This window comes from Lactuca sativa, chromosome 7 (genome assembly GCF_002870075.4).
Source record: "Lactuca sativa cultivar Salinas chromosome 7, Lsat_Salinas_v11, whole genome shotgun sequence".
Classification (NCBI taxonomy): Eukaryota; Viridiplantae; Streptophyta; class Magnoliopsida; order Asterales; family Asteraceae; genus Lactuca; species Lactuca sativa.
In genome coordinates, this window is record NC_056629.2 from 95,252,098 (window position 1) to 95,540,455 (window position 288,358).

The following is a 288,358-nucleotide window of genomic DNA, read 5'->3' on the forward strand; positions in this document are numbered from 1 at the left end:
CTAGAGTAATCTAGCTCTGGAATCGTTCCTGGTCTTCTCTCCAAGGTTGGATCATGTCATTCACCAACCAATGGAACCCGGTTTCAAACAACCAACATCAAAGGATCACCACCTGAACTTACTTCTACTCTGTATTAGGATTGCATCATAGGGATGCAAATCAAATCTTCGAGAACATGTTCCAGTTGGTCATAATAAGAACCTAGCCTGGGTCAACTATAAGGCACCACTTGGGTGCAGAACTACTAAAAATTCATGGCTTTACCATATAAAGACTCCCGTTATGAATTGTTTTCAGAACGCCCTTAACGACCAAATTACGTTACAAATCAATATAAGATAAAGCTTAGTTAGAAACTCATGACGCATAGCCATTCTAAAAACTCCTTATCATCTCACCCTTAAACATTTTGTTGAAAAGTTCCTTCATCATAGACTCGCGGGTGCGATCATACCAGCACTAATGCACCGGAGCCCATCAGAACTCCCCAGCCAAGCGTGTTTGGACACACATGATTCTAAGATGGGTAAAGCTTGACGCCCGTATGAAACCTACCCCTACCCACTGCTGTAACCCTATTTCAAGAATGTTAGCGGAAACACTAGGAGTAGTACAGTAATGTGAAAAAATTTATATGCGTTAATATAAATTGTAAGGATGCACTTAAGATAACCATTTCCACTAACGAAGATGTTTTTCATCGTGAAACAGAACTATGTCTTCACCAAGAGGGAACCAACCAACTAGCAAGGTGCCAACTCTGCAGATAGACGCTGCTACTTTTCAGGCTGCAGTCGCGGCAGCCGTGGCAGCCGTCATGGCACAGTTCAATGCTAACAACGCCAGCAGAAATGGAAGCGGTGCTAACAATACAGATAATGGTAATATTCAGGAACACCAGCGGGTGTCCGCCAGCAAAAATACCTCAGGTCTCAAACCTACGAACAAGAAGAGAAAGTTTTGGAACATGAAAGAGCGCCACCAATCTCAAAAATCCATTAAAAGACAACAACCTATGGCCACCCCCACCATCGCAACAGCAGTCACGACGCATGCCCCGATACTAGCCACAGGATCTACCACCCAAACGTCGGCCAGACCATATGAGGGATCTCTCCCAAAGTGTGTCAAGTGCAGTTTCCATCACACAGGAGCTTGCCGAGAGATGCACTGTAAAAACTGCAACAGGAAAGGACATACCACCCGTTTCTGTAACGTCCCGACCCAGTATCTCCCTTCAATCACCAGCACCAGGGCGGACCCAGTAAGCTACTCATGCGGTGAAATGGGACACTTCAAGAGAAAGTGTCCATCCAAGAAGAATGACGGAGGAGCTGGAGGAATGTAACAAACAAACCGGCAGGATCAATAGGAAACCATATTAGGACTTTTGTAATGTTCCAACGTCAAAACTTTTAAGTACCATATGTTTGTAATGAAATCGTCATGTTTGCTAAAGTCACCGTCTTTCTAATAGTAGTTAAAATACTCTCTCGTTTAAATCAAACCAAATACATTCATATATGATCTAAAGATCATTACCTCTAAGATGTGATGACTTTGTACATACATCGGGGTTAATACTGAAGTTTTGAAACAAATAATTTCATCCCGACTCCTAGTCCGTGTCTAGTAGTAAGAGTGAGTGGGGCCACCCACTCGACGACTCCCCAAACATCAGATCACATACGACGTTCATATACCATTCGATCATAGAGAGACCTGTCAGGGGTCATGATGTCAAATATCATTACTACTTCTCGAAACACACCTGCCGCCAGTACTAGGCACTGTGGCATAAATCATCTACGATAATGATAACATCAAACAAAGTTTATCACCCTAAAAAGAAACACAAGATACTTTATCACTCCAGTAATCTCTTCGTGCGAATACAACTTAGCTAGTTTTATCTAAAAAGATATTGTCGTCGTCACCCAATCTTCATTGATAGAGCCCTCATCTTCCCAATTTAACATCTACAAAAGGACCTTTCACCTAACCCCTCCGAACATCGAAACCTTCGTCTCTCATAAACATCCAGCTCGAACCTACGGATTATCTTTTGCTATGGAACCCCAAAACACGCATCAGAGGAGTATTATACTTCCGAAACCTTATCACAAGTGCTTACAGGAGACCCTTGGGAATGTCACACATGTAGCAGACAAGGTCCAAGCACAGAAGCTTGGGAAAGACAAAGTACGAGTTCTGCAATGAACTTCGAGCCAAGGTAGCCCGGGAGGGCGAGTAAATGTCCTACCATCTAAGAAGGCTTAATCGTGTAAACCAAACCCTCATGCTACCTACCGAGCTACAAGAACTCTTAGGTCAAACCTGTCGAACTACTCAACAATAAAATTTAGAAACCAAGCTTTTCACCCTGGAAAGCTCCGTTCTAATTCTTCAAATAGAAAGGCAAATTGCTCATAGTTCCATTAACTTCAGAGGCCTTGATAATATCTCCAGTAGAAACCTTCACTATCTGCCTCACATAAACGAATAGGCCGACCAACCACAAGGAACGAGGTACCCTTTAGGAATCAGACCTGAGATCTAAATATCACCAGTCGCGAGTATTGGATAAGGATGTCCGAGGACAACCCTCCAAATTCGATGCGGACGCTGCAAGTCTGTAGTGATACCCCTCGGATAGGACCAACCCGTTCGCAGTATTCATAGGGTGTGCCATTCTTACTAGGATCAGTTCATCGTTGTCGTTGTAAGTGACTTGCTTATCTACCCTTGTAGTAAGAAGAATTACTAAGTTATTTGCTATGATTTCCTCACTTATACATTCCCTAGTTATATATAACGAATACCTGGTAGATAATAGCATGTGAGAATTCTGACTTAGTTTCTTTTCCTCGTTGGGATGTGAAACTGAAGTAGAATCACACATTTTACTATCCGCCTGTATGAGCTAAGATTTCGTGTACAATAACTCATCTCTTAGTCAGAATCAAATTAATGTAGAGCCGACCTTAGTCATTTACCAACTCCTTGACTAAATTCGAATTTCGGGATGAAATTCCCTCTAACGGGGGGATGATGTGACAACCGTCAATTTTCGGTCAAGTCAAAGTCAACTAAAGTCAACAAGTCAAACCAGTCAACTCAATTTGCCGTGAGTACTAAAGTTTACGTTATGTAACTTCTAAACAACTCTCTATTCTAATGAGAGATCATAAATCGAAAAGTGCGTTCACCTAGATATCCTTAACCTAAAACGGTGGTACGTGGAGGGCCAAACCGATAAAACAATGTTACGTACTCATCGGGAGTATGCAAGATCCCTAATCAAGGCTTAACGGGGTTTAAGGACCTTGCAGTGCGTAGCCGGACACTCAAAAAGGTCACCAACGAAACCTCTCCCACATATCCCTAAGTATGTGAAACCTCTCCCACATATCTCTAAGTATGTGAAACCTCTCCCACATATCTCTAAGTATGTGAAACCTCTCCCACATATCTCTAAGTATGTGAAACCTCTCCCACATATCTCTAAGTATGTGAAACCTCTCCCACATATCTCTAAGTATGTGAAACCTCTCCCACATATCTCTAAGTATGTGAAACCTCTCCCATATATCTCTAAGTATGTGAAACCTCTCCCATATATCTCTAAGTATGTGAAATCTCTCCTACATATCTCTAAGTATGTGAAATCTCTCCCAAATCTCTCTACGTATGTGAAATCTCTCCAAGTATGTCAAAAGTCTCCCAAATCTCTCTAAGTATGTGAAATCTCTCTCACATATCTCTTTGTATGTGAAATCTCTCCAAGTATGTCAAATCTCTCCAAGTATGTCAAATATCTCCCAAATCTCTCTAAGTATGCGAAATCTCTCACTTATCTCTTTGTATGTGAAATCTCTCCAAGAATGTCAAATCTCTCCCAAATCTCTCTATGTATGTGAAATCTCTCTCACGTATCTCTTCGTATGCGAAATCTCTCCAAGTACGTCAAATCTCTCCCAAATCTCTCCAAGTATGTCAAATCTCTCCCAAATCTCTCTAAGTATGTGAAATCTCTCTCACATATCTCTTTGTATGTGAAATCTCTCCAAGTATGTCAAATCTCTCCCAAATCTCTCTAAGTATGTGAAATCTCTCTCACGTATCTCTTCGTATGCGAAATCTCTCCAAGTACGTCAAATCTCTCCCAAATCTCTCTGAGAACGAGGAATCTCTCTCAAATCTCTCTCGAAATCTCTCCCAACTTTCTATAATCACTCGGGGCATCCCGACCCTCGAATTTGGCGAAAATAGCCCAAGAACGGAAGTCTACGCGAAAAACGGACTTAAGGAAACGAACCCACCGAACCGAAAGTACTATTCATGAACCGGACCGAAAGCACTATTCATGAAGGTCTGAACCGAAAGTACTGTTCATGAGCTGAACCGAGACTACTGTTCATCCGAGCCGAACCTCACATAGAAGGAAGGTCCGAACCGAAGTTACTGTTCATTACTGTTCACTACAGTTTGTTCGGTTTTGACATTCTAGCCTCTTATCTCCAAACCGAGGACCGAAGCTTCCCTTCTGACTTCGGACCGAGCCTTCGGACCTAGCCTTCGGACCGAACCCTCGTCCCTTCGCTTCTCGCCTCTGGCTCGCGCGTCTCGCCTCCGAATCAGCATTCTCCTGACCGAACCTCGGCCTAGGGACCGAACCTCGGCCTAGGACCGAGAGGCCTCGCTGGGAAGCCTTTTTCTTCCGGTTTTCGAGTAATTTTGCGTTTAAGGCCCGTTTTTAATTATTTTAACGCGGGGTTTTCACCCAAAATCATATTTTAACATAATAAACCCTAAATATTCACAATTTAATCATAAATTCATAAAAATCTCTATCTAAATAATAAAAGCAAGTGGGTAAAAATACAAATAGGAGGAGTGTTGAATTTGCTTTATTTTATGACACAAGCAACCACTCCCACACCCACTCTATGACCAGCCATACATCCCCACCTTACCTAAGTCACATCAATGTCTTTTCCACTCAATCATCACTCCTTCCCAGGTTTTTGAGAGCTGGATATTCATCCTCTCTCCTCATTTTCTCTCATTTATTCTCATTTCACAAGAAGATCAAACTCCTTTCTCTCTCACTTTCTCTCTCTAGAAACCCGAGATTCAAGGGCTGATCTTGAGAGTTTCCTCCACCTTTGGTAAGCATAATCCATTTCCTTTAAGATTATCTCAATTATTTCCACTCAAATCATGGGTATCTTACACAAACTCCATTATATTTGTGTTAGAGCTTCGAATCTTCAAGCGATTCTTCAAGTGTTCTTTCTCTTCTTCAACACCTATCTACTGAAATCACACAAGGTGAGTTCATACCCCTACATTTTCATGTTTTCTCAAGTTTTTAGGGGGGGAATACAAGCCAAAACACCAAGAACATATCTAAATTCTTCTAACAGCTTTCATCAGAAAAGTTGGACTCCATTCACGGACTGTTTTGGACACCTTAAACATTTTAGTTTTCAAAACTGTTTTAGGTGCATGTAGTTCCACTTCTTAGCTTTAAAATGACTACTTGCACATCTCCATACGATTTTTCTACAATTTATGGTGATTTTTACAAAACTGCCTATCATTTCAAACACCAATCCGGACCAGTCTGTGATTATGGACTTTTTCACCTAGGTTACAGGTCATTAAAAATCATGATAAAAATTATGAGTAAACTAGACACATTTTGGAAACTCCCAGAATTTACGGATTTAGTTTTCGACTTCGTATGATTTTTCTATAAATTTTCAAAAACAGTGTAGGAAGGCTGAAAATTTGTTAACAACTTGTAATTTTTACAACACTTTGTATTATGTTGAGCAAAGTGTATAAGGTCAAGTTCTAAGTATTGAATGTGATATGTTGTAAATTTTATCATCATAAACTGAAAATAAGTCATTCATGATAAGATTATTCATTCATTTAGAACATGTATATATAAACTATAATAAGCATAGTTTAATGGATTTCATAATCCTAACGCTTTTTCATAAAAGAGTTCTTATATTTTACAAACGTTTTGGATAAAACTATAATAGGTATAGTTTTCGATACATCACATAACACACACGTACGAAAAGGGGTACATTCATACAGAAAGGTTTTACACTCCCGCATACAACTTGTAAACTTGTTAACCTAGATTGTGAGACATTCTCTTTCCGTACGTCCGCGTGCGGAATATAAAATCCTGTACGTTATAATCAGAGTCTCCCGGATGGAGAACGTGATAGTTGTATATAGATCTATATTGGGATTGACACCCCACACCTTGCTGCTAGCTACAGTTGGACCTGCAGGTCTACGGGTGATAATTGTCATTTCAGTTAATCGACGCCTGAGAAACGTCGTGGCAGGTTCATTAGTCTTAAGTATGATTATAGCGGCTCACATAAGGATATAACAATACACAAAGTTTACGGGATTTTTTTTTTATAAAACTTTAATGGGTTTTTATGTCGATTTTAAAATCACTTTTATCTCAATAAGTATCGATATTACTGTCTACATTCAGTTTTTGGTATTTATGTCTACACATCATTTGAAACCACATTTATAGCTTTAAGTATAGGCGATACTTGTTATTTTCTCGGTCCTAAGACTTAGGACTACATATACATCAAGTATTAACAAACAATAGAAGTTTCGGTAACATCATTTAATTCAAGTGCGTTTATGTCAATCTAAGCACATTTCATTTTCCTTTAATAAGAAAGATTACTTATACATTTTGGTCATCGGTTATGAGACTACATTACATAAACTTTATAAAGAAAATATCGTATTTTCTGAATACATATCATATCATTTTTACAAGGAAAATGGTCTAATTCTCCAATAAAATCTCTTATGAACTCACCAACCTTTGTGTTGACACTTTTCAAAACTACTTGTATTCTCAGGAATTCAGTGAAAACAGGAAACCAACAACGTTTTGAGGATGGGACGATAAATCGTCAAACAGTTCATTTTGTTTCATAATGTAATTGATTCGAATCATGTAAACATATACTTTGGTGTAACTTTTTCAGTTATATTTATGATGGTTGTATTTACTTTGAGCACTATTATACTCGTTGTTGTGATACTCTACATGAAGTCCTCCACCCTCGAACGTTTCCGCCATCCTTGGTTTGGGGGTGTGACAGATTGGTATCAGAGCATTGTTTATAGTGAACTCAGTATATCGAACCACATAAGATATACAAACTATAAATGCATTGGGACTAGAGTCTCTGATTTTATGTTTTCAAAACAACTATACTTTTAGAAATAAGTAGTTTCTTATTAAAAGTATACACGCATGCATACATACTAGGGTCACGTCGTTCTAGAACAAAACAAAAGTAATGATTGTTGGATATCACAGGTAAGCTCGGGGATGTATGGTCAGTCTTGGGATTGGCATAGCCTGATCAACTATGCTCGTCCGAGGAGTGATTAGCACATGCCCAAGAATGGTTGTGATATGGCAACAAGTCTAAAAACTTACCAACACTACCACAATGAAATACCATAGGGGTATTTAGTGTTATTATAATTATTTATCTGAGAACTAAATAGATTTTTATCAATAGGTCAATAATTGCTTGGTGGATACATTAAAATTATATGTAGCCAGGACGTCATAGACTTAGAATCTGTGAATCTTTGCTTTACTTCCTGTTCTCGTTGGATTGGGGATTTAGAGTTAGGATCGCTTATTCGAAGGTCTATCCTGTCCCAAATACATATCACTAGTATGCACTAAACAATGTATTGAAGTACCTGATAAAGATCATCTTATAATTATCTAATTAGTACATCTACTTAGTTATTTCTTATATCCCCATTTCTCGCAAAGATATCATGGCTGGATTTCATCCCCACGACGACCCGTACTACCCTAACCCCAACAATACCGAATGGCACGGAGAGGAGCCAGAGAATGATCACCCAATCCCTGTGGATGGTCACCAAATCGAAGGCCTTGCTGACGGTTCTGACTCCGAACCTGAAATGGTGAACCTATCCTCGATGACCCGCGTTCCAAATCCAAATCCTTGACCGGCTTTTCAAGGCCCGATGCCTCCTTGGGTAGAGTGCTTGGAAATCTGGAGCGAAGAGCAAGACCAACCTATGTCGTTCGATGGAAATCGAAGCTCCTACAACATAAACGAAGGAACCTCAGCAAATAGAATTTTTCCAATCCTGGTCCGTAGAGTTGCCCGAGACGAGATTCGGGGCAGAACAACTCTCCATAGTATCGCAGAGGTCGATGCAAATGCAAGAATACATACAATCCACACCAATCGCCTTGAGCACACTCGTGAAAAGTCTGCGAAAGACTATGAAACCTTGCTGCAAGCACTGGCTGAATCACGAACCGATGTCATAAAACTCCGAGTACGCCAGAGGGTGTACGAAAGGCACATGCCTGTTATGGAGCGGCAGCTAGCTGAACTGAGAGATCACAAGAAAAATGACCGCCGCCAGTAGTAAACGCCTTACTTCATTTCACGTTAAAAAGGAATCGTTATCCCTATCTATGACCTATGTGGTATTTCCTATGAAACTATCTTGTACTGTGGGTACCTTTAGTGAGGCCTTTAGGCGGCCAAGACACCCCTGCTTTGATATGATATAAGACCCTCTACAAGGTAAATTTTCCCTAATTTGTTACATCTTAAACATCAATGACGTATCAATCAGCCGAGTTCTGTGTTACCCTTTTGTTCAAACACTCCCATCATGCTGCGATAGGAGCCTGCCTAAAACCCACTCTATTCAAGTTGTAAGGCTAGAGTAATCTAGCTCTGGAATCGTTCCTGATCTTCTCTCCAAGGTTGGATCATGTCATTCACCAACCAATGGAACCCGGTTTCAAACAACCAACATCAAAGGATCACCACCTGAACTTACTTCTACTCTGTATTAGGATTGCATCATAGGGATGCAAATCAAATCTTCGAGAACATGTTCCAGTTGGTCATAATAAGAACCTAGCCTGGGTCAACTATAAGGCACCACTTGGGTGCAGAACTACTAAAAATTCATGGCTTTACCATATAAAGACTCCCGTTATGAATTGTTTTCAGAACGCCCTTAACGACCAAATTACGTTACAAATCAATATAAGATAAAGCTTAGTTAGAAACTCACGACGCATAGCCATTCTAAAAACTCCTTATCATCTCACCCTTAAACATTTTGTTGAAAAGTTCCTTCATCATAGACTCGCGGGTGCGATCATACCAGCACTAATGCACCGGAGCCCATCAGAACTCCCCAGCCAAGCGTGTTTGGACACACATGATTCTAAGATGGGTAAAGCTTGACGCCCGTATGAAACCTACCCCTACCCACTGCTGTAACCCTATTTCAAGAATGTTAGCGGAAACACTAGGAGTAGTACAGTAATGTGAAAAAATTTATATGCGTTAATATAAATTGTAAGGATGCACTTAAGATAACCATTTCCACTAACGAAGATGTTTTTCATCGTGAAACAGAACTATGTCTTCACCAAGAGGGAACCAACCAACTAGCAAGGTGCCAACTCTGCAGATAGACGATGCTACTTTTCAGGCTGCAGTCGCGGCAGCCGTGGCAGCCGTCATGGCACAGTTCAATGCTAACAACGCCAGCAGAAATGGAAGCGGTGCTAACAATACAGATAATGGTAATATTCAGGAACACCAGCGGGTGTCCGCCAGCAAAAATACCTCAGGTCTCAAACCTACGAACAAGAAGAGAAAGTTTTGGAACATGAAAGAGCGCCACCAATCTCAAAAATCCATTAAAAGACAACAACCTATGGCCACCCCCACCATCGCAACAGCAGTCACGACGCATGCCCCGATACTAGCCATAGGATCTACCACCCAAACGTCGGCCAGACCATATGAGGGATCTCTCCCAAAGTGTGTCAAGTGCAGTTTCCATCACACAGGAGCTTGCCGAGAGATGCACTGTAAAAACTGCAACAGGAAAGGACATACCACCCGTTTCTGTAAGGTCCCGACCCAGTATCTCCCTTCAATCACCAGCACCAGGGCGGACCCAGTATGCTACTCATGCGGTGAAATGGGACACTTCAAGAGAAAGTGTCCATCCAAGAAGAATGACGGAGGAGCTGGAGGAATGTAACAAACAAACCGGCAGGATCAGTAGGAAACCATATTAGGACTTTTGTAATGTTCCAACGTCAAAACTTTTAAGTACCATATGTTTGTAATGAAATCGTCATGTTTGCTAAAGTCACCGTCTTTCTAATAGTAGTTAAAATACTCTCTCGTTTAAATCAAACCAAATACATTCATATATGATCTAAAGATCATTACCTCTAAGATGTGATGACTTTGTACATACATCGGGGTTAATACTGAAGTTTTGAAACAAATAATTTCATCCTTACTCCTAGTCCGTGTCTAGTAGTAAGAGTGAGTGGGGCCACCCACTCGACGACTCCCCAAACATCAGATCACATACGACGTTCATATACCATTCGATCATAGAGAGACCTGTCAGGGGTCATGATGTCAAATATCATTACTAATTCTCGAAACACACCTGCCGCCAGTACTAGGCACTGTGGCATAAATCATCTACGATAATGATAACATCAAACAAAGTTTATCACCCTAAAAAGAAACACAAGATACTTTATCACTCCAGTAATCTCTTCGTGCGAATACAGCTTAGCTAGTTTTATCTAAAAAGATATTGCCGTCGTCACCCAATCTTCATTGATAGAGCCCTCATCTTCCCAATTTAACATCTACAAAAGGACCTTTCACCTAACCCCTCCGAACATCGAAACCTTCGTCTCTCATAAACATCCAGCTCGAACCTACGGATTATCTTTTGCTATGGAACCCCAAAACACGCATCAGAGGAGTATTATACTTCCGAAACCTTATCACAAGTGCTTACAGGAGACCCTTGGGAATGTCACACATGTAGCAGACAAGGTCCAAGCACAGAAGCTTGGGAAAGACAAAGTACGAGTTCTGCAATGAACTTCGAGCCAAGGTAGCCCGGGAGGGCGAGTAAATGTCCTACCATCTAAGAAGGCTTAATCGTGTAAACCAAACCCTCATGCTACCTACCGAGCTACAAGAACTCTTAGGTCAAACCTGTCGAACTACTCAACAATAAAATTTAGGAACCAAGCTTTTCACCCTGGAAAGCTCCGTTCTTATTCTTCAAATAGAAAGGCAAATTGCTCATAGTTCCATTAACTTCAGAGGCCTTGATAATATCTCCAGTAGAAACCTTCACTATCTGCCTCACATAAACGAATAGGCCGACCAACCACAAGGAACGAGGTACCCTTTAGGAATCAGACCTGAGATCTAAATATCACCAGTCGCGAGTATTGGATAAGGATGTCCGAGGACAACCCTCCAAATTCGATGCGGACGCTGCAAGTCTGTAGTGATACCCCTCGGATAGGACCAACCCGTTCGCAGTATTCATAGGGTGTGCCATTCTTACTAGGATCAGTTCATCGTTGTCGTTGTAAGTGACTTGCTTATCTACCCTTGTAGTAAGAAGAATTACTAAGTTATTTGCTATGATTTCCTCACTTATACATTCCCTAGTTATATATAACGAATACCTGGTAGATAATAGCATGTGAGAATTCTGACTTAGTTTCTTTTCCTCGTTGGGATGTGAAACTGAAGTAGAATCACACATTTTACTATCCGCCTGTATGAGCTAAGATTTCGTGTACAATAACTCATCTCTTAGTCAGAATCAAATTAATGTAGAGCCGACCTTAGTCATTTACCAACTCCTTGACTAAATTCGAATTTCGGGACGAAATTCCCTCTAACGGGGGGATGATGTGACAACCGTCAATTTTCGGTCAAGTCAAAGTCAACTAAAGTCAACAAGTCAAACCAGTCAACTCAATTTGCCGTGAGTACTAAAGTTTACGTTATGTAACTTCTAAACAACTCTCTATTCTAATGAGAGATCATAAATCGAAAAGTGCGTTCACCTAGATCTCCTTAACCTAAAACGGTGGTACGTGGAGGGCCAAACCGATAAAACAATGTTACGTACTCATCGGGAGTATGCAAGATCCCTAATCAAGGCTTAACGGGGTTTAAGGACCTTGTAGTGCGTAGCCGGACACTCAAAAAGGTCACCAACGAAACCTCTCCCACATATCCCTAAGTATGTGAAACCTCTCCCACATATCTCTAAGTATGTGAAACCTCTCCCACATATCTCTAAGTATGTGAAACCTCTCCCACATATCTCTAAGTATGTGAAACCTCTCCCACATATCTCTAAGTATGTGAAACCTCTCCCACATATCTCTAAGTATGTGAAACCTCTCCCATATATCTCTAAGTATGTGAAACCTCTCCCATATATCTCTAAGTATGTGAAATCTCTCCTACATATCTCTAAGTATGTGAAATCTCTCCCAAATCTCTCTATGTATGTGAAATCTCTCCAAGTATGTCAAAAGTCTCCCAAATCTCTCTAAGTATGTGAAATCTCTCTCACATATCTCTTTGTATGTGAAATCTCTCCAAGTATGTCAAATCTCTCCAAGTATGTCAAATCTCTCCCAAATCTCTCTAAGTATGCGAAATCTCTCACATATCTCTTTGTATGTGAAATCTCTCCAAGAATGTCAAATCTCTCCCAAATCTCTCTAAGTATGTGAAATCTCTCTCACGTATCTCTTCGTATGCGAAATCTCTCCAAGTACGTCAAATCTCTCCCAAATCTCTCCAAGTATGTCAAATCTCTCCCAAATCTCTCTAAGTATGTGAAATCTCTCTCACATATCTCTTTGTATGTGAAATCTCTCCAAGTATGTCAAATCTCTCCCAAATCTCTCTAAGTATGTGAAATCTCTCTCACGTATCTCTTCGTATGCGAAATCTCTCCAAGTACGTCAAATCTCTCCCAAATCTCTCTGAGAACGAGGAATCTCTCTCAAATCTCTCTCGAAATCTCTCCCAACTTTCTATAATCACTCGGGGCATCCCGACCCTCGAATTTGGCGAAAATAGCCCAAGAACGGAAGTCTACGCGAAAAACGGACTTAAGGAAACGAACCCACCGAACCGAAAGTACTATTCATGAACCGGACCGAAAGCACTATTCATGAAGGTCTGAACCGAAAGTACTGTTCATGAGCTGAACCGAGACTACTGTTCATCCGAGCCGAACCTCACATAGAAGGAAGGTCCGAACCGAAGTTACTGTTCATTACTGTTCACTACAGTTTGTTCGGTTTTGACATTCTAGCCTCTTATCTCCAAACCGAGGACCGAAGCTTCCCTTCTGACTTCGGACCGAGCCTTCGGACCTAGCCTTCGGACCGAACCCTCGTCCCTTCGCTTCTCGCCTCTGGCTCGCGCGTCACGCCTCCGAATCAGCATTCTCCTGACCGAACCTCGGCCTAGGGACCGAACCTCGGCCTAGGACCGAGAGGCCTCGCTGGGAAGCCTTTTTCTTCCGGTTTTCGAGTAATTTTGCGTTTAAGGCCCGTTTTTAATTATATTAACGCGGGGTTTTCACCCAAAATCATATTTTAACATAATAAACCCTAAATATTCACAATTTAATCATAAATTCATAAAAATCTCTATCTAAATAATAAAAGCAAGTGGGTAAAAATACAAATAGGAGGAGTGTTGAATTTGCTTTATTTTATGACACAAGCAACCACTCCCACACCCACTCTATGACCAGCCATACCTCCCCACCTTACCTAAGTCACATCAATGTCTTTTCCACTCAATCATCATTCCTTCCCAGGTTTTTGAGAGCTGGATATTCATCCTCTCTCCTCATTTTCTCTCATTTATTCTCATTTCACAAGAAGATCAAACTCCTTTCTCTCTCACTTTCTCTCTCTAGAAACCCGAGATTCAAGGGCTGATCTTGAGAGTTTCCTCCACCTTTGGTAAGCATAATCCATTTCCTTTAAGATTATCTCAATTATTTCCACTCAAATCATGGGTATCTTACACAAACTCCATTATATTTGTGTTAGAGCTTCGAATCTTCAAGCGATTCTTCAAGTGTTCTTTCTCTTCTTCAACACCTATCTACTGAAATCACACAAGGTGAGTTCATACCCCTACATTTTCATGTTTTCTCAAGTTTTTAGGGGGGGAATACAAGCCAAAACACCAAGAACATATCTAAATTCTTCTAACAGCTTTCATCAGAAAAGTTGGACTCCATTCACGGACTGTTTTGGACACATTAAACATTTTAGTTTTCAAAACTGTTTTAGGTGCATGTAGTTCCACTTCTTAGCTTTAAAATGACTGCTTGCACATCTCCATACGATTTTTCTACAATTTATGGTGATTTTTACAAAACTGCCTATCATTTCAAACACCAATCCGGACCAGTCTGTGATTATGGACTTTTTCACCTAGGTTACAGGTCATTAAAAATCATGATAAAAATTATGAGTAAACTAGACACATTTTGGAAACTCCCAGAATTTACGGATTTAGTTTTCGACTTCGTATGATTTTTCTATAAATTTTCAAAAACAGTGTAGGAAGGCTGAAAATTTGTTAACAGCTTGTAATTTTTACAACACTTTGTATTATGTTGAGCAAAGTGTATAAGGTCAAGTTCTAAGTATTGAATGTGATATGTTGTAAATTTTATCATCATAAACTGAAAATAAGTCATTCATGATAAGATTATTCATTCATTTAGAACATGTATATATAAACTATAATAAGCATAGTTTAATGGATTTCATAATCCTAACGCTTTTTCATAAAAGAGTTCTTATATATTACAAACGTTTTGGATAAAACTATAATAGGTATAGTTTTCGATACATCACATAACACACACGTACGAAAAGGGGTACATTCATACAGAAAGGTTTTACACTCCCGCATACAACTTGTAAACTTGTTAACCTAGATTGTGAGACATTCTCTTTCCGTACGTCCGCGTGCGGAATATAAAATCCTGTACGTTATAATCAGAGTCTCCCGGATGGAGAACGTGATAGTTGTATATAGATCTATATTGGGATTGACACCCCACACCTTGCTGCTAGCTACAGTTGGACCTGCAGGTCTACGGGTGATAATTGTCATTTCAGTTAATCGACGCCTGAGAAACGTCGTGGCAGGTTCATTAGTCTTAAGTATGATTATAGCGGCTCACATAAGGATATAACAATACACAAAGTTTACGGGATTTTTTTTTTTATAAAACTTTAATGGGTTTTTATGTCGATTTTAAAATCACTTTTATCTCAATAAGTATCGATATTACTGTCTACATTCAGTTTTTGGTATTTATGTCTACACATCATTTGAAACCACATTTATAGCTTTAAGTATAGGCGATACTTGTTATTTTCTCGGTCCTAAGACTTAGGACTACATATACATCAAGTATTAACAAACAATAGAAGTTTCGGGAACATCATTTAATTCAAGTGCGTTTATGTCAATCTAAGCACATTTCATTTTCCTTTAATAAGAAAGATTACTTATACATTTTGGTCATCGGTTATGAGACTACATTACATAAACTTTATAAAGAAAATATCGTATTTTCTGAATACATATCATATCATTTTTACAAGGAAAATGGTCTAATTCTCCAATAAAATCTCTTATGAACTCACCAACCTTTGTGTTGACACTTTTCAAAACTACTTGTATTCTCAGGAATTCAGTGAAAACAGGAAACCAACAACGTTTTGAGGATGGGACGATAAATCGTCAAACAGTTCATTTTGTTTCATAATGTAATTGATTCGAATCATGTAAACATATACTTTGGTGTAACTTTTTCAGTTATATTTATGATGGTTGTATTTACTTTGAGCACTATTATACTCGTTGTTGTGATACTCTACATGAAGTCCTCCACCCTCGAACGTTTCCGCCATCCTTGGTTTGGGGGTGTGACAGATTGGTATCAGAGCATTGTTTATAGTGAACTCAGTATATCGAACCACATAAGATATACAAACTATAAATGCATTGGGACTAGAGTCTCTGATTTTATGTTTTCAAAACAACTATACTTTTAGAAATAAGTAGTTTCTTATTAAAAGTATACACGCATGCATACATACTAGGGTCACGTCGTTCTAGAACAAAACAAAAGTAATGATTGTTGGATATCACAGGTAAGCTCGGGGATGTATGGTCAGTCTTGGGACTGGCATAGCCTGATCAACTATGCTCGTCCGAGGAGTGATTAGCACATGCCCAAGAATGGTTGTGATATGGCAACAAGTCTAAAAACTTACCAACACTACCACAATGAAATACCATAGGGGTATTTAGTGTTATTATAATTATTTATCTGAGAACTAAATAGATTTTTATCAATAGGTCAATAATTGCTTGGTGGATACATTAAAATTATATGTAGCCAGGACGTCATAGACTTAGAATCTGTGAATCTTTGCTTTACTTCCTGTTCTCGTTGGATTGGGGATTTAGAGTTAGGATCGCTTATTCGAAGGTCTATCCTGTCCCAAATACATATCACTAGTATGCACTAAACAATGTATTGAAGTACCTGATAAAGATCATCTTATAATTATCTAATTAGTACATCTACTTAGTTATTTCTTATATCCCCATTTCTCGCAAAGATATCATGGCTGGATTTCATCCCCACGACGACCCGTACTACCCTAACCCCAACAATACCGAATGGCACGGAGAGGAGCCAGAGAATGATCACCCAATCCCTGTGGATGGTCACCAAATCGAAGGCCTTGCTGACGGTTCTGACTCCGAACCTGAAATGGTGAACCTATCCTCGATGACCCGCGTTCCAAATCCAAATCCTTGACCGGCTTTTCAAGGCCCGATGCCTCCTTGGGTAGAGTGCTTGGAAATCTGGAGCGAAGAGCAAGACCAACCTATGTCGTTCGATGGAAATCGAAGCTCCTACAACATAAACGAAGGAACCTCAGCAAATAGAATTTTTCCAATCCTGGTCCGTAGAGTTGCCCGAGACGAGATTCGGGGCAGAACAACTCTCCATAGTATCGCAGAGGTCGATGCAAATGCAAGAATACATACAATCCACACCAATCGCCTTGAGCACACTCGTGAAAAGTCTGCGAAAGACTATGAAACCTTGCTGCAAGCACTGGCTGAATCACGAACCGATGTCATAAAACTCCGAGTACGCCAGAGGGTGTACGAAAGGCACATGCCTGTTATGGAGCGGCAGCTAGCTGAACTGAGAGATCACAAGAAAAATGACCGCCGCCAGTAGTAAACGCCTTACTTCATTTCACGTTAAAAAGGAATCGTTATCCCTATCTATGACCTATGTGGTATTTCCTATGAAACTATCTTGTACTGTGGGTACCTTTAGTGAGGCCTTTAGGCGGCCAAGACACCCCTGCTTTGATATGATATAAGACCCTCTACAAGGTAAATTTTCCCTAATTTGTTACATCTTAAACATCAATGACGTATCAATCAGCCGAGTTCTGTGTTACCCTTTTGTTCAAACACTCCCATCATGCTACGATAGGAGCCTGCCTAAAACCCACTCTATTCAAGTTGTAAGGCTAGAGTAATCTAGCTCTGGAATCGTTCCTGATCTTCTCTCCAAGGTTGGATCATGTCATTCACCAACCAATGGAACCCGGTTTCAAACAACCAACATCAAAGGATCACCACCTGAACTTACTTCTACTCTGTATTAGGATTGCATCATAGGGATGCAAATCAAATCTTCGAGAACATGTTCCAGTTGGTCATAATAAGAACCTAGCCTGGGTCAACTATAAGGCAACACTTGGGTGCAGAACTACTAAAAATTCATGGCTTTACCATATAAAGACTCCCGTTATGAATTGTTTTCAGAACGCCCTTAACGACCAAATTACGTTACAAATCAATATAAGATAAAGCTTAGTTAGAAACTCACGACGCATAGCCATTCTAAAAACTCCTTATCATCTCACCCTTAAACATTTTGTTGAAAAGTTCCTTCATCATAGACTCGCGGGTGCGATCATACCAGCACTAATGCACCGGAGCCCATCAGAACTCCCCAGCCAAGCGTGTTTGGACACACATGATTCTAAGATGGGTAAAGCTTGACGCCCGTATGAAACCTACCCCTACCCACTGCTGTAACCCTATTTCAAGAATGTTAGCGGAAACACTAGGAGTAGTACAGTAATGTGAAAAAATTTATATGCGTTAATATAAATTGTAAGGATGCACTTAAGATAACCATTTCCACTAACGAAGATGTTTTTCATCGTGAAACAGAACTATGTCTTCACCAAGAGGGAACCAACCAACTAGCAAGGTGCCAACTCTGCAGATAGACGCTGCTACTTTTCAGGCTGCAGTCGCGGCAGCCGTGGCAGCCGTCATGGCACAGTTCAATGCTAACAACGCCAGCAGAAATGGAAGCGGTGCTAACAATACAGATAATGGTAATATTCAGGAACACCAGCGGGTGTCCGCCAGCAAAAATACCTCAGGTCTCAAACCTACGAACAAGAAGAGAAAGTTTTGGAACATGAAAGAGCGCCACCAATCTCAAAAATCCATTAAAAGACAACAACCTATGGCCACCCCCACCATCGCAACAGCAGTCACGACGCATGCCCCGATACTAGCCATAGGATCTACCACCCAAACGTCGGCCAGACCATATGAGGGATCTCTCCCAAAGTGTGTCAAGTGCAGTTTCCATCACACAGGAGCTTGCCGAGAGATGCACTGTAAAAACTGCAACAGGAAAGGACATACCACCCGTTTCTGTAAGGTCCCGACCCAGTATCTCCCTTCAATCACCAGCACCAGGGCGGACCCAGTATGCTACTCATGCGGTGAAATGGGACACTTCAAGAGAAAGTGTCCATCCAAGAAGAATGACGGAGGAGCTGGAGGAATGTAACAAACAAACCGGCAGGATCAGTAGGAAACCATATTAGGACTTTTGTAATGTTCCAACGTCAAAACTTTTAAGTACCATATGTTTGTAATGAAATCGTCATGTTTGCTAAAGTCACCGTCTTTCTAATAGTAGTTAAAATACTCTCTCGTTTAAATCAAACCAAATACATTCATATATGATCTAAAGATCATTACCTCTAAGATGTGATGACTTTGTACATACATCGGGGTTAATACTGAAGTTTTGAAACAAATAATTTCATCCCGACTCCTAGTCCGTGTCTAGTAGTAAGAGTGAGTGGGGCCACCCACTCGACGACTCCCCAAACATCAGATCACATACTACGTTCATATACCATTCGATCATAGAGAGACCTGTCAGGGGTCATGATGTCAAATATCATTACTAATTCTCGAAACACACCTGCCGCCAGTACTAGGCACTGTGGCATAAATCATCTACGATAATGATAACATCAAACAAAGTTTATCACCCTAAAAAGAAACACAAGATACTTTATCACTCCAGTAATCTCTTCGTGCGAATATAGCTTAGCTAGTTTTATCTAAAAAGATATTGCCGTCGTCACCCAATCTTCATTGATAGAGCCCTCATCTTCCCAATTTAACATCTACAAAAGGACCTTTCACCTAACCCCTCCGAACATCGAAACCTTCGTCTCTCATAAACATCCAGCTCGAACCTACGGATTATCTTTTGCTATGGAACCCCAAAACACGCATCAGAAGAGTATTATACTTCCGAAACCTTATCACAAGTGCTTACAGGAGACCCTTGGGAATGTCACACATGTAGCAGACAAGGTCCAAGCACAGAAGCTTGGGAAAGACAAAGTACGAGTTCTGCAATGAACTTCGAGCCAAGGTAGCCCGGGAGGGCGAGTAAATGTCCTACCATCTAAGAAGGCTTAATCGTGTAAACCAAACCCTCATGCTACCTACCGAGCTACAAGAACTCTTAGGTCAAACCTGTCGAACTACTCAACAATAAAATTTAGGAACCAAGCTTTTCACCCTGGAAAGCTCCGTTCTTATTCTTCAAATAGAAAGGCAAATTGCTCATAGTTCCATTAACTTCAGAGGCCTTGATAATATCTCCAGTAGAAACCTTCACTATCTGCCTCACATAAACGAATAGGCCGACCAACCACAAGGAACGAGGTACCCTTTAGGAATCAGACCTGAGATCTAAATATCACCAGTCGCGAGTATTGGATAAGGATGTCCGAGGACAACCCTCCAAATTCGATGCGGACGCTGCAAGTCTGTAGTGATACCGCTCGGATAGGACCAACCCGTTCGCAGTATTCATAGGGTGTGCCATTCTTACTAGGATCAGTTCATCGTTGTCGTTGTAAGTGACTTGCTTATCTACCCTTGTAGTAAGAAGAATTACTAAGTTATTTGCTATGATTTCCTCACTTATACATTCCCTAGTTATATATAACGAATACCTGGTAGATAATAGCATGTGAGAATTCTGACTTAGTTTCTTTTCCTCGTTGGGATGTGAAACTGAAGTAGAATCACACATTTTACTATCCGCCTGTATGAGCTAAGATTTCGTGTACAATAACTCATCTCTTAGTCAGAATCAAATTAATGTAGAGCCGACCTTAGTCATTTACCAACTCCTTGACTAAATTCGAATTTCGGGACGAAATTCCCTCTAACGGGGGGATGATGTGACAACCGTCAATTTTCGTTCAAGTCAAAGTCAACTAAAGTCAACAAGTCAAACCAGTCAACTCAATTTGCCGTGAGTACTAAACTTTACGTTATGTAACTTCTAAACAACTCTCTATTCTAATGAGAGATCATAAATCGAAAAGTGTGTTCACCTAGATCTCCTTAACCTAAAACGGTGGTACGTGGAGGGCCAAACCGATAAAACAATGTTACGTACTCATCGGGAGTATGCAAGATCCCTAATCAAGGCTTAACGGGGTTTAAGGACCTTGCAGTGCGTAGCCGGACACTCAAAAAGGTCACCAATGAAACCTCTCCCACATATCCCTAAGTATGTGAAACCTCTCCCACATATCTCTAAGTATGTGAAACCTCTCCCACATATCTCTAAGTATGTGAAACCTCTCCCACATATCTCTAAGTATGTGAAACCTCTCCCACATATCTCTAAGTATGTGAAACCTCTCCCACATATCTCTAAGTATGTGAAACCTCTCCCACATATCTCTAAGTATGTGAAACCTCTCCCATATATCTCTAAGTATGTGAAACCTCTCCCATATATCTCTAAGTATGTGAAATCTCTCCTACATATCTCTAAGTATGTGAAATCTCTCCCAAATCTCTCTCCGTATGTGAAATCTCTCCAAGTATGTCAAAAGTCTCCCAAATCTCTCTAAGTATGTGAAATCTCTCTCACATATCTCTTTGTATGTGAAATCTCTCCAAGTATGTCAAATCTCTCCCAAATCTCTCCAAGTATGTCAAATCTCTCCCAAATCTCTCTAAGTATGCGAAATCTCTCACATATCTCTTTGTATGTGAAATCTCTCCAAGAATGTCAAATCTCTCCAAGAATGTCAAATCTCTCCCAAATCTCTCTAAGTATGTGAAATCTCTCTCACGTATCTCTTCGTATGCGAAATCTCTCCAAGTACGTCAAATCTCTCCCAAATCTCTCCAAGTATGTCAAATCTCTCCCAAATCTCTCTAAGTATGCGAAATCTCTCTCACATATCTCTTTGTATGTGAAATCTCTCCAAGTATGTCAAATCTCTCCCAAATCTCTCTAAGTATGTGAAATCTCTCTCACGTATCTCTTCGTATGCGAAATCTCTCCAAGTACGTCAAATCTCTCCCAAATCTCTCTGAGAACGAGGAATCTCTCTCAAATCTCTCTCGAAATCTCTCCCAACTTTCTATAATCACTCGGGGCATCCCGACCCTCGAATTTGGCGAAAATAGCCCAAGAATGGAAGTCTACGCGAAAAACGGACTTAAGGAAACGAACCCTCCGAACCGAAAGTACTATTCATGAAACGAACCGAAAGCACTATTCATGAGGGTCTGAACCGAAAGTACTGTTCATGAGCTGAACCGAGACTACTGTTCATCCGAGCGGAACCTCACATAGAAGGAAGGTCCGAACCGAAGTTACTGTTCATTACTGTTCACTACAGTTTGTTCGGTTTTGACATTCTAGCCTCTTATCTCCAGACCGAGGACCGAAGCTTCCCTTCTGACTTCGGACCGAGCCTTCGGACCTAGCCTTCGGACCGAACCCTCGTCCCTTCGCTTCTCGCCTCTGGCTCGCGCGTCTCGCCTCCGAATCAGCATTCTCCTGACCGAACCTCGGCCTAGGACCGAGAGGCCTCGCTGGGAAGCCTTTTTCTTCCGGTTTTCGAGTAATTTTGCGTTTAAGGCCCGTTTTTAATTATTTTAACGCGGGGTTTTCACCCAAAATCATATTTTAACATAATAAACCCTAAATATTCACAATTTAATCATAAATTCATAAAAATCTCTATCTAATTAATAAAAAGCAAGTGGGTAAAAGTACAAATAGGAAGAGTGTTGACTTTGCTTTATTTTATGACACAAGCAACCACTCCCACACCCACTCTATGACCAGCCATACCTCCCCACCTTACCTAAGTCACATCAATGTCCTTTCCACTCAATCATCACTCCTTCCCAGGTTTTTGAGAGCTGGATATTCATCCTCTCTCCTCATTTTCTCTCATTTATTCTCATTTCACAAGAAGATCAAACTCGTTTCTCTCTCACTTTCTCTCTCTAGAAACCCGAGATTCAAGGGCTGATCTTGAGAGTTTCCTCCACCTTTGGTAAGCATAATCCATTTCCTTTAAGATTATCTCAATTATTTCCACTCAAATCATGGGTATCTTACACAAACTCCATTATATTTGTGTTAGAGCTTCGAATCTTCAAGCGATTCTTCAAGTGTTCTTTCTCTTCTTCAACACCTATCTACTGAAATCACACAAGGTGAGTTCATACCCCTACATTTTCATGTTTTCTCAAGTTTTTAGGGGGGGAATACAAGCCAAAACACCAAGAACATATCTAAATTCTTCTAACAGCTTTCATCAGAAAAGTTGGACTCCATTCACGGACTGTTTTGGACACCTTAAACATTTTAGTTTTCAAAACTGTTTTAGGTGCATGTAGTTCCACTTCTTAGCTTTAAAATGACTACTTGCACATCTCCATACGATTTTTCTACAATTTATGGTGATTTTTACAAAACTGCCTATCATTTCAAACACCAATCCGGACCAGTCTGTGATTATGAACTTTTTCACCTAGGTTACAGGTCATTAAAAATCATGATAAAAATTATGAGTAAACTAGACACATTTTGGAAACTCCCAGAATTTACGGATTTAGTTTTCGACTTCGTATGATTTTTCTATAAATTTTCAAAAACAGTGTAGGAAGGCTGAAAATTTGTTAACAGCTTGTAATTTTTACAACACTTTGTATTATGTTGAGCAAAGTGTATAAGGTCAAGTTCTAAGTATTGAATGTGATACGTTGTAAATTTTATCATCATAAACTGAAAATAAGTCATTCATGATAAGATTATTCATTCATTTAGAACATGTATATATATAAACTATAATAAGCATAGTTTAATGGATTTCATAATCCTAACGCTTTTTCATAAAAGAGTTCTTATATATTACAAACGTTTTGGATAAAACTATAATAGGTATAGTTTTCGATACATCACATAACACACACGTACGAAAAGGGGTACATTCATACAGAAAGGTTTTACACTCCCGCATACAACTTGTAAACTTGTTAACCTAGATTGTGAGACATTCTCTTTCCGTACGTCCGCGTGCGGAATATAAAATCCTGTACGTTATAATCAGAGTCTCCCGGATGGAGAACGTGATAGTTGTATATAGATCTATATTGGGATTGACACCCCACACCTTGCTGCTAGCTACAGTTGGACCTGCAGGTCTACGGGTGATAATTGTCATTTCAGTTAATCGACGCCTGAGAAACGTCGTGGCAGGTTCATTAGTCTTAAGTATGATTATAGCGGCTCACATAAGGATATAACAATACACAAAGTTTACGGGATTTTTTTTTATAAAACTTTAATGGGTTTTTATGTCGATTTTAAAATCACTTTTATCTCAATAAGTACCGATATTACTGTCTACATTCGGTTTTTGGTATTTATGTCTACACATCATTTGAAACCACATTTATAGCTTTAAGTATAGGCGATACTTGTTATTTTCTCGGTCCTAAGACTTAGGACTACATATACATCAAGTATTAACAAACAATAGAAGTTTCGGGAACATCATTTAATTCAAGTGCGTTTATGTCAATCTAAGCACATTTCATTTTCCTTTAATAAGAAAGATTACTTATACATTTTGGTCATCGGTTATGAGACTACATTACATAAACTTTATAAAGAAAATATCGTATTTTCTGAATACATATCATATCATTTTTACAAGGAAAATGGTCTAATTCTCCAATAAAATCTCTTATGAACTCACCAACCTTTGTGTTGACACTTTTCAAAACTACTTGTATTCTCAGGAATTCAGTGAAAACAGGAAACCAACAACGTTTTGAGGATGGGACGATAAATCGTCAAACAGTTCATTTTGTTTCATAATGTAATTGATTCGAATCATGTAAACATATACTTTGGTGTAACTTTTTCAGTTATATTTATGATGGTTGTATTTACTTTGAGCACTATTATACTCGTTGTTGTGATACTCTATATGAAGTCCTCCACCCTCGAACGTTTCCGCCATCCTTGGTTTGGGGGTGTGACAGATTCCGTCCCCGGAATCACGGATCAACAAACAAATGTGGATAGCGACTCAACATGTCACTCTCCGTCTCCCAGGTGAGATTCGGCCCATTCGTGTGTTTCCATCGGACAAGCACTAACCCAACCATTTTGCGTCGCAACTTCTTAGTCTTTCGGTCAACAATTGCCTCTGGTTCTTCAATCAACCTTTTGTTCTCATCAATTCTCAATTCAGAAATTGGAATTATATCGGGAACTTCTCCCGTGAACTTCCTCAAATAACACACATGAAAAGTGTTGTGAATTCCATTCAGTTCTTCGGGTAATTCGAGCTTGTAAGCTTGATTCCCAATCATCTAAAGGACTTTAAACGGTCCAATAAACCTTGGACTCAACTTTCCCCTTTTATCAAATCTTATAAGTCCCTTCCACGGCGAGACTTTAAGCAAAACCGAATCTCCAACCTCAAAAGTCATCGGTCTTCGCTTCTTGTCAGCATAGCTCTTTTGACGATCTTGAGCTGCTAACATTCTTTCCCTAATTATTTTCACCTTTTAAGCAGTTTGATGAACCATCTCCGGTCCCATAAACTGCTTTTCCCCAGCCTCAAGTCAACAAGACGGCATACGACACTTCTGTCCATACAAAGCTTGAAAAGGTGTCATCTTAATGCTCGAGTGAAAACTATTATTATAGGAAAATTCTACCAACGGTAAGTGTTCATCCCAATTACCTAGGAATTCCAAGGTACATGCTCTCAGCATATCTTCAAGTGTTTGTATTGTTCTTTCACTCTGACCATCAGTCTGCGAATGGTAAGCTGTGCTTAAACATAACTTGGTACCCATTTCCTCTTGTAGACTTTTCCAAAACCTTGAGGTGAAACGGCTATCACGATCCGATACAATCGTTAACGGAACACCGTGAAGCCTCACAATTTCCTTCACGTAAGAATTCGCAAGCTTTTCCATAGACCATTTCTCCCTGGCCGCTATGAAATGCGCACTCTTAGTGAATCGATCAACGACCACCCAAATCATGTCGTGACCATTCTTTGTTCTGGGCAGTTTAGTGACAAAATCCATAGCAATGTCTTCCCACTTACCCATAGGCACAGACAATGGTTCTAAACTCCCGTAAGGTTTCTGATGTTGTGTCTTGACTCTCGCACAAGTCACACACTCGGCCACATACTTTGCAACATCAAGCTTCATCGTCGGCCACCAGTAGTAGGGTTTCAGGTCCCTATACATTTTAGTGCTACCCGGATGAATCGAGTACATGGTCTTGTGAGCTTCTTCCATCAGAAGATCTCTGACTCCTCCTGTCTTAGGTATCCAAATCCGATCTTGGAACACCTTCAGTCCATGACTGTTTACACCGAACACCAATGTTTTGCCCAAACGTTCTTCCTTTCGGTCATTTTTCTCAGAAGCTTCCTCTTGAGCTTTCTTTATACTTTCCACAATGGTCGAGACAACTTCAATTCTCAACGCTCTTGGCCTCTTCCTTTGAAGATTGACCTTCCGACTGAGAGCATCAGCAACAACATTAGCTTTACCGGGGTGGTAAAGTATCTCGCAGTCGTAGTCTTTAAGTAATTCTAGCCAGCGTCGTTGCCTCATATTCAATTCTTTCTGATTAAAGAGGTATTGGAGACTCTTATGATCAGTGAAAAGTTTGCACTTCGTGCCATAGAGGTAATGCCTCCATATTTTCAGAGCGAAAACTACCGCTGCCAACTCCAAATCATGAGTCGGGTAATTCTTTTCGTGCTCTTTCAGCTGTCGAGACGCATATGCTATCACCTTTTCCCTTTGGGTCAAAACACAACCCAATCCAACACCAGACGCATCGCTATAAACAGCAAAGTCTTCAACTCCATCGGGTAGAGAAAGTATCGGTGCCTCGCATAGCTTCTTCTTTAACTTCTCGAATGCTTCTTTATGCTTCTCACTCCAAGCATAAGTTGCTCCTTTGTGGGTCAAAGCTGTTAATGGAGTAGCAATCGAAGAAAAACCTTGGATAAACCTTCGGTAATATCCGGCTAATCCTAAAAAGCTTCGAATCTCCGTGGGACTTTTCGGTTGTTCCCACTTCGTCACAGCTTCGATCTTCGCTGGATCAACCATTATCCCTTCTTGGTTGACCACGTGACCCAAGAATTGGACCTCACGAATCCAAAAATCACATTTGGAGAACTTCGCATAAAGCTTCTCCTTCTTCAAAACTTCTAACACTTCTCGCAAGTGCCTGCCATGCTCCTCCTGGCTTTTCGAGTAAATCAGAATGTCCTCTATAAACACTATCACGGATTTATCAAGGAAAGGATTACAAACCCTATTCATCAAATCCATGAACGCTGTCGGAGCATTGGTTAGTCCAAACGACATAACCAAGAACTCGTAGTGTCCATATCTAGTTCTGAATGCAGTCTTCTCGATATCTTGCTCTCTTACTTTCAGCTGATGATATCCTGACCTAAGATCGATCTTCGAGAAATAGCTCGAACCTTGCAATTGATCAAACAGGTCATCAATCCTCGGCAACGGATATCTATTCTTTATTGTTGCCTTGTTCAGCTCTCTGTAATCGATGCACATTCTCATACTTCCATCTTTCTTCTTCACAAATAACACCGGAGCTCCCCAGGGCGATGAACTAGGTCTAATGAAACCTTTGTCCAATAACTCCTGAAGTTGCATCATTAGCTCCTTCATCTCCGTCGGTGCTAATCGATAAGGTGCTTTTGCTATTGGCGTGGTCCCTGGTAACAAGTCTATTCTGAACTCCACTTGTCTATCAGGTGGTAATCCAGGAAGATCTTCGGGAAATACTTCCGGATAATCACACACCGCTGGAATACTCTGCATCACCTTCTTTTCTTTCTTAGCATCAATCACGAATGCTAAATATGATGTACATCCCTTAGTCAAACACTTTCTGGCTTTCATTAGAGAAATGATCCCAGAATTCACTCGCCGTTTTTCCCCATACACCATAAACGAATCTTTTCCAGGTGGGTTTACTTTAAGTATCTTTTTCTTGCACAAAATTTCGGCATCATTGGCGCTAAGCCAATCCATTCCCAACACGATGTCGAAACCATTAAGTTCGATAGGCAATAATTCCTCGTGAAACTTATTCCCATTCAGATCAATTAAGATGCTTTTCATACGATGATTAACAGGTACAAACTTGCCACTAGCTACTTCGACTAATAAAGCATCATCTAGTCTATCAATAGGCAAAGCTAGCTTTCTACCAAACTCATGCGAAATAAAGGAGTAGTTGGCTCCAGAATCAAACAATATATGAGCAGGTAATTCGTTTACGAGAAAGGTACCTGAAGCGACATCAGCTTCATCTTTCGCAGCTTCCAGTGTCATCTGGAATGCTCTCGCCTTTGGCTTTGGTGGAATGTTGGGCTTTGCTGCCTCCTTCTTCCTCGGACAGTCCTTCAAAATGTGCCCCTCTTCATTACACCCAAAACACATCCTTTTGTTGTTCGGACATTCATTGGCAAAATGTCCAACCTTTCCACACTTGTAGCAGGTCACATCATCGCTACATTTCCCAAAGTGCTTTTTCTTACACTTATCACACCACTTTGCTTCGCCTCCTTTTCCTCCAAACTTTTTCGAATCAGATTTTGAAAATTTGCTCTTCTTACTGGAACCAGATGTTCCCTCAAACTTCCTTTTCTCACCAACCTCAAACTTGATGGTGGTTCTCCCCTTGATCATGTTCTCCACAGACTTGGCAGCCCAGATAGCTGCCTCTAGAGTAAGTGCCTGACGTACTGGCACCTCGTACTCCCATGGAAGTCCCTTCGCATACCAATCCACCTTTGTCAGCTCGTCTGGAACGATACGCAAGGCAAACTCCATCTTATCGGTGAAGTTATTGGTGTACTCATCAACTGACATGCTACCTTTCGTCAATGTCAAAAACTTATTCTCCAACTCCAACAGATTTTGAGCCGAACAAAACTTGCGCTTGAACTGCACCAAGAATTCTGCCCATGTCAATTGCAGTGGCTCATTAGGGCTTAAGGTCTTCCCTAGAGTGTTCCACCAACGAACGGCTCCACCTCGGAATTGACGCACAGCATAGATAGTCTGCAATTTACCTCTGCAGCCACACGTCATGAAGGCTAGCTCCATTTCGGAGATCCAATCCATAACCCCAATCGGATCCTCCTTTCCATTGAAGGTCGATGGTTTGCAAGTCAAAAAGTCCTTGTACTTGCATCCCATTCCATCATTCCTTCCTTCATGGTTATCTTGCCTAACTATTGGTGGGTTGGCTGGACCAACAGACCCACTGAAGTTTCCTCCTTCTGAGTGCCCTTCATTTAATTCAGGCTCTTCCACACGAATCGACAGTTCTTCACGATTTTGTTGAAGAAACCGTCTAGTTTCATCCATCTGACGATCCAACATCGTCTGAATCATCAATTGCACACCATCCATGGTTATTGGCTCAGGTGCCGCTGCTACGACAGGTATTGGCTCAATCACTGGTGGTTGATTCCTGTTTTCATCAGCATTTCCAACTCCACTTCTTGTTCTCACCATTTTGATCTACACCGAATAAGGTGAAATTAGATCCTCAATCATGATAGATATTCAAATCATCCTTATCGCTCCGAAACGTTTACATGCTAGTTCTAATATGGTAGACGTACACTTAGAATCCTACACACATAAGGTTTCTAGATCCGGTCGGCAACAGACCATAGATCCGAACAAATAATATCATATATGGCGACATATAACATTTAGCACATAAAAGCATTTTAGGCAACTTTCCTAAAATAAACTAGTGCTCGTGTCTAAATCACAACAGACACACATCTCAAAACTTCACTTAGCATTCTAAGTTTAAGTCTAGAAATCCTACAAATTCCTAGTTCGCTTAAACTAATGCTCTGATACCAACTATGACATCCCCAAAATCTCGGCCAGAAAAGACCGATTTTCATTTATGCTTTTAAATATTTTCAGAGTAAATCCTTTTGATTTGAAAGAGTTGCGGAATTCGTTCCCAAAAACAAAACATGATAAAACATTGTTTACCGAAGCATTTCATAAAAGAAATGTATTTTCATTATAATCAAAACTCGGGGTGTCATGTTCCGATACAGACCAATAAGCATAAATGAATACATTACAAGTCATATAACAAATATAAACATATGCAGACTTGTAAACAAAACAACTTGATGGTTCATCCATCTCATGCCCTTCCGCCACTTCCTGTAATACAATTTAAAACTGAGTGGGTCAGACTTGGGAGCCTGGTGAGCATTTAGGGTTTTCAACCCACAATAAATATCATATTTAATTTTCACCAACCAACAATAACCCAATTACCCATTCCCGTTATTCTCACTTTAATGTCCCTAAAACAACTAACATAAGGGACCTAGTCTAAGAATATTTCATCGGGGCGACAACACATGCTTCGGGGGTACCTCAGCAATATAAGTCAAATAAGGCAACCATGAGGGGGATGGAGTACAGCGAATGAACACCCAAGTTCATTAACACCTACAGGTGGCGAACCTGCTAATGTTTCCACAAGACTGTCTAGAATAGCTAGTGGTCGTCATCTAAACTCCGCTAGATGACTCAATCAAACAACAACGAGGCCTCTCATCTGTTTATTACACACCAACTGTCTACCCATGTTCTACCCAACATATTAGTAGATAAAAATATACATTTGTATACATAGTTTAAAGAAAACCTGTATAGCATGCTTTAATCAACACATATATCACATAACAGATGAGGCACACACACACATAACACATATCTCATAAAGAAATAAGCAGATTATAAGATAGAAGAGAGTGAATACTCATTCACACATAACACAACCAAATATATACACATAGCACGTATTTTATATATAATACTTCGTATTATTGTATTTGGAAAGAAAATAACTACACACTCACTTGATCAGAAGATGATCCGACAGCACTACGGCTTATAGAACTAGTATTCCTCAGCAGATCTGGAAGATCTCCTCGAAAATCGAACTCCTCGCGGGCAGAGCTTCGACTCAGGAATCTTACTTCTCGGGATCTTCGGGGTCTCGGGACTTGCCTCGGGGCTAGAGTATGATACCGGGGCTTCGGGGTGGAATCGGCACGCAAAACGATGCAAAAGACTAGAGAGAAGAGAAGAAATGAACAAGAATTATGGCTGCCTTCGGATCCCCTTTTATAGAGGCTGGAGCCTCGGAGTACGCGGGGCGTACTGCGTTACGCGGGGCGTACTTCCCAAAACGTCATTGCTTACGTATCCGAAGTGCTCGAGTGCGAGTGTCGACATCCCTCGGAGTACGCGGGGCGTACCTCGGATCAGATCGGTGACTCCTTCGGATAATGCTTCCGAATTTTGATTTAAATTTAATTACTAATGATTAATAAACATCGGAAATTCATAACTTCTTCATACGAAATCCGTTTTCGACGTTCTTTATATCCACGCGAAGGTGAGACTACGCTCTACAACTTTCGTTTAGAATCCGTCGGCTAATTTTGACCTTATTTTTATTAATTATTTTTAATAGGCCGGGACAGAAACTTTCGTTATAAATTCATAACTTCTTCGTTTGACGTCCGTTCTCGCCTAACTTTTTATCGCTTCGATACCAACAATGAGATCTTCGATTATCATTTAGATTGCTTCGGCTAAAAACCCCTCGATCTTAAATCGAGTAAAACAGGCTGCACACCGCTAAGCCGAAACTTTGATAAATCATAACTTCCTCATACGAAGTCAGATTTGGGCGTTCTATATATATTCGGAAACCTCGTTTCAACTACTACAACATTATTCAAAGATATTAAGTTTATTTTACACTTAAATTTTGACGCTTATTTTTTTTCTTAATTACTCAAACCACATAATTAAGCAATTAAGCACAAAACACACAATACTCAAATAATACAATCTTATTACTTCAAAATGGGTTACAAAGGTTAACCTAGACTATTACATTGCTAAAAATGGCAAGCCCGGAAACACAGGCGTTACAGCTCCTACTCGGCTTAACCACTAGTACTTGGTGTATGCAAGCCGTATATAATTGAGGTCGGTAGGATGTTCAGTTATGCGACTCCACCCCAAACCCACAACCCAACGAGGAACAGGGAGTAGGGAGGAAGCACACATCTTAAATCTTTTTGATCTAAACTATATACCACCTTTATGCATGTACCTGGTTTTAGTGGTCAGTCCCATGAGTTCTATCCTCTGGGTTCACGAACGTGATGTGCGAGGTGCGAAGGGTCTTTCTGGGGAATCTATGAAGTATGCTTCGGATGGTCATTGTTTTCTGGAGTATCTTGTAGTGTCTTTTGCTTCGGTTTCCATCTAACTAAGAGGGGTTGGTCAACAGCGCGTGGTACCCTTCTCTAGGGTACTTCGGAAGGTTTGAGATAAGAGGGACGACTGACTGATCGTATTAGGTTTGATTATTTGTATTATGTTTAGGTTCAGAAGAAACTTTATTTGACGACATGGCTACAGAGAAATTTCTTTTTACACAACACTAAGGATGTACATATGGTTGCACTACGTCAAACCATGATCGATAGAGTCATCGAAGTTGGCATACCTCGACATGATATAAAATGAAGATCGATAGAGTCATCCGCCGAACAGGCACACAAGTTCTAGGCGTCTCAGGTTTCGTCCTGTGCATCACTGCCGCGGATACTTGGACCAATAGAGTCGAAGCGGAACTTTTAGAGAGTCCTAAGTGTTTCCGAGTAGAGTACCTTTTCATGAATGGATTCTCACGAGGCATTTCTATAATCGCCTAACATATACTAGTCATGTATAATTAAGGTGGGGAGGACTGTTGACTGAGCGACTCCGACCTAAATCCACAACCAAACGAGGAACAGGAAATGAGGCGGCATTCACTCACTCTAGGTCTATCCATCTTAACTATACGTGTCCGTAACGTATATGTTTAGCCATTATAGTTTTACCTGATGAATTTTTAAATTTTATAACAGTGCTGCAACTTTCGCCTTACTGGGAAAATATTTACATTTGAATTAGCCTTTTAATGTTTTTCTTTAGTTATCTGAGATCGAGAGACGTGCCAAAAAATCTACCAGGTTCCTGGATGCTCCTCCTTAAGCAGTAGAGTTTGTCCTTGTTGTTTCCTTCAGTTGGGCAATCTCTTTTGAAGTGTCCAATCTCACCACATAGTCGGCAAACTGGATTAGCCGTTGCATTGGTGATTAATGCAATACGCTCCAGCGGAGCTCTGCATACACGAGCAGTATGCCCCTTCATGTTGCACCTAGCACATATGAGTTCCCGGCAGACACCATGATGATGGTAGCTGCACTTGCTGCAGTGGGGGAGGTTTCCTAGGTATGGTCTTCTTAAAGTCATGAGGGAAGGATTGACAGGAGTATTGATTGCCTCAGCTCGTTGCCCTTCAGAAGGTCCTTGAGCCGAGGTACCTCCTTCCTCGATCTTGAGTTTTCTCTTTAGTGGATTCGGTTGAGGTTCTTGGGTTGCTGGGTATGCAGGTGTTGGTTACTGCTGTCCATTGCTAGGATCGGAATTTTCGATAGGGCTCTTGCTAACATGGGCGTTGTTAGCATTCAGGTGAGCCATGACAGCTGCTACGGCTGCCGAGACTGCAGCTTGGAATGTAGCTTCATCGAATAAAAGAGTAGGTTTCTTGCTTGCGGACCGGTTACGCTTCTTTCGGTGGCATGGTTTTCTACATGGAGAGGAATGAGAGACGATGGCTAGCCCTGGACATATCTGTCCTGACTGCATTAGGCATAAATTTTTCCCGTGCCTCGGGTACTGGTTGTCTGAGTGTTGACCTACATCCCTATGATGTAGTCCTGGTGTGCTAGGTAGGAGTATGAGTATCGGAAATAGGCCATAAGATGCGAGTTGTGCCTACTACGTTACCTTTATACTGGGAAAGGTTTCACTCTCCGGTCTGGAGAGATTTGAGAACGGCTCGGAATGAAAATCGTGGAAATAGAGGCTCATGAAGGCTTATGGCTAGATACTCTCAATAGAGGTGCGGGGATCCGCTCTAATCGTGTAACTGGCAACGGGAAACGACGATTTACCTAACACATAGCGTGAGTAGTGTAACCACTAACTCACTAAATTGTATTATTTTAAGGGTGTATTAGCGTGACGAACACAAGGGTAAGACACTTCTTGGGTTCCATGTACTAGCTCCCTCTGTCTGCCTCGTATCTTTGACTGGAATCGGCGTTGGTTTCCTTCGGGTAGTTACCTAGGGTTCTCTCCTCGTATGGACATATTGAATTTCTACTCCGACTTCCTTATGATTCTGACTCTGAGTGTCATCACTTCATGATGGATGACTGGGAATCTCGGAAGTTTAGGCGAATTTCTCACCGATGTCCCTAAAAAGATATAGGCACTTGGTGAATTCAATAGTCTCGACCCAATTCATTTATTTCCGAACAGGAAATCTTCTCAATGAACCTCCTCTAGGTCTGAATCAACTCTGCTGCCAAGCACTGAAGTGGATAGGGTTTTCTACAGGGTTCGTGCGAGAATGGAAATGTCTAAGGAATCCAAAGAGATTATTAACATTTCACTGAGTGGTCCATATTGAGTCCTGCTACGATTACACAGGGTATACAAATCATATATAGCTTAGATCCGATAGGCCTTCAAATATGTGATACTACTCTATATCCACATCCAAACAAGGAAAAGGAAGTAGGGCGAAACCACACATTCTTAGCCTATGGGGTCCTTATTATATATAACCTTGGGAGTATACCCTCTGTAGTTGTAGGTATATCAATAAGGATCTTTTTAGTTCTCCACACAAGGTTATCTATGTATCCTAAAATACCCCTATGATATTTTAATTTCTTGTTGGTTTTCTTATCTTCTGAATGTGATTCTGGGATTTGTGTGAGTCTTTTAGTGTTCCAAAATACTCCTATAGTATTTTAACTTTATGTTTGGCTCTAGCATTCCTAGTTGGTAAGTTTCAGACCAGTTGCACACCACTTTCTCTCCCAACCACATGTTCATCGCATCTCGAATAAATGTAGTTGATCAGGTTACATTTATTCCAGCTTACGATTACATAACTGCCCAGGTTTGACGGTAATGTTCAACATCCGAAGACTTTTATTCTTGTTCTTCCTGTGATACTTGTGTTCGAGTGTTTAGATTCTAGATGTTCTTATACTTTGGTAAAATATGGTTATATTTTAAAGTATAATTCTTGGTTAGAGTGTTTTATCCCTTTGTATTTATAGGCTGTATATCTTTTATGAATTGATATACTTAGCTCACTATAAACAATGCTCTAATACCAAATTGTCACAACCCAAAACCGGAACGGCGGAAACGTTCTGGGGTGGATGGCGTCATGTCAAGTATCACAACACATGCATTATAGTAATCAAAGTACAACAAAACATTGCATTAATAGTAATAATTTTACATGGTTTACATTACCATACATCAAAGTAATACAAGTAAATATTATAAGTATAGCATGGTACTAAGCTATCTTCATCAACAGCTCCGGGGATGTACATGTCTAATGCTGACCTGAGAATACAAGTTATTTGAAAAGCGAGTATTAGCATTTTTACAAATGCTGGTGAGTTCATAAGTATCTAGTGTCATTTTATCCAAATAACTTTAATAGAAGTGGTAGTTTTAGAGTGTCCATTACATTAGTGTCTTTTCCAGAAAATCCTATATTTTCTTTAATAAAAGCAGTCTTCTACCAAGACTGGACGGAGTTATGTGGTAAAAAGTAGTTTTGCCTTAATCGCTATCATTATCAAAATACAAAATTTGATTATTAAAGAAAGCAAGAGAAATTAGGGGAATAATATATGCCTCAACAGTGAAGACTGCTGACTAAGGCAAAGGAATCATAGACTCCAGGAGAGTATCGAACAAACAACATGCTTGGCTCAGTCTAACAAAGAGAGACACAGACCCCAGACGGTACCAAATGAAAGGTACGGCTAGCAAGGTCTAAAAACAGAGACTACAGACCCCAGACAATATCAAATGAAAGATACAGCTAGCAAGATCTAAAACAAGGAATACAGACCCCAGACAATATCAAATGAAAGATACAGCTAGCAAGGTCTAAAAACAGGGAATACAGACCCCAGACAGTATCAAATGAAAGATACAGCTAGCAAGGTCTAAAAACAGTGTGACTCTGAGAGTTGGTTTTAAAAAATACACGGTAAAGTACAGTGTAAAATACAGTGTGAAATATTGTTACCTTAAGGCCATGAATTATAAGGTAACATGGGATACTCGTAACCATACTAACCGACACTAGAGTACCTGACACCCTGAAAGCGTCTAAAAAATGTGACATTTGTCACACCTTGGCTTGGTAGGCCGTGGACTGTAGCTAGCAGTCAGGGTGCGGGGGTGTCAATTCCGTATAGATCTATACACACAATGTCCTCTCTCCCTACAGGAGACTCTGGTTACCAACTAGACGACGGAGAAGGCCGTGTCCCGAAGATGCATCCCAAATAGTGGGTAGTGGGTTCCAATATAAGTGTTGAACTAGAGGTAGAGACTCATAACTGAAGTAACTAGAGTAAACCTATATGTCTATGCTTGCATACATAATATATAACTAATGAACCAAACGACCTTCGGACGGCCATCCGATCCCACCAGACCACATCTCAAAGAAGAAAAGGAAATAGGGCGGACAAGCCTTCCTAAGTCCTTCAATCATTATTTGTATGTATCTATACAAGCAAAGGCATACATCTAACTATGTCTGAGTGTGTAACAAGTGGAAACGTATCGTGGAGTATAACCAAATCGTGATGTATAAAAGTACCGTGTGGAATAACCGAACCGTGAAGTATAAGCGTTAATAGGTATAAGCGTATCATGAAGTGGAAACGTTATCAAGTGGGTGTTTAAACTAAGTAAAGCAAATCAATGGTATCTAACAAGTAAGAGTATACAACATGAAAGAAAACCCTTGATGAAAAACCTTGGAAAAACCTTTATACTTAAGTAAATCGCAACTTGGTATTCTTTGGTAAAATAAGTTTGAAAACCTTTAGAAATTCCTTGGAAACCTTTTACAAACCAGTCTGAAACGAAACTTTGAATAAACAGTATATGTAAGAGTTTTGAACAAGTGAAAACCTTTTGGAAAACCATTTATAGTATCCTACTTGGTAAAACAGTTTACAGTGTGGTAAACCTTGTGCATGCGGGTTATCAATCACATGTGATTGATATGATAATTGGCATGTTTAACTTGTATTCCCCCCTATAAAACACGTAAAAACATTTGAAAGGTTCATTCAGGGGTATGAACTCACCTGATGTCGAGTAAATCGGGTAAATCGGGTGAAAGTGTCGGTTGAGCGTTTGGTTTCAATTAAGGACTTGTACACCTTTTAAGGCCCTATTAACATTTGAGATATATGTTTTACAAGTAATTAGTCACTTATACCTTTTATTAAAACATTTACATGTCCTAAAATCGACTCAGGGTCTTAGGGATTAGAAGTGGTTCTCGGGGATTGTACAAGACCATAAAGAGGGTACTAGGAAGTCCAAGAGTTTACTCCCTTGGAGTTTATGGCCCAAAGGCCACTCCTTGGGAGTTTACAGCCGTAAGCCTCATGGCTTGGCCGTGAACTCTTGTTCACTCCCCAATTTTGTTGCTAAGGCCCTTAAATCAATCCCTTAAATTTTCAAGGTCCAAATCTAAATTGTATGAGTGGATTTAAGGGGTTTAAAGGGACCATATAGGAGTTTACGGTCCATGAACCACCCCTATGGGAGTTCACGGCTGTGAACTCCTATACCCTTGGTTTTATTGAGGTTTAAGTCCTTGTTTCAACCCTAGCATTTTCTAGTGAAGGTATAAGGCCAATTAGGGGGTTTAAAACTACCATTTGATATTGTTTGGAGGTGTTTACGGCCTAAGCATGTGCTTGGGCCGTAAAATCCTTTTTACCCCTCATTTCATTGTGTTTAATTGTTCTAAACCCGAACTAGAAAGCCCTAATTTATGTATTAAGCCTAAGGGTGGTTTGGGAGCGTTTTAGACTTGATTTAACAAGTTTAGAGGGTGTTTACGGCCTAAGCATGTGCTTGGGCCATAAACCCTCTTTTAAGTACCAAAATTGATTGTTTTATGGTTCAAACATCCCTAGGCTAAATCCCCAATTGGTTTCTAAGATTCAAGGGACAAATTTGGGTCATTTTGGCCTCTTTTTAGGGGTTTACGGCCCTAGAGTGATCTTGGGCCGTAAGCTCCTCTTTGTCAGCTTAGAATTGTTTAGGGTAAAGAGACTTACGTTTTGGAAGCAAAAATTCGCGGTTTTGAGTCGAAAACGAGCTTTATGAGAGAGAGTATAGAGAGAGAGTGAAAAGAGGTGGAATGAAGTCCTCTCCCCCTTATATATGGGTTGGAGTTGGAGCTTAGTGGAAATATACCCAATACTGTCGTTATACGGGGCTTTTGGTCGCACCCGATTTAGTGGTCGTAATAAAATTTAACTTTTTCCAAAATAATATGGAAATGTAATTTACATGCTTTTACTTTATTTTATTACGACGAATAACAACATAGAATATAATAATAAAACATTTATTTATTTGACGACCTCTTATTAACAGAACTTTTATACAGTGGAATATTCCGTCAACGGAAACGAGGTAATGTAACGGAATGAACTTTGGGTTGTCATAGAGACTCTTAGACAGTGATTGTGTGAGGCGCCGATTCTGACCCTACCAGAGGGTGTTGATGATTTTATGGTTTATTGTGACGCATCGACCACGGGCCTGGGTGAAGTTTTGATGCAACAGGGTTTCGTGATCGTTTACACTTTGAGGCGGTTGATGCCTCATGAGGCGAATTACCCGACGCATGATTTGGAACTAGGGGTTGTGGTTTTCGCCCTAAATATTTGGCGGTAGTACCTCTATGGGGTTCAATTTACTATTTACAAGGATCACAAATGCCTAAGGTATTTGATGGATCAGTCGAAGCTAAATATGAGGCAGCATCGTTGGTTGGATGTGGTAAAGGATTATGATTGTAAGATCATGTACCACCTGTGGAAGGCGATTGTGGTAGCCGATGCTCTCAGCCGCATGGAATTCGCGACTCCAAACATGGATATATATTTGAGGATTAGAGTGGTTACTTTATTGCTAGAGCAGATTCGGGAAGCTCACGTCAAGGCTATGAAGGAGGAGCATCGGAAGTGTAAGCGGATTGTGGGTTAGGTAGCCTCCTTCGATTATGATAGTAGTGGATTGTTGACTCAGAGAGTCTGTGTTTTGTATTAGGGTGGTGTGTACCATGTTTTTATGGGGGAGGCTCACAAGTCGAGATTCTCCATTCATCCAAGGGCGACGAAGATGTATCGGGATCTTCGCCTTGAGTACTAGTGGCCCTACATGAAGCGGGATATGGCATGGTTCGTGGAGTAGTGCTTGCCTTGCAGTAAACTCAAGGCCGATCATCAGCGACCTCACGTCAAGATGCAGCTGTTAGAGATTCCCATATGGAAATGGGAAGACATCATGATGGATTTTATCACAAAGCTTCATAGGACTGCACATGGGGTAGACTCTATTTGGGTCATCGGGGATCGATTGACCAAAAGCATGCATTTCATCTCGATCTAGAAGAGCATTTTTGCAGAGAAACCAGCTAAGATATAGGTTAGAGAGGTGGTGGCACATCATGGGGTACCGGTATCAGTAGTATCAGACCGAGATGTTTGCTTTACTTCCAGATTTTGGAAGCAGTTTCATAATGAGATAGGTACTCATCTCCATTTCAGTACAACTTTCCACCCATAAACTGTTGGGCAGAGAGGATGATTCAGACCCTTGAGGATATGTTGCGTGCATGCGTATTAGATTTTAGTGGGAGTTGGGATACATATCTTCAGTTAGCGGACTTTTCGTATAACAATAGCTATCACGCTAGTATTGATCAGCCTTTTTTGAGATGCTCTACGATAGGAAATGTATGAACCTGATTTGTTGGGGCGAGGTCAGTCAGCGAGTCATGGGGAGTACCGAGGTGGTACTCAAGACTACTGCGATGATTCAGAAGGTTTGGAGCCAGCCTTAGTAGTATCAGATAGGGATGTTCGCTTTACTTTGAGATTTTGGAAGCAGTTTCATGACAAGTTGGGTACTCGTCTCCATTTCAGTATAGTTTTTGTCACACCCCAAAACCACGAACGGCGGAAACGTTCTGGGGCGGAGGACGTCATGTAAGCATCACAACAAATGTAAAGTAGTAAACAAGCAACAACATCATTCATTGTATTAATAGTATAATTTTAGTTACAAGTGTTTTCTTTCATAGCACAAGACATGATAATAACTTATCAAAATAAAAGACGAGTCTTGTCGGCTCCGTTTTCTCTAAACCTTGCATCGACACCTATCTATTTGTAACCTGAGAATACAAATTATTTTGAAAGAGTAGATCAGCATTTAAGCTGGTGAGTTCATAAGTATTAAATGTCATTGTTTTGATTAGTTGATATGAAAGACTGGTAAATGAATGATGAAAAGCTCTAGAAAATCCCATATTTCCTACTAGTATAAAAGTAGTCTTCTACCAAGACTCGAATGTTTTGAAAGTAGTCTTTTCCCTAGACCTGACTGTTTTGAAAGTACGCATCTCTTTAAAATGTGATGGTTTTTCCTTGTTTAACTCTTATTAGTAGTCTCTTAAGTATACCTGAAATGGTATCAACCTATAACATCCGTAGACTGTTCATTTACCTCTGTTGCTAACAGCCGGGTTTAGGAATAGTTAGTCCCTTATGTATACCCACGATGGTATCAACCTAGAACATCCGTAGATTGTTCATTTACCTCTGTAGCTAGCAGTGGTTGTCGGAATGGTTAGTCCCTCAAAGTATGATGTGGTACTAGGAGATAAAGTCCCAGTCTACCTCGTCGATGATGTGATTGAATCACAAGGTAAAGATAGAAAGGCGAACAATATAACCGTATCTAGACATGTAACATGTAATATTAAATTGCCATATAATGTCTATGTAAAAGTATTCATGTATAAGTATTCATGTAAGAGTATTCCTTCATATAACATGTAGTAGTAATTTGCCATATAATGTTTATGTAAAAGTATTCATGTATATGTATTCATGTAAAAGTATTCCTTCATATAACATGTAGTCTGGACTCATGAATGAACTGACTCTGGTGTAATCTCTTGTAGTAGTGAAAATGTTTTGTTTACTCTAAACTATTCCTATAATAGTTTACTAGAATGTAATTGATGAGTGACCAAGTAGGTTTATACACCATTGATATCTATTTGTATCGGAACTAAATTAACTGATGGAACATTTATGACCATATATGTATACATGATATATAACTAATATTTAAACGACTTTCGGACGAATACCCAATATCCCACCAGACCACATCTCAAGGCGCGAAAAGGAAATAGGGTGGATAGCCTTTCTAAGTCTTTTAAACATTTCTTATATAACTATACATATAGAGGCATGCAATTTATAATATAAAAGCATAAAGAAGTTTTGTAAAACCGTTGAAAAGTCTAATAAAGATTTGTGACTTGATGTTAGTTTATAAAATGATTGAAAGTATTTTGTTTGATAAGACAGTTTAAGTACACGTAAAACCATTGTTTGAAATCACCTTTGTAACCGATTTTGAAAGGAAGCTTACAGTATGTAAGACAGTTTGATAACGAGCTTTAATCATGTAAAAACGTTTAAAATAGTCATTTGAAGTAATATGTTTAGTGAAACTGTTAAACTTGTAGTGAATCTATTTGTATACTAGTTATAAATCACATATGATTGATTTATTAATAAGAAGTGTCCCAAAATAATCGTATGTTTGTAGTATAAAAGGTGGACACATATACATACAGTATAAGCGGAGTGTTTGATTTATATATACATAACAACACCTTTAAATTTCCGAAAGATATGATATTATCGTGATACGTTTTGCACACGAAAGTTTCTTTATAATGATTATAAATCACATGCGATTCCGTTGATAAAAAGTATAAAACGAAACTTTATATAACATACGACAATCATCGTGTGTTTTACTTGTATTCCCCCCCCCCCCTTAAAAGCATATAAAAATATTCATAAAACATTTAAAAGTGTGGATTATAGGGGTATGAACTCACTTGATTGATTGAAGAAAGCCTGACGAAAACCGAGCAGAACTTCTACTCGAGAAAGCGGATCTCTCGAGATTCTCGGGAAATCTCGGGAGTGTAGAACTTTCTTCCCACCTTGTATATGAAAACCGGGCCTTTGGGATGGTTCCGAGGGTTGAAACGCAAAGCTTCGGCGCGAGAAAGGAAGGAAATTAGCAATTTTTGCCGTCACCCTCGCATCCTTTATATAGTGAAAATATCTGACTGACTCGCCGAGTAGGGGACACCTACTCGCCGAGTTGGTCCATACTCGGCGAGTAGGGGACACCTACTCGCTGAGTTGGCCCATGTGGCGGCTTTCTGGTGGTGCCACATGTCAACTTCTGGGTGGTGCCACGTCACCCCTATCGCGTGTTAGCCTTCGAACTTAGAAAAATCATAACTCTCGCATACGAACTCCGTTTTTGACGTTCTTTATATCCACGCGTAGGTAAAATCAAGATCTACAACTTTCATTTAGACTCCGTCGGCTAAATCTTGACCGATCTCAAATTTAACAGTAGGAGGAGTTTAGACTGTTAAATGACCGCGAAGAATTCGTAACTCCTTCATACGAACTCCGTTTTAGTCCATATTTTTACCGTTGAGTTCCTATTAATGAGATCTTCAACTCTCATTTAGGTCGCGTAAGCCAAAAACCGCTCGAACTAAAATTCGAGTTTCCGGTCGTGCACTGCTAAGCCGAATCTTAGAAAAATCATAACTTCCTCATACGAAGTCAGATTTGGGCGTTCTCTTTATTGACGCTCTTATCTTAACATATTCTACAAATTTTGTTTAGGTTGATAAGGCTAAATCTCGCTCTATCGTAAATTCACTATTTACGCTTCCCGGTGCCGTGCCGGTTTTGCCGTAAAACTTCGACAGGTCATAACTTCTTCGTTATGACTCGGATTTTGGCATTCTTTATATCTTCGGAATCCTTGTTTCGACCACTACAAATTTATTTAACCCAAATAAGATTTTAGGAAAGTTAAATTTTGACCTAAATTTGACTTGCGTCTTAACATATCGTCTTGAAATATCGGGTTGTCACATCATCCCCCCGTTAGAGGGAATTTCGTCCCGAAATTAGAGTTTAAGCAGAATTGATACTACGCTACAGATAGAAGTTTTATTTGGTCTTTTGTATTCCTAAGTGAATTTAGATCCTCGCATGGCCTTCCAGCGAACCTTTCACTATTGGGGAACGACTTTGTTTCTTTTGTTGGCCTCACCGGTGTGATAACTCCTCTTGGTCGAACGTATGTTGAATGTTTTTGTGGACTGTGAGGATAGTACATCTTGTATCCTACAAGTAGTGCTTCCAGATCTTCCATACTATCATCGCTGTCCCTGACTCAAGATTATGTGTTGTATAGTTAACTTCCTGCGTCTTAAGCTGACTCGAGGTATAGGCAGTGACCTTTCCTCTTCTATAAGAACAAAACCAATTCATACTGATTATGAAGTCAGAACCTTGTGGTTGATTAGATGACGTGAAGATCTATAATAAAGTATGATTACTCATGACTTAAGGAAAAAGGGTAGGTACTTTTGTTCTATCTGACTTTCTTGTCCCAAACGACAGAAAGGGCACGTGTTGGCTTCTAAGTTTATTCGCATGGTAGCATAATAACTCGTAAACCTTGGGCAGTCTCCGTCCTGAAGTTCATAGTAGAACCTATACCAGGCTCACCAATCGTAGTCTCGGGTATACGAGTCCTATATAAATAAGCTTGAAACTGTGGGTCTTTGGATTGAACTTGACGTATTGAACGAGTGGTACTTCGGGGATTTCTTCGGAAAGAAATTTACTAAGAGGTACTCCGAGCATGAGTACTTTGGGGTTCTGATATGACGGCTTCGCTGGAAAAGTGATCTAGAAGATAGGGATGTACGTATGAAGCTGTTTTCGTGAGGATCAATTTTTAATCGAGTCGTATGATAATGTCGGAATCATACAAAAACTTTAAAGACATTAGAATTAACATAAGACGGTTACAGACAAAACACAACTAAGCAACCATGAACAGAGTTACAGTACTTTAGGTTTACCACAAGAATATCGCTGCGAATAAGATATACTACAAAAGACAAGTACACGCAGCACGAGAATTCCTATACAGACAGGATCTCGCAAAAGGTAAGACTCTAGTTGCACTAGTCCTAGATAGTTTATAAGTCTGCTACAATGAAACGCCTTAAATACATTAACGTGGTTCCTGTGCAGGCTCTCCTGCAACTGTGATCCTGAGAATCTTCCCGTCTGCGCCAGAGTTCTGCGTTATCGGGCAATCCTTCTTGAAGTGTCCTATCTCACCGCATTGGTGGCATGATTGGCTAGTACTAGCCTTGGTGACGAGATTTCGGTGTTTAGCCAGTGTTATGTGGACACGAGTGCCTTCCTCATTACTCCACCTTGGAAATTGCTTTCTAAAGCGTTCTACCGGAGTTGCCACTGGTGATGGTGGCATGGCAAGTCTTTGGGCTCTCTTGCGCTCCCTTAGGGCTTTACGATATCATCTCTTCCTTTCGGTCTTTAGGCTTCGCAAGTCCATGACTGTTGCCATTTGTTGGTTTCCCGGTTTTGTACTATCATCGGAACTCTCGACTCCTTTTTCAGTCTTGTTTGTGTTGCCTGTGTTGATGTGTGTAAGGAAAGTTGTCACCGCAGCTGCTACTGCAGCTTGTAATGTAGTGGCGTCGATAGTAAAAGTAGAGGTCTCGTTGCTTGGCTGGTTGTTTCCGGATGACGACATGATTCTGTAATACGAAAGAGTAAAGATTTGTGAGCGATTCTGGTTGACCCTGATGTCCTTAGATTGTTCACGCTAAAAGTAAGAGTATGTTCTCGAAAGTTTGACCTACATCTCTATGATGCAGCCCTAGTTAAAGAACGAAAGTATGTTTGCGAAGGTTTGACCTACATCTCCATGATGTAGTCCTAGTAATGAATAGAGGTAAGTTCGTAGAATGGTCTCAAGACGTTTGTTGTACAAGTTGAGGTATCGTGGGTTGGTGAATAACAAAATCCAACCACTGAAAGAGACTTGGAAATGTCTCCGTATTTAACTTGCTATGGTCCAATGACTTAACTAAAGTAGGTTTCAGATAGACTCCAATGAGAGTATGATAAGAGTACTTGAATGAAGGAAATGACACAAAAGTTAGCCGACTGTCAATATCCTGGATATTTACGACGTAAAGATTCAGGAAAGTGACCTTGTAAAGGTCTTACATCATATCCACAGGAGATAGTTTCCTGACAGCATAAAGACCTAACTAAAGTACTTACGGTACCAGATAATTTCATACAAAATGCCACATCAGGCATAGACAGAAAAATACGATTCCTCTTTTTATAAGGGAAATAAAGTAAAGCGTCTACTATTGGCGACGGTAATTCCTCTGGTGAACTCTTAGTTCAACCAACTGACGTTCCATGTCAAGTAGGTGTCTCTAGTACACCCTCTGGCGTACTTGGAGCTCTATGACTTTGGCTCGGGTTTTCAGCTAGTGTTTGCAGCAGGTTCTCATGGTTTCTTTCTGATCTCTTGTGAGCATCTTTTAGATGAGTGGTGTGGAGGGTATGCATTCTCGCATCGGTGACAACTTCGGAAATCTGATGTTGGGTTGTCCTGCCTTGAATCTCGTTTTGGGCCACTCTGCGGGCCATAATTGGCAAGATTCTACCTGCTGAGCCCCCGTTGCTCAGGTTGTAAAAGTTTCGGTCGCCAATAAATGGCATGGGCTGATCTTGTTCTTGGCTCCATGTTTCCAAGCATTCCACCGAATCAGGCGTCGGGTCTTGAAAAGCAAGACGAGGGTTAGGAATTGGAAAGGGAGTTGCTCGGGGTAGGATCTCAACCTCTGGTTCGGAATTAGCATCGGCTGAAAGGTTTTTTTCATGGTGATCATCCAAAGGGATAGGATGATCATTCTATGGTTCTTCTCTAAACCAACCAGCTATGACTTCGTTCAGAAGATATTGGTTGTCAAGGGGATGGAGTCCAACTATGATTTCTATGCGAGAATTTAGGGTAAGTGGATAATTATTAGACGAACTATCTAGATAATTATTTAGAAAACCCTCATTAGTTACATCACTATTTGTGAAGTGCATACCAGCTATGTGTAATCTAAACAGGATAGACCTTCGAATAAGTGACCTTATTTCCAAATTCACACAAAATAGGGGTAAGGCAAAATTACCACTGATTCTAAGTCTATAACATCCTAATTACATGTAGCCTTAGTGTATCCACTTAGCAACTATCAACTTAGTAATGAGGATCCCGTTTTAATTCTCAAGTATAAAGTACTTTTAGTAACACCAAATACTCCTATAGTATTTTAATTTTTATGTTATGTTCTATTGTTCTCATTGTGGTAGGGTTGGTAAGATTTTAGCATTGTTGCGACTACACACTTAAACTTAGGCACATGCTAGTAAACCCTCGGATAATATAGGCGATCAGGCTATATCTTCCCAGTTTTGACCATATGTCTCTAAGCCCACTTGTGTTGCCCAACAATCGTAATTCTTTTGTACTGTCCTAGTGACACTGATTTTAGTATGAATGCAGGCACGTATACTTACTTAAATATTTTATTATTTAAAGTATAAACTCTAAATCAGAGTATTTTTAATCCCATTGTATTTATAGTTAGTATATCTTTTATGGGTTGATATACTCAATTCACTATAAACAATGCTCTGATACCAATCTGTCACACCCCAAAACCACGAACGGCGGAAACGTTCTGGGACGGAGGACGTCATGTAAGCATCACAACAAATGTAAAGTAGTAAACAAGCAACAACATCATTCATTGTATTAATAGTATAATTTTAGTTACAAGTGTTTTCTTTCATAGCACAAGACATGATAATAACTTATCAAAATAAAAGACGAGTCTTGTCTGCTCCGTTTTCTCTAAACCTTGCATCGACACTTGTCTATTTGTAAGTTGAGAATACAAGTTATTTTGAAAGAGTAGATCAGCATTTAAGCTGGTGAGTTCATAAGTATTAAATGTCATTGTTTTGATTAGTTGATATGAAAGACTGGTAAATGAATGATGAAACATTTAGTATAAGTATGAAAAGCTCTAGAAAATCCCATATTTCCTACTAGTATAAAAGTAGTCTTCTACCAAGACTCGAATGTTTTGAAAGTAGTCTTTTACCTAGACCTGACTGTTTTGAAAGTACGCATCTCTTGAAAATGTGATGGTTTTTCCTTGTTTAACTCTTATTAGTAGTCTCTTAAGTATAACTGAAATGGTATCAACCTAGAACATCTGTAGACTGTTCATTTACCTCTGTTGCTAACAGTCGGGTTTAGGAATAGTTAGTCCCTTATGTATACCCACGATGGTATCAACCTAGAACATCTGTAGATTGTTCATTTACCTCTGTAGCTAGCAGTGGTTGTCGGAATGGTTAGTCCCTCAAAGTATGATGTGGTACTAGGAGATAAAGTCCCAGTCTACCTCGTCGATGATGTGATTGAATCACAAGGTAAAGATAGAAAGGCGAACAATATAACCGTATCTAGACATATAACATGTAATATTAAATTGCCATATAATGTCTATGTAAAAGTATTCATGTATAAGTATTCATGTAAGAGTATTCCTTCATATAACATGTAGTAGTAATTTGCCATATAATGTTTATGTAAAAGTATTCATGTATAAGTATTCATGTTAAAGTATTCCTTCATATAACATGTAGTCTGGACTCATGAATGAACTGACTCTGGTGTAATCTCTTGTAGTAGTGAAAATGTTTTGTTTACTCTAAACTATTCCTATAATAGTTTACTAGAATGTAATTGATGAGTGACCAAGTAGGTTTATACACCATTGATATCTATTTGTATCGGAACTAAATTAACTGATGGAACATTTATGACCATATATGTATACATGATATATAACTAATATTTAAACGACTTTCGGACGAATACCCAATATCCCACCAGACCACATCTCAAGGCACGAAAAGGAAATAGGGTGGATAGCCTTTCTAAGTCTTTTAAACATTTCTTATATAACTATACATATAGAGGCATGCAATTTATAATATAAAAGCATAATGAAGTTTTGTAAAACCGTTGAAAAGTCTAATAAAGATTTGTGACTTGATGTCAGTTTATAAAATGATTGAAAGTATTTTGTTTGATAAGACAGTTTAAGTACACGTAAAACCATTGTTTGAAAACACCTTTGTAACCGATTTTGAAAGGAAGCTTACAGTATGTAAGACAGTTTGATAACGAGCTTTAATCATGTAAAAACGTTTAAAATAGTCATTTGAAGTAATATGTTTAGTGAAACTGTTAAACTTGTAGTGAATCTATTTGTATACTAGTTATAAATCACATATGATTGATTTATTAACAAGAAGTGTCCCAAAATAATCGTATGTTTGTAGTATAAAAGGTGGACACATATACATACAGTATAAGCGGAGTGTTTGATTTATATATAAATAACAACACCTTTAAATTTCCGAAAGATATGATATTATCGTGATACATTTTGCACACGAAAGTTTCTTTATAATGATCATAAATCACATGCGATTCCGTTGATAAAAAGTATAAAACAAAACTTTATATAACATACGATAATCATCGTGTGTTTTACTTGTATTCCCCCCCCCCTTAAAAGCATATAAAAATATTCATAAAACATTTAAAAGTGTGGATTATAGGGATATGAACTCACTTGATTGATTGAAGAAAGCGTGACGAAAACCGAGCAGAACTTCTACTCGAGAAAGCGGATCTCTCGAGATTCTCGGGAAATCTCGGGAGTCTCGGGAGTGTAGAACTTTCTTCCCACCTTGGATATGAAAACCGGGCCTTTGGGATGGTTCCGAGGGTTGAAACGCAGAGCTTCGGCGCGAGAAAGGAAGGAAATTAGCAATTTTTGTCGTCACCCTCGCATCCTTTATATAGTGAAAATATCTGATGGACTCGCCGAGTAGGGGACATCTACTCGCCGAGTTGGCCCATGTGGCGGCTTTCTGGTGGTGCCACGTGTCAACTTCTGGGTGGTGCCACGTCACCCCTATCGCGTGTTAGCCTTCGAACTTAGAAAAATCATAACTCTCGCATACGAACTCCGTTTTTGACGTTCTTTATATCCACGCGTAGGTAAAATCAAGATCTACAACTTTCGTTTAGACTCCGTCGGCTAAATCTTGACCGATCTCAAATTTCACAGTAGGAGGAGTTTAGACTGTTAAATGACCGCGAAGAATTCGTAACTCCTTCATACGAACTCCGTTTTCGTCCATATTTTTACCGTTGAGTTCCTATTAATGAGATCTTCAACTCTCATTTAGGTCGCGTAAGCCAAAAACCGCTCGAACTAAAATTCGAGTTTCGGGTCGTGCACTGCTAAGCCGAATCTTAGAAAAATCATAACTTCCTCATACGAAGTCAGATTTGGGCGTTCTCTTTATTGACGCTCTTATCTTAACATATTCTACAACTTTTGTTTAGGTTGATAAGGCTAAATCTCGCTCTATCGTAAATTCACTATTTACGCTTCCCGGTGTCGTGCCGGTTTTGCCGTAAAACTTCGACAGGTCATAACTTCTTCGTTATGACTCGGATTTCGGCATTCTTTATATCCTCGGAATCCTTGTTTCGACCACTACAACTTTATTTAACCCAAATAAGATTTTAGGAAAGTTAAATTTTGACCTAAATTTGACTTGCGTCCCAACATATCGTCTTGAAATATCGGGTTGTCACAGTTTTCCACCCACAGACTGATGGGCAGAGTGAGCGGATGATTAAGATCCTTGAGTATATGTTGCGTGCGTGCGTATTAGATTTCGGTGGGAGTTGGGATATGTATCTTCCGTTAGCAAAATTTTCGTATAACAACATCTATCACCCTAGCATTGATTGACCTCCTTTTAAGATGCTTTATGGGAGGAAATGTAGGACCTCGATTTTTTGGGCGAGGTTGGTCATCGAGTCATGGGGAGTACCTAGGTGGTACTCAAGACTACTAAGATGATTCAGCAGGTTTGGAAACTGCTTCAGAAATCTCAGAGTCGGTAGAAGAGCTATGCCGACAAACGCCGGTAAAATTTAGAGTTTCGGGTAAGAGATATGGTTCTCCTGAAGGTGTCACCTTACAAAGGTGTCATCTGGTTCAAGAAGTAGGGCAAGCTGGTCCCCATAGGTACCAGTCCTTTCAGGGTTTTGGCTTGAGTGGCCTGAGTTGCGTATCGTTTAGATCTTCCAGCTGAGCTCAACCAGATTCACAGCACTTTCCATGACTCTCAGCTGTGGAAGTGTTTGGTGGATGATTCCGTAGTTGTACCCTTTGAGGATATTCAGGTGGATGACTGCTTGAATTATGTATAGAAGGCAGTGGAAATTTTGGATCGGAAGACAAAAACCTTGAGGAACAAGGTAGAGGATCTTGTGAAGGTGCAGTGGCTGTACCGCAAGGGGTCGGAGTGGACCTGGGAGCCCGAGGAGGAGATGAGAGAGCATTGCCCAGGATTGTTTGAGACGACGGACTTCGAGGATGAAGTCTGATTCAAGTGGGGGAGAACTGTAATGCCATAATTTTGGGATGATTTTATTTCAAGTTTTGAATTTTTCCTAAAGAACTCGTCAAGTTGGAAGCCCCAACTCAACGTGTTGAAGTTGTTTTGGACGCGGGTTTTCTTGAGGCAACTCGACGAGTTAGCCGCTCAGTAGGAAACCCTAATCTTAGGGTTTTTCACCCTATTTAAACACCTTAAGTCCCAAGTGTTGGCCTCATTCCCAACCTCCATAGTCCCTAACCCTAATCTCGAACCATAAAGCCATTTTTGAGTGTGTTGTGGTGTGTTTGAAGCCTTCGAAGAAAGAGAAGCTTGGTGCATGGTGGTGATTCAAGTAAGTGCCTTCAAGATCTCAATTCTTTGCATCATTTACATAATCTTTCTTGTATAATTTTCTAACCTTGCTTAATATTGGATTAGATCTCTTTTTGAGTTAGTTTTGACGCTTTTAGCCATGTTTTGGTGATTGGTGGGGTTGAAGGTCGTCCCAAGTACTATCTTTCCAGATATATGGTCCTCTTGAAATATTTTGGCATAAAGTTGCCAACTTTATGGTCTTAAGATCTCCATGGATGCCTTAAGTCCATTATACGGCTTCTATTGGACATTTGAGCCTCTTCTAAGAATACTTGAGATTTACGTGTTGTTGTTGCCTTTAAGGATTGTATTTGTATTTTGGGGCATTGTCTTGGTGAATAAGTGCTTATTGTTGAAGCTTAACCTTTTAAGCTTAGGGTTTGGGTTCTGTACCCATTAGGATGGTCCTTAAGGGTAAATTGTTGGATAAGGTGTCTATGTCCATAACTATATTTGGTATGTACTTGACGCGAGAGTAGCATGCTCCATTTGGGTTGCATGTCACCGGAACAATCTGAAGGATGGACATTTGAGAATAGGTTAGTTATGATTTAATAATATATTTTAAGTTCTAATATATTAATATGAAATCATATTATTTATTAGTATTGATCAAGAATTAATTTGGAATTAACTTAGTGATAAAAAAGACTAATTAAATATAAGGTGTTGATTTGGTAAATCAATGATTTTTGTAAAGTGGGCCAATGATCCATAGCTTTTTAGGTTGGGCTAAACCAATGTAATAACCCATGGATAGGTCATGGTGGTTTAAACCCATGGATCCTAAGGAAGATGGAAGGTCATGTGCATTAAGGTTTACATGAATGTAACCCTAGATTTGTCACACAATATAAGAATACCCTAAGCTCCTAAAATCGACACCTAAGTGATATTTGGAAGAGCATAGCCGATTTCGAGTGCAAGTTATCCTTTCTCAAGTCCTCCATTGTTGGTGGTGGTGTGTGAAGCATTTGAGGCATCCCATTTGGGGTGCCAGCCTCTTAAAGGTTCAAGGTTTGTTAGTGGTGTGTGAAGCATAGCCGATTTTGCTTACTTGGAAAGATGACCAAGTCACCCTTCACTGGTACTTATGAAAGGGGTGAGAGTTTGTTGGATCTCATACACATCGATGTGTGTGGGCCCTTCAGAATTGCCAAAATGGATGCTAACCGCTTCTATATGACTTTTACTGATGATTACAGTAGATATAGCTATGTATACTTAATCTAGCATAAGTCAGAAACCTTATAAAGATTCAAAGAGTTTAAACAAGAAGTGGAGAATCAGCTGGGCAGGAAGATAAATATGCTCCGATCCTATCGAGGTGGTGAGTATCTTAGTATCGAGTTCCTAGACTATCTTAAGGAGTGTGGAATTATTTCACAGTTGAAGCCACCTAGGACATCGCAGCTTAATGGTGTGGCTGAGAGGCACAACCAAACCTTGTTGGACATGGTTCATTCCATGATGGGTCGACCTTCATTACCAATCGCATTATGGGGGTATGCCTTAGGGACTGCCACCCATATCCTTAATCTAGTCTCAACTAAGAAGGATGCGAAAATACCTCACGGGATGTGGAAGGGAATGTTCCCTCGTTATCTCAGATCAAGGTTTGGGGTTGCGAGGCATTCGTGAGACGCAAGACTTACAACAAGATCGAACCTCGAAGTGAGCGGTGTATTTTCGTCTACTACCCACATAAATCCTTTGGTTATCTCTTCTAGAGACCGAGTAACAATGTTGTCTTCGTTGCGAGGAGAGGAGTCTTTCGCGAGAGGGAGAGCTTATAGGCCAAGGAGACAGTTGGAGGAAAATTGATCTTGATGAACTTCAAGAGTCAAGCGGTGAAGGAACCGCAAACACTAGCGATCAACCTGAGGAGGAAACTCTTATTGAGCCAATTGATGACTTCGTACCTCATAGGCGTTCCATTAGAGTTACTGTTGCACCTGTGTTATATGGTTTCCATATAACATATGAGGATGACACACTTATCAAGGATAGCACACTAGTAAATTTGGATGAACCTAGCAACTACCAGGAAGCCATGGCAGGCCCCGAGTCTGCTAAATGGAATGAGTTGATGGACAGGGAGATTCATTCCATGTATGAAAATCAAGTTCGGAACATAGTTGCCAATGTACCAGGTCACAAGATAGTTGGGTGCAAATGGACCATCAAGAAGAAGACCGACATGGATGAGAAAGTACACACATATAAAGCACGACTGGTTGCGAAGGGCTTTACTCAAACTCCGGGAGTTGACTATGATGAGACCTTCTCACTAGTAGCGAGGGTTAAGTCTATTAGGGTTATACTGGCCATAGCTGCATTTCTTGATTATGAAATATGGCAAATGGATGTGAAAATTGGTTTCCTTAATGGAAAGTTGGCTGGGGATGTTTACATGAGTCAGCCAGAGGGTTTTGTCAATGCAAAGTAGCATAATAGAGTATGTAAACTTGAGAAGTCCATTTATGAATTGAAATAAGCATCTCTCCGATGGAATCTTTGTTTCGATGAGAAATTCAAAGACTTTGGATTTTCAAGAAGCGAAGATGAGCCTTGTGTATATGTCAACGCTAGTGGGAGTATAGTTAGCTTTCTGGTATTGTATGTGGACGACGTACTTTTCATAGGAACTGACATCCTGACCTTGCAGGAGGTTAAGTCCTAGCTTGGGAAGTGTTTCGATATAAAGTACCTCGAAGAAGCTGCCTATATTCTAGGAATAAGGATATTGAGAGACAGGAGTAATAGACTAATTGGACTTTGTCAAAGTACCAACTTGGAAAAGGTGTTGAAAAGATTCAACATGATTGATTCCAAGATAGGTGACTTACCGATCCAGAGCAATGCCAAACTGAGTAATACTATGAGTCCGAGTACAGACGTTGAGATAGATGAGATGAGTCGAATACCATATGCTTCCGCGGTTGGCTCGATCATGTATGTTATGACTTGTACTCGCCCTGATGTGGTCTTTGCTTTGAGCATGGTCAGCAGATATCAAGGGAATCCTAACAAGGCTCATTGGACTGCGGTATAGAACACTCTCAAGTACCTGCGGAGGACTAAGGATTGGGTCCTTACCCTCGGTGGTAGTGATGACTTGAGATTGGTGGAGTATATTGGTGCCAACTTTCAGACCAACAGAGATAATTTCCACACTCAGTCAGGCTGGGTATTTACCCTGAATGGAGGAGAATTAACTTGGAAAAGTTCCAAGCAGGATACAGTAGCTGTTTCAATGTGCGAATCAAAGTACATAGCAGCGAGCAAGGTAGCAAAGGAGGCAATATGGCTGAAGAACTTCCTTAAAGACCTTGGAGTTGTGTCGGCCATAAAGGATCCTATGGAGATTTTCTTTGACAGCGAAAGTGTGGTTGCCTTAGCCAAGGAACCAAGGGATCATAGCAGATCTCGACACATCGACATAAAATATTACTTCATAAGACACATAATAGAAGGACACCTCATAACAAAGAGGGTATCATTAGAGGAGAACTCAACAGATGCCCTCATGAAGGGACTGAGTAGGGTTAAGCATTTACAGCATGCGAGGCACACTAGGCTGAAGGATGATATTAGTTTTAGTGATTAGATAGTTTTGAAACTAGAAATAGTTGAAATGTAAGTGACATTTGATGATTAAATAAAAGTTGTTTTTTATTTACAATTAATATTACTGTCTTGTGCTAATCATTTATTATTGTTTCACTTTACATGTTTTAACTCCAGAATAACTATATTATTTAAACTATCTACTGTCGATCATACGTTGGAAGTAGGTATTGAGGCAAGACTGCCGTGAATATGGCTTGTAGATTGTCTAAAAGTAGTTAGACATTGCTACAACATTCATGAGTGATCAGAAGTTCTGAGTATTGGATTAAACCCACACTCACTTGTATCACTTCATGGAATTTATCTCGAGTGGTCGTCAGACGATAATATCATATAAGTGTTCAAACCAAGAGATATGAGTTGTTGACTATGAGTTGGTTGTACATTGATAGTACGAAACTGCATCAGTAACTTAATGCTATAGACCATGATGTTGTGTACAATCTAACGAGTAGTTAGTACTGATGGGTTTTGAGCATACTAACACTTCCTAAGTGTACATGCAACCCTAATAACCTTGGATCTATGTTTGTCTAATTTTTCATGCAAAGTTGAATTCCAAGGTTATATCCTATCTAGCATACATGGGGAACAATTTTAACATAAAGTATAGATAGAATAACTTACCTTGTTGTTGCTTGTGTTCCTTGAAACCTTGTGAGCCTAGCACCTCAAGTGGTGATGCCTCAAATGCTTCACACAACACCAAATGCACTTGGAAGAACTTATGAGAGTATACTCACTTCTTCAAATCGGCCAAGCCCTCTATTTCTTTGATGCAACCGATTTTGGTGGAGATTATGCTTCTTATATAGTGTTGACACATCTAGGGTTAAACCCTAATGTGTCATGACTCTTCATTTCCATGACCCATGGGTTTGTAACTCCCATGGAGCATCCATGGAGCATCCTATGGGTGGAACCCAACTTGATGATCCATGGAGCCTTTTAGCCCACTATACAAGATATGGATGATTTACTTAATCAACCCATATATTTAATTAGTTATCTTTTGATCACTTAATTAATTCTAAATTAATTCTTGATCAAACTAATCAAATAATATTATTAATATATTAGAGCTTATAATATATTAATAATCTCCAAGCGTTATTTCTCTCATTTAGTTTATCCAATTGCATGGTGCCATGCAACCCAAATGGACCATGCCGGGTCGGGTCAAGTACATACCAGAAATAGTTATGGACTTAGACACCTTATCCAACAGTCTCCCACTTGGATAAGTCTAGTAACTATTACTGCAAGTATGACTTCAGAAACCGATCGGCAATCGTAGCTCTTTACAAGGTTTCTTGAAACTTGAGAAGATGATGATACGCCATTTAAGATAAGTGATCATATAATCCTCTGTTCTAGATATCAGTCGGACAAATACATGGAACAATGTCTTACTTATTGTCCAACATTTGTTTCCCGATTTCCGATTTGTTTGACAAAGAACTTTATTGAACACATCAATCTAGTTCTGACCGGGCCCGGTACATAGGTCAAAACAAAATCATCGAGGGGCCCAGATATCAGCTTCTAATCCAAGAAGGAACAGATAAACTTCGACTCATATGTTTGTTCTACTACTTATTGAATTACACATAAGAGCACGATTTTATAACATCGAGTTACCAATGCGTTTTTCGTACAATTAATGCATAACCAGCTCGTAAGTAACAAATCATATCTCTAGGTTTAAAGACTTATATGATATTACCGTCTCACGATCACTCGAGATAGAATTCCATGAAGTGATTCCAGTGAGCGTGGGTTGAGTCCAATGCTCAGAACTTATGAGCACTCATGATTGTTGTAGCCTTGTCCCAGACCTCTGCAATCAAACATGACAGTCTTGATTCATACCTACTTCCGACATATGACCGACTGTGGAGGTTTGAATAATATGTTAAACCAAACAAAATTATTCTGGAAGTCAAAACATGCAAAAGAAATATAGTAAACGATCGACAAGAGATAGCAACACTTTACTCATAAATAAAACACTTTTTATTCATCATCAAATGTCAATTACACTTTACAAATTTCAAGATTATCTAACTACTAAATCTAATATCATCCTTCAGCCCTATGCTCCGAGCATGCTGGAGATGCTTAACCCGAGTCAGTCCCTTCGTGAGGGGATCTGCCGGATTCTCATCTGATGATACCCTCTTTGCCACGAGGAGTCCTTCTTCGATCCGATGTCTGATGAAATGGTATTTTCTGTCGATGTGTCTGGATCTCCCGTGATCCCTTGGTTCCTTGGCTAAGGCAACAGCACTTTCACTATCACAGAAAATTTCCATCGGCTCTTTAATAGCTGGTACAACTCCAAGGTCTCCAATGAAGTTCCTCAGCCATAACGCCTCCTTTGCTGCTTCACTAGCTGCAATATACTCTGATTCACAAGTAGAATCTGCCACTGTCTCTTGCTTGGAACTCTTCCAAGAAATTGCTCCTCCATTTAGGGTAAAGACCCAGCCCGACTGAGAGCGGAAGTTATCCCTATCAGTCTGGAAGCTAGCATCACTATACCCTACAACTCTCAAGTCATCACTCCCACCGAGGGTAAGGACCCAGTCCTTAGTCCTTCGTAGGTACTTGAGAATATTCTTTACCGCAATCCAGTGTGCCTTGCCAGGGTTCCCCTGAAACCTGCTAACCATGCTCAAGGCAAAGGCTACATCAGGTCGAGTACACGTCATAGCATACATGATCGAACCTACAGCCGAAGCATAAGGTAATTGACTCATTTCTGCTATCTCAGCCTCAGTGCTAGGGCTTTGTGTCTTACTCAGCTTGGCGCTACTCTGGATGGGCAACTCTCCTTTCTTGGAGTTTTGCATTCTGAATCTCTTCAGAATCTTCTCCAAGTAGGTACTTTGACTAAGTCCAATTAGTCTTTTACTCCGATCTCTCAAGATTCTTATCCCCAGAATATAGGCAGCTTCACCAAGGTCCTTCATAGCGAAACACTTTCCAAGCCAGGACTTTACTTCCTGCAAGGTTGGAATGTCGTTTCCTATGAGTAGTATGTCATCCACATACAATACCAAAAAGCTAACTATACTCCCACTAGCCTTGAAATATACACAAGATTCATCTTCACTCCTAGAAAAGCCAAATTCCTTGACCTTTTCATCAAAGCAAAGATTCCATCTGCGAGGTGCTTGCTTTAATCCATAAATGGATTTCTCAAGCTTACACACTCTATTAGGGTACTCGTTACTGAAAAAAACCCTCTGGCTGACTCATGTAAACATCTTCAGCCAACTTTCCATTAAGGAAAGCGGTTTTGACATCCATTTGCCAAATTTCATAGTCATGAAATGCGGCTATGGCTAACAGAACCCGAATAGACTTAATCTTGGCTACCGGAGAAAAGGTCTCATCATAATCCACTCCAGGAATTTGAGAGAAGCCCTTTGCAACCAGTCTAGCCTTATAAGTGTGTACTTTACCATCCATGTCGGTCTTCTTCTTGAAGACCCATTTGCACCCTATAGTCTTTCGACCTGGTACATTCTCAACCAAGTTCCAAACTTGATTGTCATACATGGATTGTATCTCGCTATCCATAGCCTCTTTCCATTTAGTAGACTCGGGGCCTGCTATGGCTTCCTCGTAGCTGTTAGGGTCATCTTGACTTACTAGTGTCTCATCACTAATAAGTGTCTCACCTTCTGCAGTAATATGGAATCCATAGTAATGCTCAGGTGCACTCCTAACTCTCGTGGAACGCCTCAGAGGTACAGATTCGTCAATTGGCTCAACAGGAGTTTCCTCCTCAAGTTGAGGGCTAGAGTTTGAAGTTCCTTCACCACTTGACTCTTGAATTTCTTCAAGATCAACTTGCCTCCCACTGTCTCCTTGGCTTATAAACTCTCTCTCTCGAAAGACTCCTCTTCTTGCTACAAAGACCACATTGTCACTAGGTCTGTAGAAGAGGTAACCAAAGGAATGCTGTGGGTAGCCGATGAAAATACACCTCTCGCTTCGGGGTTCGAGCTTATCATGAGTCTCACGTCTCACGAAAGCCTCGCAGCCCCAAATCTTGATGTGGTCTAGTTTAGGTACTTTACCAGTCCACATCTCGTGAGGAGTTTTGGCAACTTTCTTTGTAGGGACTAGATTGAGGATATGGGCGGCAGTCTCTAAGGCATACCCCCAGAATGATATTGGTAGCGAAGCTCGACTCATCATGGAACGAACCATGTCCAACAAGGTTCGATTACGCCTCTCAGCCACACCATTCAACTGCGGTGTCCTGGGAGGTGTCAATTGTGAGACAATCCCACATTCCTTTAGATAGTCGAGGAACTCTGAACTAAGATACTCACCACCTCGATCGGATCGAAGCATCTTAATGTTCCTGCCCAATTGATTCTCGACTTCCTGTTTAAATTCCTTAAACTTCTCGAAAGTCTCTGACTTATGCTTGATTAAGTAGACATATCCATATCTACTGTAATCATCGGTAAAAGTCAAATAATAACGATTAGCATCTCTTGTGGCATGTTTGAATGGTCCACACACATCCGTGTGCATAAGGTCCAACAAACCTTCACCCCTTTCACACGAGCCTGTGAAGGGTGACTTTGTCATTTTTCCAAGTAAGCATGATTCGCAACTATCATTTGACTTTAGGTCAAACGACTCCAAGACTCCATCTTTTTGGAGTTGGCCTATGCGTTTCTTCCTTATATGTCCAAGACGACAATGCCATAATGATGCTTTATCCAAGTTATTATGATTAGTAGAATCAATACACAAAACATTATTTCCTAAGTTATCTACAATAGATACAGCTTCATACACACCATCACAAGGTAATGCTTTAAAATAAAGTACATTATTAAAGAAAGCATTAATCGAACCAACTTCATTATCAAACGAAAAGGTGAAACCTTGTTTGTACAATGCATGAAAGGAAATAATATTTCTTGCCATTTCTGGCGAATAACAACATTTATTCAAATCTAAATTTAACCCACTACTTAGTGATAAAGTATAAACTCCAATCTTGGTGACAGGTGTAACTTTCCTATTCCCCATGATTAAGTTTATTCTTCCTTGCTCCACATTCTCACTTCTTCCTAGTCCCTGCATGGTTGGGTTTGACTTTCCCATCCTTTACATCTTGCTGGTACTTTGGGCAGTTCCGCTTCCAATGAGCTTTTTCGTGGCAATAGAAGCATTCCGCCTCTTTTGGGTCAGAAGAAGGAGTAATGAAACCTTTCTTGGTTCCACTTGAAGAAGAGCCATCAAGGGTCCGAGCCTTGGTACCCTTTGAAGATCTCTTTCTCTTCCTCCCTCGACTCTGCCCGATTGCCAAGACCGGATTTGTTTCTGGAGTAGGAGTGATAGCAACCGACTTCCCCTTAAGACCTGTTTCTGCGGTCTTGAGAAGTCCCTGAAGTTTGCTGAGAGTGACTTCTTCCTTGTTCATGTGATATGTCATGCGGAATTGATCATAGCACGATGGTAAGGAGTGCAAAATGATATCTATTGCAAGCTCCTCAGGGAAGTTCACATTGAGCTTCAGCAACCAATCCACATACCTTTGCATTTTCTGCATGTGGCTCGTGACGGACTCTCCGTCCTTCATCATGGTCGTTATCATGGAGCAGATGACTTCGTACCTCTCTTGTCGTGCACTTTGATGGTATCTTTCCATCAAATCTTGGTGCATTTCATAAGGGTAGAAGTCTTCATAAGACTTTTGGAGTTCAGCTGTCATGGTGGCTAACATGATGCAAGCCACCTTGGTTGCATCTCTTTCATGAGTATGAAAGTCAGCGATCTCCTGGGGAGTTGCAGTGGACTCGTCAATTTCCTTAAGCTCCTTGTCAAGGACATATTCTTTGTCCTCGTAGCGAGTAATCATCCTGATGTTTCTGATCCACTTATTGAAGTTGGATCCATCAAAGGTGACTTTCCCACATAGACTCATAAGAGTAAAGGAGCCATTAGGATTCGAGCCAGAAGCATTAGTTGAAGACATCTGAAAAGAAGAACGAGTTTAGTTTAGATTTAAGAGAGTCCTTAATAAAACACCCAAATGTAATATTAAGGCTAGGATCCAATCACAATACAGTATAACTTAGAAGAGGTATGCCGTAATCTAAGCTATACCATATTTGAAAGGTAGGTGAATGACGATTCACCAATTTCCACCACGAAAACCGAAATATTAAATATTTAGTTTTTATTGGTTTTAGAAATTCCTAGATTCTTTGAGATCCAATGAATTTTTCAAAGGCATGTTTCGATCTCGGGAGTGCCCTCCAGGTTTTGTGACTGGGATGCCGAGGATCACAAAACGAGGTGTGAAGTAACCATGCAAATCACTTGGTACCCTTAAAGTTTATCACTCAATCGATGTGCCGGTAAACCACACACGCTCCACCGATACTATAATAAACCTTAAGTCACCCTTTACCTACCTTGTTAAGTCCAAGTTAGTGTGCCGGTTAACCACACACGCTCCACCAACGACTCAGACAAAGTGTAAAGTGTAATTTCATGGATTAGCACCTTATTCACATTTTTCCTAAAGTAACTAAGATTGGGAATTTAATAAAACGTTTAGTTACTTTATATATTCATCATACTTTGAATGAGAATTTATAAGTCCTTGTCTTACCCGTTCGGCTAACGACCCTCCACCAGTCAAGCAAGCGGTGGGTGAGAATATACACCCATTAAGTCACCATTTTATAGGCAACAACCTTATACCCACCTTATAGACCGGCTTCGTGAATGAGGCGTACTAGCGGTAAGACGACTTTATTCTTATACATATATATATAATTATTAAATTATTATAATATAAGTATAAGGGTTGAATTTTAACTTTTAAAATTCTAGGGGTTGGAACTAAAGTTTTAACTTAACTTTACTTGTTCCAAAACTTGAGGGCAAGTTTTGTAACTTTCAAAACTTTTCATTTCTTGTAACTTATGAGTTTAATAGAGTCATAAAATGAAGACTCTTCATTTTTATAACTCTTGTGTTTTCTTAATGGTTTTTAACTCAAGTGACTCTTGGTTTTCCATAACTTAAGGATAAGTTATGGACTCCATTAAAACACATTATGATCAAGAATTAAACTACCAAATAGGTTACAAATAATTCCTATGATCATCTAAAACTTCATAAGAACAAGAACATGAATATGAACATAATCAAAAATTACATAAAACTTTGTAATTTTGATAACTAGTTGTTGTAAATGAATTAGCAAAACATTACACCACCAAAAACAAATTTATATTTACTACAACAGTTTAGGGTAATGTTTCTAATTCATTTTTCCAGCAACTGAATCGAAATTCTGCACTCATTCGACCCTACTCGCCGAGTGCATGAACATGACTCGCTGAGTTGGTTGAAGATACTCATGGACTCGGCGAGTCCCCCCTATGGACTCGGCGAGTCCGATCGCAGACAGCAAATTTTCGATTCTGTTTTCAACTTTTAAGAACAAATAAGAACAAACAAGCCTAGGCTCTGATACCACTGATGGGTTTTGAGCATACTAACACTTCCTAAGTGTACATGCAACCCTAATAACCTTGGATCTATGTTTGTCTAATTTGTCATGCAAAGTTGAATTCCAAGGTTATATCCTATCTAGCATACATGGGGAACAATTTTAACATAAAGTATAGATAGAATAACTTACCTTGTTGTTGCTTGTGTTCCTTGAAACCTTGTGAGCCTAGCACCTCAAGTGGTGATGCCTCAAATGCTTCACACAACACCAAATGCACTTGGAAGAACTTATGAGAGTATACTCACTTCTTCAAATCGGCCAAGCCCTCTATTTCTTTGATGCAACCGATTTTGGTGGAGATTATGCTTCTTATATAGTGTTGACACATCTAGGGTTAAACCCTAATGTGTCATGACTCTTCATTTCCATGACCCATGGGTTTGTAACTCCCATGGAGCATCCATGGAGCATCCTATGGGTGGAACCCAACTTGATGATCCATGGAGCCTTTTAGCCCACTATACAAGATATGGATGATTTACTTAATCAACCCATATATTTAATTAGTTATCTTTTGATCACTTAATTAATTCTAAATTAATTCTTGATCAAACTAATCAAATAATATTATTAATATATTAGAGCTTATAATATATTAATAATCTCCAAGCGTTATTTCTCTCATTTAGTTTATCCAATTGCATGGTGCCATGCAACCCAAATGGACCATGCCGGGTCGGGTCAAGTACATACCAGAAATAGTTATGGACTTAGACACCTTATCCAACAAGTACAAGCATATGAGTCGGAGTTTATATGTTCCTTTTAGTCCTTCGAGGATTAAAAGCGATATATTGGTCCCCTCGATGATTTTCTTTTGACTTATGTGTCGGGCCCAGTCAGAACCAAATTGATGTGTTCGATTAAGTTCTATGTTAAACAAATCGGAAATCGGGAAACAAATTGTTGTACAATAAGTATGACATTGTTCCATGCATTTTTTTGTCTGATATCTTGAGAACAAAGGATTATATGATCACTTATCTAAAATGTTACGTCTAAGTCAGACAAAGGCTTTTAGAGCTATGATTGCTAGTCGAATCCTGAAGTTATACTTACAACTATAGTTATTAGACTTATCCAAATGAGAGACTGTTGGATACGGTGTCTAAGTCCATAACTATATTTGGTCTGTACTTGATCCGAGAGTAGCATGGTCCATTTAGGTTGAATGTCACCGGAACAATCTGAAGGATCGACATTTCAGAAGAGGTTAGTTATGATTTACTAATATATTATAACTTCTAATATATTTATATGAAATCATATCATTTAATTAGTATTGGTCAAGAATTAATTTAGTGATCAAAAGAGACTAATTAAATATAAGGGGTTGATTTGGTAAATCAACGATTCTTGTAAAGTGGGCCAATGATCCATAATTCTTTAGGTTGGGCTAAACCAATGTAATCACCCATGGATAGTCCATGGAGGTTTAAAACAATGGATTCTAAGGAATATGGAAGGTCATGTGCATTATGGTTTACATGAATGTAACCCTAGTTTTGCCACACTATATAAGAAGACCCGAAGCTCCTAAAATCGTCACCTAAGTGATCTTTGGAAAAGCATAGCCATTTTTAAGTGAAAGTTATCCTCTCTCAAGTCCCACATTGTTGGTGGTAGTGTGTGAAGCATTTGAGGCATCACATTTGGCGAACTAGGTTCTTAAAGGTTCAAGGTTTCAAGCTACAACAAAAAGGTAAGTCATCTAACTAGATTTTTGTATTGTATATACTCCATTGTATGCTAGTTAGGATGAGTGCTTTGGAAAAATAAAAATGCATGTATAATTAGAGAAAACATGGATCCAAAGCATCTAGGGTTGCATGTACACCATAGGAGTGTTAGAATGCTCAAAACCCATGAGTGGTATCAGAGACTAGGATGGTTTTCTGTAACAACCCGTTATTTAAAATTAATATATTTGACTAAAAGTCAACTTGTTTTTGTAATCTTGTGTGAATTAATAAAAATAGCGTCAAAAATAAAGTGTTCAAAAAGCTCATCTTGAGAATACCAGGTGATAGATAACGTGTTGTGGTTTCCAACAACATAAAAAAACACAAAAACCCGAGTTATAACAAAGAAGTTATGACCATTTTAAGATTCGTAACAATACCGGTAAAATCCTGTTAAGCGTAAAACACATAGTTTCAATAAAATACTTTATAGCCTTAGGCTTCTAAATAAAAGTCGTAGATATCGTTAAGCTGTAAATATGCATAAAAAGAACGCCCAAATCTGACTTCATATGAGGAAGTTATGATTTAGAAGTTTTAGAATAGCAAGAGACAGCTAAAAACTCGAAATAGAGATCGAGCCATTTTTAGCCGACGCAATCTAAATGAAAGTTGAAGATCTCGGCAAGAGCATCGCAACGACAAAAAGACAGATGGAAACGGACATCGGATAGAGAAGTTATGGATATTAAACGGAATTTATCAGTCCCGACCTATTAAAAATATGTTGTTAAAAATAAATTCAAAACTAGCCGACGGAGTCTAAATGAAAGTTGTAGAGTACAGTCTCCCCTATGCGTGGATATAAAGAACGCGAAAATCGGAGCTCGTACGCAAAAGTTACAGAATTTAGAAAATGGAAATCCAATTTACACCCAACGTAAATTGGGTTACGCGCAGCGTACTCAAACGCATAGCCCCGTCCCATAAGCTAGTAGGCTAGCTACACTCGAGTCGTAAGTGCTGACAACTCTGGAGTACGCCCAGCAAACCCAAGAGTACGCCCAGCGTACGAGGGTGCCCCAGCACTACAAATAGAGTGCATGAGCTCCGGATTTTCGGCACACATTCTCAACTTCCCTCTCACTTTCACACTCTCTTGAGTTCCAGAAGCTATCCCGACACCCTCGATTCCATACCCGAGCCTCGATGGAAGTTTTACGCTACTGAGATCCCTGAGAAATCTGAACACACAGCTTTCCGCAGTCGAAGTTTTGCCGATTCTCGTCTCACACTCTTCAAACCAAACAAGTGAGTTCATACCCCCTTTTCTACCATTTCAAATGCTTTTAAAAGGCTTTTATTACTATACTGGGGAGAATACAAGTAAAAACGTAACCTTACTCGCATGAAAACATCGAACTTTTGAGCATATATTGCATGATGTTTTTACGACTACCGAATGGTTTAGTTAACATAGAAACATCTTACGTTACTATACCCACTCTGGGATACAACATGGTTTATAAACAAAAATGTGTTTTATTTATAAATATGTATACGATTTCATACAACAGTGAGCATTTCAACTACAATATCTTATATTACAGAAATATATACATTACTACTATGATTTTGGCAATACTTTGAAAAACGATAGACTTTGCGAAAACAAACATAAACTTATGATACGTAACTTAATTGAGAATTCATGAGACAACATCTCACGATACCCAATGGGGGTATTACAGTAAGTCGTGTCTTATAACCAGAATCTCCCGTCAGGAAAGCGAGGCAAGTGTGTATAGATCTATACTGGACTAATGATCCTGCCACCTGACTAATAGCTACAGTCCCCAGGGTGACAAGTGTCATAACATTTCGACGCTTGAAGACCGTTGCATGCAGGAAAATATGATAGTATGGTTATCAGAACTCAACGAATATACGATTAATGCAGTATCGTGACTTTAAGGGAAAAGTAGTATTTCGATTTACTTTTACGCACCTCAACAAACTTCACATAGTTTTACTTTTATAATAAGACTATACAACAACATTTTGAGCATGGTATAGTGCTTACTGTTTACGGTCTTGAACATTTAAAGACTGTATTTGTACACTTACGAAAATAAGGGATTTTTCTTGTTTTAAAACATACATTACACACGTTAAATGATTTACTACACAACTTGTAAGAAAATATGGGATTTTCTGGCAATACAAACACGAACTTTCGAATGACATATATTTATTCAAACCACTACTTATGAACACACCAACTTAGTTGTTGACACTTTTTCTTTCAAATGACTTCGGTTCTTAGGGAATCACTAAGGCAGGTTGTCAACAGTCTTTTGAAGCTTAACGTGATGACGTTACTTGCATATTTTTGAATCATGATTTGTGTGATCAACTTTTGAACTTGTATTGATACAATCATGTAAACTTTTCAACTAATGTAATATGGTGGTGTGTACTTTCTTTACTATACAATTGTTGTGATTCTGGACATGACGCCATCCGCCGCCGAACATTTTCGCCGTTCAGGTTTGGGGGTGTGACAGATTGGTATCAGAGCATTGTTTATAGTGAACTAAGTATATCAAAACCAATTTTTGATATACAACTATAAACACAACTGGGGAAAAACACTCTGATTTAGAGTCATACTTTTTCAAAATAATTTTTTTTGAAAAAAAGTACACATGCATTCATTTCACACTAGAGCCGGTATCATAAATGACGACGATAGAGAAGTATTGTAGACAAGTTGTATGGTGCAGATATGCCTTGGAACATGTAATTAGAACTCGGATGGACACAGCCTGATCAACTATATTTGTCTGAGAGCCGACTAACGTGTGCCAAGGAGTACCTGTAGTGGACAGCAAGTCTAAAACTTACCAAAAACACAACTTTTAGAACCAAACAATATATTTAGAATACTATAGGAGTATTCTATGAGATAGTATTAAGCCTCAATTTGCCAACTTATATGCATTAGCTTTTGGACAATTTTCGCACCTCTATTCTCATACAGACAAAATGGCCGAATTTCACATCCTAGGAGATCCTTACTACCCGAACAAAGGTAACGGTGGATGTTTGGAAGAAGATCCCGAAGAAGACCCAAAGGAGGTCGAAAAGGAAGAAAAACCCATGGAGGTTATCAAACCACCAGCTCCCCGACCTCCCGCAATTAGAATGGGCTATCAAGGACCCACTCCCGTTTGGGGGAGCCATATCCACCATTGGAGCCAACAACAGGGTCTAGGCCCTCCTTTTGTCATGTGTCAGGACTTCTACGACGTCCGTGGTGGAAGCTCAGCCAATCGAGCACTTCCCGTCATTGTGGTTAAGATAGCCAACCAATCCTACCAATCGGGAGTTCAAGTGGTCCGAGTTCGTGAGATCAATGCTGCTGTACAGGGTAACGCCGCTGACATCCATCACATGGACGAACTACATGAGAATACCCAACTCCACACAGGGATGCTTCAAAGCCAAATGGAGGCAGCACTTGCAAAAATAAGGGAGATGAAGGAACAACAAGCGGTCTTTGAAAGACGTTTAATGGGAGCAAAACAATCGGACGCGGAGTCTAGCTCCAAACACAACACGTGTCGCAAGTAGGACTTGCCCGACTCCCAAAATTTTGTTATAGAATAGGACCTCAGATAAATTTTTTACTTTCCTTAACCTTGTAATCGGAGATCTTTAGATAGGTCAGATTTTTCCTGACCACAAAAATGTAACGCACCATATGTTTAATATATATATGAAGTATTTCTTTAAACACATTTGTATACCTCTCATAATTCACAAGATTATCTAAATTATTATATCAACTTCCGAAATCATTGACTAAGGTCAAACCAAATTGCTAATATAACTAACTCATTAATGCACGACTTTCAATCATTAAGAACTTATAGTCTTTATTCTTTTACTAGAACGATGCCTCCGCGTAGATCACCACGCAGAAACACAACTCCAACACCGCCACCACCACCTCCAGCTTATGATCCCACCATGGTGCAAGCTGCTATCACAGCAGCGGTAGTCGCAGCCCTATCACAAATTAACTCCAATGACAATGGAGGGGTTGGAAGTAGCATCAATCATCAAAACCACGGGGCTGGTCCTGTCAGGGAATGTTCCTACAAAGATTTCTCGAACGCCAAACCAAAGATGTTTAATGGTACGGGAGGAGTCATTGCACTGATGCAATTGTTTGAGAAGACCGAAACAGCCTTTGAAATACGTTCCTGCGGAAAAAACAGCAAAGTCAAATTTGCTGCTTGTACATTCACCGATCGAGCCCTCACATGGTGGAAGGGCCATGTGAAGTCTGTAACTCTTACAGTTGCAAATGCTATGACTTGGGAGGACTTGAAAGTCCTACTATTAGAAGAATACTTTCCGAGGGGCGAGATTCAAAATCTGGAATAGGAATTATGGAACTTGAAGATGGCTGGTTCTGACCTAGCCGCCTACACGACCCGGTTTAGTGATCTATCAGCCCTATGCCTAGGAATGGTCAACCCCGAGTCAAAGAAGGTGGAAAGATACATTTAGGGGCTATCAACTCAAATTCAAGGACACATCTTGGCATCCAACCTAATCACATTCAACAGCGCAAAGCGCCTGGCTTAAAGACTAATTGACCATGGAGTCAAGTAGGGTAACATCACTGTCGCCACCAACCCACCAAAAGAGATACGAAACCGAGGAAGCCCTGGAACAAGAGAAAGGGGCAAGACCTGCAAGAGAACCCCAAAAAACAAGTAGTGGCAGCTCACGCTGTTACTATCCATCCTAACCCTGCACCAACAAGTTTATACAAGGGTCAACTACCAAAATGCAGCAAGTGCAACTTCCACCATCACGGGCCTTGCTGTCAATTTCAGTGCTCACGATGCCACACGAAGGGACATAACGTCCGCTTCTGCAAAGAACCAGCAACTCCCATTGAAAAAATAGGAGTGGGCCGCACCTGCTTTGAGTGCGGAGAAACAGGACACTTCCGTAGGGACTGCCCTAAGGAAAACAACAAAAGCACTGGCGGAAGAGGCCGAGTGTTCGCAACGGGCCAGGAGGAAGCTGTTGCAAACCCCACTGTTGTTACGGGTGCGTTCCTCCTTGACAACTCTCATGCATACATTTTATTTGATAGTGGAGCGGAGAGGAGCTTTGTGAGTCATAATTTTAAAAATCTACTCAAAACAACACCTCAATCCTTAAATGAAACATTCATAGTGGAAATGGAAAACGGTAAAACTGAAGGCCCAACGAAAATATACTTAAATTGTACCCTTTCTCTAAACGACAAGTCTTTCCCACTCAACCTCATGCCAGTATCAATAAAAAGTTTCGACATCATCATAGGCATGGACTGGCTATGTTCACATTGTACGGATATCTTGTGTTACGAAAAAGGCCGTCTGCCATAATCTGCCAAATGGTGAAATCCACATGATATATGGTGGCAAACCCAGTACTACTCTTCGTATTATCTTGTTCATCAAGGCCCAGAAGTAGTTGCGTAAAGAGTACCACGCATTTTTGGCACATGTGGTAGATGTGAAACGAGAAATCGAAGACCTCAAGGATGCGCCAGACATATGTGATTATCCCGATGTGTTTCCTCAAGATTTTCCCGGAGTACTACCTACCAAACAAGTGGAATTAAGGATTGACCTAATCCCTGGCGCCACCCCTGTAGCCAAAGCACCATATCGATTAGCCCCAATAGAGATGCAAGAGCTATCCAGCCGAATGAATGAACTACTCAGCAAAGGGTTCATCAGGCCAATCTTCTCGCCTTGGGGAGCGCCAATACTGTTCATGAAAAAAGAAGGACGGATCATTCAAGATGTGTATCGATTACCGTGAACTCAACAAGCTTACCATCAAGAACCGATATCTCCTACCTTGAATTGATGATTTGTTCGATCAACTCCAAGGAGCAAACTACTTTTCCAAAATCGATCTAAGATTGGGATACCACCAACTAAGAGTCCTAGAAGGCGACGTTCCCAAGACAGCCTTCCGAACAAGATACGGTCACTATGAATTTGTAGTGATGTCATTCGGATTAAATTCCCCCAATGTATTCATGGATTTAATGAATCGAGTATGTTGGTGATTTGTTGGTTCAAAAATATGGTTTATACTTTACTTTTCTTGAAAAATGTATTTTTGTGTTTTGGACCGTAAACAACTTGGTGTTTACGACCTTAAATAGGTTTACGGCTGTAAACCCATTTACGGCCCATGTTCACCAAGCCCATATTCCTTAGTATGTATATAGGTGTTAGGGTTGAGGAGTAGGATTGATGAACATAAAAGAGTTTACGGGCAGAGAGAAGAGAGAAACTAGAGAGCATTTTGTATGTGTGAATCTTTTGTATCTGGAACTTTAATTCTAATCAATTCATAGAGAGATTCATATTATTCTTCTTCTCATTCTCTTCTATTTGATCTGACATCATCTGTTTGATTGGGATTCTGCACCATCAAACGGATCTGATTGATACATAGGCAAATTAGGGACTTACAATTGGTATCTGAGCTTGGTTTGTATCTCTCATCTTTTTCAGATCTGGAGCCGATTTGATCTTATTTTGGAAAGATTCTGGCGAGTTTGGATAGATCTCGAAAAATTAGGGGGGGTTTGTTCTTCGCGTTTTTCATAAAAAACAATTTTTTGATCGAGTTTTGCAGCAAAAAGGGTGAAAAAATGTTGTTTTTCGTCAAGAATAGCGGTTTCTGAAAAGTTTACGGTCTTTGAAGGGTTTACGGTCCGGAGTTTACAGCCGGAAACGGGTCGCCGGATTTTACGACCGGAAACGTGTCGTCGGAGTTAGGGAAGTCAGCTTCAAATAAAAAAGGGACGCGAAGTTAGGGGGAGGCGGGGATCGAACTCACGACCTTTGATTCATCTGTCAGCGCGCATTGCCAACTCCACCATCAAATCCCTTGTGATTTCCTTCCAAAATATTAAACTTAACCTCTCCCTGTCGCACCAGTTTCGCAATTTTACACTTTTTGCCTAAAAATCAATTTCTTTTATTTTTAAGCTCCATTTTCGACCAAAAATTTTTTTTAATTGAATTTTGATTTTTATTTTTGACTTTTTACTTAAATTTTGACTTTTAAAATTTGACCTTTGACTTTCTCGTTTGACATTTAAATTTTCAAATTTAGCTTTTCCGTTTGACTTTTAAGTTTGACTTTCCAAGTTTGACTTTTTAAATTTGACTTTTAAGGTTGACTTTGGAGGTTTATAGTCAAAGGGCATTTTTTAAATTTAAGTTTGACTTCTAGTTGTATTTTTAATAGTTTTTGAAGTTTACGAGGGAATTGAAAACATGAAAGAGAGTCGTTAGGAGATGTTAAGACAAAATTTGAACATGTTCGATTATATCTCTGGAGAAACCCTGGAAGCTCAGTTGCAGCGATTTACCACACTCACTACTGAGATAAATATAGCTGGGATCTTTTTAACCAAATCTGAGATAAACAAAAAGCTGCTGAATGCACTTCCGAAATCGTGGGATATGGACGTGGCTGACATCAAGGAGACAAAAGATCTCAATCGTCTTAGTCTGGCTGATATAATTGAAGAACTTGACGCTTTCAATTGTCGAAAAACAATGAGTTCCGCAAAAATTCCGGTCAATGAAGTGTCATGTTCTCATTCATGTGAAGTTTCATGTTCTCAATCATGTGAAGATACAGTTAAATTTCTTCGGGAACAAATTGATTTATTAAAAAGGGAAGTTAAGGACATGAGATATGAAGGATATCAACTCAGGAAAGGACAGAAAGCCCTGAAGGCTGAACTAGAGGCAAAAACCAAAGACTTTAGGAAACTTCAGGAAGAGTATAGCAAAAAGTGTGAAAATTATAACTATATTAAGAGACAACTTGTTGTTGTAACTGAAGAACTTAACGCTTTAAAAATTAAGTGTAGAAAAACAGACATTAGTTTTAAAAATTATACTGCGTCAAGTCAGACAGTTGAGTCCTTATATGAAACCCAATTAAAATTCACAGAAAATCAAAACAAGGGTCTAGGGTATGATAGTGTTCCTCCTCCTTATAATCAAAACTACACATCCATCCCAAATGGCACATGAAGAAATTCACAGGGAGGCAGATCCTTGATATGGCAAACCATCTGGATTTGTGTCAGGAGGTATTCAGGTTGAAAATACCAATGTTTCTGCTTCATGTGCAGGTAAAGTAGCAGAAGATGAGAACAAAGAGAAAACCATTGAACAAACCAAAATCTCTTTGAACTCTGAATCTGTTGCTTCGAACTTAGTTGTTTCTGATCAACCTGCTATTGAGAAATACAGGCCACCAATTCCAGCAAAACAGAGTGCCTCCTGCAATTGTGCATGTGGGAAAAATCAGAGACAAGGCAAGGATACGCCACCAAGGGCAGGAAGAAACAATTTCCCAGTGAAGAAAAAGACTTGTTTTCACTGTGGAACACCTGGTCACATTGCCCGAAATTGTCCAAATCCCACATATGTTCCTTACTACGCACAAGGCTGGCAGAATGCGCCAAGAGGGAGATACTCCAAAAGATACCGCTCGAGATCACGATCAGGCCAAGAATCAAACCCATAAGGCCAAGAATCAAAATCCCAAGGGCAAGAAGGGAATGTCGGCCAAGAAGTCTAGTTCAAGAGATGCTTCAATGAAACCAAGACCAGTTAGGTCAAAGTCATAGCCAACATTAAGTTCCAAATCAAGTGCCGAGGCACCCATCGTATCGAAAAAGAAATGGGTTAAACCCAAATATAGATGGGTACCAAAGGTGAAAACTCCCAAATCTTCTAATGACTCTAATATTTCATCATCTTCTGTTTGTGATAAGCAGGATATGTCATGGGAGAGAGTATCGTGCGTTGATGACAAAGGTCGACCCACTTTCAAAATGGACTAGCTTCCAAAGATCCACTGATCCCGCTCTGTGTCGGAGCAGCTATGGAGGCATATCATCAGACTTTGGTTTGTTGGTAGTGGCTGTTCTAGGCACTTGATAAGGGACATCTCTGAATTGTACAACATTCAAACCTTTGCTTGAGAGGATGTGTCTTTTTGTGGGAAGGGAAGAAAGGAAGAGATCACTCATGGGGTTAGTGCTTAATGATATGAAGAATTTTCGGATCTTTTCTGAGATTATGCTTGCTGGTCTCAGACCTTTTGAATGCAGATTCAATCGGTGAATTATGGTTTTCATTTTCTTGTCTATAATCCTGAGTTTTTCTTAAGCTAATTCGCTTTAAAGACTAATTTTTGTTTTAGGATAGTTTAAATTTGCGCATTTACTTTCGTTTCTCTCCTATGCACAAATTTAGGGGGAGAAATAAAAACAAAAAAAAATAAAAAAATAATAATTTAAAAGAAAAATCCAAAAACATTAGAAAATCAGAAAATAAAAAAATACGGTGTTAACGGAATGTGCTTGCAGGAGATGTTTTGGGAAGTGATATAATCATGTGATAGCAGGCAATCTGAATCTGTGTAAGGGACTGAATCTGAATTGTCTAGGCTCTGTGTTCGATGCGCTGGTAGGCACGGAAGATTTAAAATGAACTTGACTAGGAAGATTTGAACTTAATGAATTTAAGGACTTGACAAAATTTGACCTAGTTAGATCCGTTTAGCCTGACATCACGACGCTCGGATAGGTTGGGCAAGGAGATATACATGAGAATCTACTGATCACATTAAATAACCCGTATCTAGAACTGTGGATTCACTTTTCCTCGATGTGCGGATTCTGTCCTTAATTCCGGTTGGATGGGGCGACTGGTAAATTCCGATGAATTAGGTCTGTAGAAAATTGTTTTCTTTCTTTCTGTCTGTTAGTTATATGTTGCCTCCTCTGCGTGATCGGGAGATCCGACCTGGACTGTAACATATGCAACTCTATTTCTCTACATTTTATATCTATGAAATTCTTCTTATCTGTTAGCCATATGTTGTCTCCTTTGTGTGACTAACAATCCGACCTGGTACATAGCATATGCAACCTTCTACTTCTCCATCCCTCTAAAACTATAAGTAATAACAATTTGAATCTATCCTCTCTCCTAATGATTGTCTGCTCACCCGGTGTAAGGAGTATTCTGGAAGTCCTTGATGGCTGGGGCATGCCAGGAAGCAGGAAACACATTGTAATACAATTAAAATTGAACACATACAGTTTGTCTATAGATCTCGCTGCTCAATTTAGGTGGACAACAATATCCTTGGTCGTCGTCAGCTGAATGGTCCTTAAGTGGACCATAATACCGGCGATCGAGTAGACAAAGACATGAAGATAGAAGGTACTGATAAACTTATAAAGGTTGTCTAAAATCTTTGATCCCAAATCTCTCTTAAAGTTAGCTATTATTTTTGTTTTTGTTAATTTTGTTCATAGTGTTCTTCTAATTTAAATATTAGGGGAGAATTAAAATTTAAAAAAAAAATCAAACAAAAATCAAAAATAGTGTTTTTTCTGTTTTACTTTTTGTTCTAAGTTTTCTTTTAGTCTTGTTTTGTCTTGAAAGTGATTTTAGGTGAAGATGAAACTCATGGAGTTTGTGTTGAAGATTTCTGAGCCAAAGCCTCGTCCGTGAGCATCAAAGAATTCTCATTCGAAGGAGCAAGAAATGAAGATTATTCTTTCAACATTCAATCCTTCAACCCCAGAAGCAAGGTGAAGCTGAAATTGAAGAATATGTGACGGATTGCATTGAAGCCCCCTCAATCAGTCTGCCGCTATCATTGTACCTGCTGAAGTGATCTAGAAGATTTGTTCTCTCTGAATATTCTCAAGCTAAAAGCGCTATCTTTCAAGAATCAGTACGTCAAGCCTCCTCACCCAATGTGCGTTCAGAGTCAAATCTTGAAGAAAAGTTCAAGTGCTCAAGATGAAGTCATTCATTGAAGATTCATTAAGTACATCTTGAAGTCGTGAAGAATTTGAAATGTTGAAGCCAATCTCCCAGCGAAGATTAACAAGAAAACTCAGCTACTTTTTTGGGGGAGCTTGTTGGATCAATTAAGAAAAGAAAGTTATAAACCAAGGGGGAGATTGTTGAGTCAAAAATATGGTTTATGCTGTACTTTTCTTGAAAAATGTATTTTTGTGTTTTGGACCGTAAAGAACTTGTTGTTTATGGCCGTAAACCCATTTACGGCCCATGTTCACCAAGCCCATATTCCTTAGTATATATACAGGTGTTAGGGTTGAGGCGTAGGATTGATGAATAGAAAAGAGTTTACGACCAGAGAGAAGAGAGAAACTAGAGAGCATTTTGTGTGTATGAATCTTTTGTATCTGGAACTTTAATTCTAATCAAGTCATACAGAGATTCATATTATTATTCTTCTCCTTCTCTTCTTTTTGATCTGACATCATCCGTTTGATTGGGATTCACCACCATCAAACGGATTTGATTGATACACAAGCAAATTAGGGACTTACATCATTATTGGACAAATTTGTGATTGTATTCATAGATGACATACTCATTTATTGAAGGACCAAAGACGAGCATGGCCAACACCTGAGGTAAGTCTTAGAAACATTACGAGCCAAGAACCTTTATGCAAAGTTCTCAAAATGTGAGTTCTTGATTAGGAAGGTGGACTTCCTAGGTCACGTGGTCAGCAAAGAGGGAATCCACGTGGACCCTTCTAAGATAAAGGCTATCAAGAATTGGGCTGCGCCTACAACGCCAACTGAGATTCGCAAATTCCTAGGCCTAGCTGGCTATTACCACAGGTTCATACGAAACTTCTCCAGCCTTGCCAAACCTCTTACCTCCCTGACTCAGAAGGGTGTAGCCTACAAATGGGGAGAAAAACAAGATCTGGCATTTCAGACCATGAAACAAGCCCTGTGCAGTGTACCTATTTTGTCTCTTCCGGAGGGGACAGAAGACTTTGTAGTATACTACGATGCTTCAAATCAAGGACTAGGATATGTGTTAATGTAGAGAGGAAAGGTTATTGCATACGTCTCCCGACAACTGAAAACTCACAAAGTCAACTATACCACTCACGACTTGGAACTGGCAGCGGGGGTGTTCGCTTTAAAGATATGGAGACACTACCTATATGGTACTAAGTGTACCATATTCACCGACCACAAGAGCATTCAACACATATTCAACCAAAAGGAATTCAACATGAGGCAACGACATTGGGTGGAACTACTAAACGACTACGAATGTGAAATTCATTATCATCTGGACGAAAAGTGAAATAATTAACCATGACGATCCATTCCCACCTACCAACACAAATCAAGGAAGCTCAATTGGAAGCGTTGAAACCCGAAAACATGGCAGGTGAAACACTTACAGGAATGGAAAAGAATCTTGAAATCAAGAGCGACGGAGTTCGTTACTTCATGAAACGGATCTGGATGCCGAAGTTCAGCGGGTTCAGAGATATGGTTATGTTAGAAGCACACAAAAACACATACTTAGTGCACCTAGGCTCAGATAAAATGTATCTGGATCTGAAGCAAATTTACTGGTGGCCGAATATGAAAGCAGAAATTGCTACCTTTGTGGGTAAGTGACTAACTTGCACCAAGATCAAGGTAGAGCATCAGAATCCCTCAGATTTACTCCATCATCCCGAGATACCTGAGTGGAAGTGGGAGCAGATTTCCATGGATTTTATAACCAAACTACCCAAGACGTAGGGTAGTCACGATATTATCTGGTTGATCTTTGACAGGTTAACCAAATCCGCCCACTTCTTATCGATCAAAGAGACTGATAAGATGGAGAAACTAGCATGAACCTACATCCAGGAAATTGTACGACTTCATGGAGTACCGAAATCCATCATCTCAGACAGAGACAACAAATTTATATCCAGATTCTGGCAGACACTACACAAGGCTTTGGATACAAGGTTAGACATGAGTACAGCCTATCACCCTCAAACGGATGGACAAAGTGAGAGAACGATCCAAACTCTAGAGGACATGTTGCAAGCATGTGTAATCGACTTTGGTAAAGCGTGGGACATCCACCTACCGTTAGTTGAGTTCTCCTATGACAACAGTTATCATACTAGCATCAAGGCTGCTCCTTTCGAAGCCCTTTACGGCCGCAAGTGCAGATCACCTTTGTGCTGGGCAGAAGTGGGTGACACACAGTTAGCCAGAGGCCAAGTCCCTGATACCACTCTCACCGGTCTGGAAATCATTCGGGAAACAACTGAAAAGATCGTTCAAATTCAAGAATGATTGAAAGCCTCGAGTGATAGACAAAAGAGCTATGCCAATAAAAGACGAAAACCGTTGGAATTCCAGGTTGGTGACCGCGTCCTGTTAAAGGTCTCACCCTGGAAAGCCATGATACGTTTTGGGAAGAATGGAAAATTAAACCCGAGGTACATTGGTCCTTTCGAAATTACTGCAAGAATTGGTCCAGTAGCTTACAAGCTCCAACTTCCAACTGAACTGAACAAAGTACACCCAGTATTTCATGTGTCGAATCTCAAGAAGTGTTTATCCGACGAAACACTTGTAATTCCACTCGATGAAATTGAGCTTCACGAAAACCTTAACTTTATAGAAGAACCCGTTGAGGACATGGATAGAGAAATCAAACGAACTAAACAAAGTCTCATACCGATAGTGAAGGTTCGCTAGAATGCTAAGAGAGGACCAGAATTCACTTAGGGGCGAGAAGATCAGATGCAACAGAAGTACCCGCATCTCTTCCCTAGTCCATAAAAGCTTATCTTGTAAATTAATTTCAGGACAAAATTCCCTCTAACGGGTGGCTGATGTAACAACCCATTATGTCAAATCAATATATTTGACTAAAAGTCAACTTCTTTTTGTAATATTGTGTGAATTAATAAAAATAGCGTACAAAATAAAGTGTTCAAAAAGCTCAGTTTGAGAATACCAGGTGATTGATAACGTATTGTGGTTTCCAACAATATAAAAAAACACAAAAACTCGAGTTATAACAAAGAAGTTATGACCATTTTAAGATTCGTAACAATACCGGTAAAACGCTGTTAAGCGTCAAACGCCCAAATCTGACTTCATATGAGGAAGTTATGATTTTTAGAAGTTTTAGAATAGCAGTAGACAGTTAAAAATTCAAAATAGAGATCGAGCCATTTTTAGCCGACGCAATCCAAACGAAAGTTGAAGATCTCGGCAAGAGCATCGCAGCGACAAAAATACATACGAAAACGGATATCGGATAGAAAAGTTACGGATTTTAAACGGACTTTAGCAGTACCGACCTATTAAAAATATGTTATTAAAAATAAATTCAAAACTAGCCGATGGAGTGTAAATGAAAGGTGTAGAGTACAGTCTCACCTACGCGTGGATATAAAGAACGCGAAAATCAGAGCTCGTACGCAAAAGTTACAGAATTTAGAAAATGGAAATCCAATTTACATCCAACGTAAATTGGGTTACGCCCAACATACTCAGATGCAGAGCCCCATCCCATAAGCTAGTAGGCTAGCTAGACTCGAGTGGTAAGCGCGGACGACTCTGGAGTACGCCCAGCATACCCAAGAGTACGCCCAGCGTACGAGGGTGCTCCAACATTATAAATAGAGTGCATGAGCTCCGGATTTTTGGCACACATTCTCAACTTACCTCTCACTTTCACACTCACTTGAGCTCCAGAAGCTATCCCGACGCCCTTGATTCCATAGCAGAGCCCCGACGGAAGTTTTACACTACTGAGATCCCTGAGAAATCCGAAGACGCAGCTTTCCGCGGTCGAAGTTCTGCTCGATTTTCGTCTCACTCTCTTCAAACCAAACAAGTGAGTTCATACCCCCTTTTCTACCATTTCAAATGCTTTTAAAAGGCTTTTATTACTATATGGGGGAGAATACAAGTAAAAACGTAACCTTACTCGCATGAAAACATCGAACTTTTGAGCATATATTACATGATATTTTTACGACTACCGAATGGTTTAGTTAACATATAAACATCGTACATTACTATACCCACTCTGGGATACAACATGGTTTATAAACAAAAATGTGTTTTATTTATAAATACGTATATGATTTCATACCAACAGTGAGAATTTCAACTACAACATTTTATATTCACAGAAATATATACATTACTACTATGATTTTGGCAATACATTGAAAAACGATAGACTTTGCGAAAACAAACATACACTTATGAGATGTACCATAATTGAGAATTCGTGAGACAACATTTTCACGATACCTAATGGGGGTATTCAGTAGGTCCTGTCTTATAACCAGAATCTCTCGTCCGAAGAGCGTGGCAAGTGTGTATAGATCTATACAGGACTAATGATCCCGCACCTTGACTGTTAGTTACAGTCCGCGGGGTGACAAGTGTCATAACGTTTCGACGCCTGAAGACCGTCGCATGTAGGTAAATATGATAGTATGGTTATGAGAACTCACTGAATATACAATTAATGCAGTATCACGACTTTACGGGAAAAGTAGTATTTCGATTTACTTTTACGCACCTCAACGAACTTCACATAGTTTTACTTTTATAATAAGACTATACAACAACATTTTGAGCATGGCATAGTGCTTACTGTTTACGGTCTTGAACATTTAAAGACTGCATTTATACACTTAGAAAAATGAGGGATTTTTCTTGTATTAAAACATACGTTACACACGTGAAACGATTTACAACACAACTTGTAAGAAAATATGGGATTTTCTTGAAATACATACCCGAAATTTTGAATGGCATATATTTATTCAAACCACTACTTATGAACTCACCAACTTAATTGTTGACACTTTTTCTTTGAAATGACTTGTGTTCTCAGGGAATCACTAACGCAGGATGTCAACAATCTTTTGAAGCTTAACGCGATGACGTTACTTGCATATTTTTGAATCATGATTTGTGTAATCAAATTTTGAACTTGTATTGATACAATCATGTAAAATTTTCAACTAATGTAATATGGTGGTGTGTACTTTCTTTACTATACAATTGTTGTGATACCGGACATGACGTCATCCGCCCCCGAACATTTCCGTTGTTCAGGTTTGGGGGTCTGACATTTTCTGTTATACTTGATGCTAATTGTTTTTCAATGATGAAAAAAATCAGTTTTCTGCCTTCTGGATAGTCAACTCGTGAAGTCCACTGGGTTTCTCAACGAGTCCACTAAGAAAAGTGTCAACTCGACAAGTCTTGTTCATGTACTCTCTAAGTCGGTGCTCCAGTGATAAGTTAATGATCATGCTTGCCCAATTAAAAGATAATTATCAATGTTTCAAGATTTGCATTAGTTTAAGTAATTAGCTAATTTCTTGAAACTTGTTGATGTGAAATGTATTATGCTATTGAGTTTAATTAGATCATGTATGTATTATTTGATTCTTGTGTTAATTAAACTAACGATCTAAATGGTTTTAATGGACACCATAACTTGTCCTCTAGTTATGGAAAACCAAAAGTATTTTCCTTAAAAGTCATTAAACTCATAAGTTAAAAAAATGAAAAGTTTTGAATAGTGTCAAAACTGATGGGTTTTGCCCATAAGAACATCCTATGTGCTCATGCAAACCCTAATGCTTGGATCTAGGGTTCTCTATTGTACATGCAATTCATCCAAGACTTTAAACCCTAGATCTAGCATACAATTAATCATATTAACTTATAAATGGGGTTTAAATCTTACCTTGATTGTTATGTAGCAATAACAATCTCAAATCCTCATTGTAATGACTTTAGAAAGCTTAGAGTCACAAGTGTCACTCCTCTAATGGCTTACAAACACCTAGAGCAAGAGGATGAAGAATAAGGAGAGGGGAGGCTGCCCAAAATTGTCCAAAACCCTAGAGGAACTCTTAACCACGTTTTTGGGGCTTAAGGGTACTATATATACATGTAGGCTATTATGGTTTTAAACTAGGAAACCCTAATCTGACTGCTTAAGCCCTAAGCAGCCCATGGATTCCTTTGGTATATCCCTTGGACGATTTCTAATGGGCTTCCCCGTAGAATTCGTCCAACTTATATATTATTAAGTAATCCGTAGCCCAAATGCAATTATCTTATAATTACAGTTCCAGTCCCTTAAGTTTTATTAATCTCTTTTAGCCACAAAATTAATTATCAATTAATTATTGACTAATATCAATTAAAGAAGATGATTTCTCCTTTAATATATTATTCTCATAATATATTAATAAATCATAATTAATCCTCTCTCTCCATAATTCATCCTATCAAGTTGCTTTGGTGAAGGCAACCCAAAAAGACCATGCACCATCGGGTCAAGTACATACCAAAATAGTTATAGACTCAGACACTAATCCAACAGTCTCCCACTTGGATATGTCTAATAACTATTCTGCGTATGACTTCAGATCCTGATCTGCAATCGTAGCTTTCAAAAGCCGCTGTCAACTCTGATCTTATCAGATATGCGTGTCCTTTTGATATGGGATCATATATTCCTCCATTCTAGATATCGTATAGATATAAGACATGAATTCCAATCATTCTCTCTATACTATTTCCTGACTTCCGATTTATGACGACTGACAACAGACTACAATTGATCACATCAAATTAGTCCCGACTTGGCCAAGCGCTTAGGTGCCATTACTAAATCATCGAGGGGCCCAAAGATATCGCTTTTATCCTACCTTGGATAAAAGGAACGAATAAACTTTGACTCAATGCTTGCTTTCATTCACTTACCGAATCACATACAACAATATGTTTTATAACACCATGTAACTGGTGCGTTCATATATTATCAATGTGCAACCGACTTGCAAGATATAACTCACACATCTCGGTTTCAAGAATATAAGATATTATTGTCTCACCAATCATTTGTGATATAATTCATGAAGTGATCCAAGTGAGGGTGGGTTTAATCCAATGCTCAAATCATATTCATAAGCACTCATAAATGTTGCAGCAAACATTTGCTTATGTCTAATACACTTTAGACAATCCACACACCAATTCATGACAGTCTTCATTCATACCTACTTCCAACATATCAACAACTGTGGTCCATTCGAATAATTCGATTATTCTGAAATAATTAATTATTAAGGAATTCAAAACATGCAAAGTGAAACACAAGAATAATACTAATCGTATATGGTCCCAAACCCTTGAGTATAAATAAAACACCTTTTATTTATCACCATATCGATTACTCATTATTTGTTGTTTTGGGTAATCAACTTCTTACTTGAATTTTTAATAGACTTCTCCCATGCTCTTAGCATACACACAATGTTTACCTATGGTCCTTACTTCGTGAAATAGATCAAATGAACACATTCCCAATCATACTCATCTCACAACTCCCAATCCCTATCACAAGTGTAAGAATATCGAATTCTTGTTACTTATGCTAGATTCTAACATTTTATGCAATAATTCTTTCATAAAGTCATAGCTCAAAATCATCAAGACTTGGCCAATCTCTATAAGAAACAATTCTATGGATATGATGTCTCTCACTCAAAGTACATTCCTTTGAACATCCTTTCTTGCACAAAAGTTTCTAATCTAGATATAGATTCTCAATATCCAACTGCTAATGTGGAAACATTTCCATATTTTCCATATGAAAACTCATTCTTAATAGAATCTTATCTATTCATAATAATGTCGATATGTTCCATCCAGTACCATACTTCCAACTACTCACAAGCGACCAATCATCAGCGAACTTTGGATCGTCCTTTGATAGTTGTTTAATTATCTTAGTCAAAACTGATTCTTGTCCTTTTTCCCTCTTAATGTGCTACACATTTGGAAAATTTTAGAATGGTCAAATATTATAGCATTTGCAATCGATCCTTTACCCGAAGCGTATAGGATACGATGCATAATGTCTTACATAAAGATCTGATACTTTATCAATCTTCTGCCATAATATTTATGTGTCACATTCTCACAATTTGATTTATGAAGAGGGATGCCGTGATCATAATCGAAATTTGAGAACGCACTATGTATCCTTGACTAAATTTATTAACATTCCACAACCTAAGCCTTTAGATTTGAAATGAAGCATAATATTCTCTCCCTTAATTATAGCAAAAAAACTTTTCAACCCTTACGAATTTGCAAGGTATAACTCTTGTGTTCTATAATTGATATTGCTAACTTGCAAAACTTACCTTAATAATAATACAAGCACAACATTTATGCTCCCACTATCATGATGATTATTGTCATATAAGCATAACACTTATGCTCCCACTAGCTTTGACATGTATTCATAAATAAGCTGAACTTTCAGATTTCTAATACCAGATGCCTCGATAAGCCTTTATCTAAGCTTCTTAAACTTATACACCTTTTCCTAAGATAGTTCATATGTGTGTCTAAACAATTCAGACTAATTGCTAAATCTCACAATTCGAATCATGGAAAGGGATAACGTAACCATAATCGAATTCGAGAATCCAATTTTCACAATCACTATCTTCTTACACTCTCTCTTAGTGAAAGTATTTCCTCACAGTCGTCTTCATTAAGGAGGGAATCTTGTGACACTTAGATTTTAATGGTGTATGTGTTCCTATCCATGTGAATTTGTCTAAACCAAGATTTGTGACAAATCCAAACTCGTATGGACCGAACTCTTAATGTTGATTTCTTGCCTTATGGTAACACGAGTGCCCACCATGTATTCCAAGCAGTTAAGCAGCTCATCATTTTCTATCAATGTACTTTTCATTGATCATGGTGCTTGCCTCTGATCCGTTCAAATGAGAACTCATAGAACTCACATGCATAATTAACTCAATTGGAACGGTCATAGAAACAAGATAGTGTCAACACGATAGGTCGTAAACCTCAACTCGTGTGCTAATGATGATCGATAAGGTTTATTCTTAATTTGTTTTTGAAACTTTTCGAGAACATTAAGACTCCCACTGACTCCTTGACATATAATATTCTCTTGTCAATAAACATTTCTCGACAAAGAAATATTCAAGAGTTAGTGTAGCTTTTATCAAGACAAAACACTTCACAAAATTGGTCCTAGTTGGTCTTTGTCTTATCCAAGACATCACAACTTTCCAATTTCAAATGTGCGAGAATAAGAAAACCTTTTTCAAATCCACATTTGACGAATGTTATAAACCTTTTTAATACTTGTCACTCAATTTCATAATCTTAACTCTAAGACTTGTTTTGGAACGAAGTATGATTGACTTCTTGGCTTAACCATTTCTTCAATTCTTGATTCCTCTTCTCAGACATACAATTGCACTAAGACTCACTTAGAGGATCAATTGAGATATGGTTCTTAATCATTAAGACTTATCATAAAACATAATAAAAAGTACTCTCCCATCTTCTTAGAATAGAGAAACTTTTATCTTTCTTCCTACTTGATTCTTCTTATTCGTTCTGCTATTGATTTAAACTCTTTCAATCAAATCAGAATTACACTTAATCTTATAAGTATAATCATATTTGTTAAACCTTTAGTAAATCATGACGAATATCTTTGTTACTCTTGTGGTGGACTTGATCAACACACAACTTTGTGTACTCGATCTCCTAGTCCTTCACTTGACACTTTCTCAACGAATTAGTTTAATTTCCAAATATGAAATTTCTAATTCATCATGTAACCAAGTTGTATGATTCCAAGTTTTTGTCCAATTGAAACTTGGGCGATGAGAAACTTTCATTATTTGGTAAATTCTTGACCTTTCCACAAATAACATAATTAAGAATCAAATCCATTTTGCTAATAATAGAAACATTCAAACATCAATTTTCCATACACGCCATTGCAAGGATAAATAAATAATATAAAATCAAAATTTATTTTATTGCAGAAAAATTTGTCCTTACAATGCAATTCATTGAAAAATTATGTTGATACATATTTCTTAGCAATCTTATTCTAACTCCAATTAGTGGCTCAAGAATCTAATCTTCATGTAATGTGATCGAATTCCATTTCTTCACGATTAGATTCCACTCACTTCTTCCCTTAAGTTTCCTCTCTTTTCTTTGGCTCTACAAAACATCAAATGTAATCTTATCACATCATGTATTAAGAATCTAGAATAGGAACTTAAAAGAGTTAGTTAATGGATTTTACCTAAATTAGAGTCATACGTTTTGACTCTCCCATCTCTTAGATCTCTTAGGTAAATAGTGTTGGGTTTTGAGCAATCTAACACTTCCTAAGTGTGCATGCAACCCTAATAAACCTTCGATCTATGTTTTCTTCTAAAATACATGCAAATAATAACTTCCAAGGTTTCTTCCTAACTAGCATAGCATAAGGATTATGAATCATAAAAGTACTAGTAGAAATACATACCTTTTGATGATGGTTGATTGTTTGGAGTTTGAGAGCCAAACACCAATAGTGTGAATGCCTCAAATGGAATCACAAATCACCTCAAACACTTGGAAAACTTTGAGAGAGTAGTATACTTTCTTGTGGAATCGGCCACCACTAAGTCTCACACTCCTAGTGTCACATTTCTTGCATCATATGCTTCTTTATATAGTGTGCGTGGTTAGGGTGAAACCCTAATAACCCATGTCTTTTCCTTTCCAAGGATCCATGGGTTAAAAGCTCCATGGACCATCCATGGACTTCCATATTGGCTTAGCCCATTAACAAATGAGTATTAGCCCACACTATATAAAATATAATAGCCCATAATTTAATCAGTCTTCTTTTTAATCTGTAAATTAATTCATAATTAATTTAAGACTAAAAGTAATTAAATAACATGACTTCATATTAATATATTATAACTTATAATATATTAATAAATCGTAAGTATACAATTCTCATAAAATTATCCATAAATCGTTTAGGTGAAGTGCAACCCAAATGGACCATGTCGGGCCGGGTCAAGTATGTACCAAATAAGTTATGGACTTAGACACCTTATCCAACAGACTCCCACTTGGATAAGTCTAATAACTATATTTGCGTATGTTACTTTAGGAACCAACCAGCAATCGTAGCTCTCGAAAACTCTGTTGAACTATGAAGCGCCATTTTAGATAAGTGATCATATAATCCTCTGTTCTCATGATATCAGCCGGACAAATACATGGAACAACGTCGTACTTATTGTCCAGCAGGTAGTTTCCCGATTTCCGATTTGTTTGACAAAGAACTTAATCGAACACATTAATTTAGTTCTTACTGGCCGGTACATAGGTCACAACAAAATCATCGAGGGGCCCAAATATCTCTTCTATTTCTAGAAGGAACAGATAAACTTCGACTCATATGCTTGTTCTACTACTTGTTGAATTGTACACAAAGGCACGTTTTATAACATCAAGTTACTGATGTGTTTACGTGCAATCAATGCACAACCAACTCATAGGTAACAACTCATATCTCTAGGTTTGAAGATTTATATGATATTACCGTCTCACGATCACTCGAGATAAATTCCATGAAGTAATACAAGTGAGCGTGGGTTTATTCCAATACTCATAACTTATGAGCACTCATGAATGTTGTAGCAACCATTGCTATGACTAAACCCATTTAGCCATCTACAAACTCGATTCATGACAGTCTTGATTCATACCTACTTCCAACATATGAACGACTGTGGAGTGTTTAAATAACTTAGTCATTCGGAAAGAATAACCTAGCTATTTTGGAAGTCAAAACATGCAAAGTGAAACACAATAATTATCGAATCCAATATGGTCTCAGAACCCTTTTGAATATAAATAGAACCACCTTTTATTTATCACCATATTGATTACACATTATTCATTGTATAATGTTTCAAACAATCAACTTAAGACTTGAATAAAAACAACAGTCGTCCCATGCTCCTAGCATGTACACTTTGTTTTTCTAAACAATAGTTATGCCATACTCCAAGTATGCACACTATGTTTGTCTATGATCCTTACATTGTGATGTAGATCAATTGAACATGATTCCATTGATACTCATTTCATAATCCCAAATCCTTATTGTAAATGTGAGAATCCCCGATTCCTATCATTTACCAAAAAACTGTTAGATTTTAAACTTTTATGCAAGGTTCCTCTTGTAATGATTATGCACAAAGTCACCAAAACCTTGTCACCAGTCATTACAGAGTATTCCAAAGAAGGTCAACTTCTATGGAATGAAAGTCTCATATTCAAAGTAGATTGCCTTGAACATCCTTCTTGCATTAAGGTTTTCTAATCTTACATAGATTGAATAACTTCCACCTATGGAGACATTTCCATTGTCCCATTTTGACTATCACTTCCGAACAAGAGTTACTTCTTTTCAGAATATGTCAATATGGTCCTTTCCGACAACTTACATCATACTTCCAACTTTCTCTGAGCAACCAATCTTTGGCGAACCTCAGATTGTCCACGACAATTACTTAATCACTTTATTCATATCTAGTTCTAGACTTTTCCTTTCTCAATGCCTTAAGCATTTGGAAAATTTAGAAAAGATGAATATTATAGCACATGCAATCGATCCTATATCCGAAACATATGGGACACGATTCATGATGTTTGACATAAAGACATGATACTAGACCAGTCTTTTGCTATAATATTTTTTAGTTGCCATTTCAAAATTTAACTATGAAGAGGGATGCCGTAATCATAATCGAATTTTGAAAACGCAATATATATAGAATTTCTTCAAGTTGAACCATTCCAACATAAAATTCATATATATATATATATATATATATATATATATATATATATATATATATATATATATATATATATATATATATATATATATATATATATTCTTGATTAAAGATGATTAAAATCTTAATCTAAGCTTTAGAATTGAAACGAAGTATAATTTCCTCTCCCTTAATTATAGCAAAACAACTTTTCAACCCCTGCAACTTCACGAATTGAAACTTTGTTTTCTATAATTAACATTGCTAATTTGCAACACTAAACGTAATAATCATGCTCCCACTAACATGATGATTATCAGCATAATACTTATGCTCCCACTAGCTCTGACATATTTCCAGAAATCTGCTGGACTTTTGAAATTTAGATTCATACACCCTTTCTTAGATAGCTCACATGTGTGTCTAAACAATTTTCAGAACTATGAAAAGGGATATTGTAATCATAGTCTTAATTGTTTAGACCGTTGCCATTTCTCACAAGTCCATGTTAGTGTGTCGGTGAACCACACGTGCTCTACTAACGACTTTTGAAATGCAAATAACACAATTGATATCTACGTAAAATCTACTTAGTGAAATTGTTTCCTGACCATCATTTTCATGAATCAGAGAGAAACCTTATGATACTTAGATTTTATAGTGTATGAGTTCCTATCCATGTGAATTTGTCAAAACCATAATCACAAGATAAGGTTAGTGACAAATTCAGCCTTACATGGATTAAACTTGTTCAGTCTTAGTTTCTTGTCACCTTTGTAGCACAAGGCCCACCAATGCTTCCAAGTTGAACTCTGATAACTCACATGCAAATTCAACTTATTTGACGTAGGTAGAGAAATAAGAATTATGTCAACACGATAGGTTGCAAACCTTAAGTCGTGTGGTAGTGATAAATTATATGTTTTACTCTTGATTAAATCTTGAAACTCTTTCAGGATCTTTAAGGCTCCCACTGTCCCCTTAACATATAAGTTTCCCCAGTCAGGAACCATTCCTTGACAAAACAAATATTAAAGGGATAGTGCGGATTCTTATCAAGACTAACACTTCACACAATTGGTCTTAGTTGGTCTTTGTCTCATCCAAGACATCACAACTTACCAATCTCAAATGTACAAGGGTAGAAACATTTTACACTACATTTGATAAGTGTTTTAAACCTTACTTTATATCACTCAATGTTGCAATCTTGGAGTATGACTCTAAGAATTGTTTTGGAACGAAGTAGGACTCATCTTCTCGATCTTAACCAATCCAACAATTCATGACCTCTCTTCTTAGCCATAACAATGCACTAAGACGTCCTTAGAGTATGAATTTGTGATATGGTTTCATAATCATTAAGATGATCATGAAATACGATACTAAAGTACTCTCCCATCCTTTCAGATTTGTGAAACTTTTATCTTTCTGCCTAATTTGATTCTTCTCATTTGTTTTGTCATACATTGTAACCTTTCCAATGTTACAGAATTATACTTAACCTCATAAGTATAATCATATTTACTAATCTTTAGTAAATCATGACAAATCAATCTTTGTGGTGGATCTTGACCAGCGCACACCCAGTGTACCTAATTCCTTAGTCCTTCAATTTACTCACATATACATGTGATCAAAGAATTAGTCTTAATTTTCAAAGATGAAAATTCTCATTCATCATACAATACAACTTGTATGATTCCAAGTTTCTATCCAATTGAAACTTGGGTGATGAAAAACTTTCTTCATTTGGTAAATTCAGACACTACCACAAATGAAAGAATCAAATCCACTTTCCAATATTGCTATTACTGGAAACATATAAGCAACAATTTTCCACAGATGCCATTATAAGGATATTTTTAAAATAAATAAAATTAAATCCCTTTGTTCCTTTTATTTTAAAACTTTGCGGAAAAACTTATCCTTACAATCCACACGAAAACCTTGTTGTTATCCATTCATAAGCAATATATTATAACTCTTAAGCAACAGCTCAAAATTCTGATTGTCGAACCATGCGATCGAAACCCACCTTTGCAATCAGAATCAACATATACTTACTTTAAGCTTCCTATCTTTTCTTTGATTCTTAAAAACATCAGCATGTGACCCATTCACATTATGTAATAAGAATCTCCAAATAGGAACTTAATAGAGTTAGACAGTGGACTTTACCCGAAGTAGAGTTAAACCTCTTGACTTGATCAACCTTATGACCTTTCAGGTGAATAGGGCAGCTTCGCAACCAATGCCCCTTCCTTTGGTAACAAAAGACATGGACCCTTTGGTAATGGCACATGAGACTATCTCAGACTTAGCCTTTCTCTTTACCATTTGGACAACCAAGTTGACTATGGCCGATCCCTTTCCATTGGGAAGAGAAATCCCTTTCTAGATATCCAATGCTACCATTGTCAATGTCCATTTAAGACTTGGGAAGTTGTTATTTTAATCAAATTTGCTTTACTGGTGTTCCAAATCATTGTTGATTCCACAACACCAAGCAAATAGATAACATCATTAAGGGTCATGTCATAGTCCGTCTCATAGTAGTCCCAAAGAGACTCACTATGTTACTAAGAAAGTGATTGAACATCCAACTTTCACGAGACTTTGACACCCAACTCTCCCGGGTTCTCAATATGTGACTTTATCTCCAAGATGTGAGCACACATAGACTATGCTTGCCAATAGGGATTGAGTGACTTTAAACTTTTCAAGAACTTGTGGGTGAGGGAGAATAATTGGAGGAGGTGGAGGAAGTGAAGCATGATGTTGAGGGACACCATCTTCAAGAGATTTGGGAAGATCATAGTTGTCTGAACCAGACATCTATAATGGGAGAAAATTAGGTTAGTTGATTCAAAATCCTTAATATAACACCCAATATGAAATATTAAGGCTAGGACCCACCACAATAGTTTATAATTTGGAAGAGGAATGCCGTAATCCAAGCTATAAAATATTTGAAGGTAGGCGAATGACGATTCACCAATTTCCACCATGAAAAATGAAATAATTTATTAGGTTTTAATTGGATTTGAAATTCCTAGATCTTTTGAGATTCATTGAACTTTTCGATGGCATGTTTCAATCTCAAGTGTGCCCTCTCAAATTTTGTGACTGGCATGCCGAAGATCACAAAACAAGGTGTGAATAACCATACCAATTCACTTGGTATCCTTAATATTATCACCTAATCAATGTGCTGGTTAACCACACATGCTCCATTGATCTATGACAAACATTAAGTCACCCTTCGTGGTCCTTACTAGTCCAAGTTAGTGTGCCGGTTAACCACACACGCTCCACCGACTTGGTAAGGTACAAAGTGTGAATTCCATAGGCTAGCACCAAATTCACATTTTTCCTAAAGTAACTAAGATTTGGAATTAAATAAAACATTTAGTTACTTTATAATATTCATCATACTTTTAATGAGAATTTGAAGTCATTGTCCTACCCGTTCGGCTAACGACCCTCCACCGATCAAGCAAGCGGTGGGTGAGAGTGGACACCCATTAAGTTGCCATTTTATAGGCAACAACCTTATACCCACCTTATAGACCGGCTTTGTGAATGAGGCCTACTAACAGTAAAACGACTTGTTCTTATACATATATATATATATATATATATATATATATATATATATAATTAACCATTAATGTTATAAATAGTATAAGTGTAGAATTTTAACTTTTAAAACTTCTAGGGTATGGAATTAAAGTTTGTGTGAGACTTTACAAATTCCAAAACTTGAGGGCAAGTTTTGAACAATTCATAAACTTTTGGATATTCATAACTTATGAGTTTTAATTAAGTGTTTAATACCTTTAATGAAGAGTCTCTTGGAAATCCATAACTTGAGGACAAGTTATGAAGTCCATAAAAGCATTTATTAGAAAAACTCTTCTAAAGTGTAACTTATGACTTCTTAAAAAAACATTTAAAAGAAAAAAACTTTTGGAATTCCATAACTTGAGGACAAATTATGAATTCCATTAAAACACATTAAGATCAAGAATTAACTAACAAACAATTTGCAAATAATTCCTATGATCTAACAAAACTCATATGAACATGAACATCCACATTAACAATTTCAAGAATCATATGAACACATATAAACTTGAAATTTTGATTATCACTTTGAAATTGGTCCACCATCATCATTACCACAACAAAAACAGGTTTTATGAGTCCAAAACAGTTTAAGGTAATGATTCTAGACCAATTCCAGCACCAAAACTCAAAGATATGCTGTCTGGGGTTCCAACTCGTCGAGTGCATGAACTAACTCGCCGAGTTGGATGAATTTTGTCTTGGACTCATCGAGTCCCTTCATGGACTCGGCGAGTCTGCTGTGCAGACAGCACATAAACTTCGATTTTCAGCAATCTGCATCAAGTATTCAAGAAAACAAGCCTAGTCTCTGATACCACTGTTAGGTTTTTAGCAATCTAACACTTCCTAAGTGTGCATGCAACCCTAATAAACCTTGGATCTATGTTTTCTTCTAAAATACATGCAAATAATAACTTCCAAGGTTTCTTCCTAACTAGCATAGCATAAGGATTATGAATCATAAAAGTACTAGTAGAAATACATACCTTTTGATGATGGTTGATTGTTTGGAGTTTGAGAGCCAAGCACCAATAGTGTGAATGCCTCAAATGGAATCACAAATCACCACAAACACTTGGAAAAGTTTCAGAGAGTAGTATACTTTCTTGTGGAATCGGCCACCACTAAGTCTCACACTCCTAGTGTCACATTTCTTGCATCATATGCTTCTTTATATAGTGTGCATGGTTAGGGTGAAACCCTAATAACCCATGTCTTTTTCCTTTCCAAGGATCCATGGGTTAAAAGCTCCATGGACCATCCATGGACTTCCATATTAGCTTAGCTCATTAACAAATGAGTATTAGCCCACACTATATAAAATATAATAGCCCATAATTTACTCAGTCTTCTTTTTTATCTCTAAATTAATTCATAATTAATTTAAGACTAAAACTAATTAAATAATATGACTTCATATTAATATATTATAACTTATAATATATTAATAAATCGTAAGTATACAATTCTCATAAAATTATCCATAAATCGTTTGGGTGAAGTGCAACCCAAATGGACCATGCCGGGCCGGGTCAAGTATGTACCAAATAAGTTATGGACTTAGACACCTTATCCAACAAATAGGGCAGTTTTGTCTCCAATGCCCCTTCTCTTGGCAATAAAAGCAAATGGATTCCTTTGGAATGGAACATGGAACTATCTCAGAATCTACCTTTTCTGGATCTCCAATATCACCATTTTCAATATCCATTGAAGTTTGGGAGTTTGAGTTATTAGACAAATTTGCTCGACCAGCTCGCCAAATCATTTCTGATTCAGCAGCTATAAGCAAATAGGTCAAATCAATGAGGGTCACATCATATAGTACTCTCTAATGAACTCACTATATGATTCAGGAAGCGACTGAAGAACCCAGTCAACAACCAACTTACCTGAAATCTCGACACCCAACATCCTTAACCTTTCAATGTCTGACTTCATCTCTAAGACGTGTACACACATAGGTTTCCCATCTCTACTTGCCAAAAGGGCTTGAGTGAGCTTGAACTTTTCAAGCCTTCGAACTTGTGGGTTAGGGAGAATAATTGGAGGAGGTGGAGGAAGTGAAGCATGATCTCTTATTCCTCGATCGAATCGTGGAATATCATATTCATGTGGAAAGCTTGTTCCACGGGATTTGGGAATACCATAGTTGTCGTACTTTGAAATCTACAAAACGGGAGAAACTAAATTCAAGTTAGTTGATTGATTGAGTCCTTAATAAATCAACCAAATGAGATATTAAGGCTAGAACCCAACACAATACTCTACAACCTAGAAAAGGGATGTCGTAATATAGTTGCAGAATATTTGAAGGTAGGTAAATGACGATTTACCAATTTTCACCATGAAAAACGAAAAAGAAATTTATGTTTTAAATCTATGAAAATTCCTAGATCCTTTGAGATTCATTGAACTTTTCAATGGCATGTTTAAATCTCCATATGCCCCTCTAGTTTGTGACTGGGATACCGAGGATCACAAAGAATGTGTGAATAACCATGCAAACTTACATAGTGCCCCCACATGTTACAGTCACCTATTCGATGTGCCGGTTAAGCACACACACACCACCGAACTATGACAAACATTGAGTCACCCCTTGCTACCTTTGCTTAGAACCATTTAGTGTGTCGGTTAACCACACACGCTCCACTAACGTCTTTGCAAGGGTACAAAGTGTAATTTCATGGAATAGCATCAATTCACTTTTGCCTAAAGTAACTAAGATTGGGAACTTGTAAAAGCATTTAGTTACTTTTGTACATCATTATACTTATAATGGAAGGTTTCTGTCCTATCCTACCTGTTTGGCTAACGACCCTCCACTAGTCAAGAGTGCGGTGGGTAAGAGTGGATACACATTCAATCGCCATTTTATAGGCAATTTCCTTAAACACCCCTTATAGACCAGCTTCGTGAATGAGGCCTACTAACAATAAGACTGACTTTTACACATACATATATATAATATTAGACTTTTAATGTTATATATAGTATAGGGTGTATTTTACACTTTTAAAATACTAGGTGGTCAAATTTTAATAATTACACTTTGAATTTAATTAAATTGTAAACCAAAACTTTATGGATTTATTAAATCTCCTTTAATTATACACTTTAATTAATTAATAAAACCATAAGGGTGTGATTTGTACTTTTCAAAACAATACTAGGGTTTTAGAAGTTAAAATTCCTAAATTAAACTTTTAATCAACTTTTAAATTCCAAAACTTAAGGGCAAGTTTTGAAACATTTCAAAACATTAGGGTTTAACTTATTTAAATTTCAAAAACAAAACTTTTAAGTTCCAATTTAAACTATAAAACCTAAAGGGATTAATTTGAAACTTTTCCAAACTTTATCAAGAATATTCTAGATCACATAATTCAAATAAGGCAATTAACAATTAATTGGTGGTTATCTAATTAGATCTAGTTTAAATTCTTGCAAGATAATGATCAAATAATTCAAATAATTTAATATTTATCAAATAAGGTAACAATTATCTAATTAAATGACCAAAATCTTTTATTTTGACAAAGATAATCATAAGGGATCAATAAAATTCGTATTTTATTAATTTTAAACAATTATGGAAATTATCCTAAGTCAAAATAGATAAAAATCCAGAAAATCTGCCTAACTGACGCTCGAACTCGCCGAGTTCCTCTATGGACTCACCGAGTTGGAGCTACTCGCCGAGTCCACATTGGAACTCGCCGAGTTCATCAGTCAGGGGGCCAAAAAATCGATTTTGCAACAAGACTGAAAATACTAGGCATCAATACAATAGAAACCAATCGAGGCTCTGATACCACTAATGGGTTTTGGCCATAAGAACATCCTATGTGCTCATGCAAACCCTAATGCTTGGATCTAGGTTGCTCTATTGTACATGCAATTCATCCAAGACTTTAAACCCTGGATCTAGCATACAATTAATCATATTAACTTATAAATGGGGTTTAAATCTTACCTTGAATGTTATGTAGCAATAACAATCTCAAATCCTCCTTGTAATGACTTTAGAAAGCTTAGAGTCGCAAGTGTCACTCCTCTAATGGCTTACAAACACCAAGAGCAAGAGGATGAAGAATAAGGAGAGGGGAGGCTACCCAAGAGGAACTCTTAGCCACGTTTTTGGGGATTAAGGGTACTATATATACATGTAGGATATTAGGGTTTTGAACTAGGAAACCCTAATTTGACTACTTAAGCCCTAAGTAGCCCATGGATTCCTTTGGTATATCCCTTGGATGATTTCTAATGCGCTTCACTATAGAATTCGTCCAACTTATATATTATTAAGTAATCCATAGCCCAAATGCAATTATCTTATAATTACAGTTCCAGTCCCTTAAGTTTAATTAATCTCTTTTAGCCACAAAATTAATTATCAATTAATTCTTGACTAATATCAATTAAACAATATGATTTCTCCTTTAATATATTATTCTCATAATATATTAATAAATCATAATTAATCCTCTCTCTCCATAATTCATCCTATCAAGTTGCTTTAGTGAAGGCAACCCAAAAGGACCATGCACCATTGGGTCAAGTACATACCAAAATAGTTATGGACTTAGACACTAATCCAACATAAACTTGTCCTCATGTTTTGGAATTTGTAAAGTCACACTTATGAATACTTTAATTCCAAACCATAGAACTTTAAAACTTTAAAATTCAACCATTATACCATTAAAATATTATAATTTTATATATATATATATATATATATATATATATATATATATATATATATATATATATATATATATATATGTATGTATGTATACGAAAAGTCAGTCTTACAGTTAGTAGGTCTCATTCACGAAGCCGATCTATAAAGGCGTATAAGGTTACTGCCTATAAAATGGTTGTTTAATGGGTGTCCACTCTCACCCACTGCTTCCTTGACTGGTGGAGGCTTGTTAGCCGTATAAGTAGGATAGGACACTAATTCTCATGAAAAGTATAAGGATAATTATAAAGTAACTAAATGTTTTATTAAATTCTCAATCTTAGTTACTTTAGGAAAATGTGAAATTGATGCTAATCCATGAAATTGCACTTTGCACCTTGCCAAGTCATTAATGGAGCGTGTGTGGTTAACCGGCACATTAACCTGGACTAGTAACGATGGAAAATGGTAGCTTGATGTTTATCATAGATCGATGGAGCGTGTGTGGTTAACAGACACCTCGATTAGCTGATAAATGACATTAAGAGTACCAAGTTAATTTGCATGGTTATTCACACCTTTTGTGTGATCCTCATTATCCCATGTAACACCCGATTTTGAAAATGTTTGATTGTGTCTTCGGAGGCCAAGGGTATAAGCGTAAGGTTTTAAGGCTTGGGGTGTAGCTAAGAGCGTAGGGCTCCATTCCCCTTTTGTGGATATAAAGTTCGTTGGAAACAGGCTTAGAACAAAGAAGTTATAGTACTTCGAAGTTGTTGGCAGAATTTGTCCGTGAATGGAAAAGTTTGCATTTCAGTCCATGCATGCGAGGTAACAGCCAGGTGAGTACGCGTAGTGTAGTGTCGGATAATGAATCGCGGGTGCTAAAGACGTACACCCAGCATACAAGGATTACGCCTAGCATACGTCCAGGATCTTCAAAACCCTAATTTTTAGGGTTGTCTCACTATTTAAATCACCTTAAGTCCAAGGGGGTAACCTCCCTTTCATTCTCAGAGCCTTAAACCATAATTTCGAGTGGTAGCTTCATCCAAGAGTGTTGTGAGCTTTGTGGGTGCATTTGGGTGCTTTTTGGTGCATTTTAAGAAGATAGAACATGTTGCAAAGATGGGAATCAAGGAGGAGCATATGGATCTGGCTATTAGGACTCATTCACAGCTTGATGAAGGTATAAAGCTTTGAACTTCATCATTCATCTCTTAGATCATCTATTGTGAGTTTTAGTTCATTTTGGTCCCAAGGATGAAACTTTATGGTTGAAATCTGATTCATAGGCTTAGAGTTTCCACTCTCAGTGTTAAATGAGTCCCTAAGATAGAAAGTTGCCATCTTGGAGGTCTTAATGGGTTCATGCATGAGTTAAGAGCATTTTCGTGGAGGAAGATTATCATTTTTGGAGTTTGAGCTTATGTGGGACATGCAAAACCATCAAGTAAGTAACTTTATGGTTAAAGATGTTGGAGAGGAATTGGATCTGTAATTGTAGCTTCTGGAGTAGAGTATTAATCACTTAATGGAAAAGTGTCTTCACAGAGTGGTACGTTGGGGGTACATGTAAGTACGCGCAACATACGCTCCATTTAGCTAGTACGCTTAGCGTACATAAGAGTATGCCCTGAGTACTCATCAGTTATGGGTTTGGTGTGTTTTGGGCCTTGGGTTTGGCCAAACAATGGACTTTGTGTTTTAGGGCCCAGTTGGGCCACCAGGTTTTGGGATTGATATTTATTAATGGAGGCCCATTATGGTTTTGAGCCTAATTTGGAAATTGGGCAAATAAAGGACTTATGGACATTTTAGTATCGGGCTTTTGTTTTGGGATTGGGCCTTAGTTTTGGTTCATATTGGACCAGGGTAAAATGGTCATTTTACCCCATGCATGGATTAAGGATTATGGTATGGGATCCAATTCCTAATTGGATATATTGATGGGTAGTGGTAGCTTGGGAAGCTGGTGGGGCGGCAGCTAAGGAATTCATGTTGGAAGGTTCTATAGTGCGAGGTGAGTCTTCTCACCATACCAATGGGTCTCAGGCACCAAGGCCAACCCATTTTATGTTATGTGGTATACTAGTTGTAGTAGAGATATGTGGTATGATAGTTAGCTTTATGCTAAGTGGTATGCTAGTGACTATATGATATGTGATATGCTAGTTGTCTTTGTGATACTTCCATGGAAGACCTCGGGGGAGCCCATGGCAATTGGATATAAGACCATGTGCGGTAGCCCATGTCGTTCCCAAGGTAAGACCATGTGGTGTAGCCCATGGCACATTGTTATAAGACCCTGAGGGAGCCCATGACATCCTTACAGGTTTATGTTTGTGTTATGTGTAGATATTTCTATGATATATGATATGTTATGTGATTATATATGTTATTGCATGGAAGACCCCGGGGGTAGCCCATGAAAATTGGATATAAGACCATGTAGGGTAGCCCATGGCATTCCCAGTTTAAGACCATGTGGGGTAGCCCATGGCACAATGGTGTCAGACCCTAGGGAAGCCCACAGAATCCTTACAAGTTTATGTATGCATGGCTTATGTGATATAGGTAGCCTTTATAGCTAACAGGATATGTGATATGTGGATTGTGCGTGTGTGGTATGCTCTGGGAAATTCACTAAGCTTCGTGCTTATAGATTTTTTTATGGTTTCAGGTATCATCATTTTGGAAAGGATGGGCTCGGATTGATCGCAGTGCACACACGTATGATTTCTGCAATGAAGGATTTTAGGATGAACTCTGATAAATGTTTACTTAAGGATGATTTGAAATTTTTGAAATAAATGGTATCAACATTTTAGCTATACTAAAAATAAAATTTTTACACTTGATTTTTGGGTCGTTACAGGTGCTGGATTAGTGTCTAAGTCCATAACTATATTTGGTATGTACTTGACGCGGTTGTTGCATGGTCCTTTTGGGTTGCCTTCACCAAAGCAACTGGACATGATGATTTATGGAGAGAGAGGTTATTATGGTTTATTAATATATTATATGAATAATATGTTAAAAGAGAAATCATATTATTTAATTAATATTGGTCAAGAATTAATTAAGAATTAATTTTTGCTAAAGAAGATTAATTAAATAAAGTGGACTAGAATGTCAATTATAAGATAATTGAGTTTGGGCTATGGATCTTGTGTATTTAGGGGGTGGACGAAATTGAGGTGGAAGCCCACCTTGAAATCATCCAAGGGTCCAATTCTGGAAGGTTCTTCGAGCTGCTTAGGGCCTAAGTTATCCAATCAGGGTTTTGACCGAAACCCTAGCAGCTCAGCTATTTAAGGACCCCTAGGGCTTCATATTTCGGCTACCAAAGAAACCCTACAGTTCCTATAGCCACAAATGTGCCTTCATTCCTTCTCTTCTCAATCATCTTCTTTCCTTGGTGTTTGTAAGCCATTAGAGGTATTACACCTGTGATACTAAGCTCTTGAAGTTAAAGATTCTTGCTACTATCAAAAGGTAATCATCTAAACTAGTATAAGTTGTAAATTTCGAATTTTATAGTATGCCAAATTAGGGTTTCAAGCTTTGGATAATTTTGCATGTACAATAGATAAACCTATATCCAAAGATTTAGGGTTTTGCATGTGCACATAAGACTGTTCTTATGCTCAAAACCCATCAGTGGTATCAGAGCCTTGCTTGGTTTCTATTGTATTTGATGCATTGTGTGTTAATTTGTTGCTTGAAATCGGTTTTTTTCCTTCTGCCAGACAGACTCGTCGAGTCCCAAGATGAACTCGACGAGTTCTGTAAGGGACTCGGCGAGTCGGGCTGTCAGACAGACGGATTTTCGGGATTTTCGCTTATTTTGACTTAGAATAATTACCAAAAATGTTTTTGATTAATAAAATCTGAATTTTTTTGATTCCATATGACTATCAAAGTCAAAATAAAATATATTTATCATTTGATTAGATAATTATTGCCTTATACGATAAACCATAATTGTTTGAATTATTCGATTAGTTATATTGCATGAAATTGGATTAGGTCAAATTATATAATCACCATTTAATGGTTAATTGTTTTATTTGAATTTTGATCTAGATAGTTTTGAAATGTTTCAAAACTTGGCCTCAAGTTTTGGAATTTAAATTTTAATTAAAAGTTTAATTTTGAAATAATTAAATACCAAACCCTAGAAGTTTACAAGTTTAAAATTCACCCCATACTATTATAATATTATAAGAATAATTATTATATATGTATAAGATAAATGCTAGTCTTACTGCTACTAGGCCTCATTCACGAAGCTGATCTATAAGGGGGTATAAGGTTGCTATCTATAAAATGGCAGTTTAAGGTGTCCACTCTCACCTACCGCTTCCTTGATTGGTGGAGGATCGTTAGCCAAATGGGTAGAATAGGGCAACTAATTCCTCATTAAAAGTATAATGATTAATAAAGTAACTAAATATTTTTTAATATTTCCAATCTTAGTTACTTTAGGCAAAATGTGAAAATGATGCTATTCCATGAAATTACACTTTGTACCCTTTCCTAGTTTAATGGAGCGTGTGTGGTTAATCAGCACACTAATTTGGGTCTAGCAAAGGTGGCAAACGGTGACTTGATGTTTGTCATAGATCAATGGAGCATGTGTGGCTAATCGACACATTGATTAGCTAGGTGACTATAACACCAAGGGCATCAAGTACATTTGCATGGTTATTCGCACCTAGTTTGTGATCCTCGGTATCACAGTCACAAACATGAAGGGCGTATCGAGATTTAAACATGCCATTGAAAAGTTCAGTGAATCTTGTAACGACGAAAAATTCAAACATAAAATTTTCAATTTAAAACCACATTTGTCTCAATAAATAAAACAAAAAATATCACAATGTCAAGTCATCAAATCTCATAACAAAAACTATTTATATTTCAAACTCCAAGATCCTCTAAATCACAACTCAATCGTTGTTGTGTGTACAATCTGGTCGGTGTCTTCCCGTGATCCTTAGATGTACCTAAAACACATAACACATAACAAGGTTAGCACAAAGCTTAGTGAGTTCCACAGAATATCATACATATCACGTTAGCCACTTGAGCCTAACTCAATACGACCCTCTGGTCAATGTGTTCCAGTGGAGACCCTCCGGTCCCACCACTCAGGAGGACCCTCCGGTCCTAACTCAATAATTTCATAACAATAAGCATAAACCACAAGGACAACATGAAAAGTAGTATAATACACAAATAAACACATAAGACATCTCAGTCACACAAAGGTAGTACACATGGTAACTATGGTGAGAAGACTCACCTTGTAAGCTAGTAAGTAAAAGTCTCGTGCTCGGAAGTTTCGAACTAGCCTCCGCCTAATACATAGGATAATCATCTCTAATTAACACTCTATTCAAACTCAATTACACCAAAGTTTGCTCTCTCTTTCTCTTAATTTCTTGGAATGCGTAAAATAACATTTTACTCCTCCATGGTCCCCGTTAAACATGTTTAACCAAACCCTAAAGTCAACAGAAATCAAACCCGAGTCAACAGCCTAATTTTGACTTGACTCGCTGAGTGTACTGATGTGACTCGTCGAGTCCACTCGTTCCTCAGAATTCTTTGTGAAGGTCCAGCTCCTCGATTTAACCCTAGACTCGCTGGTCCATAGCGTGGCCAACTCATCGGGACAAACCCTAATCGACTCGTCGAGTTGGCTCAACGACTCGGCGAGTGCATTCAGACTCTATTCTCATTCAGACACTTTCAAGGCAGAAAACCTTCCCAAACTTTAGATCTAAACTCTAATATCTCATTTATCATGTAAAGTCACAAGCTTTACGTCCATGCATGACACTAAGGGCTTGAAATGCCAAAAACATACTCCATTAAGGGTTTTTCACTCAAGAGCCTTATCATGGCTGAAAAAAGCAAGGACTTTTGGACTCTAGGGACCTCACATGGTCCAGATCTGAATTCCAAACTTCTATATGAACTCAAAAGAGTCCAAGTCCTCATATTAGATGGAAAAATCCCTAACTTCCAAAATCATGAGATCTATTCAACAAAATGAGAAAGATACAAACTTTATACCTTTCCTAGATGCTCTAAGGTGAAATAACCACGGATCTAACAGCCCCTTCTCATCCTTTGGCTTGGAACCCTTCCTTTCTCTTCAAAATATGAACCAAACACTAAAAGCTAGCTCAAAACTATCTCTCTCTTAGCACAATGGCCGACTAGGGTTTTCTCTCAGTGATGGTGAGCCGCAGATGAGGCTATAAGTGTCCTTAAATAGGCTCCTAACCCGGGGATTTGGGGTTTCTTTTTACAGTGTCTACTCGGCGAGTCGGCTCTTGGACTCGTCGAGTAAATCATTAATCTACGTGGCATATCTCGACCCTACTCGATGAGTTGTAACACCAACTCGTTGAGTCACTAAAAAAGATCCTTGAAACATCATTAAACATAATACCTGGAAGCACGTGTGTTACAATTATCCCCCACAAGAATTAGAGTTCGCCCTCGAAGTCATGCTCAAGAAATAACTCTGGGTACTGCTCTTGCATCTTGGATTCCAGCTCCCAAGAAAAATTAGACCCTCTTCGATGTTACCACTAGACCTGAACCAGGGGCACCTCTTTGTTCCTCAGAACATTCACCTTTCAATCCACGATTGCAACCGGCCTCTCAATCGAATTCAGGCTTGCATCCACCTGAATATCCTCTAATGGCGCCACTTTCGTCTCATCGGCTACACACTTCCTCAGTTAAGGCACATGGAAGGTGTTATGGATCTGACTCAGCTCTATAGGTAGCTCTAGCCGGTAAGCTACCTTACCTACTTCGGCGGTCACTCTGAATGGACCAATGTATCAGGGCCCCAACTTGCCTCGTTTCCTGAATCAGATCACCCCTTTCCAAGGGGATACCTTCAGAAATACAAAATCTACGATATGGAACTCCAGCTCAGATTGTCGCCTATTTACATAACTCTTCTGGCAACTCTAGGCCATCTGTAACCTCTGTTTTACCTGCTGAATATGCTTAGTCCTCTTCAACACTATCTTAGTGCCACCATTACTCGCTGCCACACCTCTAACCAATAAATGGGATTCCCACACTTCCTCCCATAAAGAAGCTTAAAGGGAGGCATACCGATACTCGAATGACAGTTATTGTTGTAAGAGAACTCAGTCAAAGGAAACTCTGTGTCCCAACTTCCTACAAAATCCATAACACATGCACGCATCATGTCCTCAAGCGTCTAAATCGTCCGCTCACTCTGTTCGTCTGTCTACGGATGGTACGCAGTACTGAAGTGTAACCGGGTACCCAACTCCTCATTGAATTTCTTCTAGAATTCAGATGTAACGTGTACGTGCTGATCTAACACTATCAAGGTTGGCACTCCATGCCGAGCTACCACCACCGTCACATAAACCTCGACCAATCTCTCTACAGAAGAACTCTCACTGATGGCGAGGAAGTGGGCGCTCTTCGTCAGCCGATCCACAAACACCCAAATTACGTCAACTCTGCGTGCAGTCCTCGGTAACTTGGTGATAAAGTCCATAGAAATCTGTTCCCACTTCCACTGGGGAATCTCCAGAGGATGTAATGGACAATGTGGACGCTGGTGCTCTGGCTGGACCTGGCGGCAAGTCAAGAATCTCTCAACTACCCAAGCCTCATCCCTCCTCATACAGGACCACCAGTAATCCCTCTTCAGGTCCACATACATCTTAGTGGCCCCAGGATGGATCAAGAATCTAAACCTATGCGTCTCCTCTATCAATATTGTAGCACCTGGTTCCTGGTACGTAAATCTTATTTGAGTAATTTCCATTTTTAGCCTTGGACTCGGCGAGTCATAGGTCCGACTCGCCGAGTAGAGACGAGACCCGGGACATGTTTAAGTTAGATACTCGGTGAGTCCATATCCTGGACTCGGCGAGTCACCGCTGTTTGATGAAACCCTAAGTTTCAGGGGTTTGCACCCTATTTAAGCCCTCATTTCCGCCCCAATCCAGCCCCCTTCACCCTCAAGAGATCTCCATACGTTTTAACCCCTTTTTCTTGTGAGTTTGAGGCCTTTTCTGTGTTTTCTCGAAGATTTTGAGAAGGAAGAGGAGTAGATCAAGAGGAAGGGAAGGAAGTCAAGCATCTTCGTGTTCCCTCAGTAATGTCTTGGAGGTATAACTCGTTTTCCCTCTTTTTCTATGCTTGTTACTCCATTAAGGTCCTTCTTGAGCCCTTCCCCAAGCTTGCATGTGCAATATAATTCGTAATAAGCTGATTGGCCTCTAGATCTAGGCATGGTTGAGCTCCAGGAGCTCAGATCTATTGCCTTTATGGACCCATATTGCATGAAGACCCTAGATTTACTCATTTGGTGCATTTTGAACCCTAAAACTCTCATTGGTGAATATCTACACGTAAAGTTGGAAACTTTACGTGTTATTCATGCTCTAGGAACCCAGATCTGTGGATAGCATAAGCTGGATTCAAGCAGAATCCAGCATATAGTGATTGCATGGTAACGACTCGGAGAGCCGTTCATCTGACTCGGTGAGTCTGCTCGCGAGTCTCCGAGTTTGTCCCCTTTTCGTTGTTTGAGTGGGAGTAGTGAGTCACGGGGTGTGACTTAGTGAGTTGGAAGCCAAACTCATCCATGGAGGAACTCGGCGATTCAATGCCCTGACTCGGCGAGTTCAAGGCAATCTCCTTAGATCAAGAACAGACTCGGCGAGTTGTTCATACAACTCGACGAGTCGCAGGAAATGTGTTCTTCGGATGAAGATGAACTCGGCGATTTGTTCATACAACTCGGCGAGTAGGATGAAGGACTTGAACCTCAGTTTAGAAGGAGAAATCGTCGAGTCAACGTCTAACTCGACGAGTAGGGTCGGGATTCAGGGCAATCGATTGGATAGGGACTCGGCGAGTTGGAGAGCTAACTCGGCGAGTTGGAGAGCTAACTCGGCGAGTCGGGTCAACTGAAAGTTGACTCTGACTTTGACTTATGACATGATCAGGGGTAAAATGGTCATTTTACCCAAAGGACAGTTAGCAGTGATTGATTGAGTATCTTGTGGGAATTGCAGCCGAAGGTTTTCCGGAGCAGCAGCAGCAGTAGGCAGTTAGTTCCCGACCAGATCATCAGCTACTTCGAGGTGAGTTACCTTCCAGTAGCGGTGGGTCTACGGCCACAATGTCGGCCCACCAGTAGGAGTTGTATGTGGATGATTGTCTCCGTGATATTCATCTAAGGTTACTACTACTTGTGCTATGTTTATGTGCTAGTATGATATGATGCTATGTGTTAGTGGCAGTAGGGGGAGATAGTCCCCAAGATAACCGGTCGATAGGGTCGAAGGGGTAGTTATACCCAGTCATGCTAGATAGATTATGATATTATGGTAGATGTTATGTCATAGTAGTAAAGGGGAGAAGTAGTCTCCAGTACCCGGTTGAGAGGACCGAAGAGGAGGCCAGCACCCAGATATGCTAGGCAGTATCCAGTCTAGAGGACCGAAGGGGGAGGCCAGCACCCAGGTATGCTAGGCAATATCCGGTCGAGAGGACCGAAGGAGTAGGTCGGGCACCCAGATATGCCTGGCAATATATGTATGTTATGTGATTATTATGGTATGTGGTACAGTGGGGGAACTCACTAAGCTTTGTGCTTACGTTTTTCAGTTGTTGTTTCAGGTACCTCTTCAGCCAAGGGGAAGGAGCAGGCGCGGTAGCGGCTCATCACACACACTCTTGTTTCCGCAGTTATGAGTTTGTTCTGGGATTCACACTCTGATATTCTGGTTGTTTAAATGTTGTGGATTTCAATTTGGTTTTCGATGTGAAATGGTTTAATCAAACAATGTTTTAATTATTAATGTTTTCTAAGTAATGTTTTATAACGAAATTTTTGGACATGAAAATTGGGTCGTTACAAATATACACCGAGCTCCACCTGTATAGGGCACCCAAACCTGCACGTGGAAGGTCAAAGGCCCACAACTATCCGTCACAACCTTAGACACCTGGACAATCATCGACTCCTTCTTGCGGTTCTTCGGTCTCACGGCCTCCACCTGGGCCTCTCGAATGGTATCTAAGGTTGGAGTCATCACCGTCATCCTCATACACACATCTCGAGTTGTAGCACTCTCGGCATTATGACTCTGGGCGTCAGCTACCACATTAGCCTTCCAGGATGATACAGGATCTCGCGGTCATAGTCTTTCACCACATCCAACCATGTCCTCTGTCTCATGTTTAGGTTGGGTTGATCCATGAGATACTTTGGTATTTTGTGGTCCGTAAATATGGTACACCGAACCCTGTACAGATAATGTTGCCAGATGTTGAGGGCGAAAACCACTGCCCCCAACTCTAGATCGTGGGTAGAATATCTCATATCATGAGGCTTCAACTGCCTAAACTCGTATGCTATCACGTGCCCCCTTTTCATTAGCACCGCACCCATCCCTGATATAGATGCATCGCAGTATACCACAAAGTCCTCCACTCCCTCAAAAAGGGCTAACAGCGAAGCTTCGCACAATCATTGGCGTAGTGTCTCAAATGAGTTCTGCTACTCGAGACCCCAAATAAAAGTAACACCCTTCCGGGTCATCCTGGTGAAGGGAACGACAATCGTAGAGAAATCCCTAATAAATCTCAGATAGTAGCCAGCTAATCCCAAAAAACTCCTGATCTCGAATGGGGATCTCAGCACCTCCCTTCGCGTAACTGCATCAATCTTGGCCAGGTCAACCAATATCCCATTCTGATTAATGAGGTGTCCTAGGAACTGGACCTCTCGTAACGAGAATTCAAACTTGGGGAATTTGGCATAAAAATCGATCCACCATGGGCCTGCACACCCGGTTCATGAGATCCATGAACGCCACCAATGAGTTGGTGAGCCCAAAAGGCATCACCATGAAATCGTAGTGCCCGTAACGAGTCCTAAAGGCTGTCTTCTTGATATCCTCCTCACATACTCTCATATGATGATATCCCGACCTCAAATCGATCTTGTAAAACGATGACCCCCCTTGCAACTAATCGAACAAATCGTCGATCCTCGGTAGTGCATAACGGTTCTTGACCGTCAAATTGTTCAATTCCCAATAATCAATGCACATTCGGTGTGAACCATCCTTTTTCTTGAAAAAAAAGGATATGTGGCCTCCATGGCGAGCTACTCGGTCTGATAAATCCTTTTCTCAACAAATCCTGAAGCTGTGAGGATAACTTCTGTATATCTGGCGATGCAAGGCGATAAGGTGCCTTGGCGATAGGCGCTGCTCCTGAAACCGAATCAATCCGGAACTCCACTTGCCTCTCGGGAGGCACACCGGGTAGCTCCTCGAGAAAAACTTCAGGAAACTCACTCACTATCAGAACCTCGGTGATAGAAGTAGATCACTCAGAAGCAACCTGCGTATCCGACACATAAGCTATATAACCCATACAACCCTGTTGTAGACTCTGCCTCGCCCTAGCTGTAGAGCAGAAAGCTGAACCAGATCTGGTTCCCTCACCATACACTGAAAGCACTCAACCACTAAGATCTCGTATAGTCACCAAATGTCGCTCGCAATCAATCACGGCTCCAAAACGGCTCAACCAATCCATGCCCATGATGACACAATCATCCTACATCGCAATCAGCACGAGATCAATCGGAAATTCAACACCAAAAATCTCCAATACACACCCTTAGTACACATCAGTAGCGAAAACCACATGCTCATCAACTATAGAAACCCTCAAAGGTCGACTCAATGCCTCACGTTGGATACTGATGTGACGACTAAAAGCTAAGGACACAAAAGACCGACTCGCACCTGAGTCGAATAACACTATAGCAGGTACATAACTCAAAAGAAATGTACCTAAATAGAACACAAAATAAGCACAATAAATCTCAAAATAATTAGATAAAAGGGAAAGAAAATACATACCAGCCACGACATCAGGTGCTGCACAGACCTCCTCCGCTATCAGCTGAAAAGCTCTACCACTAGCCCTCGGAACCTCGGTCTTCACTGGCCAACTATCAGCAGCATGCAAAGCAGCAGGTGCAGATCCTTGTGCTGATACCTAACGGAGTTGGGGAACTCGGCCTTCCGATGGTCAGTCTGGTTGCAGTGGAAGAAAACTGCAAACCCCTTGGGGCAATCCTTCGCCATATTCCCCTCCTTGCCACACTTGTAGCAAATCCCTGCTCAGCACGACCACTCGTGACTCTTGCCGCAATTTCTATAAGTGCGACCCTTCTAGCCCCCAGTCCTCGAATCAATGGGCTTAGCCCGCTTCGCTGCCAACTGCGAATGGGCCGGCCTCAGATCTCTCCCCTGAGACTCTGCGTCCTCTTTGGACTGAGTCTCCAACTCGATCTCCCTCCTCCTAGCATCTCCGGAAGCTCAACAAATGTTCGATAAGATGATTTCGTGGCGAACGCTAGAATATCCCTCCTCAGAATGCTCAGATACCGGCTCATGCGCGTCTGCTCTGTCTACACATGCTCAGGGAAGAACATTTCCCTCTCATGAAACATCCATGTAATCTCAGTCACAGACTCTGTCTTCTGCTTGAGAGAAAAAAACACCTGGGCTAACCGTTCCCTCTCCACTAGTCCTCGAATCAGCTGGCTTAGATCGCTTCGCTGCCAGCTGCGACTGTGCCGACCTTGAATCTCTCCCCTGAGACTCCGCGTCCTCCCTGGATTGAGTCTCCAACTCGATCTCCCTCCTCCTGGCATCTCCCTAAAGCTCAAAAAATTTCCAATAAAATGAGTTCGTCGCGAACTCTCAAATATCCCTCCTCAGAATGCTCAGATACCGGCTCATTCGTGACTGCTCTGTCGATACATGCTCAGGACAGAACATTTCCCTGTCATGAAACATCAGTGTAATCTCAGTCACCGACAATGTCTTCTGCTTGAGAGATAGAAACTCCTGGGCTAACCGTTCCCTCTCCACCAAGGGAACATACTCATCTCGTAACATCACTATGTACCTCGCCCACGTCATTGCAGCATGCTTTGTAGGAGTAAAACTGGTCGTCGCAAACTTCCACCAGCCCTTCGCTCCCAAGCCAAATTGGTTCAGCGTGAACCGCACCCTCAAATGCTCTAGGCATGAACAAGTGTAGAAGCACCCCTTGATATCAGAAATCCATCTCATCGCTGCAACCGGATTCTGGGTCCCATCAAACTCTGGTGGTTTCGTGTTGCTGAACCCCCGGTACAGCAACTAGTCACCTCCTTATGGCCTTGCAGCAACGACAGTTGCGGTGGCTACAGCAGCATCCGCCTTAGAAACTACAATATATCTCTCATCAAACATCTCGATCATAGTGGTCTTAATAGACCCGAACATCTCCGGAATAGCCTCTTGTATGGCTACGGCCACCCCGTCGTGAATCATCCTGCGAATCTTATCATCGCTAACTCCACTTCTCCCTAAAGTGTGGTGTGTACCTACCATGATGTCTCTGAAACACAACACAAAATTATCAAAGACGCTTGAGCATACTCACACTCGACTACTCATCCCTACAGACCGGGTGCTTTCAGTAGTATGGGCCCAAGTCCTCCTCCTAGGATTCTAATTCACAAATACTCTTTATCTCATGAATCACAGACTACACTCTCAGTAGACCCTTATTAAGCTCATCTAAGCACCTCTTCCTAGATTATCTCCTGATCAAGAACTCATCACATACTCAAGAAATTAACAGATAACACTGATCAAAAGCATTCCCTAGGCTAAGGCATCACAAATCAGGCAACTCTATCCCTAGAATATGAAATATCTAGCCTACCCTTTAACACGAAATTCTAACAAAATATCTCATAATTATCTTATAACACAAAAGTAAGGGTATTTTGGGAAATTGCCATTCGGGCTCTGGCTGATTGTACACACTCTTCAGCTTGTTTTCTCTTAAAAGTGTTTCTTGTTTTGGAAAAAAAGTCTTTTCTTTTGAAAATTCTTCACAAATCCACAGTTTGAGTCCAAACACACTCGGGGGTGCATCTGAATCCCTCAAACCAAGGCTCTGATACCAATTTGTAACGATGAAAAATTCAAACAAAAATTTTCAATTTAAAACCACATTTGTGTGTACAATCAGGCCGGCACCTTCCCGTGACCATTAGATGTACTTGAAACACAAAACACATAACACAGTAAGATCAAAGCTTAGTGAGTTTCCCAAAATATCATACATATCACATTAGGCAATTGGGGCTAACTCAATACTACCCTCTGGCCAATGTGTTCGAGTGGAGACCCCCCGGTCCCACCACTTAGGAGGACCCTCCGGCCCTAACTCAATAATTTCATAACAATAAGCATAAACCACAAGGACAACATGTAAAGTAGTATAATACCAATTAAACATGTAAGACATCCCGGTCACACAATGGTACTACTTATGGTAAGTATAATGAGAAAACTCACCTCGTAAGCTAGTAAGTAAAAGTCTCGTGCTCAGAAGTCTCGAACTAGCCTCTGCCTAATACATAGGATAATCATCTCTAATTAATACTCTATCCGAACTCAATTACACCAAATTTTGCTCTCTCTTTGTCTCAATTTCTTTGAATGGGTAAAAGACCATTTTACCCCTCCATGGTCCCTATTACACATGTTTAACCAAACTCTAAAGTCAACATAAATCAAACTCAAGTCAACAGCCCAATTTTGACCTGACTCGCCAAGTCCACTCGTTCCTCGGAAGTGTTCGTGAAGGTCCATCTTGTCGAGTTAACCCCAAACTCGCCGATCCGTAACGTGGCCAAGTCATCGGGACAAACCCTAACCGACTCATCGAGTCGACTCACCGAATCGGCGAGTCAATTTAGAATCTATTCTCGTTCAGATACTTTCAAGGCAGAAAACTTTCCCAAACTCTAGATCTAAACTTAAAGGTTAGATTATCATGTAAAGCCATGAGCTTTACGTCCATGCATGGCACTTAGGGCTTGAAATGCCAAAAATATACTCTACTAAGGATTTTTCACTCAAGAGCCTTATCATGGCTGAATAAAGAAAGGACTTGTGGACTCTAGGGACCTCACATGTGTTGGATTAGGTGTCTAAGCCCATAACTATTATTGGTATGTATTCGACCTGAGAGTAGCATGGTCCATTTGGGTTGCATATCATCAGGACAATTTGTTAGGATGGACTTTTGAGAGATGGTTATTTATGGTTTATTAATATATTATAAGTTATAATATATTAATATGAAATCATATGTTTTACTTAGTGTTAATCAACAATTAATTTGGAATTAATTTAGTGATCAAAAGATACTAATTAAATCTATGGGGACTAATTGTGGTAATTAGTTATATTTATATGTGTTGGGCTTATGATCAATGTTGGACCATGTTAATGTATGGATACATAAAGAGTTGGGCCACATGAACCATGGATCATAAAAACCATTGGTATGGATTTGGGTTATATCCATGACCCTAGAAATCCTACATATAAATAGATAATTCATTGCCCAAAATCGCCACTTGTATCTTCTTGGAGTTCATGGTGTTTTTTTTGTGTATGAAATTCTCTCTCAGGTTCATCCTTTGTCCATGGTGTGTTGTGATTCCATTTGAGGCTTCCACACTAATGGGACTAAGCTCTTTAATGCCAAATACACCAAGATTTTAAGCTCCATCAAAAGGTATGTTATGCTAACTAGTATCTTATATGGTTTATGTGAAATACATGCTAGTCGTAAGATTAATACCTTGGAAACTATTTGCGTGTATAATTGGTGAAAACATAGATCCAAGGTATTTAGGGTTGTATGTGCACCATAGGATGTTGTAGTATACCAAAACCCAATAGTGGTATCAGAGCCATGGGTTGTTTTCAATTATACTTGATGCAAGTTGCTGGAAAAAACTGAAAAAAATCAAATTTGTTGCTGTCTGGACAGTAGACTCGACGAGTCCATGAATATATTCATCCAAGTCGTCGAGTTGATTCATGTACTCGACAATTTGGACCCCCTGACAACATATCTTCAAGTTTTTTGGCCTGTTTTGGATTAGAATCATTACCATAAAGTGTGTTTGTTCATAAAATTTGTTTTTGATACTACGGTAATGTTTATTCTAATCCAAATAAAGAATAATTCTCAAAGTTTTAAGATTTATGTTAATTTATGTGATTATATAAGTTCTTGAAAATTGTTGATATGAATTGTTTTTGTTTATGAGTTAGTTTAGATTAATAGAAAAAATTATGTGATAGTTGTTTTCAATCCAAATTAATCTAGAAGTTGTTCATAATATGTGTTTTGTAACATGTCCTCAAGTTACATGAAAAGTCACATTTATAAATTTTAAAAACTCATAAAATTTCCATTAGTTATGAAAAATGAAGAGTCACCTTTTTTAAATGGTTTTAAAGTCTTCCATAACTTATCTACAATTTATGGAATATGTAGAGCTTTTCCATTAAACCACTTTAAAACTCATATGTTATGGAAACCATAAGCTTTTTGAATTGTTCAAAACTTGTCCTCAAGTTTTGGAATTTGTAAAGTTTCCCCCCATGAATACTTTAGTTCCAAGTTAGCTCTTAGAGTTTTAAAAGTTAAAATTCAACCATTATACTATAATATTATTAATAGTTAATACTTATATATATATATATATATATATATATATATATATATATATATATATATATATATGTGTATAAGAACAAAGTCAGTCTTACCGTTAGTAGGCCTCATTCACGAAGCCGGTCTATAAGGGGGGGTATAAGGTTACTGCCTATAAAATGGAAGTTTAATGGGTGTCCACTCTCACCCACCCCTTCCTTGACTGGTGGAGGGTCGTTAGCCGAACGGGTTTGACAGGACTATAATTCTCCCTTAATTAAAAGTATAATGATCAATACTAAGTAACTAAACACTTATTAAATTCTCAATCTTAGTTACTTAGGAAAATTTGAATTTGGTGCTAACCCATGAAATCACACTTCGTACCTTACCAAGTTCTTGGTGGAGTGTGTGTGGGTAACTGGCACACTAACTTGGAGTAGTTGTGACAACCCGAAGTTTCCATTCTGAACAAACCGTTTGAAGCCAATAGAAGTAGAACAGTTATAGTGAAAACTCAGATTTCGAGTATAAGTTTGGCAGTTTTCAGGATTTTACACTTAAGGAGATATTAGGAGAGTGGATGCACTAGGGTTTCGTGCAACACTGTTATTCCAATACTCTAGGACATTAGAATTCGTTCCAGGAATAAAAATATTTCCTGCCAAAAATATCTCAGGACTATAAATAGAATTCTGAACCAAATTGGTTCATTAGTTGAATTCAAATTAGAGAAAAGCCAAAATTCTCTCTCACGGATCTTCGGGTTTTTATCCCAAATTGTGAGTACATCGATCTAGTTATTTTATATAGCTTAGATTGTGTTTAAAAACGCCAATTACATAGCAAATTTGTAAGATTCGGGAGTTTACTGCCCAAGAACGTTCTTGGGGAGTAAACTCCAAAAAGTGGCTTAAATGCTACCTAGTCCTTTCCCCGTGACTTGTAACTACCTTAGACTTGTATGCTAGTGTGTATACGACTAGAAAACATCGAAATTAGATTAATAACCGAAGATTTGGGAGTTTACCACCCAAGAACACTTGGGGAGTAAACTCCATTTTAAGGTCCTAAAGGGTTCCAATGACCCTCAAAGCTTTAGAACTCGAACTAGAAGTCTTCATTTCATGTTTAGGACACCAAAATCATTTCAAAAAAATGAGGAAAGTGAGTTCACGGCCAAGGAACTTCTTGGGCCGTGAACTTCATGTTAAGTGCCCAAAATGCCCTAAATGCCTTCATTTAGACAAAAGACTAGCCTATCACATTACCTTAATGTGTCTAATACCCAAATCACTCAAAATACCAACACCTAGGGGTGTTCACGGCCGCAAACACATGGCCAATTGGTACATGGGCCGAAAACTCTAGTTAGGGGTGTTTTGATGCCACAAACACTACCTAAGGCTTAGACTTGATTTTAGACATGCACCCTAAAGTGTTTAAAGCCTAGAAAACATAAGGGATCACAAGTGTTGAGGAGTTTACGGCCAAGAGTAGTTCTTGGTCCGTAAACACCTATAAGGGGGTCAAATGACACCCTAACTCCGTCCTTATGCCTAGAACCCAACATAGATGATTACCTAGAAATGTTTGAGACTTGAAAACACCATAAAAATCCTCCCAAGGGAGTTTACGGCCGTAAAGTCCAAGGGAATATGGTCTCTGGGTCGTAAACTCCCCAAAGGAGTTAATATGGCACCCAAACACTTGTTATAGCCTTGAAACAATTCACCACATGAGTTGTATAATTGGTAGACACCATTTAGGGACTTGGTTGAGAGTTTACGGCCAGGAGCTTACTCCCTTGGGCCGTAAACTCCAAAGAACATGTTCATTAGACCTTAAACTCCCATTTGAGGTATTACACTCTTTTGTTGCAACCCATTAGCCTCCTAGCACTTGACCAAAAGTGTTTTCCTCACGTTTAAATGTTTATACTTGTATAATTAGTGTTTTAATCACTAATTATTTATATACATATGTCTTCATATGTAATTAGGATCATTGTGTTTGTCTAAGTCTTTACTTGACACCTAGCACTTGCCCGATCCTTCCTTACGATAACAGTTCGTTCAATTCCAGTCACTTACTGCAGGTGAGTTCATACCCCTTAACTAATGTTTTAAACTATTTTTAAATGTTTTATGGGGGGGATACAAGTAGAATCATGCTACTTATTATATGAATCACATGTGATTAATAAGTAGAATTATGCTAGTTATTACATCAATCACATGTGATTAATATACTGCATTCAAATGATTGGGCTACTCATTAGCCGTTTTACCAAACAGTTTCATTCAAATGATTTTTATAAACATTTTATATGTTTTAAACTCCTTATTACACTGTATATTTTACTCTATATATCAAATTTCCAACTTATTTACAATTGTGTTTCAAACAAATGTTTCTTTATACTAAACTGTTTTATCAAACCCATGCCTTCAAATTGTTTTATAGGTTGACATCAAGACGATCTTTTCTTGAAATAATAAGTATGTTTCAAATGTTTTACAAAACTTATTTATGCTTTTATATTATAAATTGCATGCCTCTATATGTATAGTTATATAACAAATGTTTAAAAGACTTAGGAAGGCTATCCACCCTATTTCCTTTTCGCGCTTGAGATGTGGTCTGGTGGGATATCGGGTACTCGTCCGAAGGTCGTTTAAATATTAGTTATATATCATGTGTACATATATAGTTATAAAAGGTCCTTCCAGTTCATCCCATGCCCTTGGGTAGCAAGGGTATACATCCATGTTCATACGTACCAGTTAGATTACTAGTAAACTACCATATGGGTAGTTTAGGAACATACTAGAACAATTACTAGAACGTCATATCATACAATGAGTCAGTTCATTCATGAGTCAATACTTTCTAAAACATTATAGTACATTACATATACAACTATACTAGGAAGAGAACATATACAACTATACTAGAATGATTACATTACTATACTTGCTAGGTAGAGAGCATGTACATTACAGCTAGAACAGTTCATTACATTACATATACAAGAATACGTTAATTATTGTGATTTAAATCGGAGCATGACTTAAATGTCATGACCCGTGTTGTAGCCAGAGTCTCTTGGAGGAAGAGCGTGAGTTTGCGTATAGATCTATACTGGATTGACAATCCTACACCTTGCTGCTAGCTACAGTCGGACCTGCAGGTCTGCGGGTGCCAAACGTCATTCCGTTATTACGACCATTCATTATGTCGTTGTTACTAGTCGATAGTATGGTGCAATTTATCACATAATGCCTTAATATAAATCCGGTTTAAGGTAGTTAGTACAGCAATAGTTCTTATAGAGCTACGTTTTAGTACTACATTAATTTTCACTGTACATATATTTAGTGATCTTTTCACATAAACTATAAATGTAAAAACTATATTTTGTTAATAATAGTTACACTTGGGAAATTTACACACTCTTACAAGAAACGAACATATAGAACAGTTAAGTCTTGGTAGAAGACTACAATGAGAACAGTTAATTCTTGGTAGAAGACATCTTTATATAAAGTAGGAATCATAGGGATTTCTAGGTTTTTCAAACGTTTAAAGTTGTTTTACAAACATCTTCATACTTATAGTTCATATACAATTCTTACATATAAATACTTACATACAAATTAAAACACTAAAATACTTATGATCTCACCAGCTTCAAAGCTGATACTCGCTTTCAAAATTACTTGTATCCTCAGGTTATCATAGACAGGTACCGATGCAAGGAGAAAGGAAGATGGAGCTTGTTCAAGACTCATCTTTCATTTTGATTTATGATTTAGTGTTTATCAAAATTTGATAGAACATACTTGTATAACAATTCTATTATTAATGCAATGGATGATATTGTTGCTTGTTTACTACTTTTCATTGTTGTGATACTGTACATGACGTCCTCCGCCCCAGAACGTTTCCGCCGTTCTTGGTTTTGGGGTGTGACAGATTGGTATCGGAGCATTGTTTATAGTGAATTAAGTATATCAACCCATAAAAGATATACTAACTATAAATACATAAGGGATTAAAAATACTCTGACCAAGAGTTTATACTTTAAATAATAAAATATTTAAGTAAGTATACGTGCCTGCATTCATACTAAAATCAGTGTCACTAGGACAGTACAAAAGAATTACGATTGTTGGGCAACACAAGTGGGCTTAGAGGCATATGGTCAAAACTTGGAAGATATAGCCTGATCACCTATATTATCCGAGGGATAAGTAGCATGTACCTAAGTTTAATTGTGTGGTTGCAATAATGCTAAAATCTTACCAACCCTACCACAATGAGAACAATAGAACATAACATTAAAATTAAAATACTATAGGAGTATTTGGTGTTACTATAAGTACTTTATACTTGAGAACTAAAACGGGATCTTCATTACTAAGTTGATAGTTGCTAAGTGGATACACTGAGGCTATATGTAATTAGGATGTTATAGACTTTGAATCTGTGAAAATTTTACTTCACCCCTATTCTGTGTGAATAAGGAGTTAAGGTCACTTATTCGAAGGTCTATCCTGTTTAGATTACACATAGGTGGTATGCACTTCACAAATAGCGATGTAACTAATGAACGTTTTATAAATAATTATCTAGATAGTTCGTCTAATAGTTATTCTCTTACCCTAAATTCTCGCATAGAAAATATAGCTGGATCTTGTTATTCACCATTTCCAAGTCTCTTTCAGTGGTTGGATCTTGTTATTCACCAACCCACGATACCTCGGCTTGCACAGCAAACGTTTTGAGACCATTCTACGAACTTACTTCTACTCATTACTAGGACTGCATCATAGGCATGTAGGTCAAACCTTCACGATCATACTTCCATTCCGTACTAGGACTGCAATAGGGATGTAGGTCAACCTTTCGAGAACATAGTCTTACTCTTTTCTTGAGCAATCTAAGTACATCTAGGGTCAACCTGAATCGCTCACAAATCCTTATCTTTCGTGTTACAGAATCATGTTGTCATTAGGAAACAATCAACCGAACAACGAAACCCCCATCCTCCATATCGACACAGCTACTTTACAACTGCAGTAGCAGCTGCTGTGACAATTTTCCTTACACACATCAACTCAGGCAACACAAACAAGACTGAAAAAGGAGTCGAGAGTTTAGATGGTAGTACCAAACCGGGAAACCAACAAACAATAATAGTCACTGGCTCGCAAATCCGAAAGACAGGGAACAAGAAACGAAAGCGTCAAGCCCATAAAGAACGCAAGAAATCCCAAAGGCTGGATATGCAACAACAACAAGTGGAAACCCCTGCCGTCCGAGTACCGAGCAGGCCATACGAGGGAAAACTCCCGAAGTCTGATAAGTGTAGTATCCATCATTATGGGGCTTGCCATGAGATGCAATGTTGCAATTGCCTAAACATAGGGCACCATGCTCGTGGCTGTCGAGCACCGGCACAACCCATCACTCAAGTCCCTTTCATCGGGACTAACCCTACACACAAGAGTAGTTATAACACCGAACGCTTTAGGAAGCAATTTTCAAAGTGGAGTAATGAGGAAGGCACTCATGTCCACATAATATTGGCTAAACACCGAAATCCCGTCACCAAAAAGCTAGTACTAGACAGTCATGCCACCAATGCGGTGAGATAGGGCACGTCAAGAAGGATTGCCCTATAGCAAAGAACTCTGGCGCAGATGGGAAAATTCTCAGGATCACAGCTGCAGGAGAGCCTACTCCAGAACCCTCGTTAATGTAACTTAGGCGTGTTGTTGTAACAAAATTATAAACTATCCAAGACTAGTGCAACTAGAGTCTTACCTTTTGCGAGATCTTGTCTGTATAGGGATTCTCGTGCTGCGTATACTTGTCTTTTGTAGTATATCTTATTCGCAGCAATAGTCTAGTGGTAAATCTAAAGTACTGTAACTCTGTTCATGGTTGCACGGTTGTGTTTTGTCTGTAAAACGTCTTATGTTCAAATCTAATGTCTTTAAATTTCAATATGATTCCGAAATTATCATACGACTCGATTCAATTTGTTCTTCACGAAAACAGCTTCATACGTACATCTCTTTCTTCTAGATCACTTTTCCAGTGAACCCGTCATATCAGAACATCGAAGTACTTATGCCAGGAGTACCTCTTAGTTTTTCCAAAGAAATCCCTGAAGTACCACTCGTGCAGTACGTCAAGTTTAATCCAAGGATTCATGCGATTGATCTATCACTGAGGAAGGTATACATAAGAGTGATACATAATCAAGCTTCTACAGGTTTAGAATTGATGATTCCACTTTAACTTCTTTTTCCCCGATGGGATGTGAGCTTAAAGAAGAATCAGTTATTCGATTACCTTTTCAATCTTAATTATATACAAATCGTATACCCGGAGTTGTGATTGTGAAACCATGTATGGAATCTAATATGAACTTCAGGACGGAGAACTACTTAAGACTACGAGTAATCACATCATCATGTGAACAAACTTAGAAGCCAGTACGACTCCCGTAAACGGATCGCCCTATAGCTTAAACATCTACGGAGACACAAGCACAGCCCGAACAACTTAGTGAACTACACAGAAAGAGAATTAGAAGACTAGGCTTCTCACCCTGGAGAACCCCAGTCTTATTCTCCCAGAGATCGACGGATTGCATCGTATGTGCCTCGGATATCGAGGACTCCGTCAAGATTTTCATTAGAGATCGTTATCTCTGCCTCGCGTAGATGAAATGGTTGAGCAAATGCAAGGAAAGAAACTACTTCCAGGAATGGATCTGAGATCCGAATATCACCAGTTTGAGTGTTAGGAAAGGATGTCCGGAAGACTATCTTCCGAACTCGATGCGGACACTTCGAGTCCGTAGTGATACCCTTCGGATAGGACCAATACGCCCATAGATTTCATGAGCTAAACGAATAGGGTACGTCTTTCTTACTTGGATCAGTTAGTCATTTCTCCATGTAATGACTTACTTATCTACCCTCGTAGTAAGAAGAAAACCCATGGAAACATTTCCTGCAGAAGAACTTTTAGCGAAGTTCTCTAGGCACGAGTTTTGAAATTGAAGAGTCAAATTTCTATGACACACTGTTATTAATGTGGGAAATTTTTGAGTACTCTTTCAACTTGTCAAAACCGTTGAGCATTTGTCGACACCTGAGATGCTGACAGTCATTCGCCAAATTCTAGGTCTTATCGACCTACTGTCATAGTTCATTCAGAACTCCTCGCAAATTATAGAAACCTTTATGACTCTGACCCAACAAGGGGTGGACCTTGACTGGGAAGTTAATCAAGAAAAAGAAACCTTGGAGATTCAAAGTGACTGACCAAATTCATTAGGAAGTCTCACTCGGGAACGGCTTAATACGCTTCGTAAAGCGTGGAAAGCTAAATCCAATATAGTTAGGACCTCCGAGATTCTTATCAGAATCGGTCCTGTGCCTCGCACAAACTAGACCTACTCCGCAAACTCAGTAACGTACATTATACACTTAGCGTCTCGATCGTGAAGCCATACCTTTCCCTTAGGACTCTTGTAAGTCCACTAGTCGAGATCCTCGCCTTCGTATTAGAACCGTAGTGACCCTCGACCGAGAGGTCAAGCGGACGAAGCAGCGCCATCACCCGATAGTGAAGGTTCGTTGGGATTCCAACCGAGAACCCGATTTCACTTAGGAGCACTAGAACCAATCGATTAGGAAGTTTCCTCTTCACGACTCGATCTTTCGTACCTACTTCCTTGCCTAAATTCTAATTTCGGGACGAAATTCCCTTCAACAGGTGGATGATGTGACAACCCGAAATTTCCATTCTGAACAAACCGTTTGAATCCAATAGAAGTAGAACAGTTACAGTGAAAACTCCGATTTCGATTATAAGTTTCGCAGTTTTCAAGATTTTACACTTAAGGAGATATTAGCAGAGTGGATGCACTAGGGTTTTGTGCAACACTGTTATTCCCATACTCTAGGACATTAGATTTCGTTCCAGGAATAAAAATATTTTCTACCAAAAATATCTCAGGACTATAAATAGAATTCTGAACCAAATTGGTTCATTAGTAGAATTCCAATTAGAGAAAAGCCAAAATTCTCTCTCATGGATCTTCGGGTTTTTATCCCAAATTGTGAGTACTTCAATCTAGTTATTTTATATAGCTTAGATTGTGCTTAGAAACGCCAATTACATACCAAATCTGCAAGATTCGGGAGTTTACCGCCCAAGAACGTTCTTGGGGAGTAAACTCCAAAAAGTGGCTTAAATGCTACCTAGTCCTTTCCCCGTGACTTGTAACTACCTTAGACTTGTATGCTAGTGTGTATACGACTACAAAATATCGAAATCCGATTAATAACCCAAGATTTGGGAGTTTACCGCCCAAGAACACTTGGGGAGTAAACTCCATTTTAAGGTCCTAAAGGGTTCCAATGACCCTCAAAGCTTTAGAACTCGAACTAGAATCCTTCATTTCATGTTTAGGACACCAAAATCATTTCAAAACAATGAGGAAAGTGAGTTCACGGCCAAGGAACTTCTTGGGCCGTGAACTTCATGTTAAGTGCCCAAAATGCCCTAAATGCCTTCATTTAGACAAAAGACTAGCCTAGCACATTACCTTGATGTGTCTAATACCCAAATCACTCAAAATACCAACACCTAGGGGTGTTCACGGCCGCAAACACATGGCCAATTGGTACATGGGCCGAAAACTCTAGTTAGGGGTGTTTTGATGCCACAAACACTACCTAAGGCTTAGACTTGATTTTAGACATGCACCCTAAGGTGTTTAAAGCCTAGAAAACATAATGAATCACAAGTATTGAGGAGTTTATGGCCAAGAGTAGTTCTTGGTCCGTAAACACCTATAAAGGGGTCAAATGACACCCTAACTCCTTCCTTATGCCTAGAACCCAACATAGATGATTACCTAGAAATGTTTGAGACTTGAAAACACCATAAAAACCCTCCCAAGGGAGTTTACGGCCGTAAAATCCAAGGGAATATGGTCTCTGGGCCGTAAACTCCCCAAAGGAGTTAATATGGCACCCTAGCACTTGTTATAGCCTTGAAACAATTCACCACATGAGTTGTATAATTGGTAGACACCATTTAGGGACTTGGTTGAGAGTTTATGGCCAGGAGCTTACTCCCTTGGGCCGTAAACTCCAAAGAACATGTTCATTAGACCTTAAACTCCCATTTGAGGTATTGCACTCTTTTGTTGCAACCCATTAGCCTCCTAGCACTTGACCAAAAGTGTTTTCCTCACGTTTAAATGTTTATACTTGTATAATTAGTGTTTTAATCACTAACTATTTATATACATATGTCTTCATATGTAATTAGGATCATTGTGTGTGTCTAAGTCTTTACTTGACACCGAGCACTTGCCCGATCCTTCCTTATGATAACAGTCCGTTCAATTCCAGTCACTTACTGCAGGTGAGTTCATACCCCTTAACTAATGTTTTAAACTATTTTTAAATGTTTTATGGGGGGGATACAATTAGAATCATGCTACTTATTATATCAATCACATGTGATTAATAAGTAGAATTATGCTAGTTATTACATCAATCACATGTGATTAATATACAGCATTCAAATGATTTGGCTACTCATTAGCTGTTTTACCAAACAGATTCATTCAAATGATTTTTATAAACATTTTATATGTTTTAAACTCCTTATTACACTGTATATTTTACTCTGTATATCACATTTCAAACTTATTTACAATTGTGTTTCAAACAAATGTTTCTTTATACTAAACTGTTTTATCAAACCCATGCCTTCAAATTGTTTTATAGGTTGACATCAAGTCGATCTTTTCTTAAAATAATAATTATGTTTCAAATGTTTTACAAAACTTATTTATGCTTTTATATTATAAATTGCATGCCTCTATATGTATAGTTATATAAGAAATGTTTGAAAGACTTAGGAAGGCTATCCACCCTATTTCCTTTTCGCGCTTGAGATGTGGTCTGGTGGGATACCGGGTACTCGTCCGAAGGTCGTTTAAATATTAGTTATATATCATGTGTACATATATAGTCATAAAAGGTCCTTCCAGTTCATCCCATGCCCTTGGGTAGTAAGGGTATACATCCATGTTCATACGTACCAGTTAGATTACTAGTAAACTACCATATGGGTAGTTTAGGAACATACTAGAACAATTACTAGAACACGATATCATACAATGAGTCAGTTCATTCATGAGTCAATACTTTCTAGAACATTACAGTACATTACATATACAACTATACTAGGAAGTGAACATATACAACTATACTAGAATGATTACATTACTATACTTACTAGGTTGTCACACCCCAAAACCAAGAACGGCGGAAACGTTCTGGGACGGAGGACGTCATGTAAGGTAATCACAACACAATAAATGTAAATAGGCAAACAACATCATCCATTGCATTAAATATATAAATTTAATACATGCATGTTCTGTACAGTTTTAGACACCAAAAATATAACGTAAATCAAAATAATAAAATGATGAATCTTGAGTACGCTCCATCATCTCAAAAGCTGGCATCGGTACCTGTCTACTGATGACCTGAGAATACAAGTTATTTTGAAAGAGTTTATCAGCATTAAGCTGGTGAGTTCATAAGTATTTTAGTGTCAATGTTCGTTGTCAAAAACGTTTGAACCTATCTCAATGTATAAGTTTGTAAAAATGTAAGTAAATGTTTAAAAGTGTTTGTAAAAGTTTGAATCTCTCAGAAAATCCTATATTTTCTATAAAAGTAACCTTCTACCAAGGCTTAACTGTTTTGTAAACTCGTCTGTTGTGACAGTGTGTAATTACCCAAGTATAACTATCATTTGATAAAATATAGTTTGTACATTAATGCTTAAGTGAGATTATCACCAAAATATGTAATGGGTAAATCATTGTAGTACTGTAGCTTTGTATAATAAGAACTACCGTTGTACTAATTACTACTACCTTAAACCGGATTTATATTAAGGTATAATGTGATAATTGCACCATACTATCGACTGATAACAACGACATAAAGAACGGTCGTAATAACGGAATGACGTTTGGCACCCGCAGACCTGCAGGTCCGGCTGTAGCTAGCAGCAAGGTGTAGGATAGTCAATCCAGTATAGATCTATATGCAAACTCAACGCTCTCCCTCCAAGAGAATTCTGGCTACAACTCGGGCCATGACATTTAAGGCATGCTCCGATACAGTGGATCGCATTTGTTATCGTATTCTTGCATATGTGATGAAATGTTTCTTGTTCTAGTATAGTTGTATATAATCTCATAGTATAGTTGTACATATTCTCTTCCTAGTATAGACTCATGAATGAACTGACTCATTTATCTAGCAGTTGTAATAGTATGATTCTGTGTTACCCCGATGGTAACTTGTTAACGGTGCGTCTAGTACGTATGATTATGGAATTAGTTTTATGTCTATATATGTATATTTGATATATAATTAACATGGAAACGACCTTCGGATGGTCACCCAAAATCCCACCAGACCACATCCAAATCGAGGAAAAGGAAATAGGGTGGATGGCCTTCCTAAGACCTTTAATCATTATTTATACGTCTATACATATATGGGCATGCAATTTGTAATATAAAAGCATAAATAAGTATTTATAAGACATTTGAAACATAAGTTATTATTTTTAAAAAAAGATTGACTTGATGTCAATCTATAATAGAATTTGAAGGCGTAGATTTGATTAAAACAGTTTAAGTATAAGGAACATTTGTTTAAATCACAGTTGCAGTGTAAATTCGAAAAGTAAATGGGTTTGGAAAACATTTTGAAGTAAAACAGTTTGATAGACAGTTTGAATAGTGATAAAATCACTGGTTTCCCTAGTTATTAATCACATGTGATTAATGCAATCACATGTGATTGAAACAATAACCATAAGTATTTAACTTGTATTCCCCCCCTTTGAAAGCGTATAGAAGCATTTATAATATTTAAAAGGTTGATTAAGGGGTATGAAACTCACTTGATTGATTGAAGAAAGAGAGATGGAAAACCGGGCAGAGTTTCGTCTCGGAAAACGGATTTTTCTCGGGATTCTCGGGAATCTCGGGAGTAAAATCGACCCTCGGGACTTGAGCAAAAAGACCAGAGCTTCGGGTTATAACGGGCACGGAAAACGAGGCAAGATCGAGAGAGAAAAGAGAGAAGTGAGCAACATTTTCGGATGGGACGGGTTGCTGGGTACGCGGGTCGGATGGGACGGCGGGTCGGACGGGACAGCGGGTCGGACGGGTCGGAGCTTCGGACGGGTCGGACGGGTCAGATTCTTCGGATAGCGCGACGTGGACGATTTGAGACCCTCGATCTCAGTACGCGGGGCGTACGAATGTACGCAGGGCGTACTTCGGTCCTATCCGATGACTCCCCTTCGGATAATACCGGGAATTTATAATTAAATTCATATTTATTTTAAATAAACTTCAAAAAATCATATCTCCCTCATACGAACTCCGTTTTTGACATTGTTTATATCCACGCGAAGGTGAGCCCATGATCTACAACTTTCGCTTAGATTCCGTTGGCAAATTCCGAAATTATTTTTATTATTTATTTATTAAAATGACGTGATTAAGGAATTTCTTCAAAAATTCATAACTTCTTCATCCGAAGTCAGATTTGGACGTTCTTTTTATGTACGCAAACCTTGATATGATTCCTACTACATTATTTAGCCCGAATAAGATTTTAGGAAGGTTACATTTTGACCTAAATTTGATTGGTTTTACATTACATTGACTCGAAATATCGGGTTGTCACATCATCCCCCCGTTAGAAGGAATTTCGTCCCGAAATTTAAAATTTTAAGCAAGTTAGAAATTACAAATAACTAAGCAAAAAGGTGAGGGTATTTCAGTTTCATCTGATCCTCACGTTCCCAAGTGAATTCCGGTCCTCGCTTGGCATTCCAGCGAACCTTCACGATAGGGATACGGCTTTGCTTTGTTTGCTTGACCTCACGGTCCATGATCTCTACAGGTTCTTCCACGAAGTTGAGGCTCTCGTTGATTTCGATCTCGTCGAGTGGGATTACAAGAGTCTCGTCGGATAGACACTTTTTCAAGTTAGATACATGGAATGTAGAATGTACGTTACGAAGTGCGTCTGGTAGTTCGAGTTTGTAAGCTACGGGGCCGACTCTTGCAAGAATCTCGAAAGGCCCTATGTACCTCGGATTAAGCTTTCCACGCTTGCCGAAGTGTATCAAGCCCTTCCAGGGTGAGACTTTGAGGAGGACTCGGTCTCCCACCTGAAATTCCAAAGGTTTCCTTCGTTTATCAGCGTAGCTCTTCTGTCGGTCTCTAGAGGCTTTCAATCGTTCACGGATCTGAACGATTTTCTCTGTTGTTTCCCGAATGATCTCCGGACCGGTGAGAGTACTGTCGGAAGTTTGCCCCCTGGCTAATTGGGTATCACCCACCTCAGCCCAGCACAGAGGGGATCTGCACTTACGGCCGTAGAGAGCTTCAAATGGAGCAGCCTTGATGCTCGTGTGATAACTGTTATTATAGGAAAACTCGACAAGGGGTAAATGAGTATCCCATGCCTTCCCAAAGTCAATCACGCAAGCTCGCAACATATATTCCAGAGTTTGGATGGTCCTCTCACTCTGTCCGTCGGTCTGAGGATGCTAGGCTGTGCTCATGTCCAGCCTTGTTCCTAGGGAATGTTGTAGTGATTGCCAAAATCTTGAGGTGAACCTACTATCTCTATCGGAGATAATGGACATAGGTACACCATGTAGCCGTACAATTTCCCTAATGTATGTTCTCGTAAGCTTCTCCATCTTGTCGGTTTCTTTGATAGGCAGGAAGTGTGTAGACTTGGTTAATCTATCAACGATGACCCATATGGTGTCAAGTCCACCCGTCGTCTTGGGCAACTTGGTTATGAAATCCATAGTGATCCGCTCCCACTTCCATTCCGGGATCTCTGGTTGTTGCAGTAAGCCAGAGGGCTTCTGGTACTCGACCTTAACCTTTGCGCAAGTAAGGCATCTACTTACGAAGGTAGCAATTTCTGCTTTCATATTAGGCCACCAGTATAGCTTCTTAAGATCCAGATACATCTTATATGAACCTGGGTGGACGAAATACCGAGTGTTGTGCGCCTCGGTCATGACCAAGTCTCGGAAACCACCATGTTTCGGTGTCCAGATCCGGTTCATGAAATATAAAGCTCCGTCACCCTTGGCTTCTAAATTCTTGTCCATTCCTCTAAGGGATTCACTTGACACATTTTCAGGTTTCATGGCCTCAAGTTGAGCCGCCTGAATTTGCTTAGTCAGGTGTGAATGGATGGTTATTGACAACGACTTGACCTTGCGACCAGAATATTCCTTCCAACTTAGGGCGTCTGCTACTACGTTGGCTTTACCCGGATGATAACGAATATCACATTCGTAATCACTGAGTAGGTCGACCCACCGTCGTTGTCTCATGTTGAGCTCCTTCTGATCGAAAATGTGTTGTAAACTCTTGTGGTCGGTAAAGATAGTGCTCTTCGTTCCATACAAGTAATGTCTCCAGATCTTCAGAGCAAACACTACTGCTCCTAGTTCAAGATCGTGGGTCGTGTAGTTAACCTCGTGTGTCTTCAACTGTCTCGAGGCGTAGGCGATGACCTTACCTCGCTGCATCAGAACACATCCGAGCCCTTGATTCGATGCATCGCAATAAACTACGAATTCTTCTATTCCTTCGGGAAGGGATAGTATTGGTGCGGTGCACAAGGCTCGTTTGAGCGTTTGGAACACTCTTTCTTGTTTCTCTTCCCAGTCAAAGGCCACGCCTTTCTGGGTTAGGGTTGTAAGAGGTTTCGCTATTCGAGAGAAGTTCTGAATGAATCTGCGGTAGTAGCCAGCGAGACCTAGAAATTGACGAATTTCTGTAGGCGTCTTCGGTGCTGACCAGTTCTCAATGGCTTTAATTTTGGATGGGTCCACGTGGATTCCCTCTTCGCTTACCACGTGTCCTAAGAATTCGAATCTTCGGATCCAAAATTCACATTTCGAGAACTTCGCATAAAGTTTCTCCTTTCGTAATGTCCCTAGAACTTGTCGCAGATGATCGCCATGTTCTTTCTTACTTCGGGAGTAGATCAGGATGTCGTCAATGAAAACGATAACGAACTGATCCAAGTAGGGTCGGCATACTCTATTCATCAGATCCATGAAGACTGCGGGCGCATTGGTCAATCCGAATGGCATCATCACGAACTCGTAATGTCCGTAACGAGTTCGGAAGGCAGTCTTCGGCACATCCTCCTCTAGCACTCGTAACTGGTGATATCCGGATCTCAGATCAATCTTAGAGAAATAGTTTGCCCCTTGCAGTTGGTCGAATAGATCATCTATGCGTGGTAGAGGATAACGATTCTTGACCGTCAGTTTGTTGAGTTCTCTGTAGTCAATACACATACAGAAGGATCCGTCCTTCTTCTTAACGAACAAGACCGGTGCTCCCCAAGGTGAGAAACTCGGTCTTATAAAGCCCTTGCTGAGCAGTTCGTTAAGTTGACCAGAGAGTTCCTGCATCTCAGCTGGTGCTAAACGGTAGGGCGACTTAGCTACTGGGGTAGCCCCTGGGACTAAGTCGATTCTGAACTAAACTTGTCGTTGCGGAGGTAATCCGGGTAGCTCTTCTGGGAAAATGTCGGGGAAGTCGCTCACTACTGGGAGGTTCTTTAGTTCTTTCATTTCTAGGTTCGTGTCGACGACGTGAGCAAGGAATGCGTGGTATTCCTTACGCAGGTATTTCTGTGCTTGAATACTTGATATGATGCGAAGACTTGCACCGGGTTTGTCGCCATAGACTATAAGAGTTTCGTTAGACAGAAGGTTTAGACGGACTGCTTTCTCGAAGCACATGATGTCGGCACGATGAAGGCTTAACCAGTCCATGCCAATGATGATGTCGAAACTTTTTATTGAGACTGGCATGAGGTCGATTGGAAATGAATGGTTATCTAGAGTTAGGGTACAACCTAAGTATATGCTACTCGTATTTTCAGTTTTTCCATTAGCCATTTCTACTGTGAATAGTTCTTTGAGTGTGTGCGGTGGTTGATTAAGCATGCGAGCAAATTTATGGTTTACGAAGCTTCGCTCGGCTCCACTATCGAACAGAATGCATGCATAGGAGTTATCGAGGAGGAACGTACCGGTCACCACTGTCGGGTCAGCAACTGCTTCCCCGTGGCCTATAGCTAGTACCCTCCCTGCTCCTCCCGCATTCCTCGCTTTGGGGCAGTCCCTCTTAAAGTGGCCTGCTTCGCCACATCCATAGCAGGTTGGGCTCGCGCTAGAGCCAGGGACTTGGTTGATAGGTTGTGCCGGGAACTTACAGAATCGGACGGTGTGTCCTTTCCTGTTGCAGTTAGAGCACTGCAATTCACGGCAGGGGCCGTTGTGGTGGTAGCTGCATTTGTTGCACTTGGGTGAACTTCCAGCATACCGACTCACCGGAGCAGTAGTAGCAGTAGTAGGGGTTACTGCGGCATGAATTGCCACCAATTTCTGCTTTTTGGCAGCCTGCTGCTTCTTCCTTTCATCCCAGAATTTCCGCTTAGTATCAGCGGGTTTGGATGGTTCCGGGATGGCTAGGGTGGTTGTGGTTGCAGGGGTTTTGACTCCATGGTCAATGAGTCGTTGTGCCAATCGTTTGGCACTGTCGAAGGTAGCGGGGTTTGATGCTAGCACATTCCCCTGATACGGAGGCACTAGCCCCCATATGTACCTCTCGATCTTCTTCCCCTCGGTGGGAACCATATTGGGGCAGAGGGCCACCAGCTCGCTGAATCGGGCAGTATAAGCGACCACATTGGTGGCCTTCATCGACAGGTTCCAAAGTTCCTGCTCCAGTTTCTGGATCTCGCCCCTCGGGCAGTATTCCTCAGTCATGAGGTCTTTCATTGTTTCCCAGCTTATGTCATTGGCTACGACGAGTGTTAGTGCCTTAACATGGCTGTTCCACCATGTCAGGGCCTTTCCTTTAAAAGTGCATGCGGCATACTTGACTTTACTCGCCGCAGGACATGAACAGATTTCGAAGTCTGATTCCGTCTTCTCGAGCCATTGCGAGAGGGCAATGACTCCATCGGTGCCGTAGAAAGGCTTCGGTTTGCAATTCGTGAAATCCTTGTATGAGCACTCTCTCGAGCGGACAGGGGTTTCAATTGGTGTTCACTCCACAGGGGTTCCACCTCTGCTGGCATCAGAAGAGTGTTATTGAGCCATGGCAGTTGCCACTACTGCAGCTACAGCAACATTCAGGGCTATAGTATCGATGACCGGAGGCGGAGGAGGTGGTGGAGGTGCAGGATTATTCCTATTCCTGGGAGACTTACGAGGAGGCATCCTTCAGCTAAAAGTTTATAAAGATAAGAAAGATGGTAAGAATCAATTTGTAAGCAACGTGAGAGTGACACATGGACTAACTAACCATAGTCCAACAGTTGAAAGAGTGTTTGAAACCATAATAAGAAATATTAGTAGGAAAGCACAAGTGTATAGATTTTTCCCAGATAGATAGATCTCAAAAAATACTGGTATTACTGATGTAATAAGTTCAGGGAAAATTGACCTAACAGTAGGTCATACATCATACCATATAGAAAAGTTTGATAGTTCTTAGATTTCAAATTTTGAGTAAGGAAAGTTAGAAACATTTTACACACAAGTGCTACTTGGAGCACAGATGTTAAAGGCTATCCTTTAATTAAAAGACGGAGATGTACTAGACATCAACCAACGGCGATGGGAAAATCCCGGGCGAGTACTGCGGTCGGACACTTGACGAAACACCTCTTGAAGGTGTCGATCCTGAGTCCTCTGACGAGCTCGAAGCTCCAAGATTTCAGCTCGTGAGGCAGCCAACTGCTACTGCAGGGTTTTATTTGTCCTCCGGGTCCGTTCCATGTCTTCTTCAAGACGGGGGATGCTGACTGTGTTGACACCTGAGTCGGCATCAATCTCTATGACCCGGTCGACGGCTGCTCCACCTTGCTCGACAATACGAGCTATTCTGCGGATAATGACAGGAAGAGTTCGGTCAGTAGAGCCACCATCGCTGACGTTGTAAAAGGTTCGGTCCCCAAAGTATGGTAAGGGTTGACCCTGATCATCACTCCAGCGGTTCAGGTTGTTTGCCCACAAGGGAGTAGGACCTGGAAACGCTGGTCGAGGGTTGTTGTTCGGGGCTTGGCCTGCAATCGGTAGGTTGTTGACTTCAGGCTCGGAGTCGGATCCATCCGAAAAGCCTTCTGCGAGGTGATCATCCAAAGGGATTGGATGCTCAACTTCGGGCTCTTCATCGATCCGCCCGGCATTGCCTTCATTGGGAAAGTACGGGTCGCCATGATGGATATCTAGCCATCAAGATCTACGCGAGAATAGAGGCATAAGAATATAGTATACGTGTAACTAGTAGCACAAAATACTCCTATAGTATTTTCAAGTTTAAGTTCTATTGATCTTCTTGTGGTATTGTTGGTAAGTTTTTACACTTGTTAACCTATCACAACCATTCTAGGGCATGTGCTAATCACTCCTAGGACCAGCATAGTTGATCAGGCTATGCCATTCCTAGGACTGACCATACATCCCCGAGCTCACTTGTGATATTTAACAATCGTAATACTTTTGTTCTTGTCATTGTGACACTTATTTTAGTATGAATGCAGACTAGTATACTTAGTTAAATATTTTATTATTTAAAGTATAGACTCTTGGTCAGAGTTTAATCCCTAATGGGTTTATAGTTTAGTATATCTTTTATGGGTTGATATACTCAATTCACTATAAACAATGCTCTGATACCAATCTATCACACCCCAAAACCAAGAACGGCGGAAACGTTCTGGGACGGAGGACGTCATGTAAGGTAATCACAACACAGTAAATGTAAATAGGCAAACAACATCATCCATTGCATTAAATATATAAATTTAATACATGCGTGTTCTGTATAGTTTTAGACACCAAAAATATAACATAAATCAAAATAATAAAATGATGAATCTTGAGTACGCTCCATCATCTCAAAAGCTGGCATCGGTACCTGTCTACTAATGACCTGAGAATACAAGTTATTTTGAAAGAGTTTATCAGCATTAAGCTGGTGAGTTCATAAGTATTTTAGTGTCAATGTTCGTTGTCAAAAATGTTTGAACCTGTCTCAATGTATAAGTTTGTAAAAATGTAAGTAAATGTTTAAAAGTGTTTGTAAAAGTTTGAATCTCTCAGAAAATCCTATATTTTCTATAAAAGTAACCATCTACCAAGGCTTAACTGTTTTGTAAACTCGTCTGTTGTGAAAGTGTGTAATTACCCAAGTATAACTATCATTTGATAAAATATAGTTTGTACATTAATGCTTAAGTGAGATTATCACCAAAATATGTAATGGGTAAATCATTGTAGTACTGTAGCTTTGTATAATAAGAACTACTGTTGTACTAATTACTACTACCTTAAACCGGATTTATATTAAGGTATAATGTGATAATTGCACCATACTATCGACTGATAACAACGACATAAAGAACGGTCGTAATAACGGAATGACGTTTGGCACCTGCAGACCTGCAGGTGCGGTTGTAGCTAGCAGCAAGGTGTAGGATAGTCAATCCAGTATAGATCTATACGCAAACTCAACGCTCTCCCTCCAAGAGAATTCTGGCTACAACTCGGGCCATGACATTTAAGGCATGCTCCGATACAGTGGATCACATTTGTTATCGTATTCTTGCATATGTGATGAAATGTTTCTTGTTCTAGTATAGTTGTATATGTTCTCATAGTATAGTTGTAAATATTCTCTTCCTAGTATAGACTCATGAATGAACTGACTCATTGATCTAGCAGTTGTAATAGTATGATTCTGTGTTACCCCGATGGTAACTTGTTAATGGTGCGTCTAGTACGTATGATTATGGAATTAGTTATATGTCTATATATGTATATTTGATATATAATTAACATGGAAACGACCTTCGGATGGTCACCCAAAATCCCACCAGACCACATCCAAATCGAGGAAAAGGAAATAGGGTGGATGGCCTTCCTAAGCCCTTTAAACATTATTTATACGTCTATACATATATGGGCATGCAATTTATAATATAAAAGCATAAATAAGTATTTATAAGACATTTGAAACATAAGTTATTATTTTTAAAGAAAGATTGACTTGATGTCAATCTATAATAGAATTTGAAGGCGTAGATTTGATTAAAACAGTTTAAGTATAAGGAACATTTGTTTAAATCACTGTTGCAGTGTAAATTCAAAAAGTAAATGGGTTTGGAAAAAATTTTGAAGTAAAACGGTTTGATAGACAGTTTGAATAGTGATAAAATCACTGGTTTCCCTAGTTATTAATCACACGTGATTAATGCAATCACATGTGATTGAAACAATAACCATAAGTATTTAACTTGTATTCCCCCCCTTTGAAAGCGTATAGAAGCATTTAGAATATTTAAAAGGTTGATTAAGGGGTATGAAACTCACTTGATTGATTGAAGAAAGCGAGATGGAAAACCGGGCAGAGTTTCGTCTCGGAAAACGGATTATTCTCGGGATTCTCGGGAATCTCGGGAGTAAAATCGACCCTCGGGACTTGAGCGAAAAGACCAGAGCTTCGGGTTATAACGGGCACGGAAAACGAGGCAAGATCGAGAGAGAAAAGAGAGAAGTGAGCAACATTTTCGGAAAGCCTCGCATCCTATTTATAGGAAGGCTGAACCGCCTCGGTACGCGGGGCGTACACTCGTACGCAGCGCGTACGCATACGTCATGCATGACCGAAGCCTCGACTGCCTCGGCCTCGGATGGGACGGGTTGCTGGGTACGCGGGTCGGATGGGACGGCGGGTCGGACGTGTCAGAGCTTCGGACGGTTCGGACGGGTCAGATTCTTCGAATAGCGCGACGTGGACGATCTGAGACCCTCGATCTCAGTACGCGGGGCGTACGAAGGTACGCAGGGCGTACTTCGGTCCTATCTGATGACTCCCCTTCGGATAATACCGGGAATTTATAATTAAATTCATATTTATTTTAAATAACCTTCAAATATTCATATCTCCCTCATACGAACTCCGTTTTTGACGTTCTTTATATCCACGCGAAGGTGAGCCCATGATCTATAACTTTCGTTTAGATTCCGTTGGCAAATTCCGAAATTATATTTATTATTTATATATTAAAATGACGTGATTAAGGAATTTCTTCAAAAATTCATAACTTCTTCATCCGAAGTCAGATTTGGACGTTCTTTTTATGTACGCAAACCTTGATATGATTCCTACTACATTATTTAGCCCAAATAAGATTTTAGGAAGGTTACATTTTGACCTAAATTTGATTGGTTTTACATTACATTGACTCGAAATATCGGGTTGTCACATAGGTAGAGAGCACGTACATTACAGCTAGAACAGTTCATTACATTACATATACAAGAATACGTTAATTATTTTTATTTAAATTGGAGCATGGCTTAAATGTCATGACCCGAGTTGTAGCCAGAGTCTCTTGGAGGGAGAGCGTGAGTTTGCGTATAGATCTATATGGATTGACAATCCTACACGTTGCTGCTAGCTACAGCCGGACCTGCAGGTCTGCGGGTGCCAAACGTCATTCCGTTATTACGACCATTCATTATGTCGTTGTTACTAGTCCATAGTATGGTGCAATTTATCACATAATGCCTTAATATAAATCCGTTTTAAGCTAGTTAGTACATCAGTAGTTCATATAGAGCTACGTTTTAGTACTACATTAATTTTCCCTGTACATATATTTAGTGATCTTTTCAAATAAACTATAAATGTAAAAACTATATTTTGTTAATAATAGTTACACTTGGGAAAATTACACACTCTTACAAGAAACGAACATATAGAACAGTTAAGTCTTGGTAGAAGACTACAATGAGAACAGTTAATTCTTGGTAGAAGACATCTTTATATAAAGTAGGAATCATAGGGATTTCTGGGTTTTTCAAACGTTTACAGTTGTTTTACAAACATTTTCATATTTACAGTTCATATAAAATTATTACATACAAATACTTACATAAAAATTAAGACACTAAAATACTTATGATCTCACCAGCTTCAAAGCTGATACTCGCTTTCAAAATTACTTGTATCCTCAGGTTATCATAGACAGGTACCGATGCAAGGCGAAAGGAAGATGGAGCTTGTTCAAGACTCATCTTTCATTTTGATTTATGATTTAGTGTTTATCAAAATTTGATAGAACATACTTGTATAACAATTCTATTATTAATGCAATGGATGATATTGTTGCTTGTTTATTACTTTTCATTGTTGTGATATTGTACATGACGTCCTCCGCCCCAGAACGTTTCCGCCGTTCTTGGTTTTGGGGTGTGACAGTAGTAAGGATAACAAAGGGTGACTTAATGTTTATCATTGATCGGTCGAGCGTGTGTGGGTAACTGGAACATTGATTAGGTGATAATATTAAGGTTACCAAGTGAATTTTCATGGTTATTCACACCTTGTTTTGTGATCCTCGGCATCCCAGTCACAAAATTTGAGAGGGCACAATCGAGATTGAAACATGCCTTTGAAAAGTTCAATGAATCTCAAAAGATCTAGGAGTTTCAAATCCAATTAAAACCTAATAAATTATTTCGTTTTCGTGGTGGAAATCGGTGAATCGTCATTCGCCTACCTTCAAATATTTTATGGCTTGGATTACGGCATCTCTCTTCCAAGTTATAAAAATATTGTGTAGGGTCCTAGCGTTAATATTTCATATTGGGTGTTATATTAAAGACTTAAAAATCAACTACGATGAATATCTCCCATTGTAGATGTCTAGTTTAGACATCTATGATCTTCCCAAATCTCTTGGAATTTCACTTCCTCCACCCTCTCAAATTATTGTCCCTAACCCACAAGTTCAAGGTCACTCAAGCCCTATTGACAAGCAAGATCTATGTGTGATCACATCTTAGAGATGAAGTCACATATTGACCAGCTGGGAGATTTGGGTGTCAAAGTCTTGAGAAAGTTGGATATTCAATCACTTTCTAAGTTACATAATGAGTTCTTTTGGGACTACTGTGTGACAGACCATGACTTGACTCTTAATGGTCTTACCTATTTGCTTGGTGCTGCTGAGTCAACAATGATTTTGAGCACTGGTGAAGCAAATTTGAATGGAAGATCGACTTCCCAAACTTTCATGGACATTGACAATGGTAACATTGAAAATCCAGAAAAGTTTTTTCTTCCTAATGGAAAGGGATCTGCCATAGTCAACTCGGTTGACCAAATGGTAAAGAGAAAGGCTAAGTATGAGATAGACTCATGTACCATTCCCAAAGAGTCCATATGTTTCCGTTGCCAAAGGAAGGGGCATTGGTTGCAAAGTTTCCTATTTACCTGAAAGATCATAAGGATGGTAAAGTCAAAAAGGTTTGACTCTACTTTGGGTAAAATCCACTATCTAACTCTATTAAGTTCCTATTCCGAGATTGTTATTACATGATATGACTGGATCACATGTTGATGTTTTAAGAGTCAAAGAAAATAGAGGAAGCTTAAAGAAAGTATATGTTGATTCTGATTGCGAAGATCGATTTCGATCGCATGGTTCGGTGATCAGAATTTTGAGTAGTTACTTAAGAATTATGACAGATTGCTTAAGAATAGATTACAACAAGGTTTTCATATGGATTGTAAGGATAAGTTTTTCCGCAAAGTTTTAAAATAAAAGAAAAGGGTTTTGATTTTATTTTAAAATATCCTTACAATCGCATTTGTGAAAAGTGTTGCTTATATGATTCCATTGACAATAATATTGATAAGTGGATTTGATTGTTTGATTTGTGGTAGTTTCTAAATTTACCAAATAAGGAAAGATTCTCATCACCCAAATTTCAATTGGACCGAAACGTGGAATCATGAAAGTTGTATAGTATGATGAATGATAATTCTCAGCTTTGGAAAATTAAGACTAAGTCCTTGGTCACATGCATATGTGAGTCAAGTGAAGGACAAAGGGATTGGGTATACTTGGGTGTGCATTGATCAGGTCCACAACAAAGACTATTCTTCACGATTTACTAAAGTTTATTAAATATGAAGAATCAAATTAGGCAGAAAGATAAAAGCTTCTCAAATCTGAAAAGATAGGAGAGTACTTTAGTATCATGTTTTATGATCATCTTCATGATTAAGATACCATATCACAATTGATCCTCTAAGGACATCTTAGTGCATTCTCATGACTAAGAAGAGGAGTCATGAATTGTTGAAATGGTTAAATCAAGAAGATGAGTCATACTTCGTTCCAAAAACAAAGTCTTAGAGTCATACTCCAAGATTGTAACTTGAGTGATACATCTTAAAAAAGGTTTATTAACACTAGTCAAATGTAAGAGTAAAATTTTTTCTACTCTTGTACATTTGAAATTGGTAAGTTGTGATGTTTTGGATAAAACAGAGACTAACTTAGGCCAATTCCGTGAAGTGTTAGTCTTGATAAGAATCCGCACTATTCCTTGAATATTTGGTTTTCAAGGAATATTTCTTGACAAGAGAGTCTTATATGTCAAGAGGACAGTGGGAGTCTTAAAGGTCTTGAAAGTTTCAAGAACTAATTAAGGATAAAACCTATAGTTCTTCACTAGCACACGACTTGAGGTTTGTAACCTGTCATATTGACATTTCTGTGCCCATTCCAGGTAAAATTGGCTTTGCATAGGAGTTATGAGAGTTCTCAATTGATTGCATAACTACTTGGAAGCAATGGTAGGCCCTTGGGCTGCCAGGTGGCAAGAAGTTAAGACTGCACAAGTTCAATCCATATGAATTTGGAAGTGTAACTAACCTTGTCTTGTGATTATGGTTTTCACAAAATTCACATGAAAATGAACATATACACCATAAAATCTAAGTGTCATAAGGTTTCTCTTCGATTCATGAAAATGATGGTGAGGAAACGCTTTCACTAAGTAGATTTTAAGTAGATAGCAATTGTGATATTTGCATTCTCAAAGTCGTTAGTGGAGCGTGTGTGGTTAACCAGCACACTAACATAGACTTGTGAGAAATGGCAAAAGTCTAAATGATTGAGTCTACGATTACGACATCCCTTTTCATTGTTCTATAAATTTTTTTAGACACACATATGAGATATCTAAGGAAATGTGTATGATTTTGATAAACATTTATGAAAGCATCTAGTATCAGAAATCCGAACCTTGGTAAGAGAGTCAATAAAGTATTCATTTCTAGAAGTCCAGCTAATTTCTGGATACATGGCAAAGCTAGTTGGAGCATAAGTGTTATGCTAATAATTATCATGTTAGTGGGAGCATGAATATTATGTTAGGTGTAATTATAGAAAAAAAAGGGTTTCAATTGGGAAAACTTGTTTTGCTATAATTAAGGGAGAGGAAATTATACTTCATTCTAAAAGCTTAGATTGAGATTTTGATCATCTTTAGTCAAGGATATATATACATATATATATATATATATATATATATATATATATATATATATATATATATATATATATATGAATTTTGTGTTGGAATGGTTCAGCATAAGGAAATTCTATATATATTGCCTTCTCAAAATTCGATTATGATTACGACATCCCTCTTCATAGTAAAATTTTGAAAACATGGAAAATAACAAATATTGTAGCAAAAGACTGGTCTATGATCACGTCTTTATGTGAGACATCATGAATCGTATCCCATATGCTTCGGATATAGGATCGATTGCATGTGTTGTAATATTTATCCTTTCTAAAATTTCAGAATCCTACGGCATTAAGAGGAGAAAAGATCTAGAACTGGTTATGACTAAAATGATTAAACAATTGTCGAGGACAATCTAAGGTTTACCAAAGATTGGTTGCTCAGGGACAGTTGAAAGTATACTGTTAATTTTTGGAAAGGACCATAATTGACATATTCTAAAAAGAGGCAACTCTTTTTCAGAAGTGATAGTGAAAATTAGAATATGGAAATATTCCCATAAGTGGAAGTTACTCAATCTATGTTATATGAGAAAACTTAATGCAAGAAGGATGTACTTTGAATTTGAGACTTCGTTTCCATGGAATTGATCTCCATTGGAATGCTCTGTAATGTCTGTTGACAAGTCTTTGTGACTTTGTGCATAGCCATTACGAGAGGATCAATGCATATAAGTTTAGAATCTAACAGATTTCATTAATTGGTAGGAATTTGGAATTCTTACATTTACGATAAAGATTTGGGATTGTGAAATGTGCATCATTGGAATCATGTTCAATTGATCTAATTCACAAACTAAAGATCATAGATAAACATAGTGTGCATACTTGGTGTATGGCATGACTAGTGTTTAGAAAACATAGTTTACATGCTTGGAGCGTGGGACAACTATTGTTTTAATTCAAGTATAAAGTTGATTATTTGGAACATTATACAATGAATAATGAGTAATCAATATAAAAGGTGTTCTATTTACTCTCAAAGGTGCTTGAGACCATAGAGGATTAGTATTATTCTTGTGTTTCACTTTGCATGTTTTGACTTCCAAAATAACTGGGTTATTCTTTCCGAATAACTAAGTTATTCAAACCATCCACAATCGATAATACGTTGGAAGTAGGTATTAAGTCAAGACTGTCATGAATCGGGTTTGTGGATGTCTAAGATATTGGACATAGTAAGAGTTACTACAACATTCATGAGTACTCCTGGAATAGGGATTCGAGTATTGGATTCAACCCACGCTCATTTGAATCACTCCATGGTTTTTATCACAAGTGATCATGAGATGATAATATCTTATATTCTTCAAACCTAGAGATATGACTTGTTGCCTATAAGTTGGTTATACATTGATTGCACGAAAACGCATTTGGTAACTCGATGTTATAAAACGTGCCTTTGTGTATGATTCAACAAGTAGTAGAACAAGCATATGAGTCGAATTTTATCCATTCCTTTTACCCTTGGAAGGATAAAAGTGATATCTATGGGCCCCTCCATGATTTGGTGATGACAAACGTAAGTGCTCACCCGGGCCTGAACTGATTTGATTTATTCAATTAGTCAGTCGTCATAAATCAGAAATCGGGAAATAACAAATGGATAGAGAGAATGATTATAATCCATGTCTCAGTCCATATGATATCTAGAATGGAGGAATATATGATCCCTTATCTAATGGACATATCATTGATTTGTTCAGAGTTCTACAATGGCTTTTAAGGGCTAAGATTGCTAGTAGGGATCTTGGAGTCATACTTGAATAATAGTTTTAGACTTATCCAAGTGGGAGACTGTTGAATCAGGTTCTAGTCAGTATGTATTCGACCCGAGAGTAGCATGGTCCATTTGGGTTGCATATCATTAGGACAATTTGTTAGGATGGACTTTTGAGAGAAGGTTATTTATGGTTTATTAATATATTATAAGTTATAATATATTAATATGAAATCATATGTTTTAATTAGTGTTGATCAAGAATTAACTTGCAATTAATTTAGTGATCAAAAGATACTAATTAAATCTATGGGGACTAATTATGGTAATTAGTTATATTTATATGTGTTGGGCTTATGATCCATGTTGGGCCAAGTTTATGTATAGATACATAAAGATTTTGGCCACATGAACCATGGATCATAAAACCCATGGGTATGGATTTGGGTTATATCCATAACCCTAGAAATCCCACATCCAAATAGATACTGCATTGCCCAAAATCGCCACTTGCATCTTCTTGGAGTTCATGGCGTTTTTTGTGTGCATGTAATTCTTTTTCAAATTCATCCTTTATCCATGGTATGTTGTGATTCCATTTGAGGCATCCACACTATTGGGGCTAAGCTCTTTAAGGCTAAATACACCAAGACTTCAAGCTCCATCAAAAGGTATGTTATGCTAACTAGTATCTTATATTGTTTACGTTAAATGCATGCTAGTTGTAAGATTAATACCTTGGAAACCATTTGCATGTATAATTACTGAAAACATAGATCCATGGTATTTAGGGTTGTATGTGCACAATAGGATGTTGTAGTATACCAAAACCCAACAACATTGTCCAGATCTGAAGTCCAAACCTCTATATGAACTCAAAACACTCCAAGTCCTCATATTAGATGGAAAAAGCCCTAAACTTCCAAAATCATGAGATCTTTTCAACAAAATGAGAAAGATTGAACTTTATACCCTTCCCATAAGCTCTAAGGTGAAATAACCATGGATCTAAATCTCGTCCTTTGGCTAGGAACCCTTCCTTTCTCTTTAAAAGATGCACGAAACACTCAAAGTTAGCTCAAAACTCTCTCTCTCTCTCTCTCTCTCTCTCTCTCTTAGCACAATAGCCGACTAGGGTTTTCTCTCAGTGATGGTGAGCTGCAAATGAGGCTATAAGTGCCCTAAAATAGGCCCCAAACCTGGGGATTTAGGGTTTCTCTTCACAACATGTACTCGACGAGTCGACTCTCAGACTCGTCAAGTAGATCATTAATCTACGTGGCATATGTCGATCCTACTCAACTAGTTTTAGCATCAACTCTTTGAGTCACTAAAAAAAGATCCTCGAAACATCACTAACATAATACCTGGAAGCACAGGTGTTACAAATCTCAAAGGATCTAGGACTTTCAAAACATTTAAAACTAAATTACTTTTGTTTTTCATGGTCGAAATTACTGAATCATCATTCACTTAACTTAAAATTATTTGTTGTTTAGATTACGACATCCCTTTTCTAAGTTGTAAATAATGTTGTTGGATCCTATCCCTAATTTCTCATTTGGGTGTTTAATTAGAGATTCTTATCTAATCAAACTTTGTCTCTTTTTCTTTTCAGATGTCTAACCCTAACAACAACGCTCCCGGCTCAAACTCTTCCGGTTCGTTCTCACTCATGAATTTGTGTGGGAAAGTGATCTTCGACGGAAAAAATTTTAATGATTAGATCCGCAACATAAGGATGGTCACTCGATACGAGGACAAGGAGTATGTCCTCGATAAGGATATGAAAGAGGTGTTGTTAATACTGCTACACTCGAGGAGATCATTGCCTTTAAAGTCCATGAGCTTTATGCCACAAAAGTCTATTGCATCATGCTCGTGACTATGACTGTTGAACTCCAAAAGTCCTACGAGGACTTCTATCCCTATGATATGCACCACAATTTACTATACAGGTACCACCAGAGTGTCGGGCAGGAGAGGTATGAGATCATCACTTCGATGATCATGACCAAGATGAGGGACGGAGAGTCTGTCATCGCTCACCTGCGGAAAATGCAGAGATATTTCGAACACCTATAGAAGTTAAATGTTAACTTCGATGAGGAGCTCGCGGTTGATATTATTCTTTAATCTTTTCCTGCTTGCTACAACCTGTTCCACATGACCTACCACATGAACAAAAAGAAGGTCACTTTGAGCATGCTTCAAGGCCTGTTGAGGACTGCTGAGAGCAACGTCAAGGGCAAATTCGTTGCACCAACTCCTACTCCTACTACTACCCTAGTCTTGGCTATTGGGCAAAGGAAGGGTAAGAAGAGGAAGGTGTTGGAATAGTGTCCAAGGTCTATTGGTAATATTTCTAATAATAGCAGGGTCCTTTTGGGTTACCCTCAACACCCAAATTGAGTAGAATAAATAAAGGAGAAATTATTTTATTAATTATTATGGTTAATAACTTATTAGAAACTAATTGGAAATATATTTTGGGAATTAATTAACAGTTTAATTAATTAAAAGGTTGAATGAACATTAATCAATAGTTGGTTAATCAAGAATGTTCCAGAACCTTATTGAATTAGGGTTGGATGAAAATCACTCCATCCCACATGGGAAAGGAGTGAAATTTCGCGTTTATGCCTCCATCCCACATGGGAAGGAGTACTAAACCTAAGGAGGCATCCAAGACTATAAATAGGGCCTTAGGGATTTCATTCCTCTTGGCACCTCAGCTTGAAGTATTCGCCAACCCTTCTTCCTCCCCCTCTTAAGGATGATTTCTAACCCTTTGGGTTTGTGAAATTCACCCTTCTCCTAGTTATTTTTATTCCACTCTTTGGCGTCATTAGGTGTGATACCATTAGAGGGATTCTGGTTTGGGTCCTTTCATCCAAGCAACTTCATGGAGGATCAAGATCTCAAGCATGGAGATTAAGGGTATCATAAGACGTATGTTTTCCTCTCTGTTTAGTTTTTTAGGGTTGATGTAATTAACGTGAAGCCATAGATCCATAGTATGGGTGTACACTTAGGTGTATCGTTGTTTCGATTTTTCCGCTGCCTAGTTTAGAGTGTATTTGATGCGTAGAAAACCTAACAGTGGTATCAGAGCCATTGGTTCATGGTTACATTCACCCTAGATCCATACTTTCTGAAAAAAAAAACTTGTTTGAAACTGAATGGAAGAAGATTAGATGAAAAATTCGTAACTGATAAAAACCGTAGTCGTAGCTCATGACGTGAACAAGGAGGTCACGACGTGAGCTCAGCAGAAATTAGGGTTTCGGGTTTTTTGCCATATTTCGAATACCAAGCTATATTAAATATGGATAAATACCTAATTTAAATCGTTTTTGAATCAGGAAAATTGATAAATATTATTTAAATGTGTTTATTTGAATTTGAATATTTATTTGATAATGGATAAATATTATTTAAATATGTTTATTTGAATTTGAATATTTATTAATTGATATATATTATTTAAATGTGCTTATTTGAATGTGAATATTTATTTGTTATTTGAATAGTGAATTTAAATATTTAATATTTTTATAATATAGACTTATAAATTTAAATATTACACCCTTATGATTTATTAATTGTTACATTGCGTCCTAGAATTAATTAGATATATTATAATTGTGACTATTATATGTATAAGAAAGTTACAACATGCACCCTGTGAGAACCCGAAATTTTCTATTCTATACAATCATTCACTTCAATAGAAGTCAGAACAATTTCTGCTAACTTTCAAGCTTTTTGGATTAAGTTTGAGGGTTTTAAGATTAGTACTTCAGGAGATACCAGGAGAGAGGATGCCCTAGGGTTTATTGTGCAACAATCTTATTCCAAAACTCCAAGAGTTTGGAGTTTACAGCCTAAACAAATGTGTTTACGACCGTAAACCCTAAATTGGGGGTATATACATGACAATTAGTCATATTTTACCACTTTTCACAATTTCAAGATCCAAATCTCAAAACTCTCTCAAGTATCCTCCAACAATTCTTCAAGATCTTCAACTTGTAAGTGTTTCTAGCCCTAATATGTTGATATATTACATGATCTAGTGATTTAACACACTTCCATCCGTGAAATCATTCCAAAAGTGTAGATCTTCAAGTTTCACCAAGAACACCAAGAACACACACTAGTGTTCTTGGACTTTTATCACCTTTTCGAGCTTCTATTTAGTAAGTACTTCCACCCTATTGTATTGTAGAGCTTCTTATGCTTCTAAACATCATGAAATCACCAAAGAAACACAAGATGAAGGTGTTTACGGTCCAAAATTTTCTTGGACCGTAAAACCTAAAATAGGTGCCAAAGTGTTCCCTAGTCCCTCCTAAGCATTGGAAACTTGCAAAGATCCCTTCCTTGATGAGTTAAGGGCTTGAAAACATCAAAAGACCATAAACCATATGAGTTTACGATAGTAAACCGAAAGGAAAATGGTCTAAGGACTGTAAACTCCATTTAGGAGTGAAATGCTGCCCTAATCACTTCCATATGCTTATACTTCAAGTATAAATGATTCTAAGGACTTATAAGGCTTCAAAACTCAAAATGGTCAAAGAATCGTGAGGTTACGACCGTAAACGCATGGGTTTACGACCGTAAACTAAATGAGTTATGGTCACAAAACCGTAAACTCAAATGAAGGTTTCCCATGAACCCTAAATTCAATAGCAATGTCCTACAACACTTAGATGCAATCCCTGGGACTTATAGCACTTAAATAAGGTGTTTTGCATGTCCTAGGATGTCTTAACTTTGTTAATTAGTTGTTTAAAGACTAATTGGATACATATATGTGATATTATATGTTAACTAGGATCATTGTGTGTGTTCAAGTCTTCACTTGACACCTAGCATCCTATATAGTCCGTTCATCCAAACCACTCACTACAGGTGAGTTCATACCCCTTAATTAACCTTTTAAATGTTTCTAAATGTTTACAAATGCTTTATGGGGGGAATACAAGTTAAATCATCAATCACATGTGATTAATAACTAGCATGCAAATGGATTTACTATACGTTAACTATTTTACCAAACAGAATTCTTCAAATTACTTTCTTAAACGTTTTTATATGTTTAAAACTTTTTATTTAACCGTCTTACACACTGTATGTTTCCTTTTAAACTCTGTTACAATTGTGTTTCAAACAAAGCTTTTTCCTTAATACTTAAACTGTCTTATCAAACAAAATACTTTCAAATCGTTTTATAACCTGAAATCAAGTCATCATTTCTTAGTAATAAATTTTTCAAAGGTTTTACAAAACTTCTTTTATGCTTTTTATATTATCAAATGCATGCCTATATATGTATAGTTATATAAGAAATGTTTAAAGGACTTAGGAAGGCTAACTCTCTTTTCTTCCTTTTCCTCGTTGGGATGTGGCTTTAAGGCATCGGTTACCCATCCGAATGTCGTCTAAATATTAGTTATATATCATGTATACATATATAGACATAAAAGTTCCATTAGTCAATTCAGTACCTTTGGGTAGCAAAGGTAAACATCGTTTATACACGTACATTACTCGTAGCTATAATACGCATAGTTAGGAGATACTACTTACTATCCTAAGTACAAGGAATCACACAAGAGTCTGTTCATTCATGAGTCTATACTAATACAATACATGCTACATGAATACATTTACATGAATATGCTTACATAAATCTGCTTACATAAATACGTTTACATAGATACGCTTACATAGATATGCTTACACGAATGCACTTACATGAATACGCTTACATAGATACGCTTACATGAATATGCTTACACGAATACGTTTACAAAAATATGATTACAATACACGATAACAGAACAGACATAACAAGATGCTATAGCATGGAACAATTTCATGATCTAACTATACCAGTGAATCATTAATGCATTGTGATAGTTATATTGGGTATACATGATAATAGTAATGTGGATGTTCGCGGCTTGTAGTCATTGCAGGGGTTATTTTTCGTTCCCAAAATCTCTTTACAGGGGAGCGTTTAGCATGGGATCTAGCCATCACATTATGCCTTAACCCTCAAATAAGGCAAAATAGTACAAAAGTACTCACTTATTACAAATACTACAGTACTTACGACAATTACAAACAGATATAAAAATCTAGTTAATATATTATTAATACCTTTACTATGTGGCATATACACATAATCAATGAGGTAGATTAGAATAATAATAATAGTAGTACAATCGGGTCTTGGTAGAAGGCTACTTTCAAAGTAGTCGGGTCTTGGTAGAAGGCTACTTTCAAAACAGTCGGGTCTTGGTAGAAGGCTAGTTTCAAAACGGTCAGGTCTTGGTAGAAGACTACTTTCAAAACAGTTAGGTCTTGGTAGAAGATTACTTTTTGTACTAGTAGGAAATACGGGATTTTCTAGGGTTTTCAAATGTTTACAATTACTTACAAACATTTTCATACTTATACAAACTTTTCTTCAAAAATTTACAAATCTTTCCTTTACAATTTTTATAAGACAAAGACACATAAATACTTATGAATTCACCAGCTTTTTGGCTGATAAACTCTTTCACAATAATTTGTATTCTCAAGTCATAAATAGACAGGTACAACGACCAGGTTTTGTGAAGACGGAGCAGTCAAGACTCGTCTTTTATTTTAATTATTCTTTATGTTGTTTTACACTATGAAAGAACACTCTTGTAGTTAAAATTATACTATTAATGTAATGGATGATGTTGTTGCTTTTTTACTACGTTGCATTGTTGTGATACTTAATATGACATCCTCCGCCCTAGAACGTTTCCGCCGTTCTTGGTTTTGTGGTGTGACAGATTGGTATTAGAGCATTGTCTATAGTGAATTAAGTATATCAACCCATAAATGATATACTAACCATAAATACAATAGGATTAAAAATACTCTAACCAAGAGTTTATACTTCGAAATAATAAAATATTTGACTAAGTATACATGCCTGCATTCATACTAAAATCCGTGTCACAATGACAAGAACAAAAGTATTACGATTGTTGAATATCACAAGTAAGCTCGGGGATGTATGGTCAGTCTTAGGAGTGGGGTAGCCTGATCAAATATGCTGGTCCGAGGAGTGATTAACATATGCCCAAGAATGGTTGTGATATGGAAACAAGTCTAAAAGCATACCAACACTACCACAATGAGAACATTATAACAGAACCTAAGTCTAAGATACTCTAGGAGTATTTTGTGTTACTATAATTACTTACTTGAGAACTAAAAAGGATCTTCATTACTAGGTAAATAGTTGCTAAGTGGATACATTAAGGTTATATGTAACTAGGATGATATAGACTCAGAATCTGCAAAATTTTGCTTTACCCTTGTTCGTCGGGAATTTGGAGTTAAGGTCACTGATTCGAAGGCCTATCCTGTTTGATTACATATAATCAGTATGCACTTTACAAATAGTGATGTAACTAATAAGGATTTTCTTATAATTACCTAGTTAGTTCGTCTAATAACTACTTCTTTACCCTAATTCTCACGTAGATAACATGGTTGGACTCCATCCCCACGGCAACCCGTACCTTCCGAATGAAGGCAATGCTGGATGGTCCGGAGAAGAACCCAAGAATGACAATCCAATCCCTTTGAATGATCACCATGCTGAAAACCTTTCGGATGATAATAACTCTGAACCCGAGGTTGAGAACCTAGCCCCGGTAGCTCCCATTCCAATTCCTAACCCTCGTCCGGCTTTTCATGGCCCGACGCCCCTTTGAGTAGAATGCATGGAAACATGGTGCGAAGAACAAGATCAGCCGATGTCGTTTAATGGAGAATGAAGCTTCTTCAACATAAGCGAAGGGAGCTCAGCAGATAGAGTTCTACCAATCCTGCTCCATAGAGTTGCCCGAAATAAAATTCAGGGCAGGACGACTCTCCATCGTATCAACGAAGTTGATGCCAATGCAAGAATGCATATCCTCCGCAGCAATCGCCTTGAACACATTCAGGAGAGATCTGAGAGTGACCATGAGACCCTGATACAAGCACTAGCTGAAACTTGAGCCGAAGTCATAGAGCTCCGAGTACGCCAGAGGGGGTACGAAAGATACCTGCTCGATATGGAATGACAACTGGCTGAACTGAGAGTTCACCAGAGGGATGATCGTCACCAGTAGGAGATGCTTTACTTTCCTTCTTTGTTTTAAAGAACCGTGTTCCTGTCTATGTCCTATGTGACATTTTTCTATGTCACTAACTTGTATTGTAAGTACTTTTGGTTAGGTCTTTATGCGGCCAAAACTTTTCTACTCTGGATGTGATGTAAGACCTACTACAAGGTCAATTTTCCCGAACATAGTACATCTTAAACATCGATGATTTTGACAGTCGACTAACTTCTGCATTACTCTTTGTTCAAATACTTTCATCATACCTTCATTGGAGTATATCTAAAACTTGCTTTAGGCAAGTCTTTGGACTATAGTAATCTAACTCCGGAATCATTTTCAAGCCTCTTCCAAAGGGTGGATCACATTATTCACCAGCCAATGATACCCCAGTTTGAACGTCAAACACCTTGAGACCATTCTACAATCAAACTTCTACTCTTTACTAGGACTGCATCATAGGGATGTAGGTCAAACTTTTGAAAACTTACTTCTACTCTTTACTAGGTCTGCATCATAGGGATGTGGGTGAAACCATAATAACATATTTATATTCTTTACATGAACGATCGGAATACATCTAGGTTCAACCATAATAGCTCACGAACTCCTTTTCTTTTGTGTTACAGAATCATGTCGTCATCCATAAATAGCCCCCGGAGCAACGAAACCCCTATCCTTCAGATCGACGCCGCTACATTACAAGCTGCAGTAACAGCTGCTGTGACACCTTTCCTTGCACACATCAACTCTGACAATGCAAACAAGACTGGAAAAGGAGTCGACAATTTTGATTGTTGTACCGATCCGGGAAGCCAATAGATAGCAACAAGTACAGACCTGCAAAGTCGTAAGACCGAGAAGATGAGACGATATCGCCAAGCCAAAAAGGAGCGCAAGGGATCCCAAAGACTTGCCATGCAACAACAGCAAGTGGCAACTCCTGCCATCTCAGCACCGGCACGACCCATTTCTCAAGTCACTGACATTGGGATCAGACATGCACACGATAATAGTGGTAAAGCCGGACCCCATAAAAACGAAATTCTCAAAGTGGATGAACAAAGAAAACACCCGTGTCCACATAACTCTGACTCGACACCTCACTTCCACCACCAACGCTAGTACAAGCCAAATATGTCACCAATGCGGCAAGACATGACACCTCAAAAGGATTGACCAATAACAAAGAACTCCGGCGCAGACGGGAAGATACTGAGGATCACTGCCGCAGGAGAGACTACTCCGAACCAACGTTAAAGTATCCAAGGCGATCGTTGTAACAAATTTATAAACCGTTTAAAACTAGTTCAACTAGAGTCTTATCTTTTGCAAGATCCCGTCTGTAAAGGGACCCTCGTGCTGCGTATACTTGTCTTTTGTAGTATACCTTGTTCGCAGCAACAGTCTTGTAGTAAATCCAAAGTACTGTAACTCTATTAAACGTTGCACTGTTGTGTTTTGTCTGTAACGCCTTATGTTCAAATCTGATGTCTTTACTTCCAAGTAAGTCTGACATTATCATACAAACTTGAGTCAATTTGACCCGCGCAATACCAGTTTCGTGTGCACAGCTCTTTCTCTGAAATCGCCTTACTAGTGAAGCCGTCATTTCAGAACTATGAAGTACTCATGCATAGAGTACCGTATGTTTCTTATTCTTTTCGAAGAAACCTCTGCAAACCTCCCCAGAGTACCACTTGTACAGTACGTCAAGTTCAATCCAAAGACCCGTACAGTTGATCTATCGCTGAAGAATGTATACACAAGGGTGGTATATAATCAAGGTTCTACAGTTTAGAATTGATGATTCCACTTTAACTTCTTTTCCTCGTTAGGATGTGAGCTTAAAGAAGAATCATTGAACTACCTTTTCAATCTTAATTATGTTGGATATAGTGTCTAAGTCCATAACTATATTTGGTATCTACTTGACCCGACCCGGCATGGTCCATTTGGGTTGCACTTCACCCGAACAATTTATGGATAATATTTGAGAATAGTACAGGTTATGATTTATTAATATATTATAAGTTCTAATATATTAATATAAGATCATATTATTTAATTAGTATTGATCTATAATTAATCTAGGATTAATTTAGAGATCAAAGATATTACTAATTAAATATGGGCTTCAATATTTATATAGTGTGGGCTAATGCTTATTTGGAATGGGCTAGGCTTGTATGGGAAAGTCCATGGATACTCCATGGAGCTTTAACCCATGGATCTCATGGAAATGAAGAGACATGGGTATTAGGGTTTACATGGATGTAACCCTAATCTATAACACTATATAAAGGAGGCTTTGGTTCTTGAAATCACATTAGTTGACACTTGTTGAGGTGAGGGCCGATTTCAAGATAGTAGTGACTATTCTCTCAAAGTTCCAAGTTTGTGGTGATTTGTGATTTCCATTTGAGGCATCCACACTATTGGTGCTAGGCTCTAAAACTCCAAACAATCAACTACAACTACAAGGTAAGTATTTCTACTAGCTTTATTTGATTCATGTTCCCCATGCCATGCTAGTTAGGATATGAACCTTGGAAAAATAATTATTTGCATGTATCTTCGACAAACATAGATCCAAGGTTTATTAGGGTTGCATGTACACTTAGGAAGTGTTAGAATGCTCAAAACCCATCAGTGGTATCAGAGCCTAGGTTTGTTTGTTTGATACTTGATGCAAAATAGTTGAAAAAGTCGAAAAACTTGTTGTCTGCCTGATCAACTCGCCGAGTTCATGGGTATCTTCAACCTACTCGCCGAGTAGGTTCATGCACTCGGCGAGTAGGAGCCACAGAGTGCAGATTTTTGACTTTAGTTGGTGGAAATGGACTAGAAACATTACCCTAAACTGTTTTGGTACTTGATAACTTGTTTAGATGGTGTAATGTCTTTGCTAATCCATTTACAACAACTTGTTATCAAAATTACAAAGTTTTATGTGTAATTTTTGATTCATGAAAGTGTTCATGTTCATGTTCTTGATCTTATGATGTTTAGATGATCATAGGAATTATTTGTAACCTATGTGGTAGATTAATTCTTGATCATTATGTGTTTTAATGGAGTCCATAACTTGTCCTCAAGTTATGGATAACCAAAACTCACTTGAATTAAAAACCATTAAAAGAACACAAGAGTTAGAAAAATGAAGAGTCTTCATTTTTATTAGTCTATTAAACTCATAAGTTACAAGAAATGAAAAGTTTTGAAAGTTTACAAAACTTGCCCTCAAGTTTTGGAACAAGTAAAGTCATATTAAAAACTTTAGTTCCAACCCTTAGAATTTTATAAGTTAAAATTCAACCCTTATACTTATATTATTCTGATTTAATAATTATATATATATATATATATATATATATATATATATATATATATATATATATATATATATATATATATATATATATATATATATATATATATATGTATAAGATCAAAGTCGTCTTACCGCTAGTACGCCTCATTCACGAAGCCGGTCTATAAGGTGGGTATAAGGTTGTTTCCTATAAAATGGCAACTTAATGGGTATCCACTCTCACCCACTGCTTGCTTGACTGGTGGAGGGTCGTTAGCCGAACGGGTAAGACAAGGACTTATGAATTCTCATTAAAAGTATGATGAATATTATAAAGTAACTAAATGTTTTATTAAATTCCCAATCTTAGTTACTTTAGAAAAAATGTGAATAAGGTGCTAATCCATGAAATTACACTTTACACTTTGTCTAAGTCATTAGTGGAGCGTGTGTGGTTAACCGGCACACTAATTTGGACTTAACAAGGTAGGTAAAGGGTGACTTAATATTTATCATAGTATCGATGGAGCGTGTGTGGTTAACCAGCACATTGATTGAGGGGTAATTTATTAAGGGTACCAAGTAATTTGCATGGCTATTTCACACCTCGTTTTGTGATCCTCGGCATCCCAGTCACAAAACTTGGAGGGAACACTCGAGATTGAAACATGCCTTTGAAAAATTTCATTGAATCTCAAAAGAATATAGGAGTTTCTAAGAACCAAAATTAAATATTTTAATATTTCGACTTTGGTGGAAATTGGTGAATCGTCATTCACCTACCTTTCAAATATGTTATTACTTAGATTATGGCATACCTCTTCTAAGTATAATATGTTGTGATTGGGTCCTAGCCTTAATATTACATTTTGGTGTTTTATTAAGGACTATCTCTATATCTAAACTAATTCTTTCTTTCTTCTCTTACTAGATGTCTGCAAACACTACTGCTTCTGGCTCTAATCCCAATGGCTCCTTTACCCTTATGAACTTATGTGGGAAAGTCACTTTTGATGGATCCAACTTTAATGAATGGATCAGAAACATCAGAATGATTACTCGCTACGAGGACAAGGAATATGTCCTCGATAAGGAGCTTAAGGAGATTGATGAGACAGTTGCTACTCCTCATGAGATCGTTGAGTTTAGGGCACATGAAAGGGATGCCACCAAAGTGGCATGCATCATGATGGCCACTATGACCACGGATCTCCAAAAATCCTATGAAGATTTCTACCCCTATGAGATGCACCAAGACTTGATGGAAAGATACCATCAAAGTGCTCGTCAAGAGAGGTATGAAATCATCTCCTCCATGATAACAACTCGCATGAAGGATGGTGAACCCATCACGGGCCACATGCAGAAAATGCAAAGATTTGTGGACCCTTTGCTGAAGCTTAATGTGAACTTCCCAGAGGAGCTAGCAATAGATATTATTTTGCACTCCTTACCTTCATGTTATGATCAATTCCGCATGACATACCACATGAACAAGGAAGAGGTCACTCTCAGCAAACTTGAAGGACTCTTAAAGACCGCAGAAAGTGGTCTTAAGGGTAAGGCGGTTCTTACTACTCCTACTCCTACCAACTCCGCCCCTGTCTTGGCAATCGGGAAAGGACGAGGGAAGAAGAGAAAGAGTTCTTCGAAGGGTACCAAGGTTAGGACCCTTGATGGCTCTTCTTCAAGTGGAACCAAGAAAGGTTTCATCACTCCTTCTTCTGACCCAAAAGAGGTTGAATGCTTCTATTGCCATGAAAAGGCACATTGGAAGCGGAACTGCCCAAAGTACCAGCAAGATGTGAAGGATGGGAAAGTTAAACCCAACCATGTAGGTATTTACACTATCTAATCTAATAAGTCACGCCATTCTAAATCTTGGGTCCTTGATACCGGTTGTGGTATTCATATTTGTTGTGACTTGCAGGGACTAAGAAGAAGTGAGAATGTGGAGCAAGGAAGAATAAACTTGATCATGGGAAACAGGAAAGCTTCACCTGTCACCAAGATTGGAGTTTATACTTTATCGCTAAGTAGTGGGTTTAGTTTAGATTTGAATAATTGTTGTTATTCGCCAGAAATGGCAAGAAATATTAGTTCCTTTCATGCATTGTATAAACAAGGTTTTACCTTTTCATTTAATAATGAAGTTGGTTCTATTGATGCTTTCTTTAATAATGTTCTTTATTTTAAAGCATTACCTTGTGATGGCGTGTATGAAACAGTATCTGTGGTTGATAACTTAGGAAATAATGTGATGTGTATTGATTCTATTAATAATAATAACTTGGATAAAGCATCATTATGGCATTGTTGACTTGGACATATAAGCAAGAAGCGCATAGGCCAACTCCAAAAGGATGGAGTCTTGGAATCATTTGACCTAAAGTCAGATGATAGTTGCGAATCGTGCTTACTTGGAAAAATGACGAAGTCACCCTTCATAGGTTCTTGTGAGAGGGGTGAAGGTTTGTTGGATCTAGTACACACGGATGTGTGTGGACCATTCAAACATGCCACAAGGGATGCTAATCGTTATTATTTGACTTTTACTGATGATTACAGTAGATATGGATATGTCTACTTGATCAAGCATAAGTCAGAGACTTTCGAAAGGTTTAAGGAATTTAAACAGGAAGTCGAGAATCAATTGGGCAGGAACATTAAGATGTTCGATCCGATCGAGGTGGTGAGTATCTTAGTTCAGAGTTCCTCGACTATCTAAGGGAATGTGGGATAGTCTCACAATTGACACCTCCCAGGACACCACAGTTGAATGGTGTAGTTGAGAGGCGTAATCGAACCTTGTTGGATATGGTTTGTTCCATGATGAGTCGAGCTTCGCTACCAATTTCATTTTGGGGGTATGCCTTAGAGACTGCCGCCCATATCCTTAATCTAGTCCTTACAAAGAAAGTTGCCAAAACTCCTCACGAGATGTGGACTGGTAAAGTACCCAAACTAGACCACATCAAGATTTGGGGTTACAAAGCTTTTGTGAGGCGCGCGTCTCATGATAAGCTAGAACCCCGAAGTGAGAGGTGTATTTTCATCGGCTACCCACAAAGATCCTTTGGTTACCTCTTTTACAGACCTAGTGATATTGTGGTCTTTGTAGCAAGAAGAGGAGTCTTTCGTGAGAGAGAATTTATAAGCCAAGGAGATAGTGGGAGGCAAATTGACCTTGAAGAACTTCAAGAGTCAAGTGGTGAAGGAACTTCAAACCCTAGCCCTCAACTTGAGGAGGAAACTCTTGTTGAGCCAATTGACGATTCTGTACCTCTGAGACGTTCCACGAGAGTTAGGAATGCACCTGAGCACTACTATGGTTTTCATATTACTGCGGAAGGTGAGACACTTATTAGTGATGAGACACTAGTAAGTCTGGATGAACCTAACAGTTACACGGAAGCCATGGCAGGCCCCGAGTCTGCGAAATGGAAAGAGGCTATGGATAGCGAGATACAATCCGTGTATGACAATCAAGTTTGGAACTTGGTTGAGAATGTACCAGGTCGTAAGACTATAGGGTGCAAATGGGTGTTCAAGAAGAAGACCAACATGGATGGTAAAGTACACACTTATAAGGCTAGACTGGTTGCAAAGGGATTCTCTCAAATTCTTGGAGTGGACTATGATGAGACCTTTTCTCCAGTAGCCATAGCTGCATTTCATGACTATGAAATATGGAAAATGGATGTCAAAACCGTTTTCCTTAATGGAAAGTTGGCTGAAGATGTTTACATGAGTCAGCCAGAGGGTTTTGTCAGCAACGAGTTGTTGGGTTTTGAGCAATCTAACACTTCCTAAGTGTGCATGCAACCCTAATAAACCTTGGATCTATGTTTGTCTAAATACATGCAAAATAATACTTTTCCAAGGTTTATAACCTATCTAACATGGCATGGGGAACATTTCAAGATAAAAAGTTACAAGAGATTACATACCTTTTTGATGAGTTTGGTTCTTGAGGAGTTTGAGGGCCAAGCACCAATAGTGTGAATGCCTCAAATGGAATCACAAAACACCACAAACTCTTGGAAAACTTTGAGAGAGTATACACAGTTTGTGTTTTCCGGCCACACACAAGCACACACACACTAGTTCACTAGTTGCCATTTCATGCACCATAAGCATGCTTATATAGTGTACATGGTTAGGGTGAAACCCTAATAACCCATGACCTTTCCTTTTCCAAGGATCCATGGGTTAAAAGCTCCATGGATCATCCATGGACTTCCATCAAAGCCTAGCCCATTAACAAATGATTGTTAGCCCACACCATATAAAATCAATAGCCCATAATCTAATTAGTCTTCCTTTTAATCTCTAAATTAATTCATAATTAATTTAAGACTAATACTAATTAAATAACATAACTTCATATTAATATATTATAAATTATAATATATTAATAAACATATGTGTATAACTCTTATAAAATTATCCATAAATAGTTTGGATGAGATGCAACCCAAATGGACCATGCCGGTCGGGTCAAGTATATACCAAATAAGTTATGGACTTAGACACCTTATCCAACAGACTCCCACTTGGATAAGTCTAATAACTGTATTTGCCTATATAACTTCAGGAACCAACCAACAATCGTAGCTCTCGAAAACTCCGTTGAACTATGAAGCGCCATTTTAAGACAAGTGATCATATAATCCTCTGTTCTCATGATATCAGCCGGACAAACACATGGAACTATGTCTTGCTTATTGTCTGGCAGTTGTTTCTCGAATTCCGATTTGTTTGACAAAGAACTTCACTGAACACATCAGTTTAGTTCTGACTGGTCCCGGTACATGGGTCAACACAAAATCATCGAGGGGCCCAGATATCGCTTCTATTTCTAGAAGGAACAGATAAACTTCGACTCATATGCTTGTTTTACTACTTGTTGAATTGTACACAAAGGCACGTTTTATAACATCAAGTTACTGATGCAGTTTTTTGTGCAATCAATGCACAACCAACTCATAGGTAACAACTCATATCTCTAGGTTTGAAGACTTATATGATATTATCGTCACACGATCACTCGAGATAAATTCCATGAAGTGATACAGGTGAGCGTGGGTTTATACCAATACTCATAACTTATGAGTACTCATGAATGTTGCAGCAACCATTGCCATGTCTAAACACCTTTAGCCATCTACAAACCCAATTGATGACAATCTTGATTCATACCTACTTCCGACATATGACCGATTGTGGAGGTTTGAATAAATTAATTATTCTGGAAGTCAAAACATGCAAAACTGAAACAATAGTAAATAATTGACAATGATAGTAACACTTTAATCATAAATAAATCACAAATTTTATTCATCATCAAACGTCGATTACATTTTACAAGTTTCAGGAAATCTATCTAATCTGTAAAACTAATATCGTCCCTCAGCCCAATGCGCCTCGCATGCTGAAAATGCTTAACCCTCGTCAGTCCCTTCGTAAGGGGATCTGCAGGATTCTCATCCGACGATATCCTCTTTGCCACGAGGAGTCCTTATTCAATGTTGTGTCTTATGAAGTGATATTTTCTATCAATGTGTCGGGATCTTCCATGATCTCTTGGTTCCTTGGCTAAGGCAACCGCACTATTGTTGTCACAGAAAATCTCCATAGGTTCTTTAATAGCTGGTACAACTCCAAGGTCTCCGATGAAGTTCTTTAGCCATATCGCCTCCTTTGCTGCTTCACTCGCTGCTATATACTCTGATTCACAAGTTGAATCAGCCACCGTCTCCTGCTTGGAAGTCTTCCAAGAAATTTCCCCTCCATTTAAGGTAAAGATCCAGCCCGACTGAGAGTGGAAGTTATCCCTATCAGTCTGAAAACCAGCATCACTATACCCTAATACTCTCAAGTCATCACTCCCACCAAGGGTAAGGAACCAATCCTTAGTCCACCGCAGATACTTGAGAATATTCTTTACCGCGGTCCAATGAGCCTTGCCAGGGTTCCCCTGATACCTGCTGACCATGCTCAAAGCAAATGCCACATCAGGGCGGGTACAAGTCATATCATACATGATCGAGCCAACAATGGAAGCATACGGTAATTGGCTCATCTCAGCTATCTCTGCCTCTATACTCGGACTCTGAGTCTTATTTAGTTTGGCATTGCTTTGGATCGGTAAATCTCCTTTCTTGGAATCCTGCATGTTGAACCTTTTCAACACCTTATCCAAGTAGGTACTCTGACTAAGTCCAATTAGTCTTTTACTCCTATCTTTTAATATCCTTATCCCTAGGATATAGGTAGCCTCCCCTAGGTCCTTCATAGCAAAGCACTTCCCAAGCCAGGACTTAACCTCCTGCAAGGTTGGGATGTCATTTCCTATAAGTAGTATGTCATCCACATACAGTACCAAGAAGCTAAATATGCTCCCACTAGCTCTGACATACACGCAAGACTCATCTTCACTTCTCGAGAAGCCAAACTCTTTTACATTCTCATCAAAACAAAGATTCTAGCTACGAGATGCTTGTTTAAATCCATAAATGGATTTCTCAAGCTTGCATACTCTATTAGGGTACTCTGCACTGACAAAACCCTCTGGTTGATTCGTATACACATCCTCAACCAACCTTCCATTAAGGAAAGCGGTTTTGACATCCATTTGCCATATTTCATAATCATGAAATGCTGCAATGGCTAGCATAACCCTAATAGAGTTAATCTTTGCTACCGGCGAGAAGGTTTCATCATAATCAATACCCTGAGTCTGAGTAAAACCCTTCGCAACCAGTCGAGCCTTATAGGTATGCACTTTTCCTTCCATGTCGGTCTTCTTCTTGAAGATCCATTTGTACCCGACTGTTTTACGGCCTGGTACATTGTCAACCAAATTCCAAACTTGATTGTCATACATGGACTGTATCTCGCTGTCCATAGCCTCCTCCCATTTAGCAGACTCCGGGCCTGCCATGGCTTCCTTAACACTGCTAGGTTCATCCAAATTTACCAGTGTACTATCGCTGATAAACGTATCACCTTCCGTAGTAATATGAAAGCCATAATACAACGAAGGTGTGTTCCTAACCCGTGTGGAACGCCTCAGAGGTACAGACATGTCAACTTGCTCAACAAGAGTTTCCTCCTCAGGTTGATTGCTAGTGTCTGAGGTTCCTTCACCAATTGCTTCTTGAATTTCTTCAAGATCAATATGCCTCCCACTGTCTCCTTGGCGCATAAATTCTCTCTCACGAAAGACCCCTTTTCTTGCTACAAAGACCACATTCTCACTGGGTCTGTAGAAGAGGTAACCGAAGGATTTCTGTGGGTAGCCGATGAAAATACACCTTTCACTTCGGGGTTCGAGCTTATCATGAGTCTCACGCCTCACGAAAGCCTCGCAGCCCCAAATCTTGATGCGGTTCAAATTGGGAACCTTCCCAGTCCACATCTCATGAGGTGTTTTGGTAACCTTCATTGTAGGGACTAGATTAAGGATATGGGCGGTAGTCTCTAAGGCATACACCCAAAAAGAGATTGGTAGCGAAACTCGACTCATCATAGAGCGAACCATGTCCAACAAGGTTCGATTACGCCTCTCGGCTACACCATTCAGCTGTCGTGTCCTCGGAGGAGTCAATTGTGAGACAATCCCACACTCCTTAAGATAGTCAAGGAACTCGGTACTAAGATACTCACCACCTCGATCGGATCGAAGCATCTTAATGTTCCTGCCCAATTGATTTCTTACTTCCTGTTTGAATTCCTTAAACCTTTCAAAGGTTTCTGACTTATGTTTGATTAAGTAGACACACCCATATCTACTAAAATCATCAATAAAAGTCACATAATACCGATCAGCATCCCTTGTGGCGGTTTTGAAAGGCCCACATACATCAGTATGTATTAGGTCCAACAAACCCTCACTCCTTTCACAAGTTCCAGTGAAGGGTGATTTTGTCATCTTTCCAAGTAGACAAGATTCACAACTATCATCCGATTTAAGGTCGAATGATTCCAAGACTCCACTCTTTTGGAGTTGGCCTATGCGTTTCTTACTTACATGTCCAAGACGACAATGCCACAATGATGCTTTATCTAGGCTAGTAGAAGAATCAATATACAACACATTATTTCCTAAGTTGTCTACAATCGACACAGTTTCATACACACCATCACAAGGTAACGCTTTAAAATAAAACACATTTTTATAGAAAGCATTAATACCACCACATTCATTATCAAACGAAAAGGTAAAACCTTGTTTGTACAAAGCATGAAAAGAAATAATATTTCTCGCCATTTCAGACGAGTACACACATTTATTCAAATCTAATTTTAACCCATTATTAAGCAACAAAGTATAAACTCCAATCTTGGAAACAGGCGAAGCCTTCCTATTCCCCATGATCAAGTTTATCTTCCCTTGCTCCACATCCTCACTTCTTCTTAGGCCCTTCATATCAGAACATATGTGAATACCACATCCTGTATCAAGCACCCAAGAGTTAGAATATAATGAGTAATTAGACAATATAGTGTAAATACCTGCATGGGTGGGTTTCACTTTCCCATCCTTTAGATCCTGTAAGTACTTAGGGCAGTTTCGCTTCTAGTGTGCGTTTTCATGGCAATAGAAACATTCAGCATCCTTGGGAATGGCAGAAGGAGTGACAGAACCGCTCTTGGTCTTCGATGAGGAGCCTTCAAGAGACTTTCCCTTGGTACCCTTCAAAGGGTGCTTCCTCTTTTTCCCTTTGCCTTGACCGATAGCCAAAACAGGGGTAGATGTTGGAGTAGGAGTAGTAGAGGTAACAACCGCTTTGCCCTTAAGACCGGTTTCAGCGGTCTTCAAGAGTCCTTGAAGCTTGCTGAGTGTAACTTCCTCCTTGTTCATATGATATGTCATACGAAATTGGTCATAACAAGAAGGTAAGGAGTGCAAAATGATGTTAATTGCTAACTCCTCAGGGAAGTTCACATTCAGCTTCAGCAAACGGTCCACATACCTTTTCATCTTTTGCATGTGAGCCGTGACGGAATCACCGTCCTTCATGCGGGTAGTTATTATGGAGGAGATTATTTCATACCGCTCCTGAAGAGCATTCTAATGGTACCTTTCGATCAGGTCTTAGTGCATCTCAAAAGGGTAGAAATCTTCATATGACTTTTGGAGATCGGCTGTCATCGTGGTCATCATGATACATGCCACCTTAGTAGCATCTCTCTCATGTGTCCTGAATTCAGCGATCTCCTCAGGAGTAGCAGTAGACTCATCAAGCTCTTTTAACTCCTTCTCGAGGACATATTCCTTGTCCTCATAACGAGTAACCATCCTGATGTTCCTAATCCAATCCATGAAGTTGGAACCATCAAAGATGACCCTCCCACAAAGATTCATGAGAGAGAAAGAACCAGTTGGGTTAGAGCCTGAAGCATTAGTGTTGGAAGACATCTAAAGGAAGAAAGCAAGTTTAGATTAGATATATAGAATCCTTAATAAGACACCCAAATGTAATATTAAGGCTAGGACCCAATCACAATATATTATACTTAGAAGAGGGATGCCGTAATCCAGGTAATAATATATTTGAAAGGTAGGTGAATGATGATTCACCAATTTCCACCATGAAAAACAAAATGAATTATTAGGTTTTAATTGGATTTGAAATTTCTAGATTCTTTTGAGATTCATTGAACTTTTCAATGGCATGTTTCAATCTTGATTGTGCCCTTCAAGTTTTGTGACTGGGATGCCGAGGATCACAAAACAAGGTGTGAATAACCATGCTAATTCACTTGGTACCCTTAATATTATCACCTAATCAATGTGCTGGTAAACAACACACGCTCCATTGATCCATGAAAAACATTAAGTCACCCTTCGTGATCCTTACTAGTCCAAGTTAGTGTGCTGGTTAACCACACACGCTTTACCAACGACTTGGTAAGGTACAAAGTGTGAATTCCATGGACTAGCACCATGTTCATATTTTTCCTAAAATAACTAAGATTGGGATTAAAAAGGTTTAGTTACTTTATAATAATCATTATACTTTTAATGAGGATTTAAAGTCATTGTCCTACCCGTTCGGCTAACGACCCTCCACCAGTCAAGCAAGCGGTGGGTGAGAGTGAACACCAATTAAGTCGCCATTTTATAGGCAACAACCTTATACCCACCTTATAGACCGGCTTCGTGAATGAGGCCTACTAACGGTAGAACGATTTATTCTTATACAAATATATAATAATTAACCATTAATGTTATAAATAGTATAAGGGTTGAATTTTAACTATTAAAACTCTAAGGGTTGGAATTAAAGTTTATTAAAGTGTGTGAAACTTTACAAATTCCAAAACTTGAGGACAAGTTGTGTAACTATCCAAAACTTTTCATTTCATAACTTATGAATTAAAGATTCATAAAAACGAAGACTCTTCACTTTCATGTAACTTATGTGTTTAAATGTGTGTGTGAAAGAAGGTGACCTTTGGATATCCATAACTTGAGGACAAATTATGGACTCCATTAAAACACATAAATGATCAAGAATTAATTCTAAACAATTCAGCAAATAATTCCTATCATCTTCTAAATTCATAAGAACATGAACATGATCATCAAAATTTCAAGAATTATATGAACACATAAAATCATGGAATTTTGATATATGCTATTGTAAATGGATTAGAACAACCATTACACCAACTAAAACAAGTTTTAAAACACCAAAACAGTTTAGGGTAATGTTTCTAGTCCATTTCCAGCAGCAAAAGTCGAAAATCTGCACTCTGTCGCTCCTACTCGTCGAGTGCATGAACCCACTCGGCGAGTACGTTGAAGATACTCATGGACTCGGTGAGTCCCCCCATGGACTCGGTGAGTTCATCAGTCAGACAGTAAGTTTTTCGACTTTTTCAACTATTTTGCATCAAGTATCAAACAAGCAGCCTAGGCTCTGATACCACTGTTGGGTTTTGAGCAATCTAACACTTCCTAAGTGTGCATGCAACCCTAATAAACCTTGGATCTATGTTTGTCTAAATACATGCAAAATAATAATTTTTCAAGGTTTATAACCTATCTAACATGGCATGGGGAACATTTCAACATAAAAAGTTAGAAGAGATTACATACCTTTTTGATGAGTTTGGTTCTTGAGGAGTTTGAGGGCCAAGCACCAATAGTGTGAATGCCTCAAATGGAATCACAAAACACCACTAACTCTTGGAAAACTTTGAGAGAGTATACACACTTTGTGTTTTTCGGCCACACACAAGCTCACACACACTAGTTCACTAGTTGCCATTTCATGCACCATAAGCATACTTATATAGTGTACATGGTTAGGGTGAAACCCTAATAACCCATGACCTTTCCTTTCCCAAGGATCCATGGGTTAAAAGCTCCATGGATCATCCATGGACTTCTTTCAAAGCCTAGCCCATTAACAAATGAGTGTTAGCCCACACCATATAAAATCAATAGCCCATAATCTAATTAGTCTTCCTTTTAATCTCTAAATTAATTCATAATTAATTTAAGACTAATACTAATTAAATAACATAACTTCATATTAATATATTATAACTTATAATATATTAATAAACATATGTGTATAACTCTCATAAAATTATCCATAAATAGTTTGGATGAGATGCAACCCAAATGGACCATGCCGGTCGGGTCAAGTATATACCAAATAAGTTATGGACTTAGACACCTTATCCAACACGAGTACCCTAATAGAGTGTGTAAGCTTGAGAAATCCATTTATGGATTGAAGCAAGCACCTCGCAGATGGAATCTTTGCTTTGATGAAAAGGTCAGGGAATTTGGCTTTTCTAAGAGTGAAGATAAATCTTGTGTTTATGTCAAGGGTAGTGGGAGTATAGTCAGCTTCTTGGTATTGTATGTGGATGACATACTACTCATAGGAAATGACATCCCAACTTTATAGGAAGTTAAGTCCTGGGTTGGGAAGTGTTTCTCTATGAAGGACCTAGGAGAAGCTGCCTATATTCTAGGGATAAGGATTTTGAGAGACCGAAGTAAAAGACTAATTGGACGTAGTCAAAGTACCTACTTGGACAAAGTGTTGAAAAGATTCAACATGCATAGCTCCAAGAAAGGTGAGTTACCCATTCAGAGTAACGCCAAATTGAGTAAGACACAAAGCCCTAGTATTGAGGCTGAGATAGCAGAAATGAGTCGACTTCCTTATGCTTCAGTTGTTGGATCGATCATGTATGCAATGACGTGTACTCGACCTGATGTAGCCTTTTCTTTGAGCATGGTTAGCAGGTATCAGGGGAACCCTGGCAAGGAACACTGGACTGTGGTAAAGAATATCCTCAAGTACCTACGAAGGACTAAGTACTGGGTCCTTACCTTCGGTGGGAGTGATGACTTGAGAGTTGTAGGGTATAGTGATGCTAGCTTCCAGACTGATAGGGATAATTTCCGCTCTTAGTCGGGCTGGGTCTTTACCTTAAACAGAGGAGCAATCACTTGGAAGAGTTCCAAGCAGGAGACAGTGGCTGATTCCACTTGTGAATCAGAGTATATAGCAGCAAGCGAGGCAGCAAAGGAGGCTATATGGCTAAAGAACTTCATCAGAGACCTTGGAGTTGTACCAGCTATAAAAGAGCCAATGGAGATTTTCTGTGACAGCAATAGTGCGATTGCCTTAGCCAAGGAACCAAGAGATCATGGGAGATCCAGGCACATTGACAGAAAACATCACTTCATCAGACATCAAATAGACGAAGGAATCCTCGTGGCAAAGAGGGTATCATCAGATGAGAACCTAGCAGATCCCCTCACGAAGGGACTGAGTAGGGTTAAGCATCTCCAGCATGCTCGGAGCATAGGGCTGAAGGATGATATAAGTTTTAGTAGTTAGATAAATTATGAAATTTGAAAAGTGTAATTGACATTAGATGATGAATAAAAAGTGTTTTATTTATAAGTAAATTGTTGCTATCTCTTGTCAATCGTTTACAATATTTCTTTTGCATGTTTTGACTTCCAGAATAATTATGTTTGGTAGATCATATTATTCAAACCTCCATAGTCAGTCATATGTCGGAAGTAGGTATGAATCAAGACTGTCATGATTAGTTGCAGAGGTCTAAGGAGTTGGACATGGCTACAATAATCATGAGTGCTCATACGTGCTGAGCATTGGACTCAACCCACGCTCACTGGAATCACTTCATGGAATTTTCTCTCGAGTGATCGTGAGACGGTAATATCATATAAGTCTTCAAACCTATAGATATGATTTGTTACTTACGAGTTGATTATGCATTGATTGTACGGAAACGCATTGGTAACTCGATGTTATAAAACGTGCCTTTGTGTATAATTCAATGAGTGGTAGAACAAACATATGAGTCGAAGTTTATTTGTTCCATCTTGGAGTAGAAGCTGATATCTGGGCCCCTCGATGATTGTGTTTTGACCTATGTACCTGGCCCGGTCATAACTAAGTTGATGTGTTCAATTAAGTTCTTTGTCAAACAAATCGGAAATCGGGAAACAAACTGTTGGACAATAAGTAAGACATTGTTCCATGTATTTGTCTGGCTAATATCTAGAACAGAGGACTATATGATCACTTATCTAAATGGCGCATTCTAGTTCAACAGAGTTTAAAGAGCTACAATTGCTGATCGGTTCCTGAAGTCATACTTGCAACTATAGTTATTAGACTTATCCAAGTGGGAGCCTGTTGGATATAGTGTCTAAGTCCATAACTATATTTGGTATGCACTTGACCTGACCCGGCATGGTCCATTTGGGTTGCACTTCACCCGAACAATTTATGGATAATATTTGAGAATAGTACAGGTTATGATTTATTAATATATTATAAGTTCTAATATATTAATATAACATCATATTATTTAATTAGTATTGATCTATAATTAATCTAGGATTAATTTAGAGATCAAAGATATTACTAATTAAATATGGGCTTCTATATTTACATAGTGTGGGCTAATGCTTATTTGGAATGGGCTAGGCTTGTATGGGAAAGTCCATGGATACTCCATGGAGCTTTAACCCATGGATCTCATGGAAATGAAGAGACATGGGTATTAGGGTTTACATGGATGTAACCCTAATCCATAACACTATATAAAGGAGGCTTTGGTTCTTGAAATCACACTAGTTGACACTTGTTGAGGTGAGGGCCGATTTCAAGATAGTAGTGACTATTATCTCAAAGTTCCAAGTTTGTGGTGATTTGTGATTCCATTTGAGGCATCCACACTATTGGTGCTAGGCTCTAAAACTCCAAACAATCAACTACAACTACAAGGTAAGTATTTCTACTAGCTTTATTTGATTCATGTTCCCCATGCCATGCTAGTTAGGATATGAACCTTGGAAATATAATTATTTGCATGTATCTTAGACAAACATAGATCCATGGCTTATTAGGGTTGCATGTACACTTAGGAAGTGTTAGAATGCTCAAAACCCATCAAATTATATACGACTCGTATACACGAGACTATGATTGATAAACCATGTATGACTTTTAATATGAACTTTAGGATGGAGACTGCCCAAGACTACGAGTAATCGCTTCGTCATGTGAACAAACTTAGAGCCAATTATTTCCCCTGTAACCAGATCTCCCTACGGTATAACGCCCACGGAGATACAAGAACCATCCAGGTAACTTAGCGAACTACTCAGTAATGGAAAGGAAAGACCAAGCTTCTCACCCTGGGGATCTCCGGTCTTGTTCTTCAAGAAAATAGGCAGATTGTTTCGTAGGTCCATCGACTTCAGAGACCTCGACAAGATTTCCAGTAGAAATCTTTACCCTCTGCCTCGCATAGACGAGTCGGTTGACCAACCGCAAAGAATGACGTACCTTTCAAAAATGGATCTGAGATCCGAATATCACCAGTTACGAGTATTAGAGGAGGATGTCCTGAGGACAATTTTCCAAACTTGATGCGGACACTACGAGTCCGTAGTGATACCCCTCGGATAGGACCAATATGCCCATAGTATTCATGAACTTAATGAATAGAGTATGCCATTCTTACTTGGATCAGTTCGTCATTGTCCTTTTAAATGACTTACTTATCTACTCTCACAGTAAGTAGGAAATCATAAAGAGCATCTACAACATACCATGGAAACAATACGATCAGAGAAGCTCTACGCAAAGTTCTCTAAATAGGAGTTTTGGAATTGAAGAGTCAAATTCCTAAGACACGCTATTAGTGATGTGGAATTCTTGAGGACCCTTCCAATAATCAAAACCGTTGAGAATTTTTCAGCACCGAAGATGCCGACAGGAATTCGCCAAATCCTAGGTCTCGCTGACCTACCATCATAGCTCATTCAGAACTCCTCCCGAATTACGAAACCTATTACGAATTTGACCCAGAAGGGAGTGGCCCTTGTCGGGGAAGAGAAACAAGAGGAAGAAATCTTTGGAAATCCAAGTGTGAGACCAACTTCTTTTAGAAGTCCCACCCCAGGAAAGGCTTAATACGCTTCGAAAAGCATGGTAAGCTAAACTCAAGATAGTTAGGACCTCATAGATTCTTTCCAGAATCGGCCCAGTAACTTACGAATTCAGCCTACTCGCGAACTCGGTAATGTGTATTTTACCCTCCACGTCTCGAACTTGAAAAAGTACCTCTCCGTCAGGACTCTTGTAATCCCACTCGACGAGATCAAGGTCATCAGGAACCTCGCCTTTGTGGAAGAACCGTAGTGACTATGGACCGAGAGGTCAAATGAACGAAGAAAAGTCGCTTCCCATTGGTGAAGGTTCGCTGTAATGCCAACCGAGGACCAGAATTCAGTTGTGAGCGCGAGAATCGGTCGATTAGGAAGTATCCCCACCTCCTTGCTCGATTACTCAGGCCTACTTCTTTACCTAAATTCTACTTTCGGGATGAAATTCCTTCTAATGGGGGGTTGATGTGACAACCTGAAATTTTCTATTCTGTACAACCATTCACTTCAATAGAAGTCAGAACAGTTTCTGCAAACTTTCAAGCTTTTTGGATTAAGTTTAAGGGTTTTAAGATTAGTATTTTAGGAGATATCAGGAGAGAGGATGCCCTAGGGTTTATTTTGCAACAATATTATTCCAAAACTCCAAGATTTTGGAGTTTACGGCCTAAACAAAAGTGTTGACGACCATAAAACCTAAATTGGGGGTATATACATGACACTTAGTCATATTTTACCACTTTTCACATTTTCAAGATCCAAATCTCAAAACACTCTCAAGTATCATCCAACACTTCTTCAAGATCTTCAACTTGTAAGTGGTTCTAGCCCTAATAAGTTGATATATTACTTAATCTAGTGATTGAACACAATTCCATCCGTGAAATCATTCCAAAAGTGTAGATCTTCAAGTTTCACCAAGAACACACACTAGTGTTCTTGGACTTTTATCACCTTTTCGAGCTTCTATCTAGTAAGTACTTCCACCCTATTGTATTGTAGAGCTTCTTACGCTTCTAAACATCATGAAATCACCAATGAAACACAAGATGAAGGTGTTTACGGTCCAAAATTTTCTTGGACCGTAAAACCTAAAATGGGTGCCAAAGTGTGCCCTAGTCTATCCTAAGCATTGGAAACTTGCATAGATCCCTCCCATGATGACTTAAGGGCTTGAAAACATCAAAAGACCATAAACCATAAGAGTTTACGATAGTAAACCCAAAGGAAAATGGTCTAAGGACCGTAAACTCCATTTAGGAGTGAAATGTTGCCCTATTCACTTCCATAGGCTTATACTTCAAGTAGAAATGCTTCTGAGGACTTATAAGGCTTCAAAACTAAAAATGGTCAAAGAAGCGTGAGTTTATGACCGTAAACTCATGGGTTTACGACCGTAAACTAGATGAGTTATGGTCACAAAACCGTAAACGCAAATGAAGGGTTCCCTTGAACCCTAAACTCAATAGCAATGTCCTACAACACTTAGATGCAATCCCTGGGACTTATAGCACTTAAATAAGGTGTTTTGCATGTCCTAGGATGTCTTAACTTTGTTAATTAGTTGTTTAAAGACTAATTGGATACATATATGTGATATTATATGTTAACTAGGATCATAGTGTGTGCTCAAGTCTTCACTTGACACCTAGCATCCTATATAGTCCGTTCATCCAAACCACTCACTACAGGTGAGTTCATACCCCTTAATTAACCTTTTAAATGTTTCTAAATGTTTATAAATGCTTTATGGGGGGAATACAAGTTAAATCATGCTAGTCGTTATATCAATCACATGTGATTAATAACTAGCATGGAAATGGATGTACTATACGTTAACTGTTTTACCAAACTGATTTCTTCAAATGACTTTCTTAAACATTTTTATATGTTTAAAACTATTTATTTAACTGTCTTACACATTGTATGTTTCCTTTTAAACTCTGTTACAATTGTGTTTCAAACAAAGCTTTTTCCTTAATACTTAAACTGTCTTATCAAACAAAATACTTTCAAATCGTTTTATAACATGACATCAAGTCATCGTTTCTTAGTAATAAACTTTTCAAAGGTTTTACAAAACTTCTTTTATGCTTTTATCTTATCAAATGAATGCCCATATATGTATAGTTATATAAGAAATGTTTAAAGGACTTAGGAAGGCTAGCTCGCTTTTCTTCCTTTTCCTCGTTGGGATGTGGCTTTAAGGCATCGGTTACCCGTCCGAATGTCGTCTAAATATTAGTTATATATCATGTATACATATATAGACATAAAAGTTCCATTAGTCAATTCAGTACCTTTGCATAGCAAAGGCATACTTCGTTTATACACGTACATTACTAGTAGCTATAATAGGCATAGTTAGGAGATACTACTTACTATCCTAAGTACAAGGAATCAGACAAGATTCAGTTCATTCATGAGTTTATACTAACACATTACTTGCTACATGAATACGTTTACATGAATACGCTTACATAAATACGTGTAAGTCCCCAAAATTAAGGATCCAATTTAGTAATCAATGAAGTAAATTATGAACACAATGAAATGTAAAAGGAATAGAAGTGAGAAAAAGCATGCACACATCTATTACTGAAAGATGTCAGGTACACGTTGAGAAGTACAGTCACAGCAGGAGTTCATCAAAAAGTACAAATCTGACACACAACACTACTCTTTATAGATACCACTAGCAACACACGAGTGTGAGGCAGCACACATACAAGATTCTAACAAGGACCAAACTACACACACTGCTCCAATCTCCTAAATAGAATGATGCCTAGCTCAACCCACAATTTATTTTCTAATAGTCTCCACCTTGGTTTGAGACTAGCATGGTCTTCTCTTCAATCCTTTGGCTCCTCAGGTGGCTTCTCAAACAGCCGCAAATCAGATCTTCCAATTGATCCCAACCACATTCTTTGATTGATGATAGTAGCTACCATCGCAGTGAACTCTTTGGCTGCAGCTTCCATAACATCTTTCCTGCAGATTATCTGGTGACGAGCCAGAGTCTGTATATCCCTCTCTCGGAACCGAAAAAGATCTTTTGCATTAATCAGCCTCAAGACATGTTCTCGATCATTGAATTTGATAGCTGCGGTTGCAGTTTCATCATTGAATGCCCATAATTCCATATTGTCAAGATATCCCTCATGGAAGTGCTGAGGGATTGGAATTTCTTTTTGTTTTTTTGTAGCAGGCCATAAAAGAATCTTCATAGGTTCACCTATCTCTAGGTCGAGAACATTCTTATCCTTTCGATAAAGGGCTCTGGCAGTCTTCATGCTTGGAAACTTTTCTTTGACCTGCCTATGAAGGAACCTCTTAAAGCTGGATGCAGTTGGATATTCCGAGGGATTGAGGAATGGGACTCTAGATAGTTCTCCAAGATCAGTCTTGGTCCAAGAATTGAAATCATGGGTGCTTTTGTAGCACTCAGATAATCCTGAGTTCCGCTTCACCACCCATAAATTCGTTTCTGGATCAAATGCCCACATACGGATACCAGATCTGTCACCGTACTCGTCACCAAATTTTCGCTTCTTCAAATCTGTCACTGTTAGAACAGGGTCTTTTGCTTTGTGATTCTCGTTGGAATTTATCATGAATAAGAGACCCTCGCTTTGATTAGCAGTGACAATTCTTTTTCCCTGATTGATTGTGACTCTTGCTCGGCTCCCTTCGGGTTCCTTTTCGAACCTGTTTACGACGGTAGTTTTTCTGGGAACAGGAGGATCGATAGGAAAGTCATCATTTTCAGAATGTGATTGAGCAGTAGGAGGATCGACAATTCCGTAAGGCTGTTGGAAGAGAGCATTGACTCTCTCACCAAAAGCATCGTATAAGACGTTCTTGAGGAAAAAGTAGTTTGTTGATACTGATTCAATATTGGATTCCAACGCTTCGATTCGCTTTGTCTTTTCTTCATCTTCCTTCCTTAGATCAAAGATGTACGTCGTAAGTTGATCCATCTGAATTGATTTCTCCAAGAGCTCCTGACGGAGAATCCCAACTTCTTCTCGAAGATTAGGTGAAGAAGATTTATCATCACTTGACCGTCCCTCTCTAAAAGATATTCCTTTTCCACGTGAGGGGGCTGGATCAGATTGTGCCAAGTATTTTGCCAGCCTTATGGAAGCTTCATCAAGAGACGGTCGGGTAGGAGAATATTCTGGAATGGATGAGGATCCACCAGTCTCGAAAATAGTACTTGGACCTTCTTGAGATTGTTGAGGAGCAGAATGAACAGTAGTGGTAGTGATGGTTGAAAGAACTTGTGGTGCACTTCTTGTCACAGGAAACTCCAGACTCGCAAGAGATTGGCTTGATTTTGTCGAAGTCTGATAGGATTGGGATTGTGTTGAGTCAGGGATGATTGGAGCAGTAGTTGAGATTGATGACCCAGAGGGAGGAATCTCTGAGGTCACATCTACTTGACTTGAAGCGACCTCCAGGGGCTTCGAACAGGAGAGTAGAATCTTGAGACTGTTTCCTTCTTCTCTAGCCTTGGCTGCTGAAGAAGCAGCTTCATCGACTTTATTTGCACGGTTGCTGTGAATCTCGGGAAAAGGGCCAAAATATTCATCGCTCAGATCAAACTCTATATTAGTAGGAATATCATCACTGATTCCCGTAAAATCAATTGCTTTCAAGAACTCTACATCATCGAAGAGACCATCATCATCCTCTTCTTGAGTAGATTTTGATTCACCAGTCTTTTGAACATCATGCTCTTCAGCTACGAAGGTTGTGGGTGAATCATGGATTTCTTCAATCTCTGGCTCAGATTCTGAATGACAGATGTCTTCAGTCTCCATTGGAACATAATGCTCTTCGGATTCTTCTTTGTCACTTTCTTCAAAGATGCCAAATTTAATCAAAGGAAGTTTTCCTTCGAACATGTACTTTCCTCCTCTCTTTTGCTTCATCAGTCCAAAAGCATTTGGACCAATGGATTTGAAATCCAACACTTCATTTCCTCTCTGCAACTCGGGATGAGTCACATTAAGGATGATTTGTACAAACCTTGGGTACATCAAGAATTTATCTCTTTTACTCCCTTCCAGGTTAAGAATCATTTCATTCAAAATGAACTTTGAGAAATTAAATTCAAATCCTGCAGCCAATGCTGCAATTGCACCGGTGTTGACCAAGGATATCTCATTTGCCCCAGATATCCTGCCGGAGATGCAGCTCACAAAAATATGAGCTAGATACTTCCAGCATGGAGGAAGCAGCTTCTTGATAGTAGGAGGGAAAGATCCTTCATATCCCATATGTTCCAAGACATCCTGAGTCTGATGAATATTAACTTCCATGGGATACTCAGGTATATCATCAATTTGAAGGGATTCCCTGATGATGTTTTCAGTTACTTGAATTTGCTTGTTCTCAATCGAAGCTTCAACGAGCTTTTCTCCTTGATTGTTCTTCTTTACGACAACATTTTTCCGGAAGTCTCTAATATGATTTTGATAGATAGCGGGGCTTATGGTCAAAGCATGAACCAAACACGACTTCTTCAGGCCATGCACAATGAATTTCATATTGTTATGAGCTGCAAGAAGGTCTACAAGAAAAATTGAGGAGTTGTGTACCTTAGCGAAATCCGAATCTCCCATTTTAATTCTTAAAATAAGCACACAAAAATTATTAGGGCAAAAATATTTAGAGCATAACTGCCCACACATGAAATTGGGCTCAGCCGCACACGAGCATGTGTGCAGCAGCAACCGTACACAACAGAGCAGCACACAAGTTCACTAGTCGTACACGGTCAGCCACACACACACCGTGTGTGGTCACATTCAAGCACAAACATATTTTATTGAAGATTCAATAGCAAACCATGAAATATTTTCGAAAATTAATTGTAACAGTGAACTGTGTTCATCAAAATTACCGTGTACAGGCTTTGTGATCTTCAAAAATAATGGAATTTACGAAGATATTTGAGAGAAAAAGAATCGAGTGTGCGGTTGAGGTTTGGAAAAGTGAAGAGAGAACCCTCACCACACACGATATATATACACAGAAAATTTTCACATTCTCCCCTTATCTTTCTAATTTCTAACAGCAAACCCCTTATCATTCCAATTTTTCAACCGCAAACCCCATCTTCCCAACAATTTTCAAAAAATAAAAGGTTTTGAGGATAAAATACTTATATTATCTAAAAATAAAACAAAATCAAATCAAATCAAATCAAATAAACTAAAAATAAAAATAAAATAAAAATAAAATAAAATAAAATAAGACAAAAATAAAATAAAAGATAACTATAAAAATAAAACGAAATGAAATTTAAATTGCTATAAAATAATAATAAAGTTCCAAGTATGATTAGGGATCAAAATTTTTGGACAACCTTTATCCGCTTGTCGGTACCTTCTATCTTCATGTCTTTGTCTGGTCGATCGTCGGTATTGTTGTCCACTTAAACACGAAAAATTGTGACAAAATTAGGATATACTATAAATGACAAGACAGTGCGATCCTGAGTTCCTAGATATTATATCTGATCCTAAGTTTCTAGATACTATATCTTAAGGACAATTTAGTTGATGACGACTAGGGATATTGTTGTCACCTAAATTGAGCAACGAGATCTATAGACAATCTTGAGTGTTCAATTTTAATTGTACTGGAACATGTTTCCCGCTTCCAGATATGCCCCAGTAATCAAGGACTTCCAGAGTACTCCTTACATCGGATGAGCAGACCATCATTGAGAAAGAAGATAGATTCAGAATATTGTTATTTTAGAGGGATTGAGAAGTAGAAGGTTGCATATGCTGTGAACCAGGTCGGATTGTTAGTCACGCAAAGGAAACAGCATATGGCTAACAGATAAGAGGAATTTCATATGAATATATAATATGCAGAGAAATAGAGTTGCATATGTTACAATCCAGGTCGGATCTCTTCCAATCACTCAGAGGAGGTAACATATGACTAACAGAAAGAAAGAAAGAAAGAAAAGGATTGTCTACAAGCCTGATTTATAGGAATTTACCAGCTGCCCCATCAAGACCAGAATTAAGGATAGAATCCACACATGGAGGAAAAGTTAAACCACGATTCCAGATACAGGCTCATTAATGTGACGAATAGATTCCCGTATATATCTCCCTGCTCAACCTATCCGAGCGTCGTATTGTCAGGCTCAATGGATCTAACTAAGTCAAGATTTTTCAAGTCTCTAGATTCCTTAATTTCATATGCACCTAGTCAAGTCCATTTAGAATTTTTCGTGCCTACCGATGCATCAAACCAGAGCATAGACCCTTAAACTTTGGGTACGTTACACAGACTTAGGTTGCCTGTTATCACATGATCATATCATAACACTCAGATGTATTTTTTTTAATTTTTAATTTTCTGATGTTTTTGGATTTTCTAATTTTTTATGTTTTTGGACTTTCTAAATTTTTATGTTTTTGGATTTTTTTTAATTTTCTGATGTTTTTGGGTTTTCTAATTATCTCCCCCTAAATTTGTGCATAAAAAAATAAAATAAAAATGCGCAAATTTATCCTAATCTAAACAAAGCATAAAAATTTAATCCTCAAAATGAATCATTTTAAGAAAATTAACTAGCACATCGAATCGAGCTTTGTTGAACGGCTTGGTGAACAGATCTGCTACATTATTAACAGAGCGGACCTGTTCAAGCCGAATGAGCGAACGCTCATAACATTCTCGGATAAAATGAATCTTGATGTCGATGTGCTTGGTTGTTGAGTGCTGGACTGGGTTTTTGGCAATTTGAATCGCAACCTCAATATCACAAAAAAGAGGGGTTTCTTGAAAATTCAAACCGTAATCCAACAGTTGATGTTGGATCCAAATGACTTCAAAACAACAAGCAGATGCAGCAACATATTCCGCCTGTGCTGTTGAGGTTGAGACTGTGTGCTGCTTCTTGCACTGCCATGACACCAATCTATCTCCTAGAAATTGGCATCCTCCTGAAGTGGATTTTCTATCAAGCTCACACCTGCCATAGTTTCTGTCTTCAAAAGCATAAAGATCAAATTCGGGATTTTTTGGATACCAAAGACCCAGTTTTGGGAACCCTTTGAGATACTGAAAAATCCTTTTAACAACAATTAAATGAGAGAGTTTAGGATTAGCCTGGTAGCGAGCACATTGACAGACCGCAAACATGACGTCTGGGCGAAGATTGTTTGACTTGAAGCCCCAAAAACATGGTCATTTCCCCAAGCGAACTCATCTCAAAGCGCTTCTTCATCACCGCTTCAAACTCCTTGCAAAGTTGTTGGCTTGTCGACCAGAATATGATTTAATTCACATAAATTTGAATGAGAATTTGATCTTGACCGACATGCTTGAGAAATAAGTTTTGATTAATGGTACCTCGGGAATAGCCGTGATTGAGCAAATGCTGAGTAAGAGTAGCATAGCAAGCTCTAGGAGCTTGATGTAATCCATACAAAGCTTCGTCTAACTTGTAGACATGGTTTGGAAGGGTTGAGTTAACAAAACCAGGTGGTTGATCAACATAAATCTCCTCCTTGACCTTGTCGTACAAGAAAGTTGTCTTGACGTCCATTTGGTATACAGTAAGTTCATGTAGGAAGCATAAGCAAAGAAGATAAGAATGCCTTCCAAACGAGAAACCGGAGCATAAACTTCTCTATAATCAAGACCCTCAATTTGCCGAAACCCTCGAACCACCAATCTTGCCTTGTTGCGCACAATGACACCGGAATCATCTTGTTTATTTCGAAATACCCAACGTGTGTCAAGAGATTTCTTCCCTTTTGGCAGCTCCACCAATTTCCAAACTCCAAGTTTCTCAAATTGATTTAATTCATCCCCACTTTTACTTCTCGTTTGAACGTCGTCGCCCAGCTGGCCAATGATGTTCTCTATCGGATGATCGTGTTTAATGTGTGCAGGGATTTGATAACTAATATCATTGACAGAGACAGGAAGATTATGAATATTTACCACTCCATCATTTGCTGTATGACCCGTAGAAGATGAACCAGGTTCGTTTGAGGGATCTGCTACAACCTCGTCAGCAATATTTTCTGGAAAGAGAAGTTCCATCAGATTGGAAGTGACAGCGGAAGTCTCATGGTTCATGAACTCTCTCTCCATCGGAGTTAAAGGAGTAGCAACAGCATTGGGAGAAACTTGTTGAGGAGACTCAAAAGATTTAATTCATCCCCACTTTTACTTCTCGTTTGAACGTCGTCGCCCAGCTGGCCAATGATGTTCTCTAGCGGATGATCGTGTTGAATGTGTGCAGGGATTTGATAACTAATATCATTGACAGAGACAGGAAGATTATGAATATTTACCACTCCATCATTTGTTGTATGACCCGTAGAAGATGAACCAGGTTCGTTTAAGAGATCTGCTACAACCTCGTCAGCAATATTTTCTGGAAAGAGAAGTTCCATCAGATTGGAAGTGACAGCGGAAGTCTCATGGTTCATGAACTCTCTCTCCATCGGAGTTAAAGGAGTAGCAACAACATTGGGAGAAACTTGTTGAGGAGACTCAAAAGATTCAGTGGGAATGGAGGGTACCAATGGAGGATTAGAGGAAATCAGTGGTGGTCGGTAGACAACTTCATCTTTTTCGTCTTCAATAAGAATCTTTGAATTAGAGGTATTTCATTCTTGGTTATCTGAAGACACATTGAATGATTTGAAAAGAGATGTGTAGTCAAATAGCCAATCAGGACCCACTCTTGCATCTGTCTCATTTTCCTCGAGCTAGCGAACATCAAATGATTCTACAATTTGTTTAGTCTTCTTGTTGTAAATGATGTACGCAGTTCAAGCAGCATATCCAACAAAATAACAATCATCGGCTTTGGTATTGAATTTGGGATTGGAATCCAAGTGAAGAAGGGTGCAAGGGCAGCCAAATACTCGGAAATGACTGACTGATGGCTTGTGTCCAAATAGAATTTCATACGGTGTCTTCATTCTGGCTTTGTTGATCAACACACGATTTTGAACATAACACGCAGTGTTAATTGCCTCTGCCCAGAAGAATACAGGAAGCCTGGAATCACAGAGCATCATCCTTGCGGCATCTTTTATATTTCGATTCCGACGTTCGGCAACCCCGTTTTGTTGAGGTGTTCGAACAGAACTGAACTGACGCATAATCCCTTTTTCAGCGCAAAAATGATCAAGAGCAGCATTCTTGAAATCTGTTCCATTATCTGTATGCAGCGCTTTCACTCGATAGTTAGTCTGATTTTCGATCATCACAATGAATCTTTAGATGAGGTCAGCAATTCCTACTTTGTTAGATAGAAAGAAAACCCAAGTGAAACGAGAGTAATCATCTATCACAACGAGGCAGTATGAATTACGATTGATGCTTAGAACATTGACCGGACCAAATAAATTTATATGCAACAACTCGAGCACTTGACTTATGGAGTTTATCTGCTTAGGAAGGTGTAGTTTCCGATGATGTTTTCCTTGAGCGCATGAAACACATTTTTCAAAAGCAATGAAATCTTTGACGGGTAGCCCGCGGACCAATTCGTTTTTCACAAGTCGATTCAAGTTCTTTGCATTTGCATGACCGAGACGACGATGCCACAACATTGCATTTTGTTCAGAAGCTTTGGAGAAGAGACAAGTGACTTCGTCAGGGATATTGTTGTTCATGTCTATTATGTACGCATTACCATCCCGCTTAGATTGTACAAGAATCCAGTCTTTAGGAATGACAACACCAGGCTTTAAAATCAGACACTCCTTATCTGTGAAATGAGTGGAATAACCATTATCGCAAATCTGAGACACTCTTAGCAAGTTGTGCTTTAGTTCTGGAGCGAAGTTAACATTCTCAAAATTCAGCACCTCATTTGTAACAGTTCCTTTTTGAGTAAATTTTCCGCCCTCTCCACCCGCAAAGGAAACATATCCGCCATTAAAAGTTTGAATGTCGTGCAATTGGGATATGTCTCCAGTCATGCGCCGGGACCAGCCGTTGTCGACATACCAAGGTCTGGCGACATTCCTCCGCAACTGTCCCTGCACCATGAACGGAATTAGTTAGTTTTGGGGACCCAGGTCATCACAGTCCTGGGTTTACCCTTTCCTTTTAAAATTTTTTCATTAGATTTTTCCTTTGCTTTTGAATTAGAGAGTGATGGAGATTGTTCTGAAAAAGATTTTGGAATCCATTGAAGGTTTGGTTCTGAAAAATTGTTAGTTTGCTTCGAACCGGTGGATTTTCTACTTGAAGAGTTAGAAGATCCTGTCCTGTTCTTTGACAAATTCGACTTAGGCTTATCCTGAGTTGATTTTGGCAAACTTCTGTTGTTTTTATGAAAAATCTGTTTATTCTTTTGAATAATTTTCAATGTTAAATTCAAATCTCCATTTCTAGTACAAGTTTTGGGAATTTTCCTAGTTAAAGATCGTCCCCAAAATTCATTCTCCCCTCTTTTTGTTGTATGAGATACAAACATCCGGTTCATGCAATTTCTAGCAATCTGTCCAGCAGTGCCATAGTTAAAACAAATTAGTTTGTTATCAGTAGCTTTGGCACTGCTGTTGACAACATCATTCTTTGCTTTTTCATTTTTAACACATTTACACTTGCAAGATCCATCACAGGATTTAGGAACGGATGTGTTACATGCAGAGACATGTAAATCAGGTTTAGCAGTTTGATTAGAAACAACACTATTAGAAGCAACATTGTCTGACTGAAATAGAATACCACCCGACCCAAAAACATTTGTGTCTGAGTTTGACACAGACTCATGACTGTAACTAACACCAGAATCAATCACAACATTATTTCACTTCAAAGATTCAGCTGCATTCTCCCCCGAACTGTTGGAATATCTGCACTTGAGGTAAAAACGTTAGTATGCAAATTCTCAGAACTAGACTGTATTTCCTACTCAGAAGCTGACTTTCCATACACCATGCAAGGTTCTTTGTTAATTTCTTCTTGAGACAGGGGAATAGCAGTATAATTGTGATTGAAAGGAGGAGGGACACTCTCAAAACCTAATCCGACTTTTATTTGATTACCATGAGTGATATCTCTCCAGTGCGATTGACCTTCGATTAATTTTGCAATCTTTTCACTTGACCCATCGTATTTTTTTAAATTAAATTCAGCTTTTTCAAAACAATATTTCAATGTGTCAAGTTCCATGGTTACAGCAGCAAGTTTTCTTTTGAGATGATCATAAATCTCGCGTTTGTTGCTGTAATCCTCTTGCAATTTTTTAAAGTCTTTTGTTTTATTTTCTAATTGAGTTTTTAAGGGCTTTTGATTTTTCCTAAGAGTATATCCCTCATATTTCAAGTCCTCATTCTCTCTTTTGATTAACTCAATTTGAACTCTCAAAAACTTAACAGTTTTAATGCAAGATTGAGAACAGCCGAATTCACTAACCTCATATTTGACTGGTTCAGGAGTGGTCTGTACCATGAAAGCAAACTGCAAGTTCATCATCTCTTCCTCCGGATCTGCTTCCAAATCTTCACTAGCCTCCTTGACTTGAGCAAGATTTGCCTTTTCAGGTCCTAAAATGTTTAGAGCCTGAACATGATCTTCCCAGTTGAATGATTGAGCCACCATTGCCATATTTGTAGACTAATTATTTGAAGATGATCCTCTGTTGTTGCTATGAACGTACGTTACTGGCACCATGGTCCTTTCAGAGTTCTCTCGTTGATTGGGTTTTGGACATTCTCTTGCAAAGTGTCATGGTTCGTGAAAATTATAGCAACATAACTTTCCTTTGCTAAAACCCATCTTTTTTATCATAATTAACACCCTAGTTATTCTTTCCCGTCTTTTTCAAGAATTGTTTAGCTCTGAACACAACCATTGCCATTTGCCAGGTTATATCCATCTCTTCAACATCTTCCGGATGGATTTGATCAAGATCAGCGAATGAAAGTTGTGGATAAAGCTCTCCAGGAACAAAGGCATTATAACAATTCACTAACGCAGTAGCTAAAGCCATATTTTCCTCTTTTTCTTTTGCACATGAACTTTGGGAATCAACTCCTTGAGATTAAACTGAAACACCTGTGGAAGAACTCACACTAGAACCAACTTGAGTCATGTGTTGAGGGAATTGAGTTTGATGCATGTGTGGTATGTTTTGATGGATTGCATGCAGCTGAATTTGTGGAACCTGAACTTGAGTATTTTGTTGAGTGGCGAAGCATGAAAAGGCAGTGTTGTTGTTTTGAATTCTGAGATTGGCTGTAGAGTATGAATTGACGTGGTTGATTTCTCTTTGTTTATCATCAAGATCGCAAGCTTTAATGATTGACATTGTTTCAGATAAGCTTAAACGATTTAGGTCTTTTGTCTTTTTGATCACTGAGACGTTCATGTCCCATGATTTTGGAAATGAATTTAGTAGCTTCTTGTTGATTTTAGATCGAGTAACCATCACACCTGCATAACACATTTCAGTGGTTAGTGTGATGAATCTTTGCAATTGATTTTCCAGTGTTTCTCCCAACACATAGTTGAACATGTTATATTTCTGTCTGAGCATGTCTTGTCTGCTCTGCTTCATGTCTTCATTTCCTTCATAAACCTCTATGAGAGCTTCCCACAATGCTTTTGCCGATGTATATTCTCGAAACCCTTGTGCAATCTCAGGAGACAACGCCATAGTGAGTGTGGCAAGTGCTTTTTCCTGTTCTTCAACTCTTTCAAAGTCATCATCAGTGTAATTTTCAATTTGTTTGTCACTGACCGTGCCATCACTGAGCGTGCCATCCTCCAAAGTAGAAGTAATCCTGATTGGTCCTCTAAAAATACTTCTCCAAATTTTGATAACCTTCATTTTGATGTATTTTTCGATTCGGTATTTCCATTCAGGAAATCCCTCAACTGATAGTAACCTAGGAATACGAGTGGTAGTTCCCATAATCGCATCCAAATCTTGATGAGCAATCATGCTTTGAGATTCCATTTGGGCAAATTTTGAGTCTTCACCCGCACAAATGAATAGCAAAAGAATACCAGCAACACACACTTCCAACCGTATATTCTCCCAACCGCACACACAGCTTAATAGCAAACACTTGCAACTGAATATGTTTCAGCAGCAAACACCAACAACAATCACTTTCAACAGCAAACACTTTCAACAACAAACACTTTCAACAACAAACACTTCAACAGCAAACACTTCAACAGCAAACACTTCAACAACAAACAATTTCAACAATCTTCAACAACAAACAACTTTAACTTCAACAGCAAACAACTTCAATGGTAAACAATCTCAATAGCAAACAACCTTCAGTAGCAAACAACTTCCAACAGCAAACAACCGCACACACGTAATCAGCCGCACACAACAGACACGCTCCACCGCACACACACTTTAACAGCAAACCTTCAATAGTCAGCAGCAAACCTTCAACAGTTAGCAACAAACCTTCAATAATCAGTAGCAAACCTTCAAAGTTGGCAGCAAAACTTCAACAATTCGAACAGCAAACTTGATTTTTTAGATTTTTATGAACTTTGATTTCAAGCTTTTGCAAACTAAAAATCAACAAACAATCCTCTAAACAAAAATACTTCAATTGATACCAAAATGCCTCTGATACCAATTGTAAGACCCCAAAATTAAGGATCCAATTTAGTAATCAATGAAGTAAATTATGAACATAGTGAAATGTAGAAGGAGTAGAAGTGAGAACAAGCATGCACACATCTATTACTGAAAGATGTCAGGTACACCTTGAGAAGTACAGTCACAGCAGGAGTTCAGCAAAAAGTACAAAGCTGACACACAACACTACTATTTATAGACACCACTAGCAGCACACGAGTGTGAGGCAGCACACATACAAGATTCTAACGAAGACCAAATTACACACACTGCTATAATATCCTAAATAGAATGATGCCTAGCTCAAACCACAATTTATGTTCTAACAATACGTTTACATAAATACGTTTACATAGATACGCTTACATAGATACGCTTACATGAATACGCTTACATAAATACGATTACAATACACGATAACAGAACAGACATAACAAGATGTTATAGCATGGAACAATTTCAGGATCTAACTATACCAATGAATCACTAATGCATTGTGATAGTTATATTGGGTATACATGATCATAGTAATGTGGATGTTCGCGGCTTGCTATCATTGCAGGGTTCGTGTTTGGTTCCCAAAATCTCTTGATAGGGGAGTGTTTAGCATGGGATCTAGCCATCACATTATGCCTAAACCCTCAATTAAGGCGAAATAATACAAAAGTACTCACTTATTACAAATACTATAGTACTTACGACAATTACAAACGGATATAAAACTCCAGTTAATATATTATTAATACCTTTACTATGTGGCATATACACATAATCAATGAGGTAGATTAGAATAATAATAATAGTCGTACAATCGGGTCTTGGTATAAGGCTACTTTCAAAGTAGTTGGGTCTTGGTAGAAGGCTACTTTCAAAACAGTCGGGTCTTGGTAGAAGGCTACTTTCAAAACAGTCGGGTCTTGGTAGAAGACTACTTTCAAAACAGTTAGGTCTTGGTAGAAGATTACTTTTGATACTAGTAGGAAATATGGGATTTTCTAGGGTTATCAAACGTTTACAATTACTTACAAACATTTTCGTACTTATACAAACTTTTCTTCAAACATTTACAAGTCTTTCCTTTACAATTTTTATAAGACAAAGACACATAAATACTTATGAATTCACCAGCTTTTTGGCTGATAACCTCTTTCAAGATAACTTGTATTCTCAGGTCACAAATAGACAGGTACGACGACCAGGTTTTGTGAAGACGAAGCAGTCAAGACTCGTCTTTTATTTTGATTATTCTTTATGTTGTTTTACACTATGAAAGAACACACTTGTAATTAAAATTATACTATTAATGCAATGGTTGATGTTGTTGCTTGTTTACTACCTTGCATTGTTGTGATACATAATATGACGTCCTCTGCCCCAGAACGATTCCATCGTTCTTGGTTTTGGGGTGTGACACGCCCTCGCGTGTTTAAACATTGACATTATCAGTCTTACCTCGACTAGGCTTACCCGTTCTAATGTAAGGGTTTAAGGAGGTCTCTTGGATTCCTGATGAGGTCGGTTTTTAATATGCTTCGTGCTTACCACCCTCACCACCCTATTGCTTTTTGAGAATAGAGTTACCAAAAGTGTTTGATAGTGATAATGATCAATCTAAAAGTATTCTAAATATAAGTATAAAACAAAATCCCGTTTTATTAATAGAATGTGAGTTTATATTATCCAAGAAAATTGCACATTCTCTTTATATTTTTTTGGTGGAGCTTGTGTGGTTAATCGGAACATCAATGTAGGGTATAGTTGAGAATGATATGGAACTTACGAATCTCAAGCATAACTTGAGTCGGGGGCCATGCGATTTTGCAAGGTTAATTCGCAATCTATTTCATGTGAATCTTATGTTATCCATAAAAGTTGCACATTCTCTTTATAACTTGTTGATGGAGCTCGTGTGGTTAACCGGCACGTCAATTTGAGAGTATAGGTTGAGAATCATGTGGAAATCGCGAATCTCAAGTGTAACTTGAGCCAGAGACCACGCGATTTTGTATGGTCCATTCACCATTTGTTCAGTGATCCGCGGTGACCCCGTCATTGAATTTGAGATGAACATAATCCAAGATTAACATTCCATTGAATGTCAATGAATCTCAAAGATCTAGGTGTTTCGTAGTGATCGAAATTGGCAAAGGGCTCTGCCTACCTAAATAACTTTATGGTGTGTTTACGACATCCCTTTACATATCATGGAGCCAAATATGGATCCTAACCTTCTAAAATAATTTAGGGTAACTATTTTCTAAGAATAAGTAAAACAAAATATAATGGAATTTTATTGAATGATGTCGAAAACCTTATCCACTAAAATCTATTGTTATAAACCTTTGAAAGGATTAGCTATGAGTATGATCAATGTTGTCAATTTTGTAGTTTGGGAATAGTTCTCATAAACGAAAGGAAAGATCACGCCTTTGTTAAAGCTTTTCCTAGTTTACTTCAAACATTGCATTCTAAATTGTTAGAAGGAGCAATTATCAAATGTACATTGTAAATTGACATATCTAAGTAAAATGGAATTTCCTGGAGTTCGGAGTTGACTATGGTTAGTCAACTAGCTAACATGTACAAATGATCAGTTCATTTTGATTTTGATAATGAACAACTTGGAATATCCATTAAGGAGTTGTGTAACATGTTGAGGTTTCCTTTTGTAACTAACATGGCCAATCATAGAAACTCATACTTCAAATCACTCACATATTTTACTATCATGAATAGAAGTGTCAAGAAGAAGAAAGCCAATTGCCCATTGTTTAAAAGGCGATTGGTATACCTAATCTAGGCCCAAGACAAAGGAAGGCTTATTCTGAGACATGTTCTGATAGAAATTCGTTTCCATAACATGAAAAGGACTAAGAAAGCAAACTTGCCCAAATGTATATTTGTAACAACCCGATATTTCAACTCTTTGTAATGACCTAAAAAGTCAAGTATTGTAACCACTTTTGAGCTAATAAAATTAACTTTGATAATAAAATGTCCAAAAAGTTCTATTTAAATTCCCTCTATGTTTAAATGTCATTAAACCATGATCGTACGTAAAAAGAACGCCCAAATCCGGCTTCGTATATTGAAGTTAAAAATTTTCCAAGTTCGGCTTAGCACCAGACAGCTAAAAACTCGAATCGGAGATGGAGCGACTTTTGGCCGGAATGACCTAAACGAGAATCTAAGGTCTCGTCAATGGTATTTCAGCGGTAAAAAGTCTAGCAACAACCGACGTCAGATAAAGAAGTTATGAATTTTTAAAGAAATTCCTTAATCACGTCATTTTAATAAATAAATAATAAAAATATAATTTCATAATTTGCCAATAGAATCTAAACGAAAGTTGTAGATCTTAGTCTCACCTACGCGTGGATATAAAGAACATCGAAAACGGAGTTCGTATGAAGAAGATATGATTTTTTGAAGTTTATTAAATAAATTATATATAAATTTATATCAAAATCCGGTAATATCCGAAGGAGGAGTCAGCGTCCTCATCCGGGTTACGCGCTGTGTACCCTCGTACGCCCCGCATACCCGAAGACCTTGGTCTCGGTCCGTCCATGTCGCCTCGTCCGACCCGTCGCCCCGTCCGACCCGCCGTCCCATCCGACCCGCCGTCCCATCCGAAGCCGAGGCAGTCGAGGACTCGCTCATGCATGACGTACGCGTACGCGTTGCGTACGAGGGTACGCCCCATGTACCGAGGCTTCTCAGACCCCCTATAAAAGGGATGCGAGGGTCTCCGGAAAAAATTGTTCATTTCTTCTCACTTCTCTTGCGTTTTGCCTCGTTTTCCGTGCCCGTTCAAACCCGAAGTCCTGGTCATTTTTGCTCAAGTCCCGAAGGTGGATTTTACTCCCGAGATTCCCGAGAATCCCAAGAAAAATCTGCTTCCCGAGACGAAACTCTACCCGCTTTTCCATCTCGCTATCTTCAAACTTCCAAGTGAGTTCATACCCCTACAAACACTCTTTAAATACATATTTAAATGCTTTCTAAACTCTTTAAGGGGGGGAATACAAGTAAACATACGCTTATTATTGTGTATTTCATAAAATTTCACTTTACTCTTTTTTATCAAATGAATCACTTGTGATTTAGTACTGCTATGTGAAAACTCTTGTCATACTTCGCATGCACTAGATTCATACAAAGTATTTAGAAATTCCAAAGTATTCTTCGTTGCTAAACCGTTTCATACATTCTAAAAACTTATGATTTATGCTTTGTCAAGCATTGTGAAAAAGGATAAACTTTGCATAGAAAACTACTACTTTAATATAGACTTATTTGAGAATCCATGAGACGTGTACATCTTCAAACACTGCCTTTTGGATAAAAGGTATCGCTACAAGTCCTGTCTATAACCAGAGTCTCCCGTTCGGAGAACGTGTCAAATGTGTATAGATCTATACGGGAAGTCATTATCCCGCGCCCTGACTGTTAGCTACAGTCCGTCTTTTGGGGTGATAGTTGTCATAACGCTACGACGCCTGAAGAACGTCGCTACAGACATATTATGTTTAGTATGGTTATAAAACTCATCGGATATGCAATTATTATGGTATTATGCTTTTATGAATGAGTAGCTATTAAAACTATTCTTCATCTAACAAGTGCGATCTTCGTATAGCTTTATTATATAAAACTATGCCACAACTTTTAAGCATGTCGGTTGCTTGCGATTTTCGGTCTTACAGACTGCCAGTTATGTTAGGAAAATAAGGGTTTTTCCTGCATCTAAATCAAACAACTAATAGGAAAATAAGGGATTTTCTTGGTGCAACTATTTACAACTTATAACACGAACATTCATATGCACTTCATACTTTTATAAGAAAATAAGGGTTTTTCTTGGAAAGCACAACAAATCATATCTCAACTATTAGGGAAAATATGGGATTTTCTGGATCTAATACATTCATTTTCAACCCAACGAATCATAACTCTTTTCATTTGAAAATACCGCGTTTTCTGGAAAACATACATGAACTTTCGAATGGCGTATATTTTCTCAAAACACTACTTATGAACTAACCAACTTAATTGTTGACACTTTTTCTTTGAAATAACTTGTATTCTCAGGGAACCGCTAAGCAGGTTTGGAAATCAACTTTTGAGGATTAACGTGCTGACGTTAATTACTTCTTTTGAAAGATGTTTATGTATTTATCTTTTGAACATGTAACGAATACAATTATGTAAACATTTTGGAAACCTTAATATGTATGGTGGTGTGTACTTTCCTTTCTATGAATTGTTATGATACTGAATATGACGTCCTCCGCCCCCAAACGTTTCCGCCGTTCTGGTTTGGGGGTGTGACAGATTGGTATCAGAGCCATGTTTATAGTGAATTAAGTATATCAAAACCATATTTTTTTGGTATACAACTGTATACTCAACTAGGCAAAAACACTCTGAGAAGAGTCATACTTTTGAAATTAAATTTATTTTTTGTAAAGTAAGCATACATTCATTTCGTACTAATAGCAGTTTCACATCGGACCATTTTAGAAGTATTATAAATAAGTTGTGCAGTGCAGGTAACGCCTTGGGACATGTAATCGGAACTGGGAAGGGTATAGCCTGATCAACTATATTTGTCCAAGAGCCGACTAACGTATGCCAAGGAGTGTCTGCAATGGACAACAAATTTAAAACTTACCAAAAGCACATCATTACATAATTCTAAGGGAGTCTTGGTGTTGTCATCAGCTATTAAGCTTAAGGGTAAATTTCATGTACTCTAGCTTATAGTCAATTCTTAACCCTATTCTCGTACAGACTAAATGGCTGGATTCCATCACCCCAATGACCCTTACTTTCCCAACCAAGGCAATGGAGGATGGATCATAGATGATCCCGAAGAAGACGAAGAGCCGATAGAATTGGATGGGGGAGATGACTCTGGTACAGATTCAGAGCCAGAGGTTATCAATCCACCGGCCCCACAACCTCCTGTCCATGTGAGGAATTTCCAAGGACCCACTCCTGTGTGGGGAAGTCACCTCCACCACTGGAGCCGACAACAAAGCTTACGCCCTCCTTACGGCATGTGCCGAGACTTTTATGATGTCAGAGGCGGAGGATCGGCAGACCGGGCACTTCCGGTCATGGTTGGCAAACTAGCCAACCAATGCTATCAATTCGGAGTTCAAGCCAACCGGATCCGCAAGATCAACGTAGAAGTGCAGGTCCACACTTCTGACACCCGTAGGCTGGATGGAATTCAGGACCATGCCCAACTCCAATCTGAGGCATTTCAGGCACAGATGATTGCAGCCCTAGCTGAGTTAAGGGAGCAACTTGCGTCGCAAATAGTGCTTGCAAGGATTTCAAATTTTGTTATAAATTAGGACTACGGATAAGAATATAATTTTCTTTAAAACTTTCTGTAATCGGAGACCTTTAGAAAGGTCAAAAAGTTTTGTCTAAACTCGAATGTAACACAACTATATGTTTAATATATATATATAGGGCATATCTCTTTCTTGTTTTAATTATGTGTAGTCCGTTCAATTCATAAGTACATCCATTCAAACGTTATTAATGAATCAAGCTCAAAACCCTGTGTTGGCCAAACCAAATTCTTAATCTATTAAAGGAAGTTAACTCAATATCATTCAACTCGCAACCACCGACACTTATAATATCTCACTTTCCTTTTGGCAGCGCAATGCCTCCTCGTAGATCAGCACGTACAAACGCAACCCCACCACCAACTCCACCACTACCATATGATCCGACAATGGTCCAGGATGCTATCACAGTAGCAGTAGCAGCATCCCTCTCTCAAATAAACTCCAATGCAAATGGAGGTACAGGAAGCAGCACGAATCATCCCAATCATGGTACCGGCCAGGGCCATGTAAGGGAATGTACTTACAAGGAGTTCTCCAACTCAAAACCAAAGACTTTTAATGGCAGTGGAGGCGTCATTGCACTAATGCAATGGTTCGAAAAGACCGAAACAGTCTTCGAGATCTGCTCGTGCCAAGAAACAAGCAAGGTTAAGTTCGTTGCTTGCACTTTCATAGATCGAGCCCTCACTTGCTGGAAAAGCCATGTGAATTCAATGACACTCACTGTCGCTAACGCCATGAGTTGGGAAGAACTGAAGGTTCTACTACTGGAAGAATACTGCCCAAGGGGCGAAGTGCAAAAGCTTGAGCAGGAGCTCTGGAATTTGAAAATGGCTTGATCTAATCTAGTCGCCTACACAGCTAGGTTCAACGATCTCGCTGCTTTGTGCCCTACCATGGTCAACCCAAAATCAAAGAAGGTCGAAAGGTACATTTGGGGGTTGTCACCCCAGATTCAAGGGCATGTCCTAGCTTCCAACCCTATCACCTACAACAGCGCTAAACGCCTGGCTCAACGCCTCATCGACCACGGAGTGAAACAGAGTACCATTGCAGCAACCGCAAATCCACCTAGGGAGGCACAGGGCCAGAGTAAGCCTTGGAACAAGAGGAGGGGACAAACCCTCCAAGAGAACCCCAAGAAACAACAAGTGGTAGCGACCCACGCTATTACTGTACCTACCAACTCTGCCCCCACAAGTTCATACAATGGAAAACTACCGAAATGTAAGCAGTGCAACTTCAACCACTACGGTCTCTGCCGTGACCTTCAATGCACCAGGTGCAATAAGAAGGGTCATACATCCCGCTATTGCAAAGAGCCAACCCAACAATTCGCCCCCACTGCTAATACCGGAATAAGCCGCATCTGCTTTGAGTGCGGAGGCACAGGGCACTACCGCAGGGACTGCCCGAAGGCAAACAACAGGAATACCGGCGGAAGGGGCTGAGTTTTTGCAATGGGACAAGATGAGGCCATTGCGGACCCTACTGTTCTTATGGGTACATTTCTTATCGATAACTCGTATGCATGCATTTTGTTTGATAGTGGAGCGGAAAGGAGTTTTCTGAGTCACGACTTTAAAAGCATGCTAAAACCAATACCACAATCATTAAGTGAACCATTCATAGTAGAAATGGCCAACGGGAAAACCTAAGGCACTAAGGAGATATATTTAAATTGCATCCTAACTCTAAACAGTAATATCTTTCAAATCAACCTCATGCCAGTCTCGATTAAGAGTTTCGATTTCATCATTGGCATGGATTGGCTGAGTTTACATCGTGCGGACATTTTATGTTACGATAAGGCCGTTCGCCTTAGTCTGCCAACCGGCGAAACCTTCCTTGTCTTGGGCGACAAACCTAGTACCACTCTTAGTATCATCTCCAGTATCCAAGCTCAGAAGTACCTACGCAAGGAGTCTCACGCGTTTTTAGCACATGTTTTAGATGTGAAACGCGAAGTCCAGGACGTCAAGGAGGTGCCCAACGTATGCGATTTTCCCGACGTGTTTCCCAAGGACCTTCCAGGAATACCACCCGCAAGGCAAGTCGAATTCAGAATCGATCTGGTTCCCGGAGCTACCCCAGTAGCCAAAGCACCCTATCGATTAGCCCCGACAGAGATGCAAGAGCTATCCAGCCAACTGAATGAACTACTTGGAAAAGGATTCATCAGACCGAGCTTCTCGCCATGGGGAGCACCCGTGTTGTTAGTGAAAAAGAAAGATGGATCGTTCAGGATGTGCATCGACTACCGAGAACTCAACAAACTTACCATCAAGAACCGATACCCCTACCCCGAATCGACGACTTATTCGATCAACTCCAAGGAGCCAACTATTTCTCCAAGATCGATCTAAGGTCAGGATATCACCAGCTGCGAGTCCTAGAGAGTGATGTTCCCAAGACATCCTTCCGAACGAGATACGGACATTATGAGTTCGTAGTGATGCCGTTCGGACTAACCAATGCCCCGGCTGTATTCATGGATCTAATGAATCGGGTATGTCATCCATTCTTGGATAAATTTGTGATAGTATTCATAGACGATATACTCATCTATTCAAAGAATAAAGAGGAACATAGTCAACACCTGAGACAAGTCTTAGAGACGTTACGAACTGAGAGACTTTATGCAAAATTCTCAAAATGTGAATTTTGGATTAGAAAGGTGGACATCCTCGGTCACGTGGTCAGCAAGGAAGGAATCCACGTGGACCCCTCAAAGATCAAGGCTATCGAAAACTAGTCTGCGCCAACCACACCAACCAAAATTCGCCAGTTTCTAGGTCTTGCTGGATATTATCGAAGGTTCATCCAGAATTTCTCCAGCATCGCAAAGCCTCTTACCGCTTTAACCCAGAAAGGTGTGACCTACAACTGGGGAGAAAAGCAAGATGCTGCATTTCAGACTTTGAAACAAGCCCTCTGCAGTGCACCTATCCTTTCTCTTCCAGAAGGGACCAAAGATTTTGTGGTGTATTGCGACGCTTCGAAGCAAGGGCTGGGCTGTGTGCTAATGCAGAGGGGAAAGGTTATTGCATATGCCTCACGACAACTGAAAATGCATGAGGTCAATTACACCACTCATGACTTAGAACTTGGAGCAGTGGTCTTTGCTCTTAAAATCTGGAGGCACTACCTTTACGGTACCAAGTGCACTGTCTTTACAGACCACAAGAGCCTCCAACACATATTCGACCAGAAGGAGTTAAACATGAGACAACGACGTTGGGTCGAATTGCTCAACGACTACGAATGTGAAATTCGCTATCATCCGGGAAAGGCAAACGTCGTAGCCGATGCCCTTAGTCGAAAGGAGTACTCTGGCCGAAGAGTGAAGTCATTAGCCATGTCGATCCATTCGCACCTGTCAGCTCAAGTCAAGGAAGCTCAAATAGAGGCCTTGAAACCCGAAAACGTGACAGGTGAGGCCCTTAGGGGAATGGGCAAGAACTTAGAAATCAAGAGTGACAGAGCACGCTACCTCATGAACCGGATCTGGACACCCAAGTTTGGTGGGTTCAGAGAGGTAGTTATGAGCGAGGCACACAGGACCCCATACTCCGTTCACCCAGGGTCAGACAAGATGTATCTAGATCTCAAACAACTCTACTGGTGGCCAAACATGAAAGCGGAGATTGCTACTTATGTGAGCAAGTGTTTAACCTACGCCAAAATAAAAATAGAACACCAGAAACCCTCAGGTCTACTCCAACAACCTGAAATACCTGAGTGGAAATGGGAGCAGATTTCCATGGACTTCATAACCAAACTGCCCAAAACTCAGAGTGGCCAAGATACTATTTGGGTAATCGTCGACAGATTAACCAAGTCAGCCCATTTCTTACCGATCAGGGAAACTGATAGGATGGAAAAACTATCAAGAACCTACATCCGAAAGATCGTACGACTTCATGGAGTACCGATGTCCATCATCTCAGATAGAGACAGCAGGTTCACTTCCAGATTCTGGCAATCATTGCAAAAATCCATGGGAACAAGGTTGGACATGAGTACAGCATACCACCCACAAACTGACGGACAGAGTGACAGGACGATCCAAACCTTAGAAAACATGTTGCGAGCATGTGTAATCGACTTTGGTAAGGCATGGGGTGTTCACTTACCTTTGGTCGAGTTCTCTTATAACAATAGTTAACATACTAGTATCAAGACCGCTCCATTCGAAGCCCTTTACGCCCGTAAGTGCAGATCACCTCTGTACTGGACGGAAGTGGGCGACATGCAATTGGCAAAAGGCCTAGTCCCAAATAGCACCCTCACTGGTCCTGAGATCATCAGGGAAACGACTGAAAAGATCGTGCAAATACAAGAACGATGAAGTCCTCAAGGGATAGGCAAAAGAGCTATGCTGACAAGAGACGTAAACCCTTGGAATTCCAGATTGGCGACCGTGTACTACTAAAGGTCTCACCCTGGAAGGGCATGATACGCTTTGGAAAGCGTGGAAAGCTAAATCCTAGATACATTGGACCCTTCGAAATCATTTCGAGAGTTGGTCCAGTGGCCTACAAACTCCAACTTCCAATCGAGCTTAACAAGGTACATCCAGTATTCCACGTATCGAACCTGAAAAAGTGCTTGTCCGACGAAACACTTGTAATTCCACTCGATGAAATCGAGCTAAATGAAAATCTTAACTTTGTGGAAGAACCCGTCGAAATCATGGATAGAGAAGTTAAACGAACTAAACAGAATCGCATTCCAATAGTAAAGGTTCGATGGAATGCTAAGAGAGGACCCGAGTTCACATGGGAACGGGAAGACCAAATGCAACAGAACTATCCACACCTCTTCCTCAGTCCCTAAGACTTCTATTTGTATTAAAATTTCGGGACGAAATTCCCTCTAACGGGGGGATGACGTAACAACCCGATATTTCAACTCTTTGTAATGACCTAAAAAGTCAAGTATTGTAACCACTTTTGAGTTAATAAAATTAACTTTGATAATAAAATGTCCAAAAAGTTCTATTTAAATTCCCTCTATGTTTAAATGTCATTAAACCATGATCGTACGTAAAAAGAACGCCCAAATCCGGCTTCGTATATTGAAGTTAAAAATTTTCCAAGTTCGGCTTAGCAGGAGACAGCTAAAAACTCGAATCGGAGATCGAGCGACTGTTGGCCAGAATGACCTAAACGAGAATCGAAGGTCTCGTCAATGGTAGCTATTAAAACTATTCTTCATCTACCAAGTGCGATCTTCGTATAGCTTTATTATGTAAAACTATGCCACAACTTTTAAGCACGTCGGTTGCTTGCGAATTTCGGTCTTAGAGACTGCCAGTTATGTTAGGAAAATAAGGGTTTTTCCTGCATCTAAATCAAACAACTAATAGGAAAATAAGGGATTTTCTTGGTGCAACTATTTACAACTTATAACACGAACATTCATATGCACTTCATACATTTATAAGAAAATAAGGGTTTTTCTTGGAAAGCACAACAAATCATATCTCAACTATAATTTCATAATTTGCCAACGGAATCTAAACGAAAGTTGTAGATCTTAGTCTCACCTACGTGTGGATATAAAGAACATCGAAAACGGGGTTCGTATGAAGAAGATATCATTTTTTGAAGTTTATTAAATAAATTACATATAGATTTATATCAAAATCCGGTAATATCCGAAGGAGGAGTCAGCGTCCTCATCCGGGTTACGCGCTGCGTACCCTCGTACACCCCGCGTACCCGAAGGCCTTGGTCTCGGTCCGTCCACGTCGCCCCTATGCGAAGCTACCAACCCGTCACCCCGCCCGACCCGTCGTCCCGTCCGACCCGCCTTCCCATCCGACCCGCCGTCCCATCCGAAGCCGAGGCAGTCGAGGACTCGCTCATGCATGACGTACGCGTACGCGCTGCGTACGAGCGTACGCCCCACATACCGAGTCTTTTCAGACTCCCTATAAAAGGGATGCGAGGGTCTCCGGAAAAATTGCACATTTCTTCTCACTCCTCTTGCGTTTTGCCTCGTTTTCCATGCCCGTTCAAACCCGAAGCCCTGGTCATTTTTGCTCAAGTCCCGAAGGTCGATTTTACTCCCGAGATTCCCGAGAATCCTGAGAAAAATCCGCTTCCCGAGACGAAACTCTGCCCGGTTTTCCATCTCGCTATCTTCAAACTTCCAAGTGAGTTCATACCCATACAAACACTCTTTAAATACATTTTTAAATGTTTTCTATACACTTTAAGGGGGGGGGGGGAATACAAGTAAACATACGGTTATTATTGTGTATTTCATAAAATTTCACTTTACTCTTTTTTATCAAATGAATCACTTGTGATTTAGTACTGCTATGTGAAAACTCTTGTCATACTTCTCATGCACTATATTCATACAAAGTATTTAGAAATTCCAAAGTATTCTTTGTTGCTAAACCGTTTTATACATTCTAAAAACTTATGATTTATGCTTTGTCAAACATTGTGAAAAAGGATAAACTTTGCATACAAAACTACTACTTTAATACAGACTTAGTTGAGAATCCATGAAACGTGTACATCTTCAAACACTGCCTTTTTGATTAAAGGTTTTTCTACAAGTCTTGTCTATAACCAGAGTCTCCCATTCGGAGAACGTTTCAAATGTGTATAGATCTATACGGGAAGTCATGATCTCGCGCCCTGACTGTTAGCTACTGTCCGTCTTTTGGGGTGCAGTTGTCATAACGCTACGACGCCTGAAGAACGTCGCTACAGGCATATTATGTTTAGTATGGTTATAAAACACATCGGATATACAACTATTATGGTATTATGCTTTTATGAATGAGTAGCTATTAAAAGTATTCTTCATCTAACAAGTGTGATCTTCGTATAGCTTTATTATATAAAACTATGCAACAACTTCTAAGCACGTCGGTTGCTTGCGATTTTCGTTCTTAGAGACTGCCAGTTATGTTAGGAAAGTAAGGGTTTTTCTTGCTTCTAAATCAAACAACTAATAGGAAAATAAGGGATTTTCTTGGTGCAACTATTTACAACTTATAACACAAACATTCATATGCACTTCATACTTTTATAAGAAAATAAGGGTTTTTCTTGGAAAGCACAACAAATCATATCTCAACTATTAGGGAAAATATGGGATTTTCTGGATCTAATACATTCATTTTCAACCCAACGAATCATAACTCTTTTCATTTGAAAATACCGCGTTTTCTGGAAAACATACATGAACTTTCGAATGGCGCATATTTTCTCAAAACACTACTTATGAACTCACCAACTTAATTGTTGACACTTTTTCTTTGAAATAACTTCTATTCTCAGGGAATCGCTAAGCAGGTTTGGAAATCAACTTTTGAGGATTAACGTGCTGACGTTAATTACTTCTTTTAAAAGATGTTTATGTATTTATCTTTTGAACATGTAACGAATACAATTATGTAAACATTTTGGAAACCTTAATATGTATGGTGGTGTGTACTTTCCTTTCTATGAACTGTTATGATACTGAGTATGACGTCCTCCGCCCCCGAAAGTTGTAGATCTTAGTCTCACCTATGCGTGGATATAAAGAACATCGAAAACGGAGTTCGTATGAAGAAGATATGATTTTTTGAAGTTTATTAAATAAATTATATATAAATTTATATCAAAATCCGGTAATATCCGAAGGAGGAGTCAGCGTCCTCATCCGGGTTATGCATTACGTACCCTCGTACGCCCCGCGTACTCGAAGGCCTTGGTCTCGGTCCGTCCACGTCGCCCCTATGCAAAGCTACCGACCCGTCGCCCCGTCCGACCCGCCGTCCCATCCGACCCGCCGTCCCATCCGAAGCCGAGGCAGTCGAGGACTCGCTCATGCATGACGTACGCATACGCGCTGCGTACGAGCATACGCCCCGCGTACCGAGGCTTCTCAGACACCCTCTAAAAGGGATGCGACGGTCTCCGAAAAAATTGTTCATTTCTTCTCACTTCTCTTGCGTTTTGCCTCGTTTTCCATGCCCGTTCAAACCCGAAGCCCTGGTCATTTTTGCTCAAGTCCCGAAGGTCGATTTTACTCCCGAGATTCCCGAGAATCCTGAGAAAAATCCGCTTCCTGAGACGAAACTCTGCCCGGTTTTCCATCTCGCTATCTTCAAACTTCCAAGTGAGTTCATACCCCTACAAACACTCTTTAAATACATTTTTAAATGCTTTCTATACTCTTTAAGGGGGGGAATACAAGTAAACATACGCTTATTATTGTGTATTTCATAAAATTTCACTTTACTCTTTTTTATCAAATGAATCACTTGTGATTTAGTACTGCTATGTGAAAACTCTTGTCATACTTCGCATGCACTAGATTCATACAAAGTATTTAGAAATTCCAAAGTATTCTTCGTTGCTAAACCGTTTCATACATTCTAAAAACTTATGATTTATGCTTTGTCAAGCATTGTGAAAAAGGATAAACTTTGCATACAAAACTACTACTTTAATACATACTTAGTTGAGAATCCATGAGACGTGTACATCTTCAAACACTGCCTTTTTGATAAAAGGTATCGCTACAAGTCCTGTCTATAACCAGAGTCTCCCGTTCGGAGAATGTGTCAAATGCGTATGGATCTATACGGGAAGTCATGATCCCGCGCCCTGACTGTTAGCTACAGTCTGTCTTTTGGGGTGACAGTTGTCATAATGCTACGACGCCTGAAGAACGTCGCTACAGGCATATTATGTTTAGTGTGGTTATAAAACTCATCGGATATACAATTATTATGGTATTATGCTTTTATGAATGAGTAGCTATAAAAAGTATTCTTCATCTAACAAGTGCGATCTTCGTATAGCTTTATTATATAAAACTATGCCACAACTTTTAAGCACGTCGGTTGCTTGCGATTTTCAGTCTTAGAGACTGCCAGTTATGTTAGGAAAATAAGGGTTTTTCCTGCATCTAAATCAAACAACTAATAGGAAAATAAGGGATTTTTATGGTGCAACTATTTACAACTTATAACACGAACATTCATATGCACTTCATACTTTTATAAGAAAATAAGGGTTTTTCTTGGAAAGCACAACAAATCATATCTCAACTATCAGGGAAAATATGGGATTATCTGGATCTAATACATTCATTTTCAACCCAACGAATCATAACTCTTTTCATTTGAAAATACCGCGTTTTCTGGAAAACATACATGAACTTTCGAATGGCGTATATTTTCTCAAAACACTACTTATGAACTCACCAACTTAATTGTTGACACTTTTTCTTTGAAATAACTTGTATTCTCAGGGAACCGCTAAGCAGGTTTGGAAATCAACTTTTGAGGATTAACGTGCTGACGTTAATTACTTCTTTTGAAAGATGTTTATGTATTTATCTTTTGAACATGTAATGAATACAATTATGTAAACATTTTGGAAACCTTAATATGTATGGTGGTGTGTACTTTCCTTTCTATGAACTGTTATGATACTGAATATGACGTCCTCCGCCCCCGAACGTTTCCGCCGTTCTGGTTTGGGGGTGTGACAATATTTGAGGTGAAACGATAGGAACATGAAGAAGTTAAATTTGATTGAGGATCACAAGCCCGTGCTACTTTCCATAGATCGAAATATAACTAGTTCTCCCATGTTTGGTGTCCAATCAAATATACGGATTTATAATGCCATCAAAACATTACTTCTAAGCCTTAAGTGTTTTGCTAAGGATTAGTGTTGACATTTGCAAGAATGTGCAGTCACTAAACTGAACTAAGAAGACTAAAACATGGAGAAGATAATTTGATCATGAATGCTAAGCCCTTGCAACATTCATAGGATCAAAAGACAACTCTTATCAAAATGTTTAGTCTATGGTATTATAATTGAAGTTGTTTATACTATGATTCATGAGATAGCTTTGACTTATTTAAATGTGGAGCATTTTAACATGTTAAAAGAAAGTCATGAAATCTATGAAGCTAGTATAGTAGCAATAGTTCAAAATTGATTCGAACATTTGAATAAGGTGTATTATTGTGAATATCTGTTGATGTTAGTTCAATTAATGGATCGTTTAGATTGACCATAATAAGTACTTATTCACATACTTCTAAATGTTTGGGTGAAATGTATTTGTGGAATCATAGTCTTGGATACATAAATGAGAAATGCATTACCAAATATCTAGTTGGATCGGATTTTGGATATCAATCAACCTCAAGTCTTATGATAAATGCAAATCTTGTATCTCAAGATAAATGATGAACATGTCACTGGGTGATGTGAATATCTATTGGAATTAGTTTTCACTAATGGACCCTTCAGATCAACCACAATACATGGTGAGACCAACTTCGTATGAATGTAAGTCTGAAAACTTTCAGGTGCTCGGAGCTCTCATAAAGCAAAAATGAGAATCAACCGGGTAATAGGATGAGACATTCATAGTGAGAATCTCAGTCTAAAGTTTATCGATCATCTGAGGAATTGTGTGTGACAACCTGTAATTTATTCTATCACTAAAACCGTTCCCGTTAAATAAAACCGTTGTATTCAATTTGTTCCGTTAACATTAGCGTTAAATTAATTTAATCGCGACTTTTAATTCTTTTTCGTAAGTGTCGGGATGCGTTATAAACATTAAAATATTTTCCATATTTATTTGGAAAATTATTAGTTTCATCTAAATCGTGATTACGACAATTTATCGGGTACGACCAAAAGCACCGTCTAACGGCAATATCGGGTAGAATTCCACCAGGCCTTAAACTAAACCCCTATATAAGGGATTCAATGACATCATTTTGAAGCTTTTTCTCTCTCTCTCTAAGCACTTTCTCTCACTATTCTCTCTCTCTAGAACTCGAAATTGATCCAAAAACCTCACTTCAAGCCTCAATTTGGTAAGTACTCCTTCCTAACTTGTTGTTTTAACTTGATTGGCATGAAAATTCATGTTTGAAGTTCCCAAAAACACCAAGAACAAGTGTTTACAGTCTAGGGACCCTCCCAAAACCGTGAACACCCCTTAAGAGGGTTTCGAAGCCCCAAAACCCCTCCAAACCCCTTTTAGTGCTTAGATTTGGCTTAGAAACTTGCATCCATGAACTTAGGACCACAAAATCTTGTCATTTGATGTATGAAAATGATTTTATGGCCCAAGGACATTCTTGGACCGTAAACCCCCATGCAAGAACCATAAACACCCCTTAAGGTGTTAAAAACGCCCTTAAACACCACCAAAAGCTCTCAAACGTGTCTATGACCTTGTATTCCATCATATAAAGCACCAAATCATACAAGAAGGGACCAAACATGAGTTTATGGCCGAAGAACATGCTTGGACCGTAAACCCACATTCATGGACCATAAACACCTTTTTAAGGTGTTGAATTTCCCCTAAACACCTCTAAAGGCTTCCATGAACTTCCATGAGTGGATAGAACCTTATAATCCTTCATGTGATGTACCAAAACATATGTAAATGGGTTAAACTTGAGTTTACGGCCCAAGAACATTCTTGGGCCATAAACACATCTTCTTAGACCATAAACACCTCCAAAGGGTGTTAAAGTGCCCTTAACACCTTGAATGGCTTGTATGTTGGACTAGAATTACATGTGATTAACCTACAACCACCAAAACCCATGAATCATGGACAAACATGAGTTTACGGTTGTAAACTCATGTGTTTAAGGTATTAAACTCCCCAAGAACATCTTCATTGACCGTAAACCCATTTCCAATGTCATTTCAAGTCCCGATCACTTCCTAAGCCATGGAATCAACCTTAGAACCTTCCCTTGTGCATTGCTTGACCATTTGGCACCCAAGAACACACCACCCATGAGTTTACGGCCGTAAACTTGTGGGGATATGGTCAATGGGCCATAAACTCCTCAAAGAGTTTACTCTTGAAGAGTAAACTCCATATGTAGTCCCTACACACCTATAGATGCCACCCGGGTCACTCCTTACACTTGAATTGAAGTGTTTTCGAGTCTCGAAGTGTATATTCATATCTAATAAGTGGTTCAAAGTCTAATTAGATACATTTGTGTATATCTTCATGTTACTTAGGAACCTCGCGTATAATCAAGCCCCGAACTGACAACTAGCATCCAAATTGTCACGTTTTCCCGTCTGGTGAGTTCATACCCCTACCCTTTTTCAATGTTTTTCACTGTTTTCAAGGGGAATACAGGCAAAGTGCAAGAAATATTTGCACTCAAAACTTTTTTTATATGTGTTATGTTTCATATTTCATATGCTTTTAATACTGATAATCGTAACAGACAACCGTTTGAAGTTGCAGAATGTCACACCCCCAAACCAGAACAGCGGAAACGTTCGGGGGCGGAGGACGTCATGTTCAGCATCATAACAGTTCATAGAAAGGAAAGTACACACCACCATACATATATAAATGTTTTAAAAATGTTTACATAATTGTATTCATTACATGTTCAAAAGATAAATACATAAACATCTTTCAAAAGAAGTAGTTAACGTCAGTGTGTTAATCCCTAAAAGTTGATTTCCAAACCTGCTTAGCGGTTCCCTGAGAATACAAGTTATTTCAAAGAAAAAGTGTCAACAATTAAGTTGGTGAGTTCATAAGTGGTTTTGAGAAATCGTATGCCATTCCAAAATGAGTGTATATTTTCCATGAAAATCCCTTATTTTCTTATAAAAGTATGAAATGCATGAGAATATTTGTGTTGTAAAATGTAGGTAGTTGAATAAGAAAATCCCTTATTTTCTTATTAGTTGCTCACTTTGTATACAGGAAAATCCCATATTTTCCTAAAGTAACAAGTAGTCTAATGTCCAACACTAAAAACCGAAAGCAATTGACATGCTTTAGAAGATTGAAACATAGTTTTATATAATAAAACCTATAAGAAGATTGCAGTTGTTAGATAAAGGGTAGTTTTAATAGCTACTCATTTATAATTCAGATGTACTATAATAATTGTATATCCGATGAGTTTTATAACCATACTAAACATAATATGCCTGTAGCGACGTTCTTCAGGCGTCGTAGCGTTATGACAAACTGTCACCCCAAAGGACGGACTGTAGCTAACAGTCAGGGCGCGGGATCATGACTTCCCGTATAGATCTATACACATTTGACACGTTCTCCAAACAGGAGACTCTGGTTATAGACAGGACTTGTAGTGGTACCTTTTTAACAAAAAGGTAGTATTAGAAGATGTACACGTCTCACGGATTCTCAATTAAGTCGGTATTAAAGTAGTAGTTTTGTATGCAAAGTTTATCCTTTTTCACCACCTTTGACAAAACCTAAATCATAAGTCCTTTTAAAATCACCAAACAGTTTAACAATGATGGATATATTGGAAATACTATATACTTGTAAAAATCTAGTACATGCAAAGCATAGCAAGAGTTTTCACATAATAGTTATGAATCAAAAAATGATTCATTTGATAAAAACGAGTAAGGAGAAACTTTATGTGACATATGATAATAACTGTGTGTTTACTTGTATTCTCCCCCTAAAAGTGTTATAAAAGTATTTACAAAGCATTTGAAAACGTAATTATAGGGGTACGAACTCACTTGATAGATTGAAGAAGGTGTGACGAAAACCGAGCAGAACTTTGACTTCAAAAAGCGGATTTTCTCGGGATTCTCGGGAATCTCGAGAGCGTAAAACTTCCTTCGGGGCGTGACTATGGGAACCGGGGCTTCAGGATAATTATTGCACGGAAAACGAGGAAAAACGCAAGAAAAAGGAGAGAAAATGAGCAAGTTTCCCTGGAATCCTCGCATCCCTTTTATAGGGGCTGAGAAGCCTCGGTACGCTGGGCGTACGAGGTTACGTGGGGCGTACTCGTGCGTCACGCATGACCGAGTCCTCGACTGCCTCGGTTCTTCGGATGCGACGGGGCATAGCCTCGCATAGGGGCGATGTGGACGAACCGAGGCCTAGTCCTCGAGTACGTTGGGCGTACGAGGGTACGTCGGGCGTAACTCGGATGGGCCCGTTGACTCCCCTTCGGATAATACCAAATTTTGAATTAAATTTATATTTTGATTATTTAGCAAACTTCAAAAATTCGTATCTCATTCACACGAACTCCATTTTCAACGTTCTTTACATCCACGCATAGGCGAGACTATGCTCTACAACTTCCGTTTAGACTCCGTCGGCAAATTTCGAAATTATTTTTATTATTTATTTTTAAAAGGTCGGGCTAAGAAAACTTCGTTAATAATTCATAACTTTTTCATACGAAGTCAGATTTGTGCATTCTTTTTATGTATGTTTGTGGTTTAATGATATCTATGACTTTCATTTAGACACCTAAGGTCAAAAAGTATTTTATCGAAACTTCGCGTTTTTACGTATATCCGTATTGCCGGTTTTTGTCGGAAAACTTAGAATGGTCATAACTTCTTCGTTATCACTCGGATTTTAGTGTTCTTTATATGTTTGGAAACCTTAAGACGATATCTACTACATAGTGTACCCCAAACACAGCTTATGAATATTTCATTTTTCGATGATATTCTTATTACTTTTCAAAGAGGTTACAAGACTCGATTTTTATTGACCTGAAATAACGGGTTGTTACATCATCCCCCCGTTAGAGGGAATTTCGTCCCGAAATTAAATACAAAAGAAAAGTTTGGGGACTAAGGAAAAGATGCAGATACTTCTGCTGCATCTGATCTTCTCGTTTCCATGTGAACTCAGGTCCCCGCTTAACATTCCATCGGACCTTTACTATTGTGCGACTCTCTTTAGTTCGTTTGATTTCCGTATCCATGACCTCGACGGGTTCTTCCAGAAAGTTAAGATTTTCGTTAAGTTCGATTTCGTCGTGTGGAATCACAAGAGTTTCGTCGGACAAACACTTTTTCAGGTTCGATACGTGGAATACTGGATGTACTTTGTTAAGCTCGATTGGAAGTTGGAGTTTGTAAGCCACTGGACCAATTCTTGAAATAATTTTGAAGGGTCCAATGTACCGAGGATTTAGCTTCCCACGCTTTCCAAAGCATATCATGCCCTTCCAGGGTGATACCTTTAGCAGTACACGGTCGCCAACCTGAAATTCCAAGGGTTTTCGTCTTTTGTCGGCATAGCTCTTTTGCCTATACCTTGAGGCTTTCAGTCGTTCTCGTATTTGAACGACCTTTTCAGTCGTTTCTCTAATGATCTCCGGACCAATGAGAGCGCTATCAGGGACTAGACCTTTTGCCAATTGCGTGTCGCCTACTTCCGTCCAGCACAGAGGTGATCTGCACTTACGGCCGTAAAGGGCTTTAAATGGAGCAGTCTTGATACTTGTATGATAATTGTTGTTATAAGAGAACTCGACTAAAGGTAAGTGAACATCCCACACTTTACCAAAGTCGATTACACATGCTCACAACATGTCTTCCAAGGTTCGGACCGTTCTCTCACTCTGTCTGTCAGATTGTGGGTGATATGCTGTACTCATATCCAACCTTGTTCCCATGGATTTTTGCAATGATTGCCAGAATCTGGAAGTGAATCTGCTGTCTCTGTATGAGATGATAGACATCGGCACTCCATGAATTGGTACGATCTCTCGGATGTAGGTTCTCGATAGTTTTTCCATTTTATCAGTTTCCTTGATCGGTAAGAAATGAGCAGACTTGGTTAGTCTGTCGATGATCACCCAAATAGTATCTTGGCCACCCTGAGTTTTGGGTAGTTTTGTTATGAAGTCCATGGAAATCTGCTCCCATTTCCATTCAGGTATTTCAGGTTGATGGAGTAGGCCTGAGGGCTTCTGGTGTTCTATTTTTATCTTGGCGCAAGTCAAGAACTTTCTCACATAGGTAGCAATGTCTGCTTTCATGTTTGGCCACCAGCAGAGTTGCTTGTGATCTCGATACATCTTATCTGACCCTGGGTACACGGAGTATGGAGTCTTGTGAGCTTCGTTCATAACTACCTCTCTAAACCCACCAAACTTGGGTGTCTAGATTCGGTTCATGAGGTAGCGTACTCCGTCACTCTTGATTTCTAGGTTCTTGTCTATCCCCCTAAGGGTCTCACATGTCACGTTTTCGGGTTTCAAGGCCTCTATTTGAGCTTCCTTGACTTGTTCTGACAGGTGCGAATGGATCGACATGGCTAATTCGACCAGAGTACTCCTTACGACTAAGGGAATCAGCCACAACGTTTGCCTTTCCCGGATAATAGCGAATCTCACATTCGTAGTCGTTGAGCAATTCGACCCAATGTCATTGTCTCATGTTTAACTCCTTCTGTTCGAAGATGTGTTGAAGGCTCTTGTGGACTGTAAAGATGGTGCACTTGGTACTGTATAGGTAGTGCCTCCAAACTTTCAGAGCGAAGACCACCACTCCAAGTTCTAGGTCATGAGTGGTGTAGTTGACTTCATGTGTTTTCAGTTGTCATGAGGCATATGCAATAACCTTTCCTCTCTGCATTAGTACACAGCCCAGCCCTTGCTTCAAAGCGTCACAATATACCACAAAATCTTCGGTCCCCTCTGGAAGAGAAAGTATGGGCACACTATAAAGGGCCTGTTTCAGAGTCTGAAATGCAACATCTTGTTTTTCTGCCCAGTTGTAGGTCACACCTTTCTGAGTTAGGGCGGTAAGAGGCTTTGCGATGCTGGAGAAGTTCTGAATGAACCTTCGATAATAACCAGCAAGAGCTAGAAATTGGCGAATCTCTGTTGGTGTAGTTGGTGCAGACCAAGTTTGATAGCCTTGATTTTTTATGGATCCACATGGATTCCTTCCTTGCTGACCATGTGACTGAGGAAGTCCACCTTTCTAATCCAAAACTCGCATTTTGAGAACTTCGCATAAAGTCTCTCAGCTCGTAACGTCTCTAAGACTTATCTCAGATGTTGGTTGTGCTCTTCTTTATTCTTTGAATAAATGAGTATGTCGTCTATGAATACTATCACAAATTTATCCAAGAATGGACGACATACCCGATTCATTAGATCCATGAATACGGCCGGGGCATTGGTTTGTCCGAATGGCATCACTACGAACTTGTAATGCTCGTATCTTGTTCGCGATGGGGTTTGAGCATTCTAACACTTCCTAAGTGTACATGCAACCCTAATAACCTTGGATCTATGTTTGTCTAAGTATCATGCAAAGTTGAATTCCAAGGTTATATTCCTATCTAGCATACATGGGGAACAATTTCTAACTTGAATGAAAGATAGAATAACTTACCTTGTTGTTGCTTATGTTCCTTGAAACCTTGTGAGCCTAGCACCCCATGTGTGATGCCTCAAATGCTTCACACAACACCAAATGCTCTTGGAAAGACTTTTGAGAGAATACACACTTCTTGAAATCGGCCTAGCCCTCTTGTTTCATATGTGTAGCCAATTTTGGTAGAGAATGGGATTCTTATATAGTGTTGACACATCTAGGGTTACACCATGTAAACTCTAATGTGTCATGACTCTTCATTTCCATGACCCATGGGTTTGTAACTCCCATGGAGCATCCTATGGGTGGAACCCATCTTGATAATCCATGGAGCCTCTTAGCCCACTATACAAGATATGAATGATTTACATAATCAACCCATATATCTAATTAGTTATCTTTTGATCACTTAATTAATTCTAAATTAATTCTTTGATCAAACTAATCAAATAATCTTATTAATATATTAGAACTTATAATATATTAATAATCTCCAAGTGTTATTTCTCTCATTTAGTCTATCCAATTGCATGGTGCCATGCAACCCAAATGGACCTTGCCGGGTCGGGTCAAGTACTGACCAGAAATAGTTATGGACTTAGACACCTTATCCAACAGTCTCCCACTTGGATAAGTCTAATAACTATAACTCTAGTACTTCAGGAACCGACCGTCAATTGTAGCTCTTTCAAGGTCTCTCGGAACTGAGAAGTTGTGGATACGTCATTTAAGATAAGTGATCATATAATCCTCTGTTCTAGATATCAGCCTGAAAAATACATGGAACAATGTCATACTTATTGTCCAACAGTTTGTTTCCCGATTTCCGATTTGTTTCACAATGAACTTAATTGAACACATCAACTTAGTTCTGACCGGGCCCGGTACATAGGTCAAAACAAAATCATCGAGGGGCCCAGATATCAGCTTCTAATCCAAGAAGGAAAAAATAAACTTCGACTCATATGTTTGTTCTACCACTCATTGAATTATACACAAAAGCACGTTTTATAACATCGAGTTACCAATGCGTTTTCGTACAATCAATGCATAACAACCTTGTAAGTAACAAATCATATCTCTAGGTTTGAAGACTTATATGATATTACCGTCTCACGATCACTCGAGATAAATTCCATGAAGTGATTCCAGTGAGCGTGGGTTGAGTCCAATGCTCAGAGCTTATGAGCACTCATGATTGTTGTAGCCTTGTCCAACACCGTAGACCTCTGCAACCAATCATGATAGTATTGATTCATACCTACTTCCAACATATGACCGACTGTGGAGGTTTGAATAATATGTTATACCAAACAAAATTATTCTGGAAGTCAAAACATGCAAAAGAAATATAGCAAACGATCGACAAGAGATAGCAACACTTTACTCATAAATAAAACACCTTTTATTCATCATCTAATGTCAACTACACTTTACAAATTTCAAGGTTATCTAACTACTAAATCTAATATCATTCTTCAGCCCTATGCTCCGAGCATGCTGGAGATGCTTAACCCGAGTCAGTCCCTTCGTGAGGGGATCTGCTGGGTTCTCATCCGATGATACCCTCTTTGCCACGAGGAGTCCTTCTTCTATCCGATGTCTGATAAAATGGTATTTTCTGTCGATGTGTCTAGATCTCCCGTGATCCCTTGGTTACTTGGCTAAGGCAACAGCGCTTTCACTATCACAGAAAATTTCCGTTGGCTCTTTAATAGCTGGTACAACTCCAAGGTCTCCAATGAAGTTCTTCAGCCATATCGCCTCCTTTTCTGCCTTGCTAGCTGCAATATAGTCTGATTGACAAGTTGAATCAACCACTGTCTCTTGCTTTGAACTCTTCCAAGAAATTGCTCCTCCGTTTAGGGTAAGGACCCAGCTCGACTAAGAGCGGAAGTTATCCCTATCAGTCTGGAAGCTAGCATCACTATACCCTACAACTCTCAAGTCATCACTCCCACCGAGGGTAAGGACCCAGTCCTTAGTCCTCCGTAGGTACTTGAGGATATTCTTTACCGCAGTCCAGTGTGCCTTGCCAGGATTCCCCTGATACCTGCTAACCATGCTCAGTGCAAAGGCTACATCAGGTCGAGTACACGTCATTGCATACATGATCGATCCTACAGCCGAAGCATAAGGTATTCGACTCATTTCTGCTATCTCAGCCTCAGTGCTAGGGCTTTGTGTCTTACTCAATCTGGCGTTACTCTGGATGGGTAACTCTCCTTTCTTGGAGTCCTGCATGCTGAATCTCTTCAGCACCTTATCCAAGTTGGTACTTTGACTAAGTCCAATTAGTCTTTTACTCCGATCTCTCAAGATCCTTATACCTAGAATATAGGCAGCTTCTCCTAGGTCCTTCATAGAGAAGCACTTCCCAAGCCAGGACTTGACTTCCTGCAGAGTTGGGATGTCATTTCCTATGAGTAGTATGTCATCCACATACAATACCAAAAAGTTAACTATACTCCCACTAGCCTTGACATACACGCAAGACTCATCTTCACTCCTAGAAAAGCCAAATTCCTTGACCTTTTCATCAAAGCAAATATTCCATCTGCGAGGTGCTTGATTCAATCCATAAATGGATTTCTCAAGCTTACAAACTCTATTAGGGTACTCGTTGCTAACAAAACCCTCTGGCTGACTCATGTAAACATCTTCAGCCAACTTTCCATTAAGGAAAGCGGTTTGACATCCATTTGCCATATTTCATAGTCATGAAATGAGCTATGGCTAACAGAACCCGAATAGACTTAATCTTGGCTACTGGAGAAAAGGTCTCATCATAGTCCACTCTAGGAATTTTAGAGAAGCCCTTTGCAACCAGTCGAGCCTTATAAGTGTGTACTTTACCATCCATGTCGGTCTTCTTCTTGAAGACCCATTTGCACCCAACTGTCTTACGACCTGGTACATTCTCAACCAAGTTCCAAACTTGATTGTCATACATGGACTGTATTTCACTGTCCATTGCCTCTTTCCACTTGGGTGACTCAGGGCCTGCCATGGCTTCCGCGTAACTGTTAGGTTCATCCAGACCTATCAGTGTCTCATCACTGATAAGTGTATCACCTTCTGCAGTAATGTGGAATCCATAGTAATGCTCAGGAGCATTCCTAACCCTTGTGGACTGCCTCAAAGGTACAGACTTGTCAATTGGCTCAACAGGAGTTTCCACCTCAAGTTGAGTGCTAGGGTTTGAAGTTCCTTCACCGCTTGACTCTTGAATTTCTTCAAGATCAACTTGCCTCCCACTGTTTCCTTGGCTTATGAACTCTCTCTCTCTCTCTCCCCCCCCCCCCTCTCTCTCTCTAAAGAAATCCCTCCTAGCTACAAAGACCACATTTTCACTAGGTCTGTAGAAGAGGTAACCAAAGGATTGTTGTGGGTAGCCGATGAAAATACACCTCTCGCTTCGAGGTTCGAGCTTATCATGAGTCTCGCGTCTCACGAAAGCCTCGCAACCCCAAATCTTGATGTGGTCTAGTTTAGGCACTTTACCAGTCCACATCTCGTGAGGAGTTTTGGAAACTTTCTTTGTAGGGACTAGATTAAGGATATGGGCGGCAGTCTCTAAGGCATACCCCCAAAATGAGATTGGTAGCGAAGCTTGACTCATCATGGAACGAACCATATCCAACAAGGTTCAATTACGCCTCTTAACCACACCATTCAACTGTGGTGTCCTGGGAGGTGTCAATTGTGAGACTATCCCACATTCCCTTAGATAGTCAAGGAACTCTGAACTAAGATACTCACCACCACGATCGGATCGAAGCATCTTAATGTTACAGCCCAATTGATTCTCGACATCCTGTTTAAATTTCTTAAACCTTTCGAAAGTCTCTGACTTATGTTTGATCAAGTAGACATATCCATATTTACTGTAATCATCAGTAAAATTCAAATAATAACGATTACCATCCCTTGTGGCATGTTTGAATGGTCCATACACATCCGTGTGTACAAGGTCCAACAAACCTTCACCCCTCTCACACGAGCCTATGAAGGGTGACTTTGTCATTTTTCCAAGTAAGCATGAAACGCAACTATTATCTGACTTTAGGTCAAATGACTCCAAGACTCCATCCTTTTGGAGTTGGCCTATGCGTTTCTTGCTTATATGTCCAAGACGACAATGCCATAATGATGCTTTATCCAAGTTATTCTTAACAGAATCAATACACAATACATTATTTCCTGAGTTATCAACCACAGATACCGTTTCATACATGCCATCACAAGGTAATGCTTTAAAATAAAGAGAATTATTAAAGAAAGCATTAATCAAACCAACTTCATTATCAAATGAAAAGGTGAAACCTTGTTTATACAATGCATGAAAGGAAATATTATTTCTTGCCATTTCTGGCGAATAACAACAGTTATTAAAATCTAAACTAAACCCACTACTTAGCGATAAAGTATAAACTCCAATCTTGGTGACAGGTAAAGCTTTCCTATTCCCCATGATTAGGTTTATTCTTCCTTGCTCCACATTCTCACTTCTTCTTAGTCCCTGCAAGTCACAACAAATATGAATACCAAAACCGGTATCAAGGACCCAAGATTTAGAATGGGGTGAGTTATTAGAAATGATAGTGTAAATACCTGCATGGTTGGGTTTAACTTTCCCATCCTTCACATCTTGCGGGTATTTTGGGCAGTTCTCCTTCCAATGTGATTTTTCATGGCAATAGAAGCATTCAGCCTCTTTTGGATCAAAAGAAGGAGTGATGAAACCTTTCTTGGTTCCACTTGAAGAAGAGCCATCAAGGGTCCGAGCCTTGGTACCCTTTGAAGAGCTCTTTCTCTTCTTCCCTTGACTTTTCCCGATTGCCAAAACCGGAGTAGAGTTTGGAGTAGGAGTGTTAACAACCAACTTCCCCTTAAGACCTGTTTCTGCGGTCTTGAGAAGTCCCTGAAGTTTGCTGAGTGTGACCTCTTGCTTATTCATGTGATATGTCATGCGGAATTGATCATAGCACAATGGTAAGGAGTGCAAAAAGATATCTATTGCAAGCTCCTCAGGAAAGTTCACATTAAGCTTCAGCAATCGATCCACATACTTTTGCATTTTCTGCATGTGGCTCGTGACGGATTCCCCGTCCTTCATCATGGTTGTTATCATGGAGTAGATAATTTCATACCTCTCTTGTCGTGCACTTTGATGGTATCTTTCCATCAGATCTTGGTGCATTTCATAAGGGTAGAAATCCTCATAAGACTTTTGGAGTTCCGCTGTCATCGTGGCCATCATGATGCATGCCACCTTGGTAGCATCCCTTTCATGTGCTTGAAAGTCAGCGATCTCCTGGGGAGTTGCAGTGGTCTCATCAATCTCCTTAAGCTCCTTGTCAAGGACATATTCTTTGTTCTCGTAGCGGGTAATCATCTTGATGTTTCTGATCCACTCATTAAAGTTGGATCCATCAAAAGGGACTTTCCCACACAAATTCATAAGAGTAAAGGAGCCATTAGGATTAGAGCCAGAAGCAGCATTGTTTGAAGACATCTGAAGGAAGAGGACAAGATTAGTTTAGATATTAAGAGAGTCCTTAATAAAACACCCAAATGTAATATTAAGGCTAGGATCCAATCACAATATATTATAACTTAGAAGAGGTATGCCGTAATCCCAGCTATAACATATTTAAAAGGTAGGTGAATGCCGATTCACCAATTTCCACCACGAAAACCGAAATATTAAATATTAGGTTTTGATTGGGTCTTAGAAATTCCTAGATTCTTTGAGATTCAATGAACTTTTCAAAGGTATGTTTCAATCTCGAGCGTGCCCTCCAAGTTTTGTGACCGGGATACCGAGGATCACAAAACGAGGTGTGAAGTAACCATGCAAATCACTTGGTACCCTTAAAGTTTATCACTCAATCGATGTGCCGGTAAACCACATACGCTCCACCGATACTATAATAAACCTTAAGTCACCCTTTACCTACCTTGTTAAGTCCAAGTTAGTGTGCCGGTTAACCACACACGCTCCACCAACGACTTAAACAAAGTGTAAAGTGTAATTTCATGGATTAGCACCTTATTCACATTTTTCCTAAAGTAACTAAGATTGGGAATTTAATAAAACATTTAGTTACTTTATAATATTCATCATACTTTTAATGAGAATTTATAAGTCCTTGTCCTACCCGTTCGGCTAACGACCCTCCACCAGTCAAGTGAGCGGTGCGTGAGATTGGACACCCATTAAGTTGCCATTTTATAGGCAACAACCTTATACCCACCTTATAGACCGACTTCGTGAATCAGGCGTACTAGCGGTAAGACGACTTTAATCTTATACATATATATATTATTAACTTATAATATTATAAGTACAAGGGTAGAATTTTAACTTTTTAAAATTCTAAGGGTTGGAACTAAAGTTTTAGCATGAGTTTACTTGTTCCAAAACTTGAGGGCAAGTTTTGTAAACTTTCAAAACTTTTAATTTCTTGTAACTTATGAGTTTATTAGAGTAATAAAAATGAACACTCTTCATTTTTCTAACTCTTGTGTTCTTTTAATGGTTTTAACTCAAGTGACTTTTCGTTTTCCATAACTTGAGGACAAGTTATGGACTCCATTAAAACACATTATGATCAAGAATTAAACTACCACATATGTTACAAATAATTCCTATGATCATCTAAACATCATAAGATCAAGAACATGAACATGAACACTTTCATGAATCAAAACTACACTTAAAACTTTGTAATTTTGATTACTAGTTGTTGTAAATGGATTAGCAAAGACATTACACCATCTAAAACAAGTTTTCAAGTACCAAAACAGTTTAGGGTAATGTTTCTAGTCCATTTCCAACAACTAAAGTCGGAAATCTGCACTCTGTGGCTCCTACTCGCCGAGTACATGAACCTACTCGGCGAGTAGGTTGAAGATACAAGTGAACTCGATGAGTCTCCCTATGGACTCGGCGAGTTCATCAGGCAGACAACAAGTTTTTCGACTTTTTTCAACTTTTAAGCACAAATAACAAACAAACAAGCCTAGTCTCTGATACCACTGATGAGGTTTGAGCATTCTAACACTTCCTAAGTGTACATGCAACCCTAATAACCTTGAATCTATGTTTGTCTAATTATAATGCAAAGTTGAATTCCAAGGTTATATTCCTATCTAGCATACATGGGGAACAATTTCTAACTTGAATGAAAGATAGAATAACTTACCTTGTTGTTGCTTATGTTCCTTGAAACCTTGTGAGCCTAGCACCCCAAGTGTGATGCCTCAAATGCTTCACACAACACCAAAAGCTCTTGGAAAGACTTTTGAGAGAATACACACTTCTTTAAATCGGCCTATCCCTCTTGTTTCATATGTGTAGCCGATTTGGTGGAGAATGGGATTCTTATATAGTGTTGACACATCTAGGGTTACACCATGTAAACCCTAATGTGTCATGACTCTTCATTTCCATGACCCATGGGTTTGTAACTCCCATGGAGCATCCATGGAGCATCCTATGGGTGGAACCCAACTTGATAATCCATGGAGCCTCTTAGCCCACTATACAAGATATGAATGATTTACATAATCAACCCATATATTTAATTAGTTATCTTTTGATCACTTAAGTAATTCTAAATTAATTCTTTGATCAAACTAATCAAATAATATTATTAATATATTAGAACTTATAATATATTAATAATCTCCAAGTGTTATTTCTCTCATTTAGTCTATCCAATTGCATGGTGTCATGCAACCCAAATGGACCATGCCGGGTCGGGTCAAGTACTGACCAGAAATAGTTATGGACTTAGACACCTTATCCAACAGTTCGGAAGGCCGTCTTGGGAACATCACTCTCCAGGACTCGATCTTGGAGAAGTAGTTGGCTCCTTGGAGTTGGTCGAATAAGTCGTTGATTCGGGGTAGGGGATATCGGTTCTTGATGGTAAGTTTGTTGAGCTCACGGTAGTCGATGCACATCATGAATGATCCATCCTTCTTTTTCACGAATAACACGGGTGCTCCCCAAGGCGAGAAGCTCGGCCTGATGAATCCTTTGCCGAGTAGCTCATTCAGTTGGTTGGATAGCTCCTGCATCTTTGTCGAGGCTAATCGATAGAGCGCTTTGGCTACTGGGGTAGCTCTAGGAACCAGATCGATTATGAACTCGACTTGTCTCGTAGGTGGTATTGCTGGAAGGTCCTCAAGAAAAACGTCAGGAAAATCGCATACGTCAGGCACATTCTTGACGTCCTGGACTTCGCGTTTCACATCCACGACATGTGCCAAAAACGCATGATACTCCTTGCGTAGGAACTTCTGAGCTTGGATACTTGAGATGATACAAAGAGTGGTACTGGGTTTGTCGCCCAAGACAATGAAAGTTTCGCCGGTTGGCAGATTAAGGCGAACGGCCTTATCGTAACATAAAATGTCCGCATGATGAGAACTCAGCCAATCCATGCCTATGATGACATCGAAAATCTTAATCGAGACTGGCATGCGGTTGATTGGAAAGGGATTATCGTTTAGAGTTAGGGTACAGTTTAAGTATATCTCCTTAGTGCCTTCTGTTTTACCGTTGGCCATTTCTACTATAAACGGTTCACTTAATGATTGTGGTGTTGGTTTTAGCATGCCTTTAAAATTGTGACTCACAAAACTTCTCTCCGCTCCACTATCAAACAAAATGCATCCATACGAGTTATCGAGAAGAAAGGTACCCGTGACGACAATGGGGTCCGCAACGCCTTCATCTTGTCCCATTGCGAACACTCGTCCCCTTCCGTCGGTATTCCTGTTGTTTGCCTTCGGGCAGTCCCTGCGGTAGTGTCCAGTGTCTCCTCACTTAAAGCAGGCGCGGCTTACTCCGGTATTAGCAGTGGGGGCAGATTGTTGGGTTGGCTCCTTGCAGTAGTGGGCTGTATGCCCCTTCTTATTGCACCTAGTGCATTGGAGGTCACGACAGAGACCGTGGTGGTGGAAGTTGCATTGGTTGCATTTCGGAAGTTTCCCATTGTATGAGCTTGTGGGGGTAGTGTTGGTAGGTACAGTAATAGCGTGGGTCACTACTACTTGTTGCTTCTTGAGGTTCTCCTATAGGGTTTGTCCCCTTCTCTTGTTCCAAGGCCTACTCTGGCCTTGTACCTCCTTAGATGGATTGGCAGTAGCTGCAATGGTACCCTGTTTTACCCTGTGGTCGTTGAGTCGCTGAGTCAGACGTTTACCATTGTTGAAAGGGGTAAGGCTGGAAGCTAGGACATGCCCTTGAATCTGGGGTGACAACCCCCAAATTTACCTTTCAACCTTTTTCGATTCTGGGTTGACCATGGTAGGGCATAATGCAGCGAGGTCGCTGAAGCTAGCTATGTAGGCGACTAGATTAGACCCAGTCATCTTCAGATTCTAGAGCTCTTGCTCAAGTTTTTGCACTTCGCCCCTTAGGCAGTATTCTTCCAGTAGTATAACCTTCAGATCCTCCCAACTCATGGCGTTAGCGATAGTGAGAGTCACCGTATTCACATGGCTTTTCCACCAAGTGAGGGCTCGATCTATGAAGGTGCAAGCAGCGAACTTAACCTTGCTTGTTTCTTGGCATGAGCAGATCTCAAAGACTGTTTCAGTCTTTTTGAACCATTGCATTAGTGCAATGACTCCCCCAGTGCCATTAAAAGTTTTTGGCTTTGAGTTGGAGAACTCCTTGTAAGTACATTCCATTACTTGACCATGACCAGTGCCATGATTGGAATGATTCGTGCTGCTTCCTGTCCCTCCATTTCCGTTGGAGTTTGCTTGCGAGAGAGCTGCTGTTACTGCTGATGTGATAGCAGCCTGGACTATAGTCGGATCATACGTTGGTGGTGGAGGTGGTGGTGGTGCTGTGCCCGGTCTGGGTCTTAGGTTTGGACGAGGAGGCATCGCGCTGCCAAAAGAAAATGATAGATTATAAGTTTTGGTGGTTGAGAGTTGAATGATATTGAGTTAACTTTCTTTAATACTCATGAATTGAATGAACTGCACCTAATTAACACACGAAAGAGATATGCCCTATATATATTAAACATATGGTTGTGTTACATCCGAGTTTAGACAAAAAATTTTGACCTTTCTAAAGGTCTCCGATTACAGAAAGTTTAAAGAAAATAATACTTTTAGCCAAAGTCCTAATTTATAACAAAATTTGAAAGTCGGGCAAGTACTACTTGCGGTGTGGTTTGCGTTTGGAGCTTCACTTCATGTCTGACTGTTTTGACTCCATGAGGCGCCTATCAAATGCGGCTTGTTGTTCCCTTATCTCCGTTATTGCTGCGATTGCTGCATTCAGTTGTTCTTGGAGGGCATTAGTGTGGTCTAGGCCATACCGTTGCAACTTGTCCAAACGGCGGATGTCGGAAGTGTGCACTTGCACTTCCACATTGACCTCGCGGATCCGGTTGGCTTGAACTACGGATTGATAGCACTGGTTGGCTATTTTTCCCACCATGAATGGGAGTGCTCGGTCCACCGAACCCCCACCTCTGACATCGTATAAGTCTCAGCATATGTCGTAGGGAGGGTATAGGCTTTGTTGTTGGCTCCAATGGTGGAGGTGACTCCCCCATACAGGAGTGGGTCCTTGGAAGTTCCTCACATAGACGGGAGGTTGTGGGGCCGGTGGATTGATTACCTCTGGCTCTGAATCTATACCAGAGTCCTCTACTTCATCCAACTCTATAGGTTATTCATCTTCTTCGGGATCTTCTTCGATCCATCCTCCATTACCTTGGTTGGGGTAGTAGGGGTCACCGGGGTGATGGAATCCAACCATTGAGTTTATACGAGAATAGGGTTAAGAATTTACTATAAGCTAAAGCACATGAAATTTACCCTTAAGTTTAATGGTTGTTGATACTCAAATACTCCCTTAGTATTCTTTAACGATATGCTTTTGGTAAGTTTTAAATTTGTTGTCCACTCCAGACACTCCTTGGCATACGTTAATCGGCTCTCGGACAAATATAGTAGATCAGACTATATTCTTCCCAGGTCCGATTACATGTCCCAAGGCGTACCTGCACTGCACAACTTATTTATAATACTTCTATAATGATCTGTATATGAAACTGTTATTAGTATGAAATGAGTGCATGCCTACTTTACAAAAACTAAATAAATTTAATTTCAAAAGTATGACTCTTACTCAGAGTGTTTTTGCCCAGTTGAGTTTATATTTGTATACCAAAAATGGTTTTGATATACTTAATTCCCTATAAACAATACTCTGATACCATGTTACACCCCCAAACCAGAACCACGGTAACGTTCGGGGGCGGAGGATGTCATATTCAGCATCATAACAGTTCACAGAGAGGAAAGTACACACCACCATACATATATAAAGGTTTTAAAAAATTTACATAATTGTATTCATTACATGTTCAAACGATAAATACATAAACATCTTTCAAAAGAAGTAATTAACGTCGCGCGTTAATCCCCAAAAGTTGATTTCCAAACCTGCTTAGCGGTTCCCTGAGAATACAAGTTATTTAAAAGAAAAAGTGTCAACAATTAAGTTGGTGAGTTCATAAGCAGTTTTGAGAAATCGTATGCCATTCCAAACTGAGTGTATGTTTTCCATGAAAATCCCTTATTTTCTTATAAAAGTATGAAATGCATGAGAATATTTGTGTTGTAAAATGTAGATAGTTGAGTCAAGAAAACCCCTTATTTTCCTATTAGTTGTTCGTTTTGTATACAGGAAAATCCCATATTTTCCGAAAGTAACAAGTAGTCTAATCTCCAAGACAAAAACCAAAAGCAATTGACATGCTTTAGAAGATTGAAGCATAGTTTTATATAATAAAACCTATAAGAAGATCGCAGTTGTTAGATAAAGGGTAGTTATAATAGCTACTCAATTATAATTCAGATGTAGTATAATAATTGTATATCTGATGAGTTTTATAACCATACTAAACATAATATGCCTGTTGCGACGTTCTTCAGGCGTCGTAGCATTATGACAAACTGTCACCCTAAAGGACGGACTGTAGCTAACAGTCAGGGCGCGGGATCATGACCTCCCGTATAGATCTATACACATTTGACACGTTCTCCAAACGGGAGACTCTGGTTATAGACTGGATTTGTAGTGGTACCTTTTTAACAAAAAGGTAGTATTTAAAGATTTACACGTCTCACGGATTCTCAATTAAGTCTGTATTAAAGTAGTAGTTTTGTATGCAAAGTTTATCCTTTTTCACTGCCTTTGACAAAACCTAAATCATAAGTCCTTTTAAAAGCATAAAATAGTTTAACAATGATGGATATTTTGGAAATACTATATACTTGTATAAATCTAGTACATGCAAAGCATAGCAAGAGTTTTCACATAATAGTTATGAATCAAAAAATGATTCATTTGATAAAAACGAGTAAGGAGAAACTTTATGTGACATATGATAATAACCGTGTGTTTACTTGTATTCTCCCCCTAAAAGTATTATAAAATTATTTACAAAGCATTTGAAAACATAATTATAGGGGTACGAACTCACTTGATAGATTGAAGAAGGTGTGACGAAAACCGAGCAGAACTTTGACTTGAAAAAGCGGATTTTCTCGGGATTTTCGGGAATCTCGAGAGCGGAAAACTTCCTTCGGGGCGTGAGTATGGGAACCGGGGCTTCAGGATAATTATTGCACGGAAAACGAGGCAAAACGCAAGAAAAACAAGAGAAAAATGAGCAAGTGTCCCCGGAATCCTCGCATCCCTTTTATAGGGGCTGAGAAGCCTCGGTACGCTGGGCGTACGAGGTTACTTGGGGCGTACTCGTGCGTCACGCGTGACCGAGTCCTCGACTGCCGTTGTTCTTCGGATGGGACGGGGCATAGCCTCGCATAGGGGCGACGTGGACGAACCGAGGCCTAGTCCTCGAGTACATTGGGCGTACGAGGGTACGCAGGGCGTAACTCGGATGGGCCCGGTGACTCCCCTTCGGATAATACCGAATTTTGAATTAAACTTATATTTTAATTATTTAGCAAACTTCAAAAATTCATATCTCCTTCATACGAACTCCGTTTTCGACGTTTTTATATCCACGCATAGGTGAGTCTATGCTCTACAACTTTCGTTTAGATTCCGTCTGCAAACTTCGAAATTATTTTTATTATTTATTTTTAAAAGGTCGGGGTATGAAAACTTCGTTAATAATTCATAACTTTTTCATACGAAATCAGATTTGTGCGTTCTTTTTATGTATGTTTGTGGTTTAATGATATCTATGACTTTCATTTAGATACCTAAGGTCAGAAACTATTTTATCGAAACTTCGCGTTTTTACGTATATCCGTATTGCCGGTTTTTGTCGGAAAACATAGAATGGTCATAACTTCTTCGTTATAACTCGGATTTTAGTGTTCTTTATACGTTTGGAAACCTTAAGACGATATCTACTACATAGTGTACCCCAAACAGAGCTTATGAATATTTCATTTTTCGATGTTATTCTTATTACTTTTCAAAGAGGTTACAAGACTCGATTTTTATTGACCTGAAATAACGGATTGTTACACAGAACACTTTATCATATTATTTGTGAAAAATGTTATAAAATGTTGTATTTCATATTTCACAAATCGTTTTCCATATTAAAACAGTTAAAAGCATAACCTTTAAACTTTGAATATGAAACTTAGTACATTGTTTTGTCCTCGGTAACACTCCACAGAGATAAGTGAGTGGAGGATCATCGTTTGTAACAGGATCTTTCAGTTTTATTACTAGTAAATTTGTTATTCCTATAAATTGGAGACACGTCCTCAGGAACACTCCACAGAGATACGCGAGCGGAGGACCGCTTCTGTAACCAGAATCTCTTAGATAGGGAGCGTGACTTGAGTGCATAGATCTATACGGGGCTAACTACCCCGCACCTTGCTACTAGCTACAGCCGAACCGAAAGGTTGAAGGGTGACGAAATTCATAAAGTGATTTGGACTACTTATTGCCATATCTAGTCGATCGTATGGTTATGGAACTCGTAATTTGGATAACAGAGATTTACTTGATAGTAATAATGAATAAAGTAACTTGTTTACTTTGTACATATTAGTTTTATATACGTGTTAAAACTAATACATTTCACAAGGATAACCAGGTTTTCAGTATACATCATTTACATTACATTTCGGTTTGGTAACCAAATTTTAGGAAAATATGGGATTTTACTGGGATAACATTTGTACATAACCAGATTCGTGTAACAAACCAGATAACCAAACTTTACAATTCACAAGGGTAACCATGTTTTTAGTATACATCTTTTACATTACATTTCGGTTTGGTAACCAACTTTTAAGAAAATATGGGATTTTCTTGGGTTCGTAACTTTTTCAGAAACAGAAAGGAACTTGTACATTTTCAGAAAACAAAACCGCTTATGAACTCACCAGCTTTATGCTGATTTTCAAACTGCTTGTATTCTCATGTCCGCATTAGACAGGTACCCGATGATCCTTTTGGCGAAGACGGAGTGCGTAGAAGACACGCCTTACTTTTGTTCATATATATACATATGTATAACACTTGTAACATTTTGTTTTCAAACAATTGTAAATTTTCATATGTAATGTAATGGTTGTTTAATTTGCTTACTATGTACATTGGTTGTGATATTCAACATGACGTCACCTCCGCCCCGGAACGATTCCGCCTTGGGTTTCGGGGTGTGACAGATTGGTATCCGAGCCCTTTTTATAGTGAATAAAGTATACCAAACCTTACATGGTATAAGACTATAAACACTAAGGGGCCTAAGTGCTCTGAACTAAAAGTATACTTCAAAGTATAAGTATTTTCAAAAGTATACAAGTATATCTAACCGTCGAGATCCGTAACCACAAGTAGAACAAAACATAAGTAAATGGGTGTTGTACACTGCGGTTAACCTGGGTAGTTATGTAGTCGGGTCTAGGATCAATATAGCCTGGCCAACTATATTCATTCGAGACACGACCAACATGTGCTTGGGAGTGACTGTGGTATGCGGCATGCCTAAAACTTACCCAAATACCACAAACATCGAGCCAGTGTCGTATCGAATCATGAAATAGTATGGGAGTATTTCTCGAGCCAATCCTTTGTAGAAATCCTCATCCAAGTGTTGTTCCTTTAGCGATAATTTATCTAATTTGATAACTCTTTCCTGCTTTATCGCTTATTCGGAATGTATATCTGTCATATCTCTTCATTCAATTCAGAGGACTTACCATCCTCTCTTTCCTGATCTTATTAGATCAAGATGCCTCCAAGAAAGAGACCCAGCTCAAAGACCAACAACCCTCCGCCACCACCGCCTCCTGAATTTTACCCTGTGATGTTCCAGGCAACTGTTACTGTCGCGGTGGCAGCTGCTATGTCTTAAATGAACACCGGTGGTTCCGGTGGTTCGGGTGGTGGTACTCAAACTCAAAACCAAGAAAGCAGTCGAGGACACCGAAAGGAGGGTTCCTATAAAGATTTAATGAACGAAAAACCCACGTCCTTTGATGGCACTGGAGGTGTCATTTCCCTCACCCGATGGTTTGAGAAAATTGAATCTATCTTTGAAATCTATGCCTGTTCGGAATCTGACAAAGTGAAGCTTGCCGCCTGCACCTTTATCGATAAGGCCCTTACTTGGTGGAACGGCCGAGTCAAATCCCTAACCCTACCTATAGCCAATGCCATGGGTTGGGAAGCCATGAAAGATCTTCTTCTAGCTGAGTACTACCCTTAGGGCGAAATGCAGAAATTAAAGCACGAGCTCTGGAACCTGAAGATGAAGGGTTCCGATATTGCTGCATACACTTCCAGATTTGATGATTTGGCGCTACTTTGCCCGGGAATGGTTACCCTGGAAAGTATGAAGATAGAGAGGTTCATCTGGGGGCTGACCCAGCCAACAAAAGGAAATGTCTTAGCTGCGAGGCCGGATACATATGACAGCGCCAAAAACTTAGCCCAGACCCTGATTAACCACAGTGATGATGTCGAGGAAGTGACCACCACTCCTGAACCGACCAAGAGGAGTGGTGAGAAAAGGAAGTTTTGGAAGAAGAAGAAAGGCCAACGTTCTCAAGGATCTTCAAAGAAACAGCAGACTGTAGCAGTCCATGCTGTTACTACCCCTGTTGCTGTTGCTTCTGCCATGGGATCCACAGCTTAAACACCTACTAGTAGGTATGTTGGTAACCTTCCCCAGTGTGACAAGTGTAAATACCACCACAACCCCAGCCTTTGCCGTGAACTGTCATGTACCAACTACGGTAAAAAGGGGCATACGGTCCGATTCTGCAAAGCACCAGCCCACTCTGCATCAATCTTCAGGAGCAGGTGTTGGTCAAGTCTGCTATAATTGTGGGAAGGTCGGGAATTTCAAGAGGAACTGCCCCAAAAAGACGACAGCTGATAACACTTGGAGAGTCCTAGCCATGGGACGGGAGGAAGCAGTCGCCGATCCCACCGTTGTTTCGGGTACATTCCTTCTCGACAACTCTTATGCTAGTATCCTTTTCGATTCGGGTCCTGAAAGAAGCTTTGTTAGTCATACGTTCAAACATAATCTTAAACCTAATCCCCAACCATTAACCGAAACGTTTACCGTCGAGATGGCTAACGGTGAGAAAGAAAACGCTAGCGAAGTATTCATAAGTTGTACCCTTACCATGAACGATCATTCATTTCCCATCGATCTTATATCATTTTCTATAAAGAGCTTTGATGTTATCATTGGCATGGATTGGTTGAGTCCCAATCATGCTGGTATCCTTTGTTACGAAAAAACCATCCGTCTCAACCTTCCTACGGGTCAGACTCTCCTGGTCTATGGTGATAAACTCAGCTCCAATCTTCGCATCATTTCCTGCATCAATGCTCAAAAGCTCCTGCGTAAGGAGTGTCACACCCCAAAACCAAGAACGGCGGAAACGTTCTGGGGCGGAGGACGTCATGTACAGTATCACAACAATGAAAAGTAGTAAACAAGCAACAACATCATCCATTGCATTAATAATATAATTTTAATACAAGTGTTCTTTCAAATTATAATAGACACTAAAGTATAAACAAAATGAAAGATGAGTCTTGAACGAGCTTCATCTTCTATAAACCTTGCATCGGTACCTGTCTATGGTTGACCTGAGGATACAAGTTATTTTGAAATAGAGTATCAGCTTTAAAGCTGGTGAGATCATAAGTATTTTAGTGTCTTAATGTGTATGTATATGAATTGTAAGTATTGAAAATGTATAGGAATTATAAGTATTGATGTCACACCCCAAAAACCGAAGGCGGAAACATTTACGGGGTTGACTCCACATTGAGTATCAAATCCGATGTACATAGTAACATAGTAAACACAAAACATTACATTACATAGAATTGTTTACATCTGTTTGAAAGAAAAGTAATACAAGTGTTATATACATATATCATATGAACAAAAGCAGAGACGAGTCGTCTAACACTCCGTCCTCTGCAAAATATGGCGGTGTACCTGTCTAATGCTGACCTGAGAATACAAGCAGTTTGAAAATAAGCATAAAGCTGGTCAGTTCATAAGCGGTTTTGTTTTGAAAAGAAAGAGTTCCCTTTTAGTTATCTGAAAAAGTTGCTATCCAAGAAAATCCCATATTTTCTTATGTAAAATAGTTTAGTTATCATTTGTTACCAATTTGATTACATGATGTATATTACCCCAGGAAAATCCCATATTTTCCTAATAGTTTAGTTACCCATTCGTTTCTTAATTCGTTTACGAGTTGTTATGTTATCCCAGGAAATTCCCATATTTTCCTAAGTGTTGTGATTAGTTCATAGCTTAGATTTCGATGTACTAGTAACTACCATACATATAGTATTAGTTAAGTATTCTGATACCTTAGTTATCCTACATTCGAACGTCGATTTTCTACTATACTTGTATTTTTGAATATTTGGATTCACTCATAAACGTACATTAATAGTATTTTCCATGCTCTAGTGATTTTCAAAAGGGTACATAAGGCTTGGATATGGAGTTTACTCTTCAAGAGTAAACTCTTAAGAGTGTTTTCGGCCCTAATGACACATTCCCCATGAGTTTATGGCCGTAAACTCATGGTGGGGTTCTTTTGGTTGCTAAATGGCTTCATAACAGTTGGATAAATTAGCTAGGATTACATCTAGGGCATTGGAATGAAGTTAACTCACATATGGACCATTTATTGGAGTTTACGACAGTAAACTTGGAGTTTACGACAGTAAACTTAGAGTTTACGACTGTAAACTCCCCTCACACTAAATCCTTGATGTTTTGGTGGTCCTTAATTACTCACATGTGATTCCAAGCTATTTTACAAATCTAGGGGTGAAATTTAGGCATCATTTGGCATAGTTTTAGGAGTTTACGACCCATGACCCCACCTATTGGCCGTGAACTCCTTACGGGGTTGATTTCCTTATGTTTTAGGCTTCTAAGTTGTTTGTGGTTGCTTCTAGATTTTTGTTCAAGGCCTAGGAGGTGTGTAAGTGCCAATTTAACACCTTAGAAGGAGTTTACTCCCCATGGAGATGAGTTTACGGCCCAAGCATGTTCTTGGGCAGTAAACTCATGTTTACTCCTCTAAATTGATATTCAAGGTGTTCTAACTCCAATTCCATAATTCTACAAGTCATATCTAAGCTTCAATGGGGTTTTGGAAGGGTTTTAAGGCATAAATACCCTCTTTATATGTGTTTACGGCCCAAGCATGTTCCAGGGCCGTAAACACATGAACAAGGTCCTAAATCATGATTTAAACTCTAATTTTAATGCTAAGGATGATATACAAGGAGTTAGGGAAGTTACCTTGATGATTTGAAGCCTTAAATTGATGATTTTGGACCCTTAAACTTGATTTAAGGAGAGAGGTTAGAGAGAGAGTAGAGAGAGAGCAAAAGCTTCAAATGGAAGCTTAATCCCCTTTAAATAGGATCCAAGATTGGGACACGGTGGACTTCTACCTGATACCGACGATAAACGGGGCTTTTGGTCGCACCCGATTAAGTTATCGTAATTCGGCGGGATTGAATTTAGAAATTTTCACATTAATGATTTTGGGCCATTTTCATGAGTTTCTAAGGGATTTGAACACTCATGAGATTAAAATAAACTTATAATCTTAAATAACTTAGCCCAAAAACGAAAACGGGATGAATCGATAAAGGCGGATTTTACGGGCGGAACGGGTTTCGGCGATGGATAACTTCAGGTTGTTACATTATCCCCCCGTTAGAGGGAATTTCGTCCCGAAATTCTAAGATTAACATACAGATCATGAATTGAATGAGATATGGATGGATCTGTTGCTTCGGGTCTTCACGCTCCTTAGTGGAATCGGGTTTTCGCTTGACGTTCCAGTGAACCCTCACTATCGGGACGCGTCTTTGTTTTTTACATTTAACCTCTCAATCGATGATGTCAAATTGTTCTTTCATGGAGGTTCAGACTTTTGTTGACATTGGTCTCATCAAAGGGATTACTAGGGTTTCGTTGGGTAGGCGCTTCTAAGGATTCGAGACGTGGAAAACAAGATGGTTACTACTGAGTCCTTGAGATAATCAAAGTTCGTAGTTCACGGTTTCAAGTCTGGTGGGGATTTCGAAGATCTGATGTATTACGGGGGAAGTATTTCACGTTTCCCAAAGCATATCATGCTTTTCTGGGATAAGGCCTTCAACAAGATATAAGCTCCAGCAAGAAGGTGCATCTTCATGTAGCGGAGTAGCTAAGGGTCTTATGATTCTAAAGGAAATTTCTAGATGGTTCTGCGATAATAGACGGCGGGACCCAAGAATTGACAGGTTTCTATGGGTATCTCTGGTGCCAACTAATTCCCTATCGCCTTAGTTTTTGGAAAGGTTCACGGGTATGACTGCTTTGTTTATCTACATGACCAGGGAAAATGGTTTGACCGAAGGGCACCACTACTAACTCGTGGTGATCATATCAAGCCCTAGTCACTGTCTTGGACACATCATCCTCACTGAGGTTTGGCTACGAGGTAGTTCCAGGGATTAGGTCGATACAACACTTGACTAGACGTTCAGAAGGAATTCTCGGGAAATCTTCGGGAAAGACATCAGGGAACGAGTTGCAGACTTCCCATTTCCCGATGATCACATGGACGAGGAATGCATGGGAAAACTTTTTAAGCTTCGATGCACGATGATGCGATGGTTGGATTTAGGTTTAATGCTGAAGTTCATGAGAGTCGGGTCAGAGAGAAGATTCAGACAGACGACCCTAGATTAACAGCATGAATGAGAAGCGGTCATTACATGCCAAAGATCGCATCAAATCTTTTCATGCAAAGTTTGCCATTTAATCGAATAAAACAGAATAATCGTCCGGACTAAGGATACAATCTATGGGTATGTCGTTAGCGTTCTCTTTCTCACTGGTTAGCCATCTTGACGGTACACGTTTTCGGTTACTAACGAAGGATTGAGTTTAGAAAGATGTTTGAATGGATAGTTAGCAAATTTCTTTCAGCATTAGGACCGTAAAGCATCACAGGTATAAGATTTACCGAGGAGAAATATACCTGTGGCAACGGTGGGGTCAGCGGCTACCCCTTCTTGTCCCATAGTTAGGACTCTCCCGGTGTTACCAGATGTTACTGCTTTAGGGAAGTTTCGCTTATAATGTCCAACTTCTCCACAACTGTAACAGGTTTGACCAATACCCAGAAGCTTGACTAGTTGATTGGGTTGGTGCTCTGCAGCTTCGTGCAAGGTGACCTTCCTGGCCACAGCTCTTACAAAACTTTGCATGACAAGGACCAGGGATACGATGGTGGTAACTACATCGGTTACACCACGGAAGGATACCGGCATATCCGGTGATATGTGCTTGGGCTGAGGAACCGACAACAGATACAGCAACAGGGGTAGTGGCAGCGTGGACTACCACTATCTGCTGTTTCTTCAAGGGCTCCGGGGAAGACTAACTCTTCTTCTTCTTCTTCTTCCCAAACTTTCTTTTCTCACCACTTTTCTCTGTTGGCTCAAGAGTGGCGGCTGCTTCTTCTTGGTCATCATTGTGGTCAACCAGGGTTTGTGCTAGGCACTTGGTGCTGTCATAGGTATTCGGCTTCGCAGCTAAAACGTTCCCTTTGGTTGGTTGGGTCAATCCCCAGATGAACCTCTCAATCTTTTTTCTCTCAGGGGTAACCAATCCCAAATAGAGAAGTGCTAAGTCATCAAATCTGGATGTGTAGGCGACGATATCAGAACCTTTCATCTTCAGGTTCCAGAGTTCATTCTCCAGCTTCTATATCTCACCCCGAGGGAAGTATTCTGCAAATAGAAGTTCCTTCATAACTTCCCAACCCATAGAATTTGCTACAAGTAAAGTTAAGGATTTGACTCGGCCGTTCCACCAAGTCGTAGCTTTATCAGTAAACGTGCAGGCGGCGAATTTCACCTTGTCAGATTCCGAACAGGCACAGATCTCGAAGATAGATTCGATTTTCTCTAACCACCAAGTTAGAGCAATGACACCCCCTATGCCATAGAAGAATGTGGGTTTTGCGTTCATAAAGTCCTTATAGGAACACTCCTTCTGGTGTCCCTGATTACCTTCCTGGTTTCGGGTTTGGGTACCACCCCCTGAACCACTGGGGTTTATGTGAGACAGGGCGGCTGACACTGCTGCAGCAACAACTGCCTGGAATACAACAGGATAAAATTCAGGAGGAGGTGGTGGCGGTGGAGGGTTGTTGGTCTTGGAGTCGGGTCTTTTCCTCAGAGGCATCTTGATCTAAAATAGCCAGGAAAGACAGGATCATAAGTCCTCTGAATTGAATCAAGAGATATGAAATAGGGGATATCTCATTAAGACAGATAGTCTATTAAGCGATAAAACAATAAAGAGTTATCAAAGCAGATAATTTATCGCTAAAGGAATGATCAAGGTACAAAGCTTGAATGAGGATTTCAACAATGGATTGGCTCGAGAAATACTCCCATAGTATTTCATGGTTCGTTGCAATGACGACTCGTTGTTTGGGGTATTGGGTAAGTTTTAGGTATGCTGTGTACCACAGTCACTCCCAAGCACATGTTGGCCATGTCTCGAATGAATATATAGTTGGCAAGGCTATATTGATCCTAGACACAACTACATAACTGCCCAGGTTTAACCGCATCGTACAACACCCATTTACTTATGTTTTGTTCTACTTGTAGTTACGGATCTCGACGGTCAGGTATACTTGTATTCGAAAATACTTATATTTTAGGGTATACTTTTAGTTCAGAGCACTTAGGCCCCTTAGTGTTTATAGTCTTATACCATGTAAGCTTTGGTATACTAGTTCACTATAAACAAGGGCTCTGATACCAATCTGTCACACCCCGAAAACCGAAGGCGGAAACATTTCCGGGGTTGACTCCACGTTGAGTATCAAATTCAATGTACATAGTAACACAGTAAACACAAAACATTACATTACATAGAATTGTTTACATATGTTTGAAAGAAAAGTTATACAAGTGTTATATACATATATCATATGAACAAAAGCAGAGACGAGTCTTCCAACGCTCCGTCTTCTCCAAAAGATGGCGGTGTACCTATCTAATGTTGACCTGAGAATACAAGCAGTTTGAAAATCAGCATAAAGCTGGTGAGTTCATAAGCGGTTTTGTTTTGAAAAGAAAGAGTTCCCATTTAGTTCTCTGAAAAAGTTACTATCCAAGAAAATCCCATATTTTCTTATGTTAAACAGTTTAGTTATCATTTGTTACCAATTTGATTACGTGATGTATATTACCCCAAAAAAATCCCATATTTTCCTAATAGTTTGTTACCCATTCGTTTCTTAATTCGTTTACAAGTTGGTATGTTATCCCAGGAAAATCCCATATTTTCCTAAGTGTTGTGATTAGTTCATAGCTTAGATTTCGATGTACTAGTAACTACCATACTTATAGTATTAGTTAAGTATTCTGATACCTTAGTTATCCTACATTAGAACGTCGATTATCTACTATACTTAGTTGTATTTTCGAATATTTGGATTCACTCAGAAACGTACATTAACAGTATTTTCAATGTTCTGGTAATTTCCAAAAGTGTACATTAGACGAATCTTCGAATCTCTGTTGACATTCTAAGGCGTATGTATTCGAATCTTAGTAGAGGTCCAGAGGTGTACTTTCGAATTAAGTTCGAATCTCTAGTGACACTCAAGGCATACAATAACTGCAATTTCGAAGTCTTGGCGTCATCCAAAGGCGTTATTTGATATTCGCATTCGTATTCGTTCTATCCTAACGGTTCTTTCATATTCGTATTCGTTCTATCCTATTAGTTATCTTCGTATTCGTATTCGTATTCTTTCTATCCTAACGGTTCTCTCGTATTCGTATTCGTTCTATCCTATTAGTTATCTTCGTATTTGTATTCGTATTCGTATTACTATTTGTATTAATCTTAGTTTATGATTAGTATGATTTCTTTTGCAAAATGTAATATAGTTTATAACACTTTTTAAAGAAATCTGAATTTAGTCTAACAGTTTACCCTGCAATTCGAACCATTAGTTAACACGATTTTTGATATTAGAAGCATTCATAAAATGAAATATTTGAGCTGAAAATAAGTTTAAGTACAAGAGTTCCTTGTACTTTTTCTTGTATTCCCCCCTGAAAACATTTTAAAAACATTTGAAAAACACGGAAAAAGGGTAGAGGTATGAACTCACCGGTTGAGGAACGCGTCGGTTTGGACCCTAAACGTCAGTTCTGGGTTTGCAAACGCACAATATTCCTATGTATTAAGAGAAGATACACATTTGTATCTAATTAGAACTAAAATTATTTATTAGTTAAGGACAAACACTTCTAGATGCGAAAACACTTCATTACAAGTGTTTGGGAGGACCCGGGTGGCATTTGAGGACACATAAGGCTTGGATATGGAGTTTACTCTTCAAGAGTAAACTCTTAGGAGTGTTTTCGGCCATAATGACACATTCCCCATGAGTTTATGGCCGTAAACTCATGGTGGGGTTCTTTTGGTTGCTAAATGGCTTCATAACAGTTGGTTAAATTAGCTAGGATTACATCTAGGGCATTGGAATGGAGTTAACTCACATATGGACCATTTATTGGAGTTTATGGAAGTAAAATTGGAGTTTACGGCCGTAAACTCCCCTCACACTAAATCCTTGATGTTTTGGTGGTCCTTAATTAATCACATGTGATTCCAAGCTATTTTACAAGTCTATGGGTGAAATTTGGGCATCATTTGACATAGTTTTAGGAGTTTATGCCCCATGACTCCACCTTATGGTCATGACTCCTTAGGGGGTTGATTTCCTTATGTTTTAGGCTTCTAAGTTGTTTGTGGTTGCTTCTAGATTTTTGCTCAAGGCCTAGGAGGTGTGTAAGTGGCAATTTAACACCTTAGAAGGAGTTTACTTCCCATGGAGATGAGTTTACGGCCCAAGCATGTTCTTGGGCAGTAAACTCATCTTTACTCCTCTAACTTGATATTCAAGGTGTTCTAAGTCCAATTCCATAATTCTACAAGTCATATCTAAGCTTCAATGGGGTTTTGGAAGGGTTTTAAGACATAAATACCCTCTTTATATGTGTTTATGGCCCAAGCATGTTCCAGGGCCGTAAACACATGAACAAGGTCCTAAATCAAGATTTAAACTCGAATTTGAATGCTAAGGATTATATACAATGAGTTAGGGAAGTTACCTTGATGATTTGAAGCCTTAAATTGATGACTTTAGACCCTTAAACTTGATTTGAGGAGAGAGGTTAGAGAGAGAGTAGAGAGAGAGAAAAAGCTTCAAATGGAAGCTTAATCCCCTTTAAATAGGATCAAGGATTGGGACACGGTGGAATTCTACCCGATACTGACGTTAAACGGGGCTTTTGGTCGCACCCGATTAAGTTATCGTAATCCGGCGGGATTGAATTTAGAAATTTTCACATTAATGATTTTGGGCCATTTTCATGAGTTTCTAAGGGATTTGAACACTCATGAGATTAAAATAAACTTATAATTTTAAATAACTTAGCCCAAAAACGAAAACGGGACGATTCGATAAAGGCGGATTTTACGGGCAGAACGGGTTTCGGCGATCGCTAACTTCAGGTTGTTACAATTGAAAATGTATTTTAATTATAAGTATTGAAAATGTATATGAACTGTAAGTATAAAAATGCTTTTTATGATTCTAAGAAGCCCTATGTTTCCTACTAATCGTATCCTTCTACCAAGGCATCTAGTGTCTGTGTGTGGCTCTTGTAAGAGTGTGTATTTTCCCAAGTGTGACTATTATTAACCAAAAATGTTGTTTCGACATTACCGTGCGTCGTGTGAATGTTCACAAAGTGAGTGTAATGGGAAAATGAAATAGTAGTATGCTGTAGTGTCGAACTACAACCGTACCAATTACCTTAAGTCTAGGGTAATTCTTCTAAGTACTGTAGTATTTGTAATAAATAACTACATCAGTACTCAATTGCCTTATTTGAGGGATAAGGTATAATGTGATGGCTAGATCCCAGGCTAGACGCTCCCCTGTCAAAGGGATTTTGAGACCTTTACACGCCCATGCATATATGCACGCCGTGACACATCCACATTACTATGATCATGTATACCCGATATAACTATCACAATTGTGTTGCAATTCATCGGTATAGTTAGATCCTAAACTTGTTCTGTGCTATAGCACCTAGTGACGTCTGTCCTATGTATATGTAAGCGTACTCATGTAAGTGTAATCATGTAAATGTACTCATGTGATAGTATAGTTGTGTACTATAATGTTCTACGTGTGCTAGCTGTAATGTGTGTTCTCTCTCTATCTAGCATCTATAGTAATGTACTGTGTGTACTAGCTGTAATGTATATTCTCTCTATCTAGCATGTATAGTAATGTACTGTGTGTACTAGCTGTAATGTATGTTCTCTCTATCTAGCAAGTATTGACTCATGAATGAACTGACTCATTGTATGATATCGCGTTCTAGTATTTTCCTAAACTACCCATATGGTAGCTTACTAGTAATATAACTGGTACGTATGAACATGGATGTATACCCTTGCTACCCAAGGGAATTGGATGAACTGGAAGGACCTTTATGACTATATATGTAGATATGAGTTAAATAACTAATATTTAAACAACCTTCGGACGGATATCCGATATCCCACCAGACCACATCTCAAGCGCGAAAACGAAATAGGGTGGATAGCCTTCCTAAGTCTTTTAAACATTTCTTATATATCTGTAAATATATAGGCATGCAATTGATAATATAAAAGCATACAATAAGTTTTGTAAAACCTTTGAACATAATTATTATCGAAGAAAAGATCGACTTGATGTCAATCTATAAAACGGTTTGAAGGCATGGGTTTGATAAAACAGTTTAAGTATAAAGAAACATTTGTTTGAAACACAATTGTAAATGAGTTTGAAATGAAACAAACAGAGTAAAATGTACAATTTAATAAGGAGTTTTAAACCTATAAAGTGTTTATGAAAAACATTTGAAGGAAACTGTTTGGTAAAACGGCTAATGAGTAGACAATCATTTTAATGTTGCTTATTAATCACATATAATTGATATAATAAGCAGCATGATTCTACTTGTACCCCCCCCCCCATAAAACATTTAAAAACAGTTAAAACATTGATTAAGGGGTATGAAGTCACTTGTAGCAAGTGGATTTGAAGGAAGTGTCGGATAAGTGCTTGGTGTCAAGTGAAGACTTAGACACGCACAAAGATCCTAATTACATATGAGAACATATGTATATAAACAATTAGTCTTTAAACAAATAATAAACAAGGTCAAGACACTCTAAGGCATGACAAACACTTTGTATAAGTGTTATAAGTATTAAGGAGTGCATCTAAGTTTTGTAGGGAAAGGCTAGTATGATTGGGGTTCAAGGAACACTCTTAAAATGAGTTTACGCCGTAAAGACCAACACCCCTTGAGTTTACGGTCGTAAACTCTTGATTTTACGGTCGTAAACTCCTAACTTTTTGACCATTTGTTGTTTTGAAGTCTTCTAAGCTATTCCAAGCATTCCTACTTCATTATTTAGCCTTAGGAAGTGTTGTGTGGCATCAAAACACTCCTAAATGGAGTTTACGGTCTAAGGACCATTTCTCCATGAGTTTACTACCTTAAACGCATGAGTTTACTACCTTAAACTCATAAGATTGGTATTTGGCAGTTTGCAAGTCCTTAGCTCAAAAATGGCACTAGTCTAGGTTAGATTTAGACATAAGGAACAACCGTGGGACATTTATGGGACTTTTACACATCATTTGGGGTGTTTACACATAAAAATGTATGATTTTGGTTCTTTTTGTATGATAAACACATCAACAATAAATCTAGACAAGTCCCTAAGGCATTGTGAAGCATCTAGGCACCTTAACACACTATTTTGGCCCTATTTTTGGTGTTTACGGTTTTGGGAACTCCCAAAACTGTGAACACCTTTATCTTGGTGTTCTTGGGAGTTTTCCTTGGTATAAACATGCATAGCTAGCTTTAAATGACTCTAGGATAGAAGTACTTACATTGTGGAAGCTTGAATTGAGCTAAAGGTCCAAGAACACTTAGTGTGAGTTCTTGGTGTTCTTGGTGTTTTTGGAAAACTAATCAAAACACAAAAATGGATGGATTAAAGGATGTACAATCACTAGATTAAGCGATATACTAACTTGAAAGGGCTAGAAACACTTACTAGGTTGAAGATTTTGAATAAAAACTTGGATGATACTTGAGAGGATATTTTGGAGTTTACTCTTTTGGTGTTTGGGGAGTAAACTCAAGAATGACTAGTCATGGGGAATAAACTCATGTTTATGCATGAGTTTACGATTTTTGGATGATTTTTTGACCCAAACTTAAAAGTTTGGCCGCGAACTTCTAAGATACGAGGTATTTGCGGTTTTGAAATTTCGAAACCCGAGACGGCACTTTCTTTCACCCGTTCGTTTAAAGAATATTATTAAAATAATCAAATGAACTTATTTTCCCAAAAACAAGTAAAAGTGAACTTGACTTATAATATGAAGTGATTAACTGCTAGGGTTTGACCGAATGAAAATTTCGAGTTGTCACATCATCCCCCTGTTAAAGGGAATTTTGTCCCGAAATTAGAATTTTGGTAAGGAAGTAGGCATGAGTGATCGAGTCCTGAGGTGGAAACTTTCTTATAAATTGGTTCTCGCGCTCCTAAGTGAAATCGGGTCCTCGGTTGGTATCCCAACAAACCTTTACCATAGGGAGTCAGCGCTGCTTCGTCCGCTTGACCACTCGGTCGAGGGTCACTACGGTTCTAATACGAAGGCAAGGATCTCAATGAGTGGACTTACAAGAGTCCTAACGGAAAGGTACGGTTTCACGATCGAGACGCGAAGGGTAAATGTACTTTACTGATTTCGCGGAGTAGGTCTAGTTTGCTAGGTACAGGACCGATTCTGGTAAGAATCTCGGGTGTCCTGAATAACTTGGATTTAGCTTTCCACGCGAAGTGAAGCGTATTAAGCCATTCCCAGAGTGAGTTTTTCCTAAAGAACTTGGTCTCTCACTTGGAATCTCCAAGGTTTCTTTTTCTTTCCTAACCTCCTAGTCAAGGGCCACCCCCTGTTGGGTCAAAGTCGTAAGGGTTTCTGTAAATTGGAGAGGACTTCTGAATGAACTATGACAGTAGGTCTGTAAGACCTAGAATTTGGCGAATTCCTGTCGGCGTCCCTGATGTCGACAAATTGTCAACGGTTTTGATAAATTGACAAAGTACTCAAGAATTTCCACATCACTAATAGTGTGTATTAAAAATTTTGACTCTTCAATTCCAAAACTCATATTCAGAGAACTTTGTGAAAAGTATCTCCGAGGGTAATGTTTCTGCGGGTTCCTTCTTACTATGAGGGCAGATAAGCAAGTCGTTACATGGAGAATGACGAACTGATCCAAGTAAGAAAGATGGACTCTATTCATTAAACTCGTGAATGCTTCGGGCGTATTGGTCCTATCCGAGGGGTATCACTACGGATTCGAAGTGTCCATATCGAGTTCAGAAGGTAGTCTTCTGAACGTCCTTCCCTAACACTCAAACTGGTGATATTCGGATCTCAGGTCCATTACTGAAATTCATCCTTTCCTTGCGTTTGCTCCACCAATTCATCTATGTGGGGCAGAGACAATGATTTCTAATGGAAAATCTGGACAGAGTCCTCGATAGTCGAGGTACATATGATGCAATCCGTCGATCTCTGAAAGAATAAAAAAAAAACCGGAACTCACCAGGGTTAGAAGTCTGGTCTTCCAATTCTATTGCTGAGTAGTTCGCTAAGTTGTTCGGACTGTTCTTGTATCTCCGTAGGTGTTTAGACTGAAGGGCGATATGTTTACAGGAGTCATACTGGGTTCTAAGTTTGTTCACATGATGATGAGATTACTCGTAGTCTTTGGCAATTCTCCGTCCTGAAGTTCATATTTAGGATTCATACCTGGTTTCACAATCACAGACTCATGTATACGAGTCGTATATAATTAAGATTAAAAAGGTAGTCGAATAAATGAGTCTTCTTTAACCTCACATCCAAACGAGGAAAAGAGTTAAAGTAGAATCATTATTTCTAAACTTGTTGAACCTTAATTATATATTACCCTTATGTATACATTCCCCAGTGATAGATCAACCGTATAAATCCTTAGATTGAACTTGATGTATTGCACGAGTGGTACTCCGGGTATTTCTTCGGAAAAGAAAAGAACTATGGGGTACTCCAGGCATAAGTGCTTCGGTGTTTTGAAATGACGACTTTGTTGGAAAGGCGATTTTGAAGAAAGAGATGTACGTATGAAGCGGGTATGGTGTGGATCAAATTGAATCTAGTTGTATGATAATGTCGGAGTCATACAGAAACTTAAAGACATTAGATTTGAACATAAGACGTTTACAGACAAAATACAACCGTGCGACCATGAACAGAGTTACAGTACTTTAGATTTACTACAAGACTATTGTTGCGAATAAGGTATACTACAAAAAACAAGTATACGCAGCACGAGCGTCCCTATACAGACAGGATCTCGCAAAAGGTAAGACTCTAGTTGCACTAGTTTTGGATGGGTTATAAGTCTATTACAACGAAACGCCTAAATTACATTAACGCGGTTCCAGAGCAGGTTCTCCTGCGGCAGTGATCCTGAGAATCTTCCCATCTACGCCAGAGTTCTTTGTTATAGGGCAATCCTTCTTGAAGTGTCCAATTTCACCGCATTGGTGACATATCTGGACAGCACCAACATTGGTGGTGGAAGTGTGGTGTTTAGCCAGTGATATGTGGACACGAGTGTTCTCCTTGTTTATCCACTTTGAAATTTTCCTTCCATAGGGTCTAGTTTTAACACCACCATCATAAGCCTGGTTGACTTTGATGTCAGGGGCTTGAGTGATGGCAAGCCCCATCATGATGGAAACTACACTTATCACACTTCGGGAGTTTTCCCTCGTATGGTCTGCTCGGTACGGGGATGGCAGGGGTTTCCACTTGTTGCTGTTGCATGACCAGCCTTTGGGATTTCTTGCGTTCTTTCTCGGCTCGGCGCTTTCGTTTCTTGTTCTCTGTTTTTCGGCTTCGCGAGCCTGTGGCTGTTACCGTTTGATGACTTCCTGGATGGACACTACGATCCGAATCTTCAATCCCATCATCAGTATTGATTGTGCTGATAGCGCTACGGTGTGCAAGGACAGGTGTCACCACAGCCATCACGACAGTTGTAACTGCGGTTTGAAAGGTAGCGGCATCCATGGGAAAAATTGAGGTTTCGTTGTTCGATTGATTGCTTCCGGATGACGACATGATTCTGTAATACGAAAGATAAGGATTTTGTGAGCGATTTTGGTTGACCCTAGATGTACTTCGATTGTTCAAGTAAAGAGTAAGAGTATGTTCTGGAAAGTTTGACCTACATCCCCATGATGCAGTCCTAGTACAGATTGGAGGTATGATCACAAAGGTTTGACCTACATCCCTATGATGCAGTCCTAGTACGGAATGGAAGTGATTTCGGAGAATGGTCTCAAGACGTTTGTCATTCAAGCTGAGGTATCGTTGGTTGGTGAATAACATGATCCAACCACTGAAAGAGACATGGAAATGTCTCTGGAGTTAAATTACTATAGTCCAATGACTTGACTAAAGCATGTTTCAGATAGACTCCAATGAAAGTATGATAAGAGTACTTGAATAAAGAATGACATAGAAGTTAGCCGACTGTCAATATCTTTGATATTTATGACGTACAAGTTCGGGAGAATGACCTTGTAAAAAGGTCCTACATCATATTCAGAGAAGATAGTTCTCGACAGCATATGGACCTAACCAAAAGTACTTATGGTACAAGATAGTTTCATAGAAAATGCTACTTTGGGCATAGACAGAAAAACGATTCCTTTTTAACAAGGAAAATAAAGTAAAGCATCTACTACTGGCGACAGTCATCCCTCTGGTGAACTCTCAATTCAGCCAGTTCACGTTCCACATCTAATAGGTGTCTTTCGTACACCCTCTGGATACTCGGAGCTCTATGACTTCGGCTCGTGATTCATCCAATGCTTGCAGAAGGGTTTCGTGGTTTCTCTCAGATCTCTCACAAGCATCTTCTAGACGAATGGTGCGGAGGGTATGCATTCTCGCATCGGCGACAACTTCGGTGATCTGATGTAGGGTTGTCCTGCCTTGAATCTCATTTCGGGCCACTCTGCAGACCAAGATTGGCAAGATTCTGTCTGCTGAGCCCCCATTGCTTAGGTCATAATAGCTTTGGTCACCATTAAATGGTATGGGCTAATCTGGTCCTTGGCTCCATGTTTCCAAGCATTCCACCCACTCAGGTGTTAGGCCATGAAAAGCCTGACGAGGGTTAGGAATTGGAACGGGAGCTGCCTAGGGTAGGCTCTCAACCTCTGGTTCAGATTTAGCATCGTCCGAAAGGTCTTCATCATGGTGATCATTCACAGGGATAGGGTGATCATTTTCTGGTTCTTCTCCAAACCAACTAGCAATGACCTCATTCGGAACGTACTAGTTGCCGTGGGGATGTAGTCCAGCTATGTTATCTATGCGAGAATTGGGGTAAGAAAATAATTATTAGACGAACTATCTAGATAATTAATTAGAAAATCTTCATCAGTTACATCGCTATTTGTGAAGTGCATACCAGTTATATGTAATCGAAACAGGATAGGCCTCTGAATAAGTGACCTTAACTCCATATTCACACAGAATAGAGGTGAAGTAAAATTTTCACAGATTCTAAGTCTATAACATCCAAATTACATATAGCCTTAGTGTATCCACTTAGCAACTATCAACTTAGTAATGAAGATCCCGTTTTAGTTCTCCAGTATAAAGTACTTATAGTAACACCAAATACCCCTATAGTATTTTAAGTTTAATGTTATGTTCTACTGTTCTCATTGTGGTAGGGTTGGTAAGATTTTAGATTTATTGCAACCACACAACTACACTTAGGCACATGCTAGTCAACCCTCGGATAATATAGTTGATCAAGCTATATCTTCCCAGTTTTGACTATATGTCTCTAAGTCCACCTGTGTTGCCCAACAATCGTAATTTTTTGTACTGTTCTAGTGACACTGATTTTAGTATGAATGCAGCACGTACACTTAATTAAATATTTTAATATTTAAAGTATAAACTCTTGGTCAGAGTATTTTTAATCCCATTGTATTTATAGTCTATATATCTTTTATGGGTTAATATACTTAATTCACTATAAACAATGCTCTGATACCAATCTGTCACACCCCAAAACCAAGAACGGCGGAAACGTTCTGGGGCTGAGGACGTCATGTACAGTATCACAACAATGAAAAGTAGTAAACAAGCAACAACATCATCCATTGCATTAATAATATAATTTTAATACCAGTGTTCTTTCAAATTATAATAGACACTAAAGTATAAACAAAATGAAAGATGAGTCTTGAACAAGCTTCATCTTCTATAAACCTTGCATCAGTACCTGTCTATGGTTGACCTAAGGATACAAGTTATTTTGAAAGAGAGTATCAGCTTTAAAGCTGGTGAGATCATAAGTATTTTAGTGTCTTAATTTGTATGTAAGTATTTGTATGTATCTGAATTGTAAGTATTGAAAATGTATATGAATTGTAAGTCTTGAAAATGTATATGAATTGTAAGTATTGAAAATGTATATGAACTGTAAGTATAAAAATGTTTTGTATGATCCCAGGAAGCCCTATGTTTCCAACTAATCGTATCCTTCTACCAAGACATCTAGTGTCTGTGTGTGGCTCTTGTAAGAGTGTGTATTTTCCCAAGTCTGACTATCATTAACCAAAAATATAGTTTCTACATTACCGTGCGTCGTGTGAATGTTCACGAAGTGAATGTAATGGGAAAATGAAATAGTACTATGGTGTAGTGTCGAACTACAACCGTACCAATTACCTTAAGTCTAGGGTAATTCTTCTAAGTACTGTAGTATTTGTAATAAATAACTACATCGGTACTCAATTGCCTTATTTGAGGGATAAGGTATAATGTGATGGCTAGATCCCAGGCTAGACGCTCCCCTGTCAAAGGGATTTTGAGACCTTTACACGCCCATGCATATATGCACGCCGTGACACATCCACGTTACTATGATCATGTATACCCGATATAACTATAACAATTGTGTTGCGATTCATCGGTATAGTTAGATCCTGAACTTGTTTTGTGCTATAGCACCTAATGACGTCTGTGCTATGTATATGTAAGCGTACTCATGTAAGTGTAATCATGTAAATGTACTCATGTAAGTGTAATCATGTAAATGTACTCATGTGATAGTATAGTAGTGTACTGTAATGTTCTACGTGTGCTAGCTGTAATGTGTGTTCTCTCTCTATCTAGCATGTATAGTAATGTACTGTGTGTAATATCTGTAATGTATGTTCTCTCTATCTAGCATGTATAGTAATGTATTGTGTGTACTAGCTATAATGTATGTTTTCTCTATCTAGAAAGTATTGACTCATGAATGAACTGACTCATTGTATGATATCGCGTTCTAGTAATAGTTCTAGTATATTCCTAAACTACCCATATGACAGCTTACTAGTAATATAATTGGTACGTTTGAACATGGATGTATAACCTTGCTACCCAAGGGCAATGGATGAACTGGAAGGACCTTTATGACTATATATGTACATATGATATATAACTAATATTTAAACAACCTTCGGACGGATACCCGATATCCCACCAGACCAAATCTCAAGCGCGAAAAGGAAATAGGGTGGATAGCCTTCCTAAGTATTTTAAACATTTCTTATATATCTATAAATATATACGCATGCAATTGATAATATAAAAGCATAAAATAAGTTTTGTAAAACCTTTGAACATAATTATTATCGAAGAAAAGATCGACTTGATGTCAATCTATAAAATAGTTTGAAGGCATGGGTTTGATAAAACAGTTTAAGTATAAAGAAACATTTGTTTGAAACACAATTGTAAATGAGTTTGAAATGAAACAAACAGAGTAAAATGTACAATTTAATAAGTAGTTTTAAACCTATAAAGTGTTTATGAAAAACATCTGAAGGAAACTGTTTGGTAAAACGGCTAATGAGTAGACAATCATTTTAATGTTGCTTATTAATCACATATAATTGATGGCCCATTACTCCACCTTATGGTCGTGAACTCCTTAGGGGGTTGATTTCCTTATGTTTTAGGCTTCTAAGTTGTTTGTGGTTGCTTCTAGATTTTTGTTCAAGGCCTAGGAGGTGTGTAAGTGGCAATTTATCACCTTAGAAGGAGTTTACTTCCCATGGAGATGAATTTATGGCCCAAGCATGTTCTTGGGCAGTAAACTCATGTTTACTCCTCTAACTTGATGTTTAAGATGTTCTAAGTCCAATTCCATAATTCTACAAGTCATATCTAAGCTTCAATGGGGTTTTGGAAGGGTTTTAAGACATAAATACCCTCTTTATATGTGTTTACAGCCCAAGCATGTTCCAGGGCCGTAAACACATGAACAAAGTCCTAAATCATGATTTAAACTCGAATTTGAATGCTAAGGATTATATACAATGAGTTAGGGAAGTTACCTTGATGATTTGAAGCCTTAAATTGATGATTTTAGACCCTTAAACTTGATTTGAGGAGAGAGGTTAGAGAGAGAGTAGAGAGAGAGAGCAAAAGCTTCAAATGGAAGCTTAATCCCCTTTAAATAGGATCAAGGATTGGGGCACAGTGGAATTCTACCCGATACCGACGTTAAACGGGGCTTTTGGTCGCACCCCATTAAGTTATCGTAATCCGGCGGGATTGAATTTAGAAATTTTCACATTAATGATTTTGGGCCATTTTCATGAGTTTCTAAGGGATTTGAACACTCATGAGATTAAAATAAACTTATAATTTTAAATAACTTAGCCCAAAAACGAAAACGGGACGATTCGATAAAGGCGGATTTTACGGGCAGAACGGGTTTCGGCGATCGATAACTTCGGGTTGTTATAATTGAAAATGTATTTGAATTATATGTATTGAAAATGTATATGAATTGTAACTATAAAAATGTTTTGTATGATTCTAAGAAGCCCTATGTTTCCTACTAATCGTATCGTTCTACCAAGGCATCTAGTGTCTGTGTGTGTGGCTCTTGTAAGAGTGTGTATTTTCCCAAGTGTGACTATCATTAACCAAAAATGTTGTTTCGACATTACCGTGCGTCGTGTGAATGTTCACGAAGTGAGTGTAATGGGAAAATGAAATAGTAGTATGGTGTAATGTCAAACTACAACCGTACCAATTACCTTAAGTCTAGGGTAATTCTTCTAAGTATTGTAGTATTTGTAATAAATAACTACATCGGTACTCAATTGCCTTATTTGAGGGATAAGGTATAATGTGATGGCTAGATCCCAGGCTAGACGCTCCCGTGTCAAAGGGATTTTGAGACCTTTACACGCCCATGCATATATGCACGCCGTGACACATCCACATTACTATAATCATGTATACCCGATATAACTATCACAATTGTGTTGCAATTCATCGGTATAGTTAGATCCTAAAATTGTTCTGTGCTATAGCACCTAGTGACGTCTGTCCTATGTATATGTAAGCATACTCATGTAAGTGTAATCATGTACATGTACTCATGTGATAGTATAGTAGTGTACTGTAATGTTCTAAGTGTGCTAGCTGTAATGTGTGTTCTCTCTCTATCTAGCATGTATTGTAATGTACTGTGTGTACTAGTTGTAATATATATTCTCTCTATCTAGCATGTATAGTAATGTACTGTGTGTACTAGCTGTAATGTATGTTCTCTCTATCTAGCAAGTATTGACTCATGAATGAACTGACTCATTGTATGATATCGCGTTCTAGTATTTTCCTAAACTACCCATATGGTAGCTTACTAGTAATATAACTGGTACGTATGAACATGGATGTATACCCTTGCTACCCAAGGGCATTGGATGAAATGGAAGGACCTTTATGACTATATATGTAGATATGATTTATATAACTAATATTTAAACAACTTTCGGACGGATACCCGATATCCCACCAGACCACATCTCAAGCGCGAAAAGGAAATAGGGTGGATAGCCTTCCTAAGTCTTTTAAACATTTCTTATATATCTATACATATATAGGCATGCAATTGATAATATAAAAGCATAAAATAAGTTTTGTAAAACCTTTGAACATAATTATTATCGAAGAAAAGATCGACTTGATGTCAATCTATAAAACGGTTTGAAGGCATGGGTTTGATAAAACAGTTTAAGTATAAAGAAACATTTGTTTGAAACACAATTGTAAATGAGTTTGAAATGAAACAAACAGAGTAAAATGTACACTTTAATAAGGAGTTTTAAACCTATAAAGTGTTTATGAAAAACATTTGAAGGAAACTGTTTGGTAAAACGGCTAATGTGTAGACAATCATTTTAATGTTGCTTATTAATCACATATAATTGATATAATAAGCAGCATGATTCTACTTGTACCCCCCCCCTGTAAAACATTTAAAAACAGTTAAAACATTGATTAAGGGGTATGAAGTCACCTGTAGCAAGTGGATCTAAAGGAAGTGTCGGGTAAGTGCTTGGTGTCAAGTGAAGACTGAGACACGCACAAAGATTCTAATTACATATGAGGACATATGTATATAAACAATTAGTCTTTAAACAAATAATAAACAAGGTCAAGACACTCTAAGGCATGACAAACACTTTGTATAAGTGTTATAAGTATTAAGGAGTGCATCTAAGTTTTGTAGGGAAAGGCTAGTATGATTGGGCTTCAAGGAACACTCTTAACATGAGTTTACGCCCTAAAGACCAACACCCCTTTAGTTTACGGTCGTAAACTCTTGAGTTTGCGGTCGTAAACTCCTAACTTTTTGACCATTTGTTGTTTTGAAGTCTTCTAAGCTATTCCAAGCATTCCTACTTCATTATTTAGCCTTAGAAAGTGTTGTGTGGCATCAAAACACTCCTAAATGGAGTTTATGGTCTAAGGACCATTTCTCCATGAGTTTACTACCTTATAAGTTTGGTATTTGGCGGTTTTCAAGTCCTTAGCTCAAAATGGCACTAGTCTAGGTTAGATTTAGACATAAGGAACAACCGTGGGACATTTATGGGACTTTTACACATCATTTGGGGTGTTTACGGGTTTGGGAGATCCCCAAACCGTAAACACATAAAAATGTATGATTTTGGTGCTTTTTATGTGATAAACTCATCAATGATGAATCTAGACAAGTCCCTAAGGCATTGTGAAGCATCTAGGCACCTTAACACACCATTTTGGCCCTATTTTTGGTATTTACGGTTTTCAAACCTCCCAAAACTGTGAACACCTTTATCTTGGTGTTCTTGGGACTTTTCCTTGGTATAAACATGCATAGCTAGCTTTAAATGACTCTAGGATAGAAGTACTTACATTGTGGAAGCTTGAATTGAGCTAAAAGTCCAAGAACACTTAGTGTGTTTTCTTGGTGTTTTTGGAAAACTAATCAAAACACAAAAATGGATGGTTTAAAGGATGTACAATCACTAGATTAAGTGATATACTAACTTGAAAGGGCTAGAAACACTTACTAAGTTGAAGATTTTGAATAAAAACTCGGATGATACTTGAGAGGATATTTTGGAGTTTACTCTTTTGGTGTTTGGGGAGTAAACTCAAGAATGACTAGTCTTGGGGAGTAAACTCATGTTTATGCATGAGTTTATGATTTTTGGATGATTTTTCGACCCAAACTTAAAAGTTTGGCCGCGAACTTCTAAGATACGTGGTGTTTGCGATTTTGAAATTTCAAAACCCGAGACGACACTTTCTTTCACCCATTTGTTTAAAGAATATTATTAAAATAATCAAATGAACTTATTTTTCCCAAAAACAAGTAAAAATGAACTTGACTTATAATATGAAGTGATTGACTGCTAGGGTTTGACCGAATGAAAATTTCGAGTTGTCACAAAGAGTGCCATGCATTCCTAGCCCATGTAATCAATGAGAAACAGGAAGTTAAAGACCTCGAGAGCATCCCCAAAGTCTGTAACTTTCCTGATGTCTTCCCCGAAGGGCTTCTAGGAATTCCTCCTGAACGTCGAGTCGAATTTCGCATTGACCTAATTCCTTGAGCTACCCCCGTAGCCAAATCTCCGTATCGTTTAGCTCCAGCAGAAATGCAGGAGTTATCCAGCCATCTCAATGAGCTGCTCAGCAAAGGGTTCATCAGACCGAGTTCCTCACCCTGGGGAGCTCCGGTACTGTTTGTTAAGAAGAAAGATGGATCCTTCCGGATGTGTATCGACTAACGTGAACTGAACAAGTTGTCCGTCAAAAACCGATATCCTCTTCCGCGAATAGATGACCTCTTCGATCAACTTCAAGGACCAGCTACTTCTTAAAGATAGACCTCCGGTCAGGGTACTATCAGCTACGATTTTATGAGAGTGATGTTTCCAAAACAGCTTTCAGGACTCGGTATGGACACTACGAGTTCATAGTGATGCCCTTCGGTCTAACTAACGCACCGGCAGTATTCATGGAGTTGATGAACCAGATGTGTCACCCTTTTCTGGACAAGTTCGTCATTGTGTTCATTGATGACATACTTGTCTACTCCAAAAGCGAAGAAGATCACAAACAACATTTGAGGTTAGTGTTGGAAACCCTTAGATCCGAAAAGCTGTTCGCAAAATTTTCCAAGTGCGAATTCTGGATTCGGAAGGTAACTTTCCTCGGTCACATGGTAAACGAGGAGGGTATTCACGTGGATCCTTCCAAGATCAAAGCGATAGAGAATTGATCGGCACCAAAGACACCCACAGAAATCCGTCAATTCTTGGGTCTCGCCAGCTATTATCAGAGATTCATCCAGAACTTTTCCAGAGTCGCCAAACCCTAACCACTCTAACACATAAAGGTGTACCCTTTTGTTGGAGTGAAAAGCAAGAAACAGCGTTCCAAACATTAAAGCAAGCCTTGTGCAGCGCGCCTGTTCTGTCCTTACCCGAAGGGACAGAGGACTTTGTTGTCTATTGTGATGCGTCTCATAAGGGCTTAGGTTGTGTGCTTATGCAAAGAGGAAAAGTAATTGCTTATGCCTCGAGACAGCTGAAGATACACGAGGTCAGCTATACCACACACGACTTGGAGTTAGGGGCTGCAGTCTTTGCACTGAAGATTTGGAGACATTATCTCTACGGGACCAAGTGTACGATCTTCACTGACCATGAGTGTGAAATCCGTTACCATCCCGGCAACGCCAATGTGGTAGCAGATGCCCTTAGCCGAAAAGAGAGTTCAAGCCGAAAAGTGAAGACCCTAATGATGACTATCCATTCCCACTTATCCATGCAAATCCGAGAAGCCCAGTTAGAATCCCTCAAACCCGAGAACGTGTCAAGCGAAGCCTTGAGGGGAATGTATAAGAAACTTGAGATCAGAGGTGATGGAGTCTACTGTTTCATGGACCGAATCTGGATTCCAAAGTCCAGAGGATTCAGGGAGATTGTCATGAAGGAAGCACACAAGACCAGATACGCTGTTCACCTAGGTTCGGATAAGATGTACCTGGATCTTAAGAAACAATACTAGTGGCCAAACATGAAAGCTGAGATCGCTACATTCGTGGGCAAGTGCCTGTCTTGCGCCAAAGTGAAAGTCGAGTACTAGAAACCCTCGGGTCTGCTATAGCAACCAGAGATACCAGAATGGAAATGGGAGATGATTACCATGGATTTCATCACCGAGTTACCCAAGTGTCCGAGTGGGTATGATACCATTTGGATAATTGTCGATCGTTTGACAAAATCCGCTAATTTCATTCCGATCAAAGAATCATTCAAGATGGAAAGACTCATGCGAATCTACATCCAAGAGGTAGTCCGACTGCACGGTCTACACGCTTCCATTATCTCTGATCGAGATAGCAGGTTGTCTCTTCAGAAGGCTCTTGGAACTAAACTAGATATAAGCACGGCTTATCATCCTCAGACCGATGGATAAAGTGAGAGAACTATCCAAACCCTGGATGACATGCTGAGAGCATGTGTCATCGATTTCGGAAAGTCGTGGGACACACATCTGCCTTTGATAGAATTCTTGTATAATAACAGTTACCACGCCAGCATCAAGGCTGCTACGTTCGAAGCCCTCTAGTGTCGAAAGTGCAGATCCCCTCTGTGTTGGGCCGAGGTAGGGAACACGCAACTAGCTTATAGTCAAGTCCCCAACAGTGCCCTCACTAGTCCTCAAATCATCGGTGAAACCACCGAGAAGAGCTTCCAAATCCAGGAACGATTGAAAGCTTCATGAGATCGCCGAAAGAGTTACGCTGATAATCGTCGGAAACCTCTGGAGTTCCAGGTTGGAGACCGAGTCCTGTTGAATTCTTGGCAGGGTTGCTCCAGTGGCCTATAAACTTCGATTACCCCATGAGTTTAGTAACATCCATCTTGTCTTTCATGTCTCGAACCTTAAAAAGTGTCTATCTGATGAAACCCTCGTGATCCCTCTGGATGAAATCGAGATCAATGAGAACCTGAACTTCGTGGAGGAACCAATCGAAATTATGGATCGAGAGATCAAACGTACGAAACAAAGTCACATCCCGATAGTGAAGGTTCGCTGGAATGCCAAGCGGGGACCGGAATTCACTTGGGAGCGCGAAGACTCGATGAAACAGAAGTATCCGCATCTCTTTTCGAATCCATGATTTGTATCTTAATTCTGAATTTTGGGACGAAATTCCCTCTAACGGGGGGATAATGTGACAACCTGTAATTTATTCTGTCACTAAAACCGTTCCCGTTAAATAAAACCGTTGTATTCAATTTGTTCTGTTAACCTTTGCGTTAAATTAATTTAATCGCGACTTTTAATTCAATTTCCTAAGTGTCGGGATGCGTTATAAACCCCTCCAAACCCGTGAACACCCCTTAAGAGGGTTTTGAAGCCCCAAAACCCCTCCAAACCCCTTCTAGTGCTTAGATTTGGCTTAGAAATTTGCATGCATGAACTTAGGACCCCAAAATCTTGTCATTTGATGTATGAACATGATTTTACGGCCCAAGAACATTCTTGGACCGTAAACTCCCATGCAAGAACCATAAACACCCCTTAAGGTGTTAAAAACGCCCTTAAACACCACCAAAAGCTCTCAAGCGTGTCTAGGACCTTCGATTCCATCATTTGAAGCACCAAATCATACAAGAAGGGACCAAACATGATTTAACAGCCCAAGAACATGCTTGGACCATAAACCCACATTCATGGACCATAAACACCTTTTTAAGGTGTTGAATTGCCCCTAAACACCTGCAAAGGCTTCCATGAACTTCCATGAGTGCATAGAACCTTATAATCCATCGTGTGATGCACCAAAACATATATAAATGGGTCAAACTTGAGTTTACGGCCCAAGAACATTCTTGGACCGTAAACACATCTTCTTAGACCATAAACACCTCCAAAGGGTGTTAAAGTGCCCTTAACACCATAAATGGCTTGTATGTTGGACTAGAATCATATGTGATTAACCTACAACCACCAAAACCCATGAATCATGGAAAAATATGAGTTTACGGTTGTAAAATCATGTGTTTAAGGTAGTAAACTCACCAAGAACATCTTCATAGACCGTAAACCCATTTCCAAGGCCATTTCAAGTCCCGGTCACTTCCTAAGCCCTGGAATCAACCTTAGAACCTTCCCTTGTGCATTGCTTGACCATTTGGCACCCAAGAACACACCACTGATGATTTTATAGTCGTAAACTCATGGGTATACGGTCAATGGGCCGTAAACTCCTCAAAGAGTTTACTATTGAAGAGTAAACTCCATATTTAGACCGTACACACCCATAGATGCCACCCGTGTCACTTCGAACACTTGAATTGAAGTGTTTTCGCGTCTCGAAGTGTATATTCATATCTAATTGGTGGTTCAAAGTCTAATTAGATACATTTGTGTATCTCTTCATATTACATAGGAACCTCGCGTATAATCAAGTCCCGAACTGACAACTAGCATCCAAACCGTCACGTTTTCCCGTCTGGTGAGTTCATACCCCTACCCTTTTTCAATGTTTTTCACTGTTTTCAGGGGGGATACAAGCAAAGTGCAAGGAATATTTGCACTCAAAACTTGTTTTATATGTGTTATGTTTCATATTTCATATGCTTTTAATACTGATAATCGTAACATACAACCGTTTGAATTTGTAGAACACTTTATCATATTATTTGTGAAAAACGTTATAAAATGTTGTATTTTATATTTTCACAAATGGTTTTCTATATTAAAACAGTTAAAATCATAACCTTTGAACTTTGAATATGAAGCTTAGTACATTGTTTTGTCCTCGGTAACACTCCACAGAGATACACGAGTGGAGGATCATTGTTTGTAACAGGATCTTTCTGTTTTATTACTAGTAAATTTGTTATTCATATAAATTGGAGACACGTCCTCAGGAACACTCCACAGAGATACGCAAGTGGAGGACCACTTCTGTAACCAGAATCTCTTAGATAGGGAACGTGACTTGAGTGTATAGATCTATACGGGGCTGACTACCCCGCACCTGGCGGCTAGCTACAGTCGAACCGAAAGGTTCAAGGGTAACGAAAGTCATAAAGTGATTTGGACTACTTATTGCCATATCTAGTCTATCGTATGGTTATGGAACTCGCAATTTGACTAACAGAGAATTTACTTGATAGTAATAATGAATAAAGTAACTTGTTTACTTTGTACATATTACGTTTATATACGTGTTAAAACTAATACATTTCACAAGGATAACCAGGTTTTCAGTATCCATCTTTTACATTACATTTCGGTCTGGTAACCAACTTTTAGGAAAATATGGGATTTTCCTTGGATAACATTTGTACATAACCAGATTTGTGTAACAAACCAGATAACTAAACTTTACAATTCACAAGGGTAACCATGTTTTCAGTATACATCTTTTACATTACATTTTTGTTTGGTAACCAACTTTTAAGAAAATATGGGATTTTCTTGGGTTCGTAACTTTTTCAGAAACAGAAAGGAACTTGTACATTTTCAGAAAACAAAACCGCTTATGAACTCACCAGCTTTATGCTGATTTTCAAACTGCTTGTATTCTCAAGTCCGCATTAGACAGGTACCCGATGATCCTTTTAGCGATGACGGAGTGCGTAGAAGACACGTCTTACTTTTGTTCATATATATACATATGTATAACACATGTAACATTTTGTTTTCAAACAATTGTAAATTTTCATATGTAATGTAATGGTTGTTTACTTTGCTTACTATGTACATTGGTTGTGATATTCAACATGACGTCACCTCCGCCCCAGAACGATTCCGCCTTGGGTTTCGGGGTGTGATAGATTGGTATCAGAGCCCTTGTTTATAGTGAATAAAGTATACCAAACCTTACATGGTATAAGTCTATAAACACTAAGGGGCCTAAGTGCCCTAAACTAAAATTATACTTTAAAGTATAAGTATTTTCAAAAGTATACAAGTATATCTAACCGTCGAGATCCGTAACTACAAGTAGAACAAAACATAAGTAAATGGGTGTTGTACACTGCGGTTAAACCTGGGTAGTTATGTAGTCATGTCTAGGATCAATATAGCCTGGCCAACTATATTCATTCGAGACACGGCCAACATATGCTTGGGAGTGACTGTGGTATGCGGCATGCCTAAAACTTACCCAAATACCACAAACATTGAGCCAGTGTCGTAGCGAATCATGAAATCCTATGGGAGTATTTCTCGAGCCAATCCTTTGTAGAAATCCTCATCCAAGCGTTGTTCCTTGATCATTCCTTTAGCAATAATTTATCTGCTTTGATAACTCTTTCCTGCTTTATCGCTTATTCGGAATGTATATTTGTCATATCTATATTCAATTCAGAGGACTTACCATCCTCTCTTTCCTGGTCTTATTAGATCAAGATGCCTCCAAGAAAGAGACCCAGCTCAAAGACCAACAACCCTTCGCCACCACCTCCTCCTGAATTTGAACCTGTGATGTTCCAGGAAGCTGTTACTGTCGCGGTGGCAGCTGCTATGTCTCAAATGAACACCGGTGGTTCTGGTGGTTTGGGAGGTGGTACTCAAACTCAAAACCAAGAAGGCAGTCAGGGACACCGAAAGGAGGATTCCTATAAAGATTTCATGAACGCAAAACCCATGTCTTTTGATGGCACTAGAGCTGTCATTTCCCTCACCCGATGGTTCGAGAACAGAAGACCAGATACTCTGTTCACCCAGGTTCGGATAAGATGTACCTGGATCTTAAGAAACAATACTGGTGGCCAAACATGAAAGCTGAGATCGCTACATTCGTGGGCAAGTGCCTGACTTGCGCCAAAGTGAAAGTCGAGTACTAGAAACCCTCGGGTCTGCTCCAGCAACCCGAGATACCCGAATGGAAATGGAAGATGATTACCATGGATTTCATCACCGATTTACCTAAGTGTCCGAGTGGGTACGATACCATTTGGATAATTGTCGATCGTTTGACAAAATCCGCTCATTTCATTCCGATCAAAGAATCATTCAAGATGGAAAGACTCACGCGAATCTACATCCAAGAGGTAGTCCGATTGCACGGTGTACCTGCGTCCATTATCTCTGATCGAGATAGCAGGTTTACCTCCAGATTTTGGCAGTCTCTTTAGAAGGCTCTTGGAACTAAACTAGACATGAGCACGGCTTATCATCCTCAGACCGATGGACAGAGTGAGAGAATTATCCAAACCCTGGAAGACATGCTGAGAGCATGTGTCATCGATTTCGGAAAGTCGTGGGACACACATCTGCCTCTGATTGAATTCTCGTATAATAATAGTTACCACACCAGCATCAAGGCTGCTCCATTTGAATCCCTCTACGGTCGAAAGAGCAGATCCCCTCTGTGCTGGGCCGAGGTAGGGGACACGCAACTAGCTAAAAGTCAAGTCCCGGACAGTGCCCTCACTGGTCCAGAAATCATCCGTGAAACCACCGAGAAGATCATCCAAATCTGGGAACGATTGAAAGCTTCACGAGATGGCCAAAAGAGTTACACTCGTAATCGCCAGTAACCTCTGGAGTTCCAGGTTGGAGACCGAGCCCTGTTGAACGTCTCGCCCTGGAGAGGCACAGTACGCTTTGGAAAGCGTGGGAAACTTAACCCGAGGTACATAGGACCCTTCGAGATCCTCGCCAGGATCGGTGTTGTGGCCTATAAACTTCGATTGCCCCATGATCTTAGTAACATCCATCCTGTCTTTCATGTATTGAACCTTAAAAAGTGTCTATCCGATGAAACACTCGTGATCCCTCTGGATGAAATCGAGATCAATGAGAACCTGAACTTCATGGAGGAACCAAATCAAAATTATGGATCGAGAGATCAAACGTATGAAACAAAGTCGCATCCCGATAGTGAAGGTTCGCTGGAATGCCAAGAGGGGACCGGAATTCTATCCTCATTGCCATATATGGAATTCTACGACTATGAGGCTTATGCTCGTCGTGAAGCGCTCGACAATATAGGACTTTGAATAGAGATGTGTTATCTCGTTGGTGAACCCATCAAGAATTTTGGATAATTGTTTAACAATCCTTATGAGAACAAAGTGTATGTTGCTCAAAGGGCAGTCTTACGAGAGAGAGAGAGAGAGAGAGAGAGAGAGAGAAAGAGAGTTGATTTCCAAAAGGGGTATTGGGAGCTACATTGATCTTGATAAGATTCGAGATTCAACCAACAAAGAGCCTAAAGTTGGAGATAGCATTCAATTTGGAGTTGAAAGAGCTATTAAGAAAACTGACTTATTTCCACTTTTTCCTTATAGATTTGATAGAATACGTCATGAACCTAGCTACATACGAGTTTATATTACTGAGGTAAATGAGTCACTGGTATGGAGCAATCAGAGTGTACTAGCTGTCGGAAGCTATGGTAGGCCCTAAAGGCTACAACATGAAAGGAAGACATGGAAAGCGAGATTTACTCCATGTATGTTGAAACTTGGTAGATCAAGCACTTGACCTTAACCATTAGGTATAAGTGGATCTTCAATAAGAGACAAGCATGGGTAGGAACAGACATGTTATCAAGGATGTGCAAGCTTAATAAGTTCATTTATGGACCGAAATAAGCATCTCGCAACTGGGATCACTATTTCAATGAGAAAGTTCAAGGAGTTTGAATTTTGAGAAATATAGATAAGCCATATATATGTCAAAGCTAGTGGGAGCACTGTAGTCACCCTTGTATTGTACCTAGACAATGTACGATTTATAAGAAACTATATTCTAACTTAGCAGGTGTAAAAGCTTGGCTTGGTATGAGAACTGTTTCGCTATGATATACATGGGAGATACAAGACACGTGCATAATAAGGATCTATGGAGATAGATCAAAGTGATTCATTGGATTAAGCCAAAGTACATGGAATGTTGAGGAAACTCAACATGCAGAACTTGGAAAGGTTCGTACATAATATGGCATAACATTGAGCAATGCTAATGACCTAGTTCTACTATTGAGATAAAGCAAATGAGTCGTGTCCCATATTCTTTTGCTATGGGATCGATCATACATGTCATGACATGTACCACATCTAATGTCTTGTATGCCTCGTGCAACACAAGTTGGATTAGTTCAATTTTGGCAATAATCAATAAATCAAGATCAAGAACATTCTTAAGTGTCCTTGGAGGACAGAAGATATGATCTTGACAGTATGAAATAGATCATTGTAAGAGTTTCATTGATGCTAAGTTCCATACTAATAAAGACGTTTCCAATTGCATTCAGATTTCGTGCTTCTCAAAATGGAGAAGTTTTAGCTTGGAAGATTACCAAGTATTACACCATAGGTAGATTTTGCAAATTTAGAGTATGTTGCGGTCGGTAAAATTGCAAAGAAGACAATGTGGCTGAAAGAGATTCATTATTGACATCTTTGTTGAAATTCAATCATTAATGTGTTGGATTAATGTCTAAGTCCATAACTAGAATTGGTAAGACTTGACCCGACCCGGCATGGTCCATTTGGGTTGCATACCATCATGCACTTGGATAGACTATAATGAGAGAAATAAGACACTTATGGTTATTAATATATTATAAGTTCTAGTATATTAATAATAAGAATAATAAGATTATTTAATTAGTATTGATCAAGAATTAATCTAGGATTAATTAAGTGATCAAAAGAAGACTAATTAAATATATGGGTTGATTGTGTAAATCATCCATACTTGTATAGTGGGCTAATGCTCCATGGATAATCAAGTTGGGCTAAAACCCATAGGATGGTCCATGGATGGTCCATGGTGTATTTGTACCCATGGATCATGGAAATGAAAGGCCATGTCAATTAGGGTTTACATGGTGTAACCCTAACTATATAAACATCTTATTCTTGACCAAAATCGACGACTAGAGTGTGAAAAGAAAGGGCTAGCCGATTTCATGAGTTGTAGAATTCTCTCAAGTTATTCTAAGTGTTTTGGTGATTGTGATTCCATTTGAGGTGTCACACTTGGGGCACTAGGCACTCAAGCTTCATGAAGACTTTCTACACCAAAGAGGTATGTATTCTATCTTACTATAGTTATTGTTTTGTATGCTAGATTAGGATAATACCTTGGATGTTCTTATTTGCATGTATAATAGAGAAAACATAGATCCAAGGTATTTAGGGTTGCATGTACACTTAGGAGTGTTAGAATGCTCAAAACCCAATAGTGGTATCAGAGCCTAGGCTTGTTTTCTATTATACTTGATGCAAATTGCTGAAAAATGCTGAAAAACTCGATTTTCTGGCTTTCTGGGCACTGGACTCGCCGAGTCCACTGATGAACTCGCCGAGTCCATGAGTAAAATCATCCTACTCGCCGAGTAGGTTCATGCACTCGCCGAGTAGGAGCCCCAGACAGCATATATTCGACGTTTTTGGCTAAAAATGGACTAGGAACATTACCCTAAGTTGTTTTTGAACTTATAAACTTGTTTTTTGATGTGGTAATGTTCATGCTAATCCATTTTCAAAGATAATTGTCAATAGATTCATGTTTTGTATTAGTTTAAGGTTTAGACTAATTACATGAAAAAAGTTTGATTTGAATTATCTTGTTCTTATGAGTTGCTTAGATTAATAGACAAGTTAATTGAAATAGTTGTTTTCAATCCATTTTAATCTAAGAGTTGAGTATAAAATGTGTTTGTGTAACTTGTCCTCAAGTTATATGAAAAGTCACATTAAAGACTCATAAAACTCATAAAATTTGGCAATGGTTACAAAAGATGAAGAGTCTTGTCCTTAAGTTATGGAGGTTCAAGAGTCACTTCATTAAGTAATAAAATATGTAACCATAATTAAATCCATAAGTTATAAAATAAAGAAAAGTTAATTCTTTTATTAGTTTAAAGTCTTCCATAACTTGTCCTCAAGTTATGGAACTTGAAGAACTTTTGGATTAAAACTACTTTAAACACATAAGTTATGGAATTAATTAGTTTTGAATAGTTTCAAAACTTGCCCTCAAGTTTTGGAATTTGTAAAGTTTTCACTTATGAAAACTTTAATTCCAAGTTAGCCCTTAGAATTTTAAAAGTTAAAATTCAACCCTTATACTTTATAATATTATAAGTTAATAATATATATATGTATAAGAGTAAAGTCAGTCTTACCGCTAGTACGCCTCATTCGCGAAGCCGGTCTATAAGGTGGGTATAAGGTTGTTGCCTATAAAATGGCAACTTAATGGGTGTCCACTCTCACCCATCGCTTGCTTGACTGGTGGAGGGTCGTTAGCCAAACGGGTTTGACAGGACTAGAATTCTCCCTTCATTAAAAGTATTAATGATAATACTAAGTAACTACACTCTTAATAATACCCAATCTTAGTTACTTAGGAAAAATGTGAATAAGGTGCTAATCCATGAAATTACACTTTGCACTTTGTTTAAGTCGGTTAGTGGAGCGTTTGTGGTTAACCGGCACACTAACGCATATTTAACAAGGTAAGTAAAGGGTGACTTAATATTTATCATAGTATCGATGGAGCGTGTGTGGTTAACCGGCACATCGATTGAGGGGTAAACACTTAAGCGTACCAAGTAATTTGCATGGTTACTTCACACCTTGTTTTGTGATCCTCGACATCCCAGTCACAAAACCTGAAGGGCACACTCGAGATTGAAACATGCCATTGAACAGTTCAATGAATCTCAAAGATCTAGGAGTTTCAAAACCAATTAAAACCTAATAATACTTTTCGTTTATCTTGGTGGAAATTGGTGAATCGTCATTCACCTACCTTCAAATATTTTATAGCTTGGATTACGGCATACCTCTTCTAAGTTATAAAATAGTTTGTTGGGTCCTAGCCTTAATATTTCATATTGGGTGTCATATTAAGGACTTTAAATCAACTATCTTGAATATCTCCCAGAACGTGTCTGGTTTAGACATTTATGATCTTCCCTAATCTCTTGAAACAAGCTTTCCTAAATGAAGATGATGTCCCTTGGAAATCATACTTCATTCACCTTCTCCAATTATTCTCCCTAACCTACAAGTTCTTGAAAAGTTTAAGGTCACTCAAGCCCTATTGGCAAGGCAAGGTCTAGGTGTGATCACATCTTGGAGATGTAGTCACATATTGACAACCCGGGAGAGTTGGGTGTCAAAGTCTTGAGAAAGTCGGTGGTTCAATCACTTTCTAAGTCACATAGTGAGTTCCTTTGGGACACCTATGAAACAGACTATGACAGGACCCTTAATGATCTTATCTATTTGTTAAGATCAACTTCCTTAAAACTTGATGGACATTGACAATAGTGACACAGGAAATCCCGGAAAGCATTCTCTTCCCAATGGAAAGGGATCGGCCATAGTCAACTCGGTTGACCAAATGGTAAAGAGAAAAAGCTAAGTCTGTGATAGTCCCGTGTACCATTATCAAAGGGTCCATATGTTTATGTTGCCAAAGGAAGGGGCATTGGTTGCGAAGCTGCCAAATTTACCAAAGGATGTTAAAGTCAATAAGTTTGACTCTACTTCAGGTAAAGTCCACTATCTAACTCTGCTAAGTTTCTATTCTGAGATTCTTGATACATGATGTGACTGGGTCACATGGTGATGTTTAAGAATCAAAGAAAAGTGAAGAAACTTAAAGTAAGAATATGATGAATCTGATGGCGTAGATGCATTTCTATCGCATAGCTTAAAAATCGGATTCTTGAGCTACTTCTTAGGAGTTATGAGATATTGCTTAGGAATAGATAACAACAAGTTTTCATATTGATTGTAAGGATATGTTTTTCCGCAAAGTTTTAAAATAAAAGAAAAATTTTTGATTTTATTTATTTTAAAATATCCTTACAATGGCATTTGAGGAAAAATTGTTGCTTATAAGATTCCATTAATAGCAAGAGTGGAAATATGAAATTGATTCTTTCATTTGTGGTAATGTCTAAATTTACCAAATAAGGAAAGATTCTCATCACCCAAGTTTCAATTGGACAGGAACTTGGAATCATGCAAGTTGTATAGCATGATGAATGAGAACTTTCAAGTATTTGAAAATTAAGACTAATTACTTGTTCACATGGATGTGTGAGTCAAGTGAAGGACTAAGGGATCGAGTACACATTCTTGTGTACTGGTCGAGTCCACCACAAAAGAATGATAAAACTATTCGTCATATTTTACAAAAGCTTAGTAAATATGATTATACTTACAAGCTTAAGTGTAACTCTGAGACATTGGAAAAGGTTCCAATGTATGGCAGAGCGAATAAGAATAATCAAATAAGGCAGAAGGATAAAAGTTTCTCAAATCTGAAAAGATGGGAGAGTACTTTAGTATCAGTTTTGTGATCATCTTAATGATTAAGAAACCATATCACAATTATTTCTCTAAGGGAATCTTAGTGCATGCTTATGACTAAGAAGAGGGATCTTGAATTGTTGAAATGGTTAAATCAAGAAGATGAGTCATACTTCGTTCCAATACAAGTCTTAGAGTCATACTCCAAGATTGTATTTTGAGTGACATGTCTTAAAGAAGGTTAAAACACTTGTCAAATGTAAGAGTAAAAGTTTTCTACTCTTGTACATTTGAAATTGGTAAGTTGTGATGTTTTGGATAAAACAAAGACCAACTAAGGCCAATTGTGTGAAGTGTTTGTCTTGGTTAGAATCCGCACTATCTCTTGGATGTTTGACAAGGGAGTCTTATAGGTCAAGAGGACAGTGGGAGTCTTAAAGGTCTTGAAAGTCTCAAGAACTAATCAAGAATAGAACCTGAAGTTCTTCACTAGCACACGACTTGAGGTTTATAACCTATCGTGTTGACATATTCTGTGCCCATTCCAGTTAAAGTTGGCTTTGCATATGAGTTCTTAGAGTTCTCAATTTGTTGCACAACAACTTGGAAGCAATGGCAGGCCCTTGAACTGCCAGGTGGCAAGAAATTAAGATTGAGTTCAATCCATATGGTTTTGGATTTGTCATTATCCTTGTCTTGTGACTATGGTTTTGACAATTCACATGGGTAAGAACACATACACCATTAAATCTAAGTGTCATAAGGTTTCTCTCCGATTCATGAAAATGATGGTGAGGAAACACTTTCACTAAGTAGATTTTATCTAGATAGCAATTGTGATATTTGCATTCTCAAAGTCGTTAGTGGAGCGTGTGTGGTTAACCGGCAAACTAACATGGACTTGTGAGAAATGGCAAAAAGGTCTAACCATTATGATTACGGCATCCCTCTTCATAATTGCTTAGACACACAAGTGTGCTATCTAAGGGAAGGTGTATGACTTTGATAAAGTCTTATCAAAACAATCTAGTATCAGAAATCTGAACTTTGGTAAGAAAGTCAATGAAGTATTGATTTCTAGAAGTCCAGCTGATTTCTGGGTACATGTCAAAGCTAGTGGGAGCATAAGTGTTATGCTAATAATCATCATGTTAGTGGGAGCATGATAATTATGATAAGTATTGCAAGTTAGCAATGTTAATTATAGAAAACAAAAGGTTTCAATTGGGAAAAAGTTGTTTTGCTATAATTAAGGGAAAGGAAATTATACTTCATCTCAAATCTATAAGCTTAGATCGTGAGGTTTTAATCATTTAGTCAAGGATATATATATATGAATTTCATGTTGGAATGGCTCAACATAAGGAAATTATGTATATGGGTCCATTATTTGCATTCTAAAATTCGATTATGATTACGGCATCCCTTTTCATAATCTGAATTATGAGAACTTGGCAAATTGAAATGGAAATATTATAGCAAAAGACTGGTTTAGTCTTTATGTAAGACATCATGAATCGTGTCCCATATGCTTCGGATATAGGATCGATTACATGTGCTATATTCACCCTTTCTAAATTTTTCCAAATACCTGGGGTATTAAGAAGGGAAAAGGTTTAGAACTGGATATGACTAAAAGGATTAAACAATTGTCGAGGACAATCTAAGGTTTACCAAAGATTGGTTGCTCAAGGACAGTTGGAAGTATAGTGATAATTCTGGAAGGACCATATTGACATAGTCTGTAAGGAGGCAACTCTTGGTCAGAAGTGATAGTCAAAATAGAATATGGAAATGTTTCAAAGATAGAATTTTCAATCTGTGTAAGATTAAGGAAACTTAATGCAAGAAGGATGTTTCCAAGGAACTGATCTCCTTTGGAATGCTTTGTAATGTTTGTTGTCAAGTCTTTATGACTTTGTGCATAATCATTACAAGAGGATCAATGCATATAAGTTTAGAATCTAACAGATTTCAGTAAACGGCATGAATTTGGAATTCTTGCATTTGCAGTAAGGATTTGGGAGTGTGAAAAGAGAATCATTAAAGTTATGTTCAATTGATCTAGTTCACAAAGTAAAGATCATAGACAAACATAGTATGCATACTTGGTGTGTGGCATGACTAGTGTTTAGAAAACATAGTGTACATGCTTGGAGCATAGGACAACTATTGTTTTAAATTCAAGAATAAAGTTGATAGCTGAAACAGTATACAATGAATAATGTGTAATCATATGGTGATAAATAAAAGGTATTTTATTTATGTTCATAGGTTTTGATACCATATTGGATTCAATTATTATTGTGTTTCACTTTGCATGTTTTGACTTCCCGAATAAACTAGGTTATTCTTCCGGAATGACTAAGTTATTCTAACCATCCACAGTCGGTCATATGTTGGAAGTAGATATGAATTAAGACTGTCATGGGTTGGCTTGTAGAGGTCTAAGGTGTTGGACAAAGGGCTACAACACTCATGAGTGCTCATAAGTTCTGAGTATTGGATTCAACCCGCGCTCATTGGAATCACTTCATGGATTTTATCACGAGTGATCATGAGACGATAATATCTTATATTCTTCAAACCTAGAGATATGAGTTGTTACTATGAGTTGATAGTACATTGATTGCACGAAAACGCATTTGGTAACTCGGTGCTATAAAACGTGCCTTTGTGTATGATTCAACAAGTAGTAGAACAAGCCATATGAGTTGAAGTTTATTCGTTCCTTTTACCTTCTGGATAAAAGCGATATCCGTGGGCCCCTCGATGATTTGATGATGACAAATGGAAGTGCTCGGCTGGGCCAGGACTAATTTGATTTGTTCAATTAGTCAGTCGTCATAAATCGGAAATCGGGAAACAACAAATGGACAGAGAGAATGATTATAATCCATGTCTCAGTCCATATGATATCTAGAATGGAGGAATATATGATCCCTTATCTAATGGACAAGTCATTGACCAAGGTCAGAGTTCATCTACAAGGTCAGAGTTCGACAGAAGCTTTTGAGAGCTACGATTGCCAGTTGGTTCCTGAAGTCATACGCAATAATAGTTTTAGACTTATCCAAGTGGGAGACTGTTGGATTAATGTCTAAGTCCATAACTAGAATTGGTAAGACTTGACCCGACCCGGCATGGTCCATTTGGGTTGCATACCATCATGCACTTGGATAGACTATAATGAGAGAAATAAGACACTTATGGTTATTAATATATTATAAGTTCTAGTATATTAATAATAAGAATAATAAGATTTTTTAATTAGTATTGATCAAGAATTAATCTAGGATTAATTAAGTGATCAAAAGAAGACTAATTAAATATATGGGTTGATTGTGTAAATCATCCATACTTGTATAGTGGGCTAATGCTCCATGGATAATCAAGTTGGGCTAAAACCCATAGGATGGTCCGTGGATGGTCCATGGTGTATTTGTACCCATGGATCATGGAAATGAAAGGCCATGTCAATTAGGGTTTACATGGTGTAACCCTAACTATATAAGCATCTTATTCTTGACCAAAATCGGCGACTAGATTGTGAAAAGAAAGGGATAGCCGATTTCATGAGTTGTAGAATTCTCTCAAGTTATTCTAAGTGTTTTGGTGATTGTGATTCCATTTGAGGTGTCACACTTGGGGCACTAGGCACTCAAGCTTCATGAAGACTTTCTACACCAAAGAGGTATGTATTCTATCTTGCTATAGTTATTGTTTTGTATGCTAGATTAGGATAATACCTTGGATGTTCTTATTTGCATGTATAATAGAGAAAACATAGATCCAAGGTATTTAGGGTTGCATGTACACTTAGGAGTGTTAGAATGCTCAAAACCCAACATAATGGTCCTTATGAAGTCTCTTTATGACTTTAAGGGTGAACTTACCTCGAGTATGGATACCTAGTCACACAAGCTCACATGACATATACTCAGTATGTACCATCACGTTTGATAGTAATTCAAATGTGAAGATGTCATAGTCAATATGTCATATCGAAAGATAATCTTGTCGATCCATTCCATAAGCCGATGTCATTGACTAAGTCTGATAGTCAGACATAGTCGAGAGACATTAGATTTGCAAATGAATTGGCTTAAACTCTCTTAGGTTGGTATGTTTTAAAACCCGAGAGCTTTAAGCAGTGTAAGTTTTAATTTGATTTGGCGATGATTAAGTGGTGATCTTAATATATGATGGATTTCGGTCATTTCAATTATCCTATCACTACGATCTCACTTTAGCATGTTTAGAACCCACTTCTTGAGTATTAATTTACTCAAACATTCACAGTCGGTCATACTCTTGGAAGTAAGTAGTGATTCAAGATTGTCATGAGTATTAGTGGATTGCCCATATAGGTTGGACATAGCATAGAGATTGCGCTAACACTCATGAGTCCTTAATAGAGATTTAAGTATTGGACCAACCCACGCTTAGATATTACTTCATGGATTCAGTCACGAGTAATTCTAAGACAATAATATATTCTATTCTTCAAACCTAGATAAATGTGGGGTCTTGCTCTATGATTCGGTTATGTATTGGTTTACTCAAACGCTAACCATAAATGGTAGTTATAAAGGGTATGTACATGTATGACATGATGAAATAGATAAAAACCATGTAGTCAAAGTTTATTTGTTCCTTCTGCCTTAATAGGAGAAGTGATATCTATGGGCCCCTCGATGATTCGGTGCTGACATCTAAAGTGCTTGGCCGAGCCCTGACTACAATTTATGTGTTCAATTTAGTACTCAGATTCAGTCGTCACAAATCTATATTGGGAAACATAATCTTGAATTCTTCAGATTGACCATTATCCATGTCTCGAATTCATACAGATATCATAGAACGAAGGGATAGTTGATCACTTATCTAAGGGTTGAATGTTTATTAGATCAAGAGTTCAGTAGTTGCATTGGATTGCTAACTCTCTGTTGATTATTGGAGAAATATTAGTCCTCGTATAGTTGATGACTTGTCCAAGTGGGAGACTATTGGAATAGTGTCCAAGGTTATTAACTTTTGGTAATATTTATAATAATAGCAGAGTCCTTTTGGGTTGCTCTCAAGACCTAAATTGAGTAGAATAAATAAAGGACAAATTATTTTATTAATTATTATGGTTAATAATTAATTAGAAACTAATTGGAAATATATTTTGGGAATTAATTAACAGTTTATTTAATTAAAGGGTTGGATGTTCATTAATCGATAGTTGGTTAGTCAGGAATGCTCCAGAACCTTCTAGAATTAGAGTTGGATGAAAATCACTCCATCCCACATGGGAAAGAAGTGAAATTTCCTGGTTATGCCTCCATCCCACATGGGAAGGAGTACTAAACCTAAGGAGGCATCCAAGGCTATAAATAGAGCCTTAGGGATTTCATTCCTCCGGGCATCTTGGCTTGAAGTATTCGTCAACCCTTCTTCCTCCCCCTCTTAGGGACAATTTCAAACCCATTTGGGTTTGTGAAATTGACCCTTCTCCTAGTTATTTTTATTCCACTCTTTGGTGTCATTCGGTGTGATACATTAGAGGGATTCTAGTTTGGGTCCTTTCATCCAAGCAACTTCATGGAGGATCAAGATCTCAAGCATGGAGATTAAGGGCATCATAAGTGGTATGTTTTCCTCTCTGTTTAGTTTTCAAGGGCTGATGTAATTAGCATGAAGCCAACAGAAGTGTATTTGATGCGTACAAAACCCAACAGAAGGGTCCTTCTAAGAGCCACCATAAGGGAAAGTCCCATGATGGCACCTCTTCTAGTAGAACCAAGGCTGGTCTCATTGTACCCACCTCAAACTTGAAGAACGTAGAGTGCTACTACTGCCATTACAAAGGGCATTGGAAACGAAGTTGCCCAAAATATCTGCAAGATATCAAGGACAGAAAGGTCAAGCCATCATTCGCAACTATTTATTCTATTCGATCTAATGATTCATCGCATGCTCTTTCTTGGGCTTTCAATACAGGGTGTGGTTTTCATATTTATTCTAATTTGCAGGGCCTAAGAAGAAATAGGGATGTGGAGCATGGGAAGATAAACTTGATCATGGGGAACAGAAGATCATCGTCCGTCACCAAGATTGGAGTTTACTCTTTAGTTCTTAGTAATGGATTAAGACTAGATTTGAATAATTGTTGCTATTCACTTGAAATGGCAAGAAACATCATTTCTTTTCATGGTTTGTATAGACAAGGAATTAGATTATCGTTAGATGGTGAAAAAGGTTCTATTAATGCTTATCTTAATGGTGTTTTCTATTTTGAAGCATTGCCTTGTAATGGAATATATGAAACTGTGATGGTTGTAGACAATTTATGAAATGATGTGTTGCATATCGATTCTTCCAATAGATTGACAAAGCATGCTTGCAACACCCCAATTCTCAAGTGTTAATTTATGCCATTAATTCTCATGATTTGCAAGGTCTACCCAATGAGTTAAATGCCCTGACTCGTCAAGTAGAAGCGGTTTGGGCCACGTATCTAAGTGACCTACTCGCTGAGTCTAAGATTGAACTCGATGAGTAGGAGCTAGAGGATGAAACCCTAATTTTAGGGGTTTTGCACCCTATTTAAAGGATCAGAATCCTCCTTTAGCCCCTTAATAGCCTCTTGATAATTCAGCAAACCCTAATTTGTGAGTGTGCTTCATTCTTGTGTGTTTTAAGCTTTGGAAGGTAGATCTTAGTGATAAGAGCTTGGAGAGCAAGTGGCTAGCAGCAAGGAACATGTGGGGATCTGATATCTACCTCAGTTAGTATCTTTTGGAAGGTATCAAGTCATTACCTTGACCTCATTTCATTCTAGATCTCATTTTATTAAAGATTAGGGCTTTTCTAGCATATTATGAAGCTATTCTTGGGTGTGAACTAAGATCTGAAGCAGTAACTTCAGATCTGAACTCTCTTTGGTCTCTAAGTCCATAAAGTTATCAGCTTTAGCAATTATGAACCTCTACATAAGTGTAAAACTTAATTACAAGCTTGGTTTTGGCATTATAAGACATTAGAGCCTTGCATGCACGTAAAGTATGCAACTTTACGTGATAAACATGCCTTGGGAAGCTGGATCTGCAATAGGGAACCTTAAAATGGCTTAATAAGCATCAGTATTGATAATGGGCTGAAAGGACTCGGCGAGTTACATGGTCAACTCGGCGAGTCTGATGAAGGTTGTCATGCATGGACTCGGCGAGTCAGTGGGGTGACTCGGCGAATCAACTGGGGTTTTCCCGACTTTTGGACATGCATGGACTCGACGAGTTGCAGGGAAAAATCGACGAGTTAGTGGGGGGATTTCACGACTACTCGAGTTCTGGAAGGACTAAACGAGTCAGTGACTGCACTCGACAAGTCGGGTCAACATGGATTGTTGACCTTGACCATTAAATTTGACTTTGACCAAGGGTTGAATAATTGACTTCTAGGGCATTTTGGGAAATTGGAAATTTATAAGTATGGTTCTATGGTGAAAATAGGTGGTGAAGTTTGTGGCGGTGATCCGAGCATTTGAGTTTATCTTTCATGTCGATAGTTGCGAGGTAAGTTATCCTCACTATACTAAGGGGTCTAAGGCACCAAGGCCGGCCCATTGAATATGATATCCTAGCATTTAGTAGTGTGTTGAGTATGAGTTAGTGTTCCATGCTAGTTGCTATGTTAGTTAGGTAGATCTGTAGGACTACCTATGTTGTTATGTGATTATCTGTATGTGCATTAGTTGTGTTATATGTTGGCACATTATGTGGGATAGGTTGAGGTGATACTGCTCCATGCGGTAACCAAAAAACATCGGAGAATTCTAGATATGAGTTGAGGTAGACTCGTATTGTGGGCTCGGTAGCAGTCCAGATGTGAGTTGTGGGCTCAGAAGGCAATCCAGACTCATACTGTAGGCCCAGGGGTAATCCAGTCTGTAAAGTTGTGGACCCGGTACATGCTGTTATTTTTATATGTGTGATGTGTAGTGTATCGGTATTTTGGGGGAACTCACTAAGCTTTCGGGATTATAGTTTTCAGTTTATTGTTTTAGGTACATCAGGGGATTGCGGAAAGGCAAAGGTGTGATCGTAAAGCTTCTCGTGTTTTGTTTAAGTTTCTGGGAAAACTTTGATATTACACATTTTGAAAACAAGTTTGTAATGATTTAATGGTTTTGAAAAGCTTTTAAAAGTTCATATTTGGCATGATTTTATGTGTTTTACAATGCTTGTGGCATTGTCATCTTGGACATGTCAACAAGAAACGCATAGCCGAATTCCAAAAGGATGGAGTGTTGGATTCATTAGACCTTAGGGGCGATGACCTGTGCGAGTTTATTGGATCTCATACACACCGATGTGTGTGGGCCCTTTAGATCCACCACAAGGGATGCAAGCCGCTTTTATGTGACTTTCACTGATGATTATAGCAGATATGGGTATATCTACTTAATCAAGCACAAGTCAGAAACCTTTGAAAAGTTCAAAGAGTTTAAGCAGGAAGTGGAGAATCTCCTAGGCAGGAAAATCAAGATGCTTCGATCCGATCGAGGTGGCGAGTACCTTAGTCTTGAACTCCATGACTACCTCAAGGAATGCGGAACTGTTTCGCAATTGACGCCACCTAGGACACCGCAGTTGAATGGTGTGGCTGAGAGGCATAATCGAACCTTGCTAGACATGGTTCATTCCATGATGAGTCATGCTTCGCTACCTATCTCATTTTTGGGGTATGCCTTAGAGACTGCTTGTCACACCACCGAACCAGACGGCGGAAACGTCCGAGGGCTATTGTGACTCAATTGAATACAATCACAATGAATATACATGAAACATAACATCATACATTACCAAGCATTGAAATGTTACAACTGGTAGCGTTTACATTCAGTACATTGATCCATAATATTACATGCCCAAAAGTAAATTGTTCAATACTAATTAAAACAACAGCAAGACGTTACTGAGTACATTTTTCCTTTTCGATTTACCTGTTACCTGAGAATACAAGTATTTTGAAAAACGTCAACATATGAAACGTTGGTGAGTTCATAAGTAATGTTTGAAATATAGTGGTTTGTATTGTTTTGAAAATCACCAGAAAATCCTATATTTTCTGAAAAGAGCATAGTATAAAAAGTGTGAAGATCCGTAAGTATGCTTGTTTGTTTCTATAAATGTAAAAGTACAATTTGTAAACTCGGTATGCATATCGTAGGTGTATTAATTGAAAACCCTAGGAAACCCCGATGTTTTCCTAATACTATGAATCAAGTGTCTTATATTTTGTTATACCGTTATGACGTGTGTATTCGATGAGTCCAGGTGACATTGGATTAATTATGGATTGTGAATTGTTATAAACACGCATTAATGAAACCGACTAGTTTACAACTATACAAACGATCCCTTAGGCGTCGTTCGTACTATTCACTTAATCCAACCACCCTGACTTCTCATAGCCCCACAACCGAGGAGAAAAAGAGGGTGCGAAGCCCCCGGTATTTCCATAAGTCGTTCAAGGCTATCGTGAATGCGAAGGGCCCTTAGCCCGACTCGCATTTGGTGAATTCTCGACTTTACTAGCAGTACCAGAGGACCCTTGAGGCCCAACAGCACATAAGCCATTGAAAGTCCTTTTACACGGAATTAGGTCATATAAGGCCCAACTACATGTAAGCAAGATTCCTTTGGGCCTAAAGATCATATCATTGGGCTAGCTAGGCCCAACAAGTACGATTTGAAACTTTCAGGCCCAAAGACGGTGTATCGACGTCTGTTGTATTCCCACGTGTGTATTGACTTCCTGAAATTTTTGCGTGTGTATTGAATTCCCGAGGTTTCCGCGTGTGTATTGAAGTATCGTCGTGTTATTAATTTCGGATTCGTTATTGATTCGAGACCGAATCAATTCGTTTGATAACGAATTTTGGTGTTGAAGGTGTATTATATTTCACCGATAGTCGAGGTACTAGTATTTCATCATGTCGGATTTATTGTTTAAAACATTAGAGTTTTACTTTTTGCAGCCCCTTTCTTTTGGATCAATTTACACTTTTGACCCTTTGTATAAAAGAATTTCTATTTTAGTACTTAAACCATTTTTCTTGACACTTTAGTATCAAAACTTTGTAGAAAAGGTATTTTTCAGCTCAAAATTATTTGAAAAATAGTTTTAGTCCCTCAAAATGAAATTTTCTCGGCTGGAACCTTTATTTTCGCAATTTTTACACTTTTGGCCCAAAATAGAAAATTTTTGCATCTTTGGTCCCTTTTAAATATGAAAAGTATTTTTTAACCCTTGAAAAGGACTTGCAGCACTAGTAGTCCCCTGTTTTGCAGAAAGGTACAGTTTCAGCCCCTCTAATTTGAACATCTCGCATTTTGGGCCTTATTGGGCCGAAAAGTTCATTTTTGGCCCATTATGCTTAAAATTTCACATTTTGATCCTTCAAAAGAGTATATTTCTAGAAAATACATTGTTGAAACTGTTTTGACTCATCTCAACCATCAGAATTTTTATTTTGTCATTTTGGGCCCTTTAACCTTATATTTTTAACATTTTGAGTCCAAAAATGGATTTTTAGCCCAAAGAGTTCATATTAACCAACTTGGTTATTTTTCTAGAGTTGATTTGTATGAAATAATATGATTTATACTTATTTCATTCAACCTAAGGTAGATCTCGGTTTTTGAGTTCTTTTTTACTAGATCCAAGACCATAATCACATAAGAACATGTAAATAAACATAGAAATCAAACAAAGCATACATATACTCGTAGATCTACACATTTGCTTGTATTCCCCCCCCCCCCCCCCAAAAAAAAAAATAACTTATAAAAACCGAAAAATAGGGGGTATGAAGCTCACCTTGAGTTGTGGTTTCGATTTGAAGAAGAAAAGAGAAGAGTTTGTTGCTATTTCGGCCCTAGCAACCCTTTTCTTGGAAGATCTCGAATTTAGAGAGTTTCTAGAAGCGTGATCAAGATTTTTACATGGATTAGAAGAAGATTTTGATAAAACAAAGTACCAAAATCATAGATCTTAGCTTGATCTTACCTTAAGTGGAGAATTTGTGGAGATATTTTCTTGAAAGCTCCTTAGATCTCGAAATTTTTTTGAAGAAGGAGTGAGGAGATGTTCTTCAAGACTTAGAGAGAATGCAGTGAATTTTTGTGAGTGTGTGTGTGTTGTGTTCGGCCGAGAGCAAAAGGGAGAGAAAGAAATAGATCTTGAGGTGACATGTGCATGGAAGTATGAGATAGGCTGCATGGAGAACCAACATGCAAAAATGAGGTGGCTATGAAAGTCAACTCTTCCTTTCTCATGGGCTTGGGCCGAAATTTGAAGAGAAGAAAAAGATTTTTGGGCTTTATTGCCCCTAAGCCCATACTAGAGTTAAGTTGAATGATTGTTGGCCCTATAAAATATAAGTGTGATTTTTATACTTTGTTGGGCTAGTTTATGTTAATTATGGTTCATAATGGTTCATAATATTTAATTTATTTCATTCTAGGCCCAATATGGCCAAAAATGTTGAAATACATGAAAGTGGGTCCAATTAGAGCCCATTTAAGGATTCTAAGCCCAAGATAGTCAAATTGGAAACTTATTGATCCATTGGGCCCAATAAGGAAGTCCTAGTCCAAAATGGACCTAAACAAGAACTTCTAGGGTTTCCCATTTGCTTGATGACTATTTGTAATGCTTGTATGGTGTATTTGATTGCAAATTTTGATGTCATAAAGTAAGCATCATACATGCTCTTAAGTTTTTGATTCAAAATTTTACTTATGTGTTGTAGTTACAAGGCACAAAATTTCTAGTTGTGACACTGCTACCCATATCCTTAACTTAGTCCCTATAAAGAAGGTTGCCAAAGCACCTCACGAGATGTGGACGGGCAAAGCTCCCTCGTTGGCACATATCAAGGTTTGGGGTTATGAAGCTTTCATAAGACGAGAGACTCACGATAACCTCAAGCCTTATGGTGAGCGGTGTATTTTCATTGGCTATCCACAAAAGTCCTTTGGATATCTCTTCTATAGACCGAGTGACAATGTTGTCTTTGTTGCAAGGAGATGCATTTTCCAAGAGTGAGAACTCATAAACCAAGGAGATAGTGGGAGGAAAATTGATCTTGAAGAGCTTTAAGAGTCAAGTGATTAAGTAACCTCTAACGTTGGCGCTCAACCTAAGGAGGAAACTCCGGTTAAACCGATTGACGAGTCCTTACCTCTTAGACGTTCTAGTAGAGTTAGTGTTCCACCTGTGTTATATGGTTTTCATATAACAAGTGAAGGTGATATGTTTATTAGTGAACAGTACACTAATAAATTTGGATGAACTATAACGGTTACAAGGAAGCCATGGCAGGCCACGATTCTGCAAAATGGAAAGAGGCTATGGACAGCGAGATTCAGTTCATGTATGACAATCAAGTTTGGAATTTGGTTGAAAATGTGCCAGGTCGTAAGACAGTCAAGTGCAAGTGGATCTTCAAGAAGAAGACCAACATGGATGGGAAAGTGCACACTTATAAGGCACGATTGGTTGCGAAGGGCTTTACTCAAACTTCCAGAGTTGACTATGATGAGACATTCTCACCAGTTGCAAAGATAAAGTCTATTAGGGTGATGCTAGCCATAGATAAGTTTCATGATTATGAAATATAGCTGATGGATGTCAAAACCGCTCTCCTTAATGGGAAGTTTCCTGAGGATGTTTACATGAGTCAGCCAGAGGGTTTTCTCGATGTGAAGCATCCTAATAGAGTGTGTAAGCTTGAGAAATCCATTTATGGATTGAAACAAGCATCTCGCAGGAAGAATCTTTGTTTCGACGAGAAAGTCAAAGAGTTTGGCTTCCTGCGAAGTGAGGATGAGTCATGTGTATATGTAAAAGTCAGTGGGAGTATAGTTAGCTTCCTCGTATTGTATGTCGATGACATACTACTCATAGGAAACGACATCCTGATCCTGCAGGAAGTTAAGTCCTAGCATGGGAAGTGTTTCGCTATGAAGGACCTCGGAGAGGCTACCTATATTCTGTGAATAAGGATAGTGAGAAACAGGAGTAAAAGACAAGTAGGACTTAGTCAGAATACTTACTTGGAAAAGGTACTAAAATGTTTTAGCATGGAGAATTCCAAGAAAGGGGAGTTACCAATCCAAAGCAATACCAAGTTGAGTAAGACTCAAAGTCCAAGTACCGAGGACAAGATAGCAGAAATGAGTCGAGTACCTTATGCTTCCACAGTTGGATCGATCATGTATGTTGTGACCTGTACTCGCCCTGATGTGGCCTTTGCTTTGAGCATTGTCAGCAGATATCAAGGGAACCCTAGTAGAGCACATTGGACCGTAGTCAAGAATATTCTTTAGTGCCTTCGGAAGACCAAGGAATGGTTTCTAGTCCTCGGTGGGAGTGATGACTTAAGGGTGTTAGGGTATAGTGATGCCAGTTTTCAGACTGACCGAGATAATTATTGATCTCGATCAGGCTGGGTCTTTACCCTGAATGGAGGAGCAGTGACTTGGAAGAGTTGCAAGCAAGAGATCGTAGTTGATTCAACGTGGGAAACATAGTACACAGAGGCGAGCGAAGTGTCAAAGAAGGCGATATGGTTGAAGAACTCATCGGATACCTTGGAGTTGTGCAAGCCATAAAGGAGCCTATAGAGATTTTCTGCGATAATGAAGGAGCGGTTTCCTTGACCAAGGAACCGAAGGATCATGCCAGATCCCGACATATCAACAAGAAATATCACTTTATTAAACATCGGGTGGAAGAGGGACTCCTTGTGGTTAAGAGAGTGTCGTCAAAATAGAACCCATCAGATCCCCTCACGAAGGGACTGAGTATGGTTAAGCACTTGTAGCACGCGAGGAGCATTGGGCTGAAGGATGATATTAGTTTAGAATAGATAGTTTCGAAACGTGTAATAGATAAATTGTAATTAACATTTAATGATTATATAAAGGAGTATTATTTATAAGTAAAGTTATTCTCTTATGTTATTTATTTACCTGTTGTTTCACTTTGCATGATTTGACTTCCTGAATAATAAGATTATTCGAACAATCCACAGTTGCTTATACTTTGGAAGTAGGTATGAAAGAAGATTGTCATGAATTGGTGTGTAGATTGTCTAAAATTGTATTAGACATAGCAAAAGTTTGCTACAACGATCATGAGTGCTTATGAAATAAGATGTAAGCATTGGATTAAACCCACGCTTGTTGGCATCATTTCATGGAATTTATCACGAGTGATCGCAAGACAATATTATCATGTGGTCTTGAAACCTAGATATATGGTTTATTGTTTGCAAGTTAGTTGTGCATTGATAATGCGTAAACGCATCAGTAATTTGATGTTATAAAACGCATTGTTGCTCATGATTTGATGAGTGAATAGTAAATGCATATAAGTCAAAGTTTATCTGTTCCTTTTATCCTAAAAGAGTAAAAGTGATATATGTGCCCCTGGATGATTTGGTTTGACTTATGTCTCAGGCGCGATCAGAACAGAGTTGATGTGTTCAATTAAGTTCTATGTCAGACAAATCTGGGATGTAGAAACAAACTGTTGGACAGTAAGTATGACTATGTTCATGTAATTGTCCACACGATATCTTGAGAATGGGGGACTATACGACCCCTTATCTAAAGGACAGGTTACTGATAAGATCAGAGTTAAACATCGGCTTTTGAGAGCTATGATTGCTAATCGGATCCTAAAGTCATACTTGCATTTGTTGTTATTAGACTTATCCAAGTGGGAGACTGTTGGATTAGTGTCTAAGTCCATAACTATATTTGGTATGTACTTGACCCAGTTGTTGCATGGTCATTTTGGGTTGCCTTCACCAAAGCAACTGGACAAGATGATAGGTTATTATGGTTTATTATTATATTATATAAATAATATATTTAAAGAGAAATCATATTATATAATTAATATTGGTCAAGAATTAATTAAGAATTAATTTTGCGGATGAAGGAGATTCATTAAATAAAGGGGATTGGAATTTTCAGTTATAAGATAATTGATTTTGGCTTGTGGATCTAGTGGATTTAAGGGGTGGATGAATATGAGGTGGAATCCCACCTTGAAATCGTCCAAGGGTCCTATTTCAGAAGGTTCTTGGAGCTGCTTAGGGCCTAAGTTTTCCAATTAGGATTTTTAATGAAACCCTAGCAGCTCAGCTATTTAAGGACCCCTAGGGCTTCATATTTCAGCTACCAAAGAAACACAAGAGTTTCTATTGCCAAAATCATGCCTCCATTCCCTCTCTTCTCAATTATCTTCTTGCATTGGTGTTTGTAAGCCATTACAGGTATTAAACTTGTGATACTAAGCTCTTGAAGTTGAAGATTCTTGCTACTATCAAAAGGTAATCATCTAAACTTATATTAGTTGTAGATTTCGAATTTTATAGTATGCTAGATTAGGGATTAAAGCTTTGGACAATTTTGCATATACAATAGATAAACGTAGATCCAAAGCTTTAGGGTTTTGCATGTGCACATAGGAATGTTCTTATGCTCAAAACCCATCAACAAGTTGGTATCAAAGTCTTGGTTTGAGGGATTCGGGTATACCTTCGAGTGTGTCTGAACTCAAATTGATGATCTGTAAAGTTTTCAAAAAAATTTCAAAAGAAAATGTTTTCAAGGAAAACGTTTACTAAGACAAGAAAGGGTGTGGTGTATGCAATCAACCGAGCTCAAGTAAGTTTCCCCAGAATTCCCACGTATTTGGTTTGTTATGACTTGGTTTATGAATCTGTGAATCACATGCTAGTTAGGGCTAGGGGAAATGTTTGTATATGTTGCATGAGCTAGTAGGCATGCATGCTAGTGTTGAGTAGTCAGCAATAGGTTGGCCTGATATATGGTGCTTGTAGTCATGGGAATATTTGATGTCATGCTAGAATAAGAATAATTATTGGTATAAGTAATTGCTACGTGTATGCTTTTAAAATTGTATACGGTTAGGATCTTATAGCCATACAATAACTGATTTGGCCTTATTTCCTGTTTCTAGTCTAGTTGTGGTCCTAGGATAGAGTCGATTATTCAACAGTCTATTGGATCTTGTTCTATGTATAATTTGCATGCATGAGGCAACCGACAGTGAGGATGGATGGATTTCGATAGCGTGAGTCATGATTTGTGGACGAAATGTTCTATGCCAGCTCTTTGGATCGGAGTGCTACTGCACGAATGATGCTTGCTTTGTGCTTTGTGGAACTCTTTAGTGATGGGGGTCAGCTACTAAGTGGATATGATGATATCCAGGAGGTGGATGCCTGGCATCATAGGGAGTTCCTCAGTAGCTGATGGCAACGTGAGATTGGGAATCTAGGAAAGCCTAGGATATGCTCCAGTGAGTTAGTGGGGCGGTTCGATGAGGTTGGGAGCCTAGGGGAGCCTAGGAGGTACTTCGGTGGATATTGTGTTGCTGTTTATCGGATATTCGGTGCATCAGTGGGGTAGGTGACTTAGAGGATTCGGGAGGGTTGTTAACGAAAGTATGGATAGGTGTGGAAGGTAGAATGGGCCTGTACTACTGCAAGCATAGGATCCATACTCGAGTTGCGGTGCAGAATGTGGTTGAGCACGCAAGGGGATGGACCAGGGTTTGGTCTCGGCTCCGGTGGAGAGCCAGTTAGTGGAAGGACTGCTAGGATTTTGAGTTCGCCTTGGATCTCTTGTATCAGGCTGCAAGGATTGATTGTGCGATCGATTGCACTTTCGGGATTAGAGACTATTTCTTGGGGGTAATTTGTAGCCCGGTTTAGGGAAGATATTGCTTCAGCTACTGTAATTCGGTCGTGGATGATTGAGCTAGCGAGTGGATCAGGGTGCGAGAACTTGAATGATATGGGTCCTAGAGACCAAGGCCAAAGGATCGTTTTGGACTACCTTGAGCAGGATGGTTCGGGACATATGTATTTAATGGAAGGACTCGAGAAGAGACCCGAGATGTGGGACAACATTTGAGAGGCCACCAGGGCCGGAGACAGTGCAATACGTGTGGGGAACCGTACAATGGGGTTTGTCGCTTTAGGGGTTAGGTTGCTACTGGTGTAGCATGATTGGTCACGACAACAGGATTGTCTACAGGAGGTAAGCCTGTTATATTTGTTGCGATCAGAAGGATGACAAGGAGGTCGATCATTTGATGATCAAGGAGGAGCGGTGGGTGCACCCGCTCCGCTAGTTTGAGGATCACTAATGTACGAGAGGGCAGAGCTAGAGCCCAGCAAGGAGGGGCCCCGCTTAGCAGGGTTAGACAGGGGAGATCTGAACTCCGGCAGGCAAGGGTGTGAGGTATGTACCCTTTGTTGGGTTTTGAGCATTCTAACACTCCTAAGTGTACAAGCAACCTTAAATACCTTGGATCTATGTTTTCTCTATTATACATGCAAATATCAATTTCCAAGGTATTTATCCTAACTACCATATTATGAAGTACAAATCATATAAAATCTAGTAGAATGACATACCTCTTTGTTGGTGCTTAATTCCATGTAGCTTAAGAGCCTAGTGCCCCAACTATGACACCTAAAATGGCTCATACAACATCAAATACATTTGGAATAACTTAGAGAGAAATTAGAACACTTCAAAATCGGTTTTCCCTCCATGAACTTCACTTATTGGCCGATTTTCCCAAGAAAGAGATCTTTATATAGTGTGTCATAATTAGGGTAAGCCCTAATTGTCATGGCTTTCCATTTCCTTGGATCCATGTGTTCAAATACACCATGGAGCATCCATGCAACATCCTATGGGTTTTAGCCCAACTTGATAATCCATGGAGCATTAGCCCACTATATAAGTATGGATGATTTACACAATCAACCCATATATTTAATTAGTCTTCTTTTGATCAGTTAATTAATTCTAGATTAATTCTTGATCAATACTAATTAAATAATCTTATTAATATATTAGAACTTATAATATATTAATAAACCTTAAGTGTTATTTCTCTCATTTTAGTCTATCCATATGCATGATGCCATGCAACCCAAATGGGCCATGACGGGTCGGGTCAAGTATATACCAATTATAGTTATGGACTTAGACACTAATCCAACAGTCTCCCACTTGGATAAGTCTAAAAATATTATTGCAGGTACGACTTCATAACCCGACTAGCAATCGTAGCTCTCAAAAGCCGATGTCAAACTCTTATCAAATCAATGATGTGTCCATTAGATAAGTGATCATATATTCCTCCATTATAGATATCATATGGACTGAGACATGGATTATAATCATTCTCCGAGCACTTACGTTTTGTCATCACCAAATCATAGAGGGGCCCACAGATATCGCTTTTAATCCATTAAGGGTAAAAGGAATGGATAAACTTCAACTCATATGCTTGTACTGACTACTTGTTGAATCATACACAAAGGGACATTTTATAACATCGAGTTACCAATACATTTTCGTGCAATCAATGTATAACCAACTCGTAGTCAACAACCCATATCTTTAGGTCTGAATAATATAAGATATTATCATCTCACGATTCACTCGTGATAAAATCCATGAAGTGAATCCAAATGAGCGTGGGTTGAATCCAATACTCAGGCCTTATGAGTACTCATGAATGTTGCAGCAACCATTGCTATGTCTAATGCACATTACACAAATCATACAAGCCAAATTCATGACATTCTTGATTCATATCTACTTCCAACATATGACGGACTGTGGATGGTTTGAATAACTTAGTTATTCGGGAAGTCAAAACATGCAAAGTGAAACGCAAGAATAATGCTAATCCAATATGGCCCCAACACCTGGGTGTAAATAAAAAACACCTTTTATCTAAGCACCATATTGATTACTCATTATCCAATGTTTTCGATATATCAACTTAATACTTGAATTAAAACAATAGTCATGCCATGCTCTAAGCAGGCACATTATGTTTGTCCAAACAAAAGTTATTCCATACTCCAAGTACGCACACTATGTTTTCATATGGTCCTCTCCTTGTGAAACAGATCGATTGACAATATTTCAATGATGCTCGTTTCACAATCCCAATCCTTATTGTAAATGTAAGAATACCAAACGCTTTCCATTTACTATAATTTGTTAGATTCTAAACTTATATGCAATGATCCTCTTGTAATGAATATTCACACAAGTCACAAAGACTTGGCAACAGACATTACAAAGTATTTCCAATGGAAAGCAATTCCATGGAAATGAAGTCTCAAATTCAAAGTACATTCCTTTGAACATCCTTCTTTGCATTAAGTTCTTTAATCTTACACAGATTTAAAGAATAACTTCCACCTATGGAAGCAATTACATATTCCCATTTTGACCATCACTTTTGAACAAGAGTTGCCTCTTTTCAAAATATGTCAATATGGTCCTTACTCTATACTTCCAATTCTCCATGAGTACCCAACCTTTGGAACACCTCAAATTGTTCTCGACAATTGCTTAATCATTTTAGTCATATCCAGTTCTAATCCCTTTTCCCTTCTTAATGCCCTAAGCGTTAGGAAAATTTAGAATGGGTTAATATTATAGCACATGCAATCGATCCTATATTCGAAGCATATGGAACACGATTCATGCTATAAATTTTTTTTATTTTCCATGTTCTCATAATTCGAACTATGAAGAGCTATGTCGTAGTCATAATCGAATTTTGGGAACGCAACATATATAGAATTTCCTTATGCTGAACCATTCCAACATAACATTTTATATATCCTTGACTAAAGTAGATTAAAATCTCAATCTAAGCTTGTAGAATTGGAATGAAGTCTAAAATCCTCTCCCTTAATTATAGCAAAACAACTTTTTCAAGGCAAATTGAAACTTTTTTTGTATAATTAGTATTCCTAACTTGCAACACTTAACATAATAATCATGCCCCCACTAGCATAATGATTATTATCTTACTAGCATAACACTTATGCTCCCACTAGCTTTGACATGTCTCCAGAGATCAACTAGACTTCTAGAAATTAATACATCATTGACTTTCTTACCAAAGTTCAGATTTCTGATACGAGATTGCTTTGATAAGACTTTATCAAAATCATACACCTTTCCTTAGATATCTCACTTGTGTGTCTAAACAATTATGAAGAGGGATGTCGTAATCATAATGTTTAGACCTTTTGTCATTCTCACAATTGCTATCCACTCAAAATCTACTTAGTGAAAGAGTTTCATTACCATCATTTTCATGAATCGAAGGGAAACCTTATGACACTTTGATTTTATGGTGTAATTGTTCCTATCCATGTGAATTTGTCATAACCATAATCACAATACAAGGTTAGTGACAAATCCAAACTCATATGGACTGAACTTGATCAATCTTAATTTCTTGCCACCTTGTAGCACAATGCCCACCATTGCTTCCGGGTTGTTATGCAAAAATTAAGAACTCATAGAACTCACAAGCACAGTGAACATTTACTGGAATAGACACAAAAATAAGAATATGTCAACACGATAGGTTACAGACCTCAAGTCACGGGCTAGTGATTAACAAAACTCTTGATTAGTTCTTGAAACCATCTAAAGATCTTTTAAGACTCCCACTGTCCTCTTGACATATAAGATTCTCTTGTCAAGAACCATTCTTGGGCAAAACAAATATTCAACAGTTAGTATGGATTCTTATCAAGTTAAACACTTCACACAATTGGTCTAAGTTGATCTTTGTTTTATCCAAAACATCACAACTTACCAATTTCAAATGTACAAGAATAGGAAACATCTTACTCTACATTTGACAAGTGTTATAAAATTTATAAAGATTAAGTCACTCAATGCTCAATCTTGTAGTATGACTCTAAGATTTGATTTTGGAACGAGGTATGATTTATCTTTTGATTTAACCATTTCCACAATTCACAATTCCTCTCCTTAGCAAACAAATACACTAAGGTGTCCTTAGAGGATCAATTGTGATATGGTTCCATAATCACTAAGATAATCATAAAACACGATACACAAGTACTCTCCCATCTCTTCAGATTGGAGAAACTTTTATCTTTCTGCCTTATTATGATTCTACTTATTCATTATGCCATACATTGAAACTTTTCAACCTTTCATAATTACACTTAAACTTGTAAGCATAATCATATTTACTAAACTTTAGTAAATCATAATGAATAATCTTATCAACCCTTGTGGTGGACCTGACTAGTGCATAACCTAATGTACCCGATCCTTTAGTCCTTCGCTTGAGTCATGTGCGAATGTGAACAAGGAATTAGTCTTAATTTACCAAAGATGAAAATTCTCATTCATTATAAGATACAATTTGCATGATTCCAAGTTTCTATCCAACTGAAACTTGGGTGATGAGAATCTTTCCTTATTTGGTAAATTGTGACATTACCACAAATGAAAGAATCAAATCCATTTTCCAATATTGCTATCAATGGATTCATATAGGCAACAATTTTTCACAAAAGCCATTGTAAGGATACTTAAAATAAATAAAACAAAATTTTTCTTTTATTTTAAAAACTTGCGGAAAAAATTATACTTACAATGCAAATTCATATGAAAACTTTGTTGTTATCTATTCCTAAGCAATATCTCATAACTCTTATGCAGTGGCTCAAAATTCTGGTCATCGAACCATGCGATCAGAATCTGCACACCTTTTCTTTAAGCTTCCTTTGATTCTTCAAAAACATCAAAATGTAATTTCATTACATCATGTATTAAGAATATCCAAAAGAGACTTAATAGAGTTAGATAACGGACATTACCTGAAGTATTGTCAAACTTTTAACTTTACCATCCTTATGAGGATTTAGGTAAATTTGGCAGCTTCACAACCAATTCCCCTCCTATTGGCAAAAGGAAACATATGGACTCTTTTGAAATGGTATACGGGACTAGCACAGAGGGGATCTACACTTACGGTAATAGAGAGCTTCGAAGGGTGCAAATTTGATGCTATTGTGATAGCTATTGTTGTAGGAGAATTCAACTAGTGCTAAATGGGTGTCCCAAGCTTTAATAAAATCTATCACACAGGCTCTTACCATGTCTTCCAGCTTTTGTATAGTTCTCTTGCTTTGCCCATCAGTCTGAGGATGGTATACTGTTCTCTTGTCAAGATTGGTTCCGAAGGATTTTTGCAATGATTGCCAAAACCAGGAGGTAAATCTACTATCTCGATCAGAGATAATAGATATTAGCATACCATGCAATCATACTATCTCTCTAAGGTATGTCCTTGTTAATTACTCCATTTTATCAGTTTCTTTTATCGGCAGGAAGTGTGCAGATTTAGTTAATCTGTCTACGATAACCCAAATGGTGTCATAACCACCTGTCGTCCTAGGTAACTTGGTTATGAAATCCATTTTAATCCGCTCCCACTTCCACTCAGGTATTTCTGGTTGTTGAAGTAAACCTGAGGGATTTTTGTATTCTACCTTAACTTTGGCACAAGTTAGACACCTTCCAACGTAGGTAGCAATCTCTGCTTTCATGTTTGGCCACCAATAGAGTTTCTTTTGGTCCAGATACATCTTGTCTGAACCCGGATGAAGGGAGTATCAAGTTTTATGGGCTTCGTTCATGACAACATCTTTGTAGCCACCAAAGTTCAATGTCCAGATTCGATTCATGAAATAACGTACTCCATCATCCTTGATTTCCAAGTTCTTTTCCATTCCCCTTAAAACTTCACATTTCATCTTCTCATGTTTCAAGGCTTCCGGTTGAGCCTCCTTGATGTGTGTGGATAGGTGGGAATGGATGGTCATGGTTAGAGACTTTACTCGACGGCCCGAGTACTCTTTCCGACTAAGGGCATCTGCTACCACATTGGCCTTGCCGGGGTGATAGTGAACTTCACATTCTTAATCATTTAATAGCTCTACCCATCGTCTTTGTATCATATTAAGTTATTTCTGATAAAAAAAATGTGTTGGAGGCTTTTGTGATTAGTAAAGACTGTGATTTTTGTACCATAAAGGTAATGCCTCCAGATCTTCAAGGAAAAAACCACTGCTCCCAGTTCTAGATTGTGTGTAGTACAATTGACTTTGTGGTTCTTGAGTTGTCTTGAGTCATAGGATATACCTTTTCCTCATTGCATCTGGACACAGCCTAGCCCTTGCTTGGATGCATCGCAGTAAACTACAAAATCTTATGTCCCTTCTGGGAGACACAAGATCAGTACACTGTAAAGGGCTTATTTTAATGTCTAGAAAACAGTTTCTTGTTTCTCCTCCCATTTCAATATCACACCTTTTTTGGTCAAGGTGGTTAGTGGCTTCGCTATCTTTGAAAAGTTCTGAATGAATCTTCTATAGTAGCCAACGAGACCTACAAACTGACGAATTTATGTTGGGGTTTGTGGGGTCACCCAAATTTCGATAGCCTTGATCTTGGAGGGGTCAACATGTATCCCATCCTTGCTGATTACATGAACCAGGAAATCCACCTTTCGAATCCAAAATTCACATTTCAAGAACTTCGCGTACATTTTCTCTGTCCTTAAGGTTTCCAAGACTTGACACAAATGTTGGCTGTGTTCTTCCTCACTCCGCGAAAAGACTAGTATATCATCAATGAAGACTATAACAAACTTGTCTAGGTAAGGTCGACACGCTCGATTCATCAGGTCCAAGAATACTGTGGGTGCATTCATTAGACCAAAGGGCATCACTACGAATTTATAGTAACCATAGCGCCTTGGAGTTGATCAAAGAGGTCATCTATTCTTGGTAAAGGGTATCGGTTTTTAATGGTAAGTTTGTTTAATTCCCTATAGTCTATATACATGCGAAACGATCCATCCTTCTTTTTCCCGAATAAGACCGGTGCTCCCCAGGGTGAGAAGCTTGGTCTGATGTGACAACCCGAAATTTCCATTCTGAACAAACCATATCAAGCCAATAGAAGTTAAAACAGTTTCAGTGAAATTCCAGACTTCGGGTATAAGTTTAGCAGTTTTTCAGGGTTTACACTTTAGGAAATATCAGGAGAGTGGATGCACTAGGGTTTTATGCAACACTTTTATTCCAACACTCTGTTATATTAGAAATCATTTCAGGAATAATAATATTTTCTCCCAAAAATATCTCAGGACTATAAATAGAATTATGAACCAAATTGGTTCATTAGTTACATTCCATTTAGAGAAAAGTCAAAATTCTCAGTCACGGATCTTCGGGTTTTTATCCCAAATTGTGAGTACTTCGATCTAGTTGTATTTTATAACTTAGATTATGTTTTATAACATCAAAATCGGACCAAAACCCCAAGATTTGGGAGTTTACCACCCAATAACACTGGGGGAGTAAACTCCATTTTAAGGGCCAAAAGTGTCCTAATGACCCTCAAAGCCTTAGAACTCAAACTAGAAGCCTTCATTACAATGATTAGTCCACCAAAACAATTAAAATCAAGGATGAAAAGTGAGTTCACGGCCAAGGATGTTCCAGGGTCGTGAACTCCATTTTAGGTTGCCAAAATGCCCAAAATGCCTTCATTGAGCCAAGAGACTAACATAGCACATTACCTTGATGTGTCTAGGACCCAAAACAATCAAAATACCAACACCTATGGGTGTTCACGGCCGCAAACACATGGCCAAATGGTTCATGGGCCGAAAACACAAGTTAGAGGTGTTTTGATGCCACAAACACTTCCTAAGGCTTAGGCTTGAATTTAGACATATACCCTAAAGTTTTTATAGCCTAGAAAACATAAGGAATCACAAGTATTAAGTAGTTTACCGCCAAGACAAGTTCTTGGGCCGTAAACCCCTGTAAAGGGGACAAATGACACCCAAATTCCTTCCTTGTGCCTAGAACCCAACATAGATCATATCCTTGATAATATAGGGACTTGGAAGCACCATAAACCTTTCCCCAAAGAAGATTACGGCCGTAATCTCCATGGGATATGGTCCCAGGGCCGTAAACCCCTATAAAGGGGGCAAATGTCACCCAAACACTTAATTAAGCCTTGAAACAATTCACCAAACTAGTTGTATAAATGACAGGCCTCATTTAGAGACCTTGTTGAGAGTTTACGGCCAGGAGTTTACTCCCCTGGGCCGTAAACTCCAAAGCATATGGTTATTTGACCATAAACTCCCATAAGAGGCTTTGCAATCCTTTGTTGCAACCCATTTGTCTCCTAGCACTTGACCAAAAGTGTTTTCCTCGCATTAAAATGCTTATACTTGTATAATTAGTGTTTTAATCACTAATTATTTATATACATATGTCTTCATATGTAATTAGGATCATTGTGTGTGTCTAAAGTCTTCACTTGACACCAAGCACTTGTCCGATCCTTCCTTACGATACAGTCCGATCAATTCCAATCACTTACAACAGGTGAGTTCATACCCCTTAATTAATATTTTAAACTGTTTTCAAATGTTTTATGGGGGGGGATACAAGTAGAATCATGCTAGTTATTATATCAATCACATGTGATTAATAAGTAGAATTATGCTAGTTATTATATCAATCACATGTGATTAATATGCAGCATTCAAATGATTTACTACGCATTAACCATTTTACCAAACAGGTTCTTCAAATGATTTTCTTAAATGTTTTATATGTTTAAAAATCCTTATTAAACTGTTCATTACACACTGTATGATCCTTTTTCAAACCATTTTACTCTGATCCGTTTTACTCCAAGCTATTACCAAATCGTTTTACTTCAAACTGTTTTCACTTCAAACTGTTTTATCGATTGACATCAAGTCGATCTTTTCTTAGATAATAATTATGTTCTAAGATTTTACAAAACTTATTTTATGCTTTTATATTATAAATTGCATGCCTCTATATGTATAGTTATATAAGTAATGTTTAAAAGACTTAGGAAGGCTATCCACCTTGTTTCCTTTTCCTCGATTTAGATGTGGCCTGATAGGATATCGGGTACTCGTCCGAAGGTCGTTTAAATATTAGTTATATATCATGTGTACATATATAGTCATAAAAGGTCCTTCCAGTTCATCCAATGCCCTTGGGTAGCAAGGGTATACATCCATGTTCATACTTACCAGTTAGATTACTAGTAAACTACCATAGGGGTGGTTTAGGAAGATACTAGAACTATTACTAGAACACCATATCATACTATGAGTCAGTTCATTCATGAGTCAATACTTACCTACTATGAGAACATATACAACTATACTAGAAAGAGAACATATACAACTATACTAGAAAGAGAACATATACAACTATACTAGGAAGAGAACATATACAACTATACTAGAAAGAGAACATATACAACGATACTAGAACGAGTACATTACTATACTTTCTAGGTAGAGAGCATGTACATTACAGCTAGAACAGTTCATTACATTACATATACATGAATACGTTAATAATTGTGATCCATTGTATCGGAGCATGCCTTAAATGTCATGGCCCGAGTTGTAGCCAGAATTCTCTTGGAGGGAGAGCATGATTTTGCGTATATATCTATACTGGATTGACTTTCCTACACCTTGCTGCTAGCTACAGCCGGACCTGCAGGTGTGCGGGTGCCAAACGTCATTCCGTTTTACGACCATTCGTATTTCGTTGTTACCTGTCGATAGTATGGTGCAATTAATCACATGATGCCTTAATATAAATCCGGTTTAAGGTAGTTAGTACAGCAGTAGTTCCTATACTACAACACTACAGTACTACATTAATTTCCCCTTTTCATATTTTAGTGATCATTTCACTTAAACATTAAATGTAAAAACTATATTTTGTAAATGATAGTTACACTTGGGAAAATTACACACTTTTACAAGAAACGAACATTTAGAATAGTTAAGTCTTGGTAGAAGACTACATTGAGAACAGTTAGGTCTTGGTAGAAGACACACTTTATATAATAGTAGGAATCATAGGGATTTCTAGGGTTTTTCAAACGTTTACATTTATAGTTCATATGCATTTTCAATACTTAAAATTCATATACATTTTCCATACTTACAGTTCATATACATACAATTTCTTACATATAAATTAAGACACTAAAATACTTATGATCTCACCAGCTTCAAAGCTGATACTCGCTTTCAAAATTACTTGTATGCTCAGGTCATCATAGACAGGTACCGATGCAAGGATTAGCGAAGATGGAGCTCATTGAAGATTCATCTTTCATTTTGATTTATGCTTTAGCGTTTATCAAAATTTGACAGAACACACTTGAATAATAATTATATTATTAATGCAATGGATGATGTTGTTGCTTGTTTACTACTTTACATTGTTGTGATACTGTACATGACGTCCTCCGCCCCATAACGTTTCCGCCGTTCTTGGTTTTGGGATGTGACAGATTGGTATCAGAGCATTGTTCGTAGTGAATTAAGTATATCAACCCATAAAAGATATACTAACTATAAATACATAAGGGATTAAAAATACTCTGACCAAGAGTTTATACTTTAAATAATAAAATATTTAATTAAGTATATGTGCCTGCATTCATACTAAAATCAGTGTCACTAGGACAGTACAAAAGAATTACGATTGTTGGGCAACACAAGTGGGCTTAGAGACATATGGTCAAAACTGGGAAGATATAGCCTGATCACCTATATTATCTGAAGGTTGACTAGCATGTGCCTAAGTGTAGTTGTGTGGTTGCAACAAAACTAAAGTCTAACCAACCCTACCACAATGAGAACAATAGAACATAACATTAAACTAAAAATACTATAGGAGTATTTGGTGTTAGTATAAGTACGTTCTACTTGAGAACTAAAACGGGATCTTCATTACTAAGTTGATAGTTGCTAAGTGGATACACTAAGGCTATATGTAATTAGGATGTTATAGACTTAGAATCTGTGAAAATTTTACTTCACCCCTATTCTGTGTGAATATGGAGTTAAGGTCACTTATTCGAAGGCCTATCCTGTTTCGATAACATATAACTGGTATGCACTTCACAAATAGCAATGTAACTGATGAAGATTTTCTAAATAATTATCTAGATAGTTCATGTAATAATTATTTTCTTTCCCCAATTCTCGCATAAATAACATGGCGGGACTCCATCCCCACGGCAACCAGTACCTTCCGAATGAGGTCATAGCTAGTTGGTTTGGAGAAGAACCAGAGAATGATCATCCTATCCCTTTGAAAGATCACCATGATGAAAACCTTTCGGATGATGCTAATTCCGAACCAGAGGTTGAGAACCTACCCCAAGCAGCTCCCTTTCCAATTCCTAACCCTCGTCCGACTTTTCATGGCCCGACGCCTGAATGCGTGGAATGCTTGGAAATATGGAGCCAAGGACAAGATCAGCCCATGCCATTTAATGGTGACCAAAGCTTTTACGACCTGAGCAATGGGGGCTCAGCAGACAGAACCTTGCCAGTCTTGGTCTGCAGAGTGGCCCGAAATGAGATTCAAGGCAAGACAGCCCTACATCAGATTACTGAAGTTGTCGCAGATGCGAGAATGCATGCCCTCCACACCATTCATCTAGAAGATGCTCGCGAGAGATCTGAGAGAAACCATGAAACCCTGCTGCAAGCACTGGCTAAATCATGAGCCGAAGTCATAGAGCTTCGAGGACGCCAGAGGGTGTACGAAAGACACCTGCTCGACATGGAACGTCACCTGGCTGAACTGAGAGTTCACCAGAGGGATGACTGTCGCTAGTAGTAGACGCTTTACTTTATTTTCCTTGTTAAAATGAATCGTTGTCTGTCTATCCCCGATGTGGCATTTTCTATGAAATTATCTTGTACCGTAAGTACTATGGTTAGGTCTTTATGCTGTCAAGAACTATCTTCTCTGGATATAATCTAAGACCTTTACAAGGTCATTTTCCCAAATCTTTACGTCGTGAATATCAAAGATATTGACAGTCAGCTAACTTCTGTGTCATTCCTTTATTCAAGTACTCTCATCATACTTTCATTTGAGTCTATCTGAAACCTGCTTTAGTCAAGTCATTGGACTATAGCAAGTTAGATCCGGAGACATATCCAAGTCTCTTTCAGCGCTTGGATCTTGTTATTCACCAACCCACGATACCTCGGCTTGAACGACAAACGTCTTGACACCATTCTACGAACTTACTTCTACCCATTACTAGGACTGCATCATAGGGATGTAGGTGAACCTTCGCGAACATACTTCCATTCTGTGCTAGGACTGCATCATAGGGATGTAGGTCAAACTTTCGAGAACATACTCTTACTCTTTTCTTGAACAATCTAAGTACATCTAGAGTCAACCAGAAGCACTCACAAAATCCTTATCTTTCGTGTTACAGAATCATGTCGTCATCAGGAAACAATCAGCCGAGCAACGAAACCCCTATCCTCCATATTGATGCCGCTACATTACAAGCTGCAGTAGCAGCTGCTGTGACAACTTTCCTTACACACCTCAACCCAGGCATCACAAGCCAGACTGACAATGGAGTCGAGAGTTTCGATGGTAGTACCAAACCGGGAAACCAACAAACAGTAACAATCACAGGCTCGCAAAGCCGAAAGACAGAGAACAAGAAACGAAGGCGTCAAGCTCAGAAGGAACGCAAGAAATCCCAAAAACTTGCCATGCAACAACAACAAGTGGAAACCCCTACCATTCCAGTACCTAGCAGGCCATACGAGGGAAAACTCCCGAAGTGTGATAAGTGTAGTTTCCATCATCATGGGGCTTGCCATGAGATGCAATGTTGCAATTGTCTAAAAATAGGGCACCATGCTCGTAGCTGTGGAGAACCGGCACGACCCATCACTCAAGTCCCTTTCATCGGGACTAACCCTACACACAAGAGTAGTTACAAAGCCGAACGCTTTATGAAGCAATTTCCTGGGTGGAGTAACGAGGAAGGCACTCGTGTCCACATAACACCGGCTAAACACCTCACTTCCACCACTAATGTTAGTGTTGTCCAGATATGTCATCAATGTGGTGAAATTGGACACCTCAAGAAGGATTGCCTGATAGTTAAGAACTCAGGTGCAGATGGGAAGATTCTCAGGATCACAGCTGCAGGAGAAACTACGTCGGACCCCTCGTTAATGTAATTTAGGCGTGTTGTTGTAATAGACTTATAAACTATCCAAAACTAGTGCAACTAGAGTCTTACCATTTGCGAGATCCTGTCTGTATAAGGATGCTCGTGCTGCGTACACTTGTCTTTTGTAGTGTACCTAATTCGCAGTAATGGACTTGTTGTAAGTCTAAAGTAGTGTAACTCTATTGATGGTTGCACGGTTGTGTTTTGTCTGTAAAACGTCTTATGTTCAAATCTAATGTCTTTAAGTTTCAGTATGATTTCGACATTATCATACGACTCGATTCAATTTGATCCTCACGAAAACAGCTTCATACGTACATCGCTTTCTTCTAGATCGCTTTTCTAGCGAAGCCGTCATATCAGAACACCGAAGTACTCATGTCAGGAGTACCTCTTAGTTATTTTTCTGTCCGAAGAAATCCCCGAAGTACCACTCGTGCAGTACGTCAATTTTAATCCAAGGATTCATGCGATTGATCTATCACTGAGGAATGTATACATAAGAGGGATATATAATCAAGGTTCTACAAATTTAGAATTGATGATTCCGCTTTAACTTCTTTTTCCTCGAAAGGAAGTGAGCTTAAAGAAGAATCAGTTATTCGACTACCTTTTCAATCTTAATTATATACGACTCGTATACACGAGATTGTGATTGTGAAAACATGTATGAATTCTAATATGAACTTCAGGACGAAGAACTGCCTAAGCCTATGAGTAATCGCATCGTCATGTGAACAAACTTAGAACCCAGTACGACTCTTGTAAACAGATCGCCCTATGGTCTAAACACCTACGAAGATACCAGAACAGTACAGACAGCTTAACAAACTACACAGAAATAGAATTACAAGACTAGACTTCTAACCCTGGAGAACCCGGGTCATATTCTTCCAGAGATCGACGGATCGCATCGTATGTACTTTGGCTATCGAATACTCCGTCAAGCTTTTCCATTAGAAATCGTTGTCTCTGCCTCGCATAGATGAAGCGGTTGAGCTAACGCAAGGAACGAGTACTTTTCAGGATTGGACCGAGATCGGAATATCACCAATTTGAGTGTGAGGGAAGGAAGTCCGAAAGACTACCTTCTGAACTCGATGCGGACACTTCGAGTCCGTAGTGATACCCTTCGGATAGGACCAATACGCTCATAGTTTTCATGAGCTAAATGAGTAGGGTACGTCTTTCTCACTTGGATCAGTTCGTTATTTCTCCATGTAATGACTTACTTATCTAACCTCGTAGTAAGAAGAACCCATGGAAACATCTCCTTCAGAGGAACTTTTCGTGAAGTTCTCTAGGCACGAGTTTTGAAATTGAAGAGTTAAATTCCTATCACACACTATTAGTGATGTGGGAAATTTTGAGTACTCTTGCAATTTGTCAAAACCGTTGAGAATTCGTCGACACCAGAGAAGCCGACAGAAATTCGCCAAATCCTAGGTCTTACAAACCTACTGTCATAGGTCATTCAGAAACTCCCCGCAAATTACAGAAACCCGTACGACCTTGACCCAGCAAGGGGTGGCCTTTGACTGGGAAGTTAAACAAGAGAAAGAACCTTTGGAATTCCAAGTGAGAGACCAAGTTCTTTAGGAAGTCTCACTCGGGAACGGCTTAATACGCTTCGTAAAGCGTGGAAAGCTAAATCCAAGATAGACAGGACCTCCGATTCTTACCACAATCAGTCCTGTATCTCGCAAACTAGACCTACTCCGCGAACTCAATAACGTACATTCTACTATTCGCATCTCGATCGTGAAACCATACCTTTCAGTTAGGACTCTTGTAAGTCCACTCGTCGAGATCCTTGCCTTCGTATTAGAACCGTAGTGACCCTCGACCGAGAGGTC